This window comes from Lacerta agilis, chromosome 4 (genome assembly GCF_009819535.1).
Source record: "Lacerta agilis isolate rLacAgi1 chromosome 4, rLacAgi1.pri, whole genome shotgun sequence".
Classification (NCBI taxonomy): Eukaryota; Metazoa; Chordata; class Lepidosauria; order Squamata; family Lacertidae; genus Lacerta; species Lacerta agilis.
In genome coordinates this window covers 22,828,152-23,116,509 of record NC_046315.1, presented here as the reverse complement: position 1 = coordinate 23,116,509, position 288,358 = coordinate 22,828,152, and the positions used below count along the sequence as shown (strand labels likewise).

General features: G+C 42.2%; 4 protein-coding genes, 1 long non-coding RNA gene and 1 pseudogene across 16 annotated transcripts in view; 4 read left to right on the top strand and 2 right to left on the bottom strand.

Moving 5' to 3' along the window:
• AMER2 (APC membrane recruitment protein 2) overlaps positions 1-900 on the top strand; it is a 2,185-nt gene extending 1,285 nt beyond the window's left edge. For both annotated transcript variants that reach the window (XM_033146350.1, XM_033146349.1), the window contains one exon: positions 1-900. This exon is cut by the window's left edge. In XM_033146350.1, coding sequence (XP_033002241.1) covers positions 1-727 — 727 coding nt within the window. In that variant the 3' untranslated portion in view covers positions 728-900.
• A 73,458-nt stretch (positions 901-74,358) lies between these two features.
• SPATA13 (spermatogenesis associated 13) lies at positions 74,359-204,548 on the top strand. 10 transcript variants are annotated; one of them, XM_033146337.1, is made up of 15 exons: positions 106,172-106,292; positions 147,890-147,988; positions 148,543-148,621; positions 162,576-164,378; positions 176,416-176,769; positions 181,618-181,762; positions 189,984-190,120; positions 190,427-190,606; positions 193,654-193,839; positions 194,496-194,675; positions 196,018-196,250; positions 199,385-199,514; positions 200,609-200,981; positions 203,168-203,242; positions 203,610-204,548. In XM_033146337.1, exons 1-15 carry the CDS (start codon positions 106,246-106,248, stop codon positions 203,789-203,791), a joined length of 4,203 nt encoding a protein of 1,400 aa, XP_033002228.1. In that variant the 5' UTR covers positions 106,172-106,245; the 3' UTR covers positions 203,792-204,548. The 10 variants fall into 10 exon arrangements, with proteins under 10 accessions (XP_033002231.1, XP_033002228.1, XP_033002232.1 ...); XM_033146338.1 differs by lacking the exon at positions 106,172-106,292 and adding an exon at positions 128,902-129,056; XM_033146340.1 differs by lacking the exons at positions 106,172-106,292; positions 147,890-147,988; positions 148,543-148,621 and adding an exon at positions 74,359-74,464.
• Positions 155,097-156,429, bottom strand: LOC117045353. Its single transcript, XR_004426421.1, has 2 exons — positions 155,901-156,429; positions 155,097-155,208 (listed from the first exon to the last, which is right to left on the bottom strand). It is a non-coding gene; the product is annotated as an uncharacterized LOC117045353 (long non-coding RNA).
• Positions 204,549-213,582: 9,034 nt separating the features above from the next.
• On the top strand, positions 213,583-217,424 carry LOC117045351 (complement C1q and tumor necrosis factor-related protein 9A-like). Of its 2 annotated transcripts, XM_033146335.1 has the most exons (4): positions 213,583-213,639; positions 214,773-214,953; positions 215,760-215,822; positions 216,424-217,424. In XM_033146335.1, exons 2-4 carry the CDS (start codon positions 214,788-214,790, stop codon positions 217,215-217,217), a joined length of 1,023 nt encoding a protein of 340 aa, XP_033002226.1. In that variant the 5' UTR covers positions 213,583-213,639; positions 214,773-214,787; the 3' UTR covers positions 217,218-217,424. The 2 variants fall into 2 exon arrangements, with proteins under 2 accessions (XP_033002226.1, XP_033002227.1); XM_033146336.1 differs by lacking the exon at positions 213,583-213,639 and having other exon boundaries at positions 214,702-214,953.
• Positions 217,425-218,813: 1,389 nt separating this feature from the next.
• MIPEP (mitochondrial intermediate peptidase) lies at positions 218,814-268,617 on the top strand. Its single transcript, XM_033146334.1, has 19 exons — positions 218,814-219,244; positions 221,094-221,267; positions 221,911-221,999; positions 223,125-223,211; positions 223,727-223,790; positions 224,108-224,290; positions 225,006-225,162; positions 226,227-226,275; positions 226,798-226,858; positions 228,297-228,349; positions 235,449-235,602; positions 237,155-237,232; positions 237,753-237,957; positions 241,190-241,299; positions 246,897-246,971; positions 251,598-251,717; positions 260,915-261,036; positions 263,395-263,468; positions 267,432-268,617. Exons 1-19 carry the CDS (start codon positions 219,062-219,064, stop codon positions 267,527-267,529), a joined length of 2,136 nt encoding a protein of 711 aa, XP_033002225.1. The 5' UTR covers positions 218,814-219,061; the 3' UTR covers positions 267,530-268,617.
• A 3,489-nt stretch (positions 268,618-272,106) lies between these two features.
• Positions 272,107-272,257, bottom strand: LOC117046144 (annotated as a pseudogene).
• Between the last annotated feature and the right edge of the window lie 16,101 nt (positions 272,258-288,358).

Below are 288,358 nucleotides of genomic sequence, written 5' to 3'. Positions count from 1 at the left end.
GGCCAGCCCCGAACAGGTGGGGGACACGTGCGCCCCAGAGTTCTGGGATGTGTTGTCGCAAGCGGAGAAGCCACAGGAGACCCCGGGGGAAGGGAAAGAATCCCTCGAGGGCTCCAAAGGTGGCGGTTGTACCAAAAAAGTTCAGGATGCATCGACAACTGGGAAGCACACTGGTTTCAACCAGATTCCGGTTCACCACAGCCACAAGAATGACCAGAAGTGTAGGGAAAAGGAGCCACAGGAAGCCATCCCCAGCAGCGATGAAGGCTATTGGGATTCCACAACACCTGGGCCAGAGGAGGACAATGCCAACAGTATCCAGAAAGAGGTAATTCCCAGGGACAGCTACAGTGGGGATGCTCTCTATGATCTGTATGCTGATCCAGATGAAAACACAGCCACAGTTACTTCTGCAGAAGACGTCACCTCTGTGTCTTGTTGCAAGCCACTGTCTCCAGTAACAACAACATGTCCAGTCAAAACCCATACAACTTCACTCAAGGACTCCAAGATACCCATCAGTATCAAGCATTTTACATCGCCACATGGCAGTCATGGCCCAGATACCAGTAATAGCCATCACCTTGCACACCACCAGCCTACCAAAAGTGAGATCCCTAGAACAAAAATCCCAGTTTCTAAAGTGCTTGTACACCGGGCAAGTTACCGGAGCCTAGCAGGGACAACAGGTAAAACAGCCACATATCATGAAAGTGCCAAAAAATAGAAGGAGATAAATATGGGTGTGTCAGTCTTGCAGGAACCTGCTAATAAGCAGTTTGGCATCATCTAAAGGAAGATACCTACATGTGCCCTTTCTGTGAACAAAAGGGATGTGTGCTTCTAAAGTCCATCTTGATATATAGTATATATATATATATAAAGTTAGATTCTTTTTGAGCACTTTTTTAACATTTGTATCTGTTTTTCTGAAGCACTAAACCACTTGGGAGGCCACTTTTCCATGTCTTTTGTGGAAGCAGGACTTTGTTTAGGTATATAAAATATAATAATGCAAACTTGTGCCATGAATTCTTCAAAGAAGACACAAATTGGGAAAGAGAGGACCAAAAGAAGTTTTCCAGTATATATAATTTTACATTTGTTTGTTTTAAATGTTTTTAACCTATACTGAGAAATGTTTCCTCTAACTGTGGGAAAATGTCAAGCAGAATAATAGCAACAACCATAAAATCCCAGGTATTTTACCTGAGATAGAAAGAGCACTGTCAACCAGCAGCAGATTCAGCTCACTTGTGAAAGATAGATTAGCAAGTTAGATGGATTTCTATAATAAGAGATATTTTTGTTTGTCTGTTTGCTTTGGATCTGTCCTAGTGTAAGTGGATAATGAAGACATCAAGTGATCTCTCAGTTGTTTACACCAATATTTTTCCAATGCACAAAATAATCAGGTTCAAGGGAATAACTTTCCTAAATGCCAATATAGAGACAACTACAACATTTATACAATAAATGGTTCTTCATGTATAGGTAGATGCATATGATACTCTTAGTGCTACAGCTTTTTTAAATTAAAATGTCTTTCTGTATTTACTAGAGTTGAAACAAAATTAGTTTTTATAGCTTGATAATTTTACAGTTCTAAATGTATGGACCTTCTTAAAAGTACAGTAACTAGAGCAAAATTTTATATTGACTCTAACATCCAAGGATAGGCAAGTCTATTGTGTTAATCTTACAAGAGCATGCATAATACTGGAACCAAGGATCTAATGGTGTTTTCACTGCAAACCCCTTATTTTCAGGACTTTCTAAAAAATAGAATTTCACTTCAGTAGGCCTACTTGCAGAGCTAAAGTCTGAGGCTGCAAACCAATTTTTAAAATGTTTGTTTTCAAATGTTAATAAATTTAGCTTTTGGTATTTGCTGTGTGAAAGTTTATTTCACACACATAACAACTTTTAGACTTTAAGATTATTTTCCTTTAAGAAAGAGAAGAAAATTGGCAAACTGTCAGTCCATTAAATAGTTTTATCACCATGGACAAAACAGACATGTTAGTTGCCACTGAATATAAGCAGTGCTGCTGAAAAGTGGTTGCTGTATTGACATCTTTTCATGGAAGCAGCATCACATGATGTGCCTAAAGATTTGTTTTCAAGATAGAAACAACCCCATTGTGGTCTAATATGACAGGGCTTAAAGAAAAATAAATTAATAAAGCAGAACACCGCTAGGCAAAAAGCTTGTTTCAGAGGTCCTATTTATTTTTTAAGAAAGTAAAACTTACTTTAAAAAACAATATATATTTTGTGATGTAGAAAATTCTAAATTTCCTTCCGTAAATCAATTATAACTCACATGATTTAAGAGTTTGTTTAACCTCTCCTTTTTAAGTTCCCATAAGTAAATATTGGTTTACATGATATACATTTGTATAAGAGCATTAAGGTTCATGAAGAAAAGCTAGAACATATAATGCTTGTATTCTTGCTCACAGCTAGGCTGCTTATATCACATTGATTTTCAATTGCATTACTGTAGCCTATATCAGAACTGCCAAAAAATAATAATCAAGAACCGGAATGTTTATTTACAAAGGTCAAACTCCCAAGGATGATTTTAGGCATGTGCAAGGGCTTGAGTAAGCCATGTGGGATTTATCTCTTCTTTTTACTTTGATCAGCTGACCACCATATGTTGTCACAAACTGCTTTTTAAAGTACTGTATGTTCAGTTTCATAAGTCATTTGCCACTTCACATGGAGGGTTGGGATGAGCAAGTGGACAAGAAACTCCCCATCCCTTTGGTCATGTGACGCTAGTGACACTGTGGTCCCAGTGGTCAACAGTGAAACAAACTAGTTTTGTGATCCTAAGGGGACTACAGGCATATTTTCCTAAATAGCAACCCACATGCCACATACCGGCAGTAAACTGCTTTTGAAGGGGAGAGCAAGAGCTTGTTAAAGCAGTTTGTAATATGGCATGGGGATCAGCAGTTCAAACAAAATCATCACTAGGCTACAGCAAAGCCTTTCCATGAACTTAAACAGACCATTGGATCCCAGTCAATAATGCATATTGCTTGCAACCATGCAGATACAGGCTATGGTCCACTGAAATCCCAGATAATAGTGGAAAACTGCTTTTGCAAATTACATGCAACAAGGTTGGGGTGGGCCATGTCTTCCTTTATCCTAGAGGAGGGAGGCAATGGTCATATTTTAGCCTTTCGCCCCCATATTTACTTTGTTTCTGTGTGCTAGACCCTAAAAGCTGAGTTCTAAGCATGCTTAATTGGCATTAATTGGCAATAAGTAGTTCAGTGGTAATCAATGGGTCTCCTAAGTTTAAAAAAAAACATGTTTAGAAGCAGAGTGCTAGTGAACCCAGGTGGGTTTATTTTGTATACTTTCTCAGAATGTATTTGTGAGTGGTTGCAGGTGTGCAGCTGTTTACAAATTCATATTGTACATATGCATGTATATTCCTATGGATACACATACAATACATGCACACATTTCTGTAATATGCTGAAGGGCACATAAACTTCCATGCACAAACAAACAGACCAATGGTACAAATAGCAAATGTTGCCAAATCATTTTGACAGTTATTTAACTTTGCCTGAGAATGGGATTCACATTTGACCTGATTCTGCTTGAGTGCTTGTGTTTTTTTTTTGTAGATTTGGGATGGAGAATGATTGACTTACCCTTGCGCGTGTAGTCCCTCCCATTGAAGGCCCTGAGACTACATCAAATTACACAGACTGTCCCCTTGTGGCTGTAATACTCTGGAAGGAAAGAATCCGGGGACACAAAATTTTATTCCAAGCTAGATAAAAAAAACAGCTATTCGTTGTTTTACATCAGTGAAGATCATGCTGTTTCTGCATGCTTTTTATGCAAAACTATTACAGCATTTTGTTTAAAAGGGCAGTTGTGTAGAGAGGCTGCAGGGTGCTGAAAGTTGAGCTGGAAAGAGGATGTTGTAATATGCCGGAAGAGTTAGCTGCAGGTCAGAACAGTGGCATATCATTTAAAATCCTATAAAACAACGTTGCCATTTGGGAGTCCTTATATCTCTTGCAATTTTTCACCATATGCATTTTGCTGATCTGTAGCCTGTTATGTATGAAGAAACAATAAAGTTAACCATAGATAAAATTCCCCTTCCATTTATGACTAAGATGTGCCATTAAAATTGTGTTGTCTTTCTTTCATTTTCTTGCTTTTTCATTTTACATCCAGTTGTTGCTTTTCTTTCAAAGGCTAGCAAGCACAGAAGGCATCACACATACAACCATTTTTGTCACAGTAAAATGGGAGCAGTGTAAATCACTCAATATCTTCCAGGGATACTAGCAACACTTCTAACAATGATTGTGCATGACAGAGCAGTTTCCATTACCAACAGTGCACACACAATTTTGCTGGTATGGGAGTAGCACCAAGTACACTAGCAATAATATCATATTTTGTTAACACTCCAATGATGTATGAGTCAGTTTAGAGTGAAAACTTCCTTGTTTACTACGCTGGAAGTCTATTCACTACAATAAAGTACCAAGAGTGTTGTTCTCCTAAAACACATGACTGTTAGGTGAAATGGCTGGCATGTAGCAAGTAGGTCTGTGGAGGGGATCAGAAAGATAAGAACATTGTTTGCCCAGTTTGTAGCTACCAGTTGGAAGGACCCATTTTGGTAGCTGTTCATTTGTCTGCTAGTAGTATTTATAAGTTGATGACAATCATCCTGAAAAGGAGGAGGAGGAGGAGGAGAGTGTTTGTTTTATCATAGTAAGGGGATTGGCTGATTTATGAATCAGGGCAAGGCTCTGCGGACATAGGGATGAATCCACAATTTGAAGATGTGGTATATTCTGCATGAATGTAGTGTCCATAGGGCAAGTCTTGCAGACATTGCATTCATAGGGTGTTTGTATGATTGCATACAGGTCATGTGAGAATGAGCTTTATACATGTCTGTCTCAGAACTGCAAACTCATCAAACTATTGTCAGTGTTTCAAGTCCAAGGCACTTTCAGTAGCCAGGAATATGTGGAACTCAATTCTTACATGATGCTTTGACCTGAAGAGAAGCAACATAAGGTGCTTCCCACACTTCCAAAACAAAGCATGTGGAAGCACCACATTCCACCAACGACATGTGAGTTAACTGTATCATTGCTGACTTGGTGTTTGATACTTCCTTATTTAACCAGATCCAAGCCTTTGATTTTGTGCCTGCATTTTGCCCTGCCCTCATCAGCAATGTTACACTCAACCCCACATGCTGCCATGAACCAGGATCTTAAGAACTGGCCCATAATTATTCAGAAAGCACCATTTTGTACAGTGGAATCTTGTGTGTGGTGGCTCTGAAGGAAGTCCTGTTCAGGGGTCTTGCTTACAGGCAGATGTGCATTGAATTAAGACTTGAGTGGCTAATGATTTTGAAATCATTAATTCCACAGCTTACAAATTCCCACTAATTTTGACCATGATGATTTTATTTTTAATAAGAAGATTATATTTGTACACTAGAAAATAAACAGTGCCTAAGACAATGCACTGAAGAGGATGTTCAACAAACATGTATTAGGTGTATTTCATTCCCTTCTGTGATCTGTAGAGCACTCTGGTGATTGAGAAAAATAGTGGAGTGCTGGAATTAAGGGAATGAACCATGTGCAAATGGCCATGCTGGAGGCATTCTGTAGAGGTGTGCATTTTAATAACAGAAATTCATGTATTTCTACAGCCTTGATAGGCAGAAATGATCTTCCAGATCCCAAAGATGCTGTATTATTTAATAATAATGTCATTATTATTTTTATTTTTCAAAGAAGGATTTATTTGTTTAGACTTTTGCTTGGGATGAAGTTGTTTCCCTGTACATAACATGAAAAGAGTATGCTACATCAGGTATTTGGTATTTTTTACTCTTTGCACTTATAGTCACCTGGTACCTTTTACATGTTCTTAGAATATGTTATGTTATGATGTATACTTCCAGTATTTTGTGTGGCATATGTTTTTTAAACAGTGGCTTTCTTTTAATGGCATGGATTGCTCTGTGTGATCTTATTTTGCTCCCATAGATTGTAAAGAGGTGCCAGAGGTGTGGTCTGCATCTGAGACAAAGACTTGGTTCTCATCTCAGTGCACATGCATTGCTCTCATTGGCAGGAGTCCACAATGCACTTTATTCTGGAGCAATTCAATTGATTTGAGTAGCCTGGGATAAATGGTATGTGGATTCCAGCCATTAGCAGTCATAGGAATAAAGCACATGTAGTAGATTTAAGACAGGCCCTGTCTTGACAAAGCAAACACATGCTTACTGTTACTGAAGAATTGAATTGGTAGCCCGTTAAACCTCCTAGGTTAGCAATGAACAGAATTGGTTGGCTTCAGTTCATATGCTTCTACTATGAAAATTCCTTCCTTGGTTAATTTTTAATGGCCTCTACTGAATTATTTATGTAGACTAAAATGATATTGCACCAAAGTCTTCAAAATGTCTGATTCTGAGGCCAGTCCCCCCCCCCCGCCCCACAGCATAGTGCTTCACTATCCCAGAGAAATCAAATTGCCATGCTTTGCTTAGTGAAGCAAAACTGCTACTTGGTCTGCAAATTTATGGGACTGCCCAAGCTCATAGGAAGTTGTTGATTTGGCTCCTCAGCTTTTCATCCTACTAAATGGCATGTTTTCCAAAAAGCACTTATTTTTTGTTTCAATAAAGCTGTGGATGAGGCAGTTTGATTGTGCCATAAATTTAGATGCTAGACATTTATTTAACAGTAAAAATGTGTGTGTATATACACACATATGAATGAATGGGGCTGTTAGCATATGCTGTTGGTATGAAATTATTGTATTTTTTCTTTACTCTAAATGAGAAAAAAATATACGGTACATTGATCCTATAAAGACTCCAAGAGAATTGTGTATTGAGATATTTCACACAGGGCAGAGGAACAGTGTGTTCTGTGCCTATTTTTAAGGCAGAAATCACCCATTTACCCATATATAACTATACTGACATTATTTATTACCATTTTGAGCTGGATATGAAATGGGTGCATTTTAAAATACCGGTAATCTTGGGGTAGATATTGCTCATGTCATTGCCCTTGACTGCAATGGAACATGGTAATCTGGGATTAAGAGCTGGTGAAGTTGTGAAACCTGCTGTGAATTATTTGCATATTGCAATTTTGTACTAAACAATGGAGGCTCCAAATTGGACATTGCACAGGAGTTGCAATTTTGTTACAAAAGAAGAAGAAAGGCCCAGTTTGGACCTGGGGAAGGCAGAGTATAACTGTTCCGCCACTGCCTGTCCCCCAGAAACTGCTTGTAGCTGTGGAGAGGAAACTTACAAGATTCATTGCTTAAGCTGGTTAAGTCTTCCCCACCACAGTAACAGCAGCTTTGAGTAAGGGAGAATTCAATGTGGGGATAAAGGGTTAGGTCCCCCCCACAGGCCTAATTCAGAGACCCCCACCATGGCTGCTTTTCATAAAATTTAAAAGACATTGAGAGCTCCCATCACAGATCTTCAACATGTTGAAACAGAAGCCTTTCAGAGAATCTCATCAAAGAGCTGGTCCAAACATGTGGATTGGGTGCACACCTTATATGTTTCAAAAACATGTGTATCATGTGCAGTAGGTACTGTCAGGACTGGCTATGGCTCTTTGTCAAGTGTGAACTTGGTCTCAAACGTGAGTTAATCATTGAATAATGTTGAAGCCACCTTGTGTTCCAACTCTGCAATGAGAGTTGTGAACTATTCTGTATCCACAGGCAGAACATTTAGAGGTGTCCTGGCCTGTTTTCAGTGCAGGAGCTTTTAGGGCAAATCTGGATTGTATAGGGCTCCCTTCCTGGTAGACTTAAGTTGTTTCCAATCCTGTCTATTCTTCCTTTCTCCCTCCATTTCTGATTGACAAGTTTCATCCTGTGCACAGCATTTTCGTAGAATCTTCTGGAGGTGATTGGCTTGATTAGGCAAAGAAGCACTTTTTGTTCATAACTAATGTAGCTGAGAAGTGTGAAGGAACAAGGACAGAATGCTGGGAATACATGGAGTTCTGGTATAACATTTCACTCGCATGCATCACTGAGTACTAGAAAAACCATATGGGAATCCCTATAAAACATGTCATCCATTTTCATCATTGGTGCCTACACTTCTCTTAATGCCATTTCCAACATGACATCAGTTATGGGATTGTGCCAGTCTGCTTTTTACATCCCTAGATTGGTATGGATAAATCCCACTGTTTTGAGTGGGATGGACAAAGCCTAAACATATGCAAGAGCTTGTAACCTATTGTCAGAATCTAGGTACCTCCATATGTGTCTGCCTATGAAACCCCCTCCTAACCTGCTGAGTTTTTCTTGTATGGTCTGTCAGTGTTACTGGCTAATATTGTCTGCTCATATAGTGGAACAACTAGTTCTTCACACTCCATCAACACAAACTCCCCTTCCTTCTACACACTGTGAATTCTTCATGCAGACCTCATTTCTCCTCCAGTATCACATAGATTCTGCCTGTAGTTTTCATCTACACCCATTCCAGGGCCAGCGGAGCACATTTAACGTGCCTCCCTCTCACTGCTGCTGTGTATTTTCAAATTGCCTGCAGTGTAGACTCCTTGCACATCCCTCTTGCTCCACAGCCAGCAGAGATTAGATCCTGTTTATCCATCATCCAATTTGTTTGCTGCCAGCAATGTTTTCTCCATGCCCATTCCCTTTCACCCAACCAGAAGTGCATTTTCCGGGGTGTGGGGGGGATTCCCTCCCTCATCTTGCCAAATATGTGTTCTCTTTCCACAACCAGAGCATACTGCAGGCTATACATGCACTGCCTCTCCCTGTGCATGTCACACTGTATCAGCAGTGCATTTTCAATGAACATCCTTGTCAGTGCATTTTTATTAGAAGCCCACGTCATTCCACTACCTCATTGTTGGAATCATGCTCCTTTCTCAAAACAGCCTCAATTTATTCATCTTCAAGGAACATTGTATGGCTCATAAAAGAAAAAAAGCAGGATTTGCTAGACTATTGTTGTTAGAGGATCAGTTTTGTTTAGGATGGGATCTCACTCTTCAATGCCAAAAAGCAGTGGTATTTGGTAGATAGTGCAGCTGGCTTGTGTTTGATTTATCTCAGTAGTGTACAAAAATGTACAAATTACAGTTGCTATCAGGGAGTAAGGTGGAAATAATTTGTCTCTTAGTAAGATAATTGTTCTGACTAAAATGAATGTAGTCAGAGCTTTGGGGCACATACTCGGTATCACGTAATACAAAATAGCATAAGCTTTTACATGCAACATCAAGGTAGTTTAATAATCGTAAAATATGTCCCTCTTCCTTTCACTACCTATGCACGTGTGGCATAAATTTATAATCCAGGAACTCGTAGTTATTATGGAGCAATTAATCTACAAAAAAAGCTTTTGATTTTGAGTATGTGCCACTGAAGTTGAAATACAGGAACTTTCTGTATTTTAATACGGCACCAGTGAAAATAGGTTTCCAAGGCAAATGATAAAACAATCTCTAAATACACACCTCCACTTATATTTAAAGATTTGTTTCACTGTTATACAGAATTCCACACGGTTTTGTATATTGTTGTGGTAATCTTTCTTTCTGATCTAAATGCAAATCGTGTCTTTCCGTTTTTGTTGTTGTTCCACTTTAGCAAGCAACCACTCCAGGACTTGACCCTGGTGTTCAGCATGTTCAATTTGAAGCTAACACAATCACTGCCATTTTTAATTTAGCTTGTGATGGCAGAAATGGGATCCAGTCCTTTCAAATAAGTCAATCCTACGTGCTGTCTATTGCGTTACTCTGCCTGCCCTGATTTTGTGATTTGTTAACAAGTATGTTTTTTTCCTTCCTTTTAAACTTTTAATTCCAGGTCCACATAAAAATATTATTTAGCAAATTGATGGTGTTGGTTCGAGACTGTAAGGACCACCACCATCAATATAGTATTGTTGTTGTTATTATCATTATTTTGATCTATGTTGCATTAAAGAAATCACCAATGAAGTATTAACATAGTTCAGTCGTATTTTTTTCCACACAAACACATTGAAGAAAAAAATGTTTTATCTGTTTTAAATAAATAACTGCCTTTACAGAAATGGTTACAACTCCAGACAAAGTTATAGTCTTAGAACATTCATTCTTAGCCACATCTGTTGCTTAAGCAGCCCTGAATCCTAGAGCAGGGGCGTCACAAGGGGGCTGGGGGAGGTGCAGTCCGCCCTGGGTGTCATGTCTGGAGGGGGTGACAAAATCCCCCCCGGGCGGATCGGCGTGGTGGCGCTTATGTCCCTGGCGGGCGGATTTCTGCAATTGGCGTGATCGCCATTGTGAAAATTCACCCGCTGATTGTGCAGATACGGCCAGTGATCAGCTTGGCACCCCCCGGCAGGCGGCGTGTGCACCTCCTGGCAGGCAGCACTTGCAACCCCGGTGGGTGCTTCTATGTGATCGGCGGTCTGATTTTGGTGATCGGTGGGTGGTGCTGGTACCCCCGCCTGGCAGTGCTGATACAGTTTTATGTGATTGGCGGATTTGCGCAATCAGCGGGCATATCTATTTCACGGCCAACCCTCCCCCAAAAAAGCTCAACAACTTTGGGCAATGTTCCCCAAAATTGCAATGTTTGTGGGGGTGACAAAAAAAAATCACACCGGGCACCACCTGACCTTGCTACACCTCTGTCCTAGAGGCGATTATTATCGGGTGCAAGCAAGGGATTATGAGGCACATGTCTCCGTTGTTGAAATCACAGATATTTCCCCTGATTCAGCAAGTGAGATTCATGCATGGAAGGACCTTTCTGCTGCTGTAGCAAATGTTGATGTTGATCTGGCTGTGCATCTGCACTGTCCAAGGCTCTTTGAATTTCTTGGATGTGTAACCATCAGCTGTTACTCTGTGCTCATGATTCTGCATGCTACTATGTAAGTAGTCCCCTGAATAGAAAAGTAAAGCATTGTCACACCATAAACGGGGACAGTAGAATCTGTCGTTTTATATATCACCAAGATCTCATTAAAAAACCTACTTCAGCCTGCTAAAACTATGACTAAGACTACCATAAAATGCAACACAAAATATGGCTGCCATTAGAGGTAGCAATTTATGTTTGCCAATGAATGGGGTGAGGGAAGTAAGAGACGGGTTTGATTCAAAATGAAACTCCTAATGACACTAACCTCTCAGTGCACCAAAACTCCATTTACAGAAGGTGCTAACAACCTGAAGGGAAAAGTACCTCAGAGACTTTAACTTGCCTTCCAAAAAGCTGCAATAGGTTTGATTCAAGCTGACTGAGATGGATTTGTATTGTTATAAAATATTGATTTGGTGTCTTGCGCTCAGCGCATTGTAACTGACAGTTCATTTTTACCTACAAGAACCCCCTCTCCCCCCTTTTTTGTTATCTAATGCGATAACATGTGGCTTATTTAATATATGAAGAAGAACCATATATTTCAAAAGTACAAGGTATGTGGTTTAATAAGATATCCTTAAATTATTCAAACATTGTGCATAATTCTATTCCTGATCTATTAGTGTTTACTTATGAACTATTCTAATGGCATACATTATATTTTGGTGTTTATATCATATTACAAGCTAAATCATTGGGTGCATGTTTTGGGGTTCCATGTGAGATTGAGGCCCCGGAAAAAGAAATTTTGGGGGGCAATACTGGGGTGCTTCAAATGGCTGCCATGCTCTCCTGTGCAAAAACGGAATGTCCCAGTACCATGCCATGAGAAACAAAAAGAAAACTGGAAGATATATCACAATGCTGAGATTCTATCACCAGCCTGGGAAACCAAATGGAGAACACTACCTGCAATACTAGAAAGTCAACTTCCAAAATTCCACAGAAGCAATTGGATTTGCATGTGCGAAACTGTTTAAGATGAGAGTCCACAGTTGCTACTTGTACAAAAATACTGGTGGTAATTACAGGTAGGTAGCCGTGTTGGTCTGCTGTAGTCGAAACAAAATAAAAAATAAAAAAAATCCTTCCAGTAGCACCTTAGAGACCAACTAAGTTTGTTATTGGTATGAGCTTTCGTGTGCATGCACAATTTTTTTTTTTGTTTCGACTGGTGGTAGTGTTCGCCTAAGTGCAAATATGAAATCTGTCAAGCATCATTTATAGGCAACGTGAGTTGCTCTCAATGGAACTAATACAGTAACAAAGGTTATTTAATACCCTACTTTCCCCTTAAAGAGCGCAGGTTAGTTTATGTTTGTTGCCCAGTGTTCCACTCAGGCAGTTTACAAGATTTTCAGATTAGTAGATTGTATTATAGTAGTTAACGTTTGGAAATAACGTGGCCATAAATAATAATAATATTTCATTTCCATTTCTATACACCTTCTCAAGATACATCAATCACATAGCTAATGTGCTTCTGCTCTGGTGCTCTATGTGTCCTCTGATGGAGACTTCTGAAAGCAGGTTTCCTTGTCCAGTTCACTGTCAGGAATAGCTCCACAGACACATTGCTTCGCATGTGCTGAGCTGTCCCTCCACTGGAAAGCCGCTGGCTTTTCCCATGGAAATAGCAGAGTAGCTGCAGCAAAAATGGATCTTGAATCTTTTAGGCAGCTGCGTACCTCTGTTCCCTTCGAGGCACTCAATATTTCATTTGCATTATCACCAGGTTTGATTCAACAATGGTTGGCATTCACTACTAGCTGCTGCTTTAAAAAAAAAAAATTACGAAGAATTTCTTCCCCCGCTTCCTTTGTATAAAATTGGCAGTGCCAGCTTGCATGGTTAAGTACAGCTTGTCTGTCTTAGATTCACAAGGGGCAAAATGCACTCTAGCCAACATAAAACAAATGGTTTTGCAGATAAAAGGCGGTCTCTGTGCAGTAAATGCAGAAAGGTGAATGTCAACTCCCTGCTTCCAGAAGAACTGTGATTTCAATATGAACCCTTCCATTTCTGCATCAGTTCAAGTGACTTCAGTGTTGGCACTATTTATAGAATACTGCTTTACAGTTCTATTAGCATATTTCCCCCCTCTAAGGATCTACGTGACTAACCCAAGCAACAGACTCGCCTGTTTGAGTCTGTACAAAAAGGTCTGTGTGAAACCATTCTTGAGAGGAGTTTTATAGCTTATAACTCACTGGAAACAACTGCCAGTTTCCAATGTGACAAGAGTAAATCTCAAGAGTATGCCTGTGGGTTTCTACAAATATAATGGGGAAAGAGTTTCACTAGTACTGCTTAGTTAAATAGTGCTATGGCCAACCTGGGGCCCCTGCAAACACCCTTTTTGTAGTGCATTCCTGATGCTTTGTGCTTATGATGGTATAGGGGTGGTTATATACAGTCGCACTGTTGGTGCCAGCAAAAGTTTCAGGATGCATATCCTGCTTTGTTTTCAATCACGTCCTGTAGCTTCTTTCTTAAGCCCTGTAACTTTTCTTATCAGAAACATTCCAGGGGTGGTGGGAGTGGGGGTGGTTTGCCCTGCTTTTGTTGAGCTATAGTGCAAGAGTGCCCCACCAGATGACAAAATGCAATAACAAAGTAGTTATTATTGCAGAGCAACTAATAAAGTGGAATGAGGTGTGGATGGTTCAGTATATATCCACCACTAATGCACTATTATTGCATCATTGCAAAATAGACTCAGGACTCAGCTTTGTTGTTGTTCAGTCGTTCAGTCGTGTCCGACTCTTCGTGACCCCATGGACCAGAGCACACCAGGCACCCCTATCCTCCACTGCCTCCCACAGTTTGGCCAAACTCATGCCAGTCACTTCGAGAACACTGTCCAACAATCTCGTCCTCTTCTCCTTGTGCCCTCCATCTTTCCCAACATCAGGGTCTTTTCCAGGGAGTCTTCTCTTCTCATGAGGTGGCCAAAGTACTGGAGCCTCAACTTCAGGATCTGTCCTTCCAGTAAGCAGCACTCAGGACTGATTTCTTTAAGGATGGATATGTTTGATCTTCTTGCAGTCCATGGGACTCTCAAGAGTCTCCTCCAGCACCATAATTCAAAAGCATAAATTATTCGGCGATCAGCCTTCTTTATGCTCCAGCTCTCACTTCCATACATTACTACTGGGAAAACCACAGCTTTAACTATACGGACCTTTGTCGGCAAGGTGATGTCTCTGCTTTTTAAGAAGCTGTCTAGGTTTGTCATTGCTTTCCTCCCAAGAAGCATCTTTTAATTTCATGACTGCTGTCACCATCTGCAGTGATCATGGAGCCCAAGAAAGTAAAATCTCTCACTGCCTCCATTTCTTCCCCTTCTATTTGCCAGGAGGTGATGGGACCAGTGGCCATGATCTTAGTTTTTTTGATGTTGAGCTTCAGACCATATTTTGTGCTCTCCTCTTTCACCCTCATTAAAAGGTTCTTCAATTTCTCTTCACTTTCTGCCATCAAGGTTGTGTCATCAGCATATCTGAGGTTGTTGATATTTCTTCCGGCAATCTTAATTCCGGCTTGGGATTCAGCTATACAGCTACAAATAAAACAGTTTAAGTGCATTGTAAAGTGCATTATACAAATGTGGCACTAGATGGCGATGGTGAGCTATGTAAAATGCAATATATTTTCCAAAACTTTTTAAAAAGCATTTTTACAGCATTTTTAAAATATGTGTTTAGATTCCATCTCAGAGCCTGCACCTCTGCAGACTGTCTTCCTTATGTGTCAGTGCTTGAGTTGGCTCCTGGCACTCAAGTCCCCCTTACCATGTTTTTAGGATGGTGTACTGGGAATGTGCCAGGAGTCGTCATGAGCAGCATTTGAAGATGCAAAGTTGTTGTCAATGAGGAGAGGGAGGGAGGTCAGTTGGGGACACTGGGTGGGCCACCCATTGAAGAAAAGATTCTCTTTCCATTACTGATGCACAGTAAAGCTACAGTTGGAGCAAATGCTTGCAAAAGTTTTCATTTTAGTTGCTTGTAAATGTTGACGTTTTTAATTGTTAAATTGCTTTGTGATATTGTGAACCAACCAGATAAATAAATAAAAATTGGTCACTGAAATACACGGGAGTTAGATGTGAGAAATTGTGTAGGACACCCTACCCAGAACTAGCAACCTCCATATAATGTGGACTGCAACTTCCATCATTCTCGACCATTGGCCATACTGGTTGGGGCTGATAGAAGTTATAGCTTGAAAGGTTTCCAAGGGCGCTAGATTAGGGCTGGCTGGTGTAGGATCTATTTCCAGGTTTTCCAGAAAATTGGAAATGTTTCAGCATAATTAACACCAGAATTATAGATGAGTATAAATCCTTATCACATTGAGAAATGTATAGTTGGCAAATAAGTGTGTAAACCCAAGGATTGTGTGCTACTGCCAGAGTGGTATTGCAATTTCTGGTACTCCATTTCTGGCCAGGGCCAACTGAAGATAATGTGATGATGCAACAATGTATGTTGACTCTATTGTTTCATTAGGACATAAATAATCCTTGCAATAAAAATAAGGTGAGGGGGGAACTCAACTGGGATGCCATTTTGTTAATGTGGTGTTCTGTCTTAACAGATTAAAAAAGAAACATAATCTAGTTTCTGTGTGTCGTCGGTTACCTAAATAAATTTAAAATTAACTCACAGTACAGTCTAAAATTGCTCTGGAGCATGCAGGTATATGCAATACTCACCACCAATTGATCATGCTAGGGCAGCTGCAAGCACCTTAGCTTTGTCCCCTGGGAAGACTAATTTCTACCGATCTATGTCTCTTACTGCCTTCCAGATGGTAGCAGGTTTCTTAACAAGCTTTCTAATCTTCCCCCTTTCCCTTTGGGAATTCATTTCAACCTTATCTTGTCACATCTGGTTTTCTCCAAGCTGGTGATTTGCATTAGACATGTCAGATATTGCTACTCCAAGATTTCAGCAACCATCAAGGTCTGTTTCAAATCAAATATGTTCATCTAAGGACAGTTTGCTTGTATATCACACACCATTCATACATTGGGAGTTGGTCAATTCATGCAAGAGCAACTTCACTTACACTGAAATGAAAAACATAAGCATCTTTGTTTTAACCTGAAAGTCCATTAATGTGCTTCACAGAGGCTCTGTGTGGCCTCTGGAGTCTTTTGATTCTGTAAGGTGCAGCTTTTCCTGGCCGCCTGCTCACCTCCATTATGGGGCCTAAAATGAATTAAATGGATTCCCAAGGGAAGAAGAGCTGGTGCAACCATGTGTGGGGACAGGGGCGTAGCAAGGTAAATTGGTATCCAGGGGCAAAAAAAATTTGTCACCCCCCCCCCGAGGCGTAGGAAGGTCAGGTGGTACCCGGTGTAGAAAATTGCTTGTCACTCCCCCATTGACCCCCCCCCCCCGCAAAAATGGTTTTACGTTATTTCATATTTTCTTACAAAGGAATAATAACAATTAATAATAAAAAACTTTTATTTATATCCTGCCCTCCCCGGCCAAAGTCGGGCTCAGGGTGGTTAACATCAGATACATAACATTGGTGTAAAATCAAACAATAATTAAATTACCTCCTAAAAACATCTCAAAATCAAATTAAAGTCTAATTAGATGGCTTTCCACAGGGTTAGGGTTGGGAACAGTAAGTGCTCCACTGAACTGAAATTTCAGCCTTCATGACATAGGAAAACAGCCAAGTAAACAGCTATTTTGGTGAAGGAGGGTCAAGATATTAACCGATATGCATGAAGTTTCATATATAGCTATATAATCCTTAGTATAGTAAGATAAGACCTTTGGAGCAGGCATTTAAAAAAACACGTTTTTATGAACCGCCCTAGTAGGGCAGTAATTGTTCCTTGATAATTTGTCACCCCCTCTATTATGGAACTTGGGTCGGACCACCCCCTACGCCCCCCCCCTTGCTAAACCCCTGTGTGGGGATGACAGAAACCTGGAGTCTCTGCCACAGATTTTCTGAAGGTTCTGGACCTAGTCCTTTAAGCTAACAGCTTCATAGCATAGGTAGGTCAAGCATTCAGTGACTACAGAACCGAAACGGACATACTAGAAACCTACCATCAAATATCTGGCCATTCACCCCCTAGATATGACTATCAGCCTTCTTTACACCTGCAGGTTTTAGCTTACACATCTCATTTTTCCCCTTTCTCAGACTCACAGAGCCATAAAGTTGGAAGGGATCTTTGAAGTCATCTAGTTCAACCCAGTGCCCAGTGCAGAATTTGCAATGCTGGATGCAACTAGAGTGGGGATTCCCAATTAGTGGTCCCCAGACCCCAGAAGATCTGTGTAACCCACTCAGGGTGTCTGTGGCAAAAACCCATCAATTGTCCAGGAAATCCTGCTTTGGATGGCTGTACTCTCATGTGAGAAAGCAGCACCCCAAAATGCACGAGATCGTGGATGGATGGATGTCTCACGTGAGATTACGGCACCCAAAGGCACAGGTTTTGGGGCACTGTGCTCTTGCACGGGTCATGTGACTCATACGGGAGCATGGCCCAGGTTTGCACTGGACATGTTGGAAGGTGTGGTGGCACAATTCACATTACAAAAACTACCACAGAGACACCAACATTTTCAAACATAGAGGGCCATGGCTTGGCTTTTGAAAAATGGGGGTGGGGGTTGTAGTACTTAGCTAATTGGGAACCACTGAATGAGAGTGAAGTGTAGGTGGGTTCCCATGAAGCAAGACACAGTGAAGAACCGCTGTTGAACTAACAGAACTGGACAACAGGGGCAAAACAACTGTTTATATACATTTCTGAAGGCCGGGACCACTCCCACTCTCAACATGATTGGCTGTCTAAACTCCCAAGCTGTGAATCATAACTCAGAGTTTAAGGGCCAGTGGCAGTGGCCCAAATCCTGAAATGTTCTGTGATTGGGTATCATGTATCAAATCAGAACACAGGGGCGCAGATTCCTTACTCCAGACTCAAGCTCAGGCAAACACAGACCACTGAATATATAACAGAGAGCAGGTAGCCAGCCCAAACCTGCCTGCCTCTTTTCATCCAGTTTAGGAAGTTGTGGATCTGGTCAGCAGCTGCCCCCTCCTCAGTCTCAGTGTTGCCATTGTGGAACTTAGCAGGGGAAGGATGGGGAATAAATAAGAATGTGTTGGCTTTGCCTGTCATTGGCTCTGCTCCATCTATTGTTGGCTTCTCTGGCTTCTGCCCTACCAATCCCAATGGTCCCCAGTCACTGTTGCCGCGGGCAACACTGTCCCCTGTCCCTGTTTCTTTCCTTCCCTCCATCAATAGGAGTATAGCGTCTAGATGAAGGGAAGTAATAGTACCACTATATTCTGCTCTGGTCAGACCTCACCTGGAATACTGTGTCCAGTTCTGGGCACCACAGTTCAAGAAGGATACTGACAAGATGGAACGTGTCCAGAAGAGGGCAACCAAAATGGTCAAAGGCCTGGAAACGATGCCTTATGAGGAACGGCTTAGGGAGCTGGGTATGTTTAGCCTGGAGAAGAGAAGGTTAAGGGGTGATATGATAGCCATGTTCAAATATATAAAAGGATGTCATATAGAGGAGGGTGAAAGGTTGTTTTCTGCTGCTCCAGAGAAGCGAACACGGGGCAATGGATTCAAACTACAAGAAAGAAGATTCCACCTAAACATTAGGAAGAACTTCCTGACAGTGAGAGCTGTTCGGCAGTGGAATTTGCTACCAAGGAGTGTGGTGGAGTCTCCTTCTTTGGAGGTCTTTAAGCAGAGGCTTGACAGCCATCTGTCAGGAATGCTTTGATGGTGTTTCCTACTTGGCAGGGGGTTGGACTGGATAGGCCCTTGTGGTCTTTTCCAACTCTATGATTCTATGATTCATTTGATGTCCTCTGGCATCTCTGCCTCCCAAAGGCTCGCACAGCTGTTTGTTGCAGCAGCCCTGTCTACAAGCTCCTTAAGCAAATGGTGCCTCTGGGGTTGGCCAGGGGGTGCTGGTTGCCAGGAGCTGAGGCGGCTTAGAGACCAGGGGTGGCTGTGGCGGCTGCCTGGAGGACTCCTAAGGAGAGGGGAGAGGAAGAAGAAGATAAAGAGTTTGGATTTGATATCCCACTTTATCACTACCCGAAGGAGTCCCAAAGCGGCTAACATTCTCCTTTCCCTTCCTTCCCCACAACAAACACTCTGTGAGGTGAGTGGGGCTGAGAGACTTCAAAGAAGTGTGAGTAGCCCAAGCAGCTGCATGTGGAGGAGCAGAGACGCAAACTCAGTTCACCAGATTACGAATCTACCACTCTTAACCACTATACCACACTGGCTGAGGGAACAATCCACAAGGGTGGGTGTTTCAAAAAGGGTGAGAGACTGCCAGCTTGGCAGGCAAGGGGTGACATAGCTGGGCTTCTGGGGCCCACTGAAATGCTGCAGAAAGAATGTAGCTGGTCAAGGGAGTCATGGACCCCAAAAGGTTGAAAACTTCAGCCATATGCAAAAAGCTGTTTACATGCTGGATCAGGTATCAGGGGCCTAAGCTGAACTCCTTTCCAAATGCACAGCCGGGTTCAAATGTGACCTATCCTGCACTACTTTCAGTGGGATGCACATTTGGGTTTGCAAATGCTGGTTGAAAGCCAGTGACCTCTAATACTGACATTCAGAAACAATATGATGGTAGCACACATTTGCAGCCTTTGGCTGATTTTCTTGGTTTTGTGGGGCAGCCTAGACTGACTCAGCAATGAAGATTTCCTAGAATACATCAGAGTAGCATGTCTTGCGGAATCCATGCCTTACCTCTAGCTTGGCGTCCTACGCACCCCCACACAGGGCACACACTTTACTAAGCGGGGGAATGATAATATGCTCCAGCAGCAATGAAATCCTTAAAGCCACCAACAGAATTCAAAGGCCTTTGGCTTTGATGCTCTGTGCATAGAAGAATTTCCAAAGCTTTTGGAACTGGACCCTAAAGCAACGGCCACAAGCCAAGGCTCTTCACATTGTGCAGGTTTTTATTATGGGTGGCTTCAGAAGTTCTCAATGGGAGAGATGTGGCCGTTTTTAGAACTGAGGGCTGAATAGGTTTATTGTGGCCTTAAAATGTCTACAGTAATTAGCTACACCCAGGTCAGTGCATCAGCACAAAGAATTCTGGATCTGTACTCAGCCCTTGGGAAGAGTTCAAATGGGTAGATGTGGATGTGTTCACACCATACATTTAAAGTACTCCCCCCCAAAAAATAATAATAATCCTGGAAACCATAAGTGTTAAGGGTGTTGGGAATTACAGCTCTGTGATTAGTAAACTACGATTCCCCAGGAATCTTGACAGGAGGCTTAAAATGTACTTTAAAATATATGGTGTGTATGCAGCCTTTCACTTATTTAATGCTTATGAATTGCTTTGCAGTTTTATTTTGTTTGATTTCAGACCAGCCTTGTTGTACAGCTCAATGTTGCTGCTATCTTTTGGATGGAGCACTGAAATAGCGAAATGGTGACTTGACTAAGCTTACCCTGCGATTTCTTTACTAAGCGATGATCTGAACTCAAAACTCCCAACATTCTGTTAAACCAAACTGCAGCATTTTGTATAGAAACCCAGAAACTTTCCACTACTAGCCTTTCTTGGTTTAGCTCCATGTACGATTCAATTAAACTAGAATACCTAGTTTCAGCAAAGCTACATTTTCTGAAATCCCCAAACTCTAATTGAATTAGTCTGGGTTAGTTGTCTCCTGGTTTTATAGATACTGCACCTGGGGTTTTTGCAGTCCATTTGACTTTCTGTTGCTGACATTTGCACAAAGAAGGATTATTCAGTTCTGAAATTAATGTCATGAGAAACCAAATTGGTAATTAAATTATTTTTGAATTATGGGGAATGCTTTGCTCTGCTAGTATTTTCCGTGTCACATGCTTTGATAAAGGGCCAGTATTTTAAATACAGAAACACACACACACCATTTATAGGGCAGCCGCTCCAACCCTAGGGGGCAGAGGTGTCGTCAGCCCCCTCAATTTTCTTTAGCAGGAGGCTCAGCCCCTCCAAAATTGAGGGGGTGGAGGAGGCCGAACTGTTGAGCTGAGCGTGGCACAGCATCAAATGTAGGCTCCTCCTGAACACGAGAGAGGAGGAGCCACAGCCACTGAAGCTGGGCAAGGCTTCTTCCCAATGGTGTACCTCCTCCTGATGACACACAAAACACGGTGTTGCCCCACCCCCCAAATCTTTGGCTGAAGGCAGCACTTCTGTTATAGAGTGCACCTCTTACCTGGGATCCATTAAACTCAATGGGACTGAGTAGACATGCATAGAATTGGGCTGTGGATGATGAAGAAAGAAAAACTTACCTCCCTTCCACAGCCTCACCTTTTGGGCTGTTTATTTTAAAATATTTATAAGCCTCTTTTCTGGTCAAAGCTTACAACCAACAAAAACTACATGCATTTTTTTTTTAAATCCCTTGACGATTGGTTCATTGGTATCCCTCCAAATGAACTTTACAAGGAAAGACCAAACCGTACCCCTTGACCCCATGGTGCTTTTGCATCCTCTCAGTAGAACAGTTAGCATGTACTAAAGGAGGAGTAGCAGGTTAGATGAGAAAGATGTTGCTGGAGAGGAGTGAGAGGAGCCAGGTTTTGTCTGTCTTTGCATCACGGCCTCTTATCTGAATCTGTGCAAAATCTACAGAGGTTGTGTGCGTGTGTTTGATAGGATCTTCCATATTTTCAAGACTGCTAGCAAACCACAGCCCCCAAACATTTCAATCACCTCAAGACACTCAACTGTGTGATTGTTTTAGGGCTATGGTTCACAGACTCCGAAAGCACTGTCCAGTTCTGGAAGACATTCTCAGTTTATTCGCTTCTGACTTTCAATCTTTCCTCAACCAATGCTGATTAATCATGTGAGAAAGGAGACTGTGCTGATGCCAAGGACTGTCTGATGACTTTAACTAAGAATTGTAAGGCACAACAGCCATTTCTGTCTCAGGAGCAGTTTGGGTTCAGGGCATGTCTGGCTTTGGGGCAGAACAGAGACCGGACAGGATTTGAGGGCTGAGGAACCTTGGACCGGGCAGACATGATCGGAGGCAGATAGTGCAAGCAAGAAGTGAGGCTGTAGCTTAACACCAATGGAAGGTTACCACAATGGATGATGAAAAGTCCTCCATTGAGAGCCAGTGTGGTGTAGTGGTTAAGAGCGGTAGACTCGTAATCTGGGGAACCGAGTTTGTGTCTCCGCTCCTCCACATGCAGCTGCTGGGTGACCTTGGTTGGGCTAGTCACACTTCTTTGAAGTCTCTCAGCCCCACTCACCTCACAGAGTGTTTGTTGTGGGGAGGGAAGGGGAAGGAGAATGTTAGCCGCTTTGAGACTCCTTTGGGTAGTGATAAAGCGGGATATCAAATCCAAACTCCTTCCCTTCTTCTTCTTCTTCTTCTTCTTCTTCTTCTCCTCCTCCTCCTCCTCCTCCTCCTCCTCCTCCTCCTCCTCCTCCTCCTCCTGACTCCTTGTCTTCCAAAGTACTGCAATTTGGAATCTGGTTCTAGGCAGTAAACTACACAGAACTTGTGACCTTCCAGATATTGTTGGATTCCAGCTTCCATCAGCTGCAGCCAGCATTACCCAGTAGCTTTTGCAGAAGTGTCTAGGGATACATTTACCAGCTCAGTTGCTACAGCTCAAGGCTCTTAACCTCAGGGTTGTGGGTTTGAGACCCATGTTGGGTGAAAGATTGCAGGGCATTGGATCACCCTCATTGCAGGGCATTGGATCACCCTCACGATCCCTTCCAACTGTACAAATCTGTGTTTCTATGATTCTATGATTACCATTGGTCAGGGATGATGGAGTCCAGCAACATTCAGAGGGCCACAGGTTCCCCGACCCTATACTATAAATTATCACGGGGTGGTAGCAAATCTAAAGGTAAAGCCAATCATTTCATCCCTGGCTGCTGTTTTTGGCAAGAGGTGGTTGTGGTGATGATAAGGGCTGAGGCTACGTAGATGTCAGTTCATTTACATTCATGCAGGTTTTCAGCTCTGAAAGAAATCAACGCAGTCATCCTAGGAACAATCCTATGCCACTCCTGAGATTTCTTTACCACTGAATCTCAGTGCATTGTAGGAGGAAAAAGAAACATGCTTCTTATCCTAGGCTCTGTTCTCTAAGGACGCTGCGTTACATCATAAGCTTCTTCATATTTTTAAAGGCTTGCTTCTATTCCACTGATCAGATGAATATCTGTGTCGAACTTGCATTTCAGCTTCCCAAAAGTTGGCCTCCTTTAATCCTGGATTAGTGGCTTGATCACAGAACTCTTCCCTTCCCATACTAGAAAGCTCTGCAACTTACCGCATGTGTGAATTTCACTCCTGTACAATGTATAATTTTCACTAATTGTTTTTGCTCTGATTTTTAGACTGTCTTGAAAGGATCTTTGTTTACAGTGATAGCAGAGGGTAATATTTCCAGTACCGGTAACCATGGCAATGAATAATTCTATTCTCAGATTCAGTGCCAGCTGCTGTCGTGTCTTGATGGTAACGCTCAGCTTGTTAATGAGAGACTTTACATGTACTGGAGAGGAAGATTTACGCTGGTCCAAGAATGAGCTTTCTGAAAAGCACATTCTTTTCCTTTTAATTTCTAAAAAAAGAGACATTGAATCTACAACTATTTTTCATTCATAAAAACACTTTTTCTTTAAAATAAAAAATAAAATAAAATAAGAATGCTAAGGCCCTGGGTAGTAATTTTATCATACAATGGCAGCTTTACATTTTAAAACCCATGAGCTTCCCCCCTCCCCCCCCCCCAAGTGAAAGGAAGAACATGTTATGCGCGCTTAGGTATAGGGAAGAGATTTGATTCAGCAGAAAGAATAAAAAATTACAATTTCTAAAACAATATGAGAACTGAAGCACAGCCATCCTTCAAAACCAAACAGTGTTTGCAAAAGCATATACAGTGGTACCCCGGGTTACGCACACCCCATGTTGCGGAAGTGTTTCTGGAGTGCGCGTGACCCACACGCAACCCCCGGATGCGCAGAAGCATTATGCACACTTCGTGCATGCGCAGAATAGCTCAAATCGCACTTCTTCTGGGTTTTTTTTTTTATGCGTTCGTGATACGCACGCCAGCGTTACGTACCGTGACCCGGAACGGATCGCGTACGTAACCCGGGGTACCACTGTATTAGGGAAAGCGTCTTGCAAAAACATGTAATTAGTCAAAACTGTGTACAAAAATGTGTTTCTTGGGAAAATTTTGCCCTAAAATGCTGGTGAATTTTCAGGAGCAGTTAAAAAAAAAAAACATGAAGAAGAAGAAGAAGAAGAGTTTGGATTTGATATCCCGCTTTATCACTACCCGAAGGAGTCTCAAAGAGGCTAACATTCTCCTTTCCCTTCCTCCCCCACAACAAACACTCTGTGAGGTGAGCGGGGCTGAGAGACTTCAAAGAATTGTGACTAGCCCAAGGTCACCCAGCAGCTGCATGTGGAGGAGCGGGGACGCGAACCTGGTTCCCCAGATTACGAGTCTACCGCTCTTAACCACTGCACCACACTGGCTCTCACACGCACACACAAAAATTGCTGCAGAAATGTGAAGTGAATTTAAGACTGGGGAAAAACAGAAACTGATAGAAACAAAACGGACACATCCTTCAATCCCTATTTGCATCATATACCGATACCTCTGTATTTAGAAGTAAGCGGTATTTTGCTCAACTACCTCATGAGCACAAATTGCTTTTCACTAACCCACCCCACCCTCTGCAAAGCAGGCGCTGGACCCAAAAGATCCAAGGCTTGGGTCATCCGTTAATGATGTCCCTGTTCTTTTTGAACACAAAATATGCAGCAAAGTATAGCATGGAAATATAGGCTGTAAAACCTTTAAGATACGCCCTTCCAAGTGAGTACCAAAATTGTCTCCTTTAAAAGTTCCTTCCAAAGTTTCCCTCTACTCCCAACATAGGAAAAGACCACATGCCTGGCAAATTAAAAAATGATTTACTTACAAACTCTCCAAAGGTCAGATTCATATGCTTTTCCATACATCAGTCAAAAAAGTCGCACAGGCAATTAAATGTAGCTTAATTATGAAGTGCTAAAAGTTCCTAAACTGATGGTATAGGAACATGAAAAAGGCTGGTGAAAGTTATGTGACTGAGCTGGAACAACCAGCTCAGACCTTCTCACTCACTGAATTCACAGGTAGACGGGGGTGGGGAGCAAATATTTGATTACCTATTTCCTCCCAAATAAAGGGAAGTGGCATAGCTAATCCTGTCAGCACAGCTTACTCTACGGTCTAAATCCCTTCATGCATTATTTAGACTTAAGCATGTTGGTTTTATGTGGTTGGTTATCCCACAAAATCTCCTCATGGTAATTCTTCTGGCTCAAAGGCAAGTCAGAATCAAACGAGATGATATCTTGGGAGTTGTAAAAGGGTAAAAGAGTATTGGGAAACGATCTATAATGATTTGGAAAAAAATGTTTAAAAGTACATTCCCAAAAAACCTGGAGTCCTTTCTGTTGGGGATAATTCAGGCTCAAATTCCCAGGTGTCAAAAAAGGTTATTTATGCATGCTACTACTGTGGCCCATGTTTTGTTAGCCCAAAAATGGAAAACAAGCGAGGTCCCAACCAAAGAAGAATGGCAAGCCAAGTTGACAGAATATGCGCAGCTTGCAGACTTAACATATAGAATAAGAGAACAAGAAGAACATACGTTTAGAGAAGATTGGAAAATCTTTATTGAATAAATAACTGTGTACAGCTGAAAATGCTGGCAGCATTAAGATAAATTCAACAGGGTAAATAAGTTTTGATGGATGTAAGAATGGAATACTAAATGGTTTAGTTTATGAAAAATATGCAGGGATTTATGTTATGCAAAATGAACCATGGAAGGAGAAGAAGGGAAGTCATTGATATTTTAAGGATGTTAAAATGAGTATGTGTGGCCCCTACCCCACATGTGTCACTACATCACAGAAGAGAGACTCAGAGGGAAAGGTTAGGAGGCTGAATCGGTAGAAGGTTCTAGAGATGAGAATTCAGCCCTCAGATTGAAAAGGGTTCCCTGCTCCTGGCTTAGTTGGGCAAGTCCTTCAAATTTGTTTGGAGGAAATAAGGACTTGCAGGTGAGAATCTGCAGGCAGGGAGAGGCTTGAACATCTCCCTGCCTGCCGGTCTACTCTGAAAACGCCCCCACCTTGCATTTATGTTATGAAGGCAAATGGAGTTGGTGACCCTCATAGTGGCTAATTCAGCCATGAACCAGCTCTTTTGAGGTGCAACTCTCAATTTTATAAAGAGTGAAACTTACCCTTAAGGTACTCATCTTGACTATGATTCCTCCAGCAGTAGAGTTTGCCGGCAGAATATATGCCAGTGATCAGAATCCAATTGCCTTGCACCTATTTCTGTAATGTAAACATCTTGGGAGGAGGGGCTATTTTTAGCACCATGCTCTCAAAGCAAAACTCTGCCTAGAATTCTTTAAAATGAATTTATGTAGCATGACAGCAATGCTTTTAGGAACAGATAGGGGGTAATATGGAGTGTTTCTGCAAAGGTAGCAAGCATACAGGGACTTGATGCTGACATCCTGTTCTGTACTCAGCCACTAATGGAAGCTGGAGCAGAATTAATTGTGATGAAGAGTTAGGCCAGTCCTCCTCTTCTAGTTAAAAGATATTTTCATTTTTCATTTGGGTTTGCAGTTCTATCATAAGCTATTTATAACACACCCTTGTTTCAGTGCAACACTGCTCATGCGTCTCCTCCACCCTCTGCCCAATGAAATGAAGGCAAGCAAGGAAATTTCCATCTGTGCCTTGCAGAAGGATCTCATCCATTATCTGCAACAGTGCTCTGATTTCCCCCTTTTTTTAATCACTGAAGAAATGGGTTTAAATATTTTACAAGATTGACATAATAAATAATTGAACGCTAGTTAAGCATAACTGTAACTCTTGGTGTCTGGCTTCTGTGCCTCTTTTTCCTCTTCTCTGCTTACCACCTGGGAAAACATTTACCGTATATTTGTCCTAATAAATACAAGGTGGTATTCAACTGAGTTTTTACTCAGAGTACATCTGTTGAAATTAATGCGCCTAACTTAGTCAAGGACATTCATTTCAATAGGTCAATTTGGAGAAAAGCCTAGCTGAATACTACCCATTTCTGACTGCTGCTGTAAATCACCTCCTTGCACTCCAGTCTGAGGATGCTTCAAGTACATGAGACGCCATACTTAGAGCCATTTACCCAGGAGCAAACCCCTTTGAAATCAGGGAGCATTACTGAGTAGCCATGCATTGGATTGTGCTATGAAAAAAATAAACCTCACAGGCCTGGGCTGACAGCTGTTATGAAGCAGATTTAATACCATACATCTTGAGGCAGAAAGGTAAAAAAAAAAAAATCAGACTTTTATGCTTCTCTAGTAAACACAGTACAGTGGTACCTCGGTTTAAGAACAGTCCTGTTTACGAATGATTCGATTTACAAACTCCACAAAACCAGAAGTAGTGTCCCGGTTTGCAGACTTTACCTCGGTGGCACCCCTCCTTTCTGGCCCGCCCCTTGCCTCCATGCCGCGGTTAAAAAAGCCGCTGGAAGGGCGGGAGGCCTCATTAGGGAAAGCGCGCCTTTGTTTAAGAACGGTTTCGGTCCCAGGGGACACTGTGTACGTCCGGAACAATGGACCTGGACAGGGTTGGGTCCCAGGTACCATTGCCCGCTGTACAGGTCCGGTCTCCTACAAGGTAGGGTTGGAGGGAGGACTGTTTTGGAAGAGACACCTCGACCAGATCAGAACCAGGACACCTCCGAACAGGGAACTTCAAGCGGAACCAGAGGACAAAGAAATGGGTACTTTGGGATACTCTGTGCCCAGGCCAGGTGGGGAACCAGATGGGTTGCCGGTGACCGAATTACCCCAGCAGGGTGACTTCAGCCCGGAGTCCTCAGTGGTGCCTTCAGCCATGACCCCTTCGGAGCTGGCCTCCCCACTTAGACCGCAGGTACCAGAGGAACCTCCTGGGTCACCCACTCGGGCACAGGAACCACGACGGTCCATGCGGGAGCGGAAAAGGCCAGCACACCTTGATGACTATGTTTATTCCTTTTGTTAGGAAGTTGGGGGGAGGAGTGTTATGTATTGGGTTTAACACATGTTATTATTCTAACCAATCGTAGAAGCGTAGGTGGACGAAAGTTCTAATGGCAAGCACTGTCAACTGTCAACTGCCAACTGCCAACTGGCACTGCTTGCTGGGTCTTTAAGAGTGTGTTCTTGTTTAATATGGGAGTGAGCTGTTGAATAAACGAAGTTGCATTGGGCTTCTGACTTTTCCTGAATATTTAATAGAGAGTGTCATTTTTTAATGGCTATTAGATAAACACAAGGGTGTGTTTTTTAATCAGTTCCAACATTACTAAGTGGGTATTTTCATGTGCTTGTAGCTTAGTTGTGAAATTGATGGTCAACCTGACCTTTCAGGAATGATTTGGGTCTTGCAATAAGGTATGTCTTGAAGTTCAATTGCGAGGACCGATTCTTACAGCCATTTGAGTTGAATTGAAGTTTAATCCTGTCTTTAACAGGTGTGATAGTATCAATAATGTTTCTAGACGACATTCATCATGTCCTGCTTCATCCCACTTCTCAAAGATTTTTCAAGACAGAATAAATCTTCTGTCTTAAAATATTCAGAAGTACATGTATGAGCACTAACGTGCTAAGAAACCTAAAACAATGGTCCTTCCCTGGAATTAATCTTACCTCTTTTGCTATTCAGGAGAGGTGTAACAAGCAATTATGGGTCTCAGCACATGGAGAACGCCACATTTTGAAGATTTTTCATGGTACATTAATCACTACACATATTCACACGTTTATTTTTAAGACAATCTTAATTTGTTTAATATTTACATGTCATTTATCTATTAAAATAATAATAAAAGACAGTAGATTTGCTAGTAATCTAGTATCTTTCTACCATTTTTACTCAACAGGTGAAAAATCCATAAAGGTGGGAAATAAAATAGCGTGTATTGATGAATACTTTTTGTGGTGAGCACTGTTTTTCTTTCGGATAGCGCTGGAGACCAAAATTATAACGAACCATTTTGGATTATTGTTTAAGCTAGGGTTTGCCTACATAATGCCTCCCAGATATTGTTGGGCTACAGCTCCCATGATTCCCAGTGATTCAGGATGATGGGAGTTGTAGTCCAACATCATCTGGAAGGTACTACATTGGCTGTCCCTGCTTTGAACAAAAGATAGCCAACTTTCTCAGGGCTGTCTTTACCCAGGGGTGCAAGGGGTACTGGGCACCTGGGCGCCGAATTTTGGGGGGCGCCTCTTGATTGGCGGCAGTGAAAAGCAATGGAGCAAAAGTTCCCGCCCCCCTCGTCTGTCGCTCTGTTGCTCCATAGCGTCAAATATTCCTGATGAGTCAGGAAACAAAAGCAGTTTTCTGCTGCATCATTGTTACAGGTGAGCGATTTCCCCCTCCCCCAAAGTCAACAATTTTGGATTCCTCCCTCCCAAGAAAAGCTCAATAAAAGTTAATTTGGGGGTGCTGGGCGGATCTTTGCACCTCAGCGGCGCATATGCTAAAGAAGGCCCTGAACTTTCTTTCCTGACAGAAAAATGCTCTTAAAAATCCCAAGTAAACACAAACAAAAATCTGATTTTCCCTCTACCTGCTACAAGACCACCCACCTGGGTCCATTCAGTGAGTCCTCGTCTCCTTGTGAGCATCAGGCTCAGCTGATCACAAGTGCAGTTTTCTTTCCTAGAAAGAATAGAGTGAGGTGAGCTTCAGATCAGAACACTGGCTGTCTTTTCTCCCAGTGGCAATGTGTGTGTGGATTGGATCACAGCAATTTATCCAAAGGATTTCATCCCTTTTCACTCCAAGCTGTTGGGGTTGAGAGCAGCCGAGGGAGAAATAGAAGAAGCACCTGTTTTGCATTCCTAAGGGGGGGCAATGGCAGTTTTGAGGTTCGGGTGCAATTTAGATTGGGGGAAATGGCAAAGGGAAAGGGGTGTTAACTCCCTTCCTCTGCCCTGCTCCTCCTAGTCAGTTACCCCCCTCCCTGGTTAACTACTTTTAAGTGAAAATTACAGAACTCCAATGTAAATGTGTTCTTTGGTCCTCATAAATCCCAGACTGAGACAGAGCTTTGGGAGTAAAGAGGGAATATTATCTATGGCTAATATTGAATGAGGAAACAGGAAGAAGTTCCTCCCAGTGAAAAGCAGATCTTCCAATGATGTCAGAATACAGTATGTTGCAGATTTTGGAATGTTTTGTGTTGTGAGTGTTGTATTTGGAGTGTATTGTATTGTGTTGTATTTCCTCAAGCATTTACTAGCAGCATTAAAGTCAGGGACTAGACGACATTAACTACTAGCATTACCCAGCAAGGTCTGAGGTTCCTCTTGATTTACATTGCTGTAAAGGAGTTCCTGACTACCTAGAACATCCGTTTTAGTTTGTATAAATCAAGGAGACAATCCTAGAAAGGAAACTAAAGCCAGGATACAACAAATTTCAGCCAGATTGGTTGATTGTCGAATCTGGAATCAAGTTGAATCTGGAATCAAGTTGAATCTGGAATAAACTTCCTTCTCTATTGCATTTTATATAATCAGCCGGATAAAATTCCCTAGCACAGTGTTTTTGTGTGTTTGTGAGTGTGTGAGAGAAAGAGAGAGACCAAAGATTGGTTATATTTTCACTGAGGAGAACCAAATCATAATGAATCTGGGCTGGAGTATCTCTCATTTTATGAGCTAGCTCCAGAATCCTCTTTTCAAAAAAGCCACATTGCTACTCATTAGAAGTAATTAATCTCCCCTGTACTCTCCACTTGTCAGCTCAATGCACTGTCACATGCTCTGTCAGCCGTTAAGAAGCAGTCAGGCACCGAAGGCTGACAACTTTCTCAAATTTCTCTCTCTCTCTCTCTCTCTCTCTCTCTCTCTCTCTCTCTCTCTCTCTCACACACACACACACACACACACACACACCAGGCCCTTTTCTCACAGGTGTCAGCTGCTGATGAACCAATGAACAGAACGACATTATAGATTGATGGTCTACCTCTAGATTTTCCCACACATCCCAACGGAGAGTAGATACTACCAGAAACCAGAGCTCACATTCTCTCCCTTCACCCTAGCAGACTCTCCAAGTGTCCCTATTTTCCGGAGTCGGTCCTGGATTTAGGGAAGCCATTCCTGTTTCTGATTTGATCCCGGAATGTCCCGCTTTCCCTTAGCATGTCCCTATTTTCATTGGAGAAATGTTGGTTAGGATTTATCCAACCCCTGAGCCGCCTGAAGGCAATCCTGTATAGGGAAGGTTTATTTTTATTTTAAAGTTTAATGTTTTATTATGTTTCTATATATTTTGGAATCTGCCCAGAGTGCTGGGACAACCCAGTAGGATGGGCGGGCTATGAATAGTAAAAATAATCATTATGGAATGGGACGTCTCTATTTTCATCGGAGAAATGTCGGAGGGTATGCCCCACTAACACGAAGCATAGCACGGAGCATGATTTGACCATGTTATTGTGCGATGCATTTTCCTTTCCTCGGATAATTGGGTGTCAATGTCAGGCAGGGAGGCTACATGTCCTGTTACACTAGATGCACACTAGCCTGTTCACTGCCCCCCCCCGTGGCCCCTCCGCTTTCACACATACAGCCCAAAGGTCTGAAGGAAGCTTCTAAGCATGTTTGCCTGAGACCTTCCTAGTGATACGGAATCCTAACAAGCAGTGCTGGCTCATACATTGGAGCGCATGGGGCACAGTGCTGCACCACCACCAGCCAGGGCATCTTGGTGAGGGGAGCGAGACTTTGTGCTGCCTGTCAGGCGATGGCTTTCCCCACCTGCCATGCCCCACCCTCCAGCCCTAGGATGAATGCCCATCTGTCATGGATGTTTTAGTTGAAATTTCTGCGTTGCAGGGGGTTGGACTAGATGACCCTTGGGGCCCCTTCCAACTCTACAATTCTATGATTCCATGAACAAAAGAAGCAGCCCAGCATCAACCTGTGGGTCCTAGCATTGGCCTGATCATGCTTGGGGCTGAGGATGGATCTGGCAATATGCATCCGTATGCAGAATAACACCCTGGCAATGTTATGGGAGCTCTGCCTATTCTCTGGACTGTGCCAAGAATGCATTAAGAACAAGGCTTCTGTGAATGATATATACATATGGGATGAATGGGGAGAAGGGGGAGGGATAGGGGGTTCCTTTGAGTGAAACAGTTTATCTGCATTTACTATTGAGAATGCATGAATAAAGATTATTGAAAAAGAAAAAAAAGTTTGCATTCCAGGTTTTACCAGCCACCCTCCTTCCAGAGAAGCAAAATATTTGTGTATTACGGTACTGTATTGCAAAAAGGGAAACTACGCTATAATGATCCTTAATTGTTAACACTTCTGAACAGCTAGATAATTAAGATACAAATGTAGTAGAATTTTACAGCGCGTGGATTTCAAAACAAGTCTGTGTTTTTCTTTCATCCTGGCTACTTTTTTTCCTTTTCTCCTGTACTGTTTGAAAGCTCACTTGGTATGTTTTATGTGATGATTGTCACCGGCCCATTAGTTCCAGAAGCTCTAGGGGAAATTCTGTCTACTCCTCTCTACAGATCTGTTGCGTTTGAGTTGTTCTTATTTACATAACCCATCTGTCTCCCTGCTTTGGAAAAGTGTCTGCAGGCCTGGATATCCAGCTGATGCCAGACAACGTGAGCTCAGTTGAGTCAAGTGTGCACAGGGTGGAAGGACATGGGAGCCCTGGGCAGCCTTTCTCATTTACTTTACCATTACCCACTTCATAGGTGAACTTTACCCTCTCTATATATATTTGGGCTGTGTACATGACATACTGTAGTGCACAACCCTAACATCCAAGTGGTGAGAGACCCCAGTGGTGCTTTATTTAGTTCTTGATTACATGCACATACCACCTTTATCTTCCAATGATCTCAAGGTAGTGTACACAGTTGTCCTCCTCCCCATTTCATCCTCACAACAACCCTGTGAGGTAGGTTAGGCTAAGAGATGGTGACTGGCCCAAGGTCACCCAGTGAGCTTCATGGCTGAGTGGAGATTTGAACCCTGCTCTCCCATGTCCTAGTCCAACACTCTGACCATTACGCCACACTGGCTCTTAACCCAGGCTTTGGTTTCCTTGGAGTGAAGGTGAGCGGAGACTGTTGTGTCTTGAAGATACATGGTTTTAGTTACACACGTATGCATATATTTGGTGTTTTACTAAGCAGAATACAACATGGTCATTAAAAAACACAAACTCTCCCCCCTGCCCCGAGAGAACCCAGGTAGTTCACAAGCAAGAAGACAATAGGGGAAAACAAAACTTTTTAAGCAGAAAAAATGAAGATGTGTCTTCTGCTTATCTTAATTGCAAGATTCCACTGACACACACACACCCCCACGCATTAAGGCTACTTCCCCGTTTTACTTTTTTTTACAAAGAAGCAATGTGGTATAGTGATTAGGTTAAAAAAGGTAAAGGACCCCTGAATGGTTAAGTCCAGTCAGAGGTGACTATGGGGTTGTGGTGCTCATCTTGCTTTCAGGCCAAGGGAGCTGGTGTTCGTCTACAGACAGCTTTCCGGGTCATGTGGCCAGCATGACTAAACCACTTCTGGCACAAGGAACACCATGGCGGAAACCAGAGCGCATGGAAACGCTGTTTACCTTCCTGCCACAGCGGTACCTATTTATCTACTCGCGTTGGTATGCTTTCGAACTGCTAGGTTGGCAGGAGCTGGGACAGAACAAAGGGAGCTCACCCCACATTAGAGTGTTGGGCAAGGGCCAAGAGACCAGGGTTCAAATCTGCACCCCCTGGGTGACCTCAGGCTACTAGTCACTATCTTTCAGCCTAACCAACTCCACAGAGTTGTTAATGGAGGGGAGGCAAGAAGTGTGTATGTCAGCTTGAGCTCCTTTGACAAAAGGCAGGGTAGAAATCCCAAAAATTGAATGAATGAATGAATGGTGCTACTGTTTAATATAGTCACTCCAAAATCCAGTCTCTCTAGATGCAGGATGGGAAACCCGTAACCCTCAAAATGTCCTTGAAGTCCAGCTCCCATCAACCCCCAACCAGCAGGGCCAATGGGATGATGCGATTTGGAATCTGGCAAACTACTAGAGGATCACAGGCGGCCCATCGTACCCTTAAAAGAGTATAGAGTAGAATCATAGAATTGTAAAGTTGGAAGGGACCCCGAGAGTTATCTAGTCCAACCCCCTGCAATCAGTGGCATAGCTAGGGGGTGCGGAGGAGCAGATCGCACTGGGCCTGCAGGGCACCCGAGCCACTGCCTAACTCCCAGGCACCCTGCAAGGTTCTCTATGCTTCTGCCTGCCATGCAGGAATCTCAGCTAAAGCATCCGTGACAGTAGGGTGACCCCATGTGCCCTAGTTGAGAGAGGGCAGTCCTCTATTTAAAGGAGCCCTCTATTTGAAGTTGCACTGGTTCAAGGCCAACCGAGTGATGTGGAAAAGATGCTGCTTTCTGCAGGCTGGAAGTTAGGGGGAAGAGCAGCCTTTTCTCTTGCTCTCTTCTTTGTAACATTCAGTGATGAGTTGTGAATGCAAATGCATGGGGGCTGCACCCCACCCTTAATGAGAGGATGCTGGAGGTGCTGGCATTCGCTTACAGATGCTTTCTTCTTGGAAAGGTTTGTCTTATCTTGCCGGTCCCCTCCTCCTCTCCTCAAACCTCCCTTGCTTTCTGCTCTGGGGGAGGAGGGAGAAAAAGAGAGAGCCCTGAGCAGTTTCTCCTCCACTCTTTAATTTGTTTGTTTATTAAAGATCTATATATATATACAGGTATATTTGCTTCCTCAAAAGACTACAGGGCTGTTTGCAACACAGAACACAAATGTCAGCATAAGCATCAAAACAATTATATGAAAACAAATGTAATAATAAGAAAGCCATAATAAAATGCAGGTTCTCATAACAGCAACAACAATAAAAAAGGAAGGATAGGAAAAATCAGGAGCAGGGTATCAAAAATTCAGGAGGGGGGACTGCAAAAATTCAGAATCTTTTTCTCTAGCCAAAGGTAGCTCTTAATCCTGGTCTGTACAGAAAAAGACAGACCCTCTCAGCTCTCAGCTGGGAGCTTTCCTTCCTCTCACCCTTGCAGGTCTTTGCTTCCCTGCCTTTTGGGGTCCTTCTACCATCTACCTGCCACTTACAGTGGGGTACAATCCTTGGTCTCCAATGGTGTCCCAGAAGGGGAGACACCAGAGAGGTAATTCCATGCGGTGTGTAGGGTGTGTCCCCCCCAAGCACTGGTGCCAGCTCCTTATTTTCTCCTCTTCCTGCCTCTTTCTCTCCAAAAAGAGACCTGCCAAAGTAAAGTGAGCTCAGGAGATGATGTAGCAGCAGCAGCAGTAGAACACACTGGAGCTGTCTCTGCTCTCTGTTTTGCTGCCTGGGGGAATGGAATTATGATAGGCAGAAAGGCATGCAGGGAGAATCAACTCTGCTGTGCCTTCTTCCCCATGTAAATTGCATCTTCCTGCCCAGCCCATCCTGATTGCAATGAGGATGAAGGGAGGATGGGAATGAATGGTTGAAGGAGCTGGGTATGTTGGCCTGGAAAAGAGGAAACAGAGAGGAGATAGAATCATAGAATCATAGAGTTGGAAGAGACCACAAGGGCCATCCAGTCCAACCCCCTGCCAAGCAGGAAACACCATCAAAGCATTCCTGACAGATGGCTGTCAAGCCTCCGCTTAAAGACCTCCAAAGAAGGAGACTCCACCACACTCCTTGACAGCAAATTCCACTGTCGGACAGCTCTTACTGTCAGGAAGTTCTTCCTAATGTTTAGGTGGAATCTTCTTTCTTGTAGTTTGAATCCATTGCCCTGTGTCCGCTTCTCTGGAGCAGCAGAAAACAACCTTTCAGCCTCCTCTATATGACATCCTTTGATATATTTGAACATGGCTATCATATCACCCCTTAACCTTGATGATGATAGCCATCTTCAAATATCTAAAGGGCCGTCACATGGAAGATGGTGCAAGCTTGTTTTCTCCTGCTCTGGAGGGTAGGACTTGAACCAATGACTTCAAGTTACAAGAAAAGAGATTCTGATTAAACATCAGGAAGAACTTTTTGATAGTAAGAGCTGTTCAACAGTGGAACAGACTCCAATGAGAGGTGGTGGACTCTCCTTCCTTGGAGGTTTATAAGCAGAGGATGGATGGCCATCTGTCACGGGCACTTTATTTGGGATTCGTGCATTGTAAGGTGTTGGACTAAATGACTTCAGCGTCCCTTCCAACTCTACAATTCTATGGTTAACTGCTACACTACCCACTCCAGGAGTGGGTGGCTTTATTTACCTCCATATGCCCTAGGCAAGTAAGGAGTAAACCAATTAAACTTTAAGTCATTCAAAGGAAGCTTCTTATTGTTGGCATCTGTCTGTCTCAAGAGACAATGGCATGCACCTCTGGGTGTCGAGCAGGCGCGTTTCTGCACATGCCATAGCGGGAAATGAGGGGTGGGTGGGGCTCATCCGCATGGGATGGTTGCCCATCCAGGAGAAGGAAAACTCAGATCCTAAAACCAAAGGAAGCTACTTGCATATTTTTTTTAAAGTATGCTGTTCCTCCTGCAAGCAATCAGCCACATTCAGCAACTCCAAGACAAGAGCAAAGAATAGTCTGAAGGAACATTAGACAGTTTTTCTGCTGAAGCTGTGTATGTCCGTTACTGGGATGGGAGTCTGCTTGGAAATCACACAGCTGAGTAACCTGAAGGCAAGGTGAAGCATGAGTGCAATTCAGCAAACTGGCTTTAACAAATGGGGACTGAAACTGATCCAGCTTTCTGCAGTGGCTACCAGCTTATGGAAAAGTTCTACCATTATTGGAAATAGAGATGCACTCTCTCTCTCCATCTGCTTATGGCATCATTTTAAGCCCAGCCTCCATCATAATTTTCTCAAAGCAAACAATACCCACTTCCTTAAAATTTTGTTTTTATGTTCTGAAGGCTAAGGAAGGTTATATATTTGCACCCCAAAAGGGAACCTAGGATCTAGGTCCTAAGTAGAATGAAATGAGGGTGATAAACAGTTTGTGCCCATCTCAGGATTTGTGCTTCGGTACTTTTGGGAAGCTGGTTCTCGTGGTGCAACACCCTGCTCTTACAGAATACTTCACAGGCAGCAGTGCTACTGGGTCTTAGTGCTTTGATTTTAGCATTTTCGCTGTAACCGAGGGGTTTAACAGATGGTTCCTGTCTAAACTGATTAGGGACGGTTAGCCCAATAGAGTTACAGCTGGAGGGCAAGCTTAAATTTAATCAAAAGTGGTCAGTTTTGAGAGACGGCAAACCTCTCCCATAGGGGATAGCGCAATGAGAACAGGCATGGAAAGTAAAAATCTGCACCAGCACGATAGAGAGACACTGCGTGAAGAGTTTCGATGGAAAATGTCAATCATCCCCAAAGAATGAAGTTGCAGCATGGGATATGGTGCAGTGGGCAATGGAACGGAATCTGGGACTGTCCCTGGAAAATAGGGATCCTTGGAGGGTCTGCAACCTTAGGTTGAAAAAGTTTAGCCACCCCTGGCTTCACATGGTCTTAGTCATCCTGGCAGCAGCCTTGGAAGGTAGCACAGTGTACTGCAGAGAAGGATGAAACCAAAGGCCTATCTTAAACAGGATCCAGTTTCTCACACTGGCCAATTGGATGCCTTTGCTGTCGCGTGAGGCTCACGTGGCCTCAGTGGCCCGGAGTGCCTTCCATCAGTTTTGGTTGGTGGCCCAGCTACGCCCTTATCTGGACAGGGATAGCCTAACTACTATTGTCTATGCTCTGGTAACCTCAAAGTTAGATTACTGCAATGCATTATATGTAGGACTGCCTCTGAAGATGGTTCAGAAACTTCAGCTGCTGCAGAATTCAGCAGCCAGGTTGCTCACTCCGGAGCAAGACGGTTTGAGCGTATTACACCAACTGCACTGGCTACCAATTAGTTTCTGGGCCCCATTCAAAGTGCTGGTTTTGACCTATTAAGCCTTAAACGGCACAGGACTGCAATATCTCAAGGACCGCCTCTTTCCATATGAACCTACCCAGACCCTGAGATCATCTTTTGAGGCTCTTCTTCGTGTGCCTCCTCCTTGAGAGGTCCACAGGGTGGCAACACAAGAACGGGCTCCCTGCTTGTGGAATGCTCTCCCCAGTGAAGTTCGCCTGGTGCCTTCACAATACACCTTTAGGCACTTTGCCTGACCTGATCTACATCCTATACCCTTTTTAACATGCTGGCTCTTTTTAGGGGGGGAGGGAGAGAAGTTCTATTGGGTTGTCGTTTGTGTTTTGATTTTATGTATGTGATCCTTTATGTGAACCGCCCTGAGACCTTCAGGTATAGGGTGGTATAGATATAAAATAAAATAAATAATGCCTTTGGGAAGTCCAGAGGCAGGGCATGAGGTTCATAGCCCCCTCCTGCTGCTGTTCCCAGGCAACTGGTATTTGGAGGCATGGTGCCTCCGACTGTTCCTGCCTGTAATATGATCCGATGGGGGCTGAGCCTACAAGACGGCAGCTTGCCTAAGGCGACTTAGTGAGTTCATGGCTGAGGTAACATTTCACAGGGATTTCACAGCTCACTCTCTTTAGGCGTTGCGAATCCCACTCCATCCTCACATATAGCAAATTGCTAGGTCCGTGGAGATGAAAGTTATTTAAAGATGCTTTGCGTGGATTTTCAGCTATTAGAACAAGCCTCCGGTGTCCCTGGTTTGCAATATGAAGTACTGGAAAGGCTCATTCGAAGGCAGGAACTAGCAAGCAGCAGGCACCCAGCCCTGCACAAATTGCCCACGCTGGTTCTGCCGTTCTCTCCATCAATTAAGCAGGCAGGGAACGGATTCAGACTGAAGTCCTCTCTGCGTTTGGCCTGTGGGGGACTATATGTGCTGTATGGGTGCAGCTGCTCCCACCCAAACGAGCATCGTGAGGGTGTGCCCTATACTTTAGCTTGTCGCCTCTCCCCTTCCCCGCCCCATAGTATTAATTAATCTGCAATTATTATTATTGCCAGAAGATGGCAGTAATAAAATACAACTTCTAGGGGTTCCCGTCGCAGCAGCCGCCCCACAAAGCTGTAAGTGGCTTTCCTTTTAGATAGAGTGTGTGTTTTAAACTACTGTTTTGTGCAGATCTTGTTAAACTGCAAGACAATTATGGAGGCCAGTTATCATCTGTTTCTAGAGGGTTACCTGGGTCAGTCTGTTGCAGCAAAGGCAATGAAGAATCTTTGTTGACTTACAAATTAGCCCCCTTAAAGACTAACAAGTTTTTTTTAAGGGCATAGGCTTTTGTGTGTTATAGTCCATTTTGTAAACTGCATGAAGTGTTATCATGCACACACGGTTTTGTAGTGTTTTCGTTTGTTTGTTTTAAGATGGTGTCTAATTTCATGTGATTTCCATTCCCAGCGATGGGCATCATATCTTTATGGAGTAAACATGAGAAACTCCGAATAAATGTTGAGCTCTATCCATTATTGGTAACATTTTAGAAGGAAAACATTTCCCAATATCTCTCAAAGCCAACTAAGTCAGGCAAACAATCTAATGTTAGGCTCATTGCTATAATGTATAGGTTTATGAAGATACATTGGGAGATGTCAGGAACAAGACTAATGATGCTGACATTTCTGACACTAATTAAAAGCATGGACCCGGTATCTCAGCTTCACTCTAATGTCCATTGTTGATTGGTAAATAGCATCCTGGTTTTGCCATATGAGCCAACTCTTAGGGGCTGAGGTCCCTTTGCCCACCTTAAAATATTTGAGGGGGCTGCCTGCCATAAGCTGATGGGCGTTGTCATTCAAATGGTTTGTGTGCTGTGTATTGTGTTCAATTATGTGGGGTGGGGCTTACTCCCCCCCCGCCCTATATTTTATTCAAGTCGGCACCCCTGCATTAGGGCCAGACTATGAGATCTATATACATTTCCCAGTAGTAATATATGGAAATGAGAGCTGGACCATAAAGAAGACTGATCACCGAAGAATTGATGCTTTTGAATTATGGTGCTGGAGGAGACTCTTGAGAGTCCCATGGACTGCAAAAAGATCAAACTTATCCATCCTTAAAGAAATCAGCCCTGAGTGCTCACTGGAAGGGCAGATCCTGAAGTTGAGGCTCCAGTACTTTGGCCACCACATGAGAAGAGAAGACTCCCTGGAAAAGACCCTGATGTTGGGAAAGATGGAGGGCACAATGAGAAGGGGACGACAGAGGATGAGATGGTTGGACAGTGTTCTCAAAAGAACTGGCATGAGTTTGGCCAAACTGCGAGAGGCAGTGGAGGATAGGAGTGCCTGGCGTGCTCTGGTCCATGGGGTCACGAAGAGTCGGACACGACTGAACGACTGAACAACAACATGAGATCTATGTTTGGAACCTCGGAGCCTGAGATGCTCCTAAACCATAGCTGTCAACCTTTCCCTTTTTTATGGGAAATTCCCTTTTTATAGCATTGGGGAAACAGCAGGGAGGGTTGACAGTTATGTCCTAAACAATGCTGAGGAGCAGTGACAGTGGTGGCTGCAAACTGCCTCAGCATAACATGCAAAGAAGCAATGCGCTGTGCTAGCCTTCACTCCCACAATGCGTCAAGAGTGGCAGCTGTTAATATGGGTATCAGTCAAGGCTGGGGCAGTCAAGGCTTCTGCAGGCCTAGAAATGTCCAGATTAACAGCAGTGAGCTCAGACAAGCAATTGTCTAACAAGCAATTCAGGGAGATGCTGGAACAGTCAAGAGAAAGGGCAACCTCCCTCAGCCTTTTGTAATCCCAGAAGTGTCATCTGATTGGATGAGCTTGCTGCCACTCACTGCTTTGGGGAAATGGTTGGAATTAACCGGTGCTGGCTCAAAAGTACTCTGTCATTAAGCAAGTGGTCCTAGGATATTTGTTGTCTCACATTCCTTGATGCTAGGAACAGGATGTGCCATCTGCTTTGCCTGTTTTGTGTGCAAAGTAGCTGTCATTTGACATGTGATGGACAGCGAATGACATCCTGTGGAGAAGGAGACCACCTACATGAGAGACGGTTTCTCTTGCTAAAATACTGAAGTGAGCAACCTTTTGTCAACACTTAGTAATCCTGTCAAGAAATCTGGTTACATCAGGTGTTTCTTTATTTGTTTTGCAATGTTTGTTGTATACCACCCAGTATACAAGTAAGGATTTAAAACTCTAGTTATAACAATAAAACATAAACTTGAAATCTGAAACAGAACCAGACCAGAAACAGAATAAAACCAGAGTGAAACCAGCATCAGGGAATGGTCCAGCAGTACAAATGATCTAAACACACACACTGGAAGTCTAGGAAAATACAGAGGTCTTCACTCGGCACTGAAAAGACCACAATGTTGGCACAAGGTAAGGCTTCCACAAGCAAGGTGCCACCACTGAGAAGTCCTCCACTAGCCACCCATCACCCTTCATTTGGTGGTGGGACCTGAAAAAGGCCTCAGAAGATATCTCTTAAGGTCCAGGTAGGCATATGTGAAAGTGTTGAAAGTCCCAGAGCCTCTTTCAGGAAATGCTGGTAGCAGCCCTATCCAAAAGTCCAGGGGTTTGGTAGTAAGAAAGCAGAAGTAGATGTATTTTATATTATAAAGATTCTGGCCACAGTCCAACAATTAGGTGCCCTTAAATCATAGCTTAAGTGCTACTAACTCTAAGCTTAGCTTCTGTTCATAGAACTCACAATAGCTCAGCTCCTAAAATCTCCATGTGCTTTGAATTAAGAGCTCATCTGAAGTTTACAAAAACATGATGAATCATTCAGGCTTAGAATAAAAAAATTAAATTAAAAAATAAACACATTTTGATCATAAGATTTTCTTGCTAGCAGCTGTTTGGCTTGGTTTTTTATTTTTTCCCTGCCAGACTTTCATCTCCTAGGACAAAACATATATTATGGTAATAAGCCTAACATCTTTGGGATGAAAGCTGTATCAGAGGTGATGGGTACTGGTGGGGGGGGGGAGCTCATTTTCCATATTCTCCTACAGTTAATATATTATTTTTGTTCTTTTAGGTCATGTTTGACCTGCCTATTTTATGGCATGAGCTGTGTTTGAGTAGGGACAAGGTGGGGCATGCAAGAGATCAGTCTCAGTAAGCACAATTTGAACCAGGTAAAGCAACAAGCTCTTCCCATGCAGATCCAAAGCAACACACACCCTGCGTGTATTGCAGTATCCAATGAAGCCTTTTACGGGACCAGCTCTATCATTAGACAAAGAAAGGCGGCTGACTCGGGCGGCAAGTAGAGAGGGTGCAGCAGCAGTGGCTGTTTCGCTGAGCCCCCTGCGTAAGTCCCATTCTTCTGGGGGCGGGGGTGCCCCAGTGGTACTTGCTTGTTACTGGCCAGAGGCAGTGGCTGTCTGTACTTGCGAGTTGCGTTCTTCCAAAGAATCACAGATAGTGACATTGGAAATGGCCCCTAAATGAGTGGCATACCAGAAATACAGCCTGCCCAGGCCATGTACTTGAGGAGGCATTTATTGTATTTCTCAGCTCACATGACGCATGCTGTCACCCCCACTGCTGCATTGCAGCATCTGTTTCAGTGGTGCTGAGACCTGTGGTGTTGGGCAAGGGGTGGTAATGTGTTGGGTGGCAGAGTATTGCTCACTCAGCCTGCCCTGCAATGGTGTGATGGCCTGGGACTACTCGGGCTCAGAGCCGGAGGAGTCGCAGCCTGCACCGGACCCTCTGCCTGGGACATCGGCTGAACCAAGTCTGGGGCCTGGTCCTGAGGAGCCTCAGTCTGCTCAGCCTCCCCTGCAACAAGACTCAGCTGAGCCGAGTCTAGGGCCTGAGTCTGCCTTGGTTCCAGATGCAGGGGATACCTCATTGCCATCAGCTGGGTCGTCATCAGCAGCTGGCCCACTGCCGGCTGGGGCTGAGGCGGCTCCTGGGTCCTGTAACCCACAGGCATCTCCCAAGCTGCAGAGACTCAGGGCTGATAGAAGGAGAGACCTGAGTACTCGCAGGAGGAGTGTTCGCCTCCAGGCGAGGTGATGGAATGAGTCGCCAGGGGATCGGGGCCATCCGTTACCCCGTTCTAGATAAAAGGCAGCCAGACCTCGCCCCGGGTTGCAGGAGCAACATTGTTGGTTGCTAGTTCCTGCTTGAGACCTGTCTTGCTTTCCTGCCTGAGCTCCTGACCCACCCTGGTTCCCTGCCTGCATACCTGTTCCTGACTTCGCCTGACTCCCTGCACCCAGCTTCAGCTACTACGGACTGTATCTATGCTGAACCTTTGACCACGGACCGGACTTTGACCTCGCCTCTTGGGTAACCCACGGGACCAGCACAAATGGAAGACACCATCTCATTGCTCTGAAATTCAGCTATCAGTCAACTCCTGCTCAGAACAAGGAATGGGGAATAATAATAATAATAATAATTAATAATAATTAATAATAATAATAATAATAATAATAATAATAATAATAATAATAATAATAAATAGAACAAGCATCCTCTTAAGATCTCCCAGAATCATCAGGCTCCTGTCATCATGAAGATGTGAACTTGCTAAATGCAATGTAGATTTGTTTTGTGTTCCGCGATTTGTTAAATAGTCTAGGTCATTCATGTCCTGGAAAATCGAGAATAAAAGACCAACAGAAAGAGTCACACAAATGTAATCAAACTGGTGAAATGTCCGTGTAAGGCCAAATTACTCCATCAGCGTAGCACAACCATCAGACCCTGCCAAAGGGGCGACATTGACAGCATTGTATAATTTGGTGGGTGGTGTCAGCTAGGTCCAGGTTACCCCAGTGCACCACAAATTTCATTAACTTGTCAAAATACTCCAGCCCAAAATGCTTGTGGGCCAGCATAGAGAATTAGGGCATGAAAGACAGCTTATGTGGGAAGTCACAGACAATGAAAAGAAAGGGTGCTATGCTTGAGGCCATTCTCATTCATCAGAGTCTTGTCAGTCTGGTTAGGACTGCTGAATAGATGTGTCTAATCACATTTTGTTTAACCAGGCTAGAAAAACAAAGGTTATGAGGGCGTCCTCTGATTTTTCCATAAGGCAAATGGAGGTTAGGGAGCAACACATGTGGCTGCTGTTCTTTTCCTTTGCTTTTTCTGCAAATTTTGTCACGCTACCTACCACCTGTGTGTACTTTATTGCTACTTTTGTTTCTAGCACATCTCGGAACACATAGGCTTGGATCCTAACTAGGCAGCTATGAATGGCAGGGCTCCTTCCTTTAATGGCTGGGAACAAGATGCAGAAGAGGATCCCACCAGCAGAAGGCAGGGGAGAGGTAATTTTTCCTAATATCCATTGCTGACCCTCAAGCTGGTCTACTGGATATCCCTGATGGGCAGGGTATAAATAATAACATTGTTGTTGTTGTTTTCTGGTTGGCACGAGAATAAATCAGTAAACGTCACCTTCTCCCCTTCTGCTGATGGGAACATTCTGTGAGTGGAGCGTCGCCAAACCACATTGTTTACCTGATGTATGTGTTAGAAATATTGCATTCTCAGAAATATTGTCAGTGTGGCATGGCAGTATGACTTCCAGTATTTGGAATGAATTAGTTCAGGGTAGTATTATGAGAAATTTCAAGTTCATCTTCTAGTTCTCTTGCATTTTACGCTGTAGACTCTTGGACCTTTCAGGCTTAAAGTGATCATTGTTGGAAAGTAAATCAGACACTTTGCAATCTATTCTCTGTGTATGTTTTGAGGTCTTCTTGATATTATCTATACTCCACCACAGCGGCTTGTAACCGTCTGAATGCTGAGGATCATTTGGATGAGCGTGAATGAATGTGAATCAAATGAGTTCATTTCGTAAAGAAATAAATGTGAACTGGAATTAGTTCCTTTTTGGATGCATGCTGAACTAGAACCAGTTCCTTTTTAAAACTAACTTTCCAAGCCATGGGGTCTACGGACCTACCCTCATCTTATTCCATCTGCTCAAACAGTGATTGTAAGCATACATACAGGTATATGGAGAGCATCTTGCCAAAGCATTCTCCCAAACATGCCACTGCTACTTCTGCCATATATTCCTTACATATGACCATGAACTGTATCTTATCCCCTGCTCCATGTCTATCAGATGGAGGTATTAGTGGGATAGTAACAAAGGTACAAAGCAAAATATGGTCTGGATCAGCTTTCCCTCTGCCTGGTGCCTTCCAGATGTTGCTGAACTCCAGCTCCCATCATCCCCCAGCCAGCAAGGTCAGTGGTAAGGGATGGTGGGAGCTGGAATAAAACAACATCAGGAGGGCAGCAGGTCCGGGCAAGGCTGCTGTAAATAATAAAACTGTATGGACAATAAATCAGTGGCTGCTAGTACAGAGACAGCTCAGGGTGGCTGCATTCTGTTAATAAGGCTTCCATGTGCAGTTCAGTCACTAAGGGAGGGAGGAGGAAATAAGACGGAATTCTTAATTCATAGGAGGAGAGCTACACGGACATCTCTCTACAAGTGGAGTATTGTCTTGTATGGAGTAATGTTGAAAGGTTCATAACATGGGGCTGGATCTAAGCCATAAAAAGAAACATGGAAAGTGAAACACCCCTTTTTCTCAGAATAATAGCGTTTCCTATGTGTAGAGTAGCCTCTTTGTTCAAGCATAAATCCTGCATTCATTACCCTGTTGTGATCATATCTAGAAAATTTGAGTGACCCTGGGATGCTTTTGAAATTTTGGCTTGCAAAGGGGAAGGATTCCTTCTTTGTTGCATTTGAGGCCCTGAAGCACACCTAGGCTGTAATTCTTTTTCTTTTTTCTCTTTTTTCTCTTTAGTGGGGGAGCAGAACGGCTTCTTCCCCACACCTGAAATGTCCACTGCACTGCTACAACATTGATGCAAAACTATTCCCACCTCATTATGGGGAGATAGTATTGGCACTAGTATAAAAGAAATGTTGGGGGACCCATCCTACCCCCCAAAAGGCCCTGAAACAATGCTGTTCTGTGGCATTGGGGTGTGTGTGATGAGCTCAAAAATATTGTTATTAAAATGAAAGAATATCCTGCAATGATTTCTAACAGCTGCCAAACTTGTTATAGCTAAGAACTGGGGAAATTTTAATGTGTGTAGATAAGTAAAGTATGGCATATAGGACAGTTAGCCAAGGTAAGTGATGTTATACTGAGAGATGGAAGACAAAATTTTTTTTTAAAAAATGATTGAACAATGCCCTTCTATTTACTTTTGGAAGAACTGATATAAATATATATTGTAGGTAAAATACAACTCTGTTCAGAGGAATGCATTCTGCATACTACTATATATTTGTGTAGACAGTCTGATATTGTAGTTTAATGTGTTTTTGGAAAGAGTGAGAAAAAGTTTGCTCTAGATCATGGAAGTATGTAGTTAATCACTAAAACTACACATTTATTACAGTGACTTACATAACAGATATTAAAGTCTTGAAGCAAAATGTTTCTCTTTTGCCTTCTTTAGCTGCCAAAATGTTTTGCTTTAGGAAGCTCCTGACTTGAAGGCCCTTTGATAGCAGTGCTACAGGGACTGGGAACTCTATAAATGAAATCCTTGGATCTTCTGAGTCAACATATAGGCTTGGACTGCAAAGAACCTTAGTAGCACAAGTTGTGTCACAATGAATGCCAGCACAGATTTCCTGGCTGCTGCTGAGGTTCGATCAGCAACACCTTGTAACTCTGGCTGGATTTGTTGTTTTTTTTGAACTGTAGAGTTTTACCATATCTTGCTTTCATAACAGGTATTATTAGCAAAACATCTGTATACTTATGAATGTTTCATTTGGGTTCTATGTATTTATAGCACTTCACTTAGCAAAGAGTGACGGTACCAGCTATCTGAAAACAAATATCACACACACACACACACACACACACACACACACACACAGCTTAAGTAGAACAACCTGCAGCAACAAAACCGGGGCAACAGCCTGTCAAAATGCTTCTATTCCTAGATGATGGGATGGATATTGGTTAGCAAACTGAAATATAAAGGGGTAAGAAATGAGCACTGCTGTTAAATATTTATGCGGACACCCACAGAAAACACGTTTTGCGATACCTTCTCTTTCCTCTACAAGGGCTTTTTTGTGAACAGAGGCATAAGAAGACTTCAAAGTGGTTCTGTGGGCTCAGATGAATGGCTGTCAGCATTGTGGACAGGTGATGCCAGCTTCAAAGCCTCGAGTCCCTTTCAAGAGGCAGGCAGTGAATTAGTTGCCTGTGTTGGTTTGCAATGGATGAACTGAGCGGTTGTGTCCCCAGGGCTGTCCTGTGCTGCAAGTCACTCTGTGTTTTAAAGAGCAGTGTTCACCTGAGAAAAACTGAACTTCTTATTTAGTGAGTTTTCATCCTCTCAAGACTGTGCTCGTCTCGGAACTAAGCCACATTGAGCTAGTTCACAAAACATGCTAAACCACAAACCTTGACTTAGAGGGACAGTGCAAACCACCCACAAACTGGAGTGGTTAGTGGGGAGAGCGCTAACCACCTTAGTACACCAGTGGTGTAGTAAGGGGGGTGCCAGAAAGGGCCATGGCCTTGGGCATGGATTTTGGAGGGGGTGCCCCCCCTCAGGCCTGTCCCAGTGCTCCTCTCCCAGCATCGGAGGAAAACCAATGTTCATGGAAAGGACCATGGGTTGGGCCATGCTGGCATGGGGACACATGCTTCACACCCAAGTGCTGTCAACTGGCTGGGCTCCAGGTAGCACCACCGTGCCCGGATCCCAGCCTTGCAAGGCTGCTGAGGGGATGTGTTGTGGGGATATGGCAGGCCATGCACCTGAGGGGCGTGTGGCTGTTGCACCCTTCTTGACCCACCCTCCCGAGCCTTGCAAGGCCACTCATGGAGGGCGGTTTGGGGACACAGCAACCGTGCACCCTTCAATCCCATTTTGGCTTTTCTGAGTTTGTTTTTCCAATGTAAAGTTTGGTTCACCACATTTCCACATCAGTTTGTGACTTTAAAAAACCACAGAAAAACACATGAAAATCTGTCTGTATTTTAGCACACATTGCAAAGAATTTCCCCTAATACAATGCATTTTGATATTTTCACCAATATATTAATGTTTAGGCACATTTTCTCAGCATATATGCTTTTTTGTACACTTTTTTTTTGGGGGGGGGTTTGGAGAATTGCACTGCAGGTTTTGGAGAAGTATGACTTCTGAAGGGTAATATGTTTGCATATTGTTTTGGAAACTGCAAATGACAGAGGTTCTCATTACAATGCAAATGACACAAATTTCTCACTTATTCCTAATGCACCCTTGGAATTTACCGGTACCTTGGAAGTGTAGGTTGAGTGCAAGCATGTAAATGAACCTCAAGGTGCAAAAAGGCTGGAAGTCGACAACCCTAAACTAAACAACTGGCTATTTCATGACAGCCTTTTATTTCTTGGTTTTGTTTCGCAGAGGTGCCAGTGGGAGTGTCATTGGGGAGGAGCAGTCTGATGCTTTTGTGCCCCAGTTGGGAATCAAAGAGAAAATCTTTCAGGCTTCAGCTGCTTAAGAAGGCTTGACCTCTCTCTCCAAGACATTCACTGCATTGTCTCTCTCCACCCCCACTTTTTTTCTTTTTCTTTTGGGAACACACAAGGAGAAACAGAATAAGCAGAGTGGATGCAACAAAGTGAGGACAATGAGCAGAGCAGAGCATACTCAATAAAGGAGGTGCAGTCTGAGGAGTCCTCAAACAAAACTCTCCTGGCTTTTATTCTCCCACCCCCTTACACAGTTCAGTTGTTCTAAAGCAGGTTGCAGTTTTATATGGACAGCAGCCAGTGTTTCTGGGACCCTTTACTATTGAGTCAAGCTGATACAAAGCATATTAAGCATTCATCTTTCCTGTTTCCCTGTTTGGCTAGCAGAGCCCTAGAGATGCCACAGCTTTGCAATCCTTCAATGCATTGTGGCTTTTAATTATTCTCTACCAAGTTGCTGCCAACTGCATTTATCTACACCCAGTGCTTTTTTTTTTCTGGGGGGACGCAGTCTCACCAGGACCAGTTGTGAGACTGTCCCGAAACTGGGACAAAGCCTTTGTGCACATTCCGGCTACCTGAGTTCGGTGGCACAGTCATATGCAATTGTTTCCCAGCAGGGAAGAACAACACACACAAGCCATTGAGAAGAAGAAGAAGAAGAAGAAGAGAAGAAGAAGAAGAAGAAGAAGAAGAAGAGTTTGGATTTGATATCCCGCTCTTCACTACCCGAAGGAGTCTCAAAGCGGCTTACATTCTCCTTTCCCTTCCTCCCCACAACAAACACTCTGTGAGGTGAGTGGGCTGAGAGACTTCAAAGAAGTGTGACTAGCCCAAGGTCACCCAGTAGCTGCATGTAGAGGAGCAGAGACGCGAACCTGGTTCTCCAGATTACAAGTCTACCGCTCTAAACCACTACACCACACTTGAATAGGCTTAACTATTTATTGTAGGTAAAATGCAGAGTATGTCTCTGCTTTGCCAGCTCAGAAAGTCAGAGCTGTCCATAAGAGCGTCCAGCATCTCTCGAGCCAGAAGAGAAAGTAAAAAGTACAATAACATCACATGAGAAAGCAGATAAGACAGCTGGCTTTCTCACGGGTAAAAACAAACAAAAATCAACCAGCCTCGCTACTGCTGGTTTGCAGCTCGGCCAGTACAAATATCCCAACACATATACCCCTAAACATTTTGTGAATCTAAGTTTGGCCTCATTCAGGGGCAGTATGAGCAGGGAAATGAGAGTACCCCTAAGCAATTTTTTTTGAGGAAAAAAAGCACTCTCCTACTACTCTGCTAATCTATATAGAGAGTTGCAAATTTAGAAATAATAGTTGATGCCCCAATTAGTCATACTCAGAGTTGACTGACTGAAATCAATTACCTTAGCAACCAGTCTGTTAATTTTGAGTATGACAATTGCATATCAACCAATTACTCTAATGTAAACAATTTTTATCTTTTATTAATTTATATAACACCTATATGCCAAAATGGCTTCTAAGCTGTTTAGTATTCAACCAATACTTAATTAAAATGCACAATAGCATTCCATTGGGACATCAAAACATTTCTCAATTAAAATATGCAATGAACAAAAATCATACCAAATAAAAGAATAAAATCAGAAATAAAAAACCATATATCTCACCATGGCTGGAAAAGAAAGTAACCAGTTGTCCAAGTGCCCAGTGCTGATTGATCACTTCAAAGCCCCTGCTTTCCCTTCTCATGGTTTATTTTAATCAAGGTCTGTCATCTGTAAATAAGTGTTATTTATTTATTTATTACATTTATATGCCACCTTTATCTTCCAAGGATCTCAAGGTGGTGTATATGGTTTTTCCTCCTCCTCATTTCATCCTCACAACAACTCTGTGATGGTAGGTTAAGCTAAGAGATGGTGACTGGCCCAATGCCACCATCATGGCTGAGTGGGGGTCCGAACCCTGGAATCCTAGGTCATAGTCAACACTCTTAACCATTATTCCTTAAGGCAGGGTGGGGCAACCTAGTGCCCTCATATGTTGCTGGACTACAAGCCTATTCCCTCTATTGGCATTGCTGGCTGAGCTGATGGGGATCAAAGTCACATCTCAAAAGCTACAGACCTCCCATCCTGGCCTGAAAGACTTGTATAGGGTGGGGAGCTGCTACTGCATCCACCATATGCGTCTTGGTATATCCACCATATGCGTCTTGGTCTGGAGTGGCCTCATCCTTGGAGGTTAGGTTTTGCTGGTGACTCCGGCTGTGGGAATACACTTCGTGGATCCGTTAAGTTCCGCGGTTATTTGTTTATTTTAATGATTATTATGAACCTACTTTTCGTATCCTTCTGTTTAAAAGTGAAAGTAAAAGTAAGACTCAGTGGGCACTTTGCCTCTGAGATTACTCCGCCTAAAATTGTAGTTCCAGATATTTTCAAAGTTATCAATGGTCGTTTAATCTGCTTCCCGCCTTTTTGGGGGGCAGCAAAGCGTTCCTATTGGTAAATATATTGGTTATGATGTCACACTGGTTTATCAATAAAGGCTGAGGCTCCCCGCCTTAGGCAAGTCAGTCTAAGTTAGTCTTTAGTTCTTTCAGTTGGGTTAACTTTAGTTAAGGGTTTTTTGGGCTGAGGGTTGCTGGGTTGCTGGGTTGGAAGCGCGTGCAGGTGGTAGTCAGGGCTTAGATCGCGGAAGATTTGCGGTAAAGGTTAGATAGCCTTTAGACCTAGCATAGGTTTAAATTGCGGAAGATTTGGCGGTATAGTTTTATTTAGCCTTAGCATTGCGGAAGATTTGGCGGCGCAGGGACAGTTAGTTTAGGGGAAACTTAGCATAGGGCTAGGAACAGCAAGGAGTAAGAGCCTATGCGGGTCAGCCAAAGCCATAAAAGAAACATCGGTGTCTGTCTTTATTGGGAAAGGTTTTTATTTGATTTAAAAAACGTCAGGGATTTTCACTTAATGCTTTAACTTTGCCCTTGGTTAGTTTCCTTTACTTTAGTAACAGTGCAGGAGGTCACAAGTGGTTTCAAGTTCAGTTCGAGGCATCCATTCAGATTCGAGGCATCCATTCATTTTCGAGGCATGCATTTACTCACGCACCTTCAGATTCATTTCCGACTTACTCACGAACCTTCAGATATGAGGCTTGGCCCGGCGCCCGTGCCCATACGCACGCGGAACGCTGGCCGCTAATCCCCAGCAACTGGTATCTCGTGCGTGGGTGGCCTAGACTCACGCACGGGAAGCTCCAGCACCGAATCCCGCATCCGGCTAGTCAATGGTCATGCTGGCTGGGGTTGAAGGAAGTTGGCATTCCAGCACCCTCTGAAGCACCAGAGGTGAGCCAACATTTGGACACAGCATTAGCAACCCCTTGTGTATATGATGCAAGCACAGCAGTGGAAAAAAAAGTTTATCTTTTGGTCTTTGAACATTAGGATAAATTGCTCACACTTTGTAAAAGCTGAGGACATGCAGCAGTTGGCCAGCTTCCTTTCCTGCTAGCCACACCAGTTTGGTTACTTAGCATAAAGAGATCCAAGACCTGCTTTCTCTGTTTAGCATGATTGTTGACAGTGCCTCTAAAAGCTCCATCTTTTTAAATTCTAAACCCTCTCTGATTTCTTATTGTTAGGGGATTAATGGGGATAAAATGCAAGCTCCACCTTCTCAATGCATTGGTATGGCTCAGAATAGGAAGGGCAAGAGAAAAGGGGAGGGGGAATCAGGATTTCAGTTTGCTTCTGTTTCTCTTTTCTAAATTCTGTAGTTAATGGCGTTGGCTGCAGAGTGTGCTAGGCCGGCAAGTTTGAATCTGGTTTTGGGGCACTCCCATCAGAATCTGTTTTGGAGAGGCTGGGGGGGGGGAGCGAGCAGGTCCCTCCTGAGGTTTTGTGCAACACTCAGAGGATGCAGATTTCAAAAGGTAGGAGAGGCAAGCTAGTAGCCCATCCCTGCTGTGTTCTGTGGATTTGCCTTGCCTATTGCAGAGGTCCTCTCTCTCTCTTCCTCCGTCCCTTTAAGGCAGGGGTATGCAACCTAAGGTCCGTGGGCCGGATGCGGCCCAATCGCCTTTTCAATCCTGCCACGGACAGTCTGGGAATCAGCGTGTTTTTACATGAGTAGAATGTGTCTATTTTATTTAAAATGCATCTCTGCGTTATTTGTGGGGCCTGCCTGGTGTTTTACATGAATAGAATGTGTGCTTTTTATTTAAAATGCATCTCTGTGTTATTTGCGGGGCATAGGAAGTTGTTCATTTCCCCCCAAAAAATATAGTCCGGCCCCACCACATGGTCTGAGGGACAGTGGACCAGCCCATGGCTGAAAAAAAGGTTGCTGACCCCTGCTTTAAGGCTCATCACCAGCTTTGTAGCATGAAAGATCCTGCAGAGATGGTATGCCTTTTCAACTTTTCAGGATGCTGGTTTGTAATGGGTGTCCCCTTTAAGGGTACTTTCTTCTCCCAAGAGGCATCGTTTGCATGCAATGGCACAAGAAGACTTGGTGATGCAAAAAAATAATAAAAGGCTGGTGAACTGCCCGGAACAGTGACAGACAGTGTGTATAAAGGACTGTGAGCTGTCGTGTGGGTGACTTGAGCACCCCTCGGTGCTCCAAGCCATAAAAGCAAAGCTCACAGGGCAAGGAGCCCTGGTGGTGCTGGTGAGGAGGGGGCCGGTTGCTGTGGCAACGGAGGCCTTTGAAATGGCCTGGGCTCAAACTTTTACTCCACCCAGTTAACTTTCTGTCAGGTTCCCCAACGGGCACAACCAAAGGCAGTTTTCTCAAAAGTTTTAGGAAAGTTAAGAGAATTTCCCTCCAAAACGCAACCAACCTCTTCAAGGGATATCACCACAGAGCTGTTAGCAGGCCGAGAGGGTCCTAAAGAGCTGTTTGGCTTTGTTAGTTTACATGTCACTTTTTTGCCCTTCAGCTCAATCTTCCTGCTTAACTAATTAGGGAAGAGGATGGGGGGCCATTTTTTCACTTGCATGATGTCCCTGCCTCTCTTAGAAGCCATTGGCATTGTGTTTAGGGGACCATGCTGTTTAATCGGCAGGTTTCAAAAATGAAAACCCCACAAAACCTGCTACGGGGGTGGCCATACTGTGTGTAATGTGAGCAGGAGCTGAAGTGATTTAGAAATGGTTGCACGAGTGGGTGGGATCAGCTAAGGTTGAAACAAGCAGGAGAAGGAAGCTAAGAAGAGTCACAGAGTCATCATGGAAGAGATCTGGCCACTGTCATTTTTGTGAATTATGTCGTTTGCAAGCAGCCCGCTGGTAAGCAAAGCTTGTTCCTTCTAATCAGTCTCCGTGGAGCATTTGCAGTCTTGCAAATACTACTATGCTGGGCTCTGCGCCTGATATACCCGCTTCCGCTCCTAGGCAGTACGATGGTAGAATCTGGGTCCTGCTCAGAAGATGTCCTAGGCTTCTCAAACAATTTTGAGAGAGTTGGACTGTGCATGCTTGCCCTGCATCCCAGCCATCCTGTCCCCTGCTGGCCTTCCTGTCAAATGTACATGGGCATTGTCAGGGCTCCCCAGTGAACCACACCATGGATTTGTCAGGGCTTGCCAAAGACATTGTTCTGCCTGAGGCAGGAGCACACCATTTCATGTGTGCAGAAGAACTGATTGGACTGATGATTGAATGTTGCTTCGGCAACAGGATATGAGAAGCATCCATACCAAACGTTTAAAGTACATGACTTTTTCCTGAAGAATCTTGAAAGCTGCAGTTTTTACCTACGCAGAGCTATAATTCCCAGCATCCTTAACAAACTACAGTTTCCAGGATTCTCTGGGTGTGTGTGTGTGGGGGGGAGCCATGTGTTTTAAATGTGTATGAAATGTATGGTGTAGATGTGACCTAAGTGCCCTTCGGTGCACCTGAGGGCAGCAGGCTAGTATGACAGGCCACACAGCTCTGATCTCTAATGGAAAGGAATGGCTCAGGAGATATGGCTGGGTGGGCTCTTCAGTGCTGCCCCCGGGCATCTGGGGCAATTGCCTCTCTCTGCCTGGGTGACAATATTGTTCCAAGGATATTGTGTAGTGTTTGCTCCTCTAAGTATTCCAGCGTAAACCTACTATGGTTGATCATGTAGCCAGATTTTTCTGATAGAGGAAGAAGGGAGGGGACAGCCTCTCTACTTCTTGATTTTCCTGGCAGGGCAAGAAAGTTTGTGAGGCAGAGCTACCTGCTAAATTTTATGTTACCTCTATTTAGTAATTTGGTATTTTGTTTTAGAAAACTTGTTTGATACTGGAAACAGTTTGTGTGTGTTTGAAAAAAAAGTTATTGTTATAAGCATTTGCCACAATTTTAGGAAGAACGTAAATCTTGGTATTGTGGATAGGGCCTGACATTTAGGACTTGTGGCTTCTTGAAATGCCATAAGAGCTAACTGCTTTGCATACTGTTGCCACAAACAAGGATTTTGTGGCACATGAACTGTAGTTGTACAGTTGTACAGATACAAGTGGTCACAGCTGGGAAGTCCCTCTCTCAAACACTAGCAGATTTCAGGCAGCCACCACAATCATGTGCACTTGTCAGTAGGTCAGAGGTACCAATGCTTCTGAATACCAGTTGCTGGAAATGGCAGGAGGGGAGAATGCTCATATGCTCAGTTCCTGTTTGCTGACTAGATAGACCATTGGCCTGATCCAGCAGGCTCTTCTTATGTTCTGAGGTATGGGCTATTGGAAAAGGGTCATAGCTTGGTGGTGGAGCATCTACTTTGCACACAGACGGTTTCAGCTTCAGTCTCCAGGTACGACTGGGAGAGACCCCTGTATGAAGCCCTGGAGAGCTGCTGTTACTCATTGTATACAATGGACCAATGGGCTGACAGCTGATATAAGACAGCTCCCTTCGTTCCTATGCAGGAACATAGATTGATTCACTACAAGTGCAATGCTGCTCTGTGATCAAAGAGTTAACTCATGAACCAATTAAACTTGGACCACAGGAGGCTGTGAGGTGAGGATTCAGTGGGAAACATTAGCAGCCCAAATCCATACACTTGCACTTCAGAAGGGAGAGATCTCACAGAGTAAACATGGGTTAAATGGAATACAGTAGACATTATCTTCCAGTTCCACATTTGCACAACAAACCACACAAAAGCTTGAGTGACAATTTTTTTGACTGCATTTTGCTTAGGCTTCTGCCAGTTTATGCCCTTCTGCAGTAGTCTCACGTTCCACCCTGTTGAATCCTGTTTGTTTTGTTTTATTTCAACATGTTTATCCTGCCCAATCAACTGTCACCTCTGGGCATCTCACACATGAAAAAATATAATAAAATACACAATAAAAGTAAAAGAATCATTATATAAAAGCAGCACAAAATTAACGAAAGCTGTGAGAAAAACATACTGTACAACAGCAAAAATAAAAATCAGTCTAACAGTGCTAAAAATATATACACATAGAATTGTAGAGTTGAAAGGCACCTCAAGGGTCATCTAGACCAACTCCTGCAATATATATATATTAAAGGGAAATAGAATAGATCTATGTCCTCAGATGTCTTGCATTGTAATGATTCAATGCCCAAAGGAAGAGGATAATTTTTAGAAGAAATATATAAAAGTTATTTATATATGAAAAGGCCTAGTGAATGCTTTTAATTTACTTGAACCCCACTGAGGCCTGTTTGTGTGGCGTGCAGGGGGTTAGGCTGCCAAAGGGATGTTTAATTATCATGTCCGCAGGCTGACTAGCCCAAAGCACCTGCTCTTGTGTGCTTTTTACATTACAAAGTAATCAGAACATTGGCACCTTTCATCTGTGCAAAACGAAAAGCATCTTGAAGCAGTTTTGATGGAAAGCGACACAACCCATTACAAACATCAGTAGCCATAAGGTAAGAAATCTTATTGTGCAATCTTATTGTGGTCCCCTCCCATCCTTATTTATGGGGCATTGTTTACATCTCTGGTTGTAGCAGTAAAGCTCAAGTTTCACAGCTGTGTTTAAGCCTGGGAATCAAGGCAGGGTACCTTTGGTAATACAAAAACTATTCTGCTGTTGCACCTTGTAGCCCTTGAATGTTGAGCTTTGTGGTTTGGTCAGAAACATCCCTTTGTTCTTGGTGTCCTTCCCCCGCCACCATTGTTTCCCATTCCATAAATAACCAGACATTTTGCGGTTTGGAAAGTGATAGGTAAATGGACTGAAAAGCATAGGATGAATGAGTGATTAATCCAAAGATGTGTAAACACCTGCAAGCAAATCAGGGTGAATGCAGGATGAATGTTCTTTGCTGAATAAATTGGAATGAATGCTCAATAAGTACCAAACATAGCGTAACCACCACATAAGCATTGTACAAGCAAATAAGGATGGATGCTGAATAATAAAGGTCCTCTGGAGTGTGGGAATATGTTTTGTAGGTGCCCTTGCACCTGGTTATTTATGTTTATTTATGCTTGTTTATGTTTACTTGATGATATCCTTCCGCCTTGGAAGGAAGGGTAAAAAAGGGGATCCGACAGGCAGTTCACTGCATGGATCCCTCCACGGGTAAAAAAGGCTCCAACTTTAAATAAGGTAACGGTCGTTAGTCTTCTTCCCGCCTAAACTTGGCACGGTAACAGGACTGTAATTGGTTGTTATGCTTGTTATGACATTGGTTGATCTTCTAATAAATAGTAGCCGCTTCCTGTTTGTGGTGTGGAGAAAGCGTGAGGCAAGCCGAGTAAGAACATCGTTGCGTGGCAAGCACAGATAGAAAGAGAAACTGAAACAAACCACGCAGGGTAGGGGCAGGCTTCTTCACCAGACTGCAGTCTCAGTTGTATTTATTTCATTTTCGTTTTTACTTTAAAACCTTTTATTTGGCCGTTTAGTTTTTGGCCACCTTTTGGTTTGGTTCTTATTTTCTGGAACATCCTGGAACTCACAGACACTCGCAGAAACTTCCGGGGCATCAACAATCCGAACTCACAAGCTTAACCTTCAGATTCCAGCCAGCGGACCCTTTTTCACGGCGCGGTAGGAGCAGGGCTCCAGAATTATCGGCCGTCCCATCCGCAGGCTGACCCTATAGCTGGTGCCCGCAAGGCATCGGCTATCCCCACACTGGAGGGGCCCTGTGTTTGTTGCTCTTTAAGGTTAACTCCCCCCCCCCTTGGTGCCACAGCTGTGTGGCATTCCTTTTCACTGGCAATGTTGCTAACTGTTTTTTTTTTTTTTTAATAAACAAATTACAAACTTACATATACATACACATACACATATACAAATACATATAAATACATAATACAAATACATACAAACACTTAATACAAATACACGATACACAATACACTTACCTACACTAAAGAATATAATTGCATATAATTTTAATCCGAACAATTTTTATTAAGTACATTCTTTTAAAAATAATATCTTTTTCTAGCCTCCTGAATGCTTCAGTAAGGCTGAAATTATTCATAGTTTCTTCCTGGCTTCCCATTTTATCTCTTCATTAAATTTAATATAGCATAAACTTTCAATATGTGTATTTTTAAGACTAAGCCCGAAAACTATTCTTTTAATGTAATCTTTTGCTTCCGTTTTCTTTTCCTTTTCCCCCGCTTTATGGTACGGCAGGGGCTATTCTATAATTACCACTGTATTGGTGTTGCACCTTTTCTTTAGATATAGTATGAAATCGTTCCACTCTTTTGTAAAATTTTCTTTCGGATTGTCTTTAATTTTCTCTGTTAAGTACGCCAGTTCTATATATTCTAGCGTTTTATTAATCCAGTCTTTTTGTTTGGCACTATCGCACTTTTCCATTTTGTACCAATTAAAATTTTAGCCGCTGTGGAGGCATATAAAAAGAAATTTCGTATCCTCTTTGGAATTTCAGGCGTTGTTATGCCTATAAGGTAGGCTTCCGGTGTTTTTTTAAATTTGATGTTACATATTGTTTCAATTTCTAAATGAATCTCACTCCAGAATGGCTCTATCTTTTTACATTCCCACCATAGATGATACCAGTTCCCCACTTCTTCACACCGCCAGCAGTTTTTACTTGCATTCCCGTACATTTTGGAAAGTTTGTAGGGAGTGATATGCCATCTATAAAACATTTTAATCATGTTTTCCCTGATTGAATTACAAGCTGTGAAGCTCCAGTTCACCTTCCATAGGTTTTCCCATCTAGTTAACATAATTTCTGGCCTATGTCTTGTGCCCAGTGTGTCATTGAGGTTTTTATTTGTTCCTCCATGACCATCCAGTCCAACAGTATCCTGTATGCTTTTGAGAGAGTTTTTATTTTGGAGTTTACCACTTCTAAATAGAATTTCGACGGTTCTTTTTCGAATCCTAACTGTTTTAATAGATTAATCTCCAGCTGATCTCTATATATTTAATGAACATTACTAATAACCCAAAAGTGTATTTACATCGTACCATATACAAAGCAAACTGAAAAACTGACCACAGACTGCTATCTTCTGTGCCCAGTATCTGCTTTTTCTCTCGTGCAGCTGTGATGCATAATCACATGGACTGAGAAAGCCATAGGTAGCATATCCTGGTAAGTGAACACTATGGATTTGTGCTGCTTGTAATAGTTCCCGGGCTATTGGTGTCAGGGGTACCAATTTAAATAAAATATTATGGGGGTGCAGGTAAGTCCCGCCACACATAATTAATCACATGACGCAGTGCGTGCACACACCATTTGAATGGGAATGCCCATCAACTTCGCACAGGCCCAGCCCCCTCAAATATTTTATTGTGGGGGCCGAAGCCCCAACAGCCCCTAGGAATTGGTTCCTTCACAATGTTATCTTCACAACAGCCCTATATTTGAAGTAGGTTAGTTTTGAGAGGCAAGCAACCGGCATAAATCTTATACTAAGCTACCTTACAGGGATCACCAAGTAAGCTTTGTGGATTTGAACTGAGTATGCTTAGTATAAGGGGACTTCCATTCAACCAGTTCATCGAGCATTTGTCCTGATTTGTTTGCAGGGAGATACATGGCTGTTGCGTCAAAACAAGTGTTATCCCCAGGGCTGCAAGAAGAACATTATTGGTGCAAGTGGTTAGCCTCCCCTAGGGTGCCAAATAAATTTTAAAAGATGATGCTGTTAAGGTGCTACACTCAATATGCCAGCAAGTTTGGAAAACTCAGCAGTGGCCAGAGGATTGGAGAAGATCAGTCTACATCCCAATCCCAAAGAAGAGAAGTGCCAAAGAATGCTCCAACTACTGCACAATTGTGCTCATTTCACACGCTAGCAAGGTTATGCTTAAAATTCTACAAGGCAGGCTTAAGCAGTATGTGGACCAAGAACTTCCAAAAGTGCAAGCTGGATTTTGAAGGGGCAGAGGAACCAGAGACCAAATTGCAAACATATGCTGGATTATGGAGAAAGTTAGAGAGTTCCAGAAAAAACATCTACCGGTACTTTTGCTTTATTGACTACGCAAAAGCTTTTGACTGTGTCGACCACAGCAAACTATGGCAAGTTCTTAAAGAAATGGGAGTGCCTGATCACCTCATCTGTCTCCTGAGAAATCTCTATGTGGGACAAGAAGCTACAGTTAGAACTGGATATGGAATAACTGATTGGTTCAAAATTGGGAAAGGAGTACGACAAGGCTGTATAGTCTCCCTGCTTATTTAACTTATATGCAGAATTCATCATGCGAAACGTTGGACTGGATGAATCCCAAACCGGAATTAAGATTGCCGTAAAAATATCAACAACCTCAGATATGCTGATGACACAACCTTGATGGCAGAAAGTGAGGAGGAATTAAAGAACCTTTTAATGAGGGTGAAAGAGGAGAGCACAAAATATGGTCTGAAGCTCAACATCAAAAAACTAAGATCATAGCCACTGGTCCTACCACCTCCTGCCAAATAGAAGGGGAAGAAATGGAGGCAGTGAGAGATTTTACTTTTTTGGGTTCCATGATCACTGCAGATGGTGACAGCAGTCACGAAATTAGAAGACGCCTGCTTCTTGGGAGAAAAGCAATGAAAAATCTAGACAGCATCTTAAAAAGCAGAGACATCACCTTGCCGACAAAGGTCAGTATAGTTAAAGCTATGGTTTTCCCAGTAGTGATGTATGGAAGTGAGAGCTGGATCATAAAGAAGGCTGATCGCCAAAGAATTGATGCTTTTGAATTATGGTGCTGGAGGAGACTCTTGAATGTCCCATGGACTGCAAGAAGATCAAACCTATCCATTCTTAAGGAAATCAGCCCTGAGTGCTCACTAGAAGGACAGAACCTGAAGCTGAGGCTCCAATACTTTGGCCACCTCATGAGAAGAGAAGACTCTCTGGAAAAGACCCTGATGTCTGGTTCATGGGGTCACGAAGAGTCGGACATGACTAAACGACTAAACAACTAAACAACAACAAGCTCTGAAGCTACTGACTTATCTACTCACTCACCTGATCCCTCATTTTGCTGTTCGCTCACTCAAGGAAGCACCATGGGTGCCTTTGGGAGGACAAGAAGCAACAGAAAACAACCCCTCTGGACATGATGGGTGTCATTTTACTACACACAGAGGAAACTACAAATCTATCTGTGGAGAAATACTGTGTATAGGACTGTCTAAATTTTATGCTTTGTAAAGGATTTTCATGGCCTCTGTTGATGTCAGAGTGTAAGTGTCAAAATTCTAGGCCTTGTGCGTTTCTATGTTTCAGGCCTTGCTACTTGCCTTGGTGGTAGAAAGCAGAGACAGACAGACAAATGGTAACTGCTAATATTTATATCCCGTACTTCCCAGTAACTTTCCCTGTCATTTTCTTTACTTCAAAAGGTCTGATCTTTTGGGGAAGTGGATTTGTTGCGCAAGACCTATCAATCGGCTATAACTGCACAACCTGAATTTATGGCTGAATTCCACTCCAAAATACCAATTTACCATAGTCCCAAGGTTCTTCCCATCATGCTCCACTAGCAGAATGATGTGTATTCATATTCAGTTATAAGTGCCAATCTTGGTGCCCCACTGTGAAATACTTATGCTCCTAGCTGAAGGTTCCAACTTTTTCTCAAGGTCAAAAATGCCCTTTTATGCCTTGGAATACCAGTTGTGGGGAACTGCAGATGGGCAGAGTGCTGTTGCACTCATGCCCTGCTTGCCGACTTCCTACAAGCATCTGGTGACCAGTGTGAGAACAGGATGCTGGGCTAGATGGGCCTATGGCTTCATCCAGCAGCCTTGTCTTATGTTCTTACATTACATTGCAAGCTGTAAATAAATTACCAACAATTTCCAAGGAGATGTCCTTTAAGGCTGCAGTCCTAAATACAGTTACTAGAAAGTAAACATTAGTGGACACAATGGGGTTTACTTCCGACTACACTATTAAAGTTCTGCAGTAATATTGGGAAGTATTTTTCATTAGCTTGGGTTTCACTGTCACGGCTGATCGGTTCACCATTGGGTGCCTGTTACATCAGTACTTCTTAAGCAAGACAAATATACACAAATGCCTCTTTTAGTGAGCCAGCCATTAAAAGAAGGGATTTTGTCTTGCATCCTTAAAGTCACTTTCTGCTGCACCAGGCTGTAGAGCTGTGTTGTGACACAAGACCTTTGTTCCAAGCTATTAAAAACTTTCTTTCAGTGCTAATTGCTAAATTCTGGCTCTCTGACAGGTTTCTCCCACCGCACCCCAGCTTCAAATGTGTCAATTGTAAATTGTATAGCCCACAATGAGTTTTTTCTTTAAAAAAGCTTCCTGTTTGGAAGAATGAACATCATATTGTTCAGAATTTATCTGCTACACACACATACATTTTAGTAGCGAATGATTGCACTCAATATTTGATTATATTTCAAATATAGGTAACCTCAATTGCATATAAAGATTGGATTTCACAGGGCTTTCCTTTTTTTATCTCACCTGCTATGCACACCTTCAGAAAGATTGCATGCTAATTTAAGGGTGGCAAACCTCAGGCCTTGGAGCCAAATGTAGCCTTCTAGGCACCTCTGTCCAGTCCTCGGACTCTCCCAAAGCCCCACCCCTTTCTGGTCCCAAAGGTGGATTTAGAGGCAGCGTGACCAGTTTCCCTGCACAGGGTGCCAAGCCAAGGGGTTGCCTTCCTGCCGCCTTTCAAAAGCCTAGTAAGCTCCTGCTTTGGGAAGGAGGTGTGAGAGGTCTCAGAGTCCTGTAGCCAAAACTAAAAGTACTACTACTATACTACTACTACTACTAATAATAATAATAATAATAATTATTATTTATACCCCGCCCATCTGGCTAGGTTTCCCCAGCCACTCTGGGCAGCTTCCAGCAGAATATTAAAATACAATGATTCATCAAATATTAAAAGCTTCCCTAAACAGGGCTGCCTTCAGATGTCTTCTAAAAGTCTGATAGTTGTTTATTTATTTACAAGTAACAAGGTGACAAGTGACAAGTTACTAGTGACTAGTAACAAGGGCCCAGTGAGGAATGTAAGATCTCTGTGTTCTGTTCAGCAATATGCTTGCTGCCATATACATGTCCTTCCTCCAAACACACTGTACCTAACTCATCATATCAATAGGCATTCCCCTAGTTTAGTTTATTTAGAACCGATAGCATGGTAAATGATGGATTTGCTACCCAGAGATTCAAAGCAAATATTTGTTCAGCACAAATACATCTCCCTCTTATTTACTTAATCTAGCATATGTTTTGCTCTCCTCCTCCCCTAATTAAACATGCTCTGATTGCCAAGGAAAGGCAAGCTTCTTGAGCAAATGTGTTAAACCATTTGAATTCTAGTATGCTACCTAATTACTCTATGTGTTACTTACAAGTATGACTGTTCAGTCTGAGAGACAGGTGGAGAGTAAATGGGATGTAAGAGATTTAGTAGATTGTTTAGTATATAAATACAGTACTGTGGTGCTCTCTGCGGTAATAAAAATGGTTTTCTGTTGTGCAAGCAATATTGTTCATCTGTATCTTCCTCTGGAGTCTAATCACAGCAATTAGTAATCAGGAACCTTTTTTTAACCTTTTATTTGATATTTTAAAATTTTTACATTGCTAATAAAAAACATACTACATGAAATAAAAGAACAGAAAGAAAAGAAGAAAACATTAGTACAATTTTCATTAATTCAACAGTACAAAAGAAAAATACAGGAATTTTTTTCATTATGGTATGTGTTTGTGTGTATGTGTGTATTTTTTCAAAGCTACTTTAATTCTTTTAGAATTAAATCAATCAAATACATAGCATCAGAGCACCCACAGCAATGAGTGTGGGTTTCTGTTTTCTCTTGCGTTCTCAATACAATACTGTATATAATATAAATAATCAATTTCTTGATAAAATGGTCGTAATCCTGAAATCAGGAACTTTTAAAACCTAGTTAGTAACCAGTTTTAAAAACACACATACAGAGCAGGTCTTAGATGAAAATGCACTTATGAATGGTGTTGACTGAAATATGATTATTAAAATCATATTTCAATATTAAGATAGGATAATAGTGATTATTCAAAAGGAGTATTCTGTTGCTTATTTGGAGTCCTAGTCTCCATTTAAAACACCTACCGGTAATTTCCTTCTTCCCAAGTTGTGAAATGCTCCTCTTTTACAAACATGTGATTTGATGATGATTAATGAAGTAGCAATAAGGATTTGACCTTTTTGTTTTGTTTTACTCAAATTAACTACTTTTCAAGATGAATCCAGAGTTTAATTAGTAAACTTTTAGAAATCTGTCTGAATTTTTGCTTGACTATTAGCTGTGACAATTCATACAACAACAACAACAACAGCAACAACCCCTTTGCATGAAAGCAGATGGCTCAGAGCACAGATGCTAGGAGATAGGGAAGCTGAATTAGAGCCTGCATCTGGTTAAATATTTACAGACAAAATACCTGACATGTGTCAGCACACTGTTCAGGCTGTCAAACCAAAGGGACTTAGCCCTCATGAACATGCGTCCATGCAATGAAAATTTAAAAACAAACCAAGCGGGTTAAGGGGTGAGGATGGATGTACAACTCTTTTTTCTCCAGTCTTACTAATGCTAATAGCTTGGATTGAACTTAAAAAGTTGTGCGCTTCAGAACAAGAATATCCTTAATAAAAACATTTTTTTTAAAGTTGTGTGCTTCAGAAAGTCATCATTTAAATAAATTTTAATTAATTTAAAGTAGGGGATGTTATATCCCATTATCTGTAATTTGTTCCCTCGGCTTGTGTTGAGGGAACAAATTAAAGAGGAACAGTCTCCCTTGGGAGATTGTGGATTCCCCTTCATTGGAGGTTTTTGAGCAGAGGTTGGGTGGCCATCTGTCTTGGATGCTTTAGTCGGGATTCCTGCATTGCAGGGTATTGGACTTGATGACCCTCAGGGTCCCTTCCAACTCTACAATTCTATGATGATTGTTAATGATCTCACATGCCTTTAGCAACTTGAACTTCAAGATCCAACAGTATCCTTCTGTTCTTTGATATTAGTGATTTCCCTTGCCCAACAGCAATTTCAGAAGTTTGTGGGAGGGATGGAACTTTTTTTTTTCTTTTTACCATGGATGGAGACCCTCATCAGCCCTGCTTGCTCACCCTTTGCCTCCTAAGTTTCCTACACTCCATCTGCACTTTTGAACTGAGGATCACAAATAAATTAAAGGGAAGCCATTCTTTCCTCTTTCTATAGCCTCAGCTCAGCTAAGACAATTGGCTGTATTAATGTTAGTTTTTCCCATCCCCCCTTATTAGTTTTACTGATTCAATTATTCCCCCCCCCAATTCATTTTGCTGATAGTAATATTCATCTAAAGTTTAATTGTAATGCATAATGTATGTTGAAGAAGCTTTTGCTAGTTTTAAGCTCGAGGAAAGAAATATTTTGCCTTCTGAGATGAAATCATGTTCAGCTAATTGAAGGTTTTTCTCACTTCATTTAGCTGTTAAACCCTAGCATATGGGCTTTGATCGGCTTTCATATTCAGACAGGCTGGTGGAGGGAGGGTAGAGTGCAAGGGGAGTACAGTAAGAGAGATGCATCACACAAATCTAGACAGTATGCTCTGTAATGTGAGCTAAATGCTATGTAAGCACCACTGAAATTGGCAAACCATCAGCTAACTCCCCTCTTCAAAATTTGCTTTGCTTACCATCTAGCCTGATAAAAGACTTCTGGAGAACTCAAAAGATTGCACACTACTTCGTGATAATTGGGTTGTCCTAACAGAGGTATTGTCCTAATACGGATTTTGGGGTTGCTGTTTTTTTTAGTTATAGACCACATGGTTACCTTTTGCTTTTGAAATGAGTGAGATATGTTTAGCCACATAGGATAGGATGCTGCCTTATACTGAGCCAGACCATTAATCCAACTAGCTTAGTATTATCTGACTCTAACCTGACCAACAGCATCTTTCCCAAGTTTCAAGCAGGAGTCATTCTTAGGCCTACCTGAAGATGCTGGGGATTGCACCTTGGAGCCCCTGCATGTAAAACAGATGCTCTGCCACTGAGCTGTGGCATTTCTGTATCTAACGTTTGCTTCAGAGTAATCATAGATGGCATCAGACTACACGTATATTGTTTTCATACGTTAATAGAGAAGAACTGTGGCACTTGCACTGTATAGTATAGCAAAATTGTCCAGCGGATTAACTATTAAATAGGTTTCACTGAATTTGCAAACGAAAAGTAAATTGAGAACCCAATTTAAAGTGCTAGTTCTAACCTTTAAAACCCTAGACAAGCCTTCGCCAACTTAGCTGTGCTAACTGGGGCCGATAAGAGTTGTATTCCAAAACACTTGGAGGACACCAGATTGAAGTCAGCCTTAAATAGCTTGGGGCAAGCGTGGAAGACTACCGGGGGCCGTGTGTCCTGTTTCACTGCCTGAGGCAAAATGGGAAGTCCTGACCTGCCGGTCATTTTGGGTGAGATCACACTAATATTGCACAAGATGTCATGCATGACTTCAGCGAGATCCTGACGGAAATTGTTGCAATCTCACCCAAAATCAGCACTGATACCAGCACTGCTTCTCTGTCAGTAGCGGGGAAGGCAGGGCACCCATGGGTGCACTACCTTGGGGCCTGCCACTGCCTGAGATGGCAGCCTCACTCTGCCTAATAGCTGTGCCTGCCCTGAAGACCACACCTCCCATATGATGTACCTCCCAAACCTTTTACAGGTGGGTAGCCGTGTTGGTCTGCCATAGTCGAAACAAAATAGAAAATTGAGCTTTCGTGTGCATGCACACTTCTTCAGATATCTGAAGAAGTGTGCATGCACACGAAAGCTCATTTCAAGAACAAACACAGATGGTCTCTAAGGTGCTACTGAAAAGAATTTTCTATTTTCTATTTTGTTTCTTCCAAACCTTTGAATCTTTGAGGACCCTGCTCTGAGTACCTTCGCTGAATGAAGTGAGATGGGTGTCCACATCTGAACAGTGATGGGTAATTGCTGGTTGTAGCACATGCTTCTCCCTTGCTTCCTGCTCCTAAAGACATGATGATGTTTGCTCCCCAAGTACTGGCACAGAGAGCAGGGAGTCCCCTTTTCTGAATCACTGTGACGAGGTTCTCTTTTTCTAAAATCTAGCAAGGCAAAATCCTTCTCAGTTACTCTCATAATGCTTCTGCGGAAGCTGTCAAGTCTTGTGGGAAATTCTCTTCTCGGTACAGAGTAACCCAGCAAGAGCAAGCATGTGCAATGGCTGCACCACGTGGCTGCCAGGTCAACTTAAAAGCATTTGTACCAGAGACTAGATTGGCTGTGCTACTATGACCTTGATTCTTCCAGTGCACTGAAAACTAAGCATGACAGATGAGCATAATCCCTGCACTCACGCAGGCATGCTTTTGCTATTGAGAATTCACAGAACCTAGGGCTTGCCGATCAGAAGGTCGGCGGTTCGAATCCCCGTGGCGGGGTGAGCTCCCATTATTCGATCCCAGCTCCTGCCAACCTAGCAGTTTGAAAGCACATCAAAGTGCAAGTACCGCAAAGTGCAAGTGCAGGTACCGCTCCAGCAGGAAGGTAAATGGCGTTTCTGTGCACTGCTCTGGTTCGCCAGAAGCAGCTTAGTCATGCTGGCCACATGACCCAGAAGCTGTTTGCGGACAAATGCTGGCTCCCTCGGCCAGTAAAGCAAGATGAGCACTGCAACCCCAGAGTCATCCACGACTGGACTTAACAGTCAGGGGTCCCTTTACCTTTACCCTTGTTTTTGCAATCAGCTTCCTGCTGTCTTAGAGCAGATAATAGGCAGGCAATAGATGCAACAATAGAGGACCCAGGTGGCACTGTGGCTTAAACCACTGTGCCTAGGACTTGCTGATCAGAAGGTCGGCAGTTCGAATCCCTGCGACGGGGTGAGCTCCTGTTGCTCGGTCCCAGCTCCTGCCCACCTAGCAGTTTGAAAGCACGTCAAAGTGCAAGCAGATAAATAGGGACCGCTCCGGCGGGAAGGTAAACGGCGTTTCCGTGCGCTGCTCTGGTTCGCCAGAAGCGGCTTTGTCATGCTGGCCACATGACCCAGAAGCTGTCCGCCGGCTCCCTCGGCCAGTAAAGCGAAATGAGTGCTGCAACCCCAGAGTCAGACACGACTGGACCTAATGGTCAGGGTTCCCTTTACCTTTAGATGCAACAATAGGAAAGAAATGGTAACTTTCAAAGGAAAAGATGTTAACAAAGCCTTTTAGGATGAAATGCTCCCAAGTGCCATGACTATTGTTTTAGGAAGTTCATTCAGTATTTCCCTTTTAGTGCTTAGGAGTTTCCAACCATAGGCCACCATGATTTTGTTTTAAAGCTTCCATCCCCTGCCATAAATTTAGCAGCTGAAATGTGTTGCTTCAGGTATATACCTAAATCAAATGGTGGTGCTACATTTGTTGATTTCAGAGAGTTAGGACTGCACACTCAAGAATGTAATTAATCAAAACATTATCTGACAATCTAACTGACCTCCTGGGTGCAGAACAGTTGGTTGGATTGGCAGAGGAAGTAGCTGCTTTGTTGATCTCAGAGACTATACTAAGGAGATAAAGTAATATCTTTAATTGACCAGCTTTTGCTGGTTTAGGGTTATGTATGCTTTGGAGTTACAACAGGATTTGCTCACAGTAGAGTATTGATTCTAGCAATTTACCGGTAGACTTGAATTTTCTTTATGTTATCTCTCGAAGTATATGAACGTATGAAGCTGTCTTACACAACAGTTGCACTCAAACATCACTTTATTCCATCTTTCCAACGTTTCCTTACCAGTTTTGCATTTTGTGGAATTTCCCCCCTCGATGAAAAATCTGCTTCTTGAAATCTTGTGGAAGTTTAGCGCTCATATTGGTTCTAGAAAAAAATTGTTTCCAGTCTCGAAATATCACCTTATGCACTGTAAGTTTGTAAGTTTCCTGTGGTTTGCATGAAATACCCCCCGCCCCGCCCCGCCCTACCCAAACCGTGTTAACATGACGACATTTCAGACACTAGTTTGGCACAATATGCTGTGAATTCTGTGAGCATAAGCACACATGTGCAGAAAGGGTGAAGTGGCGACATGTTGGATGACTTGAATAAGGCCAAAATAACTTGCATTAGGAACGAAATGGGGAACCATATCTATAGACAAAAGACATCTGCCATCGATTTGCCGTCTGCTGTGCTATAGATCTCTTTATGTGCTATAGATAAGCCTGTAGCTGAAGCTGTTGAGCGACAGCTAAATAGAGTGGGAGTCTGTCAGATCACAGTGTAGCACAGACTTCTTTTGAGCAAAGAAGGCTCCATGGAGGAGGTATCTCAGGTGATTAAAAAGCTCAAGAATTAGAAATCTGTGAGGCCAGATGGTTTTGTGGGGGATTTCTATTAGAGAGGGAGGGAGAGACCTGCCGATCCTTTAACGATCTTCTTGAAAAGCATACTGGCTTTGGGGGTACCTCCACATTTGTGGAAGGCTTCAGGATTAATGGTGATACCCAATCCTGGAAAGAACACAGGGTGGTTGAGTCAAACAGGGTGATTGCATTAGTGCAGAGGTGCATGACCTGTCATCTTCCAGATGTTGCTGGACTACAACTCTTCTCACCTGGTTGTGGCTGATAGGAGCTAGAGTCCAACAATACCTGGAAGGTACCATGATTTTATATATGTATATAGTTTTTATTCTATCCATGTTTAATTGCATTTTAATGATTAGTTTTTCTATGTTTTTAGCAGTTCCTGTTTTTATCTGTAAGCTGCCTTCAGTCCCCTCAGGGGGATGATGATGATGATGATGATGATGATGATGATGATGATGACAACAGCATCCTGTAAATTCTTGCACTTGACTTAAAAATTAAAAGTTTTATAGATTGAAATGAGGGTTCCTAACAAGACTTCCGGGAGAAAAAATGGGTTTGGGAAATATACAAATAACTGCAGAGCCGTACCTTTACAAGTAATCCGAAGCAGTGGTGAGTGTTAACTATTTGAACTGGCAACCAGTGGTGGCACTTCACAAAGGAATGAAGCAGGGGCACCCTCTTCCACCACAGCTATTTGCAATCTTTTTGGAACCTCTAGTCCTGCCTTTGCCAACCTGTGCCCTCCAGTTGTTTTGGGCTACGGATCTCATCAGCCCTGGCCAGCATACCTTAAAGAGGAGCAGATTAGTTGCATGGCATTAACTTTCTGTAGACTGTCTGTCACAGCACTTCCTGTTAGTCCCTCAACTGATGAATGTTTATTTAATTAATTATGTATTATGTTTATATCCTACCTTTTCTCCAAGGAGCTCAGAGTGGCATACATGGTTCTCCCGCCTATCCATTCTACTCTCACAACAACACAGTGAGGAAAGTTAGGCTGAGAGATGGTGACTGGCCCAAGGTCACCCTGTACGCTTCATTGCTGAGCAGGGTTTTGAACTCTGGTCTTCCAGGTCCTAGCCCAACAATCTAACCACTACACCACAATGGCTCCTGGAAGGGAAGATGATAAGGAAATGACTCAAGAGAAGGAAGCTTTATACATGGGAGATTTGGCCACAACCTATGACATTCAGCTTTCCTTTAAGGGATTGGCTTGCTCCTTGTATCTTATGTTATTTCTGAAAATTTGCTTTGAAAATGGGTTAGTGGGTTTCCCCTACTTGGTAACCTTGTTCTACATTTCTGTGCTAATCTAACTTGATTTCTCAAAGATTAAACTGCTTGAGGGAGGGAGACTTTGGGAGCCGTACTTAAATATGCAATGACAAAAACAGCATAGCTTAATCCATACAGATGGGCAAAGGATATTCAGCAAGACACATTCAGCTATTACTGTGGCATCCCAGGGTGTTCAGCTGCTATTTCGGTTCCAGCATGCTGGGAGATGCAACAAGGAAAATCTCCCTTGCAGGCAGCCCAGAAAACCTGACAGGTGGACTCCTCGCAAGGCTGGAAACAGCCAGAGAGCCTTATTATACCATCTTCAGAGGGATAGAGTAGGACAGGTGAGCATAGAAGGCAAAGAGTAAGGAGAGGATGATGAGAGAGTTGGTGCCTTCTGTGAACTACAGGCTTGCCTATGTATAAATAAGATGCATAATAAAATAGTAACCTGCAGCTGTCTTAAACAGGGCCGCAGAACCCCAGGCCTCGGAGCTAAATGTGGCCCTCCAGGCCCCTCTATCTGGCCCTTGGACTCTGCTGAGGCTACAACTCCTGCACCCTCCTCTAGTTAGTTGACCGGTGGAATGTGTCCTTGAACTGCCATAATGCTTCCTGTTTGGCCAGATGGGTGTGGATAGTGGTGTGTGTGTGGCCACACCCACTTTTACCCCACTCACTAGTGGTATGTGGCCCCAGGAAGATTGACTGCAAGGAAATGTGCCCCCCACCCCCGGGTTGAAAAAGGTTTTCTCCTCATCTGTGCATGGGTTTTCCATGGGCAGCTTCAGAGTTAAGGTTTATAGGAGGAGCTCTGAGGACATAATGGCATTAGGCAAGTACCTTTGTGCTGTTCTAATTGCTTGCTGAAAACCTTTTTGTTTCAGCATGCCTATCCAGACATGTAAATATGGTTTATATAACTGTTTTTAAATATTGGTGACTGGTATATGCTTGCAGACTGGTATAGAGCTAATGATCTGCTTCGTCAATATATATTTTCTAAATATATTGCCTCAATTACATTGTCTTCAGCGGGCATAAAAGCAGAATGGGCATAAAAGCAGAACCAATTTGGCGCTAATTAAAATGTCTGAGGCCTGCATGAAAGCAAGTTGGATTTAGCAACCTTGCTTCGATAGAAACAGGATGCACAATAGCTAATTTAACAAAGTGGCCTCCAAACTTGGAAATCAGTATAACATACTCCCCTGCCCACCCCTCCTTAATAACAAGGAAGTACTTTCCCTGCAAGCAATGGTGGATTGAGTGGACAAGACCAATGGTGGGTCCCATGGTCAAGAAGGCAGTTTCTGCACATGCTGTAGAGGGGCAGATGGGGCTCGTCAACCTGGGAAGGTAGCCTATTTAGAGCACACGGCTTCCTCTAAAGAATCCTTGGAACTGTAGTTTGAGGGTGTTGGGAATTGTAGCTCCTCAAGGGGTAAAACAGTAGTTCCAATGATTATTTAAGGGAAGATATGTGCATTAATAATATAATATGGATATACAGTGGTGCCCCGCTAGACGAATGCCTCGCTAGACGAAAAACTCACTAGACGAAAGGCATTCGCTAGCGGAAGGCTGCCCCGCAAGACAAAAAAGTCTGTGGGGCTGCCTCGCAAGACGAAATTTTTTTTTCGTCGTGTGAAAACCGCTACTTGTATTGGTGCTTCGCTAGACGAAAAAATCGCTAGACGAAGATACTCGCAGAACAAATTATTTTCGTCTAGCGAGGCACCACTGTAATTTGAAAGCCACTGAACAATAATGATCCTTAGCATTTATCCAGGGCTTTGGGGTATTTTAATATTACATGCAGTATTTTGTAATCCTCACTGCAACTTGGATATTGTTAATTAGTAATATTATGCCTATGCTACAGATTAAGAGGACCGAAGCTGAGAGGGTGGTGGCTTCACAAAGGGCACTTAGTGAGATCATTATTAAAGTTACATTAAAAAAAAATCTGTGCTATTCAGCCAAAAAGGCCCACATGACAGAGGTGAGATTAGAACCAAAGAATTTCTTTTTCCTTACTAAGTCTCTTAGCCACATCCCTAATGAAAGTAGATGTGTTGGTTTAAAAAGAATAATGGAAACCAGATTAATGGACCACAATACAATGCATGTTTAAAAGTCATTGTTTGACTAGGTTAACTACTTGGGCAAAATGCATGTTGTTATCAATATAATTATATTCTAACACGTTATCTAAGGAATGATTGTAATTTTTCCACGAATGGTATGTGAGGGGGTCAATGCCTGGAGTGAGTGTCAGTTAGATATTCTCATGTACATTTTTACCAACTGTGAATAATGATGTGTAGCACTGAACAGAACTAATCACATGGCATTACCAATATTACTGCAGAGAGACTCATTCTCATTATATTAACACAGATTTATTTGTGCAAGTGCCCAAGGTCCATTATTAAAGGTCACCAGTAAGGAGAGAGGGGAAAGAAATTTCATCCAGTTCACATTCAAAGGTGAACATACCTAATTCACACTTTTCAAAACAGTACTTGAACTGAAATGCAGCCATCCTTTGAAATTCACACTTCTCTGAATTTTGCAATGCTGTTCTCCAACCGAGTAGTGTACAAACCTGAATATACTGGGGTGGAGTGTGTGTAAGACCCTGTATGTCGTAGTGGTTACAGTCCTGGAGTAGAACCTGGGAGACCATGTTCCAAATCACCATACAACTAAGAAACCCACTAGGTGACCTTGGGCCAGTCACTATATTTCAGTCTAACCTACCTCACAGGATAGTTGTGAGGATAAAATGAAGAGGGGATGAAAGTGTGTACATTTCCCTGAGCTCCTTGGCCAAAAGTTGGAGTACGGATGTAAACAAACAAACATGCTTAATTTAGTGAAAATAACATTAAAATGCATTATATTAGAGGAAATCACTTTGCTAAAATGTGTGTATTAGGCAAAATTGCAAGTAAACATTAGGAGAAATTCACTGGATTTTCATGAGGACTTTTTTTTCTTTTTAATCACAAACTGAAGTGGAAATGTGGAGAACTCAAGACTGGGAAAATGAGAAACATAAGAGAAACCCAAATTCCCTACCTTCAAGAGCCAGATCCCATGAGAAAAAAAGGTCACCCCTCAGTAAATTTTGGTAGCGCTGAGCAGCCGCTCAGATTTTGAGACAAGGCCCATAGAGAAGTCCAGCTCCCCACAGAGCATGTGTAAATGTACAATGCATGTCATGGCTCTGTGTCAACACTGAGAGGAGAGACAAAGGAGCGATTCTCAAAGGAGGTCTGTTTTCCCCTGCTTTAATAAATGCACCAGTTTGATTTCTGTACTCGGATCTCTCCTCCCTTCCCCCATGCAAACTGTTTGGCTAACCTGTTAGTCTCCACTCAGACTGGTAAAACCAGCTAATCTGATTAGTTCTCACTCACTGCACACAAACACACACACCACACACACGAAGAAAGACTGCTGGGGAATAGTGGGGCCTACACAGCACTCTGAGGCTCCTGCTTCAATCAATAGGTTAGGGGGTTGCCGAATGTGCAGTGTGGCACAGCCAGCCTGCTCTCAAGCAGGGGAGACAAGTGTTGCTGTCTTTTCCTGACCTGGGCCTCGGGACCACATGAGTATGAGCCGTCATGTTTCGTGTCACATTCAATGTGGTGACGGAGAAAGTTACCTTCACCTTGGCAGCCTGCCCCTCCATCGCGTGGAAGGTAAGCTCCAAAAGGTAGGCAAAGAGCAGAAGGGCTTGTAAGCAAAGGTTGCTTTTTCAGCATTGGTATTTACAGCTAGGCTGAAGTGGATCACAGTGGAAGGCTGCCCGTTCGAGAATAATGTTCTGGTTTGCAGGAAAGGATTGTATGCACTTTGTTTTGGGAAATTGTCTTGAGTGGTCTGGTTTTTTCCTTTGTGGAGGATGGGACTTATTCATGTGGTTTAAACAAAGCAACAGACCACAACTATCTCCCTTGAAATGGAAGATGAAAGAGCCCTCCAATTTGCAAAAGCCAGAAATGTAAAAAAAAAAAAAGTGACCTAACATTGTCTGCTTACTTTTTGAAGCCCTTTCCCCCAAGCTCCCAATGTCAGATGCCCCATATGGGCCGGTTTTTCGTCTTAGGAAACGATAGTACCAATTGGAAAGGGGGTCTTTTCACTGTGCAAAACAGAATGGAGGCTGTGCTTTTGGACTGCCATTTCAAAAGGTTAACAGAGAGGAGCTGTCCAGAATACGTGAGTAATATGGTCTGGCTTCCCTACATTGCAAAGGAAGGATTTTAAATAAATGTCTCGTTGCATTTCATTTTTTAAATTGCTTCGTTTCTATCCAGTACTCTATAATATTGCTTTCTACCAGAAAGTAGAATTTCTGCTACCTAAAAACTGTGGTTGAAACTTGTTTCAGGAATAACATAATGCATGCCTGACAAATAGCATTTTGGCATAACCCACAGCATATATGTGCATCATGTCGTACACTGTATGCAATTAGCATGAAATACATTGTAAGTAGGAGTGTTAAGTGAAGCCGATGTCTTTTGTAGATTGAGTCAGCCAGCTCTTGGTAATACAGTGGAAAGGGGAATATTTTGGTTTTAGCATCAGGTAAAGACTTACCCATTTGTTTGCCGTTTCTTGGTCACTTGTGTGTGCTGTAGGCTTCTCCCCCTGTAATTGTGATAATGTTTTGCATTGATATTGAGTTCGTTTTGTTTTTACCAGCTCTTTTTGATGCACTGGAACAGTTCTTAGTATTTTTAATTGCGTGTACCCCTCTGGGATCATATGATGAAGTGCAAGCTAAAAGTACTCTCATTAAATAAATGAATATTAGTACATCTATGGCTATAATGTTTTAAAATATATGACTGAACAACTAAATAACTTTTAACCTACTTTATGCAGGAGACCAGTCAGCAACAATCTCTTTGAGCTCAAACACACATCTACACTACTACACAACTACCCTCCACCCCACTTTTATTCCAACTGGGAACTGTATAGGAGAGATTCCTGGTGAATTTGTGTTCTCTGTCACTTTTATTTTGGGAGAACATACTGCTGAGAGCAATGACTGTCTATTCTTGTTTGTACACAGCTTAGTACATGCAGTGGGTCATAGTTGTAGCTTTTAGTTGTAGGCATCAGTGCTAATGTTAAATATGGATGTGGTTTGTTTAGGCAACAAGAATGCACAAGTTAAACTAAATATGGAATAGTGCCTTGGGCTGCAATCCTAACCCCACTTCATTGGGTGTAAGCCTAATTGAATTCAGTAGAAATTGCTTTTGACTAGTCATGTTTAGGATTGGACTGTTACCTATTTCATTGTTCTGGTCACTTTGTGATTGATTGTGGAACCTGTGGTCAGTTTTGATCAAGAGTGTGCATGTGTCAATATCTAACTCAAGAGAATAGAAATTTCAAGAAGAAGAGCTGTAAATTAATAGAAGTGCTTGGATTCCCCTGCCCCCAGCATACTGTGCCATTCTGTCAGCTATAACCTAGCAATCATGATGCAGCAGATTTGATGAAATGTGCTAGGAAGCAGTGATAAAATTTGACCTATGTGATCATACATTTCTGAAAGATTGCAGCAAAACAGACAAGCTTTACACCTTTCTCTTTCTCTTTCTCAATGAAAATAGTTAAGTAAACCAAACACGTGTCCTCTGGAAGTCCCACTGTGGCCACTGGGCATTACTCCCTAGTAAGTGTGCCTACAATTGTTCGCAAATAACACAGTCTGAGTTCAGAAAGAAAATAAATCCTGGTTACATATTACTGAATAACCTGAACAAAAACTGTGTATAATTTGAGGGAGAAAGGAGCAGAGGGTCTTTGTCTTTCTTACATCAGGCCTTGTACATAACAAGGAAGCATGCAGAGGAAAACTCCTTCAGAACTATACAGCCAATCAGGGCAAAGTGCCACATTGGCAAGCATCATGCCACTCTGCATGGTTTGCTGAGCAACACCTCCACCTGCCCCCCCCAGCTAGTTGACTGTAACTAACTAACTAACAGAAATAACCCTGAAGTCACACTCACAATGATATCTGCAGTTGCACTTCCAACAATAATTGCAGCCTGATTGACTTTTCTGTTCATTTCTTTTACAGTCAAAGCAAAAACACCTTCTATTCCATTCCTGCCATAGGATCTTCTGTGGCATCAAGGGGAGGTGAGAGGGAAAACATTCCGTTGAGCAGGGAGAAATCTTTGCACCGATGGAACATTCTCCTTGGCACTATCTTGGAAGCAACCCAGAATGTGCCATGACGACGCACACTCTGCTTAAACTGTCCTGATAGGCTGTCAGTGTAGCGGCATATCTCTCTCCCCAGCATATTGAAGTATTAGGATCAGTCAGCCTGCTATGCTGCCACTCATCTAGTAATCAGAGCCACATCACAAGAGCATTGGGGAAGAAATCCAAGGCCTCACTCAATAGAATTAGCAGGAGCACCTCACCCGCCAGAAGATGTGAAGCAACTGAAGGTTGGGGCAGGACAGGCAGTGGCGGAGGAAGGGGGTGTGGTCCACCCCGGGTGTCATCACTGAGGGGGGCGGGTTGACAAAATGAGTTTTAAAAAAAATGGGCTCACAAAACTTTTTAGGAGTGACGTGGTGACTTAGGTGCCTGCAGGTTCTGCGCTGCCTGGAATGGCAGCATGGGACTTGTGTCTGTTTACTGCCTCTCCCTCAGCTGCCCTACAGCTGAGGGGGAGGTGGTGGAGAGGCTCTAAGCATCAGAGAGGCTCGCCCTGCCCCGTGGGCGTGGATCACCCCACCCCATGGGTGTGGATCGCCCCGCCCCCGGCTGCAGGACACACCCTCGCACCAGGCACCCAAGCGACTAGCTACACCGCTGAGGACAGGTGACCACTAAGTCTAGAGTTCTAGTCCTAGACTTCTGGCGCAACCTGTATTTCAAAGTTAAACACAAGTGCAAAAGGCATTGTAAATGATGAGTAAATCAAACAGGCAGCAGTTTGAGCAGCTGCAAGTGGCACTCATAGGGTCTTGGGCTGTGTACACAACCCTGCTTACTCTGCATCCTAGTGCTCTCAGTTTGGGAATTGGTGTACACACGATATTAGCCGCAATCCACACCTATCCTGTTGTTTCTTATGAAACACTGTGCTTTGATGCATTTCCCCCCAAACCATCTTGGATCCAATTTGAGAAAAAGAACAACCTAGCTGTGTTTTAACAATGCGCTCATAGCCTTGGTGTTGGTGGCCTTGAGCACTGGCTGCTTTTGAGGCTGCGTATATATGTTATCTTACTGATGACGGTTCCCTTGGCATAAATCCTGAAATGCCTTGCCAAAATAACATCACTCTTCGTTCTTGTGAAATAGACAAAGCAGATCCTCTGCCTGATAGGCAATTGGAGCGTAATACGAATTTGTTGCCAGCTTTTAAATATATGCAGTGCCTGGTGTCAAAGCAGTCTCTCTCTCTGTGTTTGACAGTTAGAACCGTTAGGAATGAGAAGTTACGCCTCTTAAAGCCTATTGTTTAAGACTGATGCAGCAGCAGGTTGTAATAAAAGGTGGAAAGGCTTGCATCCTGTCCTGGAAACAAAAGCATTAGCTATGAAAGGAAAAGAGAACAAGGGAGCAACTTATTCCTTACCAAACTCCTTCATCAACGTATTTCTCTCCAGACGTTTCTGTCCCTTAACTGTTTTAATTCCCATCCCTTAATGCTGAACATAATAGAGTTGTGTAGATTTGGCAGATCCCAAAGGCTGCAGTCCTAACCTTGCTTACGTGGGAGTAAGTCCCATTGAAGAAGACTCACTTGTGAATAGACATGTTTAGGATAGTTCCATAAGAATAGCTATTATCTTTATAGTACTATATACAGAGCTCTGCTCTGCTCCTAAATGCTCCTCTTATTGCTTCTCACTAAGGCATACTTTGTGCAGTATTTGGTAATGCTTAAATGTAAATGCAGCTCTTAAACAAATGAACAAAAAGAGGGGGTGACCAGCCTGTCTGAAGCATGAGGGAGACTTGCCATCTCACATAGGCTTTTAAATCTCCATCTGAAGCATAAAACATTTCCCCCATGGGCCGGTCATCTGCTCTGGTCCTTGTTGTGATGTGCACTTACACGCCTGGTCTCAAACGCAGGTGTTGTGATGCTGGCTTGTAGGCAGCCTTAGAGTCAGCTGGAGTGCGAGACATGAAACTCTGGTACTGAAACCTAATGGTGATCAGCTGGCATTGGAATTACAGTCTAGACTGATAAGAGCCCAATAGGCAAGGCCAAGCGGACAGTTGACCAATGAAGCCCAAGCCTGACCTGGACACCAGGATTATTTGCAGGGTAGCAGTGTGCTTTAATTGACAGCCCTTCAGATACCTGGAAACTGCTATTATGTCTCCCCTTACTCTTCCTCAGTCTAAGCATACCCAGCCCTTTCCATTGTTCTGCATTGGACTCCACACATACACATACCCAATCCTGGCAAGCATCCTCCAGAAAAACTCAAGTTTGGTAATGTCCTCCTTAAAATGTGGCACCCAGACCATAGTACTTCAGATGTAGCTGGGAGAAGGGGAAACGTAGCTTGGTTGGACAGGAAAAAACTGAAGCAGAAGTACCATGCAGTTTGCTAGTAGGCACATCTGCCATGCAAGCTGCAGAAGCCTGGAGAAAGCTGCATGTGTCACATCAGCGGCAGGACCCACTGTGACTTCACTTTTCAGCAAAGTCAGAGCTGAACTTTCATAACCCAGTCAATGGCAAATAGCTTTCATCTGCTGTAATTTGCTGTGCGTCATGAATGAGTATGGTGTAAAACAAAGTTCACTCTTTTATCCAATACTGCCTGTGTCTTCCAGGGTTTTTCCTTTTAATATAAAATTTTCACCTTACTTTTTATTGATATGAAAGTGAATATTTTTGTCCTTTTTTACTTGAACAGGCATTTCCTAGTTAGACATTAATCTGAATGGGCCTATGGTGGGTCACACAAAAGCCATTCATCAATGTCCTTTAAAAGGGAACAAGCTGTAAACAGAATAATGTGCTTTTCAAATCAAGACCAAAGAGACCATTGGAATAAAACATCCCATTCTTTCAGTGTCGTGGAAAATGTTACACAAAAACTAATTACATTCCAAAACATAACCATGCTAATAAGAATAATGCCTAAATCTTTGTGGTGTCCTTTTTATTGTTTTATGAGGACAATGGATATTGTATAGCACAGCAAGTGATGTTGACAACCTTGAAACTGATACAAGGTCACGTTGAGTTTGAGATCCTTTCTCTTTTGCATTAATACCTCCATATACTGTAAAGCCTTAAGCAACATTACCTGTGCCGCCATCTTTTTATGATCAGTATTCAATACTTCATGCACAACTAGAAACTATGCTTCCCTGTACATACATCACTTATAAGCAAGAGGAAATATAACTATTTCATTGCACTTACTGTACTCCGTTCATAACTATGAGAGATACATGTGAAACGGTCTCATTCTACCACACAACCTAAACCCAAGATCTGTAGACTATCTTCCGGATACCTTTGAGAAAAAACAGCAATGCATTTTTGGGAGGGCAGTAGGAGGAATTCATGTCAGATCCGATTCACTACCATCTAATAAGTGGTAAGGGATGATGGCAAAGTTCTGAGGGAGTTTCCTTCACTACATATTTTTATTTATTTTCTTAAATTTATATCCGACCTTTCTTCCATCAATGGAACCCAGAGCTGCAAGATCACAGACATACCCTCCACCCGGACCCTCACCTGTGTGAATTTCTTCTCCCGTCATAACTATGGTTAAGGGATATGTTGGCACATCCCAGTGAACAAGCCAGGTTCCCTGCTTATCCAGTATCCATCCATATTAGCCAGGATTCTTAACCAGAGTTTGAAGCAGGTCACAAATGTTCATTAAGTGAAGGGCCTGGTTGGCCTTCACTACGATTAAAGCATACCTGAAGCCTGCACAAGCTCTAAGAGAATAGTTCCGGAATTTAAAACTTCTTCTCACTGTGTGCACAAAAGTTCATGACATAATGAAGTGGTAAGAAGCCACAACTGTTGCAAGATCTGTGGACTGTGCTGCAGACACATTACTCTTTTGGAATGCATTCCACTTTGCAGAATTGTGGTGGAAGCTCCACCTTGTGGCAGAGTCCCTCTCTTTTCTGCCAGCCTTGTACCCTAACTCAGGAAATTTCTGTTTCTCCAAGCTATCTAACATGTCATGGCCCCTGTGAGACTTATGTGAGCATAATATGGTGACTGTGGGCATGTGTGTTTTCTCTTGTCATTTTAGTCGCTTGAGCGTGAGGGACAAATAAATTTGGGAAGCCCAGTTTAAAATGTTGTGTTTGTGTATTGCATCATGACTGTGCATGGCACTTTACACTGTGGAGTCACAAAATAAAAAAGGAGTTCCCATCCCCTGACAGTTTAGTATCCAAATTTTGATGCATGGGAAGGCAATGAGCATGGGAAGGCAATGAGAGGGAGGGAAGAGAGAGGCAGTGTTCACAAGGTAGTCATTTGCAAGCAGATGCACTTGCACACACCTAGGCTTAATTTCCGTTGCAGTTAAGGACTAATATCAGCCACCTCAGACCCTACGATTTGCTGGTGAGGCCTTGTTGGTGCCACCGCCACTGGGAGCTCTCTGGTTGAAGCTGACCCATAGCATGGCCTTTTCAGTGGTGGCTCTCCATTTGTGAAAGACCCTCTCTAGTGTACCCTGTCTGCCTCCATCATAATTAACTCTCAGGAAGAATTTGAAAACATTCCTGTTTTTTATGCAGGCATTTGGAATACAACTCCAGGATCACAGGATGGAATAATACTTTTTACTGCAATCAGTGCCTTTTAAAATGCTTTAAACTGTAACTGCTTTTTGTTGTTCTTAACTTTCATTGTTTTTGGAATGTTTTGACTGTTCTAGAATATTTTCCTTTTAAAATTGTGGAACTGTTTGCTGCCCTGAGCTCCTTCGGGAAGCACAGCAAGATTAATAATAATAATAATAATACTCTTAAGTCAAACCCTCACAGAATTGTTGTTGTTCAGTCGTTCAGTCGTGTCCGACTCTTCGTGACCCCATGGACCAGAGTACGCCAGGCACGCCTATCCTTCACTGCCTCCCGCAGTTTGGCCAAACTCATGTTAGTAGCTTCGAGAACACTGTCCAACCATCTCATCCTCTGTCGTCCCCTTATAGGTGGGCCTTAATCAGAGATTTGAAGTAAAAGAGAGGTGTTGTCAGATAGGTGTTGTGGGAATGAGTTCTGAGGATCGTGGACAGCAGGAGAGAAATGATAGAGTCCTAGGAAAATAGGAAGCTGCCTTATACTGAATCAGACCATTGATCAATGTGGCTTTCTAGGGTTTCAGGCTGGAGTCTTTTCCAGCCCTACCTGGAGATGCCAGAGACCAAACATGGATGTTTTTTGCATGCCCTTTAGCACTGCACTATGACCCATCCCCTAACAAAGCGTTGAGACAAATCAGAATACCTTTGTGAGTTTAGGGTGATACAAAGAGCAAAGGCCAAGACCAGGGATGCCAACAAGGCTGTAGAGAGCTATAAAGGACAAAAGGTTTATTCTGGAACTGCTAAGAAGCCACTGTGGGGGATGCAACAGCTTCCTAGGTTGTATGTATCAGCATGCATACGTATACCTATGAAGTTCAGAGCAGCATCCTCTGGGTTCTCAGGAAGCCTTCTGTCCAGATACATCCTTGTAGGAACTTCTAAAACATTTTGCTTAGTGCTCTTGAAATATTTTTCAATGTTCTTTCTGTAACATTTGCCATTCTCCTGCTATTGGCTGAAACGGCTTTGTTTGATGCCTGCAATAATTTTGGTATCTATTATATGACATGAATTGAAGGGATCGTTGGTTTAAATTTCAGAAGTAAGCACAAGTAACTTCAAAAGTAATTGTTTTTCATATTGGTGGGAATTATTGGGTAACTCCAACAGAAGCTTCTGAGAAGGTCAGTTTTGCATGGCAGAGTTCTGTAAATTGTTACAGATGCATTGTTGCACTTTGAAATTCTGGAACAAATAGCTTGCTTTGAAAAATGTGGGGGAAACAGAGAACAGAACAAATTAAATTACTCACAGCACAGAAGACACCAGGAAGAATGGCAGATGGTGTCAAATTAACTTCTTATGGACCAATTCAGAGATAAATGTTAACAGAAAACCAGAACGGCTACATAGATTAGTGGTGACCGGGCAACAATATAACCCAAACATGTTTGCCATGATAGCTGAGGTCTCATAGATCACAGTGGATGAATTAGGAACATAGGAAGCTGCTTTATACCAAGTCAGACCATCGGCCCATCTAGTTCAGTATTGCCTACACTGACTGGCAGCCACTCCCCAGGGTTTCAGGTTGAGGATACCTAGAGATGCTGATGATTGAACCAGGGACTTTGTGCATACAAGGCAGATGCTCTACCACTAAGTACAGACCTTTCTACACTAAAAACAAACCAGTTGAAAAGTGGTTGCTCTTGGCTAGGTTATACACCATATGATGCTAGGAATGCTGTAGTGTTACTAGGGTAACCAATGGGTCTTAAACCCTCAGTGAGTTAGGGACTTCCCCTGTATGTGAAGATAGTCTCCGGTGGATAGAGCAGGCAAGACCAATAGTAGGTCCAACAGCCAATAAGACAGTGTCTACACATGCTGTAGAGGGAAGTGAGGGGCAGGTGGGGCTCACCAACCTGGGAAGGTAGCCATCTAGGAGAAGGAAACTCTGATCCTAAACCTCGGCTGCCTTGCAAGGTATCTTCCAGAGAAGAAAAGGCTAAGAGGTAAAGGTAAAGGGACCCCTGACCGTTAGGTCCAGTCGTGGACAACTCTGGGGTTGTGGCGCTCATCTCGCTTTATTGGCTGAGGGAGCTGGCATACAGCTTCTGGGTCATGTGGCCAGCATGACTAAGCTGCTTCTGGTGAACCAGAACAAAGCACAGAAATGCTGTTTACCTTCCCGTCGGAGCGGTACCTATTTATCTACTTGCACTTTGATGTGCTTTCGATGCTAGGTTGGCAGGAGCAGGGACCAAGCAACGGGAGCTCACCCCGTCACTGGGATTTGAACCGCTGACCTTCCAATTGGCAAGCCCTAGGCTCAGTGGTTTAGACCACAGCGCCAACCGCATCCCTACACAAATCTGGAGTCCCTAAGACAATTGTATGGCACCTTGTATCCCTCCTTCCAGCAACTCCTGCAGCCAAACTGATTCCAAACATGTTGCTCTGTTTTCCTTTGGACCAAATCTGAGAGGGGGGTCTTGTGTGGGTAGACCAGGACCACCATACACGCTGCCCATGCTCGCATCACAGGAAGGTCACTATGGTGCTGCTAACACAGCGGTTCGATTTCACTCCTGGAGGTGCACTCCATTGTCTCTCAAGACAGACAGATGCTGACAAGTGTTACTAGTGTTATAGGCAAATATGCCAGGGAAATATTTTGAATGGGGACTTAATTTAAACTGAGTGCGGTAGAGATACTGAGGAGTGTTAAAGGCTAGCAAGCATTAGCACTCGCCTCTCATTTTTTTGTGAGCTAAGAGGAAATTGTTTTGTCTCAATTTTCCAATATTTCTCAGGGCTAATGGTACGATGCCTTAAAGCAGGTGTGGATTACACTTTGTCAGTCTGAGGGCTGCATTTCCCAGTGGGAACCTTCTGGGGGCTGCATGTAAGGAGTGGGTAGGGCTAGATGCAAAAGTGAGCATGGCAATGAGATGTTCCTCTTGCCTTTGGACAGTAGGATTCATTCCCTTCCATTTGCCTGGGCAAATAGAAATGCCATAACCTGTTGCAGGAAAAATGGTAATGTCAGCCGTTATGACCTATCTCTTTGGGGAGGGCATTTAGACTGGGGGAGCCACTGCAGAAAAGTTTCTCTCCTGTTGGAGATACATAACATACCTCCATTAAGGAAGGATTTCCTGTTTCCCTGAACCTTTGTGTGAGCCTCTTGACTTGCTGATTCTGATGGCTGCATTGTGTATGGTTATTATTTATTGTTTTGTAGTTTTTATTGGTGGCTTTACCCAATTGTCTTGGTCATTTCTGCTGTAGCCCACTCTCAAATTACTTCTGTGATGAAGATCAGGCAATAAATATCGGAAATAAATAAGGAAGTTATTCAGAAAAGGACTTCAGCTTGGAAGGATGATGGTCCTTCTATTTGAAGGGCTGTTTGGTCCAAGTCCAGCTTAAAGATTAAGAATCGTTAAGAAGAGAAAGCAGGAGGGGCCTTGAAGCTGTCTATCCACCATTAGCTTCTGGATATTGCGAGATGTATTGTTTTTCTGTTTTCTAGTAATTATTTCTACATTTGCATATATACATGTAAATTAGCATATGCAAATTTTATGGAAACACCTGCCCTCTTTGTCCTCTCTTTTGGTGATGCATGTCCCCTTTCTGGCCACTCTAGCCTTAAGTGAAAAGTTTAAAACTTGGGGAGGCTGATATGTGAAGTCAGTGCAGCAACCATGTGGGTGGGTGGTAATCACATGGGTCTTTCCTATCCATCTTTTTTCTTCTGCAAGCTTTAATATTTAGAACCATAGCTCCGTGGTTGAGCAGCTGCTTTACACACAAGAAGTCCCAGGTTCAATCCCTGGCATCTCCAGACAGGGTTGATTGAGAGAGTAACTCCTTCCTCAAATTCTGGAGAGCCTCTGTCACTCAGTGCTAGTCATCACTGAGCTAGAAAAACCCAATTATTTGACTTTGAATCTGCCAGTTTCCTATGTTGCTATGTTCATTTGTACCCAATGTTCAGGACCATCTAAGCTTTCTTTTATTGTCTCATCTGCATATGAAATCACACCATTTTCTTTCTCTCTCTAAATAACGTTACTTGCATTGACCCCTTTGGGTCTGATGAACTATAAATCTAAATAATGCCTGAGATGATGACCAAGGCATTTTTGCGGTACCAGGGGAGTCAAGGATATCTCATTATCCAGGCCTTCTTTCCCTTTCCTTCTATTTCCTTCAGCTTTTGATTAACCTGCAGGTTGTGTAAACAGATCTGAGACTGAAGTGAGTTAAGGGGCCTATTATCTCAGGATAATGAACCGTGTAAATATGTGTTCGGGTGAGAGCCTATGTTGAATCAAGACATAGATTTTATCCATTTTCTGCCACTTGTAGCCAACAGAAACGCCACAGCCCAATTAACAGAGATGTAGCCAATTTGCTTGCATCTGAGATGATTAATCATCTTTTGCAGCAACACAGCACAGCTTACATGTAGTGGTTTGTTCCTCTGTCAAATGATACACCACTGATTCAGATAGATGGAGAGAAGGGTATCTCTCCAGATCAGGGGATTTCAAGCTTAGATTCTGTGATGAAACGGTAAGTCAAGGTGAGCAAGCTGTCCCAAATATAGCTTCTTTACCAATAATGATATTTTTCTGCAACATAGGAGCCAGTTCTTAAGGGCTGAGGTCCCTTCCCAAATCACTACCCACACACACAACCAGCTAAAAGTGTTCTTGTTGTGGCTACATCTTCTGAGTCATCATCTCAACCTTTCACATCTGACAGTGAGTACCCATATGAAGATGCCATGCTCCTGGTGTCTTTCTGGATTGCTGCCAAAGTGTTCCCAAAATCAAGCTGTAAATTCACAAATAAATAATAAAGGCCACAGTTTTAATGGGCAAAACTACACATGACCATTATTCATGTTTTCTGTGGTTGGTTGGTTGGTTGGTTGTTTAAGTGTGCTTAACCTGGCAGCATTTATTTGAAGAAAAATAGGATCCAATTCAGAATTTGCTCCTGATCTAAATCAGGGCCCAGCACAGTACTGGTTTTCTTGCCCCTGTTTAGTACAAATAGCTCTTCTACAAAGTGCTGTTTTACTACAAACAGCACTTTCAGGGGCAAAGAGCAGCTAGTCGGCTATTCTGAGTGCAGGCCCCAATCTGACTTGGGAGCAAGTTTTGGATTGGGATCCATGCAGATTAATAGCCCCACCCCACTAATAAACACCACCAGGTTAAGCACACACACCGCTTTTTAAGTGTAAGTAATTGACACATGCGGTTTGGTCCAAAGAGATCCTAAAAACTGGGCACTTGATGCTGCAATTGTTATTTGTACCACTAGAGGTCAGAAGAAAACACGGCCAGAAAAAAAGAATTGCATGCAAATGACACAGGAAGCATCACATCCAAAACTGCACTTTCCGGGCAGCTTATGTTCCCAATTAACAAGACAGCATGTTTCAATTTTTCAAAAATAATTTTATGTTTCCGTTGCCTGGCAACCAGGAAGCACATTTTTAAAATAAAGCATATGCCAAGATTTTCCATTGTACTTTATTCTAGTTCACAAGCATACAACTTGGCAAAGGGGGGGGGGGGGAGAAAACCACCCTGGCAGCATGTTAATTATGTCTTTGTCAAGATGCAACACTCTAGTTAAGCCTTATACTTTGAGACTGCAGGTGCTTCAAACCAACAGATAACTCCCCACCCCATAAAACTATGTAAATTTGCACTGCACTTTTCCTCCCAGTTGGCAAACCAGATCTTCCACCCTCTGTTTTGCAAGTCAGTTGGCACAAGAAGTGATAAAACTAGCATTGAGTCCATTTCCAGATGCCCATGTACTGTGGCTCACTTTTGGTTTCCATTCAAAATGCTGACATTTCCTTCTGGCTGATTTTACGTGGGATGGTGGCTCCTTTATTTAGCGATGCCCTATCTTGGGGTTTTGTCCTTAGGAATACCCAGTCCCTTCTCTTATGAAGTTGCATCAGCAGCATAAACTACCATATACTGGTATTGTACTTTTCTTTTTGTACCTCCACACGTCTTCCCTGGTGCCCTTCAGCTGTTTAAGAACTAATCCAGCAATCAGCACCATTGATCACCACACTGAAAGAGTAGGGAGACTGAAGAAGTGTGCATGCACACGAAAGCTCATACCAATAACAAACTTAGTTGGTCTCTAAGGTGCTACTGGAAGGAATTTTTTTATTTTGTTTCGACTACGGCAGACCAACACGGCTAGCTACCTGTAACTAAGACTTGAGTGTAAAAGAAGGATTAAGAGGTGTGTTAGGCAAAGTAAGCTGTGCTGGTACATGATAAGTAAATCCAGAATCCACTGTCAGCCATTAGGGGACCCCTGACCATTAGGTCCAGTCGTGTCCGACTCTGGGGTTGCGGCGCTCATCTTGCATTACTGGCCGAGGGAGCCGGCGTACAGCTTCCGGGTCATGTGGCCAGCATGACAAAGCCGCTTCTGGCAAAGCCGCTTCTGAGCAGTGCACAGAAACGCCGTTTACCTTCCCGCTGGAGCGGTACCTATTTATCTACTTGCACTTTGAAGTGCTTTCGAACTGCTAGGTGGGCAGGAGCTGGGACCGAGCAACGGGAGCTCACCCCGTTGCGGGGATTCGAACCGCCGACCTTCTGATCAACAAGCCCTAGGCTCTGTGGTTTAACCCACAGGACCACCCGCATCAGGCCATTAAGGCAAACCAAAACATTGCAAACTTTGACCCTGGTTTGCAGATCATGGTAGCCAAGGTATTTCCTATGGTTACAGGTTGTGGTTCTTAACTATGATCTTGTTCAAACTTTGGCTTAGCTGCCTTGCCACACTGTGCTAAAAGGACCAAGGGGAAGCAAAGTGGGTGTGAAATCCTTTCTGGGAGACAACACATTGTCCGGGAATAAACTGTAGTTTGGCTTTCTGTGATATCCAAATGAAACCTATGAAGGAGCAAGCTTTTAACTTCTCCAGAACCTGCCTACCTCCCAAGTGGAGCCAAAACTATTTAAGTCTTTTATCTCCTCCCATACGCCATCTTAAGACTGTAGTGTAGACTCCATGACTTTGACATTAAGGCCATATTCAGTGCCATACATTTAAAGCACTATGATATAGTCATGACTTCCCACAAAGAATTCTGGGAGCTATGGTTTGTTAAGGGTGCTGAGAGTTGTTAGAAGGCTGCCATTCTTCTCAGAGTAGTTTAACTCCTCCTCCTAGGGAACCCTAACTCATCTACCCCTGCTTTGTTTTACATCTAGCCTGAAGGAAAGTTCTGAAAAAATTCAAATGCTTTCTTGACATTTTGGGACATTTTGGTGGGTGTAAGAGATATTCACCTGACTGTGGATACTGGATCTTTATCATCTGTAGACACTAAAGATTTGTAGCATGCATCCAAGGCTTTTAATTAAATGGATCTGTAGGTACCATCATTATAACATGGTGGTAACACTATCTCAGACTGAAAACTGCATTTCAGACTTCTTTCAGAGAAAAGCCCACACTTCAGGATTTCAGGTAGATTTTTTGCAAAAAATTGAACAATATTTTTTAATTTCTGTTGAATTTTCCATGTATTCTTATTGCTTGGTGTGGTGAAATCGTAGTGCTTCATAGGATGTGAATGACATTTATTTTCATCACAGTGCATCAGAAAAGAAATGTGTCCTCACTCCCTCCAATATGTCACCTCAAAACCATTTGGCAAGAAGGGAGAGAGATTTTCTGAAAACAACAGTGGCTTCCTTTTTCCTTTTTCTTTTTGCAACTGAATATATTTCCAGTTGAGTATTAATCTACAGCCATTACTCATCATAACTGAATGCAAGTTTATCTCGCACAAACAATTAACATAGCACATTGCAACAAATGGAATGGAATTAAAAATTAAGCTGCACACCACAGACTACAAACTCTGTTACTAAACCAGAGGGCAGTTTAAAACAACAGAAAATAAAACCCTGAACTGCTGTATTGGCTACAAATGTACAGAGCAATCCTAACTATAGGAAGCCGGTGGAAATTAATGTCAAGTTAAGTAAAGCCAGTATAAGCTTTGCACTTCCCTAGATCTTCCTTTGGCATAAGTTCTCCCATTTAAATCCCCTTTCAGGAGTGGGGCTGCTGCCAGCTGAGTCTGCCTGAGCCTGGCAGAAGGACAACAAAAAGCTTTTAATATACTGTATAATTTGACTTACATGACCCAGTTACTGCTAGTGTAAGTTCCGCCAGGTAACCAGATCACATAGAATCATAGAGCTGGAAGGGACCCCAAGGTGGGCAGAATGGGAAGCTTCATGCTGGCAGCGACAAGCACTGGCCAGCAGGGCTGGGCAGAGGGACACCTTTGCCTAGTCCAACCCCCCTACCCAGCCCAGTGCAAAGGTTGGCTTAGATTGCTGTCGGAGCATGTGCAGCTGCAACAACTGCATAATGCGTCCCAGTTTAGCCCTGCTTTCCCTCCCTTTGTTGCCAGCCCTGTGTTTCAATGTTATATTGTAAGCTCCTTGGGGCAGAGCCCTGTCCTCTTGTCCTCTTCAAAATGTCATGACCACAGATGGCACTATGTAAATAATTAGAATTGTAGCAAAGGCACTAACAGCTGCTGAAGTTAGGGCGTCTTGAGAATATAGGCTTCCTCGCAGTTCCTAGGCAAGGCATTTTTTGGCATTAATCTGGGGTGAAACTGCTTTAAAAATATCCCTTTGTATTTGAAAGGGGAGGAAAAATGACTCACTGGGTTGGAATTGTTCACTTCTCAATGCTGGCATGGAGTAGGTCCATCTAGAACAGCTCTTTTTTGTTGCAAGTATTTTCCTCCTATGAAGATAATAAACCTTGACATTCAAGTCAATTTGTCCCCTTCTGAGACAAGGCTCTGATGCTGGAAAATAGAGACACACACTGGCCCATAGCCTTATTAGTATCGATGGGAATTTTTGTAATGTAATGGGTTTAGAAGGGGCCAGTGGGTGTCAGCTACCGAATGCTCAAAGCAGTGTTGGGTGTGCTATATCAAAAGTCCAATTTCAAGAATGACACATCCTTCAAGAAACTATCCCAAGCCATCTCTATAGTTATATTGTATAATCTCAGTCTTCAGGTTTTCCTCCATTATGGTAGAGTACGCACAGTGAATGCTGAAGGACTAAACAAGTACTAGGCTAGATGGACAAATAGTCTAGCCTAGTATATCACTTCCTACATTCCCGCCAGTGACATCATTCTCCTTCCTGAGCAATTTCCACACAGGCTGATGTCATTGTTGAAAGTCACTAGAAATTATTTCCATGCGCTTAGATTCGGTGGAGATGTCCAGCTACCGATGACACCAAAAGACTCAGTAGGGAGGGGGACAGTAAGGTTTGGAACAGGACTGGCAGAGTTTAGTTTAGAAAACCCTTCCAACTTCCTTTCCCCCTTTCCCCAATGCTTTATTTATCTGGGGCTGCAGGGTAAGTTAGGCTGAGAACCAGTGGCTGCACAGGATCACACAGTGAGCTTCATGGCTGAGGTTGGTGGTGGGATATTGCTCTAGTGGAAAAGCTGGCTGGTGTGGGTAGGACTGGGAGAAAAATGAAAATAAAATATATGTTAGAAGCTAATATTCACTTACTGTGTATGCAACAAAGCAGGTTGATTTTGTGGGGTGCTGGAGGCAGCGGGATTCAACTTAGAAGGCCACCTCTAGCTTTGAGTCCCCAGTGCCTCATTCCTCCTTGGAAATGTGTTCAGCTTAGGGTTTTTTTTTTTTGGTTTTTTTTAAGAAAGTGTTTCTGGCACTTATCCTGAGTGATGGGAACCAACGTTTCAGTGCAAAGCATTAGATGAGACTGCTGCAGAGGAGGATCAATATTCACAATAAAGATTGCAGGTTTGAATCGAAACACATTCTGTTTCCCTGAGAATCAATAACTATATCAGCTACCAGTGGCTTTCCAAAGTGCCTTTCTTTTATGCAAGGTGGTGGTGCCACCAATGCAATTAAGTGCAAACATTTATAAATCCGCACTAAACAGCATATCTTCATCCTTTGGAATTTGCAACATATTCAGTGAATTTAACTGCCCTGTTCTGTAGGTCCTTGAGACGTCTGTAAAACTAAAGCTAGGACAAATGGATCTGCATAGTAATAGTGAGAGAATAGCATCTGACATCAGTATAAAACACTGTTTTTCTTCTAAAGTAGCATACCAGCATCCCTAACGCACAGGGAACAGGTATTATTATTATTATTATTATTATTATTATTATTATTATTATTTACATAAACCTTAATGTCAAGATAGGCTTCTGAGCAGTTACAACTTTAAAAACCTGTTGCACAAGGATTAAAATATAAATATTCATAATTTAAAACAAACAAATTGCACAGGCATTAGAATATAGACATAATTAAAATACATAATTAAACAATCCCTTTAAAACATTGAAGTGTAAGCACCCACAATTAAAATATGCAATAAAGTAAATCCTGTTCAGAACAACACAGTAAAAGACTAGAGCTGTATGCACACCATACACACTAAGAACATTTCTGCCCCCCCCCAATCCTGGGAACTGTGGTTTAAGTCTCACAGAACTATAGTTCCCAGCACCTTTAACAAACTACAGTTTCTAGGATTCTCTGTGTGCAGTCCACTGCTGCAGCCCTAACCCCACCTATCTGGGAGTATGTTCAATTGATATCAATAGGACTTATGGTACTTCTGGGTAGGCATGGTTAGGATTGTGCTGTAAGTCTTGTACGTTCATACTAAGATAAGGAATACCAAGCTTTATCATTTTATAGCTAATAGGTTGCAGTAAAACTGACTAAACACCACTGGAGAACCTGGTGTGCTTTTAAAGGTTATTTTTATGCATTTTAATCTGTTTGCCTTGCTGTATACTGTCCTTAGGGTGGTATATGAATTACCTAAATAAATAAATGCTAAAATGAGACAAAGAAATTGGGAACTAGTGTATGTGTAGCTTTAAGATAACCAAATCTAGCACTCTGTTGATGCCATCATTGGTTGAACCACATGGTGATCCCCTTAAGAGTTCTCATATTTTTACCCTGCCCAAAGTCTGACCCTGTAAGCACTACACCAAGGTGAGAGCTGAGCGCTTTGGGGTGGCTACCTTGCTGCCCCTGAATTTAGATGACTCTAAATGGGCATCTCAGGGGTAATGAGATGCTCTGGTGGATTCTGTCTGCGCTATCATGCCCCATCCTCATTTTGATATTTGAAATATCATCATAAACAGCCAGTAAGAGTTAAAAGACAGCATGTTGGAGCCAGTGGCTGGGCGAGCCAGGATGAGGAAGAAAGAAAGCCTTAATGTACCGAGCCCAGAGCACTGACTCATCGAGCTCAGCATTGCCTATCAACAGAATCATGGAAGTGTAGAGTGGGAAGGGACCACAAGGATCTTCTAGTCCAACGCCCTGCAACGCTGGTATCTTTTGCCCAATGTGGAACTCGAACCCATAACCCTGAGACTAAGAGTCTCATGCTCTACTGACTCAGCTGACTGGAAGCAGCTAGCCGGAGTCTCATGCTGAGGTCTTTCCCAGTTCTGCCAGAAAATACATATTAATTAGAAATACCAGGGGTTTCATGCATGCAAAGCATTTCAATGTTTTTATTTCATTTGTATTCTACTTTTCCTCCAAGGAGCTCAAAGCGTTGTATGCCGTTCTCCCTGGGGATGGTTAGGCTGAGATGCGGTGTCTGGCACAAGGTCACCCAGTGAGCTGCATAGCCGAGTAGGGATTTGAACCTTAGTCAACACACTTTAACTGTTACACCACAGTGACTCTCAAAGCATGCCTTGAACCTTTCTCCCAAATTGCAGCTGGGAATTGGCTGAGAACATCTGTGGTCATGCTGTTGGCAAGTAACATAGTTGCCAACTCCCTGGGGCCCTGTGTGCTTGAGCACCCACAAAATTTCCCATGAAGGGGCTGGGCACCAACACATTTCAGTGCCTGGGGCCATGCATGCTAGATGGTACCCATGGCCCCAGGCACCCATGGTCACAGGGCTAAGCTGGCACTCCTGCCCAGTAATTTAAAGCCATCTGAATTTCTGTATTGGAGGAGGGAGAGTGAAGGGATGCCAGAAAGTTGTGGGTCAGTGGGCTCAATTGCATGTAGCCCCCAAACGCAGGTGGCTCAGTGGTCTAAACCACAGAGCCTCTTAGGCTTGCCGATTGGAAGGATGGCAGTTTGAATCAGTACAACAGGGTCAGCTCCCATTGCTATGTCCCAGCTCCTGCCATCCTAGCAGTTAAAAAACATACCAGTGCAAGTAGATAAATAGGTACCGCTGTGGCTGTAAGGTAAATTGTGTTTCCGTGCACTCTGGCACTCGTCACGGTGTCTCGTTGCGCCAGTAGCAGTTTAGTCCTGCTGGCCACATGACACGGAAAGCTGTCTGTGGAAAAATGCCAGCTCCCTTGGCCTGAAGTGAGATGAGCACCGCAGAGATGAACGCCGCACCCCATAGTTGCCTTTGACTGGACTAACCATCCAGGGGTCCTTTGCCTTTACCTTTACCTATCCCTATGCAAGGCCTTATACCCCAAAATGAAGGTTCCTCACCCCTGGAAGAGAAGATCTATCCCATCATGACTTATGAAAGCACTTAATGTTGCAATTGTGCTCAAAGCTCATTGGAGTGCTGCATTGTGCTATTATGATGGTTGAACAATACAATCCTCTGAGATCACCGAAAGTCCTTCAGCTCCCACTTGTTGATTCACTTCTCTGACTCTGGTAGAGAAACCTGGGGCCACATTAGTGGCCTGGTCAGGCCAGCTTGGCAGGCTTATCACAGGAAGTAATAAAAATAGCAAGTGCTTTACTAGAAGCACAATAGGGTGACTGGCAAGTTTTATAACTGGTTCTTCTACATTTGTTAGGGGGAGAAATAAATCCCTGGTTTCTCTGGGGCTTTTCAGTGGTTCTTTTTTTAAAAAGCAGTTTGTAAATAAAGCTTTTACATGTTAAGAGAGAGAATGAAGTGTGCTGCTGGTGATTGGGCAGACTTTATAATTGAATGGCTGTCTCTCCAAGCAGGGTTCATGGACTCAATAATTCCACTTCCAAAAGGGATGCATTTTCCTGACAAGCATTTATTGTGAGTCCTATTCTATATGAATGGTAAGATTCGAAGACTGCAGTGGGGTAGAGAGTAGGCTGCAATGGAAGAATCCTAGAATCCTAGAACTGCAGAGTTGGAAGGGACCCTGAAGGTCATCTAGGCCAACTTCCTGCAATGCAGGGCTCAAGGTTTCACCCCTGCCCCATTTACTTCTCTTACTTCTTAAAATTAGGAACATGAGAAGCTTACACCAAGCCAGGCCAATTGTCCATCTTGTGCTAAGCTCTCTGAGTGGCAGCTCCTCTCAGGCAGAGTTCTTTTGCATGACCCTCTGAACATCAGGAAGGACTTTCTGACAGGTGGATGACCACCAATCAGGGATGCTTTGGTTTAGATTCCTGCATGGCAGGGTGATGGACTAGAGGACCCTTGGGGTGCCTTCCAACACTATGATTCTATGGGATCCGTTAAACTTGGGATACCAAAGATTGCATTGGGGAAGTTCTGCATGCAGAGCATTTGTTCCATCACTGAGTTGTGGTTCAATTCTCCCCATACTCCATCTCTTTACATTTTATATCCCATCCTCTTCTGTCTCCACAACTGTTCCTGTATAAGGTTGCCAAACGTAGATTTCAAAAATTCTGGTTACTGTCAGGCCAAGGGGTCATGGACATTGTTAGCAGGATTCACACGTCAGGTCTTTTCAGTGCAGCTGGGCATATCACAAAACAGATTTCTGGGGAGATGCCACCCACCCACTGCCTTAAAATTGTTCTGAGACATCTATACATAGAAATTAGCAAGTGCAGTGTTTAAGCAAATATTGCCATGAGCCAACGCCCCAAGGCCTTTAAGAACTTAGCACCAGTGGAACTTGTCGATTGGACTCCACAGAGAGCAGCGGTAAAAGCTACCTGTTTTCTCCTGTGGCAGTGCTGGTAGATGCAGCTGACTTAACCTTTGCTCGGGAGATTAGGGTTCAATTGCCCATGCAACAGTGAAGCTCACCAGGTAACCTTGGGCCAATTCCTGTCTTTAGGTGTGACCTAGCTCACAGGATAAGAGGGGGCATATGGCAGGATATCAGTGGAATACAAATGGAGGGATATAAATGGAATAATAAACCAACCAAACAAATGTTTTTACAAAATATGCACAATGCTCATTTGGGTGGCATTCATGTTGTAAATATAACATGTGCTCTAGCAACTGAAACATAGGCAAGCACATCAATGTCTATAACTCGTCCTATTGGCTCACCAGTGACAGAACTGAGCTGCAGTCTGTGTTAGGGTTAGTTCAGTGCCAGAGAATATGCTTTGCGTGGATGCATGCTGAAGGCGCAAGTTTAACCCCTGAAGTCTTTCGCTTAAGAAAGGATCCCATGGAAAGAGCTCTGCCTAACTTTCTGGGGAACCCAGAAGGGTCATAGCTCAGAGTACAGCCTGCAGAGGATTCCAGGTTCAATCCCTGACATCTCCAGATAGGGCTGACTGGAGAGCGACTACCAGTTAATGTCAGCAATTCTGAGCTAGGTGCATCAAAGGTTTGAATCCGTATAGGGCAGTTTCCTGTGTTCCCTATATTCAGACTTTTCCTAGACACTGCCTGTCAGAGTGGCCACTTACAGGTACTTACAAAATGGACCAAAAGGCATGGTGTTTATTTTTTTTATGTTCAGATCAATCGTTCTCCAAATACTCTTAGCCAGTGTGAGAAAGCTGTGACCTGCCTTGCACGGAGGAGCATGGTTACGTAAGCCCAAACCAGACAGAGAGCACTTCTTTTGTTTTGGAACAGAGGGGTGCAAATGGGACCAGAAGCAACCCAGGGAGGAGTTAATTAAAGGAGGGGGGAAGAGTTAGCGGGTCCCATCTTATTTGTTTGGGAAAGCTATTAACTCTTCACTGTAGCAGTCTTGGAGGTGTTTGCTGTGATGGGATCATAACCCGCCCTCCTCAATCATCCCCCTCCCATGGGGTTTGGGTGGGGAATCACAGATGTCAGGAAAACTCATTTGGCAGCATTAATCAAAATGGATTAGATTGAGCGGCATCAAGGCTACCCTGTTAGCACAGCATCAAAGAGACGTCCTCTCTGCCCCAGTGGCCTGCATTGTCCACAGCTTTGAAATTCTGGAGCCATCCAAACATTTACTGGAGGAGCAGGGTTGCTGCATTGTGGCTAAAAGCTCACTGGAGCCTAATCCCTCATGTACTTCTGTCTCCTCTGTTTACAGTATAACTGGGTTAAGTCATCTGGTGCATTGGGGTGTTGGTGGCTGGAAGAGTTCAGAGCCCCAATTAAGATCCCAGCCAGCTTGTCCGTTCCAACTGTTCGGTGATGGTTGGACTGCCACAGAGCCAGTTCGTGCTGGTATGAACAAATGCGCTCCCACATTTGTGACATTGGTACAACGTTTCTAAAGCCAGAAGGTTTTCTTGGCTTTTGCTTGAAGAAGTGCCTTTCCTTTTCCCTCCGCCCAGGAAGAAAAACAGATTGGGATTAGATTTTTGAAACAGGCTTGGCTTCCGCACCCCACTGTCGAACAGTGGGGGACAGCTGCATTAAAGTACCACAAATGTTTATTTGGAAACGTATTCTGGGGAGAATATAAAATTATGCAGTAGGTATGACATTGCAGTGGGTGCTGTATTTTTATTTTAAATGCCACAAATGAATTTATGCATTTATGCATTGAGTAAATACAATCACCAGCTACCATATGTGTGACATTTCTCAGATGAAAGTGTGGCGGATATACATTAATATATCTGTAGCTTATGGGAATTGTCTTTCCTAGAAGACAATGAGCATCATTGACTTGTGAGACAGGTGAGTGAAGGGTGTGCCAACAAGAATAAGCTTGGAAGTGGGGTGGGGGAACCTGACACTTCAACGGACACCAATACTCACAGCATCAGGGATGGGGGGACATGTTATGCCCCTTCCACAAGGGTGTTTGGGTTACAGTCCATTTGCTTTCTACCATAGAAATCGATGCAAGCACCATGGATAGGGCAGGGTGCTTGCAAAGTGTTCCTCGGGGTTCAATATGCATGGGATTTATTCAGTGCAATTCCTTTTGGTTTTCTTCCCTAGATAACATCTTCCATTGACCCTGAAAGAGCTCTCCGGCTATTCATGCATTTTCTAAATTGTCCCTCACGATCACAAAGGGACACAGTGGTAGCACTCAGGGATATTTATTGGCTGTGTTGACCTTTTAACACTGTGACAAACAACACTCATTCATCGAGGGGAGTAAAAACAGGCTGTTTTCTAGTTTTAAAAAATGCAATTCAGCTATCTGACTGCCTTCTTTACATGGGGCCACAGACACGGACTCTCTGTCTCTCACTCACTGTCTCACTCACACACTCTACCTCCCCCCCCCCCAAAAAAAGTGCTTGGAAAATTTCTCCTGATTTTTAGATTTAGCAGCGTGATTACATAAGACAGTGGTGTCCAAACTTTTTTCAAAGAGGGCCAGATTTGATGAAGTGAAGGGCCATGAGGGCAAACCAAAGTTGTTGACCTTTTTTAGGATTGAAGTTGTTGAGGTTTTTTTGGATTTTACCCCAGGAAATAAACTGAATTAAACTGACCGGCGGACTTTGGACCTGCCCTGACGTAAGAACATCCCGATGGAAATGACAGCATTGGTGGTGCTTATGGAGATTATCAGTGGCTATATTCTACCTCCACTATTGGAGGCAATATGCCTCTGAATTCCAGTTGCTGTCGGATTCAGATCCTTTTTGTGGGCTTCCCATAGGCATCTGGTTGGCCATTGTGGGAACAAGGATCCATTGGCCTGATCCAGCAAGCTCTTCTTATGTTCTATGTGACAGCTAATTCACTACTCTTGCAGGTAGATTCTTGCAGGCTAAATAATTGTGTAGAAACTGGGGCTTCTCTCCCAATCCTAGCATCCAAGACAGAGCCATAGCTATGAAAGGGCTGGCCAGGGTTTTTGTCCCGGGTGAAGCCTCCAGAGTGGCACCATTGAGGCTCCCAGCCTGTGTGTGTGTGTACACAAATGTGTGTGGGTGTGTGTGTGTGCCAAACTGGATCTTTGATCCGGGTGAAATAAAGCCCAGTTTTGCCTCTGTCCAAGAGAATCTGCAGGGAAGGAGGTAGCTTTTGAGATATTTGGGGCCTAAGTCATTCAGGGCTTTAAATACTAATGTGAGCAACTTGAATTAGGTCTGGAAATGAACTGGCAACTCATAGAATCATAGAAGAGCTGGAAGGGACCCCAGGATCATCTAGTCCACCCCCTGTAATGCAGGCATCTCAGCTAAAGCATCCATGACAGATGGCCATCCAACCACTGCTTAAAAACCTCCAAGGAAGGAGATTCCACTCAGTAATGAAAGAGGAGGCTCCAGTAATGCATAATTAGCTAAACCTACCTTACAGGGTGGTTGTAAGGATGAAATGGGGAGGAGAACCATCTCCACCACCTTGAGATCCTTGGAAGATAAAGGTAGTATATACATGTAATTAACAAATAAATAAAAATAATGCAGGGGAAGGCTGTAAGAATGAAGGTGCTGCACGAATCCTATTTTCATCTTCTAAAGTTTGGAAGACATGAAATGTCCTCAAAAGTATTTTAAAAAATAATAATCCCTGGTGGTCAGATTTGAGAAACTCTGCTTTATATATGTTGCTGTGATTTTTAAAAAGTCCCTTTAGAACATGCTCAGCAGTTTGAAAAACAAACAAACAAGCCTTCCCTCTTACACAAACAATGTTTGTTAGCTTTGGTACCTGAGGCAGATTAAGTTTGGAATCTGTGTCCATGTTGTTTCAAACACATCCCAAAACATCCCACAGTTAATTGCTAAGGAAACTGCTGAAGAATGGTGTGGGAACTTGTGGCGGGGGAGATAACTTAATTTGAAACATTCATGTGTCTAGGAGAACAGAATCTCTTATTTTGAGCTTTCAGATTTCATTAGTTTCCAAATAACAGACTGCAAACCAGGACACAGAATGTTGTACTGGAGATAATTGTGTTCTGTCATTGGTGTACCAGCAACTAGCATAATGGAACTGTTACAGTCACTTAACCGTGATGGAGTTCGTCTTGTCCTTTGGACTATGGCAGCGGTATATTATTATTATTATTATTATTATTATTATTATTATTATTATTATTTTCACCTGCCTTTCAACCCAAGATCCCAGGGCAGGTTACAACAATTTCAGATGCAATATTAAAAAGAGTCAAAACCCCCAGCCACTTAGAAAACTAGGATTAGACTTTCAATAAACATTCAGGCTTTTGGGTTCTTACCCAATATATTACAAGGCTTATGTGCTGTGAGCAACAACTTCATTTCCTTCTCCAAAGCTTTTCCCTTGCTGCCTTTATCCCATTAAAATTCTTGCCCTTGGTAGTCTTTGAGTGAGCCCAAATGAAACACCTTCCCCTATTCTGACAAGTTTCTTTTAACAGGCCTTCCAAAAAAAGTTTTCATAGTTCATTCTTCATCGCTTTGTAAATTATCCTCCCTTGGTAGGAGAGATAATGCAGCCCACCTACATTATGTCCTGGCAACTGAAGCTTTTTTGCAGAGTGCATATGCCAAAGAGCATGGGTAGGCAAACTAAGGTCCGGGGGCCAGGTCCAGCCCAATCGCCTTCTAAATCCAGCCTGCGGATGGTCCAGGAATTAGCGTGTTTTTACATGAGTAGAATGTGTCCTTTTACAATGGTACTTCTGGTTACGAACTTAATTCATTCTGGAGGTCTGTTCTTAACCTGAGATACCACTTTAGCTAATGGGGCCTCCCGTTGCCACGTTGCCACATTCTCACCCTAAAGTAAAGTTCTTAACCTGAGGTACTACTTCCGGGTTAGAGGAGTTTGTAACCTGAAGTGTTTGTAACTCGAGGTGTATGTAACCTGAGGTACCACTGTATTTGAAATGCATTTCTGGGTTATTTGTGGGGCCTGCCTGGTGTTTTTGCATGAGTAGAATGTGTGCTTTTCTTTAAAATGCATCTCTGGGTTGTTTGTGGGGCATAGCAATTCGTTCATTTTATTCCCCCAAAATATAGTCTGGCCCCCCGCAAGGTCTGAGGGACAGTGGACCGGCTCCCTGCTGAAAAAGTTTGCTGACCCTTGCCAAAGAGGATAGAGGTGGGAATTGTATACACATCTACCTGGCTTTTAAGAGTTTTATACACTGTTGTATACATTCTGGTTGTATAGGTCATTCCATTCACAGCAGGTTGGGGGGGGGGAAATAATTTATGAAATGACTCAAAAGTATGCTTGTTATGCCTAGCAATGGATTTTGTGGGATTTGCTGGGTATTTGAAAGGTATTAAGTTTTAATCTTGCGGAGCAATATTTGCCTTAAACCTGGTAGGAATGTGTCAGTACTGGCTCGGTTTTGTTGCTTTTTTAAAAAAATGCACTGAAGGTATCCATGTCCTGGTAAATAGGCAGTTGGAGCATATATCACAGATTATATCTCATATGCCCCAATCACCCCTATTTACCAGGGATGGTCCCTGTTTTCTGGTGCCTGCCCCTGGTAAATCATTGGCCTGGCTTGGACAATTATGCATTGATTTATTGTTTCATGCAAACTTGGAAACTATGGTTACCAACCTCAGCCCAAGCAAGGATATTAAACCAACTTCAAAGGAAACAAGGAACGATGTTTAAGAAGCAGGGCTCTGCAACAAAATGTTGCAGTGTATTCCTGGTGTACATGTATCACCTGGTTCCTTTGCTCCTCCGACCCATCCTATGTCCTTTCTCAATAAACTGAAGCCCACCCACCTACTCTTTTCACACTGCCCTAAAACATATTGTTCAGAAACCCACACATACCGGTACTAAAACACATTACAATAATGCTCATTGGAAACAATGGAACTTTATCTGAATGCTCACTGGAAATAATGGGAGCTCTGAATGTCAGTTTTCATGACAGGGCTCCATTGAAATAAATGCAGGCTTCAATGTTAAATGTAATGCAAACATGTTAAATGCTCACTTGAATAGAATAGGAAATGGACAGAAAAGAGTCTGGAAAATTTCATTATACCCAGTTCTCACTTTGGTCCTGATGCTGGAGGTGATGGAAGAAATCTATCCCGCCTTGCTGAATATGTAGCAAATAATAAGAAAGGTCAAGGGGAAAGGAAAGGAGAGACTTGGCTTGCTTTAATCTACTTTGGAGATTCTCATATACTCCATTGCTGCATTCAGATGGCACTTTATCCCGTTTCCCCTACGTTTCCTTACCTTGAAATCCTGCCACACTTTTGTGACATTTTGGTTGTTCCTCCTAATAAAAGTGTAGGTATTGCTTAGCTGTTGATTTGGGAGTTGTTGGCTTTTTGCCTATGGCCCAACATGCCTAATTCTGCTTTTTTATGTGCATTTTTTAAAAAGACAGTTCTGGAAGCATGATCCACCAGTGTGGAAATAATAACAAGCTGCCACGGGGCTGCATATTTTCATTTGTAAAGAGTTTTCAGTTGTCTCTTGAATGCATTGCTGGAATGACTCACTCATCTCCAATGGCTTGCCAAGGAAACTGAGTGAGAGCTGATGAATTGACTACTGTCCACAGAATAGCCTCGTTGTGATAGCTTCCTCCACTCCCATCCTTTAATTGTGCTCATTACATCGTTAAATGCACTTACCTGTGCAAATTCTCCAGAGGCACCACATTAAACTTTGAAAACTCTTATCATTGTATTGCTGCCCTTTTCTTGCTGTAGCAAAGGATGGTACAAATGTAATGCAGCTGAGCTCATGGTTATGAGAGTTAAGGTAGCCCTGGGGGCCCCACATTTCCTGCCACCTCCCTTTCCCCCTTTCTGGTGGTCTGTGGGAGAGAAGATTTTCTCCCTCTTCTAATACTAGAGCCCAGGGCCACTCAAGGAAGCTGAGAAAAGAAAGTACAGGAGAGACAAAAGGAAGTTCTTCTTCACACTGGGTATATACTATGGAATTTGTGACCACAAACTGTAGTGATGGTTGCCGACTTGGATGGCTTTAAAAGGAAATTAGACAAATTCATGGAGGATAAGGCTATCAATGGATATTGGTCTTGATTATGACTACCATTATGTGCTACCTCCAGGATATTTCTGAATGCCAACATCATGTATACCAGTACCTGGAGAACATGTTCTGCTAGTGAGGTTTCCAGAGGCATCTGGTTGGCCACTGTAGGTACAGAGTGCTGGATTAGAGAGGCTTTTGGTCTGACATAAAATGGCTCTTCTTATGGTGCAAATTTCCACTTTATTTATTATCCACTTTAGCTGCGCATTCATGTTATATCTGCATCCTTCAACACTATGATTAATGCAGGCCATCTTCCCTCTTTTCCAAGGATTTCCGATCCATCTGATATACGACACATGGTTCAGATACCTTCTCTCCTCCTACTCTTCTGTCTCAGCTCCTTGTAGGTGAAGAAACTAGGGACTGAACTTGGGAGATTAAGCATGTAAATATGTTGTCTGCCAATGATCTCTACCATCCCTCTACACCAGGGGTCACCAAACAAGGTCTGAGGGACAGTAGACAAAAATGTGCATTAACTAAAATTAACTTTTCTGTGGCGATCACACAGGGTCCCCAGACATTTCACTCTCTATTGATCCCTGTGCCACCACTTTATTTCTCGCTGCCACCAACCAGTCCCTACCTGGTAAAATACTGAGTCCAGTCAGGGTTAAATTGTAACATAAAACTTCTGTTTATTTATTGTAGTTTAACAAGCGTGTGTTTTCATAAACGATCTCAGTCAATTACAATCATGGGGTGCCTATCCAGACCTATAACTTTCTCTCCCTATTCTCACTCCCTAAACCACCTCTCCGCTTTTTACTTGTCTTCTTAGCTCCTAACTGTTCCTGACTCAGCTTATTCTGCTACACTAACTCAAACTACCCACAGACTCTCTCCCAATTCACTCCCACTCCAACCAACCACCTAACCCGCCAACCCCTGCTGAAAACTTTTGCTGACCCCTGCTCTACACTTAGACAAGATTAGTAACTTGTCTGTAGCAATGGGAAGGAGACTTGTTGCTACTGCTGGACAGAACTATACTTGCCTCTTCTGAAAGAAAAAATCTCTATCTCTTTTCCACAGGCTGACCCAGTTTCTTGTCCAAGGCATTAACTGAGCCAAAAATATCTTTTATGTTGGGGAAGGGATGACCAAGGGCAGTAGTAGGTTTTGGAAAGTGATTACAGTTGTCAATCCCTTCCTGAAATCAGCATTGGCCCTAGATGTTTTGCTGCTTGAAACAAGAGTCCAAATGTTACTAGAGACAAGACTTTAAAAAAAAGTCTTGCTGTACCATTCAGACTCCAATTCTTGCTGTTGTGTATCCCCCAAACTTCTGTAACCGATTCACATTGCTGTATGGTAGACCCAGAGTACCTGGGATCTGGCAAGCACAATCCCCCAGTATAAAAGGAGCTTGGTTTTTAATAGGGAGAACTTGGACTGAATTCTCACAGCTTTGTGTGTCTAGCTACAGTTGTAGCACAGACAAAAATAGCAGTGCCTAGTTGTTTGCAATAGTTGTCACTTGCCACTGATACCATTTATTAAGATGGAGCAGAACATGATCATAAAGTTCTGTGTGTTCTAAATTGGAACCTTTATGAAACCAACGATGGTTATATAACCATCATGCTACTTCATTAAATGTGGATTAATGTCAATAACATTCTTTTTTTTAGGCTTCCTTCCAAAGCAGAACAGCGAGATTCTTAACAATCTGACACACAGCGGAAGGAATATAATTGCATTTTTTTCAAATTTAAATGAAGTGCAAATACATTTCCATTTTGGGCTTTTCACTGCTGTGTTTGAGCCAGCCTTTCTTCAAAAGGTTTTGAAAAACCTACCTGGGGCATGTGGATTATTCTGAGTTTCAAAACTGTGCTGTGTTTCCTAGGTGCCTTTTGCAAATTGTCAGATTCTTTAATCAAAATCAGAATATTTAACAGTATCTCCCGGGCTACATCTACTGTGTGCATGCGTGTGTGATCAGCAGCTTTCCCTACAGCCCAGGTTACACTGGTGAATATGCACATGGGTTTGTCAGAATTGCTCAACAAACTTAAAGCTGGTTCCCTATTTTGTATTTTATGACCTATGTCAAAGAGTTGCAGTGAGGGTGGAGGAATCATGTCTCACCCAAACTGGTTTTGGGAGGAGGTCAGGAGATCCCCCAAAACAGCAGGCAAGGGGAGGAGATCCTTCTGGCTTGCATGTAGAAATTCACTGCAAAGCCCAATCTTACTACTGGAGTCCCTTTTAGCTGGAAATGCCTGGAAACTTCTGCCCTAAAAGCATGTATTGCCCCCACTACACTAGCCTCTGGCCTCTCCCCTTCATAAATGCAGCAGCGGACTAATATTTTCAAAACTGTAGTGCTAGTAGTATATAAAGGATGGATATGCACCAGAGCCAGGCCAAGTTAAGACATGTTGAGGCCCTAAACTATGTCAAGTTTAAGAGGTCCATAAGCAATACAAAAAAGTGTATTAATCTAACAGAAAGGACAATGAAAATAGAAATAATAAAATTTTATATGTGCAAATAAGTGAGGATGCAACTAAAAACTAAATCTAACTAAAACGTAACATTTAAAAAATATTCTTTAGAGGCCTTGCGTAATCTGATGCCCCAAAAAACTGTAGTTTATTTAGTTTATGCATAAATCCAGCACTAATTGGAGTTCTACCTTAACTACCCCGAGAATCCAGCAAAAATGGAGCTTTAGGGTCAGTTCTAATAGGTGAATACATCATTCAAGTTCATATTTGGTGTTTTGCATCTCCCTGTGTGCAAATCAGTGCTGCAGTTGTCAACTGCTGAACATGTTGGAAGGGGTGTGGCTCAGACCTAGAGCAATCAGTTTTGCATGTAGAAGTTCCTATTTTCCCTCTCTGACATCTTCAGGTAGAGCTGGAAGGAATGAATACTGAGCTGGATGGGCCAGTATAATGCAGCTTCCAGTCCAAAAGCAGAGGAGATGACAGAGTGAATGCTCAATATTAACTTATAGTGGTGACCAAGGATGCCATATGCACATCACCGCCAGCAGGGTTCATTGATGATTTACATGTGACATCATAATTGCATCTCTGCTGAGTGAGCTTATCTGTTCTTACCCTGTTTCTCCTAAAATAAGACATAGCCATAAAATAAGCCATAGCAGGATTTCTATGCATTTGCGAAATATAAGCCGTTCCCCAAAAATAAGCCATACCCCGAAAATAAGCCATAGTGACGTGGTACCTCCCATTAAAACAGTCTGGGGAGGCGTGGCTATGCAGTGTACCAATGTGACGCGGTTAAAATAAGACATCCCCTGAAAATAAGCCATACTGTGTTTTTTTGAGCAAAAATATATATAAGACGGTGTCTTATTTTAGGAGAAACACGGTAGTACTATAGAGGAAGTACTGTGGGAGGAAGAAGTGTGTAGGATCTGGGAAGAGAGGATACAAAGGAGGTAGACAGAGAAAGCTTGGAAGGATGGAACTGATTGGCCTGAGGTGTAACAGCCCATGGATTTTCCCCAGGTATGACATGTTATATTATAAGAATTAAAAAGGGAGTGGTGAATTTAATAGAATGCTAAACATAACATACTTCAAGCCATAAGCTTTCTTTCAATTCGTAAGCCTGAACTGAACCTGCAGTTGACACGCCTCATTTGAAAGCCGAACTACATTTTCCGGCAATAAAATGGTCTGACTTTGCTCTATCAAGCCTGCTTTCTCAAGTGGAAAATATCAACAAGCCCTCAAGCTCAGTAATTTAGTGGAACTCCTTGATGTGCTTACATTGTGCAGCAGGTGTGGTATGGTTGTGTGGAGTTATTGCATTGGGGAAAGAGATTCGTTGCCCCTGCTCTCACATTTCCTCAGTTAGGCTTGGGAAGCTGAGAAACGGCATCTGTGTGATGACTTCTTCATGGCGCTGCTATAATGTGTATGGGTGGAACTGACTTTTATCTTTGCTAGGTAGAGTTTCTATGCCACAGTTTCCATGACATTCTCTTTCGGCTGGCAGCAACAGCTACTGGCATGGAAACTTTCCTTTTGAAGAGCAAGATCAACCATGGGATCAAATGCAGTGTGCTGCAGTCATCACCTGGAGAATCTACCTAGTCTCTCCATGTGATAACAAATAACACACCCATATGAAAGTTTCCATGTGGAGGAGCAGTTTCCGATTACCGGTACTACATTCTGGAGGTGTCCTGTGAAACAGGAGCAGAAGCATTGGGAAATCAAGGTGCCTCCTACGCACCCTTATTCAATTTCTGCAAATGCTCCAGAAGGATACAAGGATGGAGGGTATCAATGGACCTTTCACCCACCCACTCATTTGGCAAGCAGAAGGAGGAAGTCTGAGCCGGCAGGAGACCAGCAGGACCAACAGAAGTGAGTAGAGGATTGCCTCCACTCAGTCCAACACACAACCACACAGCCCAGCATAATCGGGGTTGGATTGCAATCTGAAGCAGCTTCCATCCTAAACTCCAGCCAGAAGCCATATTGAAATGGTTATAAGTAATCTGGTTCATTCAAGAATACTTTGAGCTGATTATATTACTTTGGCTTTGAAAGAAAGCTTCCTTCTTTCATATGAGCTTCCCTAGAAATAATCAGTAGGGACTGATGTGGTGAGGCATCACTGTGGAGCCACCCTCCCAATGCCAGTGTCACCACTGCTTACCTAGATAGCACGTGGACGAGGCAAGGCGGTAGCAAGGTCAGGGCTGTGCTTCTGCTAATATGTCCATGCAGCCCCCACCTCAGCTCCACCAAAGTAAGGTGCTGCGAAACCAGTGTGGGGAGTACAGCTCCATGGCACTGTTCCACCATACCAGCTGGTACTGGAAATGCTTATTGAAGGCAATGAATTGATCTTTACCTTCCATTAAGCCATTTTGTAGTTTTTTAAAAAAAATAATATGTTCAATTACCTTGAATTAATGTAAATTAAACCACTGGGCCTCTTGGGCTTGCCGATCAGAATGTCGGCGGTTTGAATCCCCATGACGGGGTGAGCTTCCGTTGCTCGGCCCTAGCTCCTGCCAACCTAGCAGTTCAAAAGCATGCCAAAAAGTGCAAGTAGATAAATAGGTACCGCTCCGGCGGGAAGGTGAACAGCGTTTCCGTGTGCTGCTCTGGTTTCGGTGTTCCATTGCGCCAGAAGCGGCTTAGTCATGCTGGCTACATGACCCGGAAAAACTGTCTGCGGACAAACGCTGGCTCCCTCAGCCAGTAAAGCGAGATGAGCGCCGCAACCCCAGAATTGTCTGTGACTGGACTTAACTGTCAGGGGTCCTTTACCTTGAAATTACATACTTTATTAAACGTCATTGACAAACAAAGTGTATTTTATTGCAAAGGATAAACAGGCCTAAGGAACTTGCAAGAGGCACAAGGTTTTTGATATAGAGGGATTGGTGTACGGCATTTGGCATCTGAAGGTATGGGTGACAGTGATTGAAATGAGTGTGTATAGATAAGATCTACCAAGATGAGGAGTATTTCTCTCACTAGAAGGATTCCAGAAAGAAAAAGAAAGCAAGCCATGAAGGTCATTCCGCATTTGAAGTACAAAGTAGGAAGTGCTGTCTTTTGTGGGATGAAAGGGGCCCACTAGATTCTCCCTCAGAGTGCTGGCGCATTAATTCCTCTGTTCCCATGTTTGATCTTTCCCTGTGCCTGTTTTAGCGGTGAGGATCTTAAAAAACAAATTTTCTATTCACAACACCCAGTATGCCACTATTCAATAAAGCCCTTTACTGAAATAAGCAGTAGGCAGGAATGAATTGATTATGTCAAGTATGCTATAGAATAATATAATAGGCTCTTCTGTACTAAAATTATCTGAATTCTCACTAGGGGCAAAGACTTTGTTAGCCTGTTCCCTTAAAAAAAAAAATTCCTCAGAGCAAAGGGCATGGGGACTGTTTCTTTCATCACTCCTTCTGCATCTATCTCGTGTGGTATGGGTGGAAGATTTCTGAAAATGGATAACTTTCAGGTTGTGTTCTGGGGTTGGAGGAATTATGGAAGATCTACAGCGTCTTGGTGTCAACACTGTATTCATTTTGGCGCCTCTTTATTTGTCCAGGAAATTCAAATCATTGTATTTTTTACTTATTTTTACTGGTTTTATTCCTCTCAATTTTATTGTTGTGCCAGAGCCAGTCCTACCATTAGGCAGAGTGAGCATACCTTCCATGTGTCCCTATTTTCCAGGGACAGTCCCGGAATTACAAAATCTATCCCAGCTTCTGATTTGATCCTGGAGTGTCAGGGTGTAATTTGCAGAGGAGAAGCAACTGCAGGGGTCACTATTCCTTTCCCAGCTTATTGCCCTACAATCCCCTCCACCAAAATCCTGCTCTCTGTTACTTCCCCTTGAGGCATGTGATTTCATTGCCAAGCCAGAGGTGTCTCAGGGGACAGATTCCCCCCCCCCCCCGATTTTTCATGAGCTGAGCTAGATAGGCAATTGGGTAGCAGGAAGCTGGGATTTTATTTTTCAGAAGGGAATACTATACAATTGTAGTTTGCTTTAACATTTTATGGGTGTGTTTATGTTTTGTGCTTGTTTTAAATACAACAGGGGTCATCAACCTTTTTGGGGAATGTGGATTTCTAAGATATAGTCACGGGCACTACAAAATATCAATTTTATGGAAGAAAAACCTGTGGTACTCAGAATACTCATACTCCCCACTCCCAATAAAATAGACACAAAGAAAGCAGCTCTCAAAAAAACAGGCGAGCTCGCTCTCCTGTATCCAACCCCTTCAAAACTCAGTAAAAAATAATAATCACCCCATGTGGTGATAAGCCCAAGGAGTTTATCTGAGGGTGCTGTACATGGTCCTGGGGATACTTCCGAATGAAAAGAAATAAGCAAAATTTCTAAAATTCCTAGTGTACTGTATCAATAACACTGAAGCAAAAATGCTACTGAGGGCAATGCTCTTTCCAAATATAGTGCATTATTTAGTCTTTGGGTTGGTATATTTACTTTCTAGCTGATACTGTTACAGCCAGTTTTACGCAGGGAGGGGAATTCTGTACCAGAATGTGACTTAATCACAGATTATGTACCATGTACGTGATACTGTATGTAATGTTTGCTGATAAAGATAAAGTTAACTTGGGCCCCAATACATTGCTTTAGCAGCTACCCACTCAGCTTATATTTTAAAGCAACCCACAGAGGAAAATGAAACGTTTTGTCTTACAAAATAATTGTTTCAAATTATTTTCTGTGGCAAGTTTAGAACTTGTTCTGCAGGATGGGAATCCAAAGATCCACTGGATACATTTGAGGCACATCCAATGCACATTTAAAACACAGGATTTCCCCCCCCAAAGCATTATGGGAACTGTAGTTTGTTACGGGTGCTGGGAATTGTAGCACTGTGAGGGGAAACCACCATTCCCGTGATTCTTTGGGGAAAGTCATAGACCCATATTTAAATGTGTGGTTCTGCCCTAAGGAAACAGTGTTTTTCTTTTTGTGCCGTGTGAAGTGGCTTCCTACTCAGTTTTGCTCCGTTGGTGAGTACAGCCAGATGTGTGGCAAAGTCTGGAGATTATTTATACCACTCTTTGAGGATCAGGCCCTGCCTCCATCTGAACTGACTTCATTGCCATAAATGTACATTTCAACAGATCTAGAGCAAACAAGGTTATCTTGCACTAATAATTCTTCCAGTGGGGAAAGTCATCCCAGCAAAGTGCCCCAGGCTTCCTATAAATTATATTTTACTCAGTCTGTAGGCTAGATGTTTCCTTTCATGCAAACATCAAGAGATATTTGTAAAACAAGTCTGAAGTTTCCTACTAATGAAATATGGTGCTTAAGAAAGCAGGACTGTTTTAATGAGTTTGTCTTTGTAAGACATATGCTGCCTTTTAGATCAGGGTAGTGAGAATAAAATAACTCGCATTAAGATCTGGAGATTTGCAGTATTTTATTTTTAAAAAATGTATAACAAAATAGAAAATTTCAAAGAAACAGAAGAATTAGAGAAAATATAACATACTCTTGAAATTGCAAGTTTATGTTGCTCAGACTAAAAGTTGCTACTACCACCATAGCTGGGAGAGCAGCAAAGCAGCAGTGCCCCATCTTACAAACACCCCAATTGCTGTAAATTTATGTAATATTTAAAACCAATTTAATTTTCATGGCCCACTGCAATGCAGCTTCCTGCCCAACAGCTGCTGAGCAAGGTAGTGCGGCAGCAGTGGGAGCTCCTGCCTGCACTTAAGCACAGGAACTTAAAAGATGCCATAGTCTAGAGACTCTAGGCAGAGCAGTGCAGGAGATCACTGACTGTACTGTATACACAGTTTCCAGAAGCACATTGACTTCCTGTTACTTGGGTATACGTAGAGTGGGTTGCATGTATGGCTTGGCCATCTGATTGGTGGCCCGTGTACTAACAAATTCTGATGAATGGAAGCTTTTAAAACCATCAGGGATTAAACAGCATGCACGAGCCATTCACACTGAAGTATGTCTCATGTTGTCTGAACTCGCTTTTAGTCATTTAAAGGTGATAAAAGAACTGCATAAGCAAACAGTGTAATCGGTTACCCCTCAGAAGGAAATAATAAAACGGAAAGTAAACAGAGAGAGGTACTACGGACAAACTATGCTGCACCAAACATGAGTGAATATGTGTTCAGTACATTTCTATGATGAGCAGCGGGTGTGAACTGTGTTTCACTATGCTGGCTTTAGGCTAGATTGTATACTCCTCACGGCAGGAGTTATCCTTTGCTTATGTTATACAGTATTACACCATACACACTTATCACACTAATTAAAAATAGGTAGCCTTCCCTTAAATAAATATCCACAATTTACTTATATTATGTTTTCCCTGCAGAAGAGTTCTGTGTAACTCTGAAGCTTGCAGAATTTCACAAACAGTATGTCTTAGGTTAGTTTCACAGTTTACTGTTTTTCTGGGGCCAATGTGGCATAACCTCTACAGATAGGGCTGGGAGAGGCCCCTGACTGAAACTCTGAAGAGCCACTGCCAGGTAAGATAAACAATACTGGGACTAGGTGGACCAATATTTCGATTCTGTATAAGGCAGCTTCCTATGTTCCTATGGCCACCCTACTACCTTCTTTGATTGCACACACACACACACACACACACACTCCCTCCGTTAGGGAACACTTAGCAGCAGAGTCTTGTTGTACTCATTTCTTGCTTTTGGGCTTCCCATAGGCATCTGGTTGGCCACTGTGGAAGCAGAATGCTGGACTAAAATAAGGCTTTGGTCTGATCCCTCAGGGCTCTTAAGTTCATATCAAGAAGCAATCTTCTAACAATTAGTTCCCATTGAGAGATAGCACCTGAATATCTCAGGCTATTAACATTCCATTGCCAAGTCCAAGATTATGGCCAGGCATTTCCTTAAGGCAAACCCACAGTGATAGTTCTATTAACAGAAATCTGATAACATACCGGTAATAATATCCAGAGGCTGAGCCACGTTAGGCTGTTGCACTAAAAACAACAGAGTCTTTTGACTCCTTAAAGGCTGAACTTTCTGGCATAAACTTCCCTACACGATACAGCCAATCAGATCCACGATCAATCAGAAGTATATAAATGGTGGCAAGCAGTGAGATCAGGGAAAAATGAAATGCAAGAATTACAGACAGTGACAACTGAACCAGAGGTAGAATGCATGCAAAACACAGAAAGTGACCCCTTAAGAAAGCGTGATTGCTTTGCTGACTTAGTTAACATTTATAGTGGAAAACTTGCTTCTCTGTTCAGGCCAAGATGAATAGTTTAACCTCTTGATTGATTGTAATTTTGCAGTCTCACCCTGAAGCGTCCTTTGAAATTCTTTTGCTCAAGTATGGCCACTTCATGTTCAGCAGCAGAGTGCCCAGGTAGATTGAAAAATGTTCTACTGACTGGCTTATGAATATTGCCATTTTCATGTCAAATTTGGATCCATTGGTTCTTTAGCGTGTGGATTGGTCTGTTTTTCCTGTGTACAACACAGAAGAACATTGCTGACAGATGGTTATATACATTACACTTTACAGGAGTATATTTGCCTGCTTAATATATTAGGCATTCATATATGTTGTCGGTTTTGTTTTGTTTTGTTTTGTTTTGTCATTTCAGCACCAGTTAAAGTCTTACAATAGTTCAGGCTTTTGTTGGATATCAGTCCCATAAATGAGTCCATGTGTGGCTCCAAACTATTTTTATAGATGGTAATTTTGAGGATTTGTCATGGTTTTTGGATTTGTTCTTTTGATAGAATTGGAACTATTCAGATTTTAATTGCTTCTGCCCCTCTCTGGGTTCTTAGGATAAAGAGTGAGCTAAAATATAGTAGTACGAAGCTAAGTTGCAACCTGGCAGGCAGGGACCATCTTCTTGTTGTGATCTTAACGTATGCTGCTGTGGGAGCCTTTTTGGCTGAAGAGTGAAAACCCTTCAAATATATAAATTAAATAGATACAGTAATGCAAACTATTTGTCTATCTACTAGAATTATCAATTCTGATAAGTCAGCAGTCCCAAAGCCAATCACAGGGACAATCAGAAAGGCCAGGCCAGGTCATGGTCCAAAGTCAAATTCCAGGGGAACACAAAAAAGGCAGGTTTCAGGAGAAATCAGTGGTCAATGCAACTTTCCACTTTTGATTAGGTATCTTTTTAGTGTTCACTTTGAGTCTTCACGTTAATTGTGCTTTTCATTTAGCCTTCTTTCACTTTCTCAAAATATTTCTTTGAATGAATATTTACTTCTACAGCAGTTTTTGTGCCCCAAAAAGCCTGATCAAAGTGTATGCATGCTGTCTGTTTGGAGAGAAAAATGTCTCTGCAATTCTCTTTTGTCTGCAGTTATTTTGGTATGCTTGATGGGGCATCAACACCCACACAACATCTCAGCAAAACGTGTATCATGTGCAGAGCTATTAGCCATGTATTAGTGCTTACCCATCCACCTTCCACTGCTCCTGGCATGACTTTCCAGATGGTCAGGCTACTAATGTGCTGCATGTACATAGCTAGAATGCTCTGCTGACAAGCAAGGAGGGCATGCAAGATTAATATTGTTGGCTGCCTTCCACAGCTGTGCCAAGCAGGGCTGAGTTCAAGGGAGGAATCTCAATGGCTGTAATCAGGAGGACCAAACTGTCCACACTCTGGTTTTGCTCAAGAGTGTAAGAGGCATTAATCGAGTTCAGCTATCCCTTCTAGCCAGGCAACAACACTTGGGGTGAGAAGCAGCACCAGTGAGGGGTAGGGCCTTGGGAGAGTTTTGAGGACCGGCAGAGATCCTCACACCTGAAGTTCCTCACCCCTACTTTGGATGAACTTGTCTTTAGACAAATGAAGCCCTTTAACCAGGGCCGTCTTAGGGAGATCGGCCGCCGTGGCCCTGCGATCCCTCCAGCGCCCCCGGCATGCTGCCTCCCGCGCTTGCCGCCCCTTGGGGGGGGGTGGGCGAGCGGGGGGTGAGGGGCGTGGCGCTGGAGCGGCGTGGGGCTCTGCGCGCCCTTCCAGTGCTCCCGGGACGGGAGGCGAGGGCGGCCAGCTCACAGCCCGGCCAGATGCAGCATGGGCGGCAGCGGCTGCGCTGCCGGCGCGCGAGTGCCCGGCTGCCAGCCCGTCCGCGGGGGCGGGTTGGGGAGGGGGGCGCCCGGTATGCCGGCGGGCTCGCGGGGGCGCCCCTGGGGGGGCCGGCGCCCTGGCACACTGCGCCACTAGCCCCTATGGATGAGACGGCCCTGCCTTTAACAGTGCATTCCTATCCATGTTTTCTCATAAACCTTACAGTGTGCAATGGGGTTTACTCACTACTAGACTGCAACCTTGTGAATTGTACTTCAGCTTTCTTCACATTAAATTCCAAAGCCATTTCTTCTGATTGATTGATTTTTACAATAATTTCTATACTGCTTTTCAATAGGAGGAGAGAGTGATCTGTCACTCGAATCCTGCTTGCAAACTTTCCACGGGCATCTGATTGGCCACTGTGAGAAGAGGGGGCTAGACTAGGTGGGCCATTGGCCTGATCCATCAGGCTCCTCTTACATTCTTAATACAAATTCACAAAGTGCAGTATACAATAGAAGCCTGATCAGCAAACAGTAGAGTTTTCATTCCCTTTTTGCACATTAACCTTCAAGACAAATCCATCCTTCAAGGTTGAGCAAGAAGAGTAATTTAAACCGATACTATAGGAGTTCCTCAAAAGTTTATGTGTCTATGACACTTGCATAGCCTGAGGCTGTTGTACCACTCATAAAAGTACACCACGTAGGCAGCTGAAGAATCCACAGATGGACTAAGTTGGCTTTTGAATTCCCAAGATGAGGGCTCTCCACAGAGAATGCCATGTCCCCAGCTGACTACCTTGCTATCAAATAAGTATTTGCAAAACATGGAATGTGAATTATGCAAAGTACTTCTATTACTTCAATGCTATGGTCATACCAATATATCCACTACTAGTGCTTGGTGAAGTGATGGTGTTGAAATAATCTGCAAAATAAATATTTCAGTGGTGATACTCATTAGAATATTCTATCTTGATTCTGTAAACTGCCCTGGAAGCTCCACTGAAGGGCAATTGTAATATTAGTTGAATCAGACAGTAGTATTTATATTTAAAAATCATTTTAGTAGAATTTTTATTATTTTTGTATACCGCTTTGTAAACGGGAATTGAAAAGCAGCATAGACGTATTTCGAATGGATGGGCAAAAAATAATTTTTGAATTGAATACAAAGAAAGATAAAAAGTGAATACAAAACTGTTTGGAATTTGTAGGAAATGATTATTCGCTCCCTATTTAAAATTCTCTACTGGTGTCAGCCCTCTTAAAGTGATAGGGACCTGTAGTAGTGACACACTCTTGAACATGGCTCTTATTGTGGGGCGGGGAATAGCAAATTTACATTATTGTTTGTATAAGTCTAACCTCCCAGACACATGCACATTCATACAATTTGTTCAACCTCAGTCTTACAAATATATGTTTTGCATTGGCCCCAAATCTCTGTGTCCCTTTGCAATGAAGGCCCACTACAGCATAGTAGCACATCTGATCCAGTAGATCCATGTCTACATTAGCCCCTGCTTTCTGTCGCTGTGCCACTTTGCTTGTTCCTTCCTCCACAGTATTGCCTCTGCTTTTCAGCACTATTGAGATTACAGTGGTGCCTCACAAGACAAAATTAATTCGTTCCGCGAGTGCTGTCATATAGCAGAAATTTCGTCTTGCGAAGCACGGTCGGAGGAAGCGCAGCTTTACGGAAAAAACCCACAAAACGTTTTCGTTTTGCGAGTCGCGGCCATAGGGAAATTCATCTTGCGAGTCACCCTTTCATTAGCGAATGCCTTTCATCTAGCGAGTTTTTCGTCTAGCGAGGCATTCGTCTAGCGAGGTACCACTGTACCCTGGTTGACCCCTGTCTCAGTTTGGGATGTAGCTCAATTCACTTGGGGAATTCCTGCTTTTGTGCATACTGAAGATGGGCCCTTCTCACCGAGGAGACCCCCCCCCCAAAAAAATAGATCACACAAATGCTTGAATCTTCTGCTTGAGCCATTTGAAAGAGCCTATGGTTTGACCCCAGTTTAGGAAGGATAATAGTAAGGAAGAACATTTTTAAACAAATGATACAGCCCTCATAAGGTAATAATGGATCACAGCAGGATCTGCCTGGCAAACCACACAATCTGAAAAAAGCAGCTTTGCGGTGGCTGGTTTCAGTCACAGTACGGACTTACTGGCAAAAGAAGACATTACAACCCACCAGCGAAACGAAACATAAACAGGTCCTACCACTTTTAAGGCCAACTGGGCAAGAGCCCCAGAGCATGAATGTTCCAGAAGAATAAAAGGGGATTTTCTCTTTGTGAAGAGTCCAGACAACTCTCACATTCCATTAGCAAATCAAATATTCTAGGATGAAACTTACATATAATTCTTAGCTAAAACATGACTTTCACAAGCAAACCAAGTCATATGGAGCAGCTAGGTAATTTCCTGTATTTGGGTGACTTACATTTCTTTAAAAGTTTAAATCCCTTCAGTGTTTTCAAGATGGCCCTAATGCATGTAGTATTTTCAGATGCAATCCTAAAGGCTCTCTCACATCCGACATCCTACCAGGCTCTTGCCCAGTACCTGCTTTTCCGTCTATCCCAGTACCTGATGGGCAGAGGCTTCTCAAGATCTGAGACAGAGAGGTCTTTCACATCGCCTGCTGGATATTTTTTAACAGGAGATTCCAGGGATTGCATACCCTTTATCTATATGCAGCTTTGTACTATAGTGCTGTGGCCGCTTTCCTTGCTCCACGAGATACTGCAGCGGCAAGGCCAAGTCTTGCATTGGGTGGCTAAATTTTCATGAAAAGGGTTCCTGCAAGAGCACGGGGAGGGTACAATGAGTTCCTCTGCACAGATCATGCAGAGAAGCAGCCCGTGGTCAGAAACACACACTCCAGGGAACCTTTTACGTTATAGAATTTCTCCCACAACGCCCCCGCCAAAACGGGTATTTTGCAGGTTCTATTTAGAAGTGAAAAGCAGACGCTTGTTCAACAATTGCATATACCATTTTAAAAGGTAGCAAAAAAAACAAAACAAAACAAAACCAAAAAACCAGATGCTTCCCAAAGCAGCTCTTGGGTACAGTTATTTAATTATTAACACAGTTGCATTGCTAGAGTGGGGGTTGCAGAGGTGTTTTTTAAAGCACCCTTCAGACTTTGCCCTTAAGCCTTTAGCAAGCCAAAGTAAACACAGGTTCTGCTGTTTGGATGCTATCATCAGGTCCTGTTTGATGACTATGCTCACTAGCAGTGCTAATGCATTCTGTCTTTTCTTTCACCACCACCGAGTCCCTGGGAACACGTGTCTTTCTGTGTATCTCTGAACACCAGTTACTGGAAATCACAAGTGGAGAGAGCACTGTTACACTCAGGTCCTGCTTGCAGGCTTCGCATAGACATGGGGCTGGACTGGTCACTGTGTAAACAGGATGTTGGATGAAATGGTCCTTTGGTCTGATTCAGCAAAGATCTGCTTGCCTGCATTGGCAAGTGGCATGGAAGGCAGAGGTTTTCTGAATGCCTCAGCTCCTACATATTTAACTCAGATGGCAATTTACTTGGAAGTAAGCCCTATTAAACATGGTAGAACATCCAAGTAAATGCGAAGATCAACATTCTTAAGTTGACTTTAGAAAGTTTAGAGTGTTCAGTGATTTTACAGAACGGTGCTAAATTAGGTATGAAGGCCCATTTGCTACTTTCAAGAACAATGTAAAGTGTAATTAACTCATTTATCCTGTGTTGTTTGTTTATTTATTTAGGACGTTCCCATGCTACCCTTCAGTAAAAACTCTCAGGTTGGCGTAAAATAATACAGTGGAAACAAGTAAATGTGTAAAACATTAGAAGAGTAAAACAGCAGAAGTAGCAATTAAAATAAATTGTTATTTATGAAGGGCACAGTCCATTGCAATGTTCTGCACAAGCATCATTAAAATTAATAGAAGCTGCAATTAATAGAAGAGAGCATGATGGATTGTGCCATTTAAGTCACATGAGTAACAATGCTTTCCTTAAAATGAAAAGAACAACCACCCCTAAGTACCTAGGACTAGAATGACTGTGAAAGGTCATTAAAATTATATATTTCAGCGCTAAACTTATTGACAGGAATAAGAAATGTAGGATGAGGACAGCTCCTCCCATGAAAGTGGAAAGTGTGAGATGAAAGAGCTGAACATCTGTAATGTTGGCATTTTCATTTTGACATTTTGTGTGAACTCTCTTTATCCTCTGCTGAAGTACGGTATTCTCTGTTGGCACTTAATTACTGCCAGGTATAATAATGGGCCGTGGGTGGCGCTGTGGGTTAAACCACAGAGCCTAGGGCTTGTTGATCAGAAGGTCAGCGGTTTGAATCCCTGCCACAGGGTGAGCTCCCGTTGCTCGGTCCCAGCTCCTGCCCACCTAGCAGTTCGAAAGCATGTCAAAGTGCAAGTAGATAAATAGGTACCGCTCCAGCGGGGAGGGTAAACGGCGTTTCCGGGCGCTGCTCTGGTTCGCCAGAAGCGGCTTTGTCATACTGGCCACACGATCCGGAAGCTGTACGCCGGCTCCCTTGGCCAATAACGTGAGATGACCGCCGCAACCCCAGAGTCGGACACAACTGGACCTAATGGTCAGGGGTCCCTTAACCTTTTATAATAATGGCAGTGTTGCTTTGTTGGTGGCACACACACAAAATAAAATAAAAATGATTGTGCTTATACTTAAGAAATTTAAGATTCCTGGGGCAAATAACTGTTTTTCTTCAAATACTGATGCAACCAAACTTACTTTAAGCTGCATAAAGAAGTCAGGGAGGAACAGGTTTGGCTCCCTTTATTGCCCAGAAAATGCTAGGAGCAAACCTTCCTGGCAGCAGGTTATCAAGTTACAAGCATTACATCATCAGAATATGTTCTCATTTGCAGAACTGTGGCCTGAAGCCATTTCACAGTTGGTTGCTGAGTGGTGCAAAGTTGTGCCCTTATAGCAGTTAACTCTTTCATGGGATATGATCCAGAAGAGCTGGTGTTAGGCCATAATAGGAGGAAGTGAACCACAGTGGGGGGACGACACACTTTAAAGGGAGCTTGTTTGTTCTTGAGGTGTGTGAACTTTTGTAGGCAATTGCCTTCTTCATTGGATTCATGCCATGGAAAAGGGAGTGTTAACACGTTAAGTTAAATAAATCACAAACTAAAACGGAATGCACATGCCTCAAGCCTCTGCTGAGGTGAGGCTACCTGCTTTCCAAAAGCAGAAATTGGAAAGTATCTACTCAGACACATGTGATTTGAGCTGCAGGTTCCTGCAGTGTTCCATTCTTTTTAACATCTAAATGTGAAATGCCCTCCTATGAGAGATATGCCTGGCACCAATATTGTATTATTTCTGGTGCCCTGTTAAAACTTTTTAAAAACTGGCCCAGACACTTTCAATTATGGGATTCTTTTACCTAGTTGAATAGTTTAATCATCTGAATTTTGTTGCTGTATTTTGTACTGTATTTGTAGATTTAAAGTCACAGTATAACAGTTGCCACGGGCACAAATCCACCTCACTGCTGCCCACTCCTCCAGCCACAACGCTGCTTCCATTTCCTCTGTGGATGCCACATAGGGGACATTGGTGTCTCCTCCTGCCTCTCTCCCAGCTCTCGGTGTGAGGTCTCACCTACCCACCCATGTGCCAATAGCAGACTTTTATAAGATGCAGGGGTGGAAGGACAAGAGAGGACATGTGTCCACCTGTTGACCACTGCAGTGAGGAGCTTCCCGGCATGGAGGAGGCCTCATGCTGAGAACCCTCATAAATGTAGGATTGGGCTTTGAACGCTAGTTGTCAGGGACCGGCAGGGCTTTGACGTGTGTGTGTGTGTGTGTGTGTGTGTGTGTGTGTGGCGGAGGCAAGGGACCTGAGGAGTGACCCGGGAGAAGGGTCCAGTAATTTATGGGGTTTGAGGCAGGAGCCAGTGCAGGTAGGAGAGTCAGGGCAGTCCAAGGTGGAGGGTGTGGTGGAAGAAGGAGAGTTAGTTCAAGCGAGGGACAGGTCAGTAGATTCCCCACCTTCTACTGCCCCACTGTCTCCTCGAACCAGGAGGGGCTTGAAAAGGGAAGTCTTATGGTGTGGGTACGCAACCCATCAGAGGAGGGTATAAAAGCCAGAGGAGGTGAGGGACCTCCCTGCCACTACAATTGCTCCATAGGGCCCAGACCTGTGGATAGCTGCCTAGAGGTTAGAAGTACTTTGTTTATCTGAAGCACTGTGGTAGCTGCTCTAAGTGTTTCTCTTGCCAATAAAGAGTTAACTATCTGATGTGTGCCTTCCTTATCTGGGACCAGCTGGGATGCCAGTGGACCAATTACCTACATATCGGGAGGTGTTAATAATAATAATAATAATAATAATAATAATAATAATAATAATAATAATAATTATTATTATTATTATTATTATTATTATTATTTATACCCCACCCATCTGGCTGGGTTTCCCCAGCCCATTGCAAAGAGATACAGATATCTGGACTTTATGCAGGATCTATAAGGCAACATTTAGAAGATTTATAAGGCAGAATTCATACATTCCTAAGACTTTATGTGGGTTTGTGTCTGATAAATGTTTCCATTAATTTTTATATCTGTGATTCTCCAAGCACTTAACATATGTTTAAATCCCATCCACTTCAAACTACATGGTAAAATATTTTTTTATTAATCTGGTTCTAAGTGTACAGTTTAGATTGATGAAACCATTGTTGAGATATTTCCCCCCCAAATAATATTTATTCTTTTTCAAAACAAGCATACAAAAATGTAACATACAAAAACATAATAAACATACAAAAGCCTTAAAAAGAAAAAAGAAGGAAAAAACATAAAAAGATTCTTTTTTTCTCCTCTAACTTTCTTTAACAGTGTTAGCTGACTTCCCTCCGTCCTTCCCATCTGATTTTCATTGTTAAATCATACTTAGCAGTTTGGTTTATCATCATACTTAACATATTGATAATAATTAACAATTTAGCTATTATTAACCTATATTATTACTTCACCATAAAAAAATTCTATACTAAAATCAAACTTCATGCTGCAAGCCTATAACTCCTCCTCTACGAGTCCATAATTCTATATATTGCAATATTTTTTCAAGTAAGCTTTGAATTTCTTCCAATCTTCTTCCACCGCATCTTCTGTCTGGTCGTGCAGTCTCGCCATCAGTTCAGCAAGTTCCATAAAGTCCATCATCTTCATTTGCCATGCGTCTATGGTTGGTATCTCATGTGCCTTCCAGTTTTTGGCAAGAAGTAGTCTTGCAGCTGTTGTGGCATACAAATAGAATGTAATGTCCTTTTTGGGGATTTCTCCTCCAATAATTCCATGTAAAAAGGCTTCTGGTTTTTTTTAAACAAATGTGTTTTTCAACACCTTTTTCATTTCGTTGTAAATCTTTCCCCATAAGTCTTTTACTTTGGGGCAGGTCCACCACATGTGGAAAAAGGTACCTTCCTTCTCTTTACATTTCCAACATTTATTATCAGCTGTATAGTGCATCTTGGCTAATTTAACAGGAACCACCTATACATCATTTTCTTCATGTTTTCTTTCAGAGCAGTACACGCAGTAAAATTCATACCTTTTTTCCACAATCTCTCCCAGTTATTTAGCATTATATTGTGACCCACGTCCTTTGCCAATCAATCATAACAGATTTCACTTGTTCATCTTTTGTATGCCATTCTAGTAATAAATTATACATTTTAGAGCCATTGTTTAGATATTAAAGGCATTGGCCACAATCCTGATAAGCATCCCCATGCCTGCAAGACAGACTTCCTCTTTGCTGGCAACGGAATGGGAAAGAGTCCTGGGGGCTCCCAGAGCACCATTTGGGAAAGCCAGCCATGGAAGCATATGGGGATCTGGATTACAACCGTTAACTTTTAAATTGCATTCATATGGATGTGAGGGCGATCTGGCTGTGACATGTCACCCCATTGATCGCCAGGGTTGATTCGGCTGATCTGGCTGGCTAGGTGGGTGTCCCCTTCCTTCCTCACCGCTCCATGTGCGTCCCTCCCGAAGCTGCGCGCTTGGTGGAAGAGGATGACCATCCCAGATAGAAGGAGTGTACCGTTCTTCGGTCAAGGGTTACGATAGCTGCGCTCCCCTGCTAGAACCTCCAAACAAGCTCAAGGTCCATTTGTAGGAGAATGTAGGGTAGTCAAGCTTCCAAGACTCCAGACACATCCAAGTAAGGCGCTGCATGTGGCAGTTTGCCATTCAAAATAATAATAATAATAAAATTGCATTCATATATCCCTGCTCCTTTTTCATTCTCAGTGCTAGTATTGTCTTGGTCTGGCTGGCCATACACCGTTCTTTTCTCCTTGGCTTTTCTCTTTGGCTATTAGTGATGTGGGATTTATATTTGCTTTGACCTGATAAAATGTTTATTATTGTTCTGATGCACTTGTTGAAAAGCTATAGAAAATATATGAGAGAATTAGCCCACTATGCTAATATAGCTAACCATTAACAAAAAAGAGCTAGGAGTAGCCAGGAAATCTTCCACTTGTTTTGTTCCTTAATGCAAAAGAGCCAAAGAACACCATCAGCCATGTTCTGTGAGCTTTGACCAAATAGGTTGCTTGCTTGAATTCATGACAATGCAAATAAGACTGTCTGATTACGGTAGGTCTACCTTTCCTATTTGGACATGCTTCTTTGGGCAGCTGCTTCCAAGCATTAGCTAGGGTATAAAAATGTTTAGGTGTTCTATTAAACCAAAGTCCCATTAATTTCAGTGCTAGGATTAAGCACATAAAAGTGTTTTACTCATGACATATACAATTTTCAGTCTTGGTTTAGTTTAGTTTATTAGTCAACTGAAAAGGTTTAAACTCTCAAGAAACATTAACAACTTGGCACAAAATGTAATATAAAATAACAAAAAATCGTAGGACAGACCATCATTCTCTCCATCAGTCATTTGTACCTCCATAAAAGTGTTTGAGCCTGGCAGTGAATCTAAACACAGTAAACATTGTAATCAGAAAGTAATAACTTAATTGCCTGAGTGTCATCAACTCCCCTGACCTGAGTTTAGCAACCCCACAAGCATGTTTTTTAATTGGCAGTGGCACAGAACCATACAGCATCTAGGCATGTGCTGCTTTTGCAGTTCACTTTGTACCGTCCTTCTAGAAACTAGGCAAAATGTGAAAGTGGGGAAAGTTTGACATGGTAGGACTGTGAATGTTGTTGTTTGTATTTACTATGGTTTTTGCCCCAAAGGCCCCCAAAGCAATGCCCAACATTCAATAAGAACAACATGGAAGGATGGCACTTGCAATATTTTTGGCCTCTTGGGATTTTATAAGAATTGATTCAGTCCTGCAAGTACTCAAGATATGTTAAATCTTATATTTAAATACTGAATGTATTTAATTTATTGTAATATGTTTATAAGATAAAGTTTTTCTATTTAAAAAGGAATTTGATTCAGTCCTGCAAGCTGTAAATTTTAGAACATACATACGTACGTACAAACAAACATCTTTCTTCACCAAATTTCATTAAAATTTTCCACAACTGGTCAGTAGATTTTTACTGATATATTATGGGTTTCATCATAGTACTAGGGGTGGAGCATGAAATTGCTTCACTGAGTCATTTGCAAGATGCATATTCTTTGGTGCTCACATGAGTGAAGCCGCGGTTTTTGTTAGGTGGGGTAGGCCTTTTGTTAGGATGGAGGCAGAACCTCAGGTAGCTGTGTATTTTTATTGATGGGGAGGCAGCTGCCCCTCCCTGCCCCCCCTGGCTACGCCCATGGGTGCTCATAAGAAGAAAGTAAACATTCATAAGTACAATATTTTGGTTGAAACCTGCTCTAGATAAGCAAAACTAACATTGAGCGCATTCCCGGTATGTATTTTTCACTAGGAATGGTATGTTAAGCAGACCTAGTAGTATCTTATAAAATACAAGTCAGAGGAGTTGCATTTGTTGTCTCACTTGGGCTATGTACACTTTAGCAGCTCAAAACGCAGTGTGGTTGCCCTCTCTCACCTGCTCACATTCTTGCATTGCTGTACAAACCAGGAAGAGGGTGGGGATACCAGGAAGAGGGTGGGGACACCAAACTCTAATTCACTGAAGTTCTAATCTGTGCATGCGCTGTAATTTGCACCTGCGCAATGACTGCCTGAAATACCTCAGTTTAACCACGGCTTCTGTTTTCTAATCTGATGGAAGCTTGTTTAAGGGAAAGTGTATCAAAGTGATTTTCAATAAACTACAGGATAACTATGAATTGTGGCTAATCTCAGGTGGACTCAGCTTCAAACACCAGCAGTGGGAGTACAACGAACCCAAAATAAACAGTAATTGTGTACACAGTCTTGGTAAAAAAGTTAAGCATGGATTTTGTTGAAATCATAATATAAATTGGAACAACCCAGCCAGAGTTAAGAGTTAATGGGGGACTGAGGCTATGAAACACTCGCCTAAGGCCATCTAGTAAATTCATGGAACAGGGTGAGTTGCAAAGAAGAAGCTCCTGATTCATAAATTGATTTTTTATCCACTAGCTACACCAGCTCCTAGTCTTTTTCCTTGAACTCAATGGAACTCAAAGCTGTTTAACTGCTTAGATCATGTCCACCTAATAAATGGTGGACTAAAGGAAGATTATGAAGTTGTTATAATGATACTAGCATAGCACTTGCAATATTTAAAGAGCTTCACATACATCATCTTAATAATTATTGTTACAACTTTGCAAGGTAGGCCTATATTATCCCCATATTGCGGATGGAAGGGTGTAGATAGGGTGTGAGAGATAGTGGCCTTCCTATCACTGTCTAATGCCCCCATAATAAAGAGGGATTCCAGACTCACAGCTCACACTTCTACCAACTACATCACATTTCAACAACTGATTCTACCTGCAGTGACCACCAGCATGTAATTACACCCATTCACATCATCAAACACACTTGACACCTTTTACAAAGGCAATGGTTTAATCCGAATCTGAAAGTGATCTAGCAGCAGTATAATTTTAGCCCTTTGTTCCTTGGAAGCGCTCACATATCTGCATGACAGATGGTGAAACAGGAGCTGGCAACTTTTCTTCAAATACTTACATTTGGTGAGAGGAAGGCTTAATTGAGAGAGAAAAAGGAAATGGTTATTGCAGGGTGGACAGAACGTTCTGACTAGCTGAGATGCTTAGAAGCACAAACGAGTATCCAAAATGAATTGCAGAGATTTGCATCATTTGTGCTTTATGCCTCTGATGGCACCCTACCTGTACCCCAGTGTTTCCTGAGGGTGTGCCGCACAAATGCCAGATGTATGTCATGCAAAAAATAATACGCTTCGTATTTGAATCATTTTTATAGGTGACTGCACATTGTAATGCAAGTGGATTCTATGCCCACGAGGTGCCTCAATACATGCCAGGAATATCCTGTGCAGCGTGGAGGCTGCAGTCTGCCCATATATGGGCTGAAACATCATCCTATATGAATATGCCAGGATTCTTCACGTTCAGCCCAGCCCAAGTAACTAGAAAATCCCAGAAGAAGGGGTGTTGCTAGGTACCATAAAGTTCCTATGGCGCACATCTGCATATGCTAGTTTATATGAATAGATGCCTCTTGGTCACTTAAGATGGCTGGAGGATGGGGTTGTGCCAACAGTACACTTAGTGGTGTGCTCAATCACCTTTTAAGGCCGCCTTTGCCAAAATGGGGAGGCCAAGGTTGGCAAAAAGCTGCCGTAACCAAAGTAAAGTATATTTTAAAAAAAGTTTAAATGGAGGGAAGGCAGCAGGGAAGATGGGTCCCAGCAAAAGAAATATGTGCAGTGCTATTTTTCTAGAAAAAGAGGTGCTGGAACTCACCATGAATGCCTCCGTTGTTCCCTTATAATGGCAATGGTGCCCACCTGAGATGCACCGGAACTGAGTTCTGGTGAGTTCCAGCTGAAAAAAAAGTTCTGGATATGAGAATATGCAGGCTAGCAAACACCACCCCTTTCCCCACACCAGGAGGGAAGGTGAGAACAGTTCTATAGTGGGCATAAGAGTATGCTGCCCATTTTAATCCAGGAAAATTACTCTATTGTTGTTGTTGTTAATGTTGTTGTACCCACCAGACAAAAGGTCCCACTATACATAAGAAAACATGGCACATATTTTTGCGTTGTCCATTTTTGAGACCTGCCCTCTCTGCATCCACAAGAACTCAATGGTTTGTTACATGCTTGAAGTCATTTGTGGAGATTGGCAGAAATCTGTTAAACAAAATAGGTTTTAAGAATATTACCTTGAATGACTCAGCTCATGTGGCACTATTCCAAAACTGAATTGACTGTTTTTAGCATCCAGCGTCATCACAAAAATTTGTGGGCACCACCCCACAATAGGTGCAGGAGATTACCCTATTTAGATTTGCAAATTATATTGCACTTGGGCCAAAGATGACTAAATTCTGAGGATGAATGTAAAGTGGTTAGGGACACAGTCTTCCCAAGTAGCTAAAAAATTATGTATAAGATCACATTCTGATCTTCACATAAACTAGTTGAGAAGAACAACCGCACACATGCACACATATCCGCTTTCATACTTACATTCGCCAGCGTGGATTAGGAAAAAATACCACGCTATGGGGAATAAATCAAGCCACCCTCAGGAGGAACCTGTGTGGGGGGAAAGGATAAACCCACTTTTCATCTTGACTGTGAGTATAATGGTGGCTAAAGGGTGTTAAGCAGCAAGTGATCATACTTAACTGATGCTAAGTATGTGATTTTGGAAAAGCACAGGCAACAAATTTGACTTTCTCTTTTAAATTTAAATGCAACACAAAGTGCCTTAAAGTGAAGGGGAAAAGGGTATATTCTACCACAATAACAATTGTTAAAAGTTAACAATTACTAATGTTAACCTGCTGTATTTTGTATAAATGGGTTCCAAATTTCATTATACTTAAGCACAATCTTGATTTTCATGATTAAAACTTATTTGAGCATGAGATTTTAAGAGCTGACATGTATTCTTCTCCGAATCAGATGAATTTGGCTGATGAACTTGGTTTTATCTGCTGGTGCTTATTCTGTTTTCTTTTGTAGTCTGTTTCTAAATTTTACACTTAGTGGGCTGTGTTCAGTGGTGGCTTTGCCTTCACAGAAAGCATTTCTACTCGCGCCATGTAGGCACCCAATTTTCACTGATACTTCTTACCTACTGAACCCCGCTCCATGAAAAGCTCCTCCTGAGGGCAGGGAGACCCACTGAAACAATATGGGATATGGTGCAGAGGGCTTCAGTAGGCAGGAAGGATGAGCAAAAAGTGCACGAGTGGAAGCACTTTGCAGCAAGACAAAGCCACCACTGGATATGACCCAATATTTCTTAGTTTAAAATACAACTCTTGTAGAGAGTGGGGAGCAGAAGCTATTTTAGGGGTAGTGTGACCAGTTCACCCACACTGGGTGCCGGCACAACAGGAGGCACCACAACAATTATGTAAAACAGAGAGCAAGAGGTGGGGGACACTGAATTTTAGCGTCGCACAGGGTGCTGCTGAAATTTGGGAGCCCAAAGTTTCCCTGTGGAGAGGATTATTATTATTTCTTATAACCTACCCTTCCCCTCATGAGAAAAATAAAAATTGGTAAGGGGAGTATTGACATTGTTATAATTGTACTGGATGTTCTGCCAACTTCTGAGTTTTGGGTTGTGGTGGCCTATAAACAATACAATTTGTATTGGTTTTCTTAAGTGGGAAGGTGCGCCTGTAAAGAAAGGCAAAAATAATTAGAATAAAGTATTTGGCATGATTCTGTAATTTGGGGAAGTAACAGCCTCTCCGATTCCCGGATAGGGAACTGGGGTTCTCTCATGTCAAGTCTCATCTGCCCCCCTCATTAGGCTGGGGCGGAGGAGAATGTGAAGACACCTCAGGATCGCTTGTCCCCACAGAAAATAATTGGGAGGGTTGACATGGCCTAGCCTCCCGTACTTTTCAGAACCGTGCCTTTTATTTCATTGTTTTGCATGTAGCTATAGACTGCTACAGGCCGAGGCGTCCTTCATTTCCATCGTGTTCATACAAAAGAAGAAGAAGAAGAATGGGAGGGGAACCAAAACAACCCAGGGGTGGTTACTATGCCAACAAATTACGGGAACTGGGTCTATGATTCCTGAAGGAAAGAAGGCTGCAAGTCTTAAGATGGCAGAGGGAGGACAACAAAATTGAGAAGCGCGCTCGTTTCGTGCTTTCACACTCCGTTCCCAGTCCTGCCGCCGCCTACAGAGGAGCGAGGCGAGGGAGGCAGGACTGGGAACGAAAGAGGGAGGAGAGGTCGGCTCCGAGGCCGCTGATTGGCGGAGGAGACTGGCTGCTGGAAACAGCGAGGTGCACTCCGTACTCAGAATCCATTTAAAAAGCTCGAGATACCGACTGCACTTCGCCCAGGCTTAGGAAGGGTAAATATTAGTCGCAGGACCCGAAAGCTTAGGTGGTGGTTTAGGGCTTGCGGGGGAAAGGAAAGGCTGAAACAGGAACTTTTATTGATTCGCTGCTGGGGAGGAAATAATTTGGGATCCGTTCCGTGTTCCTGTAAGGAACTTTGCAGATGCCTGGGTTTTGTCCTGCCTTCTCCACAGACAGGTAAGAGAAGACGGTGGTGTTTGCCCACCTCTTAACTTTTTTTTTTTTTTTTGCTTTTGTCCGATTCTCTGGAAGTGTGTTGCGGCCGTTTAAAGGCGAAGTGGCTCACGGTGGCAGGAGTCGTGGTTTGAGTGTGGCGATCAAGCTTCATCAGCCGGGTGCTTTTGCACCCAAACACGTAGAGCTTCTTAAAAGTTCTGTTGCAATAATGTGCTTGTGCTGCTGCTGCTGCATCTACAGCGGAGATGGATAAAAACTGAAACCCCGAGGGCGATCACTGGAAAGCAAGTCTTCGTGTGCTCCGTTAGCAGGGCTCGAGGGAAGGTGTGTTGTGCGGGTGCTGAATCTTTACAACAAATACAAGTTTTATTTAAAAAACAAACCAACAAACCGAAAACTAGAAAGAAGCTTTAAAGGACTGGAGCAGGCTCAGCTTGCAATGGTGTATTCGGGTCCATATGCTTAATTTGGATCATTGATGCAGTTTGAAATCTTCCAAAGTTCGGAATTTATGGCTATATGAGGAATATGGATTTGTGGATTTGTATGTATGTCTGGGTGCCTGTGGCTACAATGCCATTACAGTACAGTACTCACTTACTTGGGAGTAACAATTTCACACACACACACACTCCTTCTCCAGTGTTAATGAATCTGAGGCAGGCAAGGTGTTTAGTTAATGTATTCAGGATTAGGGTGCAATGTCTCTAGTAACTTCTAAAAAAACTAAATGGCATGTTCAGTGACACTAGGAGAGTGTTATTTACTCAAGATTACCTTGATTTCATGGCTATAGGATGAATGGGCGGAAAGCGATTTGTGCAAATGTTATCATCATGAATAACATAGGATTTGGATGACTGAATATTTATGATGTGGATTATCTGTATGTACTGTACCTACTTGATAAAAACTGAACACACCACCTGTGTGTTAGGCAAGCACTAATAATGTACATGCCCAGTATTCCCACTTCTCCTTTGACATTCATGTTTCATGTGGTGTTAAATTAGTGAAGTAGGAGAATGGATTGGCTGATGAACAACAAAGTATAGGAGAACATAAGAACATTGTTTAAACATGTTGCTAAGTTTTAAAACAAGGCAGATCCATTCAATAGTCTCCTTTCTATCACTAACTCCTCCGACCCACCTGTCTGCTCCTTCCTTCTTCCCCAAGTTAACTTCACAGCTGAGCTTTCTGTTTAGACCAGGTACACATCATACATTTAAGGGACACCCTGCTCTGGGACTGTAGTTTGTTAAGGGTTGTCACTGTAGCTCTGTGAGGGGTGAACTACAGTTTCCAGGATTCCGTGGGGGTGGGAATGTACTTTAAATGTAAAGTGCATGTGCAGCCTCTGTACCATTAAGCAGGGCTCATGTGTCCCAAGAAATAACTGAAAATCTTTATTAAAAGCTTGAGATGTAATCCATGCAACCAGGCATCCTGCTTTTCCAGGCACATGTGCGCTATATATACAGTTCAATTTGTATTGGCCCTTGCAGACACTAACATGAACATATGCAAGTTGGGAGCAGGGATAATGTATTTGTCTCTGTTTCTCTCAAGTGTATGGCATGTTGGAGGTAAGGGGTGCCAGAATATCTTTTGGTGAAAGGCCCTCATGATTTTTAATTGGTGCTGTTCCCAATAAAACAGAACAGCTAGCAGGGCAAGACTGGTAAATGTTCCCAGCTAATTCTACAAATTGCAATATTTATTTCTCCATGGTCAAGCTCCCCACATAAGAGGAATTGAGTGATGGGGCAGACAGTGCTCATATGCTTTTGGGTACTGGTAGTTCTCTCTTGAATTCTCAAGTTGATGAATGGGATAAAGACACAGCGGCTCCTTGCCTGCATTGCCACAGATCTTAGGTTTTAAATTTTATGTGGCTTTTAGTGTGTGTGCGTGTATAATTATTATAAACCACTTTGATATTTTAAAAATGAAATTGCAGTAAACAACTAATTAAACAAACAAACAAACAAAATAGAGGCCTGATGAAATTGGCAGGAGATGTTCCCTCGCCTTTCTCTTCCTGTGTTCAACCAGACATAACAACTGGGCCTCTTGAAGAGGGCGGTTGGGCCTCCAGATTACTTCTCACCTCTCCTGCTTTCTACCATGGTTCCTTAAAAGACATCATGACAGAGACCACTTAGAGCATTATTTTGAAATTTTGGTGGTTTCGCATATGTTAGTTGGCATAAGGCATGAGGGTAAATGAAAGCTTGCTTTGTAGAAATTGTTCAGGAACAGTTTATGCATGTGAAAGTATAACTCCAGCAAACCTGCCAAGGCCAGTTAGACCTTAGGTGATCTCCTGTGCAATTGTTGGCAGGCTATACAATGTTAGGCTGTTTGGGTCTACTGTAATTCTTGCATCCAATTTATTCAGGATTTCAGAAATCCTGTGAGCAATGTAGCTTTCTACTTGGGCCCAGTTTCTTTTCCCTGGACTATAGCTATCAACAACCAAAGCTGGGTGCGTTCGTTATGCTTCATAATGTACTACCTTTTCAATCAGAGCCTGGAGGAATGTGCTGCCGAGAAGACACATTGCTGTGTTTAAGACCTTATCTATTGATTTATATTTGGCCTCAATCTATTTGCCTCACTGAAATAATTAGGATACTAATTATGTGCAGAAAAAGATTTTGCCAGTAGTATTCCTTTAGATCAGGGGTGAGAAACCTATGATTCTTCAGATGTTGTTGGACTCGAGTTCCCATCAGCCACTGCCATTATGGCAAATGGTCAGAGATGATGGGAGTTGTAGTCTTAACAGCATCTGGAGGGCCACAAATTCCCAACCCCTGGTTGACACATGTGGGGGGAGTGAGGGGGGAGGCAGCCTACATGTTACCACAAAGGCCTCTTCATTCCCAGTGAAGAACAGATATTCCCAGTATCAGCCTCTGTGAAAGTCAGGCAAGAAGAGGCTTGGGGATTGGCTAAATGAGGTGTAGTTAGAACTTTCTCCAGTAGCATAGATATTCCTTGACTCTGCTTGCTACGGAATATGTTCCAAGAAGTACCCAACTTGTACATTCCCTCAGTTATCCCAGGCACAGGTCCACACTGTAAATCTTTGTGTCTCAGCACTCTTTCTTTTAACCTCAGAGCTTTCCCGCACTAAAAATCCCCTCTTCAAACAGCAACAAATGACAATTCGGGTTCTCCACAGAGTGCTTGGAAATGCAGGCTGTGCTCTGGAGGAAAGGTAAGTGTGGATAAGCTCTAAGATTCTAATTCAGGTTTATCCCTATCCAAACAACACCTGCCGTGTAAATCTAGGATCAGATAGACTCAGGACTAGTCTTCACACACAACAGTTCTAGTAAGTGATGAATGGGTGAAAAGTTAGTTAGAGATCACCACACCTTTATAAGATGAAGAGATGAAGTTCTTTACTGCTCATTATTTAATAACTGGGAGGGGAGAGAGCCTACTTACAAATCAGGCCTGCTTTTCAAATCACCTCAGCCCCTGTTTCTCTAAACATGAACATGGCCTCAAGGTGAGGAAACTTTCTCTCCTCCTAACCAAGAAGCTGTGTTCCCATTCCTCCCCTATGAATCTGACTTGTGTCTCAGAAAAATGTCACTGTGTCCCTTGAGTACAGGAAGAGGGGGCATTGTTTGCTCTCCCTTAGGATAATCCTGTTGATGCTCATGGCTATCACAACATTGTTCTCAACACTTTCCTCCATTGGAATAATCAGATACAACCCTTTATCTATGTGCTAACATTAGATGTATGGTTTTATTTTCCAAAGAACTAACATCTCAGAAAAATAGCTCTTGGCCAAGAGGTGGCCTGCACATATAAGGAAAATGTGTAGAGACCAGGGCTGGAATGCTTAGGTAACTGACTTGCCGGTTAGCTCAGCTGCTTAGAGCATAGTGCTGACAACGCCAAGGTCACGGGTTTGATCTCCGTATGGATGCATATTCCTGTATTGCAGGGGATTGGACTAGATGATCCACAGGGTCCCTTCCAACACTATGTTCCTACTGGGACAAAATGCAATACTAGACATTGGTGCAGACCCACCATAGAAACAGGAAAAAGGGGGAATTAGGCCTACAATTGTAAACATACACACTGGATAGTAAGTCCCATTGGACAGAGTGTGACTTGCTTTTAAATTAAATTTTAAAATAAATGAAAATTATCAACTGCTTACTGCTTAAAAAAATTCTCGAACAAATATGCCAGGATTGTGCTGCACATTCAAAAAAACCACTGGTACAGACAAACTCTTAAATGCTGTGGTGATGAGGTTTAATTGATCTTAGCAATCTGTGTGGTTATCCATACACAAAAATATATTCTAATCGTTGATCTGTCAGCATAGGGTGACAAAAGTCCAATTTTTGTAGGATTAATCAACCTGTCACACCTACGAGTAACACATGAATCAGCACACAGTGCTGTAATAAGGGATCGCTTTTCCCTACCTTTTTTGCTTGACTCCACTGAACTGCCACTGCCCAGCTGTGTCAGGTATTTTGTTGAGAACTAAATTGGACCCTGCTGCCTTTAATAACATTTTAATGGCTCAAGCCGTGTATATCCGGCTCCTTGTAGTGTTTTTTAAAGGTCCCCATCTAGCGTCAAATGAATGCTTCATCTTATAAAATAAAAGCTTGTGCGTGTGGGGTTGTTTTCAGCTCCTTTTTTTAAAAAGCCTAATGCAAAATTCACACTGGTTTCCCTAAAAATAAAAAATGAGCTCCTGGAGGCTTTTCTACATTTCAGGCTTCTTTATACTCTGATTCTGGCAATAATTATAAAGAAAATGTAGTATATATATTTTAAAAAGAGCATCAACATTCTGCCTACACTTTCCCATGTGAGGTGCAGTCTTAAAAATATCCAGAGATTCACAAGTCTCTTTGATCCCATGGGAACAATCATAGGAACATATAAAGCTGCCTCATATGGTGACAGACCATTGGTTAATCTAGCTCAGTACTGCCTGCACTGACTGGCAGTTGGCTCTCCAGGATTTGACAGCTCTAGTTCTCTCTCATGCTCACCTGAAGATGCTGGGGAGTGAACCTGGGACCCTCTGCATTCAAAGCATAGACAGACATAGAATTGTAGAGTTGAAAGCATCATCTAGTCCAACCCCCTGCATTGCATGAATCTTTGGCCCAATGCGAGGCTTGAATCCATGACCCTAAGATTAAGAGTCTCATGCTCTACTGACTCAACAGATGCTTTTCAACTGAGCTATGGCCTATACCTCTGCTAAGTAATTTTTTTTACTCTTCTACCCATTTTCACTGATCAGAGAAAAGAGAAGAATCCTGAACAATATAGATAACTACTTTGTCTTTTGCTGCCCAGTACAGCCTGAAATATCATTCATGTGCAGCAGCAGAAACATGCCAAGCCCATCTGAGAAGTACCGGTACCAGTGGGTGTCCTACATCTGATGTCAGATACAGACAGTATGTTCACAAGATTTCCTGTCCTTCAGGGCTGTGGTACAATGAATTACTAAGTTGGGCAGGTATGAACCACTTCAGCGCCATAAAGCTATGATTTAAACAAACAAGCACGAAATATTTTCCCATATGTATATACTATATATGAACACCAGTTCTTAACATTCCATCGTACAGCATACATTTAAAGCTCATTTTAGGCATATGACTTGCCCCAAAGAATCCTGGGGAACTCTAGTTTACCCCACTATAAGGAGTTAGGTGTCTTCGAGTAGGAAATGTTGTATGGGCTGACTTGTCCATGTGGAGTTAAAAAAAAGAAAAAGTGGAGAAAGAATGGTGGGATAATGACAAATTTAGGAAGGACAGAACAGGAATCCCCAATCTTTTGGGCCTTGAGTACACCTAATAAACTCTTGTGGGCACCATAAAATACCCATTTCACAGAATTAAATCTGGTGATACACACACACACACACTCACTCACGTCTTGGCCACCTTGTTGGGGACTTCTGGTCTAAAATGTAGGCCCAAACAAGCATGATAGACATTGTATGAAGGGATCTGATAGGGGATAACTTTTATAGAGAAAGTTTTGATACAGTAGAAAGGACAGCATGGTATGAATTGGTGCAACTGGACTTCTCCGCGACCCTTCCCCTCTGCAGGGAGGTTGGACTGATTCGGATGGTCCGCCCCCGCCATTTAATGGATCCAAATGGTTTCCAGGTTGTGGTAGGGGATGCTTTATCCCATGTTGATGGCCTTTCAGCTGATTCCCTGGTGACCCGCTGGAATGTGGAGTTAACCAGGGCTATTGACTGTTTGGCTCCGAAGCGCCCTCTCCGGTTGCATGGAGCCCGGACAGCTCCGTGGTTTTCCCCGGAGTTGAGGGCGATGAAATAATCGCTGAGACGGCTAGAGCACCGGTGGTGGATAACTTATTCTGAAGCTGACCGGACATGGGTTAGAGCTCAGTGTTGAGCCTTTCTTCACCGCCTCTATTGCATCTGCAGAAAACAGCAGCAGGTGACTTTTACAGGTGGTTCACAATTTAGTGTAACCACCTGCTCCATCAGGGCCCAGTATGGGCCACATGATCTCCTGCAATGATTTTGCAAAGTTTTTCGTGGATTAAGTCGCTCAGATTCGGGAAGAGGTAGACTCCACCGTGGTAGCAGGGCCAGGGCGGGAGAGTGCTAGAGTCCTGTCTAGTCCAGTTGCGTGGGATCAATTCCGAGGATGTGGAAAGGCTGCTTGGACGAGTGAAACCAACCAGCTGTCTCCTTGATCCTTGCCCATCCTGGCTAATAAAAGCTATATGTCAGTCACAGACAGTCCCACCAACAGAGATGGGGAAGATGTCATGTAGATGAATTGTTTCCAGCTCTCTTACCTTTTCTCTTTGCCCACTTTAAGGGTGTGTAATAGTTTTGTGTCCTGCTGTGCTAGTGTGCATAATCACTAGCTGTTCAAATGCTCGCCTCCACAGTTAAAAGGATCTTGCTGCCACAAGATGCCATGAGAAGCGTGGTTTACAAAAACGTAGATAAAGCTAACTCAAATTTTCAGTGTGAATCATTCAAACTATGTTGTTTTAGTACTGCTTTGGGTGTTTAGTACAGTGTTTTTCAACCACTGTTCCGCGGCACACTAGTGTGCCGCGAGATGTTGCCTGGTGTGCCGTGGGAAAAATTGAAAAATTCAAGAGAATTACTTTATATATAGTCAATATAGGCACAGAGTTAAATTTTTTAACATTTTCTAATGGTGGTGTGCCTCATGATTTTTTTCATGAAACAAGTGTGCCTTTGCCCAAAAAAGGTTGAAAAACACTGGTTTAGTATAATGTTGACAACATATTTACAGATTTAATGCTGAAAGGCTGTTTGCATTGACATTAGGGGAACATAAGGAGGTCAGACCAAAGACCTATCTGCTCCAAGATCATCTTGTTCTTGGCCTACCAGTTGCCCATGGGAAGCCTACAAGCAGCACCTATGTGAAATAGCACTTTACCTATTTGTGATTCCCAGAAACTGGTATTCAGAGGCATATTGCCTCTGACAGTGGAGGGTTGTATGTGTATTCATTAAGTGAGAGAGTAATGGGGGGGGGGAGAAAGAAAGAAGAAACAAAGAATTGAAATTGTGATAAAATAGAGTATATGAGTATATAAGTAATCAGCAGTTTTCCATTAAAGGTAAAATTATTAACAAGACAATATACTTTTTATAAATAGATTTCAAATACAGTGGTACCTCGGGTTACAAACGCTTCAGGTTACAGACTCTGCTAACCCGGAAGTAGTACCTCGGGTTAAGAACTTTACCTCAGGATGAGAACAGAAATTGTGCGGCGACAGCAGGGCAGCAGTGGGAGGCCCTCTTAGCTAAAGTGGTACCTCATGTTAAGAACAGTTTCAGGTTAAGAACGGACCTCCCGAACAAATTAAGTTCTTAACCAGAGGTACCACTGTATAATTATATTTATCCATACACAATCTGTGTCTAAAAGCAATCTGTTGTATGTTGCCAGAGTTGTCATGTCTTCTATTCATTGATCGAAGGGGACCATGGTATTATCTTTCAAGTGAATTAATATCAGTCTTTTAGCAGAAGTAAGGGCGCAGAACGTCTATCTACGTTGAATTGTGGTCAAACCCCGTATAGATGTTATATAGTTTAAAACAATGTTCTCCTCTGAAGATATTTTGTATATCCCCCAAAACAATATTTATGCATCTTAGTCCTTTTCTCCAAAAAGGTAAAACATAACCATCATGGCTAGTAGTCATTGAATTGTGTCCTAGTAAGGACTTTTAAGGTGTGAATGTCTTTAAATTAGGGCTTCAAACCTTGATTAACAGTACAAGCCTATGCATGTTGACACAGCACTGTTATGAAATGGAGCTTACTTTCAGAAAAGTGTGCGTGAAAAATAGAACTGTAGCCTAAAAGGCGAGATGCCTGAACGACTAAATGATCTTTCTTTGATTGAAACAAAATAAAAAAAAAATTCCTTCCAGTGGCACCTTAGAGACCAACTAAGTTTGTTATTGGTATGAGCTTTTGTGTACATGCACAGGAAAGCTCATACCAACAACAAACTTAGTTGGTCTCTAAGGTGCCATTGGAAGGATTTTTTTTTTTTTGTTTCAACTACGGCAGACCAACACAGCTACTACCTGTAACTTTCATTGACATCTTTATTTTTAAATGCTAAAAGATGAAGATAATAGGTTTGTGTTAGGAATGTGCAGAGGTTTGACACTGCTTAATGTACAAAAATACTACTCTTCTGCACATGTATACTTCCTGAAAGGTGTTTGCATTAGCCAGAGCTCCCTTAATGAGTTCCATTGTAGTTAAGAAACATTGTCTATCACTGACTGATATGCTGCTTACAAGTGAGTATGAGTGTTAATGAAAGGCAGATTATTGGAACAGATGGTCTGTGCAATACAAAAAGTGCCACCTTATCTGCACGAAGTTGTTCTTGCTGGCAAGCAGCACCAGTTTAGGGAGGAAAATACGTGCATCATTACCAAGTATTACATGCCTCGCTTGATGAAGGCACAGTATTGCCTTGGAAGTTCTGTTTTGACTAGGGAAGAAAAACAATAGCTTCTGCAAATCTTGCAATGTGACCTCAAGGTAAGCATAATTTTCCTGGAACTGATGCATAAACAGATTTTCTGCAGTTTTGCATAAGCAGAGTTTCGCATTGTATATGATGACCCAAATTCTGCAGCAGGTATCTTTCATTTTCAGTTTAGCCCCACAGGTTTCTAAAGCTTACTGAAACTAAATAGGAATATAGGATATAGGAAACTACATCAATATTGTTCAGGTATTTGAAACACTCACTGCTTTATTAGAGAAGTAATGAAGAGCAACGTTAATCATGCTAATTACTACGGTCTCCCAGAAAACTCCAGAATCCAGTCCTTTCTAGAAGCATGCCAGATATGATTTGTGAGCCCCTTCTTCTCCCAACAGCACATACTATTGACAAAAGAGTAATCCTGACTTCTGGAAACTTGTGACCTGCGTGGGATTGCCACATTTTGTTTAAAAAAATATTGGCATCTAAGATGCAACGCCTCAGAGCATGTGTAAAATTCCTTTGCAATAGATAAACAAGCTTTCAAAAAGACAAAAGTGCCTCTGAGCATGTGCAGATTGCCTTTTATTTGCAAAGACCTGTCAAGAAACTGTAGAAACTGGTGTCCTGTGCTTCAGCTGCCAACAGAGAATGGTAGTAGTGACCCATCAGACACAAAACTGCCTGAGAAGTGGCCTTGGATGACATGGCAGGCAGGCAGTACCAGCGAATTTCAGATATAGGAGTGAGATCGAAGAGTAGTCTGGGTCAGGGATGGGAAACTTATGACCCTCCAGGTATTACTGGACTCCAGCTTGCATCATTCCCAGCCAACATGGCAAATAGTCATGGATGGTGGGAGTTGGAGTCCAGCAAACACCTGGGGGGGGGTTGACACGTTTCCCCACCAGAGTCTAGGAGGGTGTCTGTCATCTGTCCTCTGTCTCACTGAGTTCCGCAGAATCTGCAAGCTTACTCCATGCTGTGATAGAAAAAGCAACTAGTCATCTTTCCCAGCATAGAAAAGAGAGTGCATAGAAAGAATGCTTACTTTCTTGCTGTTTAGAAGCACCATGACATAAGGCGGTTAATGCTTACTTGAGTAAATAATTATTAGGCTATTAGTTAAATTGGCCTCAGAGGGCCAAGGGCTACCAATGAGAAACCCAATAACATGAAGCATTAGTTCTTTCCATTGAGTCACATTCTAGCTTCCAGAGTAATTGTGGTGTTAATTAAAGGGGGAACCTTTCTGTGGATTTTAAGATGCATACTAATGAAGGGTTATAAGAGGGTGCCAACCTTACTAATAGAATACTATGTTTGACAGCAGTATGCAGTGTTGTGAACTGATCTCTATTGAGAAAACTTTCAGATCTTATTCCTGAGGCTACTGTTGTGGCTTTGTGAGAAAACTCTTAAGTCCCCCCAAATGCTTGCACACAGCAAAGAAGGAATAATTTTTTACCTCCAGCATACAGACATACAAATGTTTGCAACATCTACTGAACTTTGCTCGTTTGTTGTCACAAGTACAAACAGTTTATGATTAAAGTTAAGCATAAATGTGAATGTAACTACAATACTTCCCTTTCAGTGTTTAGTATTAGGCTGCTATTATTATTATTATTATTATTATTATCCACTTTTTTCTCAGATGGGACTCAAGGTGGCTTACAGATAAAAATAAGAACCCCTAAAAACCTAGAAAAAAACAATTAAAAAACAATTAAGCATTGATAGAATTAAAACTACATACATATATATATAATCTATTAAAACCATACTAGTAAAAACAGCACTGCACTAGACTGTTTAGGGAAGTTTTTAATCTGTGACATTTTAATGTATTTTTAATCTTTGTTGGAAGCCGCCCAGAGTGGCTGGGGAAACCCAGCCAGATGGGCGGGGTACAAATAATAAATTTATTATTATTATTACTACTATTACTACTACTACTACTTACACAGCATACATTTAAAGCACATTACCCCCCCCCCCAAATAATTGTGGGAGCTGTAGTTTGCTAAAGGTGCTGGGAATTGTAGCTTTGAGAAGTAAACTAAAGTTCCCATGTTCTTTGCAGGATGTCTGTGCTTTAAATGTATGTCTTTTTAAACCAGACAAACCTTTTTTTGTTCAGACCAGTGTCTAAGACTCTTTTGGACACACCCCAACCTGGGCTAGCTCCCAAAGAGGATTCTGTCTGTACCGTGTTTGCAGGTACTTCTGAGAAGAAATATTCTTTTTGTAGGCTGTTATCAGACACTACTTTGTCCACAGAGAGCCTCAAATTGGTCTCTTGGTGGCATGTAATAGATAGAGAGCCTTTTGTTAAGACAAGGCTCCACAACAGTGGGCCAAAGTCTTGCCTTCCTCACTCAGTCATCTTAGTAGTGCTATCAGATACCGCTAGACTACTCTGTTTATAAAAAGGAAGGCTAGGCTTAGCTCTCCACAACTGCTTGTTGTCATACATAATAAGTGACAAGAACATTTGTTGTTATTACAAGTTGTTGCCTTAATTGAAAAAAAAAATCCCAGTATATTTAAGGAGTAGAAGTTTTCATAGTTAAAGCTATTCCAATTAGGATTTTAGCCTTCCTTTAAAGTCCTTGGAGGGGCAGTACTTTGCTGCCTTGCCTAAATATTTCTGCAGCATCCCCCAAGTGTTTATTTTTCATCTGTCTCAGCAGTTAAATCCCACAGCTGCTAAGATGAGAAGATAAAGGATGTTATTAAAAATGGGAGAGCAGCACATTGCACATCACCAGATGTATCTAGGAAAAATGAAAATAGCACATGTAAGCAGTTGCAAGCCAGGTAGAGAGGAGCAAATAGGTGTTGAAATATTGGAGAACAAGGATTGTCAGGTCCCATTCCTTTTGTAAGTATTTATTTGTCAAAACCATGAGCCATAACAGGTCCAAACCTATAAAAATAAACTGCATTTACCATTCCCTAGCCATTCTACCATTCCATAAACCATACTACAGCATCATGTACTACAAGAAAACCAAAGTCTGTGATTCTGTTAGGAAGTAAGTGTTCTAATATTGAGAACTGAAACTGTAGGAGAGTTGTATTGTTGAAATAAAAAGACCATATAAAACCATTGCCCTCAAAGAAGACTTGTTTGTCAGGATGAAAGATGCAGTTACCATATAAGAACACAAGAAGAGCCTGCTGGGTCAGGTGCCATCTAATTCAGCATCTGAGCATAACAGCACTTTCCCATCCTGCTGTTTTCAAGAACCTATATTCAGAAGTATATTGGCTTTGTGTGTGGAAGTAGAACATAGTGTCATGAGTTTGTGGATGCTAGACACCCTAAATTCCTGGATTCAGTAAATGTTAGTATTTAATCAATGCTTGGAGTGTTATCTTGATGCCATTTCATTATCTAATGAAATCCTAACAAAGGCTACTTCTCCACTTGGAAGTTAAACTTCTATATTTATTTCATCATCGAATGAATGAGTTTGTGGTACCAATTCCCATCTGCTTTAGGAAATATATTGCATTGTTTCACCTCCTTAATCTGCATGTCCCAGAGAGAAGTCAACCCTTTGTAGAGGGAACCAACTACTTCGACATCAGAGTTGGCCTTTGGCATTCTGGCTCCTTGGTCTGTTAATGGTAGACTTAGTACTTTGTTCCCACTGTAGGTAGAAAACAACCCATCAAAGCAACAGCAACAAAATCTCTAGTGGTCTCATGCTAAAACATTCTTCCCGGTTAGAATCTTCGCTAGGGTGATTTGTCACACAACCATGAGAAAAGGTAGCAAGAGGGAAGGCAATGTCTCCTCAGTTTGTTTGGGTACTACTGTTTCTCTCATCATCACTTAAGAGACTGGTTGGCCCATTCAAACTGGTCTAGTAGTTGGCTGGCCTTAATCCTCAGGTGTCTGTGGAGTTCTTTGGAAGGGTTGACTGAAAATGGACCCAGCTAGGATCTCTTCCTATCCAATTCCTATCTAATTCCTATCCAGCTAAGCAATTTCACCAGCTCATTCACACTCCTACAGCGACAATGCCAGAGCGCAAGTGGAGAAGGTCCAAGGTTCAATCCCTAGTATTTCCAGATGAAAGGATAAGGTAGCAAGTTGTGGGAAATACTTTTCTGCCTAAGATCCCAGAAAGCCATTCCCAGTCTGAGTAGGCTTTACTGGGCTAGGTGGACAAGTAGTCTAGAAGGCAGCTTCTTTTATTCTCTATGTAGCTTTTCATAATTAGTATATAATCCCATCCCTGCCTGAGCCACTCACAACTTGCATAATATTTAACTAGGCATCTGGAGGCAACAAATCCCTTTAATTAAATGAATTGGTTGGTTCACCCCCTCCTTTCCTGTGGGTTTAATTTAATGTGCACAACAATGTGTTCTGTCCTCTCATATGTGATACTAGCGTAAAAATAATAATTTATGAAATAGAATCCTAAATTATGCTGGGCTTTGCCTTTGTTTGTTTTGGATGTTGCGATTTTGTAAGTATATATTTAACTTGGTGATCTAATACACCGGTTTGCACTAATGTGTTACGCATTAACTCAGGTTTCACATCTACGCAGGGCTACTGCTAGAAAGGACAGGCTCTCGACTCCTGTGTCCTCATCACCTTGTAAGTTTCAGCCAGCGAATACCCAGGCAACGGCGAGCATTTAATGATCAGAAGCCAAACAAAACAAAATTTGTGCTCCCAATGGAGAAGTTCATTTTGCAGCTGTGAGATACTTCCACGTCCTGAGGAAATCAGTAGACTTTCACTCTACTGCTGTCTTGAAGATTTAAAAAATGTTATGTAGAGCATACTTAATGAGTTTCAGAGCTTTACTATTTTCTTCTCAGTCGTTCTGTTTTAATTTCTTTCTTTTATACTTTTTCTAGCAGTGTGTGGTTTTGGTTTTGTTTTGTTTTTTAGCTATGCATGTGCCAAAGTTCTGCTTTCGGGTGGGGGGGTCGTGCTTTGGAGTTACCATTCTTGCCCCTGTTTCTAGGGAGAGGCTTGCAAATGTCTCCCTTTCAGGCTTTCCTGGCAACAGGAGTCTCTTGGGCTATGTGTGCGGCTTCATATATGCCAAGTTTCAGCTTCCTGGATGCTCTGGTTGTGTTGTACAAAAGTCAGAGGTTCCTGCATACACTGTCACTTCCCACACGCATCTCTCTGTCCTCCAGCCAGTCAAGCAAGAGGCAGAATCACAGTGCAAGGACATATTCCAGCCGGCAAAAGCACTCAAGGAGGATGTAGTGCTGGGCCACTGCAGGTTGTAGCATGGGGAGAGGGGGCTTGGCCTGGAAAGCAGTGTGACCTGGGAAAAGTCCCAGGGGCCAGACAGAAAGCCCTAGAGGGCCACATTTGACACTGAGCCTAGGATTCTTCACACATGTGTGTGAGTGCATGTACGTGATCCAACAATATCATGTGCAATATATAATTGCTCACCTGGTACAGAGGAGGCTCTTTTGCCTTTTGACAGCCGCGTGATAATTCCTACTGATGAACCTTTTCCCCAGCATAGGTATGCAGTGATGGGGAGAGCTTCTGCTAAATGATGCCCAGCTAGGTAGCTCTTAAAGGATCACAACCAATTCTAAGGAGGAAAAATGGCAGTAGCAGCCTCCCAAATTCATTTCCTTTAATGTTGTGAAAAAGTGTATGTGTGGATTGAAGTGAGGACTGGTTTAATGCAAGTTCACTCATTACTAGATAAGCTTGTCCAATGTCTGCTAAACTGACATCTTTTTAAATTTGCACAGGAGTCACCATGATAATAACTTCATGACTTAAACAGGAACAAAAAAACAAATCAAGTGTTATTTCATGCAGCGGTAGTATCTGCTACAGGGATAAAATACCAGTGTGGTATTTCTTACAATGCACATGTAGAGTGTGAATGACCGTCCTTAAAACAGGGGAATGGGACCTCAGTTTAGTGGCCCAAATGTGGTCCTCTAGCCTTTTCTATCTGTCCCTAGTGACTCCTCCCAGGCCACACCACTCTCTGGCCTTGTGTCACATCCCCTGTGAGTGCTTTTGCCTGGTTGGAATATGTCCTTGAACTCTGATGATGATGACTGCTGCTTGTCTGGATGGAGGATAGAGGGGTGTGTGTGTGTGTGTGTGTGTGTGTGCGTGTGTGTAAGAACTAGCCTACTGCTCAAAGGTAAATATTATACCGTATTCACTGCTCCACCCACTTTTGCCCCTAGCCCCACCTACTGCTGGAATCTGGCCCCCAAAAGGGAGTGTGGTCCTTGAGCTGAAAAAGGTTTCCCAACTCTGCCTCAAATGCTTGAATTTCTTACTTGGTTTAGGGTCCCTGATGTCTGGCCATATTTAACAGGTGCATATATTTCCCCCTGATATTTGGATATTTACTGCAGGAAACAAGCACAATTACCACACAAAGTGCTTTCAGTTTTGTGCCCAACTTAAGTCATGGGAACTTGGGTACTGCCACAATTTGCTCCCTTATTGCACATTTGAAAATTGGAGACTGGAATGTTTAAAAGGTCAGCATTATGAAATAGTTCTTAAAAAACCAGATGCACTGTTTCACTTGCAGGAAAACAAAGCAGTAAAGTGAATTTCAACCACCCCACTTACTTTAATCGATCCAAAAGTGGTACTGGGGTGTTAATGTGCTCCTTCTATTCTGAAGCTACTCTAGAAAAAGGTTGTTTTGCTGCTAGGTTTTGCAGCAATATTAGAGCTATATAAGAGGTAGAAAAGCCTCTCTCAACCCATTTTCTCCACACTCTGCACCAATTTTGTAAACCTCCTTCATGTAAACCAGGAGTAGAGAATAGTCTTTAGGTGATGGTGAGGCAGGTGGATGTGGCTTGGTTGAGTTTAGGTGTTTAGATGATGTTTTCACTTAATGTTGCACTAGATTTTTATGAGCATAAAATAGATAATGCTTGGTTTATTTCCATGATCTCAGTAGATTGGTGGCATACAAATGTGATAAAATAAATGAATGTGATAAAATAAATGAATCAATACTTACCTGTTGTATGAATGTGAAATTATGCACAGTTATGTTTGTAGGATCCACTTATGAATTATGAAAATAGAGTACAGTGTGGAGTGAGATATGTCAAATGATGGATTTTTATTGAAAATGTGCGTTCAGTGTGGCAGGGTTAGGGATGGGAGCTGGAAATGAGAGAAAATTAAAGCTTCAGTTGGCTAGTCTAGCAGCTAGTCCTTTTTATCCATACGAAGTTAGATTTGCTGGGCTGCAGCTTAAAAGAAGCCAGGGATATAGGTGGAAGTTTGTATAAACAGTGGAGGCTCTTAGTAACAAAGAAAGGCTTGTCACACTCTTTTTACTGTAAGATTAGAATAAACTGGTCTCCATACATGAGTATGTAGGAAGCAACTTTTTCCTATTAGCCAGTAATCTATTTGGGATGACAGTAGCTAATGGAAACCAGTTTATTGTAAAATATTAATTTTCTTTTGCCCTGTATATTGTTAAATATTAATGTTTATGTTTTGTGTAAATAGATGGGTTGCTTTGACAATACATTCATATCTCATTTCAGCATCTAAATGAGTAAAGCATGAATTGTAAATGTGGGTGTATGGTTCGTCTATATCAGGGGTCGGCAAATTTACCCAGCCTCGGGCCAGTTCCTCCAGCGCTGATCGTGCGGCGGTCTGGAGGGTGGGGGAGCGTGTGGCCATACGCGTGCACACACGCTATTTCCTGTGCACTTCCAGGTCAGCAGAGCGCTGGAAATAGCTTATGCACAAGCATAATTTCCGGCGCACTTCCGGGTCAGCGGAGCACTGGAAATAGCTTATGCGCATGGGCCTCCTCCGACCCGGAAGTGCGCCGGAAATGACATTTGCGCGTGCGCACAAGCTATTTCTGGCACTCCAACAACCCAGAAGTGGGCAGCCGTGCCGGTAAGAGTGGGCAGCGGCAGTGGGCGGCAGGGGTCGCTGCGGGCCGTATAATTGACTCTCTCGGGCTGTATCCGGCCTGCGGGCCTTAGTTTGGGGACCCCTGCTCTATACCCATGGTTCCCAACATTGGGCACACACCACACAGGGGGGCAATTTGATTTTTAAGGGGCGTAATTCGAGAATGAGTTATTAACTTTTTGAATAATAAGAATTAAATCTCACCGGGGTGGGGTGACGAATCAGGATTTTAGAGATGCTTAGGTGGGGCATGGCCAAAAAAAGTTGGGAACCACAGCTCTATACTGCAAAACAGTTTGTAACAATGACAAGCAGAAATGTAGCCGGTTGGACTTTTCTCTGCATGAATCTGCCTGAGTGGAATAAAAACCCAGCTGCTAAATTGCCTATTATTATCTTTATTATTTATTAAATTTATATACTGCCCTTCATCCTGATTGTGCATCGCAGGGAACGCATATCATGCAAAGTCATGAAAAAATTTTACTTGTGACATACTACTAATCCTAATGTGAGTGACTACTCTGTGTGGCATTCCCTGACAACCCTAAGGGCAAGTTAACACAGTGTTATATACTGGAGGGTATGTAAAACTTTCCCTAGTTCCATTTACCTTTAGACTTTGGTACAGCAGGCATTTGGAAAGACTACAGCATGATGCTGAAATGTAATTATTTCCCAAAGCATAAATTTACTAGGACTACAGACATACTGTTCCTCAGTAGCATTCATAATTCCAAACGTCAGAGCATTATGAATATAGACGGCTGAGGCAACTATTTAGTGTGACTTGTTGAGCTGCAATATAAGTGATTGGAAGTGTTGATCTGCCACCCGGACTGACTACTCAATTGTAATATCTAATCCCCTAAATTGCAAAGGGCTTTTGAACATATTAAGCGTATTTTTCTTGGTTTGATGCTTTTGGAATAATGTCTCTGTCATCTGGGGCCGCTTGTTACAATGGTCCACTTTTTACTTTCCTATTTGCCGGACTTCTACTCTTTTGTGGGAAAAACAGCAATGCTTCCAATACAGTCTGTGAAAAAGATATTTCCCACTGTTTTATAATGAAAGCCTTTTTATACAAGCCTCGTCTGTGCTATGAAAAATTACCCAGATCTGACAAGAGGCTCAATCTGCCAAGCATTGCTTCTCAATGGCTCTGGTTCATTTCTTTGGAGCAAATGTCTGATCCACCGTGTGTAAGGCACTCCTGTGGCACATAGAGCTGAAAAGGTGGGGTGGGAGCACCTGTACGTTTAGAATGAGATGAATCAGGCTTTCCTTTCTGTCTGAAAACAGGTTTTACAAGTACTTGCTATTAAGGTCCTAACAAAGGTTACAGTGCCAGTTGTGCCTATTAAAACATAGCTAAATGTCTTTTATTGCCAATGCAGAGAATGGGTGGGTAGATGTGCTCACATGTACACATGCATGCTTAGAGCCTGTGCACATCAAAGCTCCTGCTGATGGGCCTGGTTAGGTGACTCACACCCATACTGTTTTTGCATCACAGTCAATAAAGGATAATATTCCAACCATCTCAGGAGCCAAATACAGCACCGGGAGTTTACATATAATTCCTAGCAATAGATCGCAGATCAGCCTGTGTGTCATGAGTCTGTATCACTCTGTGCAGCAGAAAGCCCCATGTCTGCAGAACTGCCTTTTATGAAAGTGCACAAGGAAGAATTCTTTGGATGGGGAACTCCAGCAGAAGGGAGTACTCTGCAAGAAGGAACACTTTGCTAATTGTGCAAACAGCCATGGCCAACAACAAATATAGGAGGGGCAGATGGATAATGTTTGTCACATCTCAGGACCCTTGCAGGTGTACTGCTGCAGGACACGATGCAGATACCCTATGGAATTGCAATTCTGCTGCAACAGCGACTGCAAGGACCAGCTGCTCCATACAGGTAAGCAAGAGGGTATTCCTGAACTTCTTCCATCTCCCTCTTCTCGCTTTAAAGTATGCTGAGCACTCAAACATGTATCAGAGTGTCTCCTACCATACCCTTTGCCTTGCAATGTGGGGAAACTGCACTGGTTTTAAGCCGTGTGGACATGGGAGAGGGGGCTGCTAGCCACAACCCAGGGAATACAACTTACAGTGGTACCTCGCAAGACGAATGCCTCGCACAACGAAAAACTCGCTAGACGAAAGGGTTTTGCGATTTTGTAGGTGACTCGCAAGACAAATTTTTCTATGGTCGTGCTTCGCAAGACGAAAATTTCAATGCATTCCTATGGGAATTAAATTTCAATGCATTCCTATGGGAAACAGTGCTCCGCAAGACAAATTTTTCGCAATACGAAATGACTCATGGAACGAATTAATTTCGTCTTGCAAGGCACCACTGTACATGTGTTAGGGTGGGTTGTGGGGAACACATTGCTAGTGAACACCATGCACTCCCTTCTTCTTAATGGAATTGTTGGCCAATCACTCACGACTCTTTGTTCCTTACAGGATCAGAGCCAGGGCACAAGGAGCAGAAAAATCTGTCACTAGAGAAGGGGGTACCAGTGCAGCTCATTATATTGCATGGGTGAGTATTGGCTCAGTTGCTATGTTGTGTCCTCTAGCAGGCTAAATTTCCAAAATCTGAGGTGTAGCCAATGAAGTCCTACTCTGTAGAGCAGTTGAAATTAATGGAACTAAGTGAGTCATGCCCATTACTTTTAGTGAGTCTGCTCTCAGCAGGACTAGCATTCCATGCAGCCCACTGATAGCTGTGGTGGTGGGGGTGCCAATAGGAGAATGGGGGCTGGGGAATGTGGAGCAGAAGAGCACAGAGATACCACACTCCATCTTGAAGATGCATTTGCCAAATGAGCACCCACTCATTCATCTGTTGCAATAGCTATTCGTTATTCGTTCCTATGCCCATGTCTGTCTTGTCTCTCCACAGGCCACCAAGTAGCCACTGAACATGCACAGGGGAAAGGATGTTTCTTACCGCTACCAGTGCAGAACACCAGGCCTCCAGCGGCAGCAACCAGTGGGAAACCTATGTTCCTACGTGGGGTTGCTGCCTTTTAAATATCCCTGGGCTCCTGTGCCTCTCAGAAGCACATGACAGTCAGAAATGCAGCAGGAGCAGTATCACCCTTGATGGGGATGCACGGAGCTGCACTTGTTGCTCTACTGCCTGTCGTGTCACCCACAGAGTGGCAGGAATCCTATAGCCAGTAGCAACCTCTGCTAGGATGCTGTCAGAACTCCCTTCAACACTGAAACTGTTCAATAAAAGCTTGTGCCAGTGTCCGCTGTGTTTTTGTCCTGTTGATGGCTGTCCACCGTCTTCACTGTGGGAAACTCGCAATAGGAGGAGGAGGGCACTGGGCTTTCCATCATCACAGCCCTTCTAGGCTGGCTGACTGTGCGGGAATCAGATCCACACCTCTCCTTTTACACTGCATTGCTCTGTCCTACTGCATTGCTAAGTGGCTGGGTGTGTTTCCTTCTGTGAGCTTGCTTTTGTAATGTGTACTCTTCCCTGTCCAAGTGGCTCTCTCCCACTCCCCCTTGCAAAATGGTTGTTCCCTAAACATAGACACCAACATATACTGATTGTGTGAAATGTTACAAAAAATCTGTGCACATTCTCAGAGCTGGCCCACCCGTGAGGCTGGGTGAGGTGGCCCGGAGCGGTGGCATCCTGTTTTGCTGCCCAGAGCTACTGCTGGTTCCCCCAGCTTTGGGGGCAGAGAGGGACGGGTGAAAAAGCTATGGAGAATGCCTCCCCTCCTTCCAAGTCGGTGAGAGGGGAGGCACTCTGCCACTCAGCTTTGCCACTAGGTGGGAGATCTCCCACCCACCCCCTGCCCGGCAGTGTGATGGAGCTTTGCACCAGCTTCTCCTGAATGAAGGAGCCCATACAAAGCCCCACTGGCAGGTAGGAAGGGAGGGGGGATTGGGAATAGATCTCCTCACCACTGCCTGGCGGGGGAGGGGCATTTCACCTCGGGTACTGAACTGCTGTGGGCTCCCTCTCTGCATTCTTGATGTTGCAACACAACCTGGGACCTTGTTGTGAATAAATTGACACTCCTTCTTTGGTCCTAGCTATTTTCCTTACCAAAGCAGGGGTGGTACATGTTTTTCAGACCAAGGGTTCCATTCTGTTGCAGAAATGTCCACAGGGCCACATGCCAGTGGAGGGTGGGGCCAAGTATAAAAATGAGTGGTGCAATGTAGATGATGCTTAACTTTCTACACTGCATTGCATATACATATACCTCTCCATCTGAGGGGACCTTTTCGGTGGCTGCTTCCAGATTGTGGAACTCCCTTCCACCTCTCTGCTTTCCTTTTGCCAGCAGGCAAATACGTTTCTGTTCCAACAGGCCTTTGGTCACCAGCTGGCTGTTGCAGCAGGGTCTTCTGAGGGTGTGTGCGCGCGCACGTGTGTGTGTGTGTGTGCTTTGTATTTGCCTTAATTTATGCTTGAAACAAAATAAAAAAATTCCTTCCAGTAGCACCTTGGAGACCAACTAAGTTTGTTATTGGTATGAGCTTTTGTGTGCATGCACACTTCTTCAGATAGCGTGAGCTGTGAGCTGCCCTGTACTTAGAGAAGGGTGGAGTATAAAATAAATAAATCCAGACAAGCTAGAGGCAGCACCAGAGTTCAACAACATATACCAGTCAGGCAAAAACAAACAAACAAACAAAAAAAAAACCAAGGAGGACACAGAGCAGGGGTGGGGCCTGACGGTAAGGGGTGGGGCCTAGGGAGACTCTTGACGGCCTGATAGAGAGGTGTGCAGAGGCACATTTGACCCCTGAGTCTAAGATTCTGCATCCCTGCATTTAAAGGGGTATACCAGGGGATACCAAGGAATTTGAACCCCCATCAGAGGAGAGCCCTGGAACCTGTGGTTGCTTTTCTCCTAATGCCTAGGACACAGGAGTCTTGTGGTAGGGTGAGCCCTTATTGACTCTTTTCTCCTGAGGGCATCCCATGTGTATGGGAGGAAATACAGAATGGGTTCTGTTGACACCAAGTGTCATACTTAACCATGGTGCCACCTAGGTGTCACATAGGTATTTCTGCCTTCCCTGCTTGCTGTGAATAGTGGGCAATGTCATGAGTGGTGGACAATGGCAGAGTCACTAGTAGTAGTGTGGATTGGTGGGCAGTATTGCCGTGTTGTTTCTTCATATTGGCATTGTCTTGCTTTCTTCTTTGCTGCTTGGAGTGCATAAGGTTGCAACTCTACTATGGCAACGTAACATTGGCATAGCCATGGCACAGTGACTGGCCATGTAGAGTCTGTGAGAAATCAGAGGCGTGAAATGGAGCATCTGCAAAGCCAGAGAAGCCTTTTAAAAAATGCAAGTGTGGGATTAATCTCACAACGTTGAATGCTTGAGAAATATGTGCTGAATTAGTCATTGGGACATCAAAGAGTTTTAATGAGATTGACATTTAAACCATTTCAGATCATTGTACAAAAGAGATTTTAGTCTTTCCTTTTTAAAAACAATACTTAATGAACATAGAATGGAATAATGGTTTTCCAGCACTGTTCTGGGAAACACCAGGTTCCTTGGAAGCTCATGAGAGATTCCTCAGTGAGAAGGAGTGGTGGACAAGCTTGCTGGAGATGTATCTTCCCTGATATGTAGATTCACGTACGGTGCAAGCTCAATATGTACATAGCTATGGTGAAGTCACACAGGCCTGTTCTGGGCCTTCCATGAACTGAGTGCACTCCCTAGACTAGGGATACCCAATGGTGACCTCCAGATGTTGTTGGACCTCATATCCCATAGTCTCTGTCCATAACCCATGCTAACTGGGGTTAGGGTGTTGTAGTGCAATGACCTATTTAGGGCCCTATGTCAGGGGTCAGCAACCTTTTTCAGCCATGGGCGAGTCCACCGTCCGTCAGACCATGTGGTGGGCCACACTATATTTTTTTGGGGGAAAGGAACGAATTCCTATGCCCCACAAATAACTCAGAGATGCATTTTAAATAAAAGCATACATTCTACTCATGTAAAAACACGCTGATTCCTGGACCGTTTGTGGGCCGGATTGAGAAGGCGATTGGGCCGCATCCGGCCAACGGGCCTTAGGTTGCCTACCCCTGCCCTATGTTGACTATTCCTGTCCAAGATAGTAGTACCAGCAGGATAGGTCTTTGGGACAGGTATCTTGTGTTACTTCACTTAATATGGTTTTACAGGGGGAGGGATTTTCAGATAGTAATGTGTATGTCTTAAAAATAAGGTAAGCCAGCACTCTTGCTCATTCTATGGACTTGGGGTGGTATTCAACTAAGTTTTACTTAGTGTAGGCCCACTGAAATTAATGAGCATGACTAAGTTCATTGTTTTCATTGGCTCTGCTCTGAGCAAAACTTAATTGAATACCACCCCAAGTCCATAGAATGAGCAAGAGTGCTGGCTTACCTTATTTTTAAGTCATACACATTACTATCTGAAGATCCCTGCCCCTGTAAAACCGTATTAAGTGAAGTAACACATATTAATTACCATCTAAAGTGCTGCCCTCAAGACCATTAAATCCAGTGTGTGTATTCTGGTAATTCTTTAAGACTAGAGTAGTCTTTCCCAACCTTGGGTCCCCAGATGATGTTGGACTACAATTCCCATCATCCCTGACCATTGGGGTTACCTGGCTGGGACTCATGGAGGTTGTTGTGAATCAACTTATGGGGACCCAAGGTTGGGAAAGACCGGAAGAGTGTAACATTACCCCGTTGCACCACTATCCTCATGAAGGGGTTTCTCAAGAGACAAGTCAAGGTAGGAAAGATTCCTTGAAACCTGAAAGGTTGGAAACTTCCATAACAGAGGAGAGAAACTACTGGTTGAAATTTTCAAGTCTTCCTTGTTGTGAATGGCTTTGAATGTTAAAATGGGGCAAAGGGAACAGGAAATGTTCCCTTTGTCACACTTTAATGTGACTGTGTCACACTTCCTGTTCCTTTGCATTTCCATCTTGAGCAGAAACAGTTATTTTTCATATCCTATGCTGAGGGGACTGCACACATGATCCTGATGCAGGGACAGCGTGTCCATCTCTCTGTTAGGTTGCAGTCCCATGCTCACTGACCAGGAAGTAAGTCTCATTGAACTTGTGGGACTTACCTCTGGGTAGCATATGCCCAGGATTGCACTATAAAAACTGTTCCACACCAGATGGAGATTCAGGGCAACAAGCAGTGTGAAGCTCTTACATTTCCTGTTACCTTTGCAAAAGCCAAAGAGGCTTAGAGGGAGAGATGATGAACATGGTAGGAGCTACTATGCATGACTAGAGCTAGCCCGCCTACAAGGGCTGCCCCATCCAGTGACAAAGCTCAGGTCAAGGAAAATAGGTGAAATATAAACCCATTTCAAAATATCCCTGTATCTGTAAATGGGACTCAAAGTGCACAGTTAAGCACTTGATTTTGGTGGGATTTAACTTTTGCTGTGTCTTTTTGTACGCATCTAATTGTTCAGAGCCTTTCAACATAGCAACCACAGAGGCAGCTAAGGTAACCAGCTTCTTACCAAATTCATTGGGGTATTTTTGTTGCATCATGCAACAAGAGCAGTTATGCTGTTGCAAAATGCTTGTGTTGCTGCAATGTTCTTCTCTTGCTGCAATATTGCCAGAAAAGAAACTCTGCAAATCTTTCAGCAAGCACTCATTGTATGCAATTTTGAGCAGCCTTTCAGAATGCAACTCTCATCGGCTCCAGCCATTATGACTAAAGGTCAGGGATGATGGGAGATGTAGTGCAACAGCACCTGGAGGATGTCAGGTTGAGAAAGGCTGAGTTAGAGAATAATTTGTTAGTTAAGCATAAGAATGGCTCATTAAGGCTACATACATGCTATGTACCTTTAAAGCACATTTGAAACATTCTTTCCCTCAAAGAATGATGGACTGTAGTTTGCTAAGGGTTTCTGGGAATCGTACCTCTGGAGAGTTAAACTACAGTGCCCAGAATTCATTGAGGGAATGAATATGTTTCAAATGTGCTGTAAAGGTAAGAATATAAGAAGAGCCTACTGGATCAGGCCAATGGCTCATCTAGTCCACCATCCTGTTCTCATAATGACCAACCAGACCATGCTGATTGTATATACAACCTAAGAAATGTGTTTGCTGGACAAAAGATAACCACCTTCAAAAGGTGGGGACTTTACAAATGATTCCACACATACATTGTATAGTGCAACTTTTGCCAGTCTGGTGCCCCCAGATGTTTTGGACCACAACAATATTTGTGAAGTCCCAAACATCCCAAACTCCTACCAACCTAGCAGTTCGAAAGCACGTCAAAGTGCAAGTAGATAAATAGGTACCACTCTGGCGGGAAGGTAAATGGCGTTCTGTGTGCTGCTCTGGTTCACCAGAAGTGCCTTAGTCATGCTGGCCACATGACCCGGAAAAACTGTCTGTGGACAAACGTCGGCTCCCTCGGCCAGTAAAGCGAGATGAGCGCTGCAACCCCAGAGTCGTTTGCGGCTGGACTTAACTGTCAGGGGTCCTTTATCTTTACCTTTAGAACATCTGGTGAGCACCAGGTTGGCAAAGGCTAGTATGGAGGAACACTTGGAATGAAAGGCTGTGGGCGTTCAAGATAGGAACCTGCCTTATATTCCCCCTCTTCCTTCACTTGGAACATTGTTTCCAATCCTGGGATACGACAAGTTTAAACTAAAACAAATACTTAGAAATATAACTTTGCTAGATTAGACCAAAACTCCATGTAAATCAGGAAGAGCCAGTTACTATTGTTTATATCTGTTTCCATCTATAACATGATTCCCAATAATCTGAAAATGCTTTTCGTTTAGCATGAAACCTATTAGCCATAATTGCTTTTAAAACCCGGTTACGGAAAACCAGTCTGTGAGATTAAAATTTGAAGAAACTTGACCACTTCCATTTATCTGTTTCTTTTCTTCTTTTACATGCATGGTTTCTCTTCCCTGTTTTTTAAACATTAAGTCATAAGTTGAGACAAAAAAAAAGTAGAGTTGCAGCCGGCTTAATTAGAAACAGGAAGTTTTCTTTATCTTTGAGACACAATGATCTATTTATTAGAAACTGCTCTTCTGTAGTATGGACCGTTTCTTCATGTCATGCTGCCTGAATAATGCCTGTTGAGGATGGGAGAACAATAATAGTGTCACAAGCAAGCTGAATGAGGGTATAAATAGCTTTCTTCCAGACTGAAAGGCTGAATCCACCATTAAGTTGCATGCAGCTGCACGGGTGAAGGTGGGTGGGTAAGAGCAGCTCCGACAGAATATAATGGTAACCTGGTACACAGAGGTCCTGTTTCTCAGATTGCGTCACTCCACAAGGCCTTTGTTCCCCAACCGAAATTGCAACTCTGTGCCAAGTGGAGTGGGGTGCAATAAGCTCTTGGCAAATGTGAAGAAGGATGGTACTGATAAAGGATGAAATCTCTATTGCACTTCAACCGTTAGTTCTCGGGGACAAGTTAGTTTCTAACCTTGAGTTCATGGATGTTGTTAATTGAGAGAACATTTGGGGATCTTTAGCGAAGAGTTAGTAAGTTATTTTTACATGCTTCTTTCAAATTAAAAGGCAATCAAGCAATTTGATATAGGCTGATTATTAACTCGTTTTTCACATTTACCCATTCCTCAAGAATTGAACAGGTGGCCCATTAAGAGATGGGGTTATGAAAAATATCTGCTTTTAATGACTGCATTTGGACATAGCAAACAATGTTTTAATCGCAAAAAAAAGCTTTCACAGGAATTGTCTTGCCCACAGTCATGTTCCCACACTCCATTTTGCCTAGTTCAGTATACTTCACCACCTGTCTCCTTTTCCATCTCCTCTCTTATCCAAACATCTTCATTCTGTTTCTCATCCCCAACCCCTCAGTCTCATCTCATTTCACTTTATGGGACAGACTCCAAGCTGTTGATCTTCACAGCAGGCTAGGTGGCTTCCTTGCAAATAAATGCAGAAGTGAGGAAGGCATAAATCAGCTTTGTGGCAGATCAACTCCAGAAGAATCTCACCAGCTGGGGCTGTTTTTATTCCATCCTCCTTGGAGACGTGAGAATGGCCTCTGTTACCTGTTTCAAGAATGTTGGGAGTGGGCCTGGACATTCTCAGCTGTGGTGTGAAACCAAGTGCTGAGGGAAAGTCCTGAAGTTTTCTCCCCAAGTGGGCATTTTCTGACCCCAAACCTATTTTCCTGCAAATGTCTGGAGCTTGAGGACTGTATCAAACCCTAAATCAATTATATTCATCCAGAGGTCGTGATTCTTAGCATACCTACTGTCAGTTTGGTATCCCATTTTTTCTCCGTCACACATGGGCTCCCAAAGAGAGAAGACTAATAATGAACTTTGTTGAAGAAACTTGGGTGAAAGTGCCTAGAGCAAAAGCAAATACTGTATGCAAATGGAAGAAAAGATGAAGAAGTGGTAAGAAAGCATATTAGCTGTAGGGAGGGGAGGCAGTTTACTGTTCAGAGTGGAATAATGTGCAAGACTGGGATTATTGAGCCAGTTCAAGCACATTTATGTATATTTCTGCTCTACCACAGATATATAGCCTTTTGGTAAATTACTGTCTGTCAGACTCTGGTCTCTCGCTGTGAAATGGGAATAATAAAGATTTATTGCACAGGGTTTTGAAAGGCGAACACAATCAAATCTAAACAGTACATTGCAAATTAGAAGTGCTATATAAAAGTATTTATGGTGCTAGGGATTAATATGAATTGCTAATATCAAAACACATTTGCATTTTTAAAATTTATTTTTTCTTATTTTAGACAGAACCAGAAACCCCCCCTCAGTATAATTTGTTTCCCATCACCTTTCTGTAATCATTTCACACACTGCTTCAGTTTGTAATCCTCTTCATTCCTTGTCACATGCATATTAAACCTTCTTTAAATCAGAGATTTAAAATTTTAAAACATGCCTTTCATTTTGTTGCTATAAATACCAGAGACCATCATCAACACACACTAACAGCTTTTTTGCCCTTTACCAATCAGGATTTTGTTCTCCAAACTTGTTCTGTTTTTTTAACGTCTACACTTGATTCTCCCACACTTTATGATGTTTGCAGAAGGGTTTATTGAATTACATATGTAATTGTTCAGCTGGGGACAAATGAACAGGTTGCAAATAATAAGAATGAACGGCAGCTTTTTAGAACAACCTACAAAAAGTGATTGTTCAGTTTCTTGTACCTCTGTTGCTTAGGCGCAATGCTTGTGTAACCCTCCTGACATTACTTAACCATGCTTAAGCAGTTGTGAACTGTCTGGGGTATCTCACATTCCTTCCCTGCCTCCTGCTTAAGGAGATGCCATCAGTCTTAACCACAGATGATAGATGTATCAGCAGTTCACCATGGTTCAAATTAGGGTTTCTGCAACCAGGATTTGAATCCTAATTTCAACCCCTGCTGGTAGTCATCACTATCAATATACCGGTAATGCCTAGCCTCAGTTAAACAGTGGCTTACAGAAATTCCCATTCCATAAGGGAGAGGTGGAAGAAGGGAATGTGCAGTCCTGTGTCCGGTTGCCAAACCATGGTTTGGTGATGGCGAGTGCTCAGAGACTCACATATTCCTTTGCTTCTCCTGTCTTTTCCTCCCCTCCCCTGGTTAGTTTCAACTTAAATTTGAACCATTATAATAACCATGGTTACCACTAACCATAGTTTGCTTCTAAAATCGGAGACTGAAACCAGGATCAGAAATTGGTTTCAATCTTTGGTTTGAAAGCAAACTACAGTAAACAATTACGTTAATGCATGTGTAATCTGGCACTGTAGTTAACACTAGCGAGGAAAGAGACAGGGTTTCAGAGTGCTGATTCCCAAGCCATGGTATATTCCGTGTTCCCAATGTACAGAGCCTGAATCATAGAATAGAAGGGATCCTGAGGATAATCTAGTCCAATCCCCTGCAATGCAGGACTATGCCGCTCTCCCTTACCTTAAACCTGCAACCTTGGTGTTATCAGCACCACTCTCTAACCAACTGAGCTAGCCTGCACAAATTTATTGTATGTATGATATATGTATATATACAATACATATTGTTTCTGAAATTATCCTGAATGTGTGTAATGAGAGGGCAGTTTCAACATGCATGAGCAAGACTCTCCACCATGTACATATATAGAAACTTTGCATATTCACCAATGTCTCGACTACCCTTTAGAACAGGGGTTCCCAAACTGTGGTCTGTGGACCACCAGTGGTCCATGAACTTCATTCAGGTTGTCCTGCAGCATGTCTGTGGATTTGTCATTGAACTGTACTGTACATTATTGGTTCTTTTATTTCTTATATTTTAGTCCATAGAATTCAGATTGTGATGCAGAAAATACTATAATTGCTAAAACAATTGCTAAAACAGGTAGAAAAACCCATCAGTTGCCTGCCATTAGATAGGCTAGATCCTTTGCGATTATCAAGTGGTTGGTTGGGGTGTGGATATGAGAGCCACTGCATTAGAACATGTGAAATTTTAGAACTCAGAACAGGCTATTTAATTTTCAGGTTTTAAGTAAAACATTTCTGCAAATGAGAACAAAAAGTTCTCAATTGTGCAGTTGACAGTACACGGGCAATTAACAGCAGGTAATTTATATGTTAAAATATCTCCCGTTTCCTCTTCCTCCAGTGTGGCTATTTCTTAAGCCACAACCAGCTTGAATTGACTCAGCAGGAACTGCGATAAGGGCAAGATTTTACAGGGGGGTTATTTTTTCAAAGTGCAATCCTATACAAGTCTCCACAGAAGTAAATTCATTTAATTTCAGCGAAGCTTACTCTTAGGTAAGTGGGTATAGGATTGCACCCTTAGGCTGCTGCTTTTTTTTTTAGGTCTAGCGATTTTGCAAGGGGAAACTTGATAATATGAACCACTCAAACACCCTTGAGTTTTTTGTTTTTTTTTTTAAAGAAGCTTCTCAAAATTCATTTTCGAGATGATTTAAAATAAAATACTGTAATGTTTCTAATGTTGCTAGATTCTGAGGGTGTCTTAAAAACAAAACAAGCACCGTTCCCCCACCCCCACCGGGGAAAAAGCTGGCTGTCCTGGTTCACTTTTTTATCGTTTATATTGGCTGGGCTGCTACTCTTGTTATCGGCTGTTCAATTGATAATGAAATCCAAACGGAGAGCCAAACAGCCTCCCTTTGTCTCTGGCAGAGTCGGAAGAAAGGCGGGGTGGGGGCGGGGAAGGGGCACTTAATGAGTGTTTTAAGTGAGATGCGTGATTATTTTATCCCGTGCTCCCAGCTCTCCCCTCCGGGTCAACTTTCGTTGTATCTTTCTAGATAAAGGGGCATGGACTGTGCCTCCAGGGTGAAGGGGCCACAGGACGGGCATCAGCTCCTCTTTCACTGAGGAGACAAGGGTAATTTCTCTCACCACGAGGGGGGAAAATTGATGGGAAAGAACAGAGATGCGACGGGCATTGGGCAGATCGGGCAAGGTTTCCTGACACCACCACTCCACTTAATTGATTTATAATTGGTTTTAGTGGTGGCGTTTAAGATACCGTTTTAAGGCTGCCATAATAATAATAATAATAATAATAATAATAATAATAATAATAATAATATTTATTATTTGTACCCCGCCCATCTGGCTGGATTTCCCCAGCCACTCTGGGCGGCTTCCAACAGAAATCAAATACAAAAATATCAAACATTAAAAACTTCCCTAAAAAGGGCTGCCTTCAGGTTTTTTCTGAATGTCAGGTAGTTGTTTATTTCCTTGACCTGTGATGGGACCATTCTATGTCGGGGAGTTTTAAGTCCCAATTCAAGTCCAGGGGACTAGACTTCTAAGGTGACTCGTATAGGATCGCGCCATGCGTGCTGCGTTGGACCTTTAATAGTCTGCAAACCGGCCAGACTCGTCGGTTATATGGGTAGTATAAAAATGCAAAGTTGTTTTTACAGCTGCTGCTGCTGCTGGAGTGGACTTTGGTGCTGAAGGGGCGCGAGCTCCGTTCAGCCCTGGTGCTAAAAACAAGCTCTTGGGTTAAGAATCCTTTTGCACCAGACTCAGGGTCGTCGGTAGATTTCCAGGAACCTAGTCAAACAAAGACAGCCCGCTAAGGGACTGTCCGCACATCCCTGGGGGAGAGAGAGGGTCACCAGGGGCGACTTTGGTTAACGTGGCTCCTTGAGCGAGGACAAATTTTTGCGGACATTTATTCTCACACCAATTCCTTTTGGTGCAGTTGGCCTTTTATTGATCTTCTCAGCAGCCACCCGTATAAATACACCGTAGGTGGTGGTAGTTGTTATTTTGCGCCCCATCCTGTGCGCTTAGGCTAGCCGGGCACCCCCAGCCTGCCAATACTAGTCAGGTCCCTGCCCTCATTGCCCATCTTGCTACTAAGGTCTTTCCTCTCCCTCCCTCCCTCCCTCCCTCTCTCTCTGTTCCGGTTGCTGCCATAGTGATGCTTGGGAGCAGATTAGCCGCCTATACCAGGGGTGGGGGTGGGGAGGCAGCCGCCGCCACCACAGCGACTAGGAGGCGTGTTTATGTGGGAGGTTTCTGCCGCTGCTCCACATTCATTTGTCCGTCCTCTTCTTCCCTCCGGTGTAAGGGGTGGGGGGTGGGGGAGAGGCTACCTTAGAGGATCAGAGGTGATCCAGCTGCTCCTCCTCTCGATCCTGGCTGTGATCCGCTGTCCGGCGTGCAGGCGGAAAAGTTTAGTCTTGTCCTCCTTGCCAGGTAACCGCAGCTGCCAGAGGGAGGGAGGGAGGGAGGGCGAGCGAGCGCATGGCTTTCCCCGGCTTCCTTAGCTATCGTAGCACATCTGCTCTGTTGGGCGGGTTCTCTTTTTCTTCCTTTCCTCGGATTAGAAAGAAAAGGAGAGCCTAGCAGGTGCCCCTGCCACAGCTATTGGAACTGGAAGTCTGAAACTTCGGAAAGCTAAGAGGGAGAGGGGAAAAGACTAGGCGGACTCCTTATCTTTTGCAGGCCAGTAAGGGAAGCGATTCCTTGAAAGCATTTTTAAAAATCATCCTCTTCAGCGGTAGTTGTTATGTGCATTTGTTTTTCTCTGCATTTTCTTCCCATAGTTTCTTTTTTTTTTTAAAAAAAAGAAGTGTGTACAATTAAACAGTTACTGATTTGTATTATAATGCAGCATCTTATGCACTAACTTCCCCAATTCCTGTCTGTACTGTTCTTTTTTATATATATATTCTGGGGGCAATATGACTTTGCAGCACAACTTTAGACATGTTTATTTAGAAGTCAGCCCCACTGTTTTCAATGGAGCTTACTCCCTAGGGTGTCTAGGATTGCACATTTAAAAACAATTGTCATGTTTTGCTGTGAGAGTCCTTGACTTAATCCAGCCCCCCAAACCCCCCCCCCATTTTTACTTTTAAATATAAGAACTAGAAGGATGCTGAGAAGGGAATCCTTGTTCTGAACTCCCTCTAAAGTTATTTGAAAAATTGTTCCAACCCCATTTAAAGCAGCTCTTTGTAAATATTTATGTTCAAGCATGTGAATTACACTTTATGCAGTATGATCAGTTAAGATGTGAATATGGGAACAGGGTAACAAGGGAACATGGAATTGCAAGAGTTGTTAAAACATCTCCTGGGAGCCCACACTTAAACTCCCACTACTCCTACTGTGACACAAGTTTAAAATAAAAGAAAATAAAACTCCTACATAAAGAAAAGTTGGACTTAACAAGGCTGAGATAAATTTGAGGAGGAGGGTTCTAGGAATGTACAGGTTACTTTATGAAGCGTGTACTAGATAATGCTTATGCAATGTATTTTTCTTCTAAGGGAGAAATTAAAACTAGACTGAAAAACTTATTGGGTGTTTTGAATTTCCAGTAATCCACACAGAAGCTGAATTTGTTCCTTGTGTACATGGGCTGAGGCCTGTTTCATATTTTTTCACTCTCTAATATTTATTAAGCTCTGAATTCTGAATGTGTTGGTTAAATTTATTTTATTATTTTTATTTTAGGATTCTTTATCTTATCCTTTCAACAAGTCCCAGCAGTCAGAGTCCCAAACATCTTTTTGGCAGGCACAGGTCCCTTCAGCAGGTGCTTTTGGGGAAATACCACAAGGAGTGCTGTCGGGCAAAGACAGGAATCTTGAGAAATAGGTCTCTAAGGAAAAACTGACTACAGAATTAGGCCCCATTGATATAGCAGCGTGAAGGAAATCCAGTGGGAGCTTGAGCTGGATCCTGATCCATGAAAAAATTCCATTGATGGACCCTCTTTTGGCCCTTTGGATTCTTTCTAATATCAGTACCCCAAGCCTGCAGAGCAAATGCCCCCCTTATAATATAATAGATAAAATTAATAACTCAGATAATGTTTGTGTCCTTCTCAAAAAGTATTTCTCAATTCTACGAGAGAGACTTGTTTAAGAAATCCTTGCATCTCTTTTTTTTCTGTGGAGAAAAAAAAAATGCTAAATGCTGGCTTTGTTTTCTTGGTGCAGGCAGTGCAGACTACTGGAGAACTAAATCCACACTACAGATGTGAAAACAACAGCCCCAAAAGATGCACCACTGAAGAAAAACTTTGGTTTGGTGAGAATGAAGGAGACAAGGTTTCGGATGTGAGATTTAACCCCATATATCCTGATGCTTATACAGAAAATATGACAACGTATCAGAATGGCTGTGGAAACGGCACCTCTGTTACCTGTATAGTGATGGATAATAAGGAATCGAAGCACTGCAATACCTCCTTAGGTCAGAGCGGTGACACAAGCCACAGCTATGAAAATGAAGGCCAGGATGATAAAGTCAGCCCATCCAAACTCATGCACTTTTTCTCCACTCCTCGGAAAAGATCTGGCTCCAATGTGGAAAGGCCTCGTTCTCTGATAGTCATGGGGAACCCCTCAACATGGAATGCTCTGTCTTCCATTAGGAAAATAGGATCTTTCAAGAAGTTAAAATCCTCAGTTCTCCAAGGAATGCCAGCCAAGGAAGACTCTGACACCTTAAATGATAGCGTGTTGGAGAATAATATCAGAAAGCGTGTCCCAAACAATACGTTGGTGAGAGTTCAAACAAACAGGTATTCTTACTCAGGGCCACTACATGACTTGCCGAGCACAACAGATAATGCTTTTGTTTCTGATCATTCTGACGGGGAGGAAGGCGATGATTCCTTCCTGAGGAACACTCGCAGGTCACGCAGCATCAGGCGTGCCTATGGGATTGGACGTATAAATTTATTAGACACTGATAAAATTCAGGGCCATCAGGACACGACCAGGACAGTATCCCCTGTCATACAGGAGGCCCAGATTTGCGAAATAGTAGTGAAAGATTCTGAAAGCAGCAAAGTCATCTACCGGAGGAGCAAAAGCACAGATAACCTGAACTTCCTGAAAAAGAGCTCATTCAAAAGGAAGTCGACCTCAAACCTCACCGACCTCAAAGTAGTGAACGAAAAGCAAACTCCACAGAGAACAACAAGTATTTCTTCAGCGGACTCTGACAAAGCCAGCAGGAACTCGGAGCGCCAGTCGAAACGTTGGAAGAGCCCAATCAGGGCGAAGGATTTCGACAGAGTTTTGAAACTTGTCAGCAACGTTGCTGATGTTGCGTTGAAGAAAGACAGTCCCAAGAACGAAATCCCATCCTCTAATGAGCCGAACCAGAGGACTAGATCAAACAGTCGGCTGCATGATGATTACTCACGTAGGGTTTCCATCAACACTGAGAAAGACAGGCGGAGGTGTGCACCTCCCAGGAGCAGCCCAGACCCTACTGTTTCCACATCGAGTGTCCAGAGTTCTGAGGATGACAATGCTGCGGCTAATACATTAACCCTCGAAGGCAGCGGCCTCAGGATGTCGTCCAGTGACCTTCCAGATTCGGTTTCTTCGCCACCTCCGCTTCAGGATGTTGGGACAATCTCGAATGAAGTGTTTTATGAAGACTCTGATGAGCCAAGAAGTTCTCGTGAGTTTACATGCAGCAGCACTGAGCATCCTGCCACCCCTGCCAGACCCGTCATCCCCAAGCCTCAGAGCCCTTGTGCCGAAAACCTCAAGTGCAATATCGATTTCCGTTGTCCTGACAGGCACAGCACCTTGTCACTCAGCTCCGTGGAAAGCGAGGGAAGAGGGGATGGGCCTTCTGCCAAGCTAGGGAAGAGCCCTGTTTGCTTCCAGGATTCAGTACAAGCTGTGTTCTTTGATGACACAAATGAAGACAGTGGCATCAGCAGCCACTCTCAGCTGAGTCTCAATTTAGCTGCGAATGTTGATGAAAAGAAGGAGGAGGTAAGGAGGAAAGCAAGCCCTGGGCTTGTAAGGAAGGAGTGATACTCCACTTATGGGGTAAACTAAGTATTGACTACTACTCATGTAATGTCAGGTGGCTTAGTTAACTTGTGTGTGTGTGTTTTAACCACTCTTGCAGTTATATTCTCTGCATATTTTACTCAGAAGTAAGGTACCGTAAGTGTACGAAGAAGTGTGTAAACAATTCCACCTCGAAGGTGAAACTGGGGTAGTTTGCCCTCCTGTGCACATTAATAAAGAAAGCCATGGAAGGGAAATGGCTTGTATACATTTTTGAGGGCAGTGCTGTTGCAGTTTGCAACCTTACCGCCTTGTGACAGGATCAAGACCAAACAGGATCCAGCTTGGTGAGTCCATGACTGGAGCCTTGACAAAAGACACTTTGTGTAAGTCACATGGTAGTGGCCGTGGTGCTAAACAGTTAAGGGACCTTGAAGTCACTTCCAAACATGCTAAAATTATACAGAAGGCTTCATGATGACAGGAGCTGCATACACAGATCTTAAAAGATGGTTGCAGTTTTACCGTGTTTGAATGGTGGTATGTGTTGGTACATTATTTAAATGCGCAGTTAGGGGCATATTTCAAAAAGAATCCATTCTTTACTGAGCTCTGTTTATAAAATGGCAGCTGTGGGTGACATATAATTCCAATAATTAAGAGTGATCCCATGGATTGATTTTCACTTTATTAACCATTTCAGATGTATTCCTCATCTGTAATCCTTGTCTCAACAGCCCTGTTCTGTATAGCGCTTTAATGTCGTAACAGTCTTTATTATAGTTGTTAAGATATGCACATAACATGCAGCCATCTAGTCCTGTTGGTTTGGAGAGAATAACTTCAACGAAAGTTCAAAACTTTTGGTGGTTCGGTCAGAACTTCGATCCAGAAAGGATTTAAGTGTCCTGCAATAGAACCGTGTTCCGTTTATCTTTTCCACCAATCCCTATCTCTCTTTTCATATGCTCATTGGCCTTTGACACTGTCTTCTTTGGCGATCACTCGTAGCCGAGTGAGATTGTCTTCCATAAACACCGTAAGTGACTGTGGAGGCCAATTCTGGATCCACATGTCCTTCCACAGTGGGGACATTGGTTTCCGGGCGGGAGTTGATCATGGTGTGGATTTGCCAAGCGTGCCTTCCTCTTAGCATGTTTCTCCCTTGCTTCCTGAGTTCGAGTGTCTTCAAAGCCCATGACACCTTTGGTAAAGGCTGTTCTCCAACTGAAGCGCTAGCAGGCCAGTATTTCCCAGTTGTCAGTGTTTATACTACATTTTATTTTCATTGCTTTGACACTGTATACCAGGAGTGGCTAACCTATGGCCATCCAGATGTTGGAATCTAGCTCCCATCACCCCACCCAGCATGGCCAGTAGGGATGATGGAAGTTGTAGCCCAACAACATCTGGAGGGCCAAAGGTATCCCCCCCCCAACACCCACCCTGTTATATACCATTCCTGGAATATTTAAAAGAATTTAAAAGAAGTAAATCTTAGGAGCAGAACTATGTTAAGTAAATACATCAGTGTGTTGAATTCCCAGCGCATCCCAACAGCGCAAATATACCGGTGATTGTGTGAGATATTGAGGCACAGAAGTGCTATATCTTTAGCAAAAGCGGAGAGCAGAATTTGTGGAGCAGCAGGGAAGGAACCACTTCTCTGTGGCTTTCTGCTGCACTCAGGTCCCATGCTTTTTCTTATTTTGCTTCCTGTTTCTTAACTTGCAACTTATACCGGCAGTTACATCATTGCAATATTGCAAGGCGGTTAATTAGGTAAAACTCCCTTTTCTCTTTCTGGTGCAAATATAAAGCAGCTGTTGATGTTCTGAAGGTCTGTCAAACCTGCCCAGTTCATCTATGATACATACTTCAAAATACAATTTAGGCTAAAACTTGCTATGAGTGAATGGAATGGTGTAAACATAATGCAGAAATGTTGTGACACAGCAAAACTGACCTACTTGCTGTAAGTAGCAGTTAGTAAAATCAAGAACTCTCTCTCTCTCTCTCTCTCTCTCTCTCTCTCTCTCTCTGTGTGTGTGTGTGTGTGTGTTTCACATTCTCAGGCTACTTCTATTTGCTTAATTTGTTATGTTGTAGTTTTGCATAACTTCATTAATTCTACAAATCACATTCCTTCCCCCAACCATTCTGTGGCCACTTTTGTAGAATCTGAAAGGTGGTATTCAACTCAGCTTTATTCAGAGATGACCCACTGAAATTAATGAACATAACTAAATTAGGTCCATTAATTTCAATGTGTCTGCTCAGAGTCTAATACCACCCAATGTTTTCCATTGCTTAGACCTCCTATATTTTGTAATACTTAGCTGTAACTGGTTAGATACTTTTATTCTTTTGGAACAACATGTATCTAAAATGTTATATTGCAGATTTGCGAAGGGAAGAGCCACCTCTAGCATGATAGCTGAATCATATGGTGACAGGCAAAGAGGAATAAAAACAGTCCATATTTCACCCCTCGCAAACTGCTCCACTGTATGGAAGGATGAAAGAATAGTTCTAGCTCGGGTTGGCAAGGTTTACCTCGCCTGGGCCGGTTCACTCCAGTGGAGATCCCTCTGTGGGCCGAATTGTGCATGTGCGCCTGCGATTTCCAGTGCCTGCGCCTGCACAGATGCGATTTTCGGCGTCTGCACAAACGGAATTTCCGGCACCACAGAAGCGAGACCCCGCGCTGCGCCAGTTTAGCACAGCGCACAGGGACTCGCCAGGCGGGCGACCCAGTTCGGGGGCAGCTCAGGGGCCGGTTAAATGACCCCCGTGTGCCGCTTGTGGCCCATGGGCCTTAGGTTGCTAACCCCTGTTCTAGCTGTTAAGTAATAAAGCTTCAAAATGCGCTGCAAATGCTACACAGATTCTGTCATTGGAATAAACTGTAGAGATCTGCATTAGAACATTTATGTGAAGAGAGCCAGTGCGGTGTGGAGCAGTAACTGGGACACCAGGGTTACAAGTCCCCACTCAGCCATGAAGCCCAGCAGGCGATCTTGGGTTAAGTCACTGCCTCTTAGCCTAACCTGCCCCACGGGGTTATTGTAAAGATAAATAAGGAGAGAACTATGTACATAGTCACCTCGAGCTTGAGGAAGCAAGGGAACTAAATGCGATAATAAAATGAATAAATAAATAAAAACTAAGTATGTAAATATAGTCCCTTGGGCACAGGGGAGGCCCATGCATTAGGTGAGGTGAAGTCATTTGCTTCAGGCTATGGATCTGACCCCTTCCTCACAGCTCCATGGGTGCAATGGTGGGAGTAGGGAGGGAGACCTGGGAAGGAGGTTGTCATGAGGGCAGCGGCAGGGCGGTTTGCTTGGACATAGCGCAGTGGTAGAATCATAGAATTATAGAGTTGGAAGATACCCCAAGGGTCATCTAGTCCAACCCCCTGCAATGCAGGAATCTCAGTTTGCATCCAGTAGGTCCAAATTTCAGTCCCTGGCATCTACAGCCAAAAAGGATAGGAAGTAGCAGGGTCAGGAGTGGGCTCTATACAAGACTTGGCTAGCAAATAGACAGAAATGCACTTGGTGGTTCAACACATTGTAATACGGCTTCACGTCCCGCCCCCCGCCAAAAAAATTGCTTTGCTGTAACCCAGAACCTGCTCTGTATCAAATATTTGGGTTGTAAATCTTTGCATCTTTACTGATATTGTTGCTTAATTGGCTGGAAGAGAGTTTGCAGGTTCTGCCTTCCTGACAGCTAGTAATGTTTGAATAAAAGCTTGCAAGTCTTGTGCTCCTGTTTCTGAAGCAAAGTACCAAAAGAAGACCTATGCTGGCACAGGAAAACACAGAAGACTTAAGTTGCAGCCTATTGAGGCTGCTGGATTATTATGCACTTCTCATACTTGGTGAACGTGTGAAGTCATGCTTTGAAACGGATAGGAAAACAACGCTGCACATTTTCTTCCATATACTGTACCAGGGTCCTTTGAAACAGTCTGTTTGTGTTCTCAACCTGCCATCTAGTGGAGAGTTACTTTAAAGCAGAACTTGCAATGCATATTTGACAGGTTTGATTTTCAGTTTGGAGTTTTATCAGCCACCCAGAAAACTCCCTAAGATATGCACGACATCATGCTTTGCTTTTGTAATTTGAGACTCCAGTGCGGAATTTTGAAACTCCCCATAACTTGATATGAAGCATCTGGAGTAGCTGCTCAGGTTTGGTTTTGTTTTTTTTTAAACTATCTAAAGTCCTGCTGGATGGTTCGGTTTTATGTAGTTCTCAGAATTACAGTCAAAGATTAGAGAATGAATTTTAGTTCCTTCCCTCCTTTTGCTGCTTCTCCATTGGCAAAATCTAGATGGAAGAGTCATTGAGAACCTTATCCTCCACAAATATGTCTGCTTCTATTTGAATGCTGTCCAAGTTAGTGGCTATTGCTACATTGTCTGGAAGCAAATTCCATCATTTGATTGTGTGCTAAGTGAAGAAGTACTTCATTTTGTTTGTCCTGAACCATCCCACCCGACCCCCCACCATACAGCTTCATTGGATGACTCTGGGGTCTGGTATTTAGGGGGCAGAATTCATGGTTATCAGTTCAGAGAGTGACAGTCCAACTTCATTCTGTTCTCCTTTCATGGGTTGCAGGATTGCAGCTCGCAACATCAGCAGCAAAAAATCCAGGTACTATTGTGATATGGTAGCAAGAACATAACCTTATTTATGGCCACCATGCTTCTGTTTATTTATCATCCCACAATTGGGCGTTTAAGTCTACAAAAAGAGAAGTAAAAATTTACACAGGAAATGTTTACCTTTCTAGAATGTACTTTGTAAATGAATGTGTAACTGGCTAGGACTTTGTCCTAAAAGGTACAATATACATAGTTACAATAAAATGAATAATAGAATAGGTATTGAATCTTTCTATTTCATTTTGAGAATTTGAAATAGCATATTGGCTTGTTTGGGTTTATTATTTTGGTTTCTGAACCACTAGAAAATCCAACAGTTATGTTTTCCAGAAAGTTGCCCCTATGTTACCAGGAGATAGAAAATCTCCGCTCCCTGCCCCAGTTGTCATTCTTATGAACTTATGAAACATGACGTATTTCTATAACGGCTATACTATCCCTATTCCCGTTACTATGCTATTACATGATGTGGACAATTGTATCTTTTTTAGACCAATCATACATTTTGAACAATATGTAGTTGGCATACCCGTATGAGCACTTAATACTACTGTAAGGTAAAGGTAAAGGTACCCCTTACCGTTAGGTCCAGTCACAGACGACTCTGGGGTTGCGGCGCTCATCTCGCTCTATAGGCCGAAGGAGTTGGCGTTTGTCCGCAGACAGCTTCTGCGTCATATGGCAAGCATGATTACCAGTAAGCCGCTTCTGGCGAACCAGAGCAGCACACGGAAACGCCGTTTACCTTCCCGCCAGTGTGATACCAATTTATCTACTTGCACTTTGACGTGCTTTCGAACTGCTAGGTGGGCAATACTGCTATAAGCAACAGTCTAAATACTAAAAACCATATCCATATAGAAATAAATTCACTGATTTCAAAAAGGGGTATCATATCTTGCAGTACCTGTTCTCAAAATTGCAACCTTAGATTATGTTGGCTGGGGTTGGGGGTGGGGAAACAGCTTTGAATATTTTAGTAAAGTGGGAAAGATTTCAACAGCTATCATCAAATAATTTGCCTGCTATCCAAAAAGCATTTTTAAAAGCATAATAAGCAACTGTTCTCATAGCAACAACTTGAGATTGGGAGGCAAGGCCACTGCTGCAACTTGGGTTATGAATCATTCTATCAATTCTTTGTTCTCATCAAACTGAAATGAAACATTAAAGGCATTAATGTAACAACTAAGTTCCAGTCTCAGGAGATTAGAGAAGTATCCAAAGCAAAGGAGGGTGGGAAACCTTCTTTGGGCCATTAATGATAGCATTGTTCGTTTCTTGCAAACTGCTTTAGCCAGCTTGGATGTTAAGAACTTTGCATTCCTTGGCACAGCAAAGAAACGACAACGAAATGGGCATGGGAACTGGAATGAGTGCAAGCTGAAAAGGGAAGTGGTCAGTGACAAGCTAACTTGAGCAGGAGAACCCAGAGAAGTAGGCAATAAAGGGAGATGGTGATAAGGGAAGTCATAAGAAGAGCAGAGCCCTGAAGCTGGAAAAGACCAAAGGCCCATCTAGTCCAGCACTCTGTTCCCACAGTGGCCAACCAGATGCCTGTGGGAAGCCCACAAGCAGGACCTGAGCACAACCCCACTCTTCCCCACCTGCAACTGGTATTCCAAAGCATAAAAGTCCTGTTTTGGAAGAGCCTAAAGAGGCCATGTGCAGGTAATTTGGACCTAGCCTGGGACTTAGCCTTGTCTAAGAATGCAGAATATGTTGACACATTGCTTTGCCGTGAAAGACGCTGGTGGATGTGATCCTGGCTTTAAAAAGAGAATCACCTGAAGGACTCTGATGACCACCTAGCCGCAGTCAGATGGAGAAGATGCCAGTTACGTCCTGGTGTATAACCATGAAACACTTTTAATTCAGCTTAATACCAGCAGCAAGAATTTAGCATTAATAATTTGGAGGCAGAAGTTGGAGCCAAGTGGATTTCGCCACAAAAACTTGTCAAGGTAATGGCCACAAGATGACAATTTTCCCTAATAAGATGAGTTAAGATTTAAGGGTCCTCGTGGCATTGAACTGCTTAAGATAAGGATGATGGGTCTGTAAGGCTTACCATAGAAACAATATCTTTGTTGTGATGTATGTCAGGGTAGGGTATACCTGCAAAACATTGTTCTTTTCTTGACCAGCTACAGGCACAGAATTAGCAATGGTATTCTGTTTCATCATAGCAGCTAGTGCATATCTGGAATTAAGCAAATGTTCATTGATTTGTTCTTCCTAGTTACTTAGGCAAGCAGAATTTTGGCAGTTATATAAAGTCTCAAGGAGGTGGAGCAGGCTGTAGACTTCATAAGGGGAGTGCTATTTTCTTGCTACCTGATTCCCATCTCTTTCTGTGTGTGTATTAGCTCTACAGCAGGTGGGCAATGGGTTGGGGAGATGCATGGATAATTTTGTTCTTTCACTTCAGGTGTGAAAATATCCTAAGCTTGGCACTGGGAAGGTGGGTGGGAGCCAGTTTGCTTTGATCATAGGCTGTGGTTCTATAAAGTTATTTTCAGGTTACGCATAATTGCATATACATTTAACCTTAATCTCTTTGTTTAAAAAAAATCCTTTCCAAATATCCTACCTCTTGCTGTTCTTTTTCTCTACTTTTAGACCCTTTCAGCAGGAATTTCCTTTTTAAAATGAAGCCCTGTGTAAGTTGCCGATTCTTCTTGCACAGTGGAGGAAGTATATGTGAAAGGTTAGACAATCTAGCATTGAGGAACATGCTTCATTTTCCAGTTTGCTTTTGTACACACATGAATGGTACACATTAGAACTCTGCATGTACACCGAGTATTCCTTTCTTTCTCTCTTGTGGGTAGGAATTAAAAGGAAAGTGGTATTTTAAGTTTTCTTGCGCAATTTTTGGTGATGGACTTAAGTGACTTCTGAGAGGTTAGAAAGCCAGCTGTGGGCAGACTGCATCCTGTCACCTCACATCTATTATCTTTCAGTTCTTCAGGACTTTAAAACTTTAAACTACCGTATTTGCAGGATCTTTGGATCACACATGTATGCCTGTCACTCCCTTGTTCAGCCCTTGGGACTGGCTGACTCAACAGATGTTGACTGCTATTAAATGCCTGCAGCATCTGGCAATGGCATCGCCACAGATAGAACTCTCTCAGATCATGCAAAAGGTCCATTTTTCAATCCCTGGCATCTCCACATAAACGTATCTCAGGTGGCAATACCCTGCCTAAGAACCTTAGAATGCTGTTGCCAGTTGGAGTATACTAGTAGCCACTGATAGCTTTATTCTCCATGACAGCCTTTCTCAACCTTGGGTTCCCAAGTTGTTGTCGCACTACAAGCCATCATTCCTAGCTAGCAGAGACCCGTGGTGAGGGGTGATAGTCCAACAACACATGAGGACCCAAGGTTAAGAGAGGCTTCTCCAAGGGATGGAGAACCTGTTGGGCTCCCAACTCCCTTTAGCTGTCAACCCAGGGTGTGGCAGCTGTGAAAGGCAAATCCCATGCTAGGGATCGTTAGGAAAGGAATTGAAAATACAACTAACAATAATCAAAATACCGACATCTATGGTGTGACTGCATTTGGAGTGCTGAGTGCAGTTCTGGTTGGCTCACTTCATAAAGCTATTGTAGAGTTGGGGAAAGGTTCAGAATAGGGTAATCTAAATGATCGAGGAGATGGAGCAACTCCCCGATGAGGAAAGGTTGCACCATTTGGAGCTTTTTATTCTAGGGAAAAGGCAAATGAGGGGGTGACATGATAGCATTTTATAAAACTATGAATGACATGGAGAAAATGGATGGGGAGGGGGGAATTGAATGAAGAAATTGCCTGCCGGAGGAAGCACTTTTGTGAGGGGCTCCTTGAAAGGGGACGTGGATAAACCTAAAGAGGATTTTTCTGCACATGGGCATATTCTCTGATTCTACATTTTGGCTGGCAAAGAAGGTTGAGTGGGTCTTTAATCTCTTATAAAGAGAGATGGTAGAATTCAGGTCTGTGTGAGATTCATGCTGTATGTCCTGTAATCCTGCTTCTTTAGCTGTAAATTTGGGAGGAAAGGTGGATAAGCTTTCAGCACTTTGCCCACGCTCTCAGACAATTCCTCTCCTATATTGTAGGACTTTGGTGCTGAATTTATCTTATAGGCCTTTTGTCAGGGGAGCCTTAGCACAAATGGAGTCCTAGCCAATGTACACTTTCTCCTTTTGGAAAAAAAAAGTGTGCATATGTATATTGTGATATCCAGTGAGTGGTATTCAGAGACATACCACCTCCAACAGTGGAAGTAGAACACAGCCATTGTGGCTGGCAGTTGTTGAGAGTGGCTTGCCCGAGACCACCTAGTACAGGCACCCCCCCAACCTTTGGCCCTCCAGATGTTTTGGAATGCAATTCCCATCATCCCTGACCACTGGTCCTATTAGCTAGGGATCATGGGAGTTGTAGGCCAAAACATCTGGAGGGCCGCAGGTTGGGGATGCCTGACCTAGTGAGTTCATGGCAGAGGCAAAATTCAGACAGGGGGTTCCCTTATTGCTTAACGCAAGTCTTGTAGCCACTAAGTTTAGTGCAGGGATATGGAACCCTTGTGCTGTCCAGATTTGGGCTACAGTTTCTATCAGAGCCAGCTAGCATGGCCAATGGGAGTTGTAGTCCAACAATGTCTGGAGGGGCACACGTTTCCATGTCCCGGCACTAAGCAATATACGTACAAATGTTTCTAAGTAAAATACAGAAATCAAAGAAAGTTGCACTTCTGAGCAGCCAACTCAGAACAGGCTGTTCTCTACTTCTGTGATTTGGGCAGAGTAGGCAGGCCATAATCTCTTCTGATTGTTCACCAAGTTTTATTGCTTAAGACAGGGCAATAATAAATAGCACACAAAAAGAGGACATGTGACGTGTCCTTACCCTGGTTTTAAGGTACAAGGTCATGGAAATGAACACTTTGCCTGGCTAAGCTACGCTGTGAGTTTGCTTGTCTTTCCGGCTCATTTGTGAAATTAAATGGGAATGACAGAAGAATGACTTTAGTCAACTCTTTGATGTCCCAATGTGTGTGCGGGGCTTTTATGTCTGTGTCCAATGACAAAGTAAGTTGATTGTTTCATATATGATTTTCATTCCTGGGTATGTAATTGTAATGGCAAGCCCTTAACTGGTGTGAAGCAATGTGCAGCTCTGTTTAAATTCAGTAGGGTTACTCTGATTTTAAACAGCAATATGGATTTATACGACAAAAACGTTGAGTCTGAGTGATTTCTTTATGAAATAATAATAATAATAATAATAATAATAATAATAATAATAATAATAATAATAATAATTTATTTGTACCCCGCCCATCTGGTTGAGCTTTCCCAGCCACTCTGCGTGGCTCCCAATCGAGTGTTAAAAGCAATACAGCATCTGAAATAAAGATGGTGCAAGAGTGTCACTAGTCAGCTCTTCACTATCTTGAATGATTTAACACTCTGGAATGAAGGACTTACTTCTGAGTAAACATGCTTGCCTGCAGTTTTGTGCACGCTTACCTGAGAGTAAACCCTATTGAACATAGTGAGGCTTGCTTCTATGTAAACATGCACAGGCTTAGGCAGCGTATAGCACATGTTTACTACTCAGAAGGAAGCCCCACTGTATTCAGTAGGACTTACTCTTTTGTAAGTGTGGTTATGGTTGCAGCCTTGGTAGTGGTGATTTTTTTTTTTTTTAAAAAAAAACACCTTTAGTTGCTATATGTGAGGCTACTCACTGTCACTGTTTATTGTTTAGTACAGAGTGTTTCACTTTGTTTCTGATCTTCTAAATATTTATGCCACTCTTTCCCAACCTGGTGCACCCCAGATGTTTTTGGACTATGCCTGGTGCACCCCAGATGTTTTTCAGCCAGCATGGCCAGTTGGAAGGGATGATGGAAATTGTAGTTCAAAAAATCTGGAGAGCCTCAGGCTGGGTGAGGCTGATTTAGTCCATGAAAATATTGTTGATGGAATATATATATTTTTATGGCACAATAAGATGCTATGGGGAGGTGCAGGAAGCTCAGGTGATTGACCAAAATTAATTCTTTTCCTGTTTTTTAATTGTTATACTTTTAGGATAACATGAAAAATATTTACTTTGTAACTAATACTGAGGGTTGCAATCCAGTGGATCTGGTGTGGTTAGTACAAAAAGAAAAAAGAGAAAGGCTCCTTAGTATAGTGGCATTTACAGAATAATTTGTGGATGATCAAGGTATTAATGCTCTGTGAAGGAGAAGTAAATTATCTGCAAAACCGTGAAAAGAGTGGGAGTCTACTTCTCATTTTCTGTAATGGCACCCTTCAAAGTGACAAATGTCAGTGTTAAATAGTAATTGCAAAATAATAGTAACTTTAGGCACTGGGATGCATCAACACTTCTATCAGTTTACTGGTAGATTCACTTGTATGTACAGTATGCACTTCTTTCTTTTGTCACGATCTAGACAGTAATGTCTCCGCCTTCATTTACATTGGAATTTTATGTGTATGTTTGACCCACTTTCATTGTGGAAACAAACAATGGGAGCTGTATCTGATCTCTCTTTCTCTGAAGAAAATCACCTTCAAACCATTTAAAATTTAACCTTGTGCTTAGGCTTCATTGCGGGCAGTTCTGCTGCAGTTCTGGACTAGAGGGCAACATAGCAGCCCTTTGCTTTCTGCTCAGTATCATAGTCGTGAATTAACTTCCACCTTGTTGCCTAGTGCAAGCAATGAAAGCATCTGTGGCAACTGCATCTGTCCGTTAGGGAGATGCAGGCAGCTACCCTTTCCCAGGAGACCGAACTCTCTGAAGGCACTGTCCAACAGGTGATGCTCCCTTGGCAACAGCTCATGGTTTGTCTAGAGTGGGATAAACAATGAATTGGGGCATAACACAAAGCCACAGCAGCAAAGCAACAGAGGAGGAGCAGAGCAACTGTGATCTGTCTGGGAGCCCCATATTTGTTTATTTGCAATAAACCATGGTTTGGCTTAGTCCTTTGTGCAAACTGGTGGACTACTGAGCTAGACTGACCAATGGTCTGAGATGGTATACAGCAAATTCCTATGTTTCTAACTTATGAACAATTATTTGTGTAGGGTTTTAACTTTCCAATTATTGTTTATGTGGTTCCATTATATGTATTGCTCTAGCCACTGTATGGCATCCTGGGATGAAGGGCAGCTAATCACTTGAACAAATATATAGCTCCAAATGTCTGGAGGGCAGCAGATTGGGGAAGGCTGTTTTAAAAGTACCATGTGAAGGATATAGCTTATTACATCTTTTAAGTGCTTTTGGTTTATTTGACCTGTTCACGCTTAAAAAAGGTTGTTACTGATGATCACTGGAAGAAGGCCCCATACCAGGATGAAGAAAGAACAGACACTCAAAGGGTCACACCCAGAAGATGGGGCTCTGGAAAAAGATCCCGTCCTCGGCCCCTCTCAGATTACGGCCAGTTGGCAATTAGGAGTTTCTCAATACCAGAAGATTCCGTTGCTATGGAGTCTCAGAAAATGGATTGTGTGGATGCTGACATTGAGCCTGGATCTCCTTCTGCTGAGCCGGGAACCTGTATGGTATCCAGTCAAAGAGCACGCAAAAGAAGACCCATCTCTGTCATTGGTGGGGCCAATTTCTATGAGAACCAAACAGAAGAAATAACAGACCTCCTTACACAAGTAAGACACGAATTGCACAATCAAAAGATCCTCCTCCTCCTCCTCTTCCTTGCCTGTAACCTTCAAGTTAGAAATTAGTGGACACCTCCTTTTCCTTCCTTCTGCTTATCCCAAATCACCATCATTCTTCTAAAAAGCATGACATCAGACTAACTAATACTTCTCAATGGATGATTGCTCCTTTGTGGTGTACACTAACTTTCCCCCTTTCTGGATGCTGATACTTGAGGCTTAGAAATATTTATATATCTGTGTCTATCTAAGTATGACCTATGTAATCAACAATACAGGTTGTTGTTGCATATAAATTTCAGTATTAACGTGTATTAATTGTGTTTCTTAGGCCTTTGAAAGTGTTTATTAGTTTAGAAATATTTATGGGCACTAATTCTGGCATTTGTCCAACAACCTTAGGGAAATGTGCAATAGAGTTATTAAGAGACTCTCCTATAAACCAGACTGTTAGAGATAGTGCCTTGTATCTAGCAATAGTGACTACAAGGCTTGTGGCACCTTAAAGACTTAACACATTTATTGTGGTATAAACTTTTGTGAACAGAATGATACATAAAGGATCCTATAGCTATGCAGGCATATATCACCCCTGAGTACTAACAACCTACCAGTTCATTTATTTTCCTACTATTCATTCAGAAGAAAAACCAAAGTGACAGACAACACAATAGTAAAATCTAAAAAACAATCCTAAGAATGTGATGTAGCAGACTCCAACATTTACAGACTCAAATCCACATTTACAGACCCAGATCCACCACGCATGTAACCAGGGACCCATTTCTTCATTTTGTTATGGTATATTTGTAGAGCCCACCTTAGATCACACCATGACCCACTAGTGAGTCCTGAAGATCAGCTGAAGATGCATGTATCTGATGAAGTGGACTCTACAAAAAAATATGCCACAATAAATGTATTGATCTTCAAGGTGCCAAATACCTTAAATACCTTCGTTCTTTTTGCTACAGCAAGCTAACATGACTACCTGTCTCTGGAGTTAGTACTAGGTGACATGTTGGAAAAAGGACCAGTAACATATGTGAAATTTGACTCATGTTGACTTCTGGTCCAGTTGTGTTCATATACCACTGTGGGCTTAGCTCTGTCCTGATTCAGCTTTTCAAACTCTTATCACTAACCCAACACTTAGGATAGCTTGCAGAAGTATGCCAAAAGCTTCGTTCATCCCATGACACAATCAGAAGTGGACAGGAATTCAGTGTGGGCTAGCTTTTTCATGCACAGGCTGAGATGGTTGTGTGAACTGGGCCTGAGACATGAATTAGCTCTTAGGTTATTTCTCCCCAGATATGGCTGCAATTATATCTCTGCATACCAGCAAAGAATGTTACATGCTAATCAAAGTGACATTGACCTAGCTAAATTTGAATACTGTAACATTTTAGAGGTTGTACAGAAGCACAAGTCCCACATCTGCCTCTTATCTTGGAAAAAAGCAACATCCAAATTGCCCTTTGTTCGTGGAAAATAAAATAATAATAATAATAATATTTTATTTATACCTCACCCTTCCCGGTTTAAAAACCGGGCTGAGGGCGGCTAACAGCAAATATAAAACATTGATTAAAATGTGACTTAAAAACAGCATAGAATACAACATAAAAATGCAGCATCAATTTCAATAAAATTCAAAAATTCAGGGGTCATTTTTTTGGGGGGGGGGGAAACCCCAGTCAGTAGATATTGAATGATCACCAGGGCTAACTGGGCAAGTTGGTCCTACTAGGGCGAGCAAGGAGACGCGTGTGTAAGAATTTAAATGTGGGGTCCCAGAAAGGGTTTCTACATAGAAGAGGAAAGGGAAAAGGAAATAAGAGGATCAGTCTAATTCAAACTGAAGGCCGGGCGGAATAGCTCTGTCTTACAGGCCCTGTGGAAGGAGATCAAGTAGTCCATGACTACCACAGTATAAATGAGTATTTTGATCAATTTTTTAAAGCTAGAAACTTAATACTTCTCTTAAAAGGTGGTCTGTAAACAGTTGGGTTGTGACTCTTTAGCAAGGAGCCTGTTTTGCTGTACTGACTTTGGTTCAAATTATACAAAATATAATTTGTGAATGAATGAAGGTTGGACAGAATTAACTGAAATTTTATTTTCTAACATTCTGGAAACTTTAAAAATAATGTGCCCTATTTTTAATTTTCAAGTGTTCTTTTGGCGTACAGACATTTCCATTACCTTTTAGAACAACGCCTCCTGCTGGGAAGCTCTTTAACAGTGGGGAAAGGAAACATTCATACAAAGATACAGCCATCTCACTAATTTAAACCAGGATAGAGAGCTGTATTGTTTCTTTTGTGAAAATGAATGGGTTTCTAACAGGCATCTTACATGTGCGTAACAAGCATCTTCAGGTGTGCCATTAGCCTTTAAATATTCTAAAAATAAAAAATAAAAAATTGTTTTGTTCTTCCTTCATGAAAAAAGTTTTGCTTTGGAAGGGCCTTTGCATGGCATCCAGAAATTTTCACTTTGCCATTTATTAATTCTCTTGTGATCAGTCTTTGGCTTCATACTTAACTCTCGTCACCAGATTGTCATGAAAAGATTGCCAGAAATGGAGCCTTCTTACTATGGATGTGCCAGGAATGTTGTTTCACTGTATTTTTTTGTTTTGTTTTTGTTTGTTTGTTTGTTTAATAAGCTTTCCAGCAAGGCGAGGTATTTGCTTTCCTCCCTAATCCAGATTTTCTGCAGTGTATTTAAGGGGGAAATTCTTCACACTTGTGATTTCTCCTCCACATAGGATGCTATCCAGAGTTAACTGTTCCTGACAGCGTAGTCTGTTCTGAATCTGACTCTGTGCTTATCCACACTTAACTTTCTCTGTTCTTTACAGACGTGGTCTGTGATTTAAAGCTCTATATCTGAGCATTCCCCCTCCCTGAGCTTTTCCTGCAAAAAACCCCACTCTTTAAAGTTCAGTCGGAGCAAACGCCAATCCGTGGTAAACCTGAATTGACATTTGCTACGAATCAGCTTTAAAGAGCAGGTTTTTGCAGGTCAAGGTAAAATAAATTGGAGCATTAAAGCATGGACCCTCATGCCTGGAAAGAGTGGGGCAAAAGGTAAGTGTGGATAAACCCTGTTATATAGGTATCACCCATATTTTGTTCTCATTGAGTAGCATCCAGCAAGTCTGCCAGTTGTACTGGCACTTTTAAAACTTATTCTTCTTGTAAAATTCTACTTTGCTAAAATTCTGGAGACAAATTCAAAGGTACAGGACCACTTTGAAGGTAGGTATATTATTATTACTGATGCTAAGAAGAGGGATCAATTCTCAAGGCTTGGGTTTTTTTCAGCACAAATATATTAATTACTTAAAGAAGAGTTGAAGTGAAACACTTGCTAATATCCTAAGTATAAACAAATTCACAACAAGCAATAAATTAGCTTTTTCTTGAAAGTAAGACCTGCTGAAAAGTGGTATTAGTTTGTTTTTTTAAATTGAATTGTTTGGTTAAATAAGAGAATTGAAAGAGATTTCTATGAATCACTATATATGATGCATTTAAACAACAATAATAAAACAGAGCAATCAAAGAATTGCTTGAGGGAGATTTTTGTTAAGATGATATTTTTATTTAAGAGAAATCAGAGGAGGAAACACACAAGCTCCAGCAGACTGTCAGAAAACCCAAAGCAAAGCCCTTGTTGATCTTTATTTTATTTGCTTGGGAATTCGGTGCAGGGAATGCTCTGTCCTATAAGAATCCTTGTTTTGTATTATTAGAGGGTCAACTAAAGGTTTCCAGAAAGGCAGCATTTAAGCTTTGATAACTAGTATAGCCTTCTGAGAAGGAATATGTGCTTGAAAGGCTGTGAAAATGTGAAGAAGAGAGTAGCAAATAGAGTTTAGTGTGAAGGTTTTTAATGCAAAGTGTGACTGGGAGCAAACACTTTAGAAAGTGCAATCAAGTAAGGGGGAAAGGCAAAGAACAGTATATATTTTATTATATCATATTATATAATATAAGAAAATAATCAAAGTGCTTACATTAAACACTTAAGAGAATCAGTTGCATGAAATGTGTTACTTAAAAGTGCATCTATAAACCTAATCAGTTCTTTTTTATATAGGGAGAAAGATAGAGGGGCCTGTAATAAAAACCCAGAGACCTTTTTTCTTCCAACTTTGCTAAACCTCCATAGGCAGCTTGTTCAAGTTTCACCATCACCTGCAGGTGGTCACCAGGGAAAGAGCTTTTTCAGTTGTAATGCCTCAGCTTTGAATGCTGGTTAACTGAGTCAGCCAGCCATTACGTCCTCTGTAATACACCATTCCATTCCATTCGCCTTCCCCCTGGTTTTTTTCTTCTTCCCAACAACTAAGGTAGTTAGTATTCTGTGCCTCCTGAGCATGCTCAGCACACATTGGGCTATTTCCCCACCCCCTTAGGGTTTATCTCCCCTAAAATGGGTTGTTGTTTTTTGCTGGGGGGAGAGAAGACATTGCTTCTGCAAACCTTGTGGTTTCCCCAAAGCCTGCTGAGACAGATTATGATGATAATATTAATTTTATTTTTACCCCACCCATCTGACTGGGTTGACCTCAGCCACTGCTTTGCATAAGCAACAACGCTCACCTCCAAACATCAGAAATAGATGCAATGATGGACGTTTACAATTACATGGAACGCTAATGTTGATTTACTGCAGTGTAGTGCTGAGAACACTTTTCTTTTGCCTATTTAAACTACTTCATTTCTAAACAGTGTTTTCTGCACAGCTTGGTTGGACTTCCAGGTAGATTTCTTTGGTAACAAGCTTTCTTTGTTTGCTTCTTCTTTCTTTCTTTTTTAGCCAGTTGCACGCCCTCCGGTACCAGCACATCAGGTTCCTCCTTATAAAGCTGTCTCAGCCAGATTCCGCCCCTTTACCTTTTCTCAAAGTACACCCATCGGTCTGGATAGAGTTGGATGTAAGCGGCAAATGAGAGCATCCAATGGTGAGTTTCACAGGAGGCCAATGGAAAATAAACTTACAAATTACTCAATGGTTGCTCTAATCAGTGGTGGCACCCAGATTGCTGAACTCTCTCCCAAAGAAGGCCTGCCCAGCCCCATCTACTCTGGCAGATTAGCTTTCCATTTGGATTTATGTTTGCTTTATATTACCTGATTTATGGTTCTTAAAATTTGGGTCATCTGTATCCTGTACGGTTATTCTTTCTCATGGTTTATGGCATGGGTAGGCAAACTAAGGCCTGAGGGCTGGATCCGGCTCAGTCGCCTTATAAATCCGGCCCACGGACGGTCCGGGAATCAGCGTGTTTTTACATGAGTAGAATGTGCCCTTTTATTTAAAATGCATCTCTGGGTTATTTGTGGGGCCTGCCTGGTGTTTTTACATGAGTAGAATGTGTGCTTTTATTTAAAATGCATCCCTGGGTTATTTGTAGGGCATAAGAATTTGTTCATTTTATTCCTTCAAAATATAGTCCGGCCCCCACAAGGTTTGAGGGACAATGGACCAGCCCCCTACTGAAAAAGTTTGCTGACCCCTGGTTTTTGGTGTTGGTTTCAGTGTATTTTGGTTAAAATAATACTGGCATACCTCAGAGATACTTCAGATTCAGTTCCAGACTACTGCAGTAAAGCAAATATCGCAATAAAGCAAGTTTAACTTCTCCCACAGGGTTGTTGTGAAGGTTAAAAATGAGAAAACCATTATAGCAGTTGTTACACTGAAATTCTTCATTTTCCCCAGATGCAAAACCCTATTATCATCACTGTGAGGCTTATAATGGGGTTAGCCACTTCCCACAGAAAAAGACCATTGTTGTTTTCACACACAGATTTAAAACCCACCATTGCCCAACAGTGAGGATGAGGTGTGTTATGTCTTGGATGTCAGGTCTTGTTCCTTAAGGACTTGAATAAAGTCATGCTTTTGTTTGGCAACTTGATCTGGAATCTTGTGCATGGCTTAAATCCCACCAATGCAATGAGATTTAAGAGGCCCAGCTGTGTGCAGAATTATGCCTTGGTTTTCAGATGTTTGAATGGGATGGTCCCTTGATGTATCAGTCTGTGAATGAAGCAGGCATATGCTTTTTGTTCTCCGGCTGTGTTTATCAAGCAAGCAAGCCCTTTCTTGGGATAAGAATGGCTTTCCTAACCTAGTACAGTGGTACCTCGGTTGTCGAATGTAATCCATTCTGGAAGACCGTTCGACTTCCGAAATGTTTGACAAGGGAGGCCTGCAAAGTCAATGGAGAAAATTGAAAAGAAAAGAAAAAACGCAGAGGAAGCTGTTCGACTTCTGAGGCATGTTTGAAAACAGAAGCATTTACTTCCGGGTTTTTGGCATTCGAAAACCAGAATGTTTGGCTTGACGCGACGCTCAGAAACCGAGGCACTACTGTATTGTATTCCACTTGCTTTTGGACCACATCACCCATCATCCTTGCCTGGTTGTGACCAATGAATATTCAGAGTCTGATAGTATCAGGAGGGCACAGGGTTGGGGATGGCTGCTTTAAAGGGCATTTAGACAAACTCATGGCGGAGAAGCTTCTCAACAGCCATGATAGTTAAGTGGAACATATTTCAGTAGCAGTATCCCTCTGAATACCAGATTCTGGGGACGCAAACAACTTGAAGAGGGCTGTGTCCTCTGTTCCCTGCTTCCTAGAGGCATTTGACTGGCCACTGTTGGGATCAGGATACTGGGTGAATTCTCAGTTTGGTCCAGCAGGGCTCTTTCTATGTGCTCATGTCTGCTGATACAGAAGGACAGATGGAGATATCTTCATGACTGGGCAGACACTTTCAAATGACAGAGAAATGCAGATTCTTAACAGCATGAAGGGTAGAGACTTTCATTTAACGCCTGGCTTCTTGTTTTCCATTGCAGCCAGCGGGTTTCAGGAAGCCACGTGACTTCTGTGGCTGTTTGGTGCTGTTTGCGTGCAGCAAGGGCCTCCAGGGTCTGGCTCTTTTGAGCTGGTCAATAGTGTAAGGATGTGGGGGCTGGAAATGTCTCAGCTAAATGACCGACATAACTAAGCTGCATTGTCTCTGAAAAAGAAACAAGACCAGAGTTTTGCCAGTCATAGAAATGCGTCAGACTGGTGTTGAATGCACTTTATGGATGAGTGGAACGTTCTTTCAGTACCAGATGTTATTTATTTTTTAATAGGCAATCCCAAATGCAGAAAGATAAAAAGGGCAAGCCACACGTATTAGGAATCTAGGAAGCTGCCTTATACTGAGGGAAACCATTGGTCCATCTAGCTCAGTATTGTCTGCACTGACTGGCAGCAGCTCTCCATAATTTCAGACTGGAGTCTCTCCCAGCCCCCTGGAGATTGGACCTGGGACCTTCTGCATGCAAAGCAGATGCTCTACTACTGATCTATGACTCTTCTTCTTAAATGCTTTTTATTGGATTTTAATATATATTCACAAACATCAAATTCTTTTAAACGCATTACAGAGATGATGTGCTCAGATATAACTTATACATATCTGTGCCTATAACAAAAACAGGCTAAGAAAATAGTACAGTAATAGTTGGAGAAAGTAGCAACAAATGCACCATCATCTATAAATCATACAATTGACCGTTACATAAACAGAGAATTTATATGTGTACCAGTGCACTATTATAAAACCGTCAGCTTTAACTAAGTTCCCTTATTGCGTTAGGGAAGGGATCAGCAAGACTATATACAAGTCTTATTGTATTAACAAAATCCATTTATTTGCAGGAGGTGGGGTTTGACCATGCTCTGTCTTGTTTACATGCATAATAAAGTTAAGCCACACTGAGATGAACTTGTTCTTTTTACTCTCACCTCAAGAAACCCATAACATATACATTAATTTCTCTAAAAAGGCTGTTTCTTATAACCTTATTGTACCAATATATGATATCTGCACCAGCAAGGTCCCTCCAGAAACAGGTAGTGGTAGTAGTAGTAGTAGTAGTAGTAGTAGTAGTAGTAGTAATTATACCCTGCCCATCTGGCTGGGTTTCCCCAGCCACTCTGGGTGGCTCCCAACAGAATATTATTATTAATAATAAAAGCAATAAAAGATCAAACATTAAAACTTCCCTAAACAGGGCTGCCTTCAGATGTCTTCTAAAAGTCAGATAGTTGTTTATTTTATTGACATCTGGTGGGAGGGCATTCCACAGGGAGGGCACCACTACCGAGATTGCCCTCTCCTATAGCTGCCGTACGTAGATGGACTAGAAGTTCTTTATTATGAAAGTTCACATCCGCATCCTCAGACATGCTCAGAAGGGCAAGTTGGGGGGGGAGGCACAGCTGTCCACCTTTCCCTTTTTTTGCGGGAAATTCCCTTATTATAGCATTGTGGAACAGCAGGGAGGGTTGACAGCTATGTATATAGCAGTGGGGAACAGCAGGGAGGGTTGACAGCTATGGGGGGGGAGAGTACAACATGGTTGCCTGTAATTGCATTGATTTCTTGGAAAACAGAGGGCGAACTATGGCTCTTCTTCATTCTGAGGTTTTTATGCCAGATGGCCACAGTACAAGCAATGGAAAGATACAAGTCAAGACCCTGCATGTTGCACTGGTGTTGCTGTTCCCCATGCTGAGGAACAGCTCTTTACAAAAAATGTGCCACATTCTGATGCGTTGAGGTCTGCTTGACTCAGCTGTGTGAAAGCTGACATTTCAGCTCTGGGGGTGGTATGGAGTCCTATCTCTCTCCCTGCCACCCCATCTCTCATATGCCACAGAACAGCTACGCTGTAGCTAACAGGATGCAGAAATAGTTCCTGTGCTTGCTGGTGTATGCAGATGTAACATTTTCGAAGTGGCTGAGGTGGTTTTGTTATAGCCCTACTTGCCCACAGCATATGCACGTTTCTCACCTGCCCTGCTGTAGTCTGTGTTGAAATTGGTTTCGTAGGCTTTTGGCACCCCTCGAGCTGGAACTGAGAAAACCTCAGCTCCTCCTTTCAGAAGAACCAGCAAGGCTCATTTAGCAGTTCAGTTCTTGTGGTTGATTCTTGGAGCCATGCAACTCTCTTTACCCCCACCCCCCACCCCTCTCCCTACAGCTGTTATGCAACTGATTTAAGGGGGAAGGTTTTTTTAATAAGATGAATGATGAACGTTATCTGAAGTAAGCCAAGGTGGAAAGAGGCCTATTACTATATATGTATTCTTGGTTTACAAAGGTATACACAGTGTCTCTTTTTTCAAGTTACATTTTCCATAGGTCAGTTTCATTTGTTGAGACATTAGGGTTACATTAGGAAGAAAGTGGGGGGGAGAGAGAGGTGGAGGGGGGGAAGGCAAGTGGGGGTGGGGTCGGGATGCGATGTTTCTAATTTGCTTAATGTATGTGTGGGGTTTTGTGTCAGCGTCGTTTGTGCAGGTTCACTTCTGTTCCTTTGGTGGTGAGAGAAGTTGGGGTTGGCCTAGGGTGCGGTTGCTTGTTTGTGATTGGCTGTGGTGAACTTTGTGTGAGTGGGGTGGGTGGGTGTTTTTGAATCAGGTTAGCCTATTGACATAATGTTCTGGCTGCACGATTTGCACCAAGTGATGCATTTTATTTTATTTATTTTTACATAGGCAGCCCTTTTTAGGGAAGTTTTTAATGTTTGATATTTTTGTATTTGATTTCTGTTGGAAGCCGCCCAGAGTGGCTGGGGAAATCCAGCCAGATGGGCGGGGTACAAATAATAAATATTATTATTATTATTATATGGGGTGGAGGGGGGAGACTCCAGCAATTTGCAAAGGAACCTTGGAGTTAAAAACAAGCAAGCAAGCAAGCAAGCAAACAAACAAACAAACAGCAGGAGGGATATATTTGAATGCACAGCAGAAGCCTAATTCAGAATAACAAGAATAAATCTGCACTATAAGCACTTAAGTCCTGAGCTGGCTGTGCATGCTGTATATGTGCATGAGAGCTGTGTGTCTGCTGGGGCAGGTGTTTCTTTTTTATAACTTCCTCCCTAAGGGTACCCCATGATGCCAACAAACTCACAGCTACACTGAACAGAGAGTGAGCTGTCAGTTTCCAAGTAGCTCTCTGTCCTGAACTGCAGAAACAGAAGCTCAAAGCGATGAATAAGCTGTTTCTGCATTTCCAGTCGATTGCAGCCTCTCCCTGGTCCTCCATGATATTTTTTTTTAAAGGACTAAGCCTTACATATTAAAAACCAAGCTGTGCATTGTGTATGGTCTTTTTTTTTTTTTTTTTGGATGGCAGGATGGTAGCCAGAGGGGAAATGGCCCGGTTTTGGAGCCTGGAGAGCCTTCAGATAGGTATGTTTGAGTAGGAGATAAGCTCCATTTATTTTCTATGGCATTTTACGTTTTAAACTGTTATAATCATGGGGCTTGACTTGGTTATAAAATAATGCTTATGCTAGCAAGACTAGCAGTTGGACCAGCACAGGAAGAATAAGATTAAGTACTACACCGACTTTTGGATTTTTGACATTCCATTAGAGAGATAAGAATTGCTCATTCATGTCTGCATTGCTTACTCCAGGCAGTAAACAATAGAGAAATGGCTACAAAGAACAAGAGATGAAAAACTAGCTGTACAGAATCCAAGCTTACATATTGCAAAGGAAGACTCAACTCCCCGTTGGTTGTTTTTAATAGGTGCTTCCTTTTAAAATATCTGCATATAAGTATTCACAATTTACTGTGGCTTTAAAAAAGAAAGAGTGGGGGATGAAGCCTTGCAAATGCAGCCTTAGGCTGTGTGTTCTTTACAGATATTTATGAGAGTGGTTTTCCAGGGTGCCCGCATTGTTAAAATGTGCATTCTTGTATAAGTTGTTCAACTTTCATTATGTTTGGAATACTGTATTTTGGGAATATTTCCTAAAAGGGAAATTTAGAAATGCTGTTATGATATAGTTGGAGATTTAGATAGTGCATTTTAAATAAAGTTTGAAATTAAGAATTAGTGTTGATCAGAATAGACAGACTTCCCTTCCCAAGCAATGAGGTCTAGAAGGTAAATCAGCTCACTGTTTAATTTGGGGGGGGGGGCGCTTCAAATTTTTCAAGTTCTAAAACCAGGATCTGGATAATGTGGGTGCATAGAACACCCTTTTTTCTAATGCTGTGTCATCATGAGAACCTAGTGGCCAACTTTTTGGCACACCCATATAACTGCCACTCTAACATAGTCAGTACTAAGCTCTTCTTTGGTTTGGTGTGGTTTTGCCAACCTTCAGATGTTGTGGACTACAACTCCGATTATCCCCAGAACAGCCAATGGTCAGGGGCAAGTTGTAGTCCAAGCATATGGAGGACACTGTTTGGTAAAGGCTGTTCTTAGGCTATTGAGTCTGAGAGCCAGAAACCATATAGTTACAGCAAAGCAAGTAATACATGCCTGGCTCTCAGACCCTCTGCTCCTGGCCTTAGCTTTCCTGTGCTTCTTGTGGTACCTGTGCTACAGGTTGTGTCCATCCATGATCTAGCAAGTCAGATTGTACTCAGTCATTACACAGTTGTCTGCTAGGATTTGGACAATTGCATGCTAGTAGAAGGCAAAAACTCTTCTTATTGGGATTACCAAAATCCTACATAGTATGATAATGTGATTTTAAAAGTCACATTCCTCCAATCCCTTGAAGAAAAGAGTAGAATTCTCTAAGCTACTTGCAGTCACCCATATCCATATCTCTGCTTGGTACGACTGTTTATTTCTACAGTTGGGTTAACCACCACCCTTTCCCAGCTGGAAGCCTTTACAGTGCTTACACCTCTGTACAGCTTTGTTGGTCCTGCAAAAGCAAGTGTGGTGTAGTGGTTAGAGTGTTGAACTAGGACCTGGGAGGACAGGGTTCAATTCCCCATTCAGCCACGGAGCTCAGGGTTGACCTTGGGCAGTTATAAGTCTCTCAGCCTAACCTATATCACAATGGTGTTGTGAGGAAAAAATAGGGATGGGGAGAACCAAGTTATCACCACCTTAAGTTCCTTGGAGGAGAAGTGGGATATAAATGTAATAATAAATGAAAATAAACAAGTTCTACCTTCCCTACCACAGCACTATGGCAATGGTCTGGTTCGAAGCATATTAACTTCCCAACTTCCTGCATGGGCAGGTGTCTCTCAATAATTACCCTGGAAGGGTGTTAGTTTTGAGGTTTCCTTAGTGTTGGCTTCTTCATATAATGCCATGGCTGCTTTTGATAATGGATTGTTTTATCTGTAGTTGGCTTTTAGGTGGAATACATATATATTTAATTGTTTTTCTTGAATGGTTTTCATGGATAACAAAGGTAAATATAACAACTCTGTTTTCAGTTCCCAAGAGTCCTATCTACAGGTCAGTTACATTTGATGTCAGACATTGCATTTGATAAAACATAGGCTGTAATGGTTTTTGCCCATTCTAAATGTTCCGTGCTGTGTTGGGTAGAAAAGCCATCCACAAAAGCTTTAAATACACAAAGTAAACAGAGACCCACTTCTGTTTAGGAGGGAAAAAAATGGTGGGTTTTCTTATTTGTCAGTCTGCACTATATAAAGGGATTCAGCCCAGTTGCCGTTTCTGAGTGGTACAAAAATGACATGGTAGACAGAGCAGGTAAAATTCTGGACTGTACCACACTTTAGGTAGGGGCAATTCCACCAGCTTGTCCTACATAGTAACATAGAACTCATTATCAAAGTGTAGATAGGTAAAATAGCACCGTCCACACACAAAGAGAGAGATATTAGCAGGCTTCCCAAGGTTTGCAGAAGTACAAAAATATTTAGGTTGGTGGGGGGGGGGAATATGATCCTAAGTCAGGGGGAAGGGGCTTCAGAAACAGCACAATGAGGACTAAGTATGCCCAGTAGCCATGGGATGTTGACCATGGGATGTTGGAGAGAGGACTGGAAAACGGACAGGGAAGTGGAATGGAATGGAGTATCATGACAGATGGCTGGAACACTAAACAAGGAGCACTCCAGACTTTCAACTGCAAGCCTCATTGGCTCTGTATAAGATGTAGATTTTCTCTTACTGTATGTTCAGATTTTTCTCTGCTCTAACATTTCCCTTCAGACAGATACTTTATGGTTTATTCAAGTGGATGTGAGAAGTTGTAAATCAGGCTCCATGTCTTTTTATTAGTAGGAATTTTTTTAATTTAAAAAGTCACAGAGATGGGCTTTGACTGTACATAATTTATCAATATTTCACTGTCCCTGCCAGGTGCTACTGATGGAGGTACTGAATCTTCTGCCTTAGTGGATGATAATGGTAGTGAGGAGGATTACAGCTATGAGGACCTCTGCCAAGCCAGCCCTAGGTACTTGCAGCCCGGAGGGGAGCAGCTAGCCATTAACGAGGTAAATGAGGTGATGACTTTGGTGCATGAATTTTTTTTCTGAAAAGTCCACTGTTTTGAGTTTCTTGGACAAATAATCAGATCTGTGGGCCCATAATCTGCTCTCCTTCTTTTTGGAGAACTTCCAAATTACAAACTGTTTATCTTTCACCATTTTGAAAAGCAACCGTCTCCATGGATAATACCTAGAAGCTTCAGAAAAGTGGCTTGATATCTCTGTTGCTGCAGGTGCTGCTTGCATCTACACGTAGTTACTTTGGCCATCCCTACAGAAACCTTGCCCTTCACAAAAACGTTTCTGTTTCAGCTGATAAGTGATGGGAGCATGGTCTATGCAGAGGCACTCTGGGATCACGTGACCATGGATGACCAGGAATTGGCCTTCAAAGCCGGGGACGTTATCCAAGTCCTTGAGGCTTCCAACAAGGATTGGTGGTGGGGCAGAAATGAGGAGAAGGAAGCCTGGTTTCCGGCAAGCTTCGTCAGGGTGAGTAAAGCGAGAACTCAAGTTATTTTATCTTTCTTCCGGAAACTACTGAACCACCTCTTTACGCAATATTGTGGTCTTGGGCGGCTGGTGCATTGCTCAAGTTTACTAGTACTGCTTCCTTTCCCACTGCAACACGAAGATTGCAGTGATTATTTTCAGTTCTAATTTTCTGGCTTCTTCTATGTCAAACTGTTAGAATCACTGCTGTCCAGAACGTCCTCCTGTCCTCCCTTTTTCTTGCAGGTTACAGTCATTGCTTTTGCTATACAAACTGCACTGTGACTACAGGGGGACCCAGCAGATGCATTATCTGCAAGGCTCATTTTTTACAGTTGTTGTTCAGTTGTTCAGTCGTGTCCGACTCTTCATGACCCCATGGACCAGAGCATGCCAGGCACACCTATCTTTCACTGCCTCCCGCAGTTTGGCCAAACTCATGTTAGTAGCTTCGAGAACACTGTCCAACCATCTCATCCTCTGTCATCCCCTTCTCCTTGTGCCCTCCATCTTTCCCAACATCAGGGTCTTTTCTAGGGAGTCATCTCTTCTCATGAGGTGGCCAAACAGTAGGCCATCCTTTAGTTGCCACTGTTGTTTGTACCCACAACCAAGTATTTTGTGGAGGAGAAGGAATCAACTCAGTGAATCCAGCAAAAGCTGGAGGAAGAAATTCACATAGAGCATTTCTCTGTCCTTAAAAGCAATTATAAGAATATAGGAACTCTTGTCACAATCTGATTCCTGTTTTAATAAGAGATTTATATTCCACTTTTCAGGTCATGTGTTCTTTGCTGCAATGAAATGCAACGTACATATTCAGTTTCAATTAAAAATAATGCCACCTGAGCCTCTAGAAACAGCATAGAATTAAGGATTACTCCTAAGATATGTACTTTACTTGCTCTCTCAGGGGGAGTGTTACCCTGTCTAGAACAGGCCCAATGTCCCAGTTCCTGAATCTAAGCACCATTGACCCACTGGACCTCTATCTTGTCAGGATTTAGCTTTGTTGATTGGCCTTTATCCTGCCCATTGCTGCCTCCAGACCTTGGTTCAGCACCTGAACTGCCTCTCCTGATTCAGATGAACTGGAGCGAGAGTGGGAGCTGAGTGTTATCCACATATTGATGACACCATGCTCCAAATCCGCAGAAGACATCATGGGATCAGGCTGCATGTCTGGCATTGAGATGTGTGAGCCTGCATCGTACTTCTGTTTCTGTAACGATATAAATGGGTAAAAGAAGAAGAAAGGGCCATGAGTCAGTGGTTTCAGACTGGTATCGCCCTTCCTTCATGTGGCCTGTCAAAAACCTTTACTGAAATGCCCAATGTTTGCCAGTGTGAGAAACACACGCCAGTCTCTCTGCATTGATAACTATGCGGTTCAAATCCACAAAGTGTTACACGTTTGCACACACTGCAGTCCTGAGGACCTCTGAGTGCATCACACTCTTCTTACAACAACTGCAGTAAGAGTTAACCATGATTTCAATCAGTCAAAGGCCGAAACAAACTTCTGTCTTCCCCCACAATAATCTTTTGAAATGGGCAGAACAGCTTCTTCTGTGCCAGCTCAATACGTACACAGCCACTCAGCATTCCACGCTTCCTATTCTTGGGGCTATTTCTTTTTTAATTTAACGCATAAATAATTTATCACTTTAAAAAGCCTATTGTAAAAACCAACAGAGTTGGTATAAAGGTTGAAAGGGTTTTCTATCAATGATAGTAAAGGTAAAGGGACCCCTGACCATTAGGTCCAGTCATGTCTGCCTCGGGTTGCGGCCTCATCTCACATTACTGGCCGAGGGTGCCAGTGTACAGCTTCCAGGTCATGTGGCCACCATGACTAAGCCGCTTCTGGCGCACGGAAACGCCATTTACTTTTCCACTGGAGCGGTACCTATTTATCTACTTGCACTTTGACGTGCTTTCGAACTGCTAGGTGGGCAGGAGCTGGGACCGAGCCACGGGAGCTCACCCCGTCGCTGGGATTTGAACCGCCGACCTTCTGATCAGCAAGCCCTAGGCTCTGTGGTTTAACCCACAGTGCCACCTGCATCCCTGCATGATAGGTTGATATTAATTGGAAACCGCTCTTTGGATCATTTGTTTGATATTGCCCATTCCCACACAATCTCTTAATGCTCGTTTTTTGATGGCAGTGATTTAAAACCTCTACCTATTTTTCCTCCTATTACATTGGAGAAAGTCCAGTCTGATGCGTTTGCTGTAAGAGGAGTGTGCTGCACATAAAAGAAAGGACTTCCTTGCCCAGAGTTTACATCAGGGAGAGGGGACTTGTGGCCCTCCAGATGTGTTAGGATTCCTACTCCTGTCATCCCCAGCCAGCATGGCCAAGGATCAGGAACTGATGGGAGTTATAATCCAGGAACATCTGGAGGGCCTCATTTCTGCCACTGGTTTAAATGATGAAATTCTTCTCAGGGGACCCTGTTCACTGTAATAATAACTACACCAAGTTGAGCAGAGCCAGGCTTGTAAATGGTAACTCACCAAGTTAATCTGTGTTGCATAAGACTCTCTTCTAAGTTGGTTCTTAGACTTGACTTGACTACATAATATGGCAAGCTGAACGCTAAGAAATCCCAGTTAATTTCAGTGGGGCTTTTCCGCAGAATATATAGGAGGCTGCCTTGTGCCAGATCAGATTATTTGCCCATCTAGCCTGATATTGTCTCACCTGAGAGGCAGTGGTTGCTCTCCAGAATCCTAGGAATACTTTCCATCACCTGCTCTCTTTTTAAAAGCAGAATGCCAGGGAGCTTGCCTGAGACCTTCTTCGTGCAAAGCATGGACTTTGCCACTGAACTGTGGCCCCTCTCCAACTGTATGGAACTTTGAGTCATACTATGTAACATAGGCACAAAGGATTATTATCTCCAGGGTTGTGCCAGGAGGGCTTGGTACCCACCCCCTTCCACCGCATCTGTTCTGGAGGTCCCACAACCTTCTGGATTGCTCTTCAACTCAGCTGTGCTTCCTCAACTTAGTTGCTTTCTCCTCTTTTACGATTCCAGCTGCGGGTCAACCAGGAAGAACTTGCAGAAAACGGTGGCAGCCTCCAAGACGAAGAACCCAATGCAGACCCTGTGAAGCACCGCCAAAAAATTGCTGAAAACAAAGATCAGATGAGAACAAACGTGATTCAGGAAATAATGAACACGGAGCGGATCTATATCAAACATCTCAAGGACATCTGTGAAGTAAGCTGCAAAATGCTGGAGAGGAGTTGCTTTGTGGGGAGGAAAACCTGTGTTTATCAGGGACCATAGGAAGCTACCTTATACTGGGCTAGGCTCCTGGTCCATCTAGCTCAGTATTGTCTGTTCTGACTAACAGTGGATCTCCAGGGATTCAGGCAGGGAACTTACCTAACCCTTTCTGCAAAGCAGACACTCTACCTTTGGGCCAAACTTTGTCTTCAGAAAACTTAAGGTGGGCATATGCTGCATTTCTTGGGTTGCTGCAGTACTTCACTTTCTTGACCTGGGAAATTTTGTGCAGCTCCCTGGCAGCTGGGTGTTGTTTCCTGTTTAGCTGCTTTCTTGGCACACTTTTTATTTGCTTTGGCTGAATGGCAAAATTATGGCTAATATATAGGATTTCTCTGTGAGCGGATGCTCTGGTCTTACTGTCAGATTGGTTCTACTATGTACTGGAATCTGGACTATGCAACTTGGGTTTTGGAAAACTTGTACAGTTATTGCTCCTCATGAATAAGGGTTGCAAGGAAGAGACAAGGAAGTCTTAAGATGAAACTTTCCTTTGTTGACTACTGAGCTTGATTATTTGATGCAACATTTTATTTTCAATCTCTTCATCTTTGACAAACCAAAGAGTCCTGCTTTGTCATTTACAGGGGTACATTCGGCAGTGTCGGAAACATACAGGAATGTTTACTGGGGCCCAGCTGAGCACCATATTTGGAAATATTGAAGACATTTACAAATTCCAAAGAAAGTTCTTGAAGGATCTAGAGAAGCAATACAACAAAGAAGAGCCCCATTTGAGTGAAATAGGATCCTGCTTTCTTCAGCACGTAAGTTGGGTAATTCTACTGCATTAAGTTGATTAGCTGATGAATGTTATGCCAGAAATGCAGTCATGTGAGCCAGGGCAGCTAACAGTGTGATAACACTACAGAATTAAATGCTAGGCCAATCCTTTAAGGCCCATAGATTGCATGCACCCTTAGCCCAATTATACACACAGATATGGGGTGTGTGGGGTGGGGTGGGGAGAGACAGGGTAGCATAAGAGAGTGAGAGAACACATTCTACAATCCTGCAGTGCTGCAAACCCCATCCCCTTTATGCTTTGGTTATGCCCACCACTGACCCTGTATCAACCCTCACATCGGCTGCAGCATCACCTTCCATTCACTTCTCTCATTGTTCAGTTGCCATTCATAGCAAAGATAGAGAGAGAAAGATTCCCTGCCTCTACCATGTTTTACAATACCACCATCCAAACAGGCATTGTTGATTCCTTCACATATCGGTATACTGTCACAGATGTCAACACCACACATGATAGTTCTTTCTGCAACAGCTATGATATGTCTCAAACTTAGTTTTCTGTTCCTATGTAAGATCTTTACAGAAGAAGGGGCTCTGATTGGCAAATGGATGAGAACAGCAAACGGACAAAGCTTTCAGCCTCCTATCACCTCAAATAAGTGATATGGAAATATGTTAAATTCTCAGCTCCTTTTGGGGTCTGGCCTTTTTTTTTTATTCCACCCCACTCCCACATCCTCCTATGAACCACCCCAGATGCCTGATGGCACTGGGAAATGTGTAATGTGAAGCAGTGGTATGCAGGTGCACTCTGTGGCATATTTGGGAGACACTGTTGCTGCAGAAATCTGAGAAACCTGCCACGGAGTCTGCCCTAAAGACCACAAGAATGGGCCCAGTCTTGTTCCTACATTCACTGAGAAATTTTTGTGATGGTTTTGGTCAGGCGTGTGGAACCACTTTTGTCTGGCAGGCCGGATCAAAAAGTGGCTACCCTTCTGCAGGCCACTCTTTACAGGTGACCGAGTCCACTCGCCTGTCAATCACCTGCTGTCATGTGACATCAGTTGTACCTGGGCTTGCTTTTGGTGCTGAATTTGAACAGCACTGAATGTAAATTATGTTGCAAAGGAACAACTCAGAGTGCCCTCCTAAGACATGGGCTCTCAATTGTTTCTTGGCAATAAGGTTTGCATTTTAAATTCAGCACAATGCATGCAACTCTGAGCAGTTTCAAGGCGTATGGAAGGGAGCAATTGGAAAAAGGGATGGCTACAGGAGTGGGTGTGCCAATCTCTTCCTTGATATTTTAACCACAGTTGTGCTTTTATTCTCTCCCCACCCCCCACCACCCCATTTTAGCAAGAAGGCTTTGCTATCTACTCTGAGTACTGCAACAATCATCCCAGTGCCTGCATTGAGATGTCTAACCTGATGAAGCAGGGCAAGTACCGCCACTTCTTTGAGGCTTGTCGCCTGCTTCAGCAAATGATTGACATCGCCATTGATGGTTTCCTTCTCACACCTGTTCAGAAAATCTGTAAATATCCCCTGCAGCTTGCAGAATTACTCAAGTACACCACTCAGGAACATAGGTAAGGCGAACATTATGTTTTTTGCCAAGGGGACCTCCCCAAACTCACTTCCAAACTAACCTACAGCAACTACCACCCTCTCATTCTGCTTAGTTCATTCTCTTTAGCCTGGAAAAGAGATTAAAAGGCTTTCACATAGATGGTGAACTAATTTTGAGGTGGTTATTTTTCTCCAGAGAGGAGGACCAAAACCAATGGGCTGAAATTACAAGAAGGATTTAGATCAGGGATAGCAAATGGGGTGTCCTATAGATATTGTGGACTACAACTTCCATCAGCCCCAGGCAGCATATCCAGTAGTCGAGGATGATGAGAGTTGTACAGTGGTACCTCGGGTTAAGAACTTAATTGGTTCTGGAGGACTGTTCTTAACCTGAAACTGTTCTTAACCTGAGGTACCACTTTAGCTAATGGGGCCTCCTGCCGCCGCCGTGCGATTTCTGTTCTCATCCTGAAGCAAAGTTCTTAACCCGAGGTACTATTTCTGGGTTAGTGGAGCCTGTAACCTGAAGCGTCTGTAACCTGAGGTACCACTGTAGTCTACAACATCTGGAAGGTGTACCACATTGTTGGTCCCTGCTTTAGGCTAAACTATGGAAGAACTAGTTCTGGCAACACAAACTGTTCCAAGGGAAGAACAGACCGACTTGCTAGGTGGTGGACGCTCCTTAATTAGATGTAGTAGTTGTATTTCCTTGGACTAAATAGATGAATTTTGAGGTTCCTTCCAGTTCTGTTACTCTATTTCCACAAACGCTAGCTCAGATTTGTATATCCTTTTCAAATAGGAGCTATCAGTGACATTGGAAGAAGGCCAATGCTGCTTCTGCATTTGACGAGTGGACAGAAGTGGTTAAATTGTGTTGATGAGTAGCTTCAGCATATTAACTGGCCATGTCTACTTTATTCAACATAATTCCCTGACACAGCATCCTTCAGCCACAAATCACTTCAGTTTTTCTTAGCCCACATGAAGTCAATGCGATTGGCTATTTTTAAGTGCAAGTTTTCTGTTTTAAGTAGTTTATGACTCATAACCTTATCGGTTAGGATATGTTTTTTGCCCTGTATGTCTTGTACAAGTTCCCCTATTCTTAATGTAGAATATATAAGTAGTCAAATAAAGAGGAACATGATTTTACAGTATTGCAAGGGCATAAGATTAAATGTAGTAGACAAACACTCATGTAGTCAATTATGGCCTTCAGTTATATATTTATGGCCAGTATCTGCATACATTTCCTTTAGGGTAGGGTTTATTCGTCACTGTCTTGGGCAGGATTTTTGTGTGCTTTTAGTTTAACATTTTCACAATCAAAGTGCTTCTGTGAGCCTGGATATGAGGACAGCTGAATCCTGTAAAAACATGCAGGGTTGTTGTGAGTTTAAAAGGGCAGGCACTACATATCTGGGGTGACAGTAGCTCAGTGGGGCTGCCAATCAGAGTAGACAACACTGTGCTGGATGTCCAAATAATAATTTGACCAGGCACATATTAGCTTTCTGAAACAAATGAGGGAAAAATGCAAGCTGTGCATTGTCTGTAGGCTGTTGTCTGGGCTTGCAGATAATGATTGTAATGGTCATGTTGTGGTTTTCCCATCTGTGCACTGTGTGTGTAACTGAAATGTAAGTGCAGGGCGACATTTGCTGAGGTGGTACAGTCCTTTCTCAGGAACCCAGGAGGCTGATTGTGTCCTTGAGAGATTCAGCATCTCTGTCTGTCTGCATATGGAAACCTAACATGACAGCAAGAACTGCTTTTAACACTTTCAAACTAATGATACCCTCTGTGCATGCAGATATGATAAAACTCCAGTGAGAGGACTGCAGTGCCTCAGCTGTAAGAATGTGTCTCACATTTGTCTCCAATTGATGTTGATGTGTGGTGGCCAGCAAGGGGAGATGGTCAGCAAAAACCTGCTCTGAAACCTCAAATTAACATGGAGGGGTCTGGACACTGAGACAACTAAGCATGTGATCCCATAAAGTTTTGGTTTATGTGCAATCAGTCCAGGAAGTCACACTGCTGATGCCACACTCTCTTTCAGTAAAGTAATCCCTTTCATTAGCTCTATTTTTCCTCCCAGCCTGCTCCTGATTCAGCTGAACAGGACTCTTGTGGGGATGGGAGCTCCTTTGTTGTCTGCTTCTGTCCTCAACTTTCTCCTTATTCTCCTTCTCCAGTATTTATTCATCAGTGTCTTCGAAATCTCCACGAAAAGGGTGATCCTAGCATCATGAAGAAAATAGGCCAGCGCACTCCCTCTCCCTCTCCAATATATATAAGCTTTCGCCAGCCTGGTGCCCTCCCAATACTTTAGACTGCAGTTCCTACTAACCCTAGTTGTTAATCCAAAGTATACCCCCCTCCCGCTCAGGCCTGTCTCAGCCAGAGGCTCCTGACGCAAGGCGCCAGGGCCTGGAGGGCGCCTCAACCGCGCCCACCCCACCACGCCCACCCCACCTGCCGTGCCGTGCCCGGCGGAGCGCAAGGGGTGCCAGAGGGATCTTTGCGCCACGACGCAAGATACTCTTAAGATGGCCCTGCTCCTGCTCGTCACCCCCCACCATTCCCCACATGCTTCTCTCTCTCTCTCTCTCTCTCTCTCTCTCTCTCTGTGTGTGTGTGTGTTTGTGTGTGCAAACTTCCATTTAATAGAAATGTTGTCAGACAGTTTCTTATAGCCTCAACCTTTATATCATACAAAGCTTAAACCTAGGGTAATGATTGCATTATTAACTCAGAGGAGGGGTATGCTCAAGCCCAAAGGTTAACAGATGTTTTTATCCTCTTAACGCTTAAGAGAAATAGAACTAGGGCACACATGGCATTTGAAATCCTGGTTTATCAGCAAACTTTAGTTAGTATAACTACGCTTAAGGACCATGCCAGCATAAGCCTGTACTGTGGTTGGGAAAAGTCAGAAGTAAAATGATGCTATTTATACTGGGTTTGAATTCCACACACCTTACTGCTCACTGTATCATGACGTGAGCACTGCTTTTCTGAATCGTACCCAAACCCTTGTGGCCTGGGGCTCTCATTTCCACTGGTGTCCAGCCGCATGCCTCTCACAAGCCGAGTTAAAAGGGGATAAAATGACTGACCCATGCCTGCCTTCATTTTGCAGTGACTATAACGATATAAAGGCAGCATATGAAGCCATGAAGAATGTAGCCTGCCTGATCAATGAACGCAAGCGAAGGCTAGAAAGCATAGACAAGATGGCCCGCTGGCAAGTGTCCATTGTCAACTGGGAGGTAAGGGTGCACTTCCAGGAGGTTTTCATCTCAAAAGTCACAGACGGTTAGATCCAGTCTTGGGATTAGAATACATCCATTATAATCAATGGGACTTAAGACAGACAGGGGTGGCTAACCTGTTAGCCTCCAGATAACGTTGGATTTTTTTTATGCTTGTTTCTTTAATAATTGGTCAAAAAGTGGTTTATGGCACAAAACAGAACTAATAGGAACAAAAAGTATAACAGATAAACCCAGTTGGATAAACACACCAAAATGAATCACAAATAGCAGCTTATGGATTCTCAAAGCAGCATCTCCGTGAACAGAACCGTCACACTAAAAAATGCCCAATGGTACAGAAAAGTTTTTCTATACCATTTCTTCAAAAGGGGGCAATTGATGGGGCCAAACTAGTCTCCAGGGAGAGGGCAATTCTACATCATTGGGGCAACTACTAAAAATACAGTAGTACCTCTGGTTACGTACTTAATTCGTTCCAGAGATCAGTTCTTAACCTGAAGCACCACTTTAGCTAATGGGACCTCCTGCTGCTGCTGTGCCGCCAGAGCACAATTTCTGTTCTTATCCTGAAGCAAAGTTCTTAACCGGAAGCGTTATTTCTGGGTTATTTATCCGTATGCAAAAAATGCCAATATATCTCTGTCCAGCAACTGTGATCCTCAGATGTAGCACTGCTGAAAAATATAACATACCCCAGCGATGTGCTTTAGAAACTGGGCTTTTTTAGTGTTGAAGCTCCAGCCCCCTGGAATTAGTTACCAACTGAAATTAGACAAGCATGTAGCCTCTTGATATTTAGGTGGCTTTTAAGGACATTTTTAAGAAGGCTTTCCCTGAAGTGACCCAGACATGTTATGGAATATTAATTGTACAATTGTAGCAATTGTTTTGTTGCTTTTAGTTTATTGTGTTTGTAACTTTTTGCATTTTACTTTGTTGTACACTGCTTTGGTAGCTTTTGGTTTTGAAATGGCTTGTAAACCTGCAAATAAAATAAAGTTTATACTGCTAACTAAGCTAATGACAGTCATGCAAGTAAATAATCTTGGGCCTGCTCTTTTTTTCTTTTTTGCTGCAAACGTTTTCAGGGGCAAGACATTTTAGGCAGAAGCTCAGAACTAATCCACTCAGGAGAGCTGACCAAAATCTCCAAGCAAGGCAAGAGCCAGCAAAGGACTTTCTTTCTCTTTGACCACCAGCTTGTGTTCTGTAAGAAAGATCTCTTGAGAAGGGACATGCTGTACTACAAGGGCCGGGTGGACATGGATGAGTTTGAAGTGCTGGACATTGAGGACGGCAGAGAAAAGGACTTCAATATTAATGTCAAAAATGCTTTCAAAATTGTAAATAGTGCCACAGAAGAAGCCCATCTATTTTGTGGGAAAAAGCCGGGGGACAAGAAGAGGTGGCTGGAGGCCTTTGCAAATGAGAGGAAGCGAGTGCAAGAAGACAAAGAAATGGGCAAGTATTGTCTTCTGTTGACTTCTCTTATTTCTGTGCTTTGTGGAAACCCTGGTTTAGCTGTATGAGCAAGTTTATTGATTAACAGTTACCACTGGAACTGAGCAATGGGAAGTTGGCTTGGGGGAGTGAGGGGTGGGTGGGGATGGATGGATTGATTGATTGATGTACAAGATTTTTTTACTCTCCCTTCACCATAAAGTCCCAGTGTGAGTTACAACATTAAAACTGTTACAAGAATGAATAACATGGTTCTAAACAGAACAGTGTAAATTCAGCAAAAGAGGTGGGTCCCACAAAACCAACTGCCCCCCTCCCAAATGGAATTTGCTGCAAAATAGAAGCTTTTGAGTTCTGGTGGGTTATCTCAACAAGCCAGCAGTGCCATTTAACAAACTGAAGTTGTAGACACAAACACAAAGCAGCACATGAATTAGCGACAACCTCACTAATACCCTGTTTCTCCTAAAATAAGACATAGCCATAAAATAAGCCATAGCAGGATTTCTATGCATTTGCGAAATATAAGCCGTTCCCCAAAAATAAGCCATGCCCCGAAAATAAGCCATAGTGACGTGGTACCTCCCATTAAAACAGCCTGGAGAGGCGTGGCTATGCAGCGTACCGATGCGACACGGTTAAAATAAGACACCCCCTGAAAATAAGCCATACTGTGTTTTGTTGAGCGAAAAAAATATAAGACGGTGTCTTATTTTAGGAGAAACACGGTAGGTGTTGCTTTCCAACAGTCATTCACATTTTCAGCCTCACTGATGGATGGTTTGCTGAAAAGTAGCACCTGCCCCTACAGCCATGGCTGGTTCTGTAACATTCTCTGCATGCAGCTGTCATTCACAATCCCACACCTTGTATAGGATTTTTGAGCACATGACACAGCCTTTAACCTGCCTCTCATTCATGGGGTTTGGATACATCACCATACAGTAGGGAGGCTAAATAAAATATGGACTAAAACCTCATTCCCAACTGAAAGTTTGGACTGCAAATGCTACTTGCTCTCCGTCCACACACCCCCCCCCCCACAAAACCCCACTACCACCACCTTTTCCAGCTCTGCAATATTCCGAATGTGGTTGAATGATAAATTTGTATAACGTACCGTATTTTTCCATGTATAAGACACTCCTCTATTTTTGGGGACTCCAAATTAAGAAAACACCCCTTAGCACTACCCATGTATAAGACGAGCCCCAATTTTAAACCAATTTTTTGGGTAAAAAAAAACCCCTAGTCTTATATACGGAAAAATACGGTAATTAAGATATCAGTAGTTTTATTTTGAATTGCGATACTTTTACAAGGTACAGTTTCTGTTATCCGGATAAGGTCCACATCCAACCTGCAGCTTACAAAGCTGACTGCAGTCTCAGGGTACTCACTTTGTCCAAAGCTTTTTGAAAGTCCAGTACAATATATCAGCTGGATCACCTTTATCTTATGCTTGTTAACACTCTTAAATAGCTCTTAATAGGCTAATAAGAAAGGACTTCCCCTTACAGAGGCCATGCCGGTTCTGCTTCAACAAGGCTTGCCCTTCTATATGCTTGGTTATTTTATTTCAACAATATTTCCCACCAGTTTTCCCAGGACAGACACTAAGCTAACTGGACTGTGATTTCAAGAATCCCCATCCTGCCATACCTCTTATTAAAAATTGGTGCCGGGAATTGAACCTGGGACCTTCTGCATATGAACAATGGAAGAGACCTTTTACTTACTCAGACAATTGGTCCAGCTAGCTCAGTATTGTCTCAGGCTCTAAAATTCCTCTAAAGCCACCTTCTACTGTTCTACATACAAACCGGTGCCACATAGATTATCGTTAGATTACAGCTCCCATTGTCCTCGGTCAGCGTGGACAGCGGACAATGGGAATTGTAGTTTAACAACATCTTGGGATCCAAAGGTCAGAAAGGTTGGCTCTCAGCTGACTGCCAGTGGCTCGCCCAGTTTTCAGGCAGGTATCTGTTCCAGCCCCTCCTGGAGATGCCAGGGGTTGAACTTCAGATCTTTATGCAGAGCATGTGCTGTACTGCTGAGGTTCTCCTTTGAATGCACCATTAAACTGAGCCGTTCCTGTGTTACGTTTTAACTGGAAATTATTTTCCCTGCAGTCAAAAACCCGAGACGTGTTTAAATGTACATGCCTTGTTTTTCCATTGTAGGAATGGAGATCTCAGAAAACCAAAAGAAACAAGCCATGCAAAATGCACGGAAGTCAAGACACGGAAAGATGAAAGGTGACTCTTTCGCTACCCCCACCCCGACCAAAGGCTAATTCACACAAGAAGCTTTTCTCCTTCTCGTGAGGAGTCCTGCCTGTCCTTGGGCATGGTGGGGAAGGTGGTAGCCCATGGACCAGACAATTATAGATCCAGGTGACAGCAGTTCCCATGCTTTGTGTCCTGGAATCGCAATGCTGCTGCTGGCTGTAACTGTGGCGTTTTGCATGTACCATTTATCTACCTGTGTGTGACTGTGTGTATGACTGTGGACATTTGCAATAGCTTGTGTGCAGAAACAAATGTCTTCGTGCAAACATTACAGCAACCCAGTCTTTGTCCCCACAAAAGTCTCACACCAGGTGTCAATACTTTCTTTCTACAGGTGTTGGATACAGTGGGTGCCCGATGCCCCCCCCTCACCAGAGTTTACATCCTATCCACCAGCGTCACATCACCGTGCCCACTAGCATCCCACAACAGCAGGTCTTTGCCCTGGCAGAACCGAAACGGAAGCCCTCTATTTTTTGGCACACTTTTAACAAGCTGACCCCATTCAAGAAATGAGTGGCTGGAAGATCCCTGGACTATAGAAGGGTACAAGGTGAAGGAGGAGCCACTTGCCGTCAAAAGACTTGGTTGGTCCAGCCGGAAAACTCTGAATTCTGGAGGGAAGGAGTCCTGATCTTCCTCTGCTTCAGTGAGAAGGACTTGCCGGCGTTTTAGTGGAGAAGGCTGTGGCTTGATCTGAAGCAAATGTTGACCTGTGTCAATAAACATTGCTGAATGAGAAACCCACCACTTGGTCGCAAGGGCAGAATTGCTGCTACTCTTGAACGGTGGTGCAGGGTTGTTGTACTTGCACCAAACAAATTGTTTAAATATCTTAGGTCATTTTGCCTGTCTTAATAATAAATTCATGGCCAAATTTAGAAATAGGAAGGATAGTATCCAACCACCTCCCACTGGCACAGCATGTTGGCAGAAAAAAAGAGGTACCATCTTCTCTGTGAGCACCAAGCAGGCGTATGGATCTCTGGGATCAGGTTAGCTGCCACCGCAAGAACTGCTGAGCCTCCGTCCTTCCTATTTGTCTTAGTCCACTGTCCTTATTTCTTGTTAATTTAACCAAGTAGGAGTAGGACTTCCTGCAAGGCCTTAGCATCTTCCTGGCAAAAATGGGAGAAAATGTTCACTTGGTGACATAAATAGATAAACATGCATTTTTACGTGCTATTGCAAATGACAAAGGAAGCGCCCAATGCATCTTGGGTGGATCCTTATGAAAAGTGGTACTTTGCTGCATGCATTGAATGCACTTCAATAAACTGGTTTTGTTTTATTTTGTTACCTGCTGCTGTTTTAGCCTGTGAAAATTGCCTCTGTGCTTTCCAGTATGCCTGCTTGTTACACTATGAGAAGCTGAAGTGTTCTCTGTTCTTAATGGCGCCAATGCAACTAATGAATAAGAGAAACAGAAATCCAGTTGTTAACTCAAGGGAGATTTTTGTCACTCTCCTGTAAATTTTGCTGGACTTCAGCTTCCACAATCCCTGACTGGGGCTGGCTGGAGCTGGTGTATGTTGGGAGTCAAATAACATCTGGAGGGCCACAGGTTCCCCACCTCTGCATTAAATATAGAATCATTCCAGCTGGTTTCTGTGATTCCTGGAAAAACCTCTCCAAAATGCTGTGGATTTCATTATTCTTGCCTACATCAGCCAAGCAAGAGGGTTGTTCATGGATTGTTTCTTTGCAATCACAATGATCCCACACAAGGGAACATTTGGTGGCATCAGAAATGAACTTTGATCAAAACTCAGGTCAAATGTGGCCGGTTTATGGCTTATTAAAATGATGTTTTCTTGTTTTGCTTTGCTTTGTTCTGTGAATATGAAGCTGTTTTTAATACAGTGTTTACAGAATAGTCTACCCCGAGAAAGCTGTTATAAATTAAAGTTTATGGCGCACACTACTATTTCCCTATCCCAGTAGTTCTATATTAATGCAACATTAGCCTAAGTGTTATCGACACAGTGGAGTGGGACAGTTCTATTTCAAAGCTAGTTTTTCAAAAGATATCCAATCTATCCAATTGCCAGTTATGCTGATGTCCATAACTTTATCTGATAATGAAGGTTGATTCAGGATATTTAAAAGTTATTTATTTTTACTGTGAATACAACTTATTGGGGGGGGGGGGAAAGGGGGTAAATCTGTTAAACTAGGGTATATGAAGGACAATGGGCTACAGCCGAGGTTATTTAACTGCAGGGTGAAATATAAAGCCTTTGGCTGACATCCTAAGCATATTTACTAGAAAGTAAATCACAGTTGACCTTACCTCTTGATAGATGTGGTTAGGAGTGGGCGATTTATTAACTTCCAATTTTCTCTCTCTTGCTCCCCGCCACCAGCACACAGGATATACCAGTAGACTCTGGCAAAAGTGTGTCACTTTTAAACCCCATTGATTTCAATGGGACTGCTTAAAATGCATGCATTGAATTCAGTGAGACTCAGGTGTTTGGCAGGGTGTATGTTGTTAAAAAAAGATGGTTTAAATGAAGCACAGGCATCTGGGAGGGCTGCAGAGTGAAAACCATTAGAGAGATGATTTGTAGGATGAATGAAAGGGCACTTGCAAACACCCCTTGATTAGTTCAAAAGTAATATAAGCACAACAGAAACTATCAGGCAGTGGCAGACCTGGGCACCTCAAATTTTAGTGGCACCCTGTGTGAGTCCAAAATCCTGCACCCCCTGCCTCTTGGCTTCCGATGGACTTTATAGTTGCGGCACCTGCTACAGTGGCCTAGAAGTTCTGCCCCCAGGGCAACCATACCAGTCGTACTTCCTTAGATCTGAAGAAGTGTGCATGCACACGAAAGCTCATACCAAGAACAAACTTAGTTGGTCTCTAAGGTGCTACTGGAAGGATTTTTTTGATTTTTTGATTTTTTTATTTTGTTTCGACTACGGCAGACCAACACGGCTACCTACCTGTTCCTTAGATCTGCCTTTGATACTGGATAAATTTTTGGCATGGCACTAGGAAAATTAAGTTCTTGTACCTGCATTTTCCACCTTTTTGAAAATGGATCTTTTATTAACAGGCAAGTGGAAGTAGCACGTCGAAGACTGTCGTGTTAGATGTGCCTTCTGTACATAGCTTAGCAATGATTGTAAAAAGACACTGATGCTAGATTGCCCAGCATGCTGTGAACCTCATTGCTTGCTTTTCAATAATATTCTTTTCCTGTCCCCAAATGAAATAGTTGAGAACTGGATATATGGAATTGCATTTTAGTCATAGCAGTTGTTAAATTATTTTTAAAAATCATTTCAACTGAGACAAAAACAACTGTCGTGATAACCCACCTGCTTTGCAAGTACAAAAGTTGATTTTTGAAGGCACAGCCTCCCTTCCCCAGAAGGGTGGGGTATAAATAATAAATTATTATTATTATTATTATTACATTATATTGTTCCATTCACTCTGAAAACGTAGTATAAAATTATTTTCAACAACTAGAACAAGCAGCAAAACATTGCAATGCATTCTTCTACTGTAGCTGGAGGGTGCTAACTAGCCATGCAGCAAGTCCGTCAATTCCCTTCTCCCAACGTCCAGTTTTCCAGTTTTCCTTTCCAACTGACAGCACTCTGCAGCTACTGCTCAGTCCTCAGTGGGCTGTTTCTGAGCAGTGTTGTCCCTTTAGGTTTATGAGTTTTAAAAATCTCTTTTGGGTACAGTACTTCTCCTTACTCCAGAGTCTCCCCAAGCATGCTGCCATCTCTCTCTCTAGTTTTTCAGTGGTCCCATTTCGGCCACTGTGCCTGCACCAGGGTTGATTACACAGCTACAAAACTTGAGAAAGCTGGATGGACCCACTCACATGGCTGTGTCTGCCATAGTCTAGGTGCCTATGTCGTGATAACAAAGATTTTGTAGAATATGTGCTAGCCCTACATGATTAACAGACTGTTGTTCAGTGTTGCAGTCCTGTGACCCTGTGGGTATAGAAAGCAGGGTAAATAGAACGGTGGTCGCCAAGGTCTATTCTCTGCTGTTGAAGTGTTGCTGCTGCTATTGTCTGCTCTCTACCAGAACCAGGCAATTTGCATCAATGCTTCTGCCACTCCCCCCAGCCCCCCTTCCTGGTCCATGGAGCATAAAAAGAGCTTTGCTGCATTAGGCAGCTTCTCTAGTCAGGCATCTTGCTTTTCACAATGGCCAACCAGATGACTATGAGAAGCTCACAAGCAGGACATAAATGCAACAGCAAGTGGTACCCAGAGGCATACCACCTCTGATACTGGACGTATTGTAGCCATTGCAGCTAGCAGCCATTGATAGCTTTATCCTCCACAAATGTGTCTAATCCCCCTTTTTAAGCCATCCATATGTTGACAGCCCTCAGTACTGCTGGTGGAAGGAAATTCCCCAGCTTGAGAATGCACTGTGAAGAAGTATTTCCTCTTGTCTGACTTGACTCTCCCCTTATTGCACTGCATTGAATGACCCTAGCTTCTACAACAGCAGGGAATAGAATCCCAGGTGATTCTCCAGGTGTTGCTAGATACGTTTGACCATCCCACTGACACAAATTGCCTGGCTGACGAGTGTACCTTCATTATGGCAGCTTGATAGGAGACAGAAGGATTAGAATGGACACTCAGTGCCCTGATACCTGCAGAATTGCACCCAGGGAACACTGCTGTTTTAGCACTGGAATGGAGCAGAATGCTTTGGATTTGCTTGTAGATGCACTGATGTTACTCCCTTCAGGAAACTCAAAACATTACAAAGAGAGGGAAATATTTATCATTATTCAGGTTACTCAGGAACAATGTTATGTACAGTACCTTGCACACCAAAGCTGCTTTATTTAGCGAACTTCATCTTGACCCCTTTTTGCAGCCAAATTTTGCTTTGCATGAAGGTGGTAGTGGTTGCAGCATATTAAGGCTATGGGGCTGCTTTAATATTAATAATTTGGTTTAGAATGTTTTGACTTTGGAAAATATGAAGGCTGGAAGAATAGATTGGGCTTAAGGTAAAGGTAAAAGGACCCCTGACAGTTAAGTCCAGTCGCGAATGACTCTGAGGTTGTGATGCTCTCAAATTATCCTGGAAATTCAGTGGGTGGAATTCAATGGAGCACTAAGGAGATTGTTCTGTCACAGCAAGCATCTTTGCTTGCCCAGTGGAACAATATCCCCTGCCCCTCCACACTGTTGGCAGGAGTGTTTCCTGACCCTCCAGAGCAGATTTGGGGAAGAGGAGGGAATCCTCATTGTGCTAGTGGGAGTCTCTGCACTGGCTACTGCTAGCGGAATGGGTTTGCTAAATCAGACCTTATATGATTGTGCAGCCCAAAATCCAAAGAGCCATTTCAGACCAGTCCAAAGGCTTGATCTCACTCAGTGGGCTTCTTTTTTTCATTTTACACTATTTCTTTTAAGAACTGATTTATCACAGCAGACATCTGCAACTGTGTCAAAAGTTGTTTTTTCCAATTTCACCCTAGTGACCTGCTATTTATGAAATACAGGACCAAAATACCGGTAGATAGGGGTGGGGAATCTCTCACCCTCCACATGTTGCTGTACTCCAAACTCTCCATCTTCCCTGCCCATTGGCCATGCTAGTTGAGGCTGATGGAACTTGGGGTTTAACAATGTTTGGAAGACCACAGGCTCCCCCATCATTGCCTTTAGTTCCTGGCCTGGGTCTGTAGGGAAGTGGGCTTTCAGAATACAGTATTGTGTTGCAGGTCACCATAAGCTGACCTTGAGCTTCATCAAATTAATGTCCCTTTAAATAACATTGTTGAGTTTAAATTTGCATAACACCCCCAGCCCAATCTAAACCAAACTGCTGTTAATTTCTACTGCAATGCTTGTAAGTTTTTTTTGTCATGTTCTCATTTGACCACTGATTATGAGGTTCCTCACAGCTTAGCAAGAGAGTTTGTGCAAATAACCCTCAAAGCACACTTTCCCTTGTTTCTACTGGACTAAACTAGCGCCAAACTCTTAATTCTCTGGCTTGCTGCTAGCATCTTTTAGCAAATAAATAATTAGGTTTTACAGTGGCTTGCGTTTCAATATACAAAAGTGAAGGAGCTGAGCTTAACTGAAACTTCACATTTTTTCGCGCAGGGCATTCTTTTTACTTTTTAAATATATTGTAGATTTTAGCTTGGAGTTTGAGCCAAAGGACCTTAGCCATAATTAAATGGTATATTTCTGTTGACTGCCTTTTCTTTCTCAGTGTGTATGGTATTTGCATATTGAAGACACTTTCTGAATGATTCTGTGATTTAACATAGTTGATAAATATTAGGCCTGCTTGTTCAACTTGCTTGTATATATTGACAAGTGTTCTCTAACAATTCCCCGCCTTCTGTATGTGTTCTTACGCATCTTAACAGCTCTGTGCTGCTACATATGTTTCAAGCCAGAATTCCTGGCTTCAGAAAAAAAAAAATACTTGGCTGTTGACAGCTAAAGATATAATGTATAGGATCTCTTTACCTTCATATGTTGTTTGCTGTATCTTTTGTTGCCAGATTTATTTGCATTCTGTATGTTTTATATCTTTTTAAAAATATATATTCTGGGAATGAATCTACAAATGTACATTCCTTGTACCTTGCTCTAACTTTATATGTTTTGATTAAGAATGTGCATAACTTAACATTTCTCAGCTGTGTCTTACATAATTTCAACTGTACAGTTTCATTGTTTGTGACTTTTTCATAGCATATAAAATATTGTATGTGAGCTTTAAATATTTGAACATTATCTGACAGCAAAATATAATTTGTTTTGTTTATTTTGTCTATTTATAATCTTGCCCTACAAACCTAAGGCTCCCCCCCCCCGCAACATCTAGTTAACATTTAGCTTGCATAACTTCTCAATTTGCATGAGTTATCCCAAATGAATTTACAATAACATATATAAAAAATATAAAAAATATTGTTATATGTGCAATAACTAAAGAAACTGATAAAAACAGCTTTAAAAAACTAAACATACATAAGATCAACAGATCATAGAATCATAGAGTTGGAAGAGACCACAAGGGCCATCCAACAGGTGTTGCTGCTGCCGCTTCAGCAGATAGAAAACGAGGAAAAATATGCATTCCTAAGAGCAAATTGAGAGAGGTGGAAAGGTTGGCTGATTTCTCAGTCACTGTATATGATGTTAGCGCACAATCCAAAAACATGTATATGTCTATCTGCGGGTGGCTACAGTTGCCTGAATGTCTCATGCAAATATAAGTAGACACAATTGCTGGCTAAAGATACATTCAGAAAGAACACATGGCCCACTTTGCTGTGCATTATGATAGCTAGAAGGGTTTGGTACTGCAGAAACAAGTAAATTTGAATTTCCAAGAAAGCAACTAAACGGTCCATATTAGAATATAAGTTAAAAACATGATAACATTTCATCCCCCTTCCCCCAAAGACCAGGATTATATTGTGAGCGGAAGGAAGGGGCAAGCAGTCCCCATGCCATTTTTCTAACCAAAAAGCTTCACCCGCACCCCCAGTTCATACATACTTCATGATGAAGCTGTTATTTATGTCCATAGCAGTTTCTCTCCCATGGCAAATAACAGTCAGGGAGGGAAAGTCACCTGGAAAATGTTTTGATGCTGCAGTTCTGATCTATATCAGGGCTTAACCGAGGCTAATAAAGAAAAACGTTTAAGATTGGAGAAATGCAAATGTGAAAATTTATTTAACGTATCATTTAGTTTCTCCCAGAGCTGGCCAGTAAGGCAAACCTGGAAGAGAATTCCATTCTGCAAGAAATGCTGTGTGAAACTTCATGCTGGAGGAAGTTTTGTTTGCAGAGTTCCCTGTAAGACTGAAAATGACCTCAATATAGCAGTAGTTCAGTTTATTTGGTCTACTGATAGGGATGCAAGAAGACACTGATTTCCGTTCCACTCTGTGTTGGTCACCTACGTCGCTGTTTGGCTTCTGACAAAAACTACATACCTTGTCTCGCTGGCCACTATGGTGAAATGTTACACAATTGTGTAATCATTACTTTATTCCCACTCAAATCATTTTAAAGAAGAGGAAACGCAATGCAAATTGGAAACCTTGCTCAGTTACGTACTGCTACTCATAGTTTCTGGGCTGAAAACAACAGTGAATACTGATCACATTCGCGAGACTTGATTGCAGTTCCGGATGTGGGACAAATCAGTGAACGCCGGCATTTTCCACTCCTGTTTCCATCAGAATTCTTTTGACAGACCATAAATAGATACAGATACCTGTAGTCAGACCATAAATAGATACAGATCATAAATATCCAAAACTCTCCTTCATTGAAGGTTTTTAAACAAATGTTTGACAGCCATCTGTCATGATGCTTTAGTTAAGATTCCTGCATGGCTAATGACCCCTAGGGTTCCTTCCAACTCTACAATTCTATGATTCTAAAAGCAATCACCTCAATCCACTAAATTATTTCTCTCCCAATTGCAAAAGGGCAGCATTTGGTGCTTCCTGAAAACAAAGATCTCTGTCTGTAGGAAACGAGACTCTTAATCTCCAGGTCATGGATTTGAGCCCCACATTGGGCAAAAGATTCCTGCATTGCAGGGGGTTGGAACCTTGTGGTCCCTTCCAACTCTGATTCTATGAAGCTTCCAAAAATTATTAAACCACTTATTGTCCAAAGGTTCCACTGTTATAAGCAAACTATTCATGGGATGAGATAAAGTAAGGTGATATTATTAATGGGAAAAGTTGAGGGGATGCATTACTTCAAAGTGATACACAACAATAAACCTAGGCTACGTACAGAATGAGTTTGGCCAAACTGCGAGAGGCAGTGAAGGATAGGCGTGCCTGGCGTGCTCTGGTCCATGGGGTCACGAAGAGTCGGACACGACTGAACAACAACAACACGTACAGAATATTTTCATACCACACTAAACGTAACCGGCTGATTATCACAATTCTAGTATCTCATTGTTCTGTTATCACCATTGCAGCCTTCAGAATATCTGTGATCCACTGTTAGTATAATATCTACATCTGTATCCGTTTCGCTGAGGAAGCAAGAGATGGTGAAACAGGGATAGAACAATCCGGATATCCTTGTCCTTTTCTTACTACCTTATGGAATTGCTACTTCCCACGTTTGGATTATTAGTGAACTCCATGAAACATTATATGTTTTCTATTTGTCATCTCATGGAACTGCTATATCCAATGTTTGGACTCTATTAACCTTTATATGTAAAATGGACCTTTGTGTTTTGGCTGTGTTTTCATTATCTATAAAATTACCATTTTCCACGCATTGATTGTTTTTGGGCCATATAAATTCAATATATATGTGGAATGGACTTTGAAAGACTTTTATATTTCATTTCTAGATTGCAATACACATTAAGTAAATGATTTGGTGGTTCTTCTAACCTCTTGTTTACACTGCATATTTCATGTAATGGTGGTAATAGAACAATGAGATACTAGAATTGTGATAATCAGCCGGTTACATTTACTACAAAGTGAGGCAGGGATTTTTCAATCTTAAAAGAAGATCCTTAAAAAAAAAAATCTTCCTTCAAAGAATCCTGGGAGTTTTAGCTTGTTAAAGGTGCTGAGAGTTGTTGGAAGAACTCATTTTCCTCACAGTGCTACAGTTTAACACTAATCCCTCTTCAGAGGGAATTCTGGGAATTGTAGCTCTGTTAAGGTGAATAGTGGTCTCTTAAGAACTACAGATCCTGAAGTTGAAGCTCCAGTACTTTGGCCACCTCATGAGAAGAGATGACTCCCTAGAAAAGACCCTGATGTTGGGAAAGATGGAGGGCACAAGGAGAAGGGGACGACAGAGGATGAGATGGTTGGACAGTGTTCTTGAAGCGACTAGCATGAGTTTGGCCAAACTGCGGGAGGCAGTGGAGGATAGGGGTGCCTGGCATGCTCTGGTCCATGGGGTCATGAAGAGTCGGACATGACTGAACAACTGAACAACAACAACAACTATCAGCACCCTCAGCAAACTACAGTTGCCAGAATTCTTTGGCAGGGGAGTCATGACTGTTTAAAGTGATGTGACTGCTTTAAATGCATAGTGGAGATGACACCATGGTAAAGCTCTGTGCAGTTAACAAGAACGGACTTTGGGGGTTCAAGTGGAAAACTGACAAAACACTGTACACTGGTGATTAATATTTAAGTGCTGGAATCATTCCACATAAATACCTTGGCACCTGCCTCCATATTAATCATTTAGCGTATCTGAAAACTGGATAACAGCTTTTAGAACTTAGTAACCTACCCCCCAGCTGCCCTTTACAGTGCCTGAGTGTTAAGCACAAGATACCCAAAAACATAACCCGATAGGCAGTGGCAGAAAAGGTAAGACTTGGATGCAAACTATGCCTGGGGAGTAGATGGGCCAATATGTAGAGGTTGAACATAAAGTGTCCTTTTAGAAAAAATCTGCTATGTATGTTAGGGATAAAGGGGGCTGTTGTATACTGAGTGAGACCAATTCAGAAATTGTCTATGGACTAAGCAGCAGCTTTTCAAATGGGAGGGGGGGGGTGGTTCCCAGCCCTAAGTGGTGTGGTTTTAATCTGAGCCTCACGGCAGTTTTCAGTATAAAACAAGTAAAAAAACCTATTAAGACATAACCACAATACATTAAATTAGAGACAGTAAAATTCCTGAAAATAAAAAGGTATTTGGCTGATGCCCAAAGGATGACAAGGTAGGCCTCCCTGAGGATGGATTTCTATACAGGGGTGCCACCACTGAGAAGGCTCCCTCTGGTCACCTGGAGAACAGGATCCAAGTTCTGCCTCTGGAGCAAAGGTAGCCTGGCCCTACCAGCTCTCTAGATGGAAAAACAACTGAGAACAGTAAGAAAGATGCTCTGAGTCATATGCAAATGAGATGAGCAGTGACAAACTGAACAAATGTAATTTTAGGAAAAAAGCATTGGTGCTCACCCCCTCCCCCCGGCCAGTACATTAAGTTGTATTCTCTTAAAGTATTTGCTTGCGGCTAAAATTACCTCTTGATTAAGGGGTTTATAGACTTCCCATAGGAAGTCTCATTAACCTAAACGAATTATGGACTACAGCAACCTATAAGGACTTGTTTGGTGACAAAGTACAGACTTTGCATGCAGGTATCTCTATTCCTCGCGCCCCCCCCCAAAAAAACCCTGGTTCCTCCTCTTGAGATCTCTGAGCTGCTGCTAGACAGAGTACGGAGCACCAGACTTGCTGGACTACTGGTCTGACTCAGTATAAGACAACTTTGTATGTTCACAGTAACCTCTTCTGTTATCTAAATGAATTTTACCCACACACACCCTACACTATATAACCTTGTGCCCAATTGACAGCATGTGTTAGCATGTGTTAGCAAACTGTCAAATGCACAACTTTATGATTAAAATATAGCATTTATTTTGCAAAGCATGCTATTAATTGGTTGTTTTATGTTGGTTTTTTTGCTTTTAAATATATTGATTCCTTCAGCTGAAATTAGATAGCATGAAACTCTGGATTATTCTGCTGGCTGTTGCAGTCAGCACAGAAGAAATACAAAGACAGAACAGTTGCAATGAAAGGTTTCCTGGGATCCCTGGGAACCCTGGACACAACGGCATACCGGGACGTGACGGACGTGATGGACCAAAGGGAGAAAAAGGAGACACAGGTATCACACGTGTTGTCATCACAAGAACCCCATGAGCAAGTTATACAAAATATGGCGAGGTAGAGGAGAGCAGAGCCATTGATTCACTGTAACAATTGAGTTTACGGTGATCTTCAAGGCTACTTTGGGTGTGAAGTTAATGTTTGCGTCTGCAACCAATGCTGATGGGTTGTCAGGAGTTGTGGCTGTGCAGTACTATGCATAGTACAATTATGTGGTTGGGAGTTAATGAATGGAATAAGTTTTATCCCCTTCCCCGATGAGAGCCTGCTGTGAGCCCCTCAGGTGACAGATGGGAAAGCAGTATTTGGTGGTCCAGATTGCAGTGGGTGTGGGGCATCAGTGTTTCAGAGATAGGATGAGTCTCTAATATGTGTATACCTGGCAGTGATCCTTTGTATGGGAGTTGTAATATTGCTGAGTGTGAGTGGTTGGCTAATGAATGGTTGGTTGATAGAGATAATGAATGAGGTAAGACTTCCAGTTTTAAAAAGTGAAGCTAATTACAGAAGACTAAAGTCACCCAGCCATTAACTTAGAATCAATCAGTAAAAAATATGAACAGGTGATATAATGCACCTACTCATGATGGCTGTACCTGTGCAAGCAATGACCTATTGCTTGCAGGAACATTATCTTGCACTGCCTTGGATTTTGTGCATTCCAGTTCTCCCCAATGGAACAGAATTGTGTGTTGTTGCAGGATGTGAGGTCATTTTTGCATTCCAAAAGCAGAAAGCTTAAGCATCACCTTTTTTTAGAATGAAATGCTTAACAGAACTGACACTGCCTTTTTCTGCGGCTAGGTGAACCAGGACATCCTGGAAAATCAGGCACAGATGGCATAAATGGAGAAAAGGGAGATTCAGGTGAGAGCAAAAAGTGGTGTCACTGAAAAACATTTTAGCTTGTTACCTGCTCCTGAGGGGATATGGATAAATGCAGCTAAATTTTCATGGGTTAGGGATAGGGTTCAGCTAAGATTTTAATGCAAACCTACCTAATTGGGGGGGGGGCATTTAATTTGCAGTAGTGTCAAGTGAATTAAAAAGTGCCACTATTGGAGAATAGAGGTCACTGTCTCCCACTGTATGTCTAAAGCACTTCACTGAGCACATCATAATTAAAGTGTAGTCTGGAATCCTCCTATTTCCTATATGTTTGGATATGGATATTATATATATATATATATATATAGATATATATATATATATATATATCCCAACTGACAGCTAAATTGCAGCTCTGGAAAATCTCTTTTCTCCCACAACACTTTCCCTCGTGCTCTGAAAATTCCAAGGCCGTCCTTGACCTTCTCATCTCCTATCAGCGCAGTGTTAGCTAATACAAGAATGACAAATGCCTTTTTCTGTTAACTTGCACATATGCTCCTAACAATCTGATACTAGATAATTAAACCATTCTTTTAAATAAAATAAATCTCTCTCTCTCTTTCTCCTTTGCTTTTAGGAGCTGATGGCAGAGTTGAAGAAAAAGGGAACAAAGGCAGTAAAGGGTCAAGAGGCTGGCCAGGGAAATTTGGACCTAAGGGAATTCCTGGTCCTGTGGGTGATAAAGGACAAAAGGGTGAGCTAGGACTGCAAGGACAAAAGGGGACAAAAGGGGACATTGGGCCCATTGGCCCAAAAGGACTTAAAGGTGAAATTGGAGTCCAAGGTGAAATAGGCTTAAGGGGTCCCGTTGGACCAATTGGCCCCGTTGGTCCAAAAGGAGAGGTGGGAGGCCCAGGTCCAAAGGGCGGTAGAGGAATCCAGGGAGAAAGGGGATGGAAGGGAGACAGGGGAGAAAAGGGAAAACTTGGTAATACCCCGGTCATCCCGAGAAGTGCCTTCAGTGTAGGTCTTACCACTAAGTTTCCTCCTCTCAACGTTCCCATCAAATTTGACAAAGTGATGTATAACAGCTTAAACCATTATAACACAGCCACTGGGGTATTCACCTGCCAGATTCCTGGTGTCTATTACTTCACCTACCACATCACTGTCTATACAAGGAACGTTAAAGTAGCTCTGATTAAAAATGGGGACAGGATGCTCCACACCGCAGACAGCTACCAGAGTGGTGAAGACCAGGCCTCAGGAGCGACCATCTTGGAGCTGCAGAAAGGTGATCAGATATGGCTGCAGACCCATGGGACTTCTAATGGTTTGTTTGCAGACCCTGATGATGACACGACCTTCACAGGCTTCCTTATATTTAGTACCTCAGAGACAGCAGCGCCTATACCACTCCTCAGTTTGTGATCTGTTTTGTTTCTAATGTGATGCCAATTATACATACTATTACTTATTTCTCACATCGAGATTTGTATGGCAACAAAGCTCACAAGAGCATATTAATAGCTCCTGGCCAGTGACATAGTCCTTGATGCTAAACATTTGCACATTACTTTGTTTGTATTATTCCCAGGAGCGATTTTGTTGGTTTTGAAGAATAAATCTGAAAACTAGGCCAGCTAGTCCATATCTCAATTCTTACAAAATTCTGACTGCAACACCATATGTAACCCTCATAATCACAAATGTGGAGAATTATCTTACCCTGGGATAAGAGGGTGTTGCTGTTTGTTTTAAATGAGAAGATTAGCTAGACCTGGATTAAACTGTACAACCTACTTTTGTATGCCCATGCCAAGATGCATTGAGCTTGTTTCCTAGATGTCGCATCAGGACATGAAGAAATTTATCCTATTTCTGCCACTCCCCACCCTCTCAAGTTCCCAGTTAGTCTGCAGAACTTGGGTTTTCTGTTTTGCAGTGGTGACTGTCACTGACGAACCAAGCAAATTCAGGTTCCGTGTTATGGTTGGTGCTGTAGCTGGCATTTCCCTTAACATGCTATGATGTTTCTGAACATTGGACAATGTTTGCCCAAAATAAAACATACTTTTACCTATTTAGAGTTTTATGTTTGGGGACATAAAAAAATATTACACATTACTCTGGAATTCTAAATGTGTGAGAGAGACAGAGGGGAGAGGAATATCCCTTGATGCCTAATTTGAGTGAAGGGCAATAAGACTGCTAACCGAATTTATTTAATTCATTTGTTTAGTAATACACAGTACAGTACCCTTATTTATTGCATCCCATGCTTCATCTCAGGAGCTCTGGGCAACATTGAAGCATCTCTCTTCCTTGTATCCTGTGTGGTAGGTTACTGCAAGAGAGAGTGACTGGCCCAGAGGCACCCAGCAAGTTTCATTACTGAACTTGAAGCTGGCTGCTCTCCCTCTGACTCCCACGCTCTAACCACTATACCACCCCACCAAATTCACATTTCCGGGAGTATAAAACCCATCAGCAGGTCCGGCCCACCCATGAGACAAGGTGAGCAACCACTTCAGGCAGCAGGATATGCAGGGGCAGCAGATTCAGATGTGGGGATGCCATTTTATGGTCTACCTCAGGCACCAAAATATATGGGGCTGGGCGGCCCATTCCTCTCAACAAGATTCCCACTTCAGATGAAATCAGTCTGCACAAACTGTGGCTCGGGTGTAGTATTTACACCTAAAAGTGGTAGAGCTGTAAATAATGTCGTCCACGAAAGGTGCAAGGATGGGGCGTCGTTTTAAAATATTCTTTGGGTAAAAAAAGAAAAAGAAAAGCCAGTAAACAAAATGCATTGCAACACCAGAGCAGCGTGAAAAGTTGCAACCCCCTTTTTGTAAGGATTCTTGCTTGCTTGCATTATTCGTTCGCTTTCCCTATTAAAACAGCGATCAAAAACTAAGTAGAGCCCATTAATAAAGCCATCCTGTACCATCATCTCCTTCAGCTGCCCGCCGCCGCCTCGGAGGATAAGGATAATTGAAAACATAAGCACGGAAAGCAGAAGCGCCACCTGGCTCGGAAATCCCTCTTGCCGCCACACCGGGGCGAATGTCTGCCTCCAGGACGCGAGAGGGGAGGCGACGAAGCTCCTCCTCACGGCCCGGCCACGTAACAGGTCGCCGCCGGAACCAGGAACAAGCGAGGCCGAGGCACTCTAGCGGCCTGGTCGGTGTGTAGCGAAGGGAGCTTTCCCCCCTCAAGAAAAAGAGTACAGGCCGAGCAGGCAGGCGGGGAGGCCGGCCGGTGCCGCCATGCTGGCCGGCTGCGGTCGTGTGGCGCGGTCTGCCGCGAGCGGCCTGAGGTGGGGCCGGGCCGGCGGCTGCAGCAGCAACGGCAGCTCCGCTCCCCAGAGATGGGTCAGCACCAGCTGGTCCCCGGTGGGCGCTGCCTTTAATGCTCAGCAGCAGCACCGGCGGGAGCTGGGGAAGAAAACGGTGAGAGGCCGCCTGGGCCGGGAGGCTGGGGGCCTGGGGCGACCCCCTCACGGGTCGGAGAGAGAGGCTTGTTCTGAGCCCCAGAACCAATTTTCGGTGCCAAGACTCTGGAGCAAGCGATGAGAAGACTGTGCACGGCCAGGATTTTATTTTTATTTCTGCCTGCTTCCAAAAGGAATAAATAGCTGCTCCTACTCATCCCTTTTATCCTCACCACAGCGGTCTGGCTGTGTGTTGTGATACATTATGTTTCATACCTGTGCATAATTGTTTTGTATTATTATATGCTACTTAAAGGTGTTTTTGTTTAAGTGGTTTATATCCACTACTGCTCCTAAATAAATAAAACAGGCCTGTGAGGTGGGTTAAGCAGCTGGCCTAAGTTTTGTGGTGGAGTGCAGATCTGACCCAAAGTGCCTCTGGTTTGAATAAAACACTACACCACACTGGTTCCCAGTGTCTGGGGTCTTCACTGAATTTCCCCACAGAATAGTCCTTCATTTGAACTGGGGATTTAGCAACACCTCCACCCCTTAGAGCTTCATGGCATGGTAGCTCAGACAGTTAGAAATCCAGCAGGACCTTTTTTCATCACTGTCTTGTTATGCTAGGACAAACTTTCCAAGCTCTCTGCTTGTTGTGCACTGTTAAAGCATACCTGCACACTCCTTGTTCTGCTAAGTCTTTGGAGCACTGGCGTAAGGGCTCAGTAAATTTAATGTATCCACTGCTGGTTTTGGGTGAGCTGAATTTTAACTTCGAACTAATCCTGGATCAGCAACATGTCACATAGCACAGGTTGACCTGAAAAGCCAGCGAGAGTAAAACACAGGAATAATCCATAACAGGCGACAACTTTAGGCTTAGTGGTGGCATTTGGAAATTAGTGACCCATTCAAGAGTTTTGTTTCTTTGGAAAAGTGATTAGCAAGTTATGGTAACCTGGTGTAAGAGGTCACTGCACCTCAGTTTCCAAGTTATCCTATACCCTGTTTCTCAGTTCTCAATGTAGTTCCTTATGTAGCCAAAACATCACCACCCACACTCAAGAGAGAAATATCTGCAGGCTTGGGTAAACACTGAGGTTTTGTGTACGTGTACAGATGTAAATGTACCTTGGTTCCCGAATGCCTTTGTTGTCGTACATTTTGGTTCTCGAATGCTGAAAACCTGGAAGTAAATGCTTTTTGTTTTCGAACGTTTTTTCAGAACTCAAACGTGTGACATGACTTCTGCTGAGTGCAAGAAGCTCTTACAACCAATGGGAAGCCGCACCTCGGTTTTCAAATGTTTTGGAAGCTGAACAGTCTTCCAGAATGGATTACATTCGAGAACCGAGGTACCACTGTATATGTATAATGTACATCACAGACACTTGCACATATATATGACACATGAACACATATGTTGCAGACACATGCATATATAAACCTATGGGGGGAGCCCCAAAACATTACTAATTGAATAAGCTCAGTGGATACAGGATGCTGACTGGCGTATGGAATGGGGTGAATGGAGCATCCTGAAAGACAGCATGGCACACCAGCTAAACTGAGTAGCAGTATCCTAAGCAGCAACATTTTGTTGCAAATCATACTAGTGATTCCCACTTGTACTATATAAACACAAGATGCTGTAATATTAATTTAGGAATCTACTTCAAGGACCCAAATGAAAACATAATTGTCGTGTTGTGGAATTGGTGATTAAATCAAGTGTGCTGAAACATTTTCACACTTCATGTCTTTTTAAATGAAAAAAGCGGATGTATAATTTATAGCATTGCTGCGAAACAGGAAAAGTTGTAGTGTATTTATTATTTATATGGGACCTGTTCTCTGTGTTTTAGGGTCTGTTTGGTGTACCAGAATTGAGTTGTCCAGAAGGATTTCGAGAAGCTCAAGAAAAGTCACTGCAAGAAACAGAACGACTAGTACACAAAGCATGTACTACACCACCGGGGAAGGAGATAGTCATGATCTTTGATCAGCTCTCAGATGCTTTGTGTAGAGTAGCAGATCTGGTAAGATACTTTTGAAACTTTGAAATTGCCATTTGCTAATTAACACATTTTTAGATTCCAGTTTCATAAATTTTGTCAAATGCAGTGGGAACTATATCAATATTAGACTCTAACAATGAAACTAAATGAGATTTCCTGCTAAAACAGACAAGCCTGTTGCTCTAACTCCTTGATTTCTTTTTTAAAATGTAGTGCCCAATATAGTGAGCACTGGGCTTGTTAATATATTGCTTTTAGACAGTAATTTATTTACTGGGGATTATGCCATTGTGTTAGATAGTGCATGTATTTGTTTTATACATTTTGGTAACCCACTGCTAATTATCGCTTCCCATTACGTACGCACCTGTATATAGACAGTAGAATAGACATGTGGCTGATCCTCAAGCACAGTGGTACAAAGACTTTCCTCCTCTCATGTTCATCTGTGTATGAAAATAATTTTAATGTTCTTTTTCCTGAGGCTCTGTCAGGAAAATGCCATGTTAAATAGTATCAATAGATTGTACCACTATGAAACACAAGATGCTCTTATGAAAAAAGATTCACATGACAATTTAAGTTAGAATTTCTAACTTTTCTTTAAATATCAAAACAAACATTTCTCTATCACTATTATAGTTCCTTTTTTCTACCACTTTAGGCTGACTTTGTGAAAATTGCCCATCCAGATTTTGCTTTCAGAGAGGCTGCTGAGGAAGCCTGCAGAAGCATTGGCACTATGGTAGAAAAGTACGTTTTATTCATTATGTTACAGCTTATCTGTTTATTGAATGCTGTTATGAACGGTAGACAACAAGGTGTTTTGTTTTCCTATGTATTCTAAAGTCTTTATGGAAACAAGGAGAATCTCTTCCAATTAAGAAATCTGGTAAAAATGTTTTTTTAATTTATAGTAATTACAGCTCTGATATTCTAATTCTAAATACATGTTTCCTAACCACTAGGGCTGTTTTCAGACTGACATCTAATAGCGTTACTAATTATCATTGAGATATTGTCTTTTTACTGTGTGTTATATTTTTCTATGTTCTGTCCATACCAGTAGAAGTACATCATCCTATTGGTGGGGAAAGCAATGGTCCATATTCCATGAGTGGTCATTAAAAAAAAATGAAACCCAAGAGTTCCATTAAAAAACAACAACCCAGTTATATAATTAGCTCCAGAATGCTTATTGATTTAAACATGATTGCTTTTCATGAAATTAAAAAAGAAGTACTGTAGTACTGACTGAACAGTTGTTTTGAATGAGAACTGCAGGCCTAACATCTGGATGGCTCAGTTGCTTAGTGTCTGGTGCTGATCATGCCAAGGTTGCAGGTTCGATCCCCATAGGAGAGCTGCATTGCAGGGGGTTGGACTAGATGATCCTCAGGATCCCTTCCAACTCTACAATGCCATGATTCTATGATGGGAAGTGTTTATTGGGAGGAGCCACTTACTATAATGTCTCTTGTTAATATAGCCTTGCATGGTGCAGGGGAAAGGCTGCCTCCCCAAAAATGACTGCTGGAGAGCAAAACCTTTTCACCCAGCAAGGCCCCTGTTGCACGGGTTGGGGTTGGGGTCTTTTGCTGCCTATTAGTTCTTTTTATGGCTGCAGCAATCTTAATACGCTACCTACTTTCATTGTTGTGTTGTGAATAAGTACTTGTTGACTGATCTGTTGCTCTCATTTACACTTCACTGTTTATGGTGATGAACACATTCTGTGGTGCCTGAAAACAACCTGACAGTTTAAAAGACATGACAGAAAAATTCTGCAGAAATAGTAAACCTAAAAATGTTTTTGTTATTGTATTGTGAAATAATTGTATTAGTAGCAACTGATCCTTTAATCTTCTGTATTTCTAGATTAAATACAGATGTAGATTTGTGCCAAAGTCTAAGAAAGTTGTTGGCTGATAAAGGTGTAATGGCGTCCCTTGATCCAGAAACAAGGTACACACTTTTAATTTTGTTTCAGCAGCTATTTCTTCATGATACTCAGAATGTTGGGTATTTAATGTTTTGCATACCTTATTACAATATAGGTAGTTCAACACAGGGTGAAGTTATTTTCATAGTATACCATATTTGTGAGTCTAATTCCAGTCTTTAACTATGGAAAACATTTTGTTAGTGGTCTAGGTAACCTATGGTTACAAGTGCCATTTCATGTTTTTTGCAATTTGCCTGTACAGAAATAGTGATGGAGGATTTAAAAAAAATTGAATTGTGTATTGCTTTTGATTTTTTTTTACATATTTTAATAATTGTAAGACTCTCTGGGGTCCTGTGGTGAAAAGTGGAATAGAAATTATATTAAATAATGAATAAATTGTATTGATAGTTCCTTACATTGACAAATTAGAACTTGGTCTGCCGGATAATAATCTGCAAAATGTAATATATATCTGTTAAAGGGACTCTATAACAGTACATGTCCTGGAGTTAATGTGATTTTATTATTTTAGGCGAGTGGCAGAACTTTTCATGTTTGATTTTGAGATCAGTGGTATTCATTTGGATGAAGAAAAGGTAAGTTATTTCCATTATAAGAAAGGCGATTGGCTGAGCCTTCTAGAAACTAATCTGTTGATTAACCACGAGAATCAAGATTTACAGAATAAAATGATCCTTAACCTTAATGGCGTGGTATTAATTTCTACAGCTAAGATACTATGGTCTTAGTTTTTAAAACATCTTAATTTCATAAACAATATGTATTCATGGGAATATTCCCACAGACTGATGAACCAATGCAATGCAGAGATCTCAACTAAAGCTTTTAAAGATGTTAACTGAAACTATATTTTAAAGAAATATTTATTACTCTGTTTATTTCTCATTTGCAGCGAAGGAGAGCAGTAAATCTCAATGTCAAAATATTGGATTTGTGTAATGAATTTCTCATAGGATCTCATCTTCCAAACAAGGTTGACAAGCACATTTTACCAGAACACATTCGGCATCATTTTGCAGTTGAAGGCAATTATGCCCAAATCAGTGGTCTCAGTGCTGATAGTCCTGATGTTCTGGTATGTATAATTGAAGTACATTACAGCACCATATACAGTACGATCACATCTTACAAGCATTTAACTCATGTTAGTTCAACCCTATGTGGTTGAAGGCCATTTCCACAAGTTAAATGCAAGCAAGGCCCTCTTGGCACATCGGTTCTAGGGTGCTCTCATGAGATCTCTTGGAGTCATCCTTGTTCCTGTGAGGTCTTATGTCAGCATCCCTAGCCTTCTGGAGCCAACGTGCTGAGTGGGCCTTGCCATGCAAGCAAGGCAGGGAGCTGAAAAGTTCTTTTTGCACTGGGAAAACCCAATAATCCAAATTGGGGACTATCACTAAAATTCCATAGTATGTGCTATGTGAAGAAGACTTCTTTTTGTCTGTCTGGGATCTTCCAACTTTCAAGTGGGTTCTTTAAGTACGTGAAAGGGAGGAAAACCTTCAACTATCTCCATTTGTCTGCATGGAGGTCTTTTAACTGTATACCCCACACCTAAGCCATAGGTGTGATGACTAAATTTGCAAATGCTATCTTTTTTAATGCTCCATCTAATGACCGGGAAAAGGGATTCAGAAATTGACCACTTAGGGAAGAAGTGAATATTCCTACTGTCTCTTCCCTTCATTTGCAGCAGGGTGATACTGTATAATATAAATGTCTTTTCATCAATTTCTGCATTTTGCTATTATAGTTGTCCATATATTGCTTTTCTTTTGAATTAACCTTAGGTACGTGAAGTTGCCTACAAGGTTTTCCTGTACCCAAATGCTCAGCAATTACACTGTTTAGAGGAACTTCTTACCAGCAGAAACCTTCTGGCCCAATTAGTAGGATATGATACATTTGCTCATCGAGCTCTTCAGGGGACAATGGCCAAAACTCCAGGTAATGCTAATTGTGAATTATGCCAGGATAAATGCAGGCTGTGCAGATTGTTACAAGAGATTAGTAGTACGTGGGAGGAGAGAAAATTCCTGGCATGCCCCTGACAGTACCCTGCAAGGCCCATATTTGCCCTCTCGCATCACCCGAGGGGCACTGTGTGGACATTTTCACAGCCTCATGGGGGAGGCATACGAGGTTTAATCTCCCTCTCCAAAGGTGGACCTTTGTTTCTCTCCATCCTCTGAAAGGGGACATCAGAGAATCTTATGGTTCTGGGACGCTCTCCCAAGGAACATGAAATTGCAGCCAAACACTAATTTATGCAGTGTCAAAATGTTTTAAATATATTACATCCTCATACGAAATACACTGCATAGAATGATGTCTCAGTGAAATTGTTGTGTTAAAGAAATGTTGCTGCTTGTTATTTTAGTTATGTTGACCGTCCATTAGTATTTATTATTTGCTGCTAATAGACAACTTCCTCATTCAATGTATTCCCATTGTTTCAAAGTTTCAGTGAACTTTGCATGGGGAACCTGTGGCCCTTCAGATGTTGTGAGACTACAATTCTTGTCATCTCTTACTATCCCAGGCCATCCTTGCTGTGACTAATTGAAGATGGAGTCAAACAATATCTGTTGGTCCATAGGTTCCTCAGCCGTAGTCAAGTTGAATATTCAAACTTCTGCATTACAATTTAATTGTTATCAGTCAGTTTTAAGATTAGGAAACCAGAAACCTTGCACTAGTCAGCCCTGTTTATTCAGCTATGACCGGCTGTAGTTCTTGTATTGCTGAAAATGAACCTACATTAATGTCTCCAGAGAGTCAGAAATTTCAAGTTTAATTTTGCTTAATGGCTTCTTTAGTAAATAAAACAGATAACCACTACATTCAGCCTTTTTTAAAAAAAAAAAACCTATGACTTAATTCACTTCTGAATTATGAATCGTTTAGTAGATTACTTTAAACTAGATGAAAGTTTACAACTGTATATAAGTTATTTCTTAAATGTTCTTTCTACCTACTGTACCAATATTTTCTTCAATTCTGTTTTTTAGAGAAAGTAATGCAATTTCTTGTGAAGCTTTCAGATAAGTTATTCAGTCGGTGAGTTTATTTTTTAATAAGATTTAAAAGGAGAACAAATTTGCCTTGCTGCAAGGTAAAAATATTGTAATATTACTAGTAGAAGCAATTAAAAATACCCTTAGATTTCATAATTAATTCCCCCCATCTTAATTCTGCAAGATTATTGTAAAGGATTATATCTAATCAACTGCAGATTAAGGTCATACTGTAATTGTAAAAATATTCTGAGCGATGGGTGTCTCACTGCCAGCCAAAAAGCCCATTCATGGTAAATTTACCAATGTTCTATTTTCCAGCGATGTAAAGAGGGAAACCAGCCAAATACTTTCTGGATATTGCAAAGTATTATCCCTTACTGAAAAACCTATTCTAAAAAAGCAGAGAAGAATCACAACTCTTTATGGCACATTTTGTTCGTTTGCTTGTGTGAAAGATACTTTTATCTGCAAAATGGACAAATGATTGTCTAGTAATTGTATTATACTACAAAGTCTTTTGAAAAGCACTTTAACAAAATATTATGGTGAAATTGTTTTTCAGTACTCTAAGGGATTTTGAAATGATGAAAGGCATGAAAATGAAACTAAATCCTATAAAATCAGTAAGTTATATTTTGCATTTAATTTTTCTCAACTTGAATGAGTTGAATGCTAGTTTGAGAGAATACTTTCTATAATTTCAGAGTTATGTTGATGTAATCTAAGCTTTCTCTTTCTCTTGGCTTTGTATTATAACGGTGTTGGGTTTCAAGGCTCTTTTCTTTAAGGGAAACTAACCACTTAAAATATGATATTGGTTTAAACACAGTGATTTATGTGGTAGCCAAAACTTAAAATGGAAAATGTAATGTCTTCTCTTGAGTATGTCAAACATTTTGTTCAATTAGTTTTTGCAAGCTTGAAAAGGCAGAGGCCAGATTTGAAAAACTGCATGTGTCTAGTCTGTATGTTGGCAGCTCCAGTATTTTTGTTCAGAAACCACAGTCTTTCCAATAACTGGGTTGCTGAATGATTATTCTAATAGCTCTGCCTCACAATGTATAATTTGGGACCTCAAATGCCCCTCAATGAAATTTGGTTGGATAAATACAAGTGGACATCTTGAAGCCTTTTAAGTCTTAGACATTATTTAATTATATTGAAATCTTCTAGTTGCCTGTCCTTCATGCTCAAGGCAAGTTCACTTAGCACCACTTTTCACTTGCTGCTTTGTACTTTGATGTGGTCCATATCATCTGTGTTAAATCTGTGCTTTCCTTTGTAAAATACACAGAAGTGGTAGGTAAATTCTTTCCTGATCGTCATTTCTTGGTATTTCTCCCCGCTCCAGAAAACTGGAGATACTTAATCGAACATGCCCCTTTTAGAGCGGATGCATGTGGGAGGAGATGTTGGGCTTAAGTTACTAAAGAGATGATGGTTAAAAAAAAGGCATCTTGAATTTTGCCTTTGATGTCATGGGTAGCCCTTGCCATCACTGAAACACAGGTATCATGTGCTCCCAGTTATCTGTTTGGTGTTTAGTCACATATTTTTCATTTGTTACAGGAGTGGCTATAAGACTTTCAGTAGTAGCACCCAGTTAAGGAACTGTACCTAGAGAGGCTCACCTGCTAACATCCTTCTTCATCTTTTGATGGCAGGTGGAAACCATACTTTTTCAAAGGATGTTTGGCTTGCTAAAATATTAGGATGTTAGCAGCATGCTTAGCTGGATTATTTGCTTAATTCTTGCTTTGGACTTTATTTTGGTTTTCTTATTGTGTTATTGTTGATACACCTTTATGTAAAATCTTAACACTAGCAATGAAGTGATATATACGTTCGAAAAACAACATGGCCAGAACTTGTCAATTGTGTTTCCATGCACTGTGCATAAGCCGAATAGTTAGGTTGTATACAGGGCAGGTAAGACAGCACCTAAAGCTCTGTGAAAACAGTCATTACAGAAATGCTGCTGTGAAAAGAAAGCTGTTGTATCTGACTTGTTTTGTTTGATTTGTGTTATGTGTTTGAAAACGTGAATGCTTTAATTTTCAGAAATTGATGCCTTGGGATCATCCATACCACAGTGGTGTCCTACGTGCTGAGAGGTCAGTGTTATGGCCTTCTGCTGCAACTGGTGTATCTTGCACTTTAGTTGCATTCTAATATTTAGTTTTTAGTTGTTAAAAGTTCTGCTATAGTTATCATATATACTCCCGTAGCAAATCACTGTGAAACTCAGCCAGATGGGTGGGGTATAAATAAATTATTATTATTATTATTATTATTATTATTATTATTATTATTATATTTACCTTTTTGTATTGTTTTGAAATGTGTGTTTTTGTTTGCGCTTGCATTGCAGCCAGCCACAATGTTTCAATATTTTCTATATAAGAGCTGAGATAACTACCAGGTTGTAGCTTTCTTTTCTGTGCAGGAGGGTGTAGCTAGGAATATTATGTGTATTGGTCACCTTTCTCCAAAACCACATTTGTGTTCTACAAAAATAAGCATTTAAACCCCTCTGCTATCTGTTGGATTTTTTAATGGATATAACTAAATCCTCCCAAAGTAAAATGTGCCAGTGTCTTCCCAGATAATATTCATCATAAATATTGAACATACATTTTTTTAAAAAAATCACACTGAAGCCAGCAAAACACATCTGTACCATGTATGTGTCAATAATTATTCCTAATTAATTCATTACCTCAGTTGATCTTTAAAGAGAGGCATTGTGATACCTTATGCTATTGTAATAAAATAATACTGTGGTTAGTTTATCATCTTATATCATTTACAGACACATTACAGTCAGTGAACATAGTTATTCAGTAAGAATATAATGGCAAAGGCTATGCTAAGCATATTTCTAGGAAATAAAATTGAACCTGAGTAATACTTTTAATGAATGGAATTTAAGGACAATGGCTTCTATGAAGAAAAGCGTACTTTCACACACCACACTTCTCCACTTGTGCTTGCCCTGGGCAAGTCTACCAGCCCACCTTCCACCATCGTCAGCTCCCCTGGGCCTAAAACTAAAGGTGGAAGGCGCCTTGATTCCTTGGAGTCAGTTTTTATGGGTGCAGGGGTCACAGATGAATGGGGGGGGGCAGGTGTGTCCCGCAGCCTGAGGCCCTTCCACATATACAGCAGGATTTTGCATCCAGGCCTATTAATAGTAACATTTCTATTTGTAAACACCAGGGGGAGCTCCTGCACCAGTTTGCCACTTTTTTTTGCATAGCATAGCTTTGTCAAGTTTTCTTTTGGAAGTATGAGCTGCCTCTTAGCTTTGCCGTCAGAGAACAGCAATAGTTTTCATTTTATGATTAGACTAGCTGGCCTGGCCACACGTTGCTGTGGCTGATTTGGTGAAATGGGAAAGGGAGGTGCAGTGCAAAAGTGGAAGTGTATGCTTACCGACACTTGTTCTTGTTGGAAGTTGAGGCTGCGTGGTTTCCTTACCGGCTCTGCAGATGCTTTAGGCGCCACCATAAATGGCGGTCATTTTGTTTCCGGGCATCCAGACTCTCCTCTCAATGGAGACGGAGTCCCGGAAATGACCGAAGCTTTTTTGCGGCTGGTTGCGCAGGCGCTATGGCCATCTTGTTAGTGGAGGTGTCGTCGGAAACTGCTTCTTATCTGGCTGGCTCTACAGCCGCTACTGCCGCCCCCGCAAATGACGGTAAGTTTCGTTTCCGCCCGCCATGGCAGTTTTGTATGTGGAGGTGGCGTTGGAAACTTGAAAGGTTTGAGAGTGCCGTTTCCTCCCATCCTGGCTCTGTTGGTGGCCGAGGTAACACCACAGATGGCGGAAGCAACGTTTTGCCTCACTTTTCCTCCCCACCTGATGGAGCCATGGACGCCAACTGCACAAAGGTTGTTCCTTCCTGCGTGGGTCTACAGCTGCCACCGGAGACAGCAGCAGTGTTTGTGAGCGGTGTGCCCCTCTATTGGCTGGAGGTAGTGACATAGTAACAGGAGGAGGAGGGGTTTGAAACGTTTTTAGTGTGTTATGCTGTGTTCCGTCCACTGGAGGGAGCTGTGTTTTTTGGCACAAAATCTAATTTTTACCTGGGTTAGGTGTATTATTTTTGCAATCTAACTACGTAAGATCCTTTCCATATGCCCATGGAACGTTGTGTCCAAATTTGAACAGAATTGGTCAAGCGGTTGCAGAGAAAGGTGGTACAGCACAAACACCCACCTTTTACGATTTTATATATATAGATATATGTCATTTAAAATGATGTTTTGTCTGTGATGGGGCTTTTGTATTGACTACAGTGGTACCTCTGGTTACATACTTAATTCGTTCCGGAGGTTTGTTCTTAACCTGAAACTGTTCTTAACCTGAAGCACCCCTTTAGCTAATGGGACCTCCCACTGCCGCTGTGCCGCCAGAGCATGATTTCTGTTCTTATCCTGAAGCAAAGTTCTTAACCTGAAGTGTTATTTCTAGGTTAGCGGAGTATGTAACCTGAAGCATATGAAACCCGAGGTACCACTGTATATGTTTTTGTAGTAATATCATTTATATGGATATGACGAATACGTCAGTGCGTGTTTGGAACACTGGATATCAAATTCTGAAATATGTCAAGGGCCGTCATTTGTACAAAATAAAAATAATCATCACTGAAATCATGATAAAAACAAAGCATCACATCCAGCCTTGCACACTAAAACAATACTAATACGTTACGTAATGGAAATGTATTGCTTCATAATTTGACTCAGTGCTTTTTACCCAAAATTGCCAACCAGCTTTTTCCTTTGTCTTCTTCCAACTTTCCTTGGTCTGGATCATACTGGCAGGCAACCATAGGGGATTTGGTTCGTTTCTTTTTATTAGACAGGACTACAACTAGGAAGCTGGCGAGATCAAACATAATCCAGTCAATCTGAGTTGTCAGTAGGAAGACCAATATCATAGAATCATAGAGTTGGAAGAGACCACAAGGGCCATCCAGTCCAACCCCCTGCCAAGCAGGAAACACCATCAAAGCATTCCTGACAGATGGCTGTCAAGCCTCTGCTTAAAGACCTCCAAAGAAGGAGACTCTTCTCTCCAATCCCTTTTGTTTCCCAATCACTTGAGGGCTTACAAAACACATTTTATTTATGTATACTTTTTATGTAATGCGTTCAAGATATGTAAGCATGGAGAACACTAGTTCGATTATTTTGCACATCATATATAAAAAGGGACTGGTAATTATACACTACATTCAGTGTTCAAAAACCCGATAATGCCTATCACTTACCTAGTATCTTCCCAGTATCATATTTCCTTATCCAAAATAATTCAAGGTTAGTACATATTAAAATCCTAATCAAGTAATAATAATAATAATATTTGTACCCCGCCCATCTGGCTGAGTTTCCCCAGCCACTCTGGGCGGCTCCCAATCGAGTGCTAAAAACAATACAGCATTAAATATTAAAAAACCTTCAGATGTCTTAAAAATAGGATAGCTGCTTATTTCCTTGACCTCTAATGGAAGGGCATTCCACAGGGCGGGTGCCACTACCAAAAAGGCCCTCTGTCTGGTTCCCTGTAACCTCACTTCTCGCAATGAGGGAACTGCCAGAAGGTCCTCGGCGCTGGATCTCAGTGTCCAGGCTGAATGATGGGGGTGGAGACGCTCCTGCAGGTATACTGGACTGAGGCCGTTTAGGGCTTTAAAGGTCAGCGCCAACACTTTAAGAGAGCCAGTGTGGTGTAGTAGTTAAGAGCGGTGGACTCGTAATGTGGTGAACCGGGTTCGCGTCTCCGCTCCTCCACATGCAGCTGCTGGGTAACCTTGGGCTAGTCACACTTCTCTGGAGTCTCTCAGCCCCACTCACCTCACAGAGTGTTTGTTGTGGGGGAGGAAGGGAAAGGAGAATGTTAGCCGCTTTGAGACTCCTTCAGGTAGTGATAAAGCGGGATATCAAATCCAAATTCTTCTTCTTTAAATTGTGCTCAGAAATGTACTGGGAGCCAATGTAGATCTCTCAGGACCAGTGTTATGTGGTCCCAGCGGCCACTCCCAGTCACCAGTCTAGCTGCCGCATTCTGGATTAATTGCAGTTTCCAGGTCACCTTCAAAGGTAGCCCCTCGTAGAGTGCATTGCAGTAGTCCAAATGGGAGATAACTAGAGCATGCACCACTCTGGTGAGACAGTCTGTGGGCAGGTAGGGTCTCAGCCTGCGTACCAGATGGAGCTGGTAGACAGCTGCCCTGGACACAGAATTAACCTGCACCTCCATGGACAGCTGTGAGTCCAAAATGACTCCCAGGCTGTGCACCTGGTCCTTCAGGGGCACAGTTACCCCATTCAGGACCACGGAGTCCCCCACACCCACCCGCCCCCTGTCCCCCAAAAACAGTACTTCTGTCTTGTCAGGATTCAACCTCAATCTGTTAGCCGCCATCCATCCTCCAACCGCCTCCAGGCACTCACACAGGACCTTCACCGTCTTCACTGGTTCTGATTTAAAAGAGAGGTAGAGCTGGGTGTCATCCGCATATTGATGAACACCCAGCCCAAACCTCCTGATTATCTCTCCCAGCGGCTTCATATAGATATTAAAAAGCATGGGGGAAGAGGACGGAACCCAGTGATAGCCCAGGAGTCTGAACACTACAGTGGTATTCTTGAGGGAGAGTATGTTTTGTTTAGCTCAAGGGTGAGGATTTATTTGTTTATTTATGGCCCAAGGACTACATTTCATCTTGGTCAAACCTCATGGTGGGGGGTGCATGCCAGTCGTGGGCAGAACTACCACCACATACAAACATATCCACATGCACACACACACACACACACACTCTGAAAGGTTTAAATCCATGTTTGTCTCTTTCTTCAAATAACTGTTCAGGACTGCAATCTGAAGTATGCATCACCTAGGAGAACCAGCATGTGAAGCAGATATAGTGTTGGTCTTGGATTGGGAAGACTTGATTCGAAACACCCATTGACCATAGAACTCCTTGGGTGGTCTTGAGCCAATTACTGTTTCTTAATCTACATTATGCCACAGGGTTGTTGGGAATATAAAATGGGTAACCCCATGTACACTGCCCTGAGCTCCTTGGAGAAAGCATAGATATGCAGAATATGAGAAATAAATGATTACACCTATTTAGGACTAAGCTGTAAGTCTGTAAGTACAGTATTGTTGTCTGGCATGCAGTTAATGCTAGAAACGATTTAAATGAGTCATTTCTTTGGCTAATGTATTCCAGTGTTTTGGTTGTTAAAACAAAATCTCAGAATGCTCAACAATCAAACAAACAAAAAACCAAGACTTTGTTTTATATGGGGTAATAATATTATATTTCCCCTTTTTATTGACATATGTTATGGTTAAGGAATGCTGCAAGAAATTCTCTCCCCGTGTGATAGCTACAGTTCTGAATGTTCAGTGATTAATGATATTGAGTAAATATAATCCTTCCTTTAATTACTAGGTCTATCAAAAATATTTTGAATAAAGTTGATGACAGTCATAATACACAAGAGTCTTAACTTCTTTCCAAATGTACAACTTAAATGAATGCTGTTTTATACTCCTTCATTTTATTTGGACTGAATGAAGCCATCTAGGCTTAGAAATAATTGTTTACAATGGCACACTACATCTATTGCTCTCTAGCAGTACTTTCTTTTCAATTTGAATCGTGCTGTTCATGAAGAATAATGAACACCTCATTGTACCATTTAACTTCATGTTTAAAGCAGCTGGCTTGGTGTCTTGCCTTTCAAAATACTTGTAAGTCAAATGCTCTATGATTAAGGTCATTGGATTTCTTCCCATAACTCATCCTTTTAATCTGAAACAGGATTTCACATCAGAAAAAGAAACCAATGCCCTCTATCATTTTATCAACTTTGTTAGTACATTTGTTGTGCTTTCTCAATCCTACATTCACCTTCTTGTGAAATGTATTATGGGGGTGTCAGGGAACTGTCCCCGGCGCAGCCCAAGGTGGTGGAAGGGCTCTCGGCATGCTACAGAGAGCCCTGGTCCCACCTGAGCAGCAGCACCTCCTCTGGCAGCAGAGGGAGCAGCAAGGCTTCCAGCGGGGAGGGGCAGGCTTTTCAGGGTATGGAGGGAAGAAGCTCTGAGGATGCTGGAGAGACCCTGCACTCCTCTCGCTCAAGGGGCGATGAAGGAGACACGCAGCTTCCGGCGCCCCAAATGTGTTGAGTGGTGAAACAAAAGGATGGGAGGCGGGGTTTCCGTATACCAAAGCTCTTTTGTTGGGGTCAGAACCGGAAGGGGCCATTCCCGGATTCTGACGACGCTTAATACAGACATGAACTTATTAGCTCTGCACTGTACACAGTTTGCACAAACTCTTAAAGGAAACTTGGAGTTTTGCCTGCTTACTCATGAGCAACTAACAGAGGACCTTACAGGGGGGAAACCTCTTATTACAATGGTAATCCTGATGTAACATGTCAAGCTTTGCCTCTAGAAACCAAGGAGTGGGATGGAACCTGGTGTATGAAATATGTTTATATTTTTCAGCAGTAAAACTGTCAGCAAACTTTGCATACTTTAGCTGTATCCTGTGTACAATTCAGGTTGCATCACAATCAGTTGTTGCTTGATTTTTTTTAAAAAAAGCTTGAGATAATTCATTGAAAGTTTAATAGTGGGGTGGGGCAGTCTCCTTACTTTCATTTGTTTGTTTGCTGCACTTAATAGCACTTAATAACTGTGCCTTTTTTGAGTACTAGCAGTATAGAAATTTGGGGGGCTATTCTTACAGGTATTCATTGGCTCAATTTGTGAGTTGTGGTGAGCCATAGTTAATGGTTTACTGTGAACTCACCTGTCTGGACTGTTTTGCTCCTCTCTGCTAGGATAGGAATGCAAGAAGAGCCCTGTTGGATCTGAGCAAAGGCCCATCTAGTAGAGCGTCCTGTTCTCATGATGGCCAGCCAGATGCCTCTGGGAAGCCCACAAGTAAAATCTGAGTGCAACAGCACTCTCTCCACTTGCGAGTCAGGGTTTGCCTTAGCATGCCATGTGAATGAGACCATGTTTCTGGCTAAGTGTTCGATCCGAGTAGATGCCCTATTTCTAGCAAGTGTGATGTTTTAATTCATTTAATTGTGTATTGCGTAATATAAACCGTTTAAATTGGTACAATGTTGTAGCTATTCATAATTCGTTTCCTTCCATTTTGTATGTTTTAGGTATAATATTGAACCCAGCCTGTATTGCCCCTTTTTCTCTCTTGGAGCATGTATGGAAGGCCTGAACATCTTGTTCAATAAACTCTTAGGGATCTCTCTTTATGCTGAACAGACCGTGAAGGGAGAGGTGTGGTGTGAGGATGTTCGCAAACTGGTAAGAATTCAAAGTCCTGAATTTCAGACCCCTTGTGCACAAAAACAATAGAGATAATAAGTAAATCCAGTTCACTGTTGAGCAAAGCACAAGATGCTTGGAAAGGAAGTTTTCTGAATTACACCGAAACACACCTCATAGGGCAATTTATATTTGTTTTTAATTCCTATTTGTTTTTAATTCCTGCATTTCCTTTGTTACCGCTAACAATCATTTTGTATAGCACCTTTAAATGCAAAAAGGCTTTGTTTTGTTTGTACCCAACTTGGCGCTTAAGAATATCTCTCTTGTTTCCATTTTAAAGAAAGGAGAAGTATGTCAGGCTTTTAGGCCAAAGGGAGGGAACAGACAGCAAAATGAAGAGGTGGGTTCTGGTGGCACTATCTAGAACTTATCTAGATCAAGGAAGGACAGCATTTCTGGGAATTTTGGATCAGATAGTGGTAAACAATTGGACATTTGGTAATATCTGATTTCCTGGGCCAGGAGGATTCAGGGTTGTTGGGTATGAGGTTTCAAGCTTGAACTGCCTGCAGTTCCCTTCTCCTTGGTGTCCAGTGATGATTGAGATAAATATTTGCCCAAGGCCACTGAGGAAGGGCTTGTTTCTGGTGCTACATCTCCTTCCTTGCATTTTACAAATATGTTTAAGGAAGCAGCTTGAAAATGGCTACAGGCAAAAATTTTGTAAAGTTGAAAGAGCCAAGACCTATGAATGAGCTGCACAAACTTCAAAAGAAAATGTGTTTGATGGCACATTGAGACTAACTTTTAATAAGTTTTTTTTATTGCAAAATGGCATGAGCTTTTATGGGCAACAACCAACCTCAGATTCTGAGTTGGAACAAACTTTAAAGAAGATCATGGGAAAACAAATTTGCAAAACAAATTAAATATTTAGAACCTAAATTTATTTCTTAATGCTTGAACTTGTATCCTGCTTTTCTTCTCTCTATGGTATTTCCAATATCTAAAACATGCATGTAGGAAAATGTGATGTTAAAATCAGTACTGTGACTAAGAAAACATTTAAAGGCAGTTTTATCAGGTCCAGGGCATGCTGGTTTTCTCACATCTTTTATTTCCTTTTCTTAATGTTTGCTAGTGGGTCATCTTTCTCACTTATACTTCAAAGTCCAAGTAACAGCAGGAGCTGTCATTCATAAAACATCTGTAAAGTGGATAAACTATTCCTGTCTCATCTTTCATAACTGCTTCCTATTAAATCTTTGCTCATATTGCTTAATTGTGATATATATAGTGTGAAACAAATTTAAAACTCAAATATTGCTTTAAAAGGTATTGGTTATTTTTGTATTGCTTCATGAGTCATCCATTTGGATAAGCGGTAGAACTTGTATATTAAAACCTTTAGTGATCTTGTGAATGAGACTTGAATCACCTAGTAGTAGTTTGAATTCTACAATAAAGAGAAAAAAATGGTAAAATCATATAAAATGGTCAGATTTGGAATGTTCTTCCAATAAAGCCTACAGTAGCATATCATCGGTTATTAGGTCTTTCACTTAGTACTTTCCTGTTTTATATTTAGGCAGTTGTCCATGAACAAGAGGGATTATTGGGATACATCTATTGTGATTTTTTTCAAAGACCAGACAAGCCTTATCAGGTAAAAACTCCCTAACATTACAAACGCAATGAGCCTTTTTTCTTCTCAAAATATGATCCTGAAGCCCCCTGTACCCCTCCAAGCACATCTCTGGTCAGAAGATCTTTGTAAGGGGTGTAGAAATGGGTACCAGGGGGCTGCTAGTGGAGGGGGGGAATCATGGAAAATCTTCAAAGGGTTGAGTTGGTATTTCAGTTTCAAAAGCACAATTATGCCCTGAAAGCGTGCATCCAATTTGATCCCGGTATCTGAGTGTTCAACTGAATTGGCACATTTAAAATAAACCGATAAACAAACTTACAAACAGAATGCCAAACAATCAAGTTAAACCAAAGGGCTTCACTTTGCTTAGCCACTCCATCTGTTCCGGTACGGTGCAACAGCTTGATTTCAGATGATTCTATAATTGTAAGCAGATTCTGTGACTGCTTGAAACCGTGCGGATGTCTTAAATTATATTAGTATGGTGAAGTATTGATGAAAATGAGTGTTTTTTTCTGATCTAAATATTTATTTATAGGATTGCCACTTTACAATACGTGGAGGCAGGCTAAAAGAAAATGGAGAATACCAGCTTCCTGTTGTTGTCCTTATGCTAAGTTTGCCCCATTCCACTAGTAGTTCACCAACATTGCTTACTCCTGGGATGATGGAGAATCTCTTCCATGAAATGGGACATGCCATGCATTCTATGCTGGGAAGGACTCAATACCAACATGTCACTGGTAAGCTTACTGGTTAAAAGTCAAATAAGTACTTCAGTTTTTACATGCAACCCTTTCATAGTTTGCACATTGTGTATCTGGTTGTATTGCAAGTAGAGGTTTTAGTCTTTAAGGCAGCTGACAGCAATTTTCTTACTGGCCTTTAAAAACTACTCCAAATTATCTTCTGTATGTTACATATATGCGGGTGGTGCTGTGATCTAAACCACAGAGCCTAGGGCTTGCCGATCAAAAGGTCAGCGGTTCGAATCCCCACGACGGGATGAGCTCCTGTTGCTCGGTCCCTGCTTCTGCCAACCTAGCAGTTCGAAAGTACGTCAAAGCGCAAGTAGATAAATAGGTACCACTCCGGCGGAAAGGTAAACGGCATTTCCGTGCGCTGCTCTGGTTCGCCAGAAGCGGCTTAGTCATGCTGGCCACATGACCAGGAAGCTGTACGCCGGCTCCCTCGGCCAGTAAAGCGAGATGAGCGCTGCAACCCCAGAGTCGTCCGCGACTGGACCTAACGGTCAGGGGTCCCTTTACCTTTACCTATATTACATATAGGCCTTTTCCCAACTGCCCATCATACTTTGTGTGAATAAGGAGCAGAAACGAGGATGGTACTATGCAGGAACAGACTTAATTCTTGATAGATGGAGTAGTGAGCAAAGGCAGGGATCATATTTAGTCTCCATTCCAGTAGCATCCATGTTAATGATGATTTTGCTAGCATTAAAATAGTTCTGAATTTTATTTAATAGATCTTTAAATCTATCAGATCAATAGTAAGTGGTGAGCTAGGGATTTTGGTATGTTGCAGAAGCTTCCTCCCCCAACTCTGTTGTGCTTAACCTTCCTTCAGACCCTTTGTGATTCCTCAGTTTCACTGTTACTCCTCTTCCTCCTCCTATCCTCCTCTAAATTATGTAGTTAAACTAGTTCTCATCCAGTGCAAGAGGTGGGGGAACATAAAAGGAGCCTACTGAATCATGTCAATGCCCATCTAGTCCAGCATTCTGTTCTCACAGTGGCCAACCAGGTGCTTGTCGGAAGCCTGCAGGCAGCATATGAGCAGAATAGCACTCTGCCCACCTGCGATTCCCAGCAGCTGGTATTCAGAGGCATACTACCTCTGACAGTGGAAGTAGAACATAGCCATCATGGCTTTGTTGTTGTTCAGTCGTTCAGTCGTGTCCGACTCTTCATGACCCCATGGACCAGAGCATGCCAGGCACCCCTATCCTCCACTGCCTCCCGCAGTTTGGCCAAACTCATGCCAGTCGCTTCGAGAACACTGTCCAACCATCTCATCCTCTGTCGTCCCCTTCTCCTTTTGCCCTCCATCTTTCCCAACATCAGGGTCTTTTCCAGGTAGTCTTCTCTTCTCATGAGGTGGCCAAAGTATTGGAGCCTCAGCTTCAGGATCTGCCCTTCCAGTGAGCACTCAGGGCTGATTTCTTTAAGGATGGATAGGTTTGATCTTCTTGCAGTCCATGGGACTCTCGAGTCTCCTCCAGCACCATAATTCAAAAGCATCAATTCTACGGCGATCAGCCTTCTTGATGGTCCAGCTCTCACTTCCGTACATTACTACTGGGAAAACCATAGCTTTAACTATACGGACCTTTGCCGGCAAGGTGATGTCTCTGCTTTTTAAGATGCTGTCTAGGTTTGTCATTGCTTTCCTCCCAAGAAGCAGGCGTCTTTTAATTTCGTGACTGCTGTCACCATCTGCAGTGATCATGGAGCCCAAGAAAGTAAAATCTCTCACTGCCTCCATTTCTTCCCCTTCTATTTGCCAGGAGGTGATGGGACCAGTGGCCATGATGTTAGTTTTTTTGATGTTGAGCTTCAGACCATATTTTGCGCTTTCCTCTTTCACCCTCATTAAAAGCCATCATGGCTAGTCGCCACTAAAAGCCTTATCGTCCATTAATTTGTCCAGTCATCTTTTAAAGCCATCCAAGTTGGTGGCCACCACTTACCTTCTGTGGGAGCAAATTCTATAGCTTAACTACTAGCTTCATGAAGAAGTGCTGGGAGTGAGAAATGTACATCGCACCCCCCCCCAAACCTGGCACTGTTCAGTAGATGTTCATGACACTCATGTTCCACACAGCCTCCCAGACCACAGTGGATCTGCTAGCTAAGGCTAAGGAAACAAAACGTTGTCGCAGTATGTTGTGGTTTGAGCGCTGCAAAAATGTAAGATCCCCCATCTAGTAACACTTGAGGAAAGAAGTCCAGGTTGCGTACAAAGTGGTAGAGAACCTCCAGCCCTCAGGCCTAATTAGGCTTGCCAGGTTTTGGAGGCTGGCTTGCCAAGTGGCTTTGGGCAAATCACACCCACCCTTCTTGTAGGCGCCAGTTGCAGGAAAAACCTTCTTTTGAACCTCGGCTTGAATTCATGCCAAGGTTCTTCCTTTCAGCTGTGGTCTGAACATGCTGCAACTTCAAAGGAAGGTCCTTTTCATCCCCAGATTGAATTTTCCATTGCAGCTTGAGTTTTGAATCACCTTATATGATGTCACCTTACGTTACATGACTGGATCCACCAGCTGGATCTAGTTCCCTACCCCCTGCCATACAAGGAATAGTAATATACAAATGTTTGTAGCTCCAGAAAGTGACAATCTATAGAAGCCTGAAGCCCACTGATCACAAGGGAGAAGAGACTAGATATGAGGACCTAATTTTTTAATTGTAAATTGTTATTTCACCGTCAAGTGTCTTGAGGTAACCCCTCCCCAAAAGCTGCTCTTCAGTGACTGATACCTTGAACAATAGAGGAAAGCAAATATGGACAATAATTGTGCTAGCTCATCAGACAGATGGGATGATAATATTTGTAAATGGGATTAAATTTTTAAGCACAGTTTGATATTTTTATTGTAATTAGGTATAAAGTAACGACAATTAAGGATTTAGTGTTTAAAGTGGGGCCAGATTGGCTGTAGCCTGGTTTAAGTTTATAAAGGGTGTGAGCCATAGCTTTATAGGGTGCCTCACCCAGCTGTTCAAATATTGTATTTACTTTGTGATTTGCAGTAAAACATGTAGGATTATAATTTAGCTTTTCTGCCAGTATGTACAATAACATTACAGAAATGAAATATTTACTTAATGAATGATTTACCACAGTTCATCAAAAGTGCAGATGGAAAGCTAAGGGGAACTTTGGGGAAGACAGAAGAATTTATGTAAACTTTATGGCTACCTGCATGTTAATGCTTCTGTTTCTTTTCTATAGGGACAAGATGTTCTACAGACTTTGCTGAAGTTCCCTCTATCTTGATGGAGTATTTTGCAAATGATTATCGAGTGGTGAACCAATTTGCAAGGCACTATAAAACGGGTCAGGTAGGATAACTAATAAGCAGTCTGATTGTAAATAACATAAGAGTTTTGGGTTGTTGGGTTTTTTTTGGGGGGGGGGGACAGAATAGATTCAGATGTATGAAGCTTGGTGGAGAAATATTTTGTCATGAGACTCATACCTCATGCCCCCCCCTTTTGTATCTTCCCATAAATAACTGAGTGATAGAAACAAAATGGTTGAGACTGCCATTTTTATTTTTATTTTTTAAAAACTTACAGTAATTTTTGAGCCTTTGGAAATATTAAGTCCTAAGTGCTGTGGGGCGTCCTCAGCCTTCCCCAACCTGGTGCCCTTCAGGCATTTTGAACAGCAATTTCCATTGGTACTGGAGAGGGCTAATGGGAGCTGTGGTCTGGAACATCTGGAGGGTGGCAGGTTGGAGAAAGCCTACTCCAGTGCCTCTTCCTCCTCAAGTGGTCCATTGCCTCCCTGACCTGGAAGGATTATAAAGGTTTCCAGGAATCTGCCTGATCACGTTTCAACTATGGCTGCTGTTTCTAAGACCTAATTCCTAGCTTTGCCTCCTTTCCCCTCTGTGAGGCCCAGTGCAGACAGGGATGCTGAGGAAAATGGAGTATCAGGGCTGGAGTCAGACGCAGGTCAGCACAAAAGACGCAGGGCTCCATTGTCAGTGAATTTAACCCTTTATTCAAGGAAATGGCATACAACCCCAGGGACACTTCTTAGTAGGTCTTGCTCTATGGAGCAGTTGCCAGGACTGAAGGTCCCTGCCTTCCACACTTTCTAAGACTCCTCCTCTCTCAGATGTTTCCTAAACAGTCTCAAACTGCATCTGCACACCTCTGTTCTGCTCTCCTCATTATTCTGCATGTTCTTGGAAACCAGCAGGGAGGGGAGCCTGGTGCGACAGGAGAGGGAGACTCCCTGGATTCTTCAGCAGCCTGTTGACTCCCCTTCTCTGCTTCGGCCTTGGAGTCTGAACTGCGCCCTGTCACAGGCTCTTCCTGCTCACTAAACCCTGTTGCCCCTTCAGCATCCAGCCTCTGCTCCCCATCTTCTACCTCTTGACCTTTTCTCAGCATCCCACCACCAATCTCCTGGTTCTGAGCCTTCCTCCTCTGGGGTTTCTCTTGAGGGTCCCCCAGCTGGTGCCTCCCTCCACATGATTCTTCAAAGAACTAGGAACTTACAAATCTGTCAAACAGCAGTGGGAATTCAGGATATTCAGTGTTTAACAAGGAGCTGCCATCACTTAGAAGAATCAGTAACACACAATTCCTTGGTGATAGAAAGATACAGTTGGGATGGTTGCTCCCAGTGTATTTCAATGAATTTATTTGTTTAATATTATTTTGCATAGTTGAAAATATCACAGGCACCTCAACATTTAATACTGACATTAAAAATATGCTTTTGTTTCTTTTTAGCAAGCCCTGTTGTCTAGCCTTGTGGAACTGATTTATAGAATGATGTGGGCTTAAGGGAGAAATACATTTAAGAAAGATACTTGCAATGCAATCCTAAAAACGCTTTCTTGGAAGTAAATCCCACTAATCCAGTGGGATTTACTTTCTGGTAAGTGTGCCTCAGATTGCAGCCTTAAAGGTACAGTATAATATACTACTATTTTCCAGATACTTTACAAACCTTGTCTCTTTTTAGCTCACAAATTTGGAGCCAGGCACTCTCAGGGATAATGAGAGTTGTAGTTCAGCAATACCAGGAGTGCACCACATTGACTACCTCTGGGCTAGCAGGCCATAGGTTCCAGATACTATCTTTTAAAAATAATAATAATAACAGTGTCCAATTGGTTGCCCTCCAATCATTTGGCAAGATGGCTAATTTTAATAATTTGCATGTTTTTAAAAACAAACAGAAGTTCAGCAAGTTCACATTTCAATGATTTAAGGACAGTTAGGTGAAAGTTATCTGGCCCCAGGGACATATTAATTTGTAATTTGTCAGTGATGAATTTGACTCTTACCTTTGTATATTCTGGTCATGCCAAAAGCAGAGGTTTCCACACACACACACACACACACCCCTCCATCCATGCAAGGAAAAGTTTGAAGACACTTTCCAGGCAGGCAGGAAAAGTCTATAAGGGTGTAGAGCAAGCCTAATGAGGACTGAGGCCTAAGAAAGAGTTATGCCTCAAGTAGAGTCTTGAGGACTAGATGAAGAAGCCTAGAGAGCCACATTTGAGTCTGGGCCTGAGATTCCCCATCCCTGCTGCAGAGGGGAAATATATGTAGTGCTGCCTTGTTCTGTTACCTGCAGTGGTGCTTTAACTGCGTCAGGAGGGATGCTTTCACCCCTCTACTATCCCAGAGAGGTGCATGGTTAGTTGTGTTTTTCATTCCCTGACAACAAAGGGCTTCCTGCTCTATGCTTCACTGAACTGCAAACCTGGATTTCCATTTCAGCGAGGATTTGTGGGATTGTGGTTTACCAAAATACCAATTAGCAGGGTTCTGCTATTTTGTTCTGTTTAAAACAGGATACCACTTGACAGCTCTGAGTCTCAGTTTCTGTTTGATGTGATTTGAAACAGCCAAAGTATAAAACTGCAAAAAAGTAAAGTTATACTAGAAGAGCCAATTTGGCTGTAACTGTGTTAAAAATTAGATCCCTATAAAATAAAACCATTCCCTCCTGCCAAGTTTTTAAATGTTTATATTTTGTACCGTAGACTTCTTTAAAAAAACAAAACAACTTATGAGTATATTGAATGTGTAAATGGGTACTCTTTCTCAGGTGTTTAGTGACTGTTGTGGGTCATGACTGGGAAGAAGGAAGTTTTGTTCAGGAATGGGGAACCTGTATCCTTATAGAGGTCATTGTATTACAACTCTCAGCATCCTTGCCTAGTAGCCTGGGACTGATGCAAGTTGTAGTCCACCAACATCCGGGTGGGGTCACAGGTTCATCATCCCTGCTTTAGAACGTAAGAAGAGCCTTGCCAAGTCAGACTATAGACCCAACAAGCTACCATTTTGTTTCCAGCAGTGGCCAGCAAATTTATTCATTTACGGTAATTAAAAGGTTCCCTTTGTAAGCTTTTCTTAGAAAGTGCGGCACACGAAGGGTGAGATTCAGCATTGCACCATTGAGAACATTCAGTCTGTGCAAGCATTTCCATTTGCTGGACTCTGCCCTCAGCTCCCCTAATGTTCTGGGGGTTCTCCCACCCCCATGAGCCAATTTCAGAGGGAGAGGGGAAAACCCTGTTGTGCAAGTGGAAGTCCTTGCTCAGGACTTCCACTGATGGGGCTTCTTAGAGATGAATCCCACCCACAGTTTTTCTCCAGTAGAGGGAAGTAGAAGAAATGGCCTGGGAGGCAGGCAATGGCAGCAGTCCCCCCACACCCTCAGTTTAGGCATCCTGAGGTGGGCTTTCTGGACTATCGCTTGCCCCTCTCACTATCACATTAAATTTTCCTGCCTTCCAGAATAGGCAGAACCACTCAGCTTCTGCTCATCTTGTGTTATACAGATGTGGTCTAGGGGGAATGCTAGGATGAGCTTTGAACCTCTTATCTCTCCCCCCCACCACCACCACCTTTAAGCATTAGATGCCACCTGGGATACAGCTTTGGAGCTCAGAGGAGTAAAGGATTAACTGGCAAAGTAGCAATTACCAGCTTCAGAGAGTTAAGTTATGTTTTCAGTTTAACATTTCTTTCATTATTAAGAAGAGGAAAGCCATGGGTCCACCTGTCTTGCTTTTATCTGCAGTGGTGCTGATTAGGCCTGTGTGTGGTCTAACATTTACGTCTCTGTTATATGTTTATGTTTGTATTCTTTACAGGGGTTTTTTGGGTGGGAGGGAGTAGGGAAAGAGATCTGTTTTTTTCTAGTTTAGAAATCATTCTAATCAAGGGGTCCATGTCTGGGGGCTAAGTCCCAGAATAGCAGTTGTACTACAGTGTGGAATAATTGTCTGTTGTTTAAATGGTTCAATTTAAATTACAGCTTTGCACACTGGATATTCTTAAGTTTTCAAAACTATACTACTATTTTCTGGATGGGAAAATTATAGATCTTGTGTGGTTAACTACTATGTGAAGCATTTCAGTTCAGGAGCATTTCTTGCCCATTTTCACTTCCATCTAATTTGCTGATAACGTTTTTATTGGTTCTCAATAACTTTGATGCAGCTGCTTTTGTTCTACTAACATGAGTAGCTTTTCTAGATGTCATAATTGGTACAGAACCTGAACATTTTGCTATTTTGTAAGCTTTGATAGAACAATTCTTAAACACCTCAACTGTAAAGCTTCAGGCACGATTGAAGAGCTCTTTGTAAATGCCAGACATCTGTATTCCATTTTTGAAGCTGCAGAGGCTCTTTAACAATTTGAAGGGTTTGGTCACACTGACACTCAGGGCACAAGTATAAACTACCAGTAGTAAGACGCATTCCATGTTCAGTCTTCGCACTTCACTCTATATTGTGTAGAAAAACTTAATCTGTTCCTTCATGTTGTTAGGACCAAGTAAACACATATCAGGATGACCCCAGGAGATAGGCTATAATATTATAGAGGAGAGGGGGAAACAGGACAAAAAGATATACAGTGTTGTTAGTAGCATATAGTTTTGTCTTCAGACTTCTAATTTATTTTATTCTCGCTCCATTTTTTTATATGAGAAGCTATATCAAATGAAGCATCTTTCTTCTTCCCTTTCTCCTCATAGCTAACAATAGATACTTTCTCCTGTCATAAAACAGAGTGTTTGTTTGCCTGGAATAGTTTACCTGTACTGTATGTGTCTCTTGACGTGGTATGGATTTGTAACGAGGAAAGAACTAATGTTTCTCTGGTTGGCATGTGATACATCCACATGATTGGTTGTGTCTTATGGTTTGCCCAAGTAAGGAACATATGATGTGGTTGATTTCCTGTAGCTCCTCTTTCAGTTCTGCCCCTGCCTTTGCCCAAAGCAGACAGGGATTCTCTCTTTCCCCCCATCTGTATTTGATCTCAAGTTTCCCCTTTGGATTTTTCCTTTCCTTTCTCTTTTGTGGTTTTTCCTACCTCTTCATCTCCCCAAAAATCTGGAGCAGAGATTCCATTTCTTCTTACCTGCTTTTTCTGCTGGTTTTTTTTTTTAATAAAAAAATGGGATTATTTTATCCGTTCACCATTTCTTCTGTGGTGTAGCATCCCCTTCCAAAGTGACCTCTATACTTGCAGTGCAAACAGCACACATTACATTCATAAAAGGGAAACCTTAACTTTTCTTCTCCTCTGTCTCTTCCACTGGAAGAAGATATTTTGTGTGACATGTTGATCCAACTATTGCTACTTCTTTTCCAGGTCCTAAGCAAGCACCTGGCTATGTTTTTACTTGCACAACCATTTACCTTCTCCAAACTAGGAGGTAGCAAGGAAAGGCAAGCCAAGTGTCCTTTCATTAAACAATCAAGATATGAAATAGGTGGTAGAAGCAACAGAGAGCCCTGAGCCATGTTCTTTTCCAGCATACAATTAAATACACATTTTACTTGCATGTGACTGTTATTTTGTCTGTTCATTGGGTCTGTTTAAAAATTGTTTAAAAGATTTCCAACTCCCCCCCCCCCCCCATCTTTTTATTATTATTCAAGCCATTGCCCAAACATATGGTGTCAAGACTCTGCGAATCTAAGAAAGTTTGTGCTGCTGCCGACATGCAGCTTCAGGTATGTTGTTTGGTTCTATGTGACTTTAACCTTACTATGAAGTTGTGAAATATCTTAAGATTAGCACAGCATCATTTTAAAGTTATGACTCAGTGATGCAGATTCTTTGGCACATTTGTACAAATGTTGAATACTTAAAATGAATTACTTTAAAACTTTATGGGATTTTAATGTCACCTACTTTTTAAGTATAGAGTGAGATGCAGTTTGAAAGTAATACATATCCAAATAAACTTTTCTTAAAAATCTAAGTTTTTTAAAGTCCGCAATGCTGTTAGAAAAAGTTCAGGGAACTCTGTAGGGAAAGAGATTTCTACATTGTGCAGCAGCCAGTGAAAACTTACTTATATAGAATGATGTGGATTTTAACTCTGGTTTCTTCTTGACTTCAATTAAAAAAGAGACAGCCAGCTTCAGAAGCACATCTTCCAAACACTAGTGTGAATTCCCCTCCGCCTTAACTTGCCTCTGATGTTGACCATAGCTGGTGCTAAATTAGGTTTAATCAGGATCTGAAACTGCAGTTTAAACTGGGGTTCAGATCCTAGTTTAAAAGCAAACTTGGTTACTGTGAACTGGTTGAAAGTCAGCGCCAATATTTATCTGAACTATAGTTAAGGCAGAGTGGGACTGAAGAGGAGATGGGAGGATAGCTGCCTCCCAATTTTCTTGGCCATGGGTAACAAAGAGCCAGCATTACATCTGCACTAGCCCCATGATGTGCCTTTGATCTCTAAATTTGGTGCAAAGATAGAAATGATTGTTCCTGCTTCCTTACGATAGATTATAGTGGGTTCCTGAATCTAAATGTTTTGCTTGTGACCTCTGGATTAGAGGATTAGGCCAAATAATGTAGGTCCTTATCAAAGCCAAATTGTGTTTTACTTTGTTTTTTGTTTGTTTGTTCTTTCTTTCTTGGTTAATTTTGTTACAAATATATATATATAATAAAAGTCCCTCTAACTTCAGTGGGACGTCTACCAATCAAGTGTGCATGGTATTGCAGCTTTATTTGATGGATCCATTAAATAAAAGGCACTGGAAACTGTCAGCCTAAAATATAAACATGCAGAACAAGAGCATGCAAGCAGAGTTTTCATTCTGGCAATGGACTTGAACAGTTTGTAAGTTGCCATGTGCTTTTCCAAAAACTAATCATTCTAACAGAAGCAACATAATCCTTTAGAAATGTTTACATGCTTATTTCTAAAGACTCTGATAAAGGCATAAGCTGGAACAAATCTATAAAAAAAACGCATTTTGGAAAAAATCACAAGCTAATCTAGTATGTAAATGTATTTTTTTTTATTTATGAACCCAAATTAATTTATTCTAAAGAGGAAATGCATTTGAACATTCTAATAGAGAACTGATTCTATTTTCTGTAATTTACGCTCATAATATATTGGCTTAATCATAAAAAAATCTTCCCCAAGGAAGTTCATCTCTAAGAAAATACTGAATATAGCTTTCAGTTGTGTTTATTTTAATGAAACTGAGATATGTAGGGGGATCTCTGAGTTGATCATAAGGTCCCAGTGATGGAGAAAACTGTCCTGTCTTTTCTCAGGTTTGCTACTTTAAAAATATACCATCCTGGAACATGCTGAGCCCTTCTGTCATGCCATCAAGAGCTGTAATAGCAGTCACTTTTCTCTCCCTTGGCAGTCATAGCAATTTCTCCAACACCAAGCTTGCTTTGGAAATTGCAGGGTGACTAAGAGTTATGCATAGGTCACCCACCTCATCCCACAAAGAACAAGGACAGTCTGAAACATAATTGTGGTTAAATGTCTGTCTCCTCCAAGCCTCTACAGGATATCAAGGCTTAGATAATTATAACTTTAAATTCTTAGCTCTTTCCCCTTCAGTTCTCTCCAAACCCACAGTTTGACTGGGAATATTTGGAATTCCAAATCTAGGGTAGAGGCTTTTAGTTCTTCTTTCACATATCACAAGAGTCTTTTCTGAACTGTACTGTTTCACATGGGTAGTTGCATTTAAATCCTCATTGCACACAGTCCAGCTCTCCCTCATGGGATATATTTTTAGGTGTAAGGATCTTTATACAAACAAACAAACAAACAAACAAACAAACAAACAGATGAGGTGGTCCAAAATAGAATAACCCTCCTGCAATCTGAAGTAATTTAATTTTTGCTCCACCAAAAGGCAGAATAAAGGAGCCTCCAGGCAAAATTACTGGCATATCTATAAAAGTTGTAGAGCTTCATAGTAATTGAGTTTTTACAGGCCTCTCACCAGATGAGAGATAAGTGGGTGGCAAGGTCATGTTACAATGTTCTGTGCCAAGTTCCACAGAGCACAGGACTGATAAATCGGTGGTTCTTTGTGCCAAGAAATATCTTGGTGCAATTCAATCAGTATTAAGCATTTTTCAGCCATGTTGCCTTAATTGGGAAAGAGAAACACATGAGACCTAAAAGTCGGTAACTCTGGTGAATCAATCTTTGTTTCATTTTAGATACACTATCTTACAAAATGTTACTTTCCATCCAAATTTCTAGTGCTAGCTCTTTTGTGGGATGAGAGATTGTAGCAGTACTGGGAGGACACCAGAACCCTGTCCTTATGTTCTATGACTAGTTTGAAAAGGACCTGGAAAGGAATTCTCCCCAACACTATAGTTTTCCATGGGAATTTATGTGGTGCAATACTGGGGTTTGGTTTTTCTTGAAGATGTTCTTCTCATGGTTTGGAATCCACATCTTGCCACTCTCACAAAGACTGCAGTGGGTACAATGACTGCCACTCTGTCAAAAAGAAGAAGAAGAAGACAGTATATTTTTCATGTACAGCAACCATTCATGACTCAAATTAATTATAATTTGATTCTTTATAACTTTGCTCTAGGCTTTGATTGATGAGACCAGTTATTAAGATGTCAAAAGCAAAAAATGGAGTAACACCCCCCCCCCCGTTTCTGCAATGTTTCTTTATAAATAGCACATCAATGATGGCCTCAATCAAAATTTGGCTAGAAACCAACCATATGTCCCAGCCTGCCTTCAATATATTTGCTGCTGTTCAAATAACACTGCAAAAAATATGCTGGTGGATCCAGCATAGTGCTTGATTTCTCCTCTGATTTCATGCCTCCCTGACTTGTTCCTATTAACAACCAGGTATTTAGCTAGAAATTAGTAGTAACGCAAGGAGTGGAAGCCTTGGATTGCTCAGGTGTCCTTTTATAACAGCTATGCAGAAATAAAGATCCCAAGGGCTGTGTGGAGGATGCTTTTGTAATACAGGAGTCAATAAGACACATGCGCATACCTACCTGATGCGACAGTATGGTATCTTTTAAGGATTAGGCTGAAGTCCTATGGATGTATGGTGGCTTCCTTTTGAAAAGCAGCATTTTTTGTGCATACACAAGACTTGAGAATGGGAACATCATAGGAAGGTGTATTGGGCAGAATCAGATCACCATGTAGCTCAGTATTATCTATGCTGATTGGCAGTACTGTGCAGGTTTACAGACAGAGGTCTTTCGGAGATGCCAGGGACTGTAGCTAGAGTCTTCTCCGTACAAACCATATGCTCTTTTACTGAACTAAGACTCTTCCCCAGTATTGAACATGTGAACAGAATTATGTTTCTATTTATTTGTGTGTGTGTGTGTGTGTAATGGGTGGCGCTGTGGTCTAAACCACTGAGCCTCTTGGGCTTGCTGATCAGAAGGTCAGTGGTTTGAATCCCCATGGTGGGGTAAGCTCCCGTTGCTCTGTCCCAGCTCCTGCCAACCTAGAAGTTCAAAAGCATGCCAGTGCAAGTAGGTAAACGGCATTTCCACGTGCTTTGGTGCTCATCACGGTCCTCCGTGTGCCAGTAGCGGTTTAGCCATGCTGATCACATGACCCGGAAAACTGTCTGTGGACAAACACTGGCTCCCTCGGCCTGATAGTGAGATGAGCACCGCAACCCCATAGTCGGCGGTCACCCTTGACTGGACTTAACCATCCAGGGGTCCTTTATCTTTTACCTACAGGTGAATCTCAAAAAATTAGAATATCGTGGAAAGGTTCATTTCTTTCAGTAATTCAACTTAAAAGGTGAAACTAATATATGAGATAAACTCATGACATGCAAAGCGAGATATGTCAAGCATTTATTTGTTATATTTGTGATGATTATGGCATACAGCTGATGAGAACCCCAAATTAACAATTTCAACTTTGGGGTTTTCATCAGCTGAACACCAAAATCGTCACAATTATAACAAGCAAAGGCTTGACATATCTTGCTTTGCTTGTCATGAGTCTATCTCATATATTAAACTCCAGTAGCTAATGAAAACAATTGCTTACATAAATGGACTTTTCCATGGTATTCTAATTTTTCGAGTTTCACCTGTATATATTTGGAAGCCGCCCAGATGGCTGGGGCAACCCAGTCAGGTGCGCAAGGTACAAATAATAATAAAATTAGTATTATTATTCTGAACGTTATTCTATATTATGTTATTCTATATTACTCTCATGAAGAAAAGCAAGGGAAGGCATGTATTTTAATCTCTTTTATTCTGCTGCATGTCTGAATTTGTTAACCACATGCTGAATAGCAAGAGTGAGCCATAGCTCAGAATATATATTATCTATCTAGATCTTTTATGCTGTCTTGGACCAAATATACCATGGGAAACATCCTCTAGAGAAGTCAACCACAGAGATTTTGAAGGAAACTCAAGAGAAATTCTATGGATTGCCATACGTCCCTAATACTGTGAGTACCATATTTCATGCAGATTGATATTTTAAAAGAAAATGAAGGTTAATGGACTTAGTTATGTTCATTAATTTCTGAGTAAAAATTAGTTGACTACCACCCAAATGGTTTTATGTTACCATTTTAAAAAGTTTTTATATGTGGAAATGTTTTATATCTGTTATTATATTGTAAATTGCTTTGGGATGACTCATGGGAAGCAATTCGCAAGTGAAATAAATGCTACTAGTAATAATATAGCTTGAGGAGTCTTACATTCAAAATAGGAGGGGAAAGTAAAAATGTCCTTGGATAAGACCAGTGACTTGGATGCACCTAAAGTAGTTCTGTGGACCCCAGGCATAGTTTAGGCTTACTGCAAAGCATAGAAAAAAATCTTGAGACTACTTCAAAATGTTTGGCTGTTACTTCTTTTTCAATTTCCTAAAGGGTATAATGTAATCATTAGCCTGTGTGCATTTTACACAAGTGAGGCTACAAACAGTTTAAATATGCATTGAAGAACTTCTGAGTGTTTTTAATGTTGTACAGAAAGCAGAAGTGGGTCGTTTTTAAGTGAAATATATGTTGTGGTCAATGTGGCTCTTTCATTCAATTTGCAAACCCAGAAAATTCAAAAATTCAGATTTTAGAGACGCTTGTGAAAACATCCTTTAGTTTGGGAATGCTTGTAACTTGCTGCTTCAGCCAAAGTGGAAAACCCATTTGTTTATACAAATTGTATACCCTTGGATTAACTTTCAACTGGGTCATCTTAAAGTACACTGTAAAACCAGGTTTTACGAGACAGCGTGTAAGAAGAGGAAAATTAAATGAATGTGTAACAAACCCTTTGTGGATTTTTCTGTAAATAGTCTCTGGTTATTGTTTTATAAAGGTGGTTTCATAAACTCAGCATTCATTTCAAAACCATAACAAAGTTGGTACTTTGAAAACCAGCGCATGAATCTTGGATTGCTGCTTTTCTTTTCCTTTTTAAAGAGAAGCCCTTTCATTTCTTCATTTGAACAGAAAAGCTACAGATAACGATCACAAGAAAACTGAATCCCACTTAGGTCCCATTGAAATCAATGTGGCAAGTTAGTTGTGACTAACTGGAGCTATTAATTTAAGCCAACGATCTTCCTTTGAAGTGAGGCCAATAGTTTTCAGGAAACATTTTCCCCCAGCTATTCACAGTTCTTGAAGCAGAATGTTTGGAAGTTGTCGAATTGTAAACCACTTGAAGCTTTTAAGGAAAAACTGACCTCATGAAATTCAACCTTTTATGACTGTTACATTAGTGCTTTTTTTAGTAATAGGGTTGTGCCAGAAGTCGTTTAGTCATGCTGGCCACATGACCCTGAAAGCTGGCTGTGGACAAACGCTGGTTCCCTCGGCCTGAAAAGCGAGATGAGCGCCACACCCCATAGTCGCCTTTGACTGGACTTAACCGTTCAGGGGTCCTTTACCTTTAGTTTACCTTTTGGTAATAACGTAGCATTTTGCTTACACATTGAGGGGTTGCTGGCTTCCCCCTTCATACTGCATCCCCCTACCCTCAAGAGTTGCTCAGGGTGACAGGAATTCTCTGAGAACCTGTGTAGTGTGACACAAAGTCTGCAGCCCGTGGAGAAAATTGGGGTCCCCCTCCCCTACCTTCTGTGTGACTGAATGGCCTTCCCCCATAATGTATGGGGAGTTTGGATACAACTCATATGCATTTTATACAATTTGGGAGCCTGCAGACCCCATTGACCCGCATGTAGCAGTGAGCATATATAGGATCAGGGATGCGATTAGATTTTGTCAGAGCCTGGCTTGGAAATGAATTTCTAGGATACTTAAAAGTGTGCCTTAAAGGAGACATTAACTTTTAGGAATCCCTGGACTACTCCCTGCAACACCCTTTGCTAACCTGGATCAATATCTGGGTCACAGAAGAGTTCATAGTCTCTCCATGCTAGCTACCAAAGTGACCTCTCCTCTCCTTCCTTTACTTACTTGTAGCCACAGCAACTGCAAAAGGGCTTGGGAAGGAAGGGAGGACCCTCCACATTGTCCCAATGTGCCACTCGTCCCGGGCACTATGGCCATGTGATACGCCTTGGGAAGAACCTAGTTCCCAAGAGCCACTTCTCTTTCAGCCCTGACATGCAATAATCCATTAAAAAACTATAATTAATAATTCAAGGACCATATGGTATCTTTCCAGAAACACCTAAGTGGTTAATTGAATGTGAAATTCCTTTCCTCTTCTCCAATATAAACTACTACAAAAATATTTATATCCCTTGTCTTGCTGGGTTTATTTATGAGTTGGTAATAAAAACATAGAAGTGTTATAAATTGAAACTTTAATCTCTCGTTTGACTCACTTTTCAAAATCTCAGGGTGCTTTTTTGTTTTGTTTTTTTACTTTCCCATTCCTGACTTTAGAATATCCCCTTCCTGTATTATTTTAAGCTGCAACTGTACACACTTACCTTTGTGTGCACAGTTCACATCTGTTCACATCATAGAACAGAGTTGGACTTACTTCTGGACTTAAATTATTTATGCAATTATTCATTGCATTTATATCTCACCTTTTCACTAAGGAGTTCAAGGTGGCATTCTTGGTCCATCCGTCCCCATTTAATCTCCACATCAATCCTGTGGCGTAGGTTAGGCTGAGAGGCAGTGACTGGCCCAAGGTCACCCCATCAGCTTTATGGCTGAGAGGGGGATTTGAACCCTAGTCCCCCCAGGTCATAGTCCAACACTCTATAACTGTTACTCTACACTGGCTATGCATAGGTTTGCACTGTTAAAAGGCAATTTTGCAAGTTAGCAGAAAATGGAAAATAATACTTGGGGCCATATGTATTTGAGGAGGTTGCTGATGACCCATTCTCCCAGAAAACTTAAATGGAGGCTTAAATCCACTGTCTATGACCAAGAGGACATGTCCAGCAGCTAGTTTTTAGAGACACACTGCCTCTCAATCTGGAGACACCATATGGCCACCGTGGCTAGAAACAATCCCAGTGAGTAGATTGCTTTCCCTACAGGCAAACAGGGCATTTACTGAAGAGGCAGAATTCCCATATTTAAGATATTCTGTGCTTATCGCCATCTTTGGGTTATAAAATAGCTAAGGGAAGGTACCTCATTAAACATGTAAGCTTCTTTGAGTTACCTAGAAGACTCTCAGGGAGAATGAGCAACCTAATCACAAAATCTTCACCATTTCATAAACATACAGAACAGGATGACCCACAGGGGATTATAAAATGTTGCAATAACTTAATAATGCTGTATGCCCATGCACTCACACAAGGAGAGCGATAGCATCAGAGGCACCCTTAAGTCCCGTCCCCCCCGATCAGAGACCAGGAAGCAGTTTTGTTGTTGTCTCGTCTAATGGAATGTTGTACAGGGTGGGATTCTAGGAGACTCAAGGATATTTTCACTCCTTTAGGTAGCTCAGTGGATAGGTTTTGCTTCACTTTCTACCAGATTGCCATCTTTTGGCTTGGGAAAGCGGCCCTTGCCAGCAACCGTGGCTTTTTATCATTTATTTACTTGTAACTTAACTTGCTTTTACAGCATTTGCCTTCTTAGTTCACTTGCCTAAGGCATGTATCTCTGGTCTGATTCATCTTGTTCATTCCTGCTTTCTGAAGCATAGCATTCATGAATTTCCTTGAGTTTGAAGCATTCATCTCAAGTTGTTATGCTAGAATGCCTTTTCTGTACATCACATACAGGGCCAGGTTACCTTTAATAAAATGCAATTCTCTTTACAGCCCAAGACATAGTGAAACAGTCCATCCCTTTGCAGACACTGCATTGCAAAACATAGGGAGGTACTGAACTATGTTTTATTCAGAAGAGACTCATGGAAATTAATGAATGTGGCTAATGTCCATTAACTTCAAAAGGTCTACTCTGAGTAAAACTTGATTGAATATCACCCACAGTATTCTACAAGCTTCACAATAGTATTATGTTGCTGGTGCATGCTGGTATGCGTGTCCTTACATTTGCTGTCATGTTACCTGTTCCTTAATGAAAACAGTAAACTAGCCCCAAAACATTTTCATGCATCAAAACATTTTGACATACAATTAATTATCCTGAAGGAGACTATACACACAGTTGCAAAGCCTTTCTCTTTAAACCATACTTTGTGTGGTACAGTGCTTTTTTCTAATTACCCAGGACAACCTTTAAGGATATTGTCGAAGTTTTCATTATGAATGAAGATCAATAGGGAGATGTCATGTTAGGAGAAATTATAGCTTCTGATTTACAGTCTTGTTACTTCTGATTTGCCTGCCAGCTTAAATAGTTAAGCCCCATTCCGTACATATTAATAAACATTCTACTGATGTGAATAAAGATTTGCTTCCATACAAAAGCATTCTGGATCACCTGAAATTAACAGATTTTTTTTTCATTCTAGACTAATTCTCTGTAACTTGAAGGGTAGCAAACTCTTTCACAAACATGTTTGGCTAAACAGTTTATTTTTAAATAATTGGCTTTGGAGTTCTAAAATCACAGCAGGCAACTCTCTCCTCCCCTAAATTCTCAAGCCAATTGAGTGAGAGCAGTGCTTCCTGAATAGGTATATACTTGAAGGAATCAGAAAATTACCAAACATCATTTTTTGACAGTTGAAAAGATTCATGCAAAGCAATTAGTACTTTCAGCACAGCCCTAAGTAGGTCTGTATTAAGTTCTACCATGTTATCTTCAGCTAAAGTTTCCCTTTAAAATCTCTCTGCTTTTGCAAATGTTAGGTCATAATTTGATGTAGTGATCTCCAACATGTTGCTCCATAATTCCATCAAGATTTGACTAACTCAGACTGCTTACAGCTTTAAAGTTTAACTGACCCCTTTAGATAGCATATGGCTGCAGTTTGCATCAAAGCTTTTTTGTGTGCTAAATTGAATGTAGGGTATTGTATTAATGCACTTATAATTATGTTTTATAGTCCTAGAATATAACAAATGTGTATTTTATTTAAGACTCTTGGCCACAAGAGAGCAGTTAGCTTTTCATCCTTTCTAATAAAAATCATGTATGGAGTTTTTGGAAAACGTTCAGACAAGATAATCATTGGTGGATTGATGGTATGTTGATTGGAAGCAGACATCTTTAAGTATTAATTTTTGTAGCTCAGTCATGCACCTTTATTTCTGTCTGTTATACTATATGGGGGGAAAAACAGGAAGGAACATGACCTGCAGATGGCATGTTATCACAACCCCTGGGCTATGCTATAGAGCACATCACGATTTAATAAGCTCCTGGAATGTTTTCCTGCAGCTTTTTCAAGACTTATTACATATTTAACTGGAGCAGTTGATGTAGTTGAAGACTTCATCAACTTGCTTGCAAGTTAGAAACATGACCTTCAGTAAGGTGTAGGTTTTACTTATTTGTGCATGTAGCTGCAGGCTGGGTGAGTTCCCAAGTGGAATTTGAAACATGAGGGTTCTTTTTATAGTTGAAAAGATCATATTGTGCAGTGACAGAAATGTGGAATATAAGCCGCAATTGAAATGGGATCTTTTGCACTTCCTCCTTCAGCTCTATAGACTTTTCAGTGCTAAGCTAGGTGGGAGCAAGTATGTGATTCAACAGCTTGCTCTTGACTGCCTAATCATGGTGACATTAGCATCATACCCTGTGGCTGTGTAGTGAGGGAAGTGAATCCTGCAGCACAACCCATTAATCTGCCCTACACTAAATGAATGGTTATAATAAAAAGTACATGCATGAAAAAGTTCTGTGATGGTAAAAAAATGCCTTTAGGATGTTGTGACATGCAAGATCCCCATCCTGTCTGTGTCCATGTCTACACCTCGTTTCATACAATACAACAGTTTTGTATGATAACACTGCTGCATCTGGAGACTCTTGACTGTTGACGGTGCACCAAACTGACTCAGCTTGCAACACATTCATATTTCACACTAGTGAAGCAGGTGTTGTCTCACATTAATCAAAGGATCAAGCCAAAAGCTCTTCCCTTGAAATCATTCTGAGGGCTTGGTTGCCGTTCACACCACAAAAAGTCCGCAACCAGAGCGGCGCTTTTGTGCATGCGCGAACTGCGCAGAACGCTTCCGGGTTTGCCGTGTTCTTAACCCCCCCAAAAAAATGCAACATAAAGCATTCGCAAGAAGAGGTATGACTGTAGCAGCAAACCTGTGGTCCTATTGTTAGTCAAGAAAAAGGGGGCCAAAACAGATGAGAAGGAGGTGGCATTCCTACCCCCTTTCAATGCCTTTTAATAGCAATTAATCTACAGTCTCTCACATTAAGTGAGAAGCACCACATTAGGGACGGGAGGGTGTTTTCCCATAAATCAATGTCAATTTATAAGAAGGGCCCAGCTTCAAAAAATGTGTATCCAGAGTGATAACACGACTCAACCAATGTCCTATGTTAATTGAGCATGCATACTCCTCCCCGGAATTAAGATTGCCGGTAAAAATATCAACAACCTCAGATATGCTGATGATACAACCTTGATGGCAGAAAGTGAGGAGGAATTGAAGAACCTTTTAATGAGGGTGAAAGAGGAAAGCGCAAAATATGGTCTGAAGCTCAACATCAAAAAAACTAAGATCATGGCCACTGGTCCCATCACCTCCTGGCAAATAGAAGGGGAAGAAATGGAGGCAGTGAGAGATTTCACTTTCTTGGGTTCCATGATCACTGCAGATGGTGACAGCAGTCACGAAATTAGAAGACGCCTGCTTCTTGGGAGAAAAGCAATGACAAACCTAGACAGCATCTTAAAAAGCAAAGACATCACCTTGCCAACAAAGGTCCGTATAGTTAAAGCTATGGTTTTCCCAGTAGTAATGTACGGAAGTGAGAGCTGGACCATCAAGAAGGCTGATCGCCGAAGAATTGATGCTTTTGAATTATGGTGCTGGAGGAAACTCTTGAGAGTCCCATGGACTGCAAGAAGATCAAACCTATCCATTCTCAAGGAAATCGGCCCTGAGTGCTCACTAGAAGGACAGATCCTGAAGTTGAGGCTCCAGTACTTTGGCCACCTCATGAGAAGAGAAGACTCCCTGGAAAAGACCCTGATGTTGGGAAAGATGGAGGGCACAAGGAGAAGGGGACGGCAAAGGATGAGATGGTTGGACAGTATTCTCGAAGCTACTGGCATGAGTTTGGCCAGACTGCGGGAGGCAGTGGAGGATAGGCGTGCCTGGCGTGCTCTGGTCCATGGGGTCACGAAGAGTCGGACACGACTGAACGACTGAACAACAACTCCTCCCCAAGAATCTTCTGCAATGCTTGTTTGAATGTAGATATGCTGAGGCTCCTCACAGGCAAGTCAATATTGAAAGGGGTTCCTGCAAAGTAGGTAGCTGAAAACCACTGCACCTGAAGATCAGAATAATCCTCTTTTAGAGGCTCAAAGAGGGAGAGAGAAATCTGAAGTAGTAGGGAAAACATCTATATTCTTTCACACTTTGGTAAGAAGGTCTGTTTGGAAATAATTCAGATCCTGGGCATGTAAAGAATGGTTCTATTGAAACCTTTCAAGCTGAAACTTCAAATCCTCAGATGAAAGATTTATAATAGACTATAATGAAAACCAACATGTTTTATTAATTAAGCCTATCTTCCCAATATGTTTTAAATGTGTTTTGTGTGGTGGATTATAACTAAGGGAGTGGGGTTGGGGGGAGATGTTCAATTTTTGTTGCCAAAATACTTCTTCACTGTATGTTGAATAATTGGACTTGAAGGTTAACTCCTTTTCAGATCTAGTTTAGAGAGAATTGGGGTATAGCTTGAAGTTTGGTAACTTAATTTAAAAGCTACAGGACCATTTTCATTGCATGTTTTTCTTCTAGTATAGCATGTAATCTGCAAACAATTATAGGAATAATCTAGTCCCTTTGTGGCAGAACATGAATTTTGCTTGGTAGGAAGGGGAGAATATTTGAGTTCTAGCTCGTTAGCGTGTACAATCCTGTGGAAACAGACTTGCTTCCAGTTAAATCTACATAGGATTGTGCTTCACATCACCTAAAGAATAATGTATTAAATATCTATTCTGTTTTAGAAAAATAAATTCTGAATGAATTGACTGGTATACTAACCCAGCTAGCTTCCAATAGGATTTAACATAAAATCAAATAAGTGCATTAAAATGTATATATGAATTTGTTCTTTATAAATGCCAAGTAAGATTTATTATAAATCACTACTAAATGTGCTGAAAACAGGCTCCTTAAAATTCTGTCAATACCCAACATGCTTTGAGAGACAATCTGGTTTTTGTTTTGTTTTGTTTTGTTTCTGGTGGTCTGCAGGCTTACCTTTCTGGCTTTTATAAAAAGAAAACCCCAACAGTAATTCTAACCAGTCATCTCTGTAAATCGACTCCAGTCTTTGTTCCTCATTAAGTATTTCAAAGAGCTCTGGAGCCTGTGTGCAATTTTCGGGGTGCTAGTTTCATTGTTTCCACTTGGATTCAGTGGAGACTTGGGCAAGCCCAATGAGCCTTTTTGCTGGACTCTGCGAAGTCACAACCCCCTTATCCAGGAGAGATATTACTCATTTTAATAGCATAGCACTCAGTGCTATTTAACAACAGTACTTAGAGGAAAAATCAAAGCATGAATCATAAATCCCTGACAGTTTATGGACAAATAGCAGAATTACAGATGATGGTAATCTGTTTTAAATATACAAACAAAGCAATGAAAAACGGCATGTTGTGTGTGCATCTCGCCTACCTCTGAGCCCGTATTTTGACATGTGGGAGGATGTTCTGGAAAACAGGACATGTCTCTGCTGTGATTTTGTTTTTGGCAGACTGTTGCAGGCTTACCTTTTCCAGGTGCAACCTTATACGTACCTAGATGGAAAATAAAACATAGTGACACTTATAACATGTAAACTGTGGTTTTTCTTTAATCCCCAAAAAGAAACATAGATGGATATAATGAACTGCACCTGCAGTTCTCAAGCCAATTGTTCTTCGGTACCTTTTGCACTGTTTATAATAGTTTCTTAAGATTAGAAAAGCTGAGATGTTGCCATTTTGTTAAAAAAAAAAAGCATGACTTAAGGGTGATTTTCACCCATGAGATATAACATTTTTTAAACTGATGCTTTAGTTTCATAACAAACTTTCTGAAGAATGAGAGAGTTTATTCTTTTCCTTCCCTTGCATACAGGCTTGGCAACTCAGATTCAACCATCTTGTGGGCTATGGGGCCAAGTATTATTCCTACCTCATGTCCAGGGCTGTCGCATCCATGGTTTGGAAACAATGTTTCGTACAGGATCCCTTCAACAGGTACCCCCCAAAAAAGTGTTGCTGTGCACTTTCCATCTTTACCATGGTTCTTTTACCTACAATAGATGTGGAGAGATGAGGGGAGTGGTTCGTTTTAAAGAATCACAAATGCATTGGGTTCTCCAGCTTCCTATCTGTGTTTATGGGTAGGTAAGGGCTGTGGGAAAAGGAGACTGGAACCTCAGCCAGTATATGCACACATCCAGGGCACAGCAGAGCAGGAGCATTTTCCAGATTACCAGGGAACCATACTTGCACTCTTGGTAGAATGTCAGTTTAGCCCTCTGGCACCAGATTTGCTTCCCCACCAGAACCCTTTTGTACCTCTCGTTCTGACATTTGTGGAGTATGATGGGGGGGGGGGTAAAATGGAATGGGGGGGCACCAGAGAATAAACCTCCCTCCATTGTCCGTGATTCAGAACCGCTCATGACAATAGAGTGCTACAGATTGCCTTCCGCTAGACAGTTGGGTAGTTGCCATTGTTGAATTGTGAAATAAAACCATTTTCAATACGTTTGATTGATTGCTTTCTGAACAGGCCTCCTGTGCTTTTCTTTTTTCTTTTCTTTTTTTACATTTTTTTTTACATTGTTTCATTCAATTACAAATTTTTATCATTCTTTACAATACATTCCACATTACACTACCTATCTATATCTATGTGTATTTATATATTTTCCTTATTCCTATCCTTGTGACTTCCCTCCACCCGAGCTTGGCTTCTTTTGTTTTTCATTACTTTTATATTGTGTTATACATATTGTTTACATATTCCCCAATGACCCATCTTTCCATATGTTAACCTTAACTTTACAAACCTCCATCAATGCATATCAATATCTTTGTTTTGGAACAATGTTTTGCCATATATTCTTCTACACATTCCCATTCTTTCCTCAATTTCTGATTGGATTGAAATCTAATAGCTGCCAACATTTTGGCCAATTCTGTATACTCACAGTTTGTTTTTGCCACTCCATTATTGAGGGGACCATGCCCCTTTCCAATTTTTAGCAATCAATATTCTGGCGGCAGCTGTAGCGCACAAAAACACTTTTTCTTGTCATTAGGGATGTCCATTGAGACTATATCTAATAGGAACGCTTCTGGCTTTTTCTCGAATGATGTTTTAAACATCTTTTTTAATTCTTTATGAATACTACTACAGAATTTTTTAATTTCCCAGCATCCCCACCATACATGATACATCGTTCCTTCTCAGGCCTGTGCTTTTTGCAGGTGGCTGCCATTGCAGCACTACAGCCACAAAAGCAGCACCTGCTGAAAGGCTGCATGCCTCCATTACAGTCAGTTGTGAATATTGTAGGAAGTTTGTCCCATGTGGAACTTGCCATTCTAACCCGTGGACCTTTGGGATTCTTAAGAAACAGGCTTGTTCCACTTCATTTAACAAAGACACATATTTTGCACAGCTGAACTCGCCACATCAGAACTCATCAGTGCACACTTGTTGAGGAGCCAACCCCAAATGGATGGGAAATGCCTCAGATCAATGAAGGTTTGAGGCAGGTAGAGAATTCTGTAGGGAGTTGAGAAGCTTGGAGGAAGTCTGAAGAGCATGTTCAAGGGGCCTCTCCTCCTGCTAGGAGCAGCATGTTTTCCAAGCTCTGGAGGCAGATTGGGATTCTCTGACATAGCATGCAAACCTGCACCTGCTTGGATGCCTATCTGCTTACAGAAATGCAGTTCCCATGTGGTGAAGCACATGCCAATCATCCATTCCTTCTTAATCCCATTAACTCAACCTGGATTTTTCTAGGGGATAAGTTGCTGTCATTTAAAGAACTTCCTGTCGGTGAGTAACATCAGAGTGTTTAAAATCAAAACCACATGACTATTAATGTTGGAACTGGTCCAGGTCCTTCCTCTGCTGCCTATTTTAGTGTGAATGATACGATTGTGTGCTGAAACGTGGAATTTCAGCCTCTGAATTTCTTAAAAGTTCTGTAAAGCAAAGATAACATAGACATGTCACACTTTTCCAATTCAACACAATGAAAGCTTACTGTTTGGTGTATGTGTTGCAAGTGGCAACAGCAACAAAATTATATATGTGTGTATATATATATATAATATATATATATATATATATATATATATATATATATATATATATATATATATATAACTTTGGATACAGCTCCAATCTTTCAAGCTTAGCTTGCTCTAGTGTAACTTTATTTATAGTGTGCATTTCTGAAATGGACATGTGAGTTTGAAGCGACAGCCTTCATTAGATCTTTATCTGCAAGGAATCCGGAGACAGGTGTGACAGGAATCTGAGCTGGTTGTGATTGCAGGTGGCTGTAATAACAATACCATCTCTCCCTTCAGGGCAATGGGTGAACGTTACCGTAGAGAAATGCTAGCACATGGTGGAGGAAAAGAACCCATGCTCATGGTTCAAGGTAATATAAAATATTGTCACAGACTGGTTTTCCCCCCAGTACACTTATTTGGACAAAGACTACTGCTTGTACTTAAAAAACAACAACAACAACCCTGCAAAGGAAACTTATTTACCACTGTGCCCTTTTCACTGCTGTTTTAGATAGCATTTGCTAAAGGGCACACACGATACAGCTATCCAGTTCGTAAAACTCTTCTTTGCTGAGGAATGGATGGAGTTGTCTGCTTTTACAGGAAGCTGAATATGGGGGCTGGCCCCTAACTGGTCCTTGATATTTTGATAAAGCTAATTAATACAATTTTGATTAATGTCATGTTAGACAATAAGTGAATATTCACTTTGCAGGTATAATGGGTAACTGCAACCTTAGCTGTAAGTTGCAATAACACCAACTTAACAAAAAAGCTAACGGAACCAAAATCATTATGAAGTTTGAAAGGAACAGGACAGCAACATTTCGCTATGGTATTTACACTATTCCAATTGCTGGCGTTTGAAGGCTAGGAAAGGTGTGGTTAACCCTAGTACTGCAATATGAAAGGTGCAGGACTTCAAAGGAGGCAACTTCCATAGTTGCCCCAGGCTTGGGAGGGACTGAATCAAAATTACAGTCAGACCTATGCCTAAAATAAATTCACAGGTTTAAAAACAGCAGTTGCTTTTGTTAGATCTCTTGGAACTCAAGAGCCATGTATTTTGTATATATCACATACATTACAGTCCCTAAGGAACTATTGTCATTACTGTAGTCATTTGATCCTTGTGTTTTCAAACAGTGGGAATGTTGGCTTGGAGGGTGTGGATTTTTTAATGGGTCTGGTAAAACATGAATTTGTAACATTAGCCTAAGTTTGTAAGACTGAAGAGAGTGTTTCGTAAATATGACTATAGTGCAGGCTGTTCATTGCTCTCAGTGTTTCTGTGTTGAGACAATGGAAGTGTTTGCCTTGGGCCATTTCAGGTTTTGGAAAGGATGATAGGAAATAGACCTCTTAGTGCAGAAAACAGAGCTATAGCTGGTCAGAAGCTTAACTGGGATTGAGGAAGAAGAAACAGGGTTTTGGTTTTGATGCATTACTAGAACTAGCAATACAATCATACCTTGGAAGTCGAACGGAATCCATTCCAGAAGTCCGTTTGACTTCCAAAACGTTCGAAAACCAAATCGCAGCTTCTGATTGGCTGCAGGAAGTTCCTGCAGCCAATAAGAAGCCACGGAAGCCCCGTCAGACATTTGGGTTACTAAAGAACGTTCACAAGCCAGAACAATCACTTCTGGGTTTGCGGCGTTCAGGAGCCAAAACGTCCAAGTTCCAGGGCATTTGACAACCAAGGTACGACTCTATATATAAGCCCTTAAATAAATGTGAAAAATATTAACTAACTGCACAGGAAACTCATTGTTTAGGCATATCTGAATGACGCTTGATTGTGCACACGTACACTGTGCTGAACCCAGAAGTTGCCCCCAAATGTCATAAAGGAGCCATGAAAAGGGGCAAGTGGTGCAGGCTTAAGTGCTCCACAGAAGTGGGGGTCCAGAACGTAAGCCCTGAGCAAAATGAGGATTGCCTGTAATTCCCCGATGGGACTGTTGTTAAAATTATGTTACGCTATCAGCAGTTCAATAACTGGAGGCTGCAATTAAGATAAGATGGAGAAAATGTTTGATTTAAGTATATCTGACAGGAGACTAATTCAGTTCAGTTATAGGATTGTAAAATGATTACAGTGGACGCTCGGGTTGCGAATGCGATCAGTGCGGGAGGCGTGTTCGCAACCTGTGCCGCTGCATCTGCGCACACGCATGATGCAATTTGGCACTTCTGTGCATGCGCAAAGCGTGATTTAGCGCTTCTGCACATGTGCAAAGCGCCAAAACCCAGAAGTAACCTGTTCTGTTACTTCCGGGTTCGGTGTAGTGCGCAACCCGAAATCGCACGACCTGCTGAAGTGGGCGTAACCCAAGGTATGACTGTATGTTGATTAATTTATCACTGATATGAATAATATGGCATACTGTACAGTATATACCTGCAATTAGCTGTTTAACCAGGAACTCAGTATGATTTTTTAAATTTTTTACTGTATATCAACAACATTCATTTAAAAAAAAAAAAAAAAAAAAAACAGCTTCCCTCTCATTCGTCCCACACATACTACTACAGGGCTCAAGACATCCTCATTTTGGCTGTGTTTGTAAACTCTGTTACAGATTTTTACTTCTAGAGAGAAACAAGGAGCAATGAGCAGTGGTTTTAGGGGCAGGAGAGAAGTGGCATATTGTGAGAAAGCGGGAAAATGGTTGTGGGCAGAACTAGTATTTGGAAACCTTACAAAACTGGTTTATCAGTGTCAAATGGAAATTTATTGTCAAGACCACAAAGGTGTTACCAAAAGTGAAGGGGGCTCAAAGAGTCATCACTGCCATATAGCTGATGCAGGCAGCCGGCTTCTGTAAAAATCTCACAAGTCCATTCCCCTCCCCATCTTTTTTATTGCTGTTCATTTGTGTTTCGAAAATACAGGCTCCCTTAATGTCCCTCCTCAGATAACTAAATGCCTGTATTAAAGCATGCCATATTTTTAATCATCTAGGTATTAACTTTTTATATTATACCAAAAGGCAAGGTAGCAAGCATGGCCCATGTTCAGAATGCTTCTTATACTGCCTTTGATGATGAAATGTGATCTGACTAAATTTTAATTCTCCTTTTTCTGCACTATTCATCAACTTTCTTTATGGGCATTCTTGTTGTTACTTGCAGTGTACATATTTTAGGCTTAATTAAAATCACGATGCGCTGAGATCCTAGCAAGGAACTCATATAGTAACCGCTTCAAATTGCCTCAAGATCTGGACTCTTTCTTTCCCTGATTGGGTGTTTCTTTTTTGGGAACTGTTACTGTACATCAAAAAATACCTAATCAAACCAGTTGGCTCTTGTAGAAACTTATTAAAAGGCTCGTGTGAAAGACTTCAGTTTTCCTAAATGCAGCAAGTATTGTTGTTGTTATTCCAATGGAAACCAAATAGTTGGAGGCATGTTAGGAGTATAAAGTAATTGTACTAGGTACTCCTACAGTAAAAGGGTACAGCAAGGTTATATTTACATTGGCACTTCTGACAGAGTGAGTTACCGAAATGAAGTTTACACAGAGTGTTTTCTTTGTCCAGTGCAAAACAATATTGGAAATTTCCTAATCTGACACTTAAAATGACATGAAAAACACACGTCCATATGTTGAACTGTATTTATTCAATTGTACAGTATATTTTTTCCCTATGGGAAAGAAAACATACACACACAAACTCATCAATGGCTGTTTAAAACCACAGAGGTAAGTACACACATAGGTTATGCTTTCTGATATACAGTGGTACCTCTGGTTGTGAACGGGTTCCATTCCGGAGGCCCGCTCGCAATGTGAAAAGCCCACAACCTGAAGCGCCGTATCTGTGCAGGTGATACGGTGCGCATGCGTGAAGCATGATTTAGTGCTACTGCGCGAGTGGCGAAACCCGGAAATAACCCTTTCTGCAACCTGAAAAAACGTAACATGAAGCAAATGTAACATGAGATATGCTGTGTATTGTTTAGATATACATATCTGCTGGACATTTACTGGATAAGTACTGCATATTCTGGCGTATAAGACTACTTTTTAATCCAGGAAAATCTTCTCAAAAGTCGGGGGTCGTGTTATACGCTGGGTGGAGAATCTGCGGTCGAGTATATCTCAAACTCTATTATTTTAACTGGAAAAGTCGGGGGTCGTCTTATACGCCGGAAAATACGGTAGGCATTTCCAAATAGAAACATTGTTCCTTTCATACTTAGGGGAGTGGTGAAGTGCTGATTGATCATGTGGTGTTTCTAAATTAATTCCTTCCACTTCAGGGCTGCCCTGCTTGTGAAATCCATTTTTCCCTGACTTGTGTTTCCACAAACCCCCTTAGGTATGCTTCAGAAACGTCCGTCAGTGGAAGACTTTGTGGATGCCCTTGTTTCAGACTTGGATCAGGATTTTGAAACGTTCTTCATGGATTCTGAATAGCAAGAGAAGAAAATTAAACATTCCGGTGAAGAATTTTGAAAAGGGAGTGTACCATCAGCAGTGTACACAGAAGTCTTGTGGGTTGCATTGCTGCATCCTCACAAGTGCTTGGGTAAAATAAATGCTTTACCTGAAGAGCAGAATGTTTTTTTCATTACAGAAAGATCATCATAGCCAAGGCTTTGAAACAGGTATGCTTTGCATTCCTGTTAACCTATTTGAAAACATATTCTTATATGAACACGTGTGTTCAGTGATTGTAGGAGGAGTGAGCAGCTGTGTTTCTGCTCGCCATGTGCTGCATGTTAGCCATTAGTGTGCATACGGCCGATAGGCCACAGTTACCAATAATGGGCATGGCCAGTGGGTGCCCATGGAGAAGTGCCTATTGGGTACTATCCCACACCCTTCTATGAGTTCACTGAATGCATTGGGAGGGTACAAACCTCTTATGTGATTACACTGGAAGCCTCTTTTGTCTGTTTACCCATGATTTTAAACTCACAGAAAGCAAGTAACATTTGCAAATGGGAAGTGAAGAATTGCCAACCAATCAGAAGAAAAGAGGAACAAAAATCGCCTCCTTTAAGGAGAGGTTGATATGACAAAAATCAGGAAGTGAATGTTTTCATAGCATAAGATAAGCATTATTTATTGCTGGTGTCTGTGTATCAAACTGCTGTTTAAACCTTGGGAGCAGGAACCAGTAGGCAAAACTACAATAAACTCAAGATACCTCAGTCTTTGTTCCCAATGAACTTGGGATTTTAAAATGCATAATAAATAAATAGGACACACTTTTCAGTTGTTATAGTGCTATCCTTAAACCATCTTTGCTTTGCTTTGTGTTTTAATTTAAAAGTCAGACATTTAAGGAGTGTGCTTCGACCATTGTGCCAGTACTAACTCCTGCAAATAAGATGTAATTTGACACATTAATGTTTTGCATTTTGTTTGGCTCTAACCACACGAGTGTGGAAAAGTCATCTGATTGTATCATCCTGTAGGCATTACATTTTTATGAACAGTAAAATTCACTCTATAAACTAATTGCTCTGGATTAAGATGCCAATAAAGAATTGTTACAATAAAGATAAAGAAAAGGAATTATCCCACTTACTGGAATATTAACCTGTGGCTTTTCCTTGCTCTTGGAGAAGTTACTTTCTGTAATTCTCTATTGTAAGAAGGAAAGTTTATCGAGGTTAACTGTTATTAAACGAGCCCATACACTAAGGTCTGGTTTGCACATCATAATAAACCATGGTTTTCTAAACTCTGATTTATCAAACCATTGCCTAGTGTTTTGTGTGAACCCTTACAAGTAGCTTGATTATGGTTCGTTTACTTCCAACAAATCACAGCCTGAAGCTGTGGTTTGCTGCTGGCTTACAGTTTGTGGTTTCAGTTGCCTTGGCATCACATGTTTGCTTGACCACTTCACCTCAGATACTCTCTAAACTACAAAGGCAAGCACAGCTGCAAAAGAAACCAAACTTTGGAGAAGCAAACCATGGTTTCTTTGATCATGTGAGACTACATGTGGTGAAGCCATGGCTTAGAAAAAAGTAGCATCTGTTTATTGAGATTTCTACATCTATAGTTTTCAATTTATGAGATGTTCCTCCACATGAATGTATGGCTCCTGTTAGAAAAAATGTGAGTTCTTTGATGGTAGAGGTGGGGCTCTGTTTTACTTCCAGTGTGGTGTAGTGGTTAAGAGCGGTAGACTCGTTATCTGGGGAACCGGGTTCGCATCTCCGCTCCTCCACATGCAGCTGCTGGGTGGTCTCTCAGCCCCACTCACCTCACAGAGTGTTTGTTGTGGGGGAGGAAGGGAAAGGAGATTGTTAGCCGCTTTGAGACTCCTTCGGGTAGTGAAAAGCGGGATATCAAATCCAAACTCTTCTTCTTCTTCTTCTTCTTCCTACTATAGTACAAATGATGAATATACAGGACAAGGCCTTTTCATCTGCAGCACCCAAAATCTACACTCTCATGTATGGAAGGTTAGGCTAGTCCCTTTCCAGTTGCTGGAAGATGGTATAGACCATGTGGCAACAGGCCTTCAGTATTAGCCCATTTGTTCCATCCAACTGGTTTGCTGTTTAGCTCTGCAGCTGGTTGTGCTTTCTGTACATGTGTTGCTTATTTATTATTATTATTATTATTATTATTATTATTATTATTATTATTATTATGTTTCTTTTTAATCTACATTTATATGCACCTCTCTTCCATGGAGCTGAAGCTGGCATACACAAGGTTCCCAGATGGTCTTCTCCCCGTGCATTAACTCAGACGAAAACCTGCTTAACTTTAGCAAGGTTGCTTCAGGACCATATGCTGTGATCTTTCAAATGTTACAAAAGATTTGTCAGTTCATATTATTTTCATCTATGAAATATACATGCACTGAAACTAAATAGCAACCATGGTCAAATCCCTTGCTAATGTGTTGTTTTGTTGTCTTACTCAAAAGGAAACAGTATTCTGAAAAGATTTCTCCGTCATCTGCTAGCTTTAAAAATGCTTCCAGCTGTTCAGATGTCATAACTACATTAGCCATTTATTCTGTGCAGATTTGTACAGAGATCACTGAAACTGGCTTGGTTAACATGCAACAAAAGCCATGATCTAAAACAGTGAAAGACTTAACTGCAAATGAGCAGTGTGCTGACGGATACTGTACATTTGCTCCTGCCCCCGCCCCCATGCATTGCAAGGGTGGAAACAAATCAGAAGATTGGCTTAGTGTTATGTGCAAATGGATACTCACAGCTTGTTTGGAGAGAAACAAGCAGTGGCTTGTATGTAACTAAGCTGTAGGTTGTTTCCTCTCCCATGCAGTCCAGGGAGGAAGGTGTTGTGTATGAATGAGCAGCCTGCATAAGCAAGCTGTCCATTTGCAACAAGCCACGGTCTTCATATGTTGGGAAATAACTATGGAATACCAATTAATTCTGAGGTCCCACATGTGTGGGAAGCCACAAAATAAAAAATGAGTGACTGTTTGACTTCAAAAAGAGTGGCGATTGACTCACTCTCTAGTTCAAAGAACTCCCAGCGCTAAAATATGCAGCATTTGCAAAGTGCAGGACATCTAGGTTGTTTAAATGTCCTTTAAATGTCCCAGTATTAAGTGCTCACAATGTGCTCCCCACATCTCTATCCCTCTTGCAGTGAATAGACTACAAACTTAAGTAAGTTTAAATGCTTTACTTACAGTAATCAAAGCTCTCACTCATGCATCATAGAATTTTAGAACTGTAGAGTTGGAAGGGACCACAAGGATCTCATTGTCAGAAAGTTCTTCCTGATATTTAGTCAGAATCTCCTTTCTTGTAACTTGAAGCCATTGGTTTGATTTCTACCCTCCAGAGCAGAAGCATCGTTCAAGGCTACAGCAGAAACACAAAAACTTCTTGAGTACAAAATACAAAAAGTATCTTTAAACATGGAGTCTGGGCATGGGAGCTCAAGCATAATACGTCTGGTTAGTTACATGATTCAAGAAGAAGAGAGAGGGAGAGAACAGGAAAATAAAACTTTATATCCTCCCTCTCTGGGGTTGATGGGTCATGACCAAGCTGAGCCTTCTCTAGAAATTTACAGCTCTGTGGTCCTTAACACCTACATTTACTAACTAGCATAGACATGGGTTGTTAGGTTTGACTGCAAATCTCCCACAACATGCTAACCAGGTCTTCATAATATTGTAAGCAGACCATGTTACTGAGTAGCTCCATTCAGTTGAAACTCTGCACATGCCCCAAAATGGTGTGTGTGATTTGGCTTTGCTCTAAGCAATCCAAGTATCATTGCGGTGGATAGGCAAACTCTTATTGTGTTAGTCAGCACTGGTGTAAGGGGATTGCATCTTTTCCCAGTTTACATTTACTGTATTCACACCTATTAATTTACAGTTGCAGTGCTAGCATTGTTTCTGGTCCTCTGGAGCAAGCACACTAATATTGACCTTAATCATCCAGACTAAGCAGAGTCATCAAGGTCAGTGCAATTCTGTGTGCATGCAATCATTTCCAGTAAATGGCCTAAGAGTAATATTGAGAATTCTCAGAAACGAGCCTTTTAGCGACTACTGTGTCCCCATGAAAGTGTGAGCACACCTACAGATCTGAGAGAAATCTCTTGTGACCCACAGTCTGTGATTGCCCAGTCAACTCTTGGCAAATAGCACCATGTGGAAGAAGGAGCCATATTGTAGCACTCCTGTCTTACGGTCTCAGTTGGAGTTACAGGTAGGTAGCCATGTTGGTCTGCCATAGTCAAAGGTCTCAGTTGGGTTCTCAGAAGGGCAATCATAACTGGCCTTTACTTTTAATATTTCATTTGGTGCAAAGGGCTCTTCAATGTAGTTTTTCATTAAAAAGGGCGAACAATGAAACACTCAACATCAAAACATGCAAGTCTTCTATTAAAATTATGAAACCAATATCACAACCAGCAAAAGCAATAGCAGGAACCTTAAAATAACAGCAGTAAGAAGTAACAGCAATCTCAATAACCCAACCATATAAAACAGCAGGTGAAACACGGTAAATAATGAAATGGAAAAAAAATCCTTCCAGTAACACCTTAGAGACCAACTAAGTCTGTTCATGGTATGAGCTTTCGTGTGCATGCACACTTCTTCAGACATATCGGATATTAAACTGATAAGAACAGATACTACACTTGATCTTAGCCAAAAGGCCAAGAAGCGATTAAAAATGGCTAACTTCCATTCAATTCAATGGGTCTTATTCTCACGTAAGTGGGGTTAGGGTTGCTGCTGGGCAAAACCAAATTTTGTGCAGATCATATATTGCTCTGAAGGAAGGTTATGCTGCTGAAACTAAGCAGATCTGGCCCAGTAAGTGTCACCTTGGAATTGCATGTAAGCTGCTTGGTGTGTGTGTGTGTGTGTGTGTGTGTGTGTGTGTGTGTGTGTTTTACATCCCAATGATTTCAGTGGGATAATTATCCAGCAAATGCTTAAATCTCTCCATCTGAAACCGCTGGATCATGCTCTTAAAAGTCTCCGAGGTCCTTTGAAAGGACATGTCTTTTTGCAGCAGCCTATATACCATGCCTAAGTGTCAGATCCAGCAGGAAAATTTGTTGCAACACTTTCCATTGGAGCCTCTGGGGAATACAGGTGAACTAACAACTTTTATGCCACACTAAAACCCTCAATAAAATAAGTTATATCAGATTAATTGATACTAGGCCGTGGTAAAAGGTGTTTATTGCAGAGTGGATGTTTACATTATGGTTTATTATGGCCTTTGAAAAAGCACTGGGCAAAGAGCGACTGCCCTAAATGGCATAGGCTAGAGGGTCCTAACTCTTGTGTATAAATTAGGCTGAACCTTCCATAATGATATAAAACAAATATCTGAATAATATGGCTTGCAGCCCACCCACCAGAAATCATCTCCCGTACAGCACATTGGGGAAATGGGCTTTTGCACCTTGGGCTTCAACCACAGCGTCAAAAAAAGCCAATGAGCTCGTTAGCTACTATGGTTACCAGCTTCTCAAATGGCAGCTAGGGATGGAATTTTCTGAAAACCCACATGAAAGCTTCTCCACATAGGTTTTCCCCCCTAATCCCTTTCTCTTCCTTGAGCTCAATGAGAAGCAAGGGAGGTGTGTGTTTGTGTTTGTTTTACCTGTTCTGCTAAAGATAGGAATACTTCTCAATGCCTTTTCTGCGGTGGCTCCCCTTTCGTGGATTGCTCTCCCCAAGGACGCTCACCTGGCACCTTCATTACATGTCTTTAGGCGCCAGGTGAAAACTTTTTTCTTCTAATAGGCATTAGGCTGATTAACATTCTAGAGCTCTTAAAAAGTGTTTGTGGGAGTGCGGGTTATCAGTTTGCTTTTTTATTATATATTTTGTAATCTGGTTTTGTATTTTTCTGTTGCAAACTGCCCTGGGACCTTCAGGTGAAGGGCGGTATACAAAGTTAACTAATAAAAAATGATAAATATATTTATATGCACTGACATTATAAAGTTTTCTCAAGTAGCCAACACATAAACAGATATAACAATGCATCTAGCTGTATTAAAATATGTATGTGTTAATACTTTGAAGAATTTGCTGAAAATATATAGTACCACACAGGGCATAAAAATAAGAGCCTGCTGGATCAGGCCCATGACCCATCAAGTCTGGCATCTTGTTCTCATGGTGGCCATCCAGAGGAAACCTGCAAGCAAGATTTGAACATAAAACACTCTCTCCTCCTGTGGCTTCTAACAACTGGAATTCAGAAACATTGCTACTTCCAACTTATGGCGGCAGAGCGTAGCCATCATGAGTAGTGGTCATCAGTGACCTTCTCCTCCATGAATTTGTCTAATGCGCTTAAAGCCACCCAAGCTGGTGGCCCTCACTGCCCCCCTTGGGAACAAGTGCCATAGTTTAACTATGTGCTGCAAGAAGAAGTCCTTCAATCTGTCCTGATAACTCCCTGAAACATATATGTATTGTTTGCATATTATTAGCTTGACTAGTCAGAATCACCCAATTCTGTGTATAAATGCATTTAAAACAGATTCCTCCTCCACCCCTACTAACAGCTTTTTTGATGTTCAGGCGTTAGAAGTTGCTATTTATCTCTCGATTGTTTTTTTTGGGGGGGGAGAAACCACCTAGTGATTTTGAGCTCCTGAAAAAGTCACAAAGGGGAGACCAAGCCAGTTTCTGCTCACCCTACCTGCTACCTGCTTCTCTTGCTGGCAAAACAAGTTCAGGGATTGGGAAGTTTCTTGGTCCTGCCAATCTTTCCCATGAATGGCATTTACAGGAAAGGGTAGTCATCTGAGTTCACTGCATTTCTTTATGGACATATGCTTTAAGTATGTACAAAAAAAAGCTTTCCTGCTTGGCACCATGATTTCATTAGCTGAGCTCTCGTTGGGAACAGCTACTGAGAAAGGGGGTTCAAAGCTCTTCTGCAGTAAACTTAATTATACGTATGTAATAACATTGTGGAGGAATATTATGATTCATGCTGCTTTTCAAAGCTGTTGCTGTTCTTTACATTCTAGAAGTGCTTTGAAGCCCTCCAACTGGTAAAGCTTTTTCTCAGTGGGGTCATTTTTAAACATCTTTAAAAATCCCTTCTGTTGCCATCAGTTGATACAGCTGCAAAGCTAAAGGGAACAATGGCAAAGATCCTGCAAAGATTTAAACAGCTGCTCAGCTTTATGTGCTTTGCGAATAGCCTGTTGGAAGGGATATAAATCAAGCAAGCACCTGTATATATTTTTGCATGCTTAAGGGCAACAGGAGTGCTAGTTAAAGAAATACTAGACTTTTACTGGCTACAGTAAAAGTCTGTTGTGTTTAACGCCTCCATTATCCACAGACGTCCTGTTCCACAGCTATAATTTTGAAATCATCCTTCTCTCACACAGCTTGTGTGCTGGCTACCACCACCAAAACATGTAAATCTGAATTTTCAGTTTAAAGAAATAGCTGTAGTACAGATACTATCCTAGCAGAAAAGTTGTCCAGTGTCCACAACAGAGTTTACTGTGTGTTTGCAGCTGTTTGTATTCACATTTACTTTGTGTGGTCCACATGGTATTACCCTCAAACAGCACAATCTGATTGCCCTGTTTACCTAGGTTTACCTGATGGGGATAATAAGAAAAGATGGGAGAAATTGGGCTCCAAACTGTCCTACTCGGGTCACAGATGATTTCAAATCACAGAATTGTAGAGTTGGCAGGGACCACTAGGATCATCTAGTCCAACCCCCTTCAATGCAGGAATCTTTTGCCCAATGTGGCGCTCGAACCCACGACCCTGAGATTAAGAGTCTCACGCTCTACCAACTGAGCTACCTCATTTTGGAGTTCTGGGGTAAGTGGATCCATCATCACTTTCTGCCACTCCCCTTTCTATGCCCACTACTTCCTCAAGGCTTTCCTTTCTGGCTGTGACCGTGAACTAATTCCGGTTTGCTCTTGATCTGAGCCCCTCCCCCTCTTTGGAGCCCATAGATTTGCACATGCAACTTTGCAATGGTTTTGCGCATGTTTTGGGGTGGATCTAAATAAATAAATTAATAATATGTGCTCACAGCTATCTGTCCTCATGCCTGTTGTTATTTAACAGGCATAATAGAGCAATCAGATTAGAAGGCAGTGACAAACACAAAAGAGAAAGCCTACTGGTATGAACAGGAAGGATCGAAGTTGCTCCTTATATACAAATTCAAAAACCTGCAGGTGTGGACTGCTACTGCCTAATCCGAATTGGGGGGCAGGGGGTGGATTAGCAGTTAAATAATGCTCAAATGTGGACAATCCTTAAGCAAAAAAAATTTGTCTTCTGCATCCATGGGACTCTTCCTAGCAGTAAATGTTGAGGGCAAATGGAAATGGATGCATTGGGAGCACCCTCTCTAAGTTTGCAGCAGTAATTCAAGCTGTGGGAATAAGGAAAGGGATTCCCCATTGCCATGGTTTGAACTCAAGTCATGGCTAGATCTGCAAAATTAGATTCTTCCCTTTCAACTTGGTCCCAAGGTAGACATGTCAAGCACCTGACAGTGCTGATGATAGTGCCATGCTTTCAGTCACCTTCCTGTGACATCACATGGGGTCTCACCTAGGTCTAAGGCAGGCATAGGCAAACTTGGCCCTCCAGATGTTTTGGGACCACAACTCCCATCATCCCTGACCACTGGTCCTGTTAGCTAGGGATGATGGGAGTTGTAGTCCCAAAACATCTGGAAGGCCAAGTTTGCCTATGCCTGATCTAGCCCAAAGCCCTGCAATGCAGCAATCTTTTGCCCAGCATGGGGCTCGAACCAACAACCCTGAGATTAAGTGTCTTATGCTCTACTGACTGAGCTATTTTAGGCTTAGGGCACTGATTTGTATTCTGACCCATGTTCATCACATGCAGCACTGTTTCTGTTCCACTGCAATTCAGCTTCCAACAGAAACTACATTATTCATCTGTTACGGCAGAATTTTACATCTTTAATTGCGTTATTGTTGCGTTGTTTTGTTGTAGCATTCATTTCAGTGCAAATGAAACACACTGCAAAGAGGAGGAAATAATCAATTCCGCATCATTTGCAGATGGAAAACAACCATCACAGCAGATACCAATTGTATTCATTGAATCGTAGAGTTGGAAAGAACCTCAAGGGTCATCTAGTCCAGCCTCCTGCAATGCAGGAATTACAGCTCAACCAATTAAGCTGAATTGATTTCCATTCTTGAAATGGGACAAATAAGTGAACACCAACAGTTCCTGTTCCTGACTCCATTTTTGTTGGATTTCTCCAACAACTAAATCTGGCACCCACAACAGGAACTGAACGCTTGAAAAGGACCAAGATAGCTTAGATTAGGGGTGGTCAGACTTGGGGCTTCTGCAATTTCCTTTGCGGTTTCTTTGATTTAACTAGAACAGTGCTTTGCTTGGTACAAAAGACAGAACTGAGGAATCCCAAGCCCAAGAATTCATGTTGAGTACCAAGACTGAACTGAGTTAGCTTTTGGAGACAGCCACACTTTCTTCATTTCAGCAGTATAATTAAGAGGGAGGGAGTAATTTGGGTGTTGCTAAGTTGGAATCAGAAAATCGCCTAGAGATCTATTACCAGTAGATCCAGATCTACCTTCTACTCTCGCCCACTGTCAACTGGAAAGGACAAAGCCCCTATTTATTATTTACTGGAGAAGAAGGAAGTCTAGCTTCAATGCCAAATACAGGAAAGTTAACAATATGTATATGCAATGGGGGAATCTAAAACATAGAGGGCCAGAGAAGTTGTGCTCCCCATGGATTTCCATCCCTCTCTTCTTCCTGGTTCTTGTCAAGTAATGCCAGAACTATTATTAGTACACATATATATTCCTGCCTATAGGCAGGCTTTTTATTCCCTGCCCTGATTAATACCTACTCAGGAGTGCACCTGACAATGAAAGAAATGAACCACTCCCTAGACCTAAGCCAGGAAACCCTGAATCCCAGAATAATAATAATAAAACTGTTTAAAACAGAAAAAATGTTTTTGTTACAAACTAGCTGGAGGGAACTGGGCATTACATTATGTTTCCTTTAATTAAATTGAAGGATTGTGCCTTAATTAAAATTTAAAAAAACCAATTAAGTGTAACTGGAGCTGTCACTCAGCTAGAATATTTTAGTTGATCAATTGTCTACCTTTCAGATGATGGATTATTTCATTAATGAATTAAATTTAAATCAAACTGTATTATACCCAAATACAGGGGCATAATTTTTGAGATCCTGAATGAAGTGTCAAAAGCATTTATAATTCAACAGCAATCAAACGATACCATTCATCATTAGAAGGAAAATTCACTTAAAGATTTTATTTTTCATGCCCAACTTCAATAATGGACCAAAAAACAAAAAAACAGCTTAGAAAATTAGGTTGTGTCCTTGATTCACAGCTGAACCAATTAAAATCGGGACTGATAAATTAGCTTTGTTGATTCAAACCACTTAATAAACCAGTTAAAGCTGGCAGACATACGGTATAATCAAAGCAGAGAACACAATTCACTGGAATGCTAACCTTGTAACATATTCATTCATTCATTCATTCATTCAGAGCATTTTTACCACACGCTTCAGAAAGAAAAGCTTTCAACCATGACTTATGAATTGATAAAGATAATAGAGTCATGGCCCTCAGGCTTAACAATGGTGTTTTTTTTTTAAGACCTGGCAGAAAAGGGAAAAGGGAAGAGGAGGGAAGAGGAACGCAAGCAAACCCAGGCACCAGTTCTTAATGTTATGAGAAATGTGGTGGACCTGTAAAGGGGTAAAAGAGTATTGGGAAATAATTTAAAACAAATTGAAAAAAAATATATTTAAAAGCACACACACACACCCAAAAAAACCCAGAGTCCTTTTTGCTGAGGATAATCCAGATGGAAATTCCCAGGTGTCAAAAAAAGGCTATTTATGTATGCCACTATGGTGGCCCGTGTTTTGTTTCCAAAAATGGAAAACGAGCGTGGTCCCGACCAAAGAACAATGGCAACTTAAACTGATGGAATATTTGCAGCTTGCAGATATAATGTATAGAATAAGAGAACAAGAAGAAGAATCTTCGTTTAAAGAAGATTGGAAAATGTTTACTGAATATATGGGGGGAAATTGTGTACACTTGAAAACATTGGCAGCATTAAGATAAATTCAACAGTGTAAATAAGTTTTGATGGAAGTAATAATGGAATACCGAATGGTTTAGTTTATATAAAATGTATGCAGGAATTTATGCTATGTAAAATGAACCATGGAAAGAGAAGAAGGGAAGTCATTGATATTTTAAGGTTGTATAAATGAATATTCTACACTGTAAAAAAGAAAATCTAATAAAAATTATATAAAAAAGAAAAAGAAATTAGATGGTGCAGCAAGATACTTGAAACGACATACAGTAGCTATAATGGTGTTGGGAGGAAGAAGAAGAAGAAGAAGAAGAAGAAGAAGAAGAAGAAGAAGAAGAAGAAGAAGAAGAAGAAGAAGAAGAGTAATTCCTGCCTTTCAAAAGAATGTGATGCTAATGTCCAATACCAAGAAAGAAGGTCTACCAAGGTTGTGGGTTGAGCACAATGCTTTATGGAAGTGAGACATGAGCAACTTACAACCGTCAAGAGCGACGCCTCAATGCCTTCCACATGCACTGTGTCAGGAAGATTTGGCAGACACAGCAGAACAGAGTCTCAAACAAAGATTTGCTCTCGCAAGCCCACTTAGTGATGTTTCCACATAATGGAAGATGGCAAGGTCCCCGAGGACGTGCTCTACAGAGAGCTGGCTTCAGGCACCAGGCAGACCAGCTCTGCATTATAAAGAAGTCTGCAAACATGACATGAAGGCTGGCAACATCAATCCTGCTGTGCAGGAATCCTTTGTAGATGACTGCAGTGCCTGGAGATAGACAAGTCCGGTTGTACATCCACACCAGTGACCAGAGGAGGAATGACCACAGTGCATCTGCAGCAGCACAACCAGACGCCTTCATCTGCCCCAGCTGCAGCAACACATGTCTCTCCCCTGTCGGTCTCTACAGCCACAGCAGGCGCCATAATCTTCCAACAGTTTGATTTCACCCAAATGTGCACTCCTCCATTGTCTCCCGAGGCAGACGGATGCCAACAAAAATCCCAGTGTAAAAGATCACTTCCAAAAACTTATAAATCAGGCCATTTGAATGCAGGAATTCAAACATGCACCCAGGACTGTTCCTAGCAACAACTTCTCCATTCACCTGGGTGAGGAGGAGGAGATCCACCTGAATGGGGTGTCTGGCCGCACAAAGCAGCTACTATACCAGGGCGGTGTCCAACAAGCTGTGTGCCATTAAGAAACAGCCATTAACAACAGAACAAAGTAATAATTAAAATAACCAGTAGACCAAAAGGTTTTAAACAGTTGCATGTAGGCATAAAAAAAATCTCCATGAGATGTCTGAAAGTCAAAAGTGAGGATGCAGGCTGCATCTCGGCTAGGAGAGTGTTCAGCAGCATTGAGATGGCAGCACTAAATTCCCAGCTTCTAATTGGGGCTGATTGGGCCTTTGTATCATGGAGGACAACCAGCAGCACTTGTTGATCAATCTGGGATATAAGAGCCCAGGCAATCCGTATAAGGCATCCTGGACACAAGTTGTTCAGGACTTTGTATATCCACACAAGAGCCTTCAACCGAGCCCCATGCCAATTTGTGACCTAATGAGACCATTGCAGTCCAGCAAATGTATTGTGGCTTGTGGCTTATGAGAAAACAACAGAAACTAATAAATGATCGATGATTTTGATTATTTGGAGTACTGAAGGGAAGACTGGAGGCCAGTGGAAAAGTACAGGCTAAGCTTCCTTTCCAAGCCAGGGCCTCACCTGGGATAGAGGCATTAACATGACTAAAGGTGTTGATGGCTCACCTGAGAGCCTGGGCAAACAGAGGTTGCCATGGTGATGGGGTATGAGTTCGCAATGACAGGAAAATAGAGTCTTTAGAGCAAGGTGTGCTGGGGAGAAGAAGAGAAGAAAAAAGGCTGGGATCTGTCTTGGGCAGGCTGGCTGATGATGCCATTGACTCCATGGCAAGCCCCTCTCAGAATGACCATGCTATAAGTTCTGGACTCCCTCCACACAGACTGAAGGTTCAAATAGGCGTGTCTCAATTCTCCAAAGGAACAAGGCAGAAAACACATGACATTTATCAGCCCCTTGGCGAGCTAGCATATTTTGCGGCTAGTGAGCTCTGTTCCAGGTCCAGAGACTCACACATTGTGGAGGCTTATTCTACCCTGCATTTTTACTTGCCTGAGCAGGAAGCAGCTCATGGGATCAAGTCCTTCCTTTTTTTTTTCTTTTAAAAGGGAACATCTCATTCTAGTACTAATTTTGAAAGAGTCTCTTTTGATGTTCTTTTTAGGCTAGATCTTTGATGTGACCAGTTTAAACATCTTTAACTAGTAATTTACATACCAAGGTATAAACCAATTGCACCTTGAGAGAGACAGATTATAGGGAGAGGGAATGGTAATTATACCTTTCTTCTTTTAACTGCTCATGTCTGCCACTTATTGATAGTGCCGGGGGGGGGGGCGGGAACAGGGAGAGGGGCTGCTAAGTTCAAAGCCCAGCCTTGGATATGCTTGTTCTCTCCGTGTCTTTAGCCTTCCTGCCTGCTGGATACTTTTGAACTGTAAGTGAAACCAGGGCGGGGTAGGAATCCACACAAGTCCAGGTAAATAACACACAGGTGTGGCTTGCAGGAACGCCCTTCCATCCTCTTGAACTGGTGTTAAATGTTTTATAGGTTGTCTCATTCTACGCATGAATAGCAGTGGTCTACTGTTTGATGGAACCACTCCAAAAGCTGGAAGTAAGACATTTTAGCCTGTGTAACGACTATTCATTCAGAAACTCTTCACAAACAATGCAGAGCTTGGGGAATAAGTAATGTCTGTATGTAAAGTAGGCACTTGAAAAGGTGTGTTCTTGGCGTGAAAAGAGGATCCTTGCGCTTTTTACCTTGGTGGACCGCAACTCCCATCACATCCTGTGCCTTAAATACAGATATGTGTGTGTGTTTATGAAGGATGTAAAGTTAATAGAAAGCCCTCACGTGGTATCCTAGAGCAGGGGTGACCCTCTTGTGGCCACTGTCATCCTGGTTAGTCAATTCTGCCAGTGCTAGTGAGCTGCTACCCTCCGATGGAGGCCAGTTCTCTTTGGATTCACACAGGGGTGAAACGTTCAGTCTCCTCAAAGCGATGGCCTCAGGCAAGAGCTCAGGTCACTGCTTGTCCCCTCTACAGCTATCAGAAGAACCCCAGGAATTCCCCCCCAAGAGGGATTCCAGGGCCAAAGGTCTCCTGCTTGACTTGCCCCTGTGCAAAAGGAATCAATATAACCCACCCGAGAGCAGACGTCACATAATCCAGCTTTCATTAAGTTGCTCAACACACAACGATTGTCTTTGCCCTTGTCAGCGAATTAATTAAATCTGTCAGGCAGCTCAGCAGTACTTGCAGAGGGGTTTCTCTACTTGTGAATCAAAAACACCTCAAGATGTATCAGAGAGAGACGGCTAAGATTCTGTATATATTATGCAGCATTTCAGAGGAAAGGTTTGGAAAATTGTATTCAATTTAAGGGCAGAAGAAGATAGGAAGGGAGATTGTGAAGGCTTGCAGATGTCTTTTAGATGTCTCCCTCATATCCTTTAATTTATGACATTTATATTCCGATGTTACATCTTTAAAAGGAGCAAATGTTCACCTAATATGTTTGGAATGTACGACAGAGCTATTAAAATGTGGGGTATGTAAGAGGTTCAGGCAAACAAGGACAACCTTCTGGAGGTATGCAAGAACACTATACCCATATACATTATTATGAATATTATTATTGTTATTGTATTTTCATTAGCAGTCATGGGAATAATAATTATTAATATTTTATTTTATTTTCATTAGTAGTCATATTAATAATTAAATGTATCATCATTATTATTGTTGTTTGTTCATCACAATATAGAGGAAAAATAGGTAATTTATGGGGGGGGGAGATACAACGCAAATACAAAAGAGAGTAAAAGCACAACGAAACATAAACACACTAAAAGCGATCCTACACTTTTACAAACAAAATAGAAAATTCTTTCCAGTAGCACCTTAGAGACCAACTGAGTTTGTTCTTGGTATGAGCTAAGAAGTGTGCATGCACACGAAAGCTCATACGAAGAACAAACTCAGTTGGTCTCTAAGGTGCTACTGGAAAGAATTTTCTATTTTGTTTCGACTATGGCAGACCAACACGGCTACCCACCTGTAACTACACTTTTACAGTGATATTTAAAAAAGAAGAAGAAGAAGACACCAAAGCAGTAGCTGACACTCTCTGTTCATATTTTCAGTTTTGAATGAGTCCTTTTCAATGAAGGCTGCCTCTCTCTCATCTGCTGATTGATGGCTAAAGGCTGGTGAAACAAGGATAACAGGTTACACCTGCAGCTAATCCAAGAAAAAACCCAACTTCCTTTGGAGTTAGCTGCAGTTCTTAACTGTGGCATGACGCCCAATCGTGGAATTACTCACTTAAAAGGGTGGGAGCCAAGTTGAACATTGTGGGGGCCTTGGGGGGGGTAATGACCTTCCCATAAAGGTTTTATAATAGTGTTATGCCACATTTTGATCTCAAAGACTACACAAGTAAAGGGGTTCTTCCTACTCTTCAACAAGCTGTCCTGGAGGGGTGGAGAGGAGATCCTCTCTGACTTCTTCGCCTGAACCCTGAAGTGTTTATCACTCCGGCAAGGGAAGAAAGAAAATGCATTACTAGCATGTGCAAAAGCCACCACTAGTGTTGTGTATTAAATAAGATATTCTGTCAGCCGGGTAAAGTAATGTTATTGGTCAATTTGAAGAGTACAATCACAATCCACAGCCTGATTGGGTCCCGCCGGAAAGTTTGAATATTATTGGTTCCCGCTAAAATGTATCTTTTCCCTCTGTCCCAATGTGTCTATAAATAGAGCTTTCCCTACCCCCTATTCCCCAGTCTTGTCTTATCCCTTACAATAAAGAGCTGTTCACTAAGAAGTGTTGCTGGACTTATTGCTACCAGAACCCACGACACAACAACTAGCACCTGTCCTTCCACTCTCAATGCTCTCGAACAGGAGTGAGCAAGCAAGTGATCTATGCTACTTGCTCCTTCGCCATTGTTTTTGGTGGGAAGGTGTGCAGTGCAGTCGCTGGCCTTCTGGGATATGAGTGATCGGCATCCCTGGCCCAGTGGTGGCTGGGCACAGACTCAAACAGCATGCAATGTGTGTTACTGCATGTTGGGTAATTTTATGCTTCCTCTTGGAGACAAATTGCAATGGTGGCGGCAGCAGCACAACATATACGGTACCTTCCTGTGCATATATCTAGTCTGGGAGGAGGGCAGCCAGTAAGTGGCAAGGCAGGAAAATGCTGCTGCCTCAAATTTGGCACCACAGACAACTTCTGTGTTTTCCCTTCCATAAATATGTATCTGTGTGCACTCATCGCAGAGGGTCTCTGTATGCCTGCAGAGAGCTTGGCAGGGGTAAACCTGCCTCTTGCGATATTCCCACAAGCAGTAAGCCCCAAAACAAGGCATTCTAGCACAGGTTGCCAGTGGTCTTGCATCTGCTGGAGCCAAAGCTTCTTTCATTCGCACAAGAGGCCCCAGGAATCAGGCCCATCAACTATATTAAGGCTGGAGCTTACATAGCTAATTTGTGCCCATTGGTTTCAACAGGAGTGGATTTCAGAATGCAAAGACCTGTTCCCGGGAAACAAGCCAGCAGGGATTTGGAGTGGCGGATCATCCATCACTTCACTCTCCCCTCACTTTATTATGGGTTCGCCCTACAGATAGTGCAATTAAAAGTGAAAAACGGATACTTAAAACATGCAAAGAGCAATTCATGTCTCCCTCCTATGGGGAGATGTAGGGCTCCAGAGGCATGTGGAACATATGCAACTCTTGCAGAGCAGAATAATATTGTGGCCTGCCACCCCAATCTCTGAGCAGTTGAAGGAGCCAGGCAAGTTTCTTGGTGAGTAAATGGTCCTAAGTATGTCAAACTTTTGCAAAGAGGCAGGAGTCACGACGCTTTGCAAAGGCTTTACATTTTTCATTTGCCTTTTGGGGGTGCAAGGGAGAATTATTTAACATCCACCAAGGGTGTCAACTTGAATAAAATATTGGGGGGGGGCAGGTAAGCCCTACCTTGCATAATGGATCACAAGATGCGGCACACGGATGCTATTTGAGTGGTAATGCCCATGAATTTTGAGGGCCTCCTGCCCCCTCAAATAATCTATGGGTGGGGGGCAAAGGGACCTCCTATGACGTCCACCCACATGATTGGGGTGCATGGGGTGTTAAGGGGAGGAGTGTTGCCTCTGGTAGGGGACGTCGTGCTCCTTCTAGGGTAGTTTCCCCACCTTTGGTCCCCACTCTGCACTGAGCTCTCACCTGTGGCTCCTAGAAGCTGTTAGCATGTGACAGCGACCACACTCTGGGAAATGGCTTTGGCTGGCTGGCTGGCTGAACCAGGTGAGGGGAGCTGATGTGTCTCAAGCCATTGGTGAATTAGGGACTTCTATGCAAAGACAGGCTCCAGCGGATTGAGTGGATGAGACCAATGGTGGGTCCAACGGTCAAGAAGGTGGTTTCTGCACATGTTGTAGAGGGAAGTGAGAGGCAGATGGGGCTCATCAACCTGGGAAGGTAGCCCATCCAGGACAAGGAAAACTCTGATCCTAAACCTCTGCTGCCTTGTGGGATATCTTTGGGAGAAGAAAAGGCTAAGGAACAAACCCTACACAAATCCAGAGTGGAGTCCCTAAGATGGTTGGATGGTGCCTTATACAACTTCCAGTGACTCCTGCAGCCAAGCTGGTGCCAAATGTATTGCTCTGCTTTCCTTTGGACAACATCAGTGATGTGTCAACCAGCAGAACAAGGTGAACATGCTGCTGAGACATCCAGGTCTTTTGCTGCTTCTTGGCCCTGGGAATAACCTATGAAGGGGCCCTTTGTGTGGAAAGCACAAACTATTGGTAAAATGCTTTGTCGTTTTGAAAACTCCCAACTGTTTAGCCTGGCAAAGAGCCCCTCTTCCTACGCCAGTAATGGTGCATTAGCTTCTAAGAAAAGGGCCAAATGAGCAGCCAATTAAAGCTCTTAGCGCCAACAAAGGTTAAATCAACAACAGAGAGCAACACAGTTTGATTGAAGTGTTATGAAAGGCATAATGAAAGCTAGAAGGAGACTCCGAGCCCAGCTCTCTCTCCATTTCTAATATTCAGCATCCAAAAGGGACATACGATCAAAACGGAATCTATTTTAATAGCACGAATAAACATTCTGTAATTGGCACTAGGAGGCCACAGGAACAGACAGGAAGTGGCATCAGACCCTATTTTCCAGGGACAATATTGGATTTACAGAAGCCATCCTGGTTTCTGATGTGATCCCGTAATGTCCCGCTTTTCCTTAGGATGTCCCTATTTTCACCAGAGAAATGTTGAAGGGTATTAATTCCGAGTCGGAGCATTGCTCCCTCTAGCTCAGTATTGCCCAAACGGATTGGCAGCAGCTCCTACATTTGTGGTTTTTGCTTACTAGCAACGGAGGGAAGTGTGGGGACTTGCCTTCTCCAACCAGGGAAGCAAGAGGTTCAGTGACACATTACAGTGAGGAAAAAACAACTAGGGAGCTTGCAAAGCGGGAGTGTGGTGTGGGAAAAGCCCCTAGGGCAAGACAGAGGGGTTTGGAGAGCCAGTATTGGCCTCAGTTCCATTACCCATGATACCTTCACTGCCACCAGTATTAGAAGTTTTATTTATTTATTATTCATTGCATTTATATACCACCTTTTTCTTCCAAGGAGCTCAGGGTGGTGGACATGGTTTCCTTCCCTCCCCATTTCATCCTCATAACAACACTGTGAGGTTGTTGTTGTTGTTGTTCAGTCGTTCAGTCGTGTCCGACTCTTTGTGACCCCATGGACCAGAGCACGCCAGGCACGCCTATCCTTCACTGCCTCTCGCAGTTTGGCCAAACTCATGTTAGTAGCTTCGAGAACACTGTCCAACCATCTCATCCTCTGTCGTCCCCTTCTCCTTGTGCCCTCCATCTTTCCCAACATCAGGGTCTTTTCCAGGGAGTCTTCCCTTCTCATGAGGTGGCCAAAGTACTGGAGCCTCAACTTCAGGATCTGTCCTTCTAGTGAGCACTCAGGGCTGATTTCTTTAAGAATGGATAGGTTTGATCTTCTTGCAGTCCATGGTACTCTCAAGAGTCTCCTCTAGCACCATAATTCAAAAGCATCAATTCTTCGGCGATCAGCCTTCTGTGAGGTAGGTTAGGCTACTGTGAGGTAGGTTAGGCTAAAGGATGGTGACTGGCCCAAGGTCACCCAATGAAATTCATGGCTGAGTGGGGATTCAAACCCTGGTCTCCCATGTCCTAGTCCAACACTCTTAACTGTTACACCACACTGGCTTAGTATAACCAGCTGTGACAATAAGCAGCAAAAGGTCTCTTAAAAACCTGCCCAGGTCAGCCTGTAGCATTCTTGGCACACCAAGCTGAGCAGAAAATGTGCAGCAACTTTACAGAAAATGATAGGATAATCCGTATTGTGGCTTGCCCCAACAGGTAAACACACAGAAGGTGTTTATTAGAATACTGGTTTTCACACTCTGTTCCAGGTTCCTTCATCAGTGGAAAGATCAGTAATGGTAGAACGGCTTTACTGAAAGGCAGCTTGCCCAGCGACAACAACAAACTCCCTCTGAAATGCACAACTGCATGGGAAGGCTGGGTGCCTTCTAAGGACACACTCAGTTCATGTTAAGGTGCCAGCAAAAAGCCAAGGACAGGAGTGGGCATCTTGTCTTTCTCCTTGACCCCCAAAATCTACCAGCCAGAGTAAGGTGCAAAATACAGAGAGAGGAGGACATGCAATAAGGAATTAACAAAAAGGGTGCCTTTTTGTATTCAGTACCAGAACTAGGGCTAAAGGAGAAATTCAATTCAGTTGACATTTAAAGGTGAACCTAGCAAAAATGCACGTTCCAAAAACAACACATGAACACAGCCATCTTTCAAAATTTGCACTTCTTCAAATTTTGCAATGCAGTTCCCCAGCCAAGCAGTGTGTAGGAAAAGTGTGTACACTGGGTAAAGTATGCATTAAAAAATCACAGAGAACATGCAAAAAAATAAATGCATTATATTAGGGAAAATAACATTTGCATACAGTTTGGTAACATTAGCATTAAGATGCTAATGGATTTTCATGTGGAATTTAAAATATACTGTATATATATTGCAAAGTGATGTGGAAATGTGGAGAACTTAACATAAGATGGCAAAATGAGAGAAATCCAAATTCACCCACCCCTAAGCAGAACTGACTTCACAGTTTCTCATTTCTTTGTTTTAACACTCTAGTTTAGGATTAGATGGGAGCTTTACTGTCATTTCTTTTGTTGTTGCTGTTTGTTTGTTTTTGTCACACAATCATAAATCAGAAACCCTTGCTGATTAGATCTCACCCTACCTCCTTTTCATCCTGTCTCACAGCAATTTGCAATATTCAAAGTTTCCTCAGCAGATTTCCCTGGGGTTTCTTGGTACCAAAGTCATGGCAGTAAAAGGCTCTCTAGAGCCAGAAAAACATGAAAGCCACGGAGTCAGTCTGCTACCTCAGTAATCTGCTGCTAGTAGCCAATGCAGCGCCCAAGAGAA

Coding starts and splice junctions, on each gene's coding strand:
- SPATA13 (XM_033146337.1), top strand. CDS start 106,246: ATGGAACTGATTGGCCTGAGGTGTAACAGCCCATGGATTTTCCCCAG. Junction 148,622..162,575: donor CAGCTCATTATATTGCATGG/GTGAGTATTGGC, acceptor TTCTTGGTGCAG/GCAGTGCAGACTACTGGAGA. Junction 203,243..203,609: donor AAGACACGGAAAGATGAAAG/GTGACTCTTTCG, acceptor TTCTTTCTACAG/GTGTTGGATACAGTGGGTGC.
- MIPEP (XM_033146334.1), top strand. CDS start 219,062: ATGCTGGCCGGCTGCGGTCGTGTGGCGCGGTCTGCCGCGAGCGGCCTG. Junction 223,212..223,726: donor TCCCTTGATCCAGAAACAAG/GTACACACTTTT, acceptor TTATTATTTTAG/GCGAGTGGCAGAACTTTTCA. Junction 226,859..228,296: donor AACTAAATCCTATAAAATCA/GTAAGTTATATT, acceptor TTTAATTTTCAG/AAATTGATGCCTTGGGATCA.
- LOC117045351 (XM_033146335.1), top strand. CDS start 214,788: ATGAAACTCTGGATTATTCTGCTGGCTGTTGCAGTCAGCACAGAAGAA. Junction 214,954..215,759: donor GGGAGAAAAAGGAGACACAG/GTATCACACGTG, acceptor TTCTGCGGCTAG/GTGAACCAGGACATCCTGGA. Junction 215,823..216,423: donor TGGAGAAAAGGGAGATTCAG/GTGAGAGCAAAA, acceptor CTTTGCTTTTAG/GAGCTGATGGCAGAGTTGAA.